The sequence below is a fragment of the Chelonia mydas genome, chromosome 3, assembly GCF_015237465.2.
Source record: "Chelonia mydas isolate rCheMyd1 chromosome 3, rCheMyd1.pri.v2, whole genome shotgun sequence".
NCBI classification, from domain to species: Eukaryota; Metazoa; Chordata; order Testudines; family Cheloniidae; genus Chelonia; species Chelonia mydas.
Window position 1 is genome coordinate 3,621,370 of NC_057851.1, and position 284,437 is coordinate 3,905,806.

General features: G+C 52.6%; 3 protein-coding genes and 1 long non-coding RNA gene across 9 annotated transcripts; 2 read left to right on the forward strand and 2 right to left on the reverse strand.

Annotated features, from left to right (window-relative positions):
• The first annotated feature begins 5,141 nt into the window (after positions 1-5,141).
• On the forward strand, positions 5,142-24,281 carry DRC1 (dynein regulatory complex subunit 1). 2 transcript variants are annotated; one of them, XM_037893747.2, is made up of 17 exons: positions 5,142-5,302; positions 6,663-6,750; positions 7,582-7,694; positions 9,090-9,273; positions 10,274-10,411; positions 11,338-11,424; positions 13,260-13,382; positions 14,711-14,850; positions 16,429-16,563; positions 16,957-17,192; positions 17,840-17,982; positions 19,643-19,732; positions 20,666-20,752; positions 21,142-21,338; positions 21,943-22,086; positions 22,948-23,050; positions 24,093-24,281. In XM_037893747.2, exons 1-17 carry the CDS (start codon positions 5,157-5,159, stop codon positions 24,147-24,149), a joined length of 2,211 nt encoding a protein of 736 aa, XP_037749675.1. In that variant the 5' UTR covers positions 5,142-5,156; the 3' UTR covers positions 24,150-24,281. The 2 variants fall into 2 exon arrangements, with proteins under 2 accessions (XP_037749675.1, XP_037749676.1); XM_037893748.2 differs by lacking the exon at positions 11,338-11,424.
• Positions 24,282-26,496: 2,215 nt separating this feature from the next.
• Positions 26,497-224,026, reverse strand: OTOF (otoferlin). Of its 5 annotated transcripts, none has more exons than XM_037893743.2 (47): positions 223,803-224,026; positions 204,220-204,278; positions 161,241-161,329; positions 127,568-127,667; positions 118,684-118,895; positions 86,455-86,531; positions 81,493-81,619; positions 81,097-81,151; positions 78,284-78,415; positions 76,704-76,766; positions 75,984-76,068; positions 73,694-73,853; positions 70,965-71,151; positions 70,475-70,661; positions 69,615-69,838; positions 68,339-68,447; positions 67,503-67,686; positions 65,820-65,940; positions 65,115-65,215; positions 64,617-64,707; positions 63,942-64,058; positions 59,875-60,027; positions 59,220-59,409; positions 58,568-58,692; positions 57,689-57,823; positions 56,469-56,630; positions 55,381-55,500; positions 54,766-54,927; positions 53,967-54,129; positions 52,901-53,031; positions 51,756-51,785; positions 50,391-50,525; positions 48,840-48,906; positions 45,747-45,871; positions 44,047-44,181; positions 42,197-42,334; positions 37,968-38,095; positions 36,454-36,624; positions 35,681-35,841; positions 35,159-35,301; positions 34,386-34,474; positions 32,339-32,437; positions 30,634-30,875; positions 29,990-30,168; positions 28,791-28,891; positions 28,292-28,495; positions 27,681-27,821 (listed from the first exon to the last, which is right to left on the reverse strand). In XM_037893743.2, the coding sequence occupies exons 1-46, from the start codon at positions 223,879-223,881 to the stop codon at positions 28,315-28,317; spliced, it is 6,024 nt and encodes a 2,007-aa protein (XP_037749671.1). In that variant the 5' UTR covers positions 223,882-224,026; the 3' UTR covers positions 27,681-27,821; positions 28,292-28,314. The 5 variants fall into 5 exon arrangements, with proteins under 5 accessions (XP_037749674.1, XP_043397951.1, XP_037749671.1 ...); XM_037893742.2 differs by lacking the exon at positions 32,339-32,437 and adding an exon at positions 32,664-32,762 and having other exon boundaries at positions 223,803-224,024; XM_037893745.2 differs by lacking the exon at positions 32,339-32,437 and adding an exon at positions 32,664-32,762 and having other exon boundaries at positions 50,391-50,522; positions 223,803-224,019.
• Positions 224,027-247,002: 22,976 nt separating this feature from the next.
• On the forward strand, positions 247,003-277,366 carry FAM166C (family with sequence similarity 166 member C). The gene is made up of 4 exons (XM_037893445.2): positions 247,003-247,117; positions 266,778-267,051; positions 268,466-268,578; positions 276,425-277,366. The coding sequence occupies exons 1-4, from the start codon at positions 247,044-247,046 to the stop codon at positions 276,468-276,470; spliced, it is 507 nt and encodes a 168-aa protein (XP_037749373.2). The 5' UTR covers positions 247,003-247,043; the 3' UTR covers positions 276,471-277,366.
• LOC122464882 lies at positions 271,854-279,984 on the reverse strand. The gene is made up of 3 exons (XR_006289283.1): positions 279,939-279,984; positions 274,672-274,786; positions 271,854-272,009 (listed from the first exon to the last, which is right to left on the reverse strand). It is a non-coding gene; the product is annotated as an uncharacterized LOC122464882 (long non-coding RNA).
• Positions 279,985-284,437: the final 4,453 nt, after the last annotated feature.

Genomic DNA, 284,437 nt, shown 5'->3' on the forward strand with positions numbered 1-284,437 from the left:
TGTGCTCATTTGGGAGAACAGAGAGAGACGAAGGGTGCTCATGGCTTGCCTCCCAGTTACCTGATCCCTTGATGGTTTGCAGCTAGGGTTCCCCCTGCCATCAGGATACCTTGCTGCCAAGGACATAGGAGGTAGGCTCTCCCACTGCTGGCAAGGGCGGGCTGCACTGTGGCTAAACAGCAAAGTAGAAGAAGCAGTGAAAGGCAAAAGGGCACCCTTTAAAAAGTGGAAGTTAAATCCTAGAGAGGAAAATAGGAGCATAAACTCTGGCAAATGAAGTGTAAAAATACAATTAGGAAGGCCAGAAAAGAATTTGAAGAACAGCTAGCCAAAGACTCAGAAAGTAATAGCAAAAAAATTTGTAAGTACATCAGAAGCAGGAAGCCTGCCACACAACCAGTGGGACCACTGAACGATCAAGATGCGAAAGGAGCACTCAAGGACGATAAGGCCATTGCGGAGAAACTAAATGAATTCGTTGCATTGGTCTTCATGACTGAGAATGTGAGGGAGATTCCCAAACCTGAGCCAGTCTTTTTAGGTGACAAATCTGAGGAACTGTCCCAGATTGAAATGTCATTAGAGGAGGTTCTGGAACAAATAGATAAACTAAACAGTAATAAGTCACCAGGGCCAGGTGGGATTCACCCAGGAGTTCTGAAGGAACTCAAATGTGAAATTGCAGAACTACTAACTGTAGTCTCTAACCTATCATTTAAATCAGCTTCTGTACCAGATGACTGGAGGAGAGCTAATGTGACGCCAGTTTTTAAAAAGGGCTCCAAAGGTGATCCCGGCAATTACAGGCCAGTAAGCCTGATTTCAGTTCCGGGCAAACTGGTTGAAACTATAGTAAAGAACAAAATTGTCGGACACATAGATGAACATAATTTGTTGCGGAAGAGTCAGCATGGTTTTAGTAAAGGGAAATCACGCCTCACCAATCTACTAGAATTCTTTGAGGGAGGCAACAAGCATGTGGACAAGGGGGATCCAGTGGATACAGTGTACTTAAATTTTCAGAAAGCCTTTGACGAGGTCCCTCACCAAAGGCTCTAAAGCAAAGTAAACTGCCATGGGATAAGAGGGAAGGTCATGTCGTGGATCAGTAACAGGTTAAAAGATAGGTTTCAGAGTAGCAGCCGTGTTAGTCTGTATTCGCAAAAAGAAAAGGAGTACTTGTGGCACCCTTAGAGACTAGCCAATTTATTTGAGCATGAGCTTTCGTGAGCTACAGCTCACTTCATCGGCTGCATTGAGCTGTAGCTCACGAAAGCTTATGCTCAAATAAATTGGTTAGTCTCTAAGGTGCCACAAGTACTCCTTTTCTTTTTGGTTAAAAGATAGGAAACAAAGGGTAGGAATAAATGGTCATTTCTCAGAATGGAGAGAGGTAAATAGTGGTGTCCCCCAGGGGTCTGTGCTGGGACCAGTCCTATTCAACATATTCATAAATGATCTGGAAAAAGGGGTAAACAGCGAGGTGGCAAAATTTGCAGATGATACAAAACTACTCATATAGTTAAGTCCCAGGCAGACCGTGAAGAGCTACAAAAGGATAAAATGGCATCCGATGAAGTGAGCTGTAGCTCACGAAAGCTTATGCTCAAATAAATTTGTTAGTCTCTAAGGTGCCACAAGTCCTCCTTTTCTTTTTGCGGATACAGACTAACACGGCTGCTACTCTAAAAAATGGCAGATGAAATTCAGTGTTGATAAATGCGGAATGCACATTGGAAAACATAATCCCAGCTATATATATAAAATGATGGGGTCTAAATTAGCTGTTACCACTCAAGAAAGAGATCTAGGAGTCACTGTGGATAGTTCTCTGAAAACATCCACTCAATGTGCAGCGGCCGTCAAAAAGCGAACAGTATGTTGGGCATCATTAAGAAAGGGAGAGATAATAAGACAGAAAATACTATGTTGCCTCTATATAAATCCATGGGACGCCCATATCTTGAATACTGTGTGCTGATGTGGTCACCCCATCTCAAAAAAGATACTTTGGAATTGGAAAAGGTACAGAAAGGGCAACAAAAATGATTAGGGGTATGGAACAGCTGCCGTATGAGGAGAGATTAATAAGACTGGGACTTCTCAATTTTGAAAAGAGACTAAAAGGGGATATGATAGAGGTCTATAAAATCATGACTGTTATAGAGAAAGTAGATAGAGAAGTGTTGTTTACTCCTGTTCATAACACATTAACTAGGGGTCACCAAATGAAATAAACAGGCAGCAGGTTTAAAACAAGCAAAGGGAAGTATTTTTTCACACAACGTAAAGTCAACCTGTGGAACTCCTTGCCAGAGGATGTTGTGAAGGCCAAGACTATAGCAGGGTTCAAAAAAGAACTAGATAAGTTCATGGAGGATAGGTCCATCAGTGGTTATCAGCCAGGCTGGGCAGGGATGGTGTCCCTAGCCTCTGTGTGCCAGGAGCTGGGAATGGGGAACAGGAGATGGATCACTGGATGATTCCCTGTTCTGTTCATTCCCTCGGGGCAACTGGCACTGGCCGCTGTGGGAAGACCGGACCCTGGGCTAGATGGACCTTTGACCCCGTGTGGCTGTTCGTATGAGTTGTTGGGTAGGGGAAGTTTGCAGTTGAGTCACAGGGCCAGGCAGCTGGGGCTTATGGTGCTGCAACCACCAGACAGGAGTGGGGCGCGGCAGAGGGTTCCCGAGTAGATGCCTTGGGCATGCACGATTCGGTTTAGAGTGAGCCGCTGCCTTGCCGACTCCACTAAGGCGCGCCACAGACTCCCTGGCGCCTTGGCTGTGCCATGGAAGGCTTGTGCTGCGGCACTCAGGTGCTGTCCAGCCGGCTGCTGTTCTACGCTCACGTGCGCTCAGTTCCCCCGAGCGGGGCAGAGAGGAACCTGAGTGCCAGCTCACCAGGGTGCAGCGTTACTAAGGGCAGCATGGATGAGTTCCCTGGCGCTTTGGAATCCGTGACTCCCCCTCCTGCTGGACTCGCAGACGGAAGGGCTGCCGAAGGGCCTGTCCAGGAACTCTGAGGAGCAGGAGGAGCGGATCACGGCCCGGAGCCTCTGCATCGCAGCCTGGCTGGAGGCCAAGCGCCCTTTGCCATGGACCCCAGCCCGTTTGTAGGGGCAGGAAGTGAAGAGGGAGCGGGAGCCATGCAGCTCTCTCTGCTCCCACTGCGCCGCTTCATTTTGCACACGCATGCACACTGGCCATGGCTGGCACACGGTGCCTTAGAGCAGTGGTCTCCAAAGTGGGGTGCGCCAGAGGATCCCAGGGGGTGCACGGACGGCACTCAAGCCGTTTTGTTTCTTCGGTGGCAGCTCTGCAGGCCTGCAGCAGGTCTTCCCTCCTTCTTCCTTCAGCGGCATGCCTGCGGTAAGTCTTCCCCTCTCCTTTCTTCGGCAATACCGTGAGGGTGCACGATCCAAAAACTTTGGAGACCACTGCCGTAGAGAGTTGGGATCCTGAAGAAAGAGTGGGATGTTGCAGGTGAGGTCGAGAGAAGGGGTGCATTGAGGAGCAGGGAGATGTCAGATGGGAGGATGGAGGGCTGCTGGGGGAAGAGTGAGGGAGGAGCTGGCTGGTGTGGGGAGGAGGGAGCAGGGACTGTGGGTGGGGAGGAAAGAATCAGGGGTGAGGGCTGGAATTAACTGGGACTTGATTGGGCCACTGGCCCAAGTCAGGTTCTGGGGAGGCCAGAAGGAAGGGGTTGGAGCCTGCTGGAGAGAACAGACCTGACCCTTGCGTGGGGCCTCTGAATACAGCCGGAACCTCACTACAAACCGTCTTGGGGCCAGTGTAAGGACACACTACCAGGCTTCTGGATAGATTTGACATGAGCAGGTGGTCCCAGTAGACACCAGAAAAAATGATCAAGCTCGAAGTAGGTGGGAGAGGGGCTGATTCTGAGCAGCGATGCTGGGTGGGCGCTGGGCAGGGCAACGACGTGGACTCTGGACCCCTAGGCCAAAGCAGGGGTAGAGGGAAGGGCCGGGAGCTGCAGCGGGGGCAGGCTAGGTGCAAGGAGCCTGGGGCTGGGCAGATAGCCTGGCATGGACCCCGGACCCCGAGGGCAGGTGCAGGGAGACGCAGGGAGGCTGGGTGTCCAGAGCAGGGGTACAGGGAAGGGCCGGGAGCTGCAGCGGGGGCAGGCTAGGTGCAAGGAGCCTGGGGCTGGGCAGGTAGCCTGGCATGGACCCCAGACCCTGAGGGCAGGTGCAGGGAGACGCAGGGAGGCTGGGTGTCCAGAGCAGGGGTAGAGAGAAGGGCCAGGAGCTGCAGCGGGGGCAGGCTAGGTGCAAGGAGCCTGGGGCTGGGCAGGTAGCCTGGCATGGACCCCAGACCCTGAGGGCAGGTGCAGGGAGATGCAGGGAGGCTGGGTGTCCAGAGCAGGGGTAGAGGGAAGGGCCGGGAGCTGCAGCGGGGGCAGGCTAGGTGCAAGGAGCCTGGGGCTGGGCAGGTAGCCTGGCATGGACCCTGGACCCCGAGGGCAGGTGCAGGGAGACGCAGGGAGGCTGGGTGTCCAGAGCAGGGGCAGAGGGAAGGGCCGGGAGCTGCAGCGGGGGCAGGCTAGGTGCGAGGAGCCTGGGGCTGGGCAGGTAGCCTGGCATGGACCCCGGACCCCGAGGGCAGGTGCAGGGAGACGCAGGGAGGCTGGGTGTCCAGAGCAGGGGTAGAGGGAAGGGCCGGGAGCTGCAGCGGGGGCAGGCTAGGTGCAAGGAGCCTGGGGCTGGGCAAGTAGCCTGGCATGAACCCTGGACCCCGAGGGCAGGTGCAGGGAGACGCAGGGAAGCTGGGTGTCCAGAGCAGGGGTAGAGGGAAGGGCCGGGTGCTGCAGCGGGGGCTGGGGAGGTGCAACCAGCCAGGCCCCTGGAGCTGCAGCGAGGCCGAGGGGGATTTGCAGGGTGCACGGGGCAGGCCACGGAACCGGGATCCAGGCAGCTGCAAGGAGGCTGGGGGCAGCGCGCGAGGTTGCAGGGGGCGGGGCTGGGGCGGGGCCGGGCGCGCGCGGGGGAGTGCAGGGGGCGGGGCTGGGGCGGGGCCGGGCGCGCGCGGGAGTGCAGGGGGCGGGGCCCGAGCGCACACTCCCGAGCTCGCGCTCCGCCCCCGAGGCCGCGCGCCGCGTTGCTTAGCGACGCTGCGGCCTGGCCCGGGGCCGCCATGAGCCGGGCGGCGCTGGCCGAGGGGGAGCCGGAGGGGCCGGGGCAGGCGCGGGCGCGGCTCCCGTCGCTGAACTCGGAGGAGCAGGAGGAGCGGATCGCGGCCCGGCGCCTCCGCATCGCGGCCCGGCTGGAGGCCAAGCGCCGGTGAGAGCGGGGGGCTGGGACCCCCGAACCGGCCCCGCCCCCCCCGAACCGGGCCGAACCCCGAACCGGCCCCCCCCCGAACCGGGCCGAACCCCGAACCGGCCCCGCCCCCCCGAACCGGGCCGAACCCCGAACCGGCCCCGCCCCCCCGAACCGGGCCCGCCCCCCCAACCGGGCCCGCCCCCCCAACCGGGCCGAACCCTGAACTAGCCCCGCCCCCCCAACCAGCCCCCCGAACTGGGCCGAACCCCGAACCAGCCCAGCCCCCCCGGAACCCCGAACCGCCCCCCGAACCGGCCCCGCCCCCCCGAACCCCGAACCGGGCCCGCCCCCCCAACTGGGCCAAACTCTGAACTATTCCCGCCCCCCCAAACCAGCCCCCCGAACCGGGCCGAACCCCGAACCAGCCCAGCCCCCCCGAACCCTGAACCTGGCCGAACCCCGAACCAGCCCTGCCCCCCAACTCCAAACCAGCCCCCTCCGAACCGCGACCCGCCCCCCCGAACCCGGCCGAACCCTGAACCAGCCCCCCCCACCGGGCTGAACCCCAAACTGCCCCCCAACTCCAAACCAGCCCCCCGCAAACCGCCCCTCCTGAACCCGGCCAAACCCTGAACTGGGCTGAACCCCGAACTGGCCCTGACCCCCCCCAACCCAGCTGAACCCCGAACCGCCCCCCTAAACGCCAAACCGCCCCCCCAAACCGCCCCCCCAAACTGGGCTCGGACGTAACCGCGAACCGTTCCCCCAAATTTTTCTTGTCTGAAAGTCAGTAGGAGTGGGAAGGGGGCAGCCTGGGTGCCCAACTGTGGGTCGTGGGTGGTGGAGCCGGCCTATCCCTGGGAACCCAGGGACGGATTCTTCCCCCTCCTGGGGCTCTTGTCATCCGCTAGCCAAATTATTGCTCGCGTCCGTGTGACGCGGGCTGTGGGAGCAGCAGCCTTAGAATTAGGGGACGGATCCAATCGAAGACCAGCTTTCTTCTCTGCATGGGGTCAGATGAGCCGGTGCTCCTCTGAAATCACTGCCAACCGTCTTGCAAATGAGATCTGGACCCAAACACGGAGCAGTCCACTGGAGCTCACTAGGCAGGAGCCTCCTCACCGGGCACTGATGTGTTCCACCATGGCAGTAACCCTGTCGTCCTTGCTAACCTCCCAGGTCATGATGGGGAGACCCAGCTATCTCCCGTCAGAGTCTGAGAGCATCTGGGTCTCTCTTCCATCCGAGCACTGCACTGACTCACCCTTGTGGGATCTTACAGGATCACAGAACCAGGTGTTATGGCTCCATGGAGATCTTTAAGCTACGGAAGATGGCATGTTACTAAAGAGTTTCTCTTCCCCATGTGCCCACACAGGGAGGCCCTCGGAGAAGATCCAGATGCGAAGAAGGCTGAGGCAGAAGACCTGAGCAGGAGCCACAAGCAGATAGAAGAAAGCAGACAGGTTAGAACTAAACTGTGGTGATACAGGTCAACATAGGCAAGTCGATTAGGGCGTCTGAATCACATATTTGGCTCTGGACTCCTATTCGGTTAGCCTTTGATGTCACGGCCCAGAGTAAACCAATGGATCTGTGTGTTTTGACATAGCCTGATCACACAGGCTGCTCAGCTGGGGACTAATGTAATGTTTGAGAAACATGTCCATATGTCAGGGAGATCTACAACCATAAGCTCATGAGAATTGTTGCGTCTTAAGCACTCAGCTGCTTCTATCTCTTCACCTTTAGGAGCTCCTGAAAACAGCCTCCTATTTTCAGCTCCGCAGCTAAAGCCTGGCCAACACACAGTATACTGAGCTTCCAAGTACAGCACGTGTTGTGTGGTGCCCTCTCATCACACTAAGGGCACAGCGAAGCTAGGACGCACTGTGAAGGATGCGTCCTCCTGGTGGTCACAATGATTCTTCGAGATGATGGCCTGTGTAGAGCTGCCCTGCGGGTGACACGCAGGCCTCGGACACATCCGGTTCTTTCCTGTATAGTGAGAATCTGTTGTAAGGCTCTGACCTAGAGAGGAAGGAGGGTGGGGCATGCGGGTCCATGCTGGGAGTCATCTCAAAGACCCACAGTCACCAGGGGACGTGAATCTTTTTTTCTTCTTCAGTGGAAGCAGCAGGTGCACAGACTACTTGTATTTAGGTACCTAAATATGAATGTAGGAGCCAGACTTTAGACACCCTGGCTTGAAAAATGCTAGCCAAGTAGTCCTCCAGTGTAACGAGTTTGGGCCCCTTTGCCTATCATTTTGCTCTGTCATTTTGCTGCATTCACAGAGGCTAGCCAAGCTGCTGAATGACGGCACACAGCTAGTGACAAATATCCAGGTGGCTGCAGATGCAAGGGAGACCCAGAGGAGGGCTGAGGAAGACGAACTGAAGCGACAGAGGTAAGAGATCCCCAGCTCTGCTGTGTCACTGGCAGGAAGATCTTTGCTCCCATGCTAGGCCCTAAGCATCCCCTGAAAGCACCAGCTTGGGCCGCCCACATGCCGATCAACTGGGGGCTGCTTTGGCACCTCACTGGCAGGCGAGAACTGCGATTAATTTACATAAACGAGCAAATTGCAGCCACCCTCTTCTGTAATATGCAGAGGTGGCGTGGAGAAGGTGCAGGTCCCTGCATGCAATGCGGCCTGCCTGGTTGGATCTGGATGGAGCATTGCATGCTGGTGTGTATAGCTTCCCCAGCCCGCACTCGGGCACAGAAGGTGATGGTGATTCCTTGTGAGAACTCTGTGGCCTGCAGGTTCTCATTTAGCCACCACCCCTGGTTTAGAGGAGCCAGGACTGGCCTCTCCTCTTTGGGATTGCAGTAGAGAAGCCTGGGTGTTCAGCCCCATCTCCCTGCTGTCGGACTTACCAGTTGTCATGAGCAAACAAGTCCAGCGTTGCTGAATGGACCCATGCCTCTTAAGAGCCCCCAGTCATTTTCATGGCACTCCACAGGAACATAGTGGGACCAGAGAGCAAGGGGACTGCTATGAAATTGTGAGCCTTTCACTTGTGGGTCACTTTCGGAGAGGACTGTGTGCAATGGTTTTGTTCTGGGCTAGTTCTTAGGTGACCTGTGTCCATCTCTCGGCTGGCAGCCTTGCTGGAAGTCTCATTAGGAAAAGCAATTCCCCTCAGTCCCTGGTGATGGCCCACTGGCAGGGCATGTGTGTGAGGGAAGCACGTGCTGCTGCTGTGTGTACTGTACCTGCTCCATGGATGAATGGAGGTCTTGGGTCCCTAGTGCTGCAGATCCAGCACCTTCTGCTAATGCTAACCTTACTGGATTGGTGACTGCTGCTGGAGCTACGCTTCCTGGGCCAAGCCCACTGTCAGCAGTGGTAATGGTGCGGGGTGTCTGCGATGCTGGCCTCCTGACAGACCCAGCTTGCCAGACGAGCGTTTCCACAGCCAGTTTGTTCTGATCAATTTTTGCTTGTGTAATGTGCTCCCTTTGAATCCAGTGTATTCCCAGGGCTCTGATACAGAGACCAGTCCTGCAGCCATGTTTGTAGTGTCCTCTACATACTGGCTGCGGAGTCATCTCTCTTAGTGCATGGAGTCTTTTCAGGTCAGAAGATGGAGCCTATCGTTAGGGCTACAGAAAACCTTGTTGCCCCACTAAGATCTTGTCTACCCTTTGGTTTAAAACTGATTTAGTCCCTAAAGCTGGTCGTCCATGAAGACACTAACATGGCTGGAAATCTCAGTGTGGATGGGCCAAGGGCAGCTGCCAAACCCTCCACCAGCCCCAGTTCTGTTATCTGCCTTGTGCTGGCTGCTGTCTGCAGGCTCGAGAAACTGGAGAATGAATCCAAGACTAATCAGGACAAGTTTGAAGAGATCACCTCAAAATGGGGCTCAGCCAAAGAGAAGACCATCCCGCAGGACCTGTGGGACGTGCTCAACCAGCAGCAGCAACAGTGTGCTCTGCTCATCGAAGAGAAGAACAAGCTCATCAGTGAACTGCAGCAGGTAGATTGCCAGAGCGTGTGTGTGTGTGTGTGTGTGTGTGTGTACGTACACAGCTGTGGGGCACAAAGGGTCTTGTTGGAGCATGTTAATATTAGAGGGACACTGTCCGAGAGTAAGTGACCCAGAACTGGCTGTCTGTTTTTCCAGGGCACTGTGCTACCCTACAATGACAAACCCATATACAGACTCAGCATTCACTCATGTCCTGGCAGTAACAGACCAGGACCCAAAAAATCCTGTTCCATACTTTTCCCACCCATACCCAACAACCCTCCAAGTTCACACCCAGGCTCCTTCCGAGCAATTTACTTCCCTTTCCCTCAGCTCCTCCGTTACCCCTGACTCCCCCAAGCCTTTGTGCTGCTGCTGAGGGGTGTGGGAAATATGGTTCTGGATTGTAGCTTAAATGAATTATTACTCAGAGCTCTGTATTTATATGCCTAGTAAGGAATCTATTTGTCAAAAAACATTTACTGAGTCCTTTTCATTGTCTATATTGTTACGGACGTACTTGCTGACAAGTACTTTGGAATAAGTGACCAAAAATAATTGAAACTGGTTTGATTATATTGTGTTATTTTGACAAATAAAATATGTAGAATTTTGCAGAACTTAAAAAGATTGTGTGCAGAATTTTAAATTTTTTGTTGCAGAATTGTTGTTTTTGGCACAGAATTCCCCCAGGAGTAATCTCCCTGCCAATGCATGATTGTTCCTATAGTTTACTTTTGGGGCTTTCTAGTCCTGCCCCCTTTAGTCCAGACAAGGGTTAAATAGCTCAAGCATTGGGGCTTCCTCCTCCTTGCTAGCAAGTGTAGTAGATCTTCCCATCATCTCTTCTCTCTCCTAACCACTGTTCTGTTCCTCAGTTCTCTTCCCTAGTCACCTTCCATAACGTCTGAAGGGGCAGATGCAGGGTATTGATTATTAGGTTCTCTGGCTTGTGATGAACCTCTGTAGAGCAGCATTTATCAGTTCAGTGTCTGCTCTTCTCCTGCAGGAGCTGAAAAGCAAAGATGACCATTATGTGAAGGATCTCAAGAAGCAGTCAGACGACATTAACCTGCTGGTGGAGAGAATGGAGGAGCAGATCAGAAACCTAATGAAAACTTACCGTCGGGAACTCACGCAGATTGAGGTAGCAAATGGCTTCATAGCAGGATGGGAGCAAGCAGTGAATTATCCCCACAATAAATCCACCAGGGAGTTCTCCTTAATGGAATTATCTCCAGCAGAGGGGTCTTTTGCTTATTACACTGGCATTTCAGCAACGCTGGGTTGTGGGCTGCAGTCAGATGTTTATGTGGACCAGAGCTCTCACTTTGCCAGGTAGAAATAAAAATGGAGATGAACTGAGCGCTGCAGGTCCAGGTTATGTGATTATGGGGTCTTTTCCTCTCTAAGTTACTGGGGATCCAGTGCAGCCCAGGTCAGTAGAGACTGAAAGTCGCTTCGGTTGATGGCTGTTCATTCCCAGATGTTTAAGGCCAGAAGGGACCATTCTGATTATCTAGTCCAACCTCCTGTAGAATGCAGGCCAGAGAGTTTCACCCAATGGCCCATAAGTTTTGGTTGAGCTAGAGCGTTTCTTTCAGTTTAATGTAGTGGCTTGTTGCGTGAACTAGATTTCATCCTTGCACCCACGCTAAACTGTTCAAAGACATCTTCCTACAAACTGAGAGAGCCAACAGCCCGCTTAACGCCAGACCCAGTAACGCCAGCCTTTATACCTGGCAGCTGCTGGGTCTGGGTTGCTGTCGGGGCAATAGGGAGTGCCCGTTGTCTCATGGTTAGAGCAGCGCACTGAGAGTCCCGAGGACTGGTTCTCTTTCCAGCCCTGCCACTGATCCCTGGTGTGACCTCGGGCACAGGGAGAGGATGCTGTGTCTGGGTGGCACCTGGCGGCGATCGGGAGCTGGCTTCTGTCACGGAAGCCTCTTGCCATTGCTCCCAGAGCTTGGCCCGGTAAACAAGGCTCGTCCAGCGTGGCAGAGCTGGCAGCAAGCAGGGAGTGGGCCTTGCGCTGTGCACGGCAACCCGCTCACTGCACTGTCTCCTTGTCAGAAAGCTTTCGAGCTGGAGCGGCGAGAGCTGCTGAGCAGCAATAAGAAGAAATGGGAGCAAGCCATGCAGGCCCACAACGCACAGGAGGTAAGGGCCCCAGGGGGAATTGTGATCTGCGAAGGAAGGCTCCTGGGCCAGCAGCTGCTCCTAGGCACTGAGCAGTAGCACGTCTCAGTCCCTGTGCTCGCTCTTGACATTGAAGAGCCTGGGGTCAGAAGGGGCCAGGTGTGGGCAGAGAGCAGGTGGGCCGAAGCCCAGTCCTTGGCAGGGTAATGAATGCTTCACTCTGCCCCCCTCTTGTAGGGTTCATGCTTGCTACAGGGCAGGCGTAACTCGGCAGCCCAGCAATGCAGGATCAGGCTGCCCTGCACTCCTTGTCCTTATTGCTCTGTACCTTGAAAAAGACACGGGAGGCAATTGTCCTGCTCTGCTCAGCGCTGGTGAGACCTCAGCTGGATCACTGTGTCCACTGGGCGCCATACGTTAGGAAAGATGTGGGCAAACTGGAGAGTCCAGAGAAGAGAGACAAAACTGATCGAAGGTTTCGAAAACCTGCCCTGAAGGGAAAGGTTAATAAAAGTGGGCCTGTTTAGTCTTAAGAAAAGAAGCCTGTTTTGGAGGGGGGACCTGATAAGTCCTCAAATCTGTTCAGGGCTGTTATAAAGAGGATGGGGATCGATTGTTCTCCATGGCCACTGAAGGAAGGACAAGAAGTGACGGGCTTTATCTGCAGAAGGAGATTCATGTTAGTTATTAGGAAAACACTCTAACTCTCTGCGTAGCTAAGCTCTGAAATAGGCTTCCCAGGGAGGTTGTGGAATCCCCATGACTGGAGGTTTGTAAGAACAGGTTGGACAAACCCCTGTGGGGGATCGTCTAGGTTCACTTGGTCCTGCCTCAGCACAGGGGGCTGGACTAGACGACCTCTCGAGGTCCTTTCCAGCCCTACGTTGCTATGACTCTGTGATTCTATAATCTCAGAAAGGTAGGGCTGGAAGGGAGATCAAGAGGGCATCTCGTCCAACCCCCAACGCTGAGGTAGGATGAAATATACCTGAGTGTGAGGAGGAGTACTGGACTACGTTGTGCTAGTACACACAGGATTCCCACTTCCTTCTGCCCTGCCCCCAGTCACTTCTGCCCCTTCAGCCAGGCCTGGTTGCTTTGCTCTTACTATGGAGGCCAGGAAGTTGGGAGAGCCACCTTGGAGCCTGTGCAGAGGCAGCGAGATACCTCGGTGATGGGCAGACTAAAAATGAATGAGCAGAAGGGGGATCCCATATATGGTTGGTCTTTTTTTCACTCATTTTTTGTTTGATTGACTGTTAGGCCACATCCTCAGCTGGTGTAGATTTGCTGAGCTCCCACAGACTTCAGCGGAGCTGTGCAAATTCACACCAGCTAAGCTCTGGTCCCAGTTTTGTACACGAACTCCTTGCTGCACTGGGGCTTCTTGGTGGCTGTGATGTGCCTGGTAAAGAATCACAGTGGAGCAGGAACAGCCGGCGTCACTTCAGAGGCCTGAAAGGAAAGGGATGGAATGGGTATCCAGTTAGCCTGGCTAACAGCACATACCGGGTGAGCGGGCATTCAGGGACTAGAGCAGGTGGCTGGCCCTGTACCGCCTATTCCAGTCACACCCACATTACACCCCGTATGCATGGTGTGTAAGGTAAAGACCTAGTGTTGGTGTCTGAAGTAAAGACTATCCGGAGTTGGGCACAGGGAGTGACACTCCTGCCTGGTTCGTTGATAGCCCAGGGAACATTGTCCCCACTAGGCTGCTGCCTGGGAATGATCCATATCCCTCCTTGCTTTGGACTTGCCAGGGCAGCTGGGATCAGGAAGGCTGAGCAGCCAATCAGAACCGTGGCGATTCTCTGCGGTCGTTTGACTCTCCTCTGGTCTCCTTCTGCCCTCAGCTGGAGAACTTGATCACCCGCATGCAGACCGTGGAGGAGTACGAGAAGCAGCTGAATCAGCTGCAGGTGAAGGATGCCGAGGAATACGCTACCATCAAAATCCAGCTGGAGAACGATGTACAGGTGTGGAGAGCAGGGCCCCGGGGGAGCAGAGACGCAGGACCCCACTGAGTGCATAGAGCGACAAGGAGAACACAGCGACAGCTCTGTGGCTGTCATGGGGAAGGTCTAAGCTAAATGGCTTTTTAGGAGGTCTAAGCTAAATGGCTACATTTCTGCAAACCGCACAGCTTGTACTGAGACGGGAGAGAAGGGCAGCAGAATCAAACACTCTCAGCCTTTCTGGGGCTTGGCTTCAGGGTACAAAAGTTAACAGTAGCAACCGTCCCCCCCAAGCTGGGCTACTCCTAGGATTCCTCCCTCATGATTGCTCAACCTGCCCCCTAGATCCTCTCAGACAGTCACTTCCAGCTCTCTGATATCCAGATGGAGTAATGAGCCAAACGTATTAGTGAGTTAGCAGTGCTTACTTGCGATCAGCACCTGCTAATAGGGTGGGGGTTTCAGGCAAACACTGCCTGCTTGTTACAAGGATAGAAACTTTCATGCATGTTACCTTTTATCTGACTAGGCTCAGGAAGGCACTTCCCTCTGGATAGATTATTCCAGAATTATCCGTGATTGTGGCTTCCTGTGAAGCCACTGGTACTGGCCACTCAGCCGAGAGACTGAACTAGCTGGATCCCTGGTCTGCCCAGCACAGCAATTTCTGTCTTCCTAAGTAATCACCATTCGTATTGCAGACCTTGTGACTGAGACGTAAAATAACCCTCTTCCTACCGATGCGTCTTCAAGTGCTTGAATAACAATGTGTCCAACAGGAGGGAGGCAGAGAGATTCTCACACCTGCACCTGGATTGTGCGGCTTTAGCTCAGACAGTAGATGCTGCCTCTTCCCGTGTGCTGCCATGACAGCTGAGGGCCCCTTAACACTCGCGCTGACATTGCTTGGCTGGGGGCTGCTGGCAGGGAGTTCGGAGCCTGTGACTCTCCTTGCCAGCTGATGGAACAGGACCTACAGGGCCTGGGGCACGCCTGTCCATGCTGCTGCCTGAGGGGTTGGCATGGGGGTGAGGAAGGTGATGCACTCTTTCTCCATGGCACTGAGTCGGTGGGTGACAGGCTAAATTAGGGGTTCTATAGCATGTCAGTATAGTGAATGTTTGTAGCCCCTTTCTATCAAGAAGGGCTTCGTACAGGGCTCGTCCTTTAGAGAAGGAGCTTCATTGTAAGACTTCTGCACTGTCTGCTAGAGCCTGGGGAGTCCGTTCTAGGCCCCCTCTTTTGAGAGCCCCAGGGCCAGCCATGGGATGGCAGGGAGGGGCTCTGTACTTGCAAACCTTCCCTTGGATACAACAGAGGATGGCTTTTTATTTTGTTTGGAATCACAGATCCTGGAGCAGCAGCTGCAGCAAATGAAAGCCATTTACCAGCTGAACCAGGAGAAGCTGGAATACAACTTCCAGGTGCTAAAGAAACGGGATGAGGAAAACACCATCATAAAATCCCAGCAGAAAAGGAAACTCAACCGGTAAAGGATCAGCCCAGTTCGTGTGGGGTTGAGGCAACGCCTGCAGCCATACTCAGCTCTCTCTGGGTCACTGTCCATGTTCTCACTGCAGGCCACAGCCCTCTCCCTTCCCCCACAAAGGCTGAATATAATCCAGCTTTGCACAGGGGCTCTGTGAACAGAGTCCTTCCCACTCCAGGGGTGCTGCAGCCACTGGGCTGGACGGGGGTGAGGAGTGGCCCACGTTCAGGTGCTAGGACATCCTTGCCCTTGTATGTCCGGCTCTGGATGTGTGTATGGATTTATTTACTCCTGGGGGAATTCTGCACAGGTACATAATTTATGTCCCCTGCAGATTTCTTTGCTTCCCCACAGAAAAATGACTTTCTGACGGGGAAGCAAAGGGAAGCCACAAGAGCGGTCATACAACCTTCCCAAGTAGTATGTTTCGGGTGCCAGGGTAGCCGGCAGAGAGGTAAATCACTTGGGGCAGAGGGCGGGAATGGGGAAGACCCGGCTGGTGGCTCCTACCCTGCGCCGGACTCAGCTGCTAGTCCTGACTGGGCTGGGGAGGATGGGACTTCCTCTTCCCCTGCACGACATCCGGGGCTGGGTCAGACGCACCCCCAGATTTCTCCCCCGGCTGCAGGAAACTCTGCAAACTCCCCTCCCCCCACATTTCCTGCACCCATCACTCCTCAGCTGCAGTGGGAGGGATCCCTGTACAGGGAGCTGCTATCCCATCCGCCCAACTCTCGTGCATCCAGACCCCTTCATACCCAGATCCTCCCACTGAGCCTCACCCCCCTGCACTCAGAACCCCCCACCTGATGAGCCCCACTCCCCCTGCACCTGGAACACCCCGATGAGCCAGCCACACCTGGATCCCCACCCCACCGAGCCCCAACCAGATGCACCTGGATCCCCACCCCACTGAGCCCCACTCCCCCAGTATCTAGACCTCCACTGAGCCCCTCCACACCCAGACCCCCCTGCCAAGCTCTATCCTCCCCCATACCCAGACCCCCCCTGCTGAGCCCCACCCATCTTCACCTGGACCCCCCTGCAGAGTCTCATTACCATTGCACCCAGAACCCCCAATGGCCCCTGTGCATCCAGATCCCGCCCTGCACCTGGATCCCCCACTAAGATGCTCACGCCAAGATTGCCCCACAGAGAACCCTCTCAACCCACACCTGGATCCCCCTACGCTACACCCCTCCAGACTTGGATCTTGCCTTGCTGAGCCTGCCTGCCCACACCTGGCACAGAGGGGCAGGGCTCTGGGGTGTTTCTGGGCAGACGCGGTCCTTGCGCTGTGTCACAGTTGGGTGCAGCCTCACTGCTGAGCCTGTGTTCCGGGATGCGGGGGGGAGCTGCACAGTGATCTCCCGCCTCTGTGCAGCCTGTGGCCTGTGCTCCCCAGTGTCATGCTGGAGCCCCCACATTTATTTGACAAACAAAATTTGCAGAATTTTGCAGGATTTTAAAATATTGTGCACAGAATTTTAATCTTTTTGGCACAGAATTTTTAATTTTTTGGCACAGAATGCCCTCAGAAGTAATTTATTGTTGTTAACAGCCTGCTCTCCTCCTCAGGCTGCATGATGTGCTCAATAACTTGAGAATAAAACTGGCCAAACAGATAAAGCAATTCCAGGAGGAGAACCAGAACCTGACGGCCGATTACAAGCGCATAGTGGAGCAGTACAAGGATCTGCAGAGAACGATGAGGTATGGTGTGTCCCAGAGACGCAGCCTCTCTTTGAGCAGGGCGAATTCACTTGGGCACTGGAGGGCAGCTTGGCGGGACCCCCAGGGCCTCATCAGTTAGTCCAAAGAGAGCAGATAGCAGCCACCCTCCCCTTGCTGCTTGGCTCAAAGTGGAGGATTGCTGGGGGGCCAGTAGTCTCTGGGATCTGCTCCACTGTCTTAAAGTTAAAGGCAGCTGCAGGCCCCATTTTGGCCCTCACCGGGCAGCTGTGGGGAGAGAGGTTACTCTCCGAAGCCTGTGACCGAGCACTGTCGGGGGCTTCTGACCCACAGAGGCACCCCATTGCTCCAGAGCATGGAATGCAGCATGGCACAAGCCTGACTCACAGGCAGGGGCCTTCCCCCTCTCGGCAGACACTTTGCCGTCGTTGATGCCCAGAAGTTCCTGGAGATCTGGCTGATGAACGAGGAGGAAGCCAAAGGGCTGATGTGGAAAGCTCTCGAGGCTGATCGCGTCATTCACACCCAGCAGCTGGGGCTCCCCTGGGTGGAGCCTGACTACTGGTTCCTGGACAACGTGGGCCCCATCGTGCACCGCAAGGCAATCAAATCTGCCAGCAAGCTGGCCCAGGAGGTGATGGCATTAACAGGTGGGACACATGGCGGCTGTAATTCCCCGAGGATCTCAAAGCCCTTCCCATGATCTCACTGCTGACACCTCCCTGCACCCCATCTCGGAGGAGGAGGAGGCTGAGGCCCAAAGGGGTTCAGCGACTTTCCAGGAGGGCTCAGTGAGTCCTTACTAGGCAGGGATAAACCCCCTAGCTCCCAAATCTCAGTGCCCTGCTCTGCTTTGCCTCTCCGGGGTGTGGCGGGAAAGCAAAGGGACCTGTTGTCATTGTAAAACCCCTGGGACTGTCAGACCAGATCTCTTTCTAATGACATGCACCTCTGCCCGCTGGCCGAGGCTGGGGTGGTGTCACAGCCAGCCCTGCACGTTCTCTGCAAATCCAGTTTTAAAATGGAAACTCCTCTGCTCCCAACCACCCCATACCCACCTGCTCCTCATTGTCTCCAGCTCCTAGAGGCCAGTGCAACATCAGATGCACCTGCTGCTTGCCAAGGTTTGCATCAGCTGCTGAAGTGGTAACCACACAAGGTGGCCTCCAAGCATCTCCCCTTTCACAGCCCTCTGACTAGATTCCTGTGCTGATTCCCTGGGGGTGGTAACCTGTACCAGGTGAGGAGTGCAGCAGGCGATGGGTCTTCTGAGCTTCCCTCTCCCCTTGTGCTTCAGAAAGCAGCCAGCAAGAAGAGGAGGAGGCGGCTGCGGAGGAAGGAAGACAAGAGGCGGCAGAGGCTGGAGAGGAAGTTAAACCTCCCCGGCACGTCTTGGTGAAGTCTGTCAAACACATCCTGGAGCTCCTGTGCGACGAGTCGGTGAGTTGGGCCGTCCTGGCCAGCTCCGACTGCAGAGGGCTCTGTGCTGCAGAGGATGTTGGCCCTTAGCCGGGCCGCTCCTTCGCAGAACAGCTCCTTGGATCTGAGGATTGTCTTCTTTTCCTGACCCCGCACTCTGGCTTCCAATGGGTTCAAACATCATCTGAGCCAGGGCCAGGTCCCCGTGCTTTCTACAGCAGCACCTGGCACAGTGAGTCCCTGACCCTCTGGGTACCACTTTAATGCTCCTAATCATCCAGCTGTCTCAGTGGAGGGGTCACCCTTCAGGGCGACTCAGACCCATTCCGCCGGGCGTTCACGTGGGGAACAGACAGGAGTGTGAGTGCTGTTGTGTTGCCAATGTCTCCTAGCCCCATGCGAGGCTTTCCCGGTCTGATCTGCCACCTGCCCGTGCAGCATCTCTTGCTGCAGAATGTGTGTGTGAGAGGAGATGCTGGTATGTGTTTGGTGCCACCTGCCTGCCACACCTCGGGGGAGGGGGTAGAATGGGGCTGGCACAATATGGGATCCACCGAAATAGTAATTGGCTAAGCTGCATTCGCAAGAGCTTGTAGGGATCTAAAAACGTCCTTCCAGGGAGTGTCCTATGGATCGGCAGGGTCAGACAGCTGTCCCGCCATGGCACGAGCCCCATGAGACCCCCTGCCAGGGTAAACACAGCCCTGCAGCCCGACGCCCTCAGCTCTGCCAGTTGTCAACAGCAACTCAGCGTGAGCCCTGCTGGAGACGACTCGGGCCATTCGTTACTGGCGGCACTAAGCTGCAAAGCAAGGGGTCCGCATACCTCTGAGTCGGTGATACCTTCCACATCAAACTGCTGCTGGATGGGGTGTCACAGCTGTCACCTGCCAGACATGGCCTGCTTAGAGCTTCCTCCCCAGAGGGATACACGGGATGTTTTCCCCTAAGTGTGTGTGAATACACTGCCCGCTGTGGCTGTCACCAGCTCGGGTGAAGAGGGTTATACCTGGTGCCACCTACTGGCTGAACAGTTTTAGAGTAACAGCCGTGTTAGTCTGTATTCGCAAAAAGAAAAGGAGTACTTGTGCATCCGTTGAAGTGGGCTGTAGCTCACGAAAGCTCATGCTCAAATAAATTGGTTAGTCTCTAACGTGCCACAAGTACTCCTTTTCTTTTTGGCTGAACAGTGTAATTCAGTTTGGCATTCTCTTACATCCTGTCCCAGCTGACGCCCATCAGACACACTAGAAAGCGATTTCCAAGTGCACGGGGGACGTGATTTCTGAGGTAATCAGGCCCAGTGCCCCACACTTGTCCTGCTGTTGTATGAACTCTAACCCACCGTGAGATTGGGCTTTTCCACACCCCAGTCTGCAGCAAGTTAGGGTGTGTGCAGTGGGATTCAAATCACCATTGCAAAAGTTATTTAAAAACCTCTCTTAGTAAGCCCAGGGCAGGAGGTTCTGAGCTGGGAGCTGTGCTGCATTCTAGACCCAGATGAGAAATGGTCCAATCCCTCCAGATCACTTGAGTCCCCGTTATTTGAGCGTGGAGGTTAGCACAGAGTAACTGTTTTGTGGCTGGTTCTGCCTGTTGGGTGAGTTAGCAGCTCTGGGATCCTAGTGTGAATTGAAACACTCGCTCCTGCGAACTCAGCATCTTGTGATTTCCTTCCAAGGGCTTCCTGATAGAGAGCAAGCTGCTGGGACTCCTGCAGCCCCTGGAGAGGCACGAGCGCTCCCTGATGAGGCTGGACTCAATCTTTGCGGTTAGTGGGGCGTCTTGCACAAAGCACATAGGTTAGGGGCACTGCAGGAACACATCCCAGAACCAGCCCCAGTGCCCGCGGGCTGAGAGCTGCTGGTGGATGATGCAGCTCCACAAGGGCGGACCTGCTGAGACGCTGCCTTTAGAAGCTTGTCACCTGCAAGGGGGGGAAGGGCGGAGGGGCATGGTCCATGCACATGTGACTTCCCGTAGGACTCAGCGGGGTGATCTCGTGTGCTCTGTTCCGGGAGTTTAGCTGGGGAAGGTGGGGGCGGGAGGCTCCCTTCCCAAGGGGGATTGCAAGGCAGAAGGAGTAAGAGAGATGGGATGTGGCTGAAGCCAGTTCCTTCCTTTGCCACCCCTCGTGCCGTCAGCTCCCACTCCCCTGGCGCTCACTCCCACTGATCCCCCAACCCCAACACACTCCTGGGCCTTCCGGCTCCCACCCTGTCCTGTGACATTCCCAATAGAGCCCTCCATCCCCCCTGCAGATATCCCTGCCGCTGCCACTAAGACTCCATGTCTCACATCCCCTTCCCACCGGGGCCTACCCTCTTGAGGTCCTTTGTGGCCACCACCCTTTTGCCCGAAGAGAGCTGGGCTCCTCTCCCCTTCTTTGGGAAGAGGGATGGGTTTGGAGCCGTGTGACTTACCCTCTTTCCCTGGGGAAGCATGTACTGCTGCAGGGCTCCCAGCGTCTGACATCCCACTGAGAGAGACCAAGAGCTTGACCTGAACCTGGTCTTTCACTTGCCCCAGCTGAGCTCTCCTGCTGGTCCCGCGCCAGCCCCCTTCGCATTGGGAAGGGAAGGGAAGGGCTGTGAATTTAGCTCAGGCCCATGGACTGCTCCTCTAAAGGAAGCGGGAAGGGACCAGAGCAACATCTCGGAGTCCCAGCTGCCACCCGATCTGCTGTTTCTCTGCCTTTCTCCAGGCCCTCGAAATTGACAATGAAGACGATGTGTATACGCTGGTGGATTTCTTCTTGAAGTTCAAAGCCCAGCAGGTCGTCTCCAGCCAGGTTTGATAAACGTGGGCATCGCGGGATGAGACCCAGCAGCCCCGGGAGGAGATGGGGCTTGTAAAGCCCCGCGGGGGGGGAGGGAGTTGGTGTCGCTCTTACCAAGAGAACCAGCGTGGTCCAGAGGCTGCAGCCATGACACCATTGAAATGGGTGAAGTCTAAGTTTCCACCAGTGCTGAATTTGGCCCCCATGCCCCTGTGCTTTGTGCCCAGTGAATACAGATGTCAGTCATAGACACTAAACCAGGGCTCCGGATAGCTGGAAGCCTCCCGGGTTTGCAGGTTAGGGTAGAGGTGCTGTGGGCTGGGAGGAGCATTACCGGGTTAGCTGTAGTTGGAGCCTTGTGTGGCTGGAGTTCACTCCCGGTGCGTGTGGCTGCCGTGCAGAGTAAGGAGTGGGCAGTGGAGGAGGGCCCTGAAGACTTCCCTGTGGATGCAGCGAAGGACGACGGGGGATCCGCTGCCCTGAAGGAGGAAGGCACGGCCCATCAGAGCTCGGCAGCGTCACTGTCCTCTTTGCTCTTCCATCACGATGACGTCCTCAAGGCCCTCAAAGCATTTGTCCGGGACTTCCAGAAGTCGAGGTGAGCAGAGCTCGTTAGCTGGGAATGGGGTGAGGGGCTGGGCCTCGTAGGCTGGTTGCGAGTACGAAGAGTACGAGAGAACGGGCTGCAGGAGTAGCCCTGTGATCCGAGCGTGTGAGCTGGAGGAGGGGCAAGGCACGGGAACCGCGGGACTGAGGCTGGGGAGAGCGGGAGGCGCATCTGGGCTGGGGATTGGCTGCGAATGCACTGGGCGGGTGTGCTGGGCTACGGAGGCTGGGCTGATCTGCCCAGCAGTGGAAAGGTCCCCGCCGTCTCCCCCGGGCACAACTGGTTTCTGTAGGAGACGTTGACGAGGTGGGGCAGGGCAGGTTCCCCACAGTGAGTGGGGTTCATTCTGCCTGGGACAGCTGTGCAGTGGGGAGCAGGTTGGATTGGGTGGGGTGAACATGGTGGGGCAGGGAGGGGCAGGCAGACGTGAATGAACAGTTGTGGTGGAGAGGAGCCAGTCGCTGGCAGCAGGGAGCTGTGAGGCTAATGCCAGCGCTGCCCCAAGCCATGGCCCCTCCTTTCAGACCTGGCTGGGTGACCGGAAGGGTGGACCGAGCAGTGCCGTGAGCCCAGGGCTCCTCTCTCTGTCCCTTAGGGACAAGCGGCCGCAGGTGAAGAAGGTGATGGAGGAACGGGACAACTCCAAGGACTCTGAGTATTGGGAGGCCCTGGCTCACGTCATCCCAGAGTCAAAGCTGAAGGTTTGGGATGCGCTGGAGGCGGCATTGGAGAAATACTAGTAAGTGCCCCAGCCAGGGGCCCCCAGCCATCCCACCCTTGGGTGTGAAAGCACCAGGCCTGGCAGTGCTGACGGGGCTTGTCATTAGACGTGCGACAGAGCCCAGCGGCTTGCTGGGACACTCCTCTGGGCTGCTTGCCCCCTGCCCCCAGCTGCCAGTGCACACGTGGGGGGCTTGTCTTCACGTGCCCTGAGGGCTCAGCCTGGGGGAACCTGCAGACAGTGCCTGTACAAAGGGTTACCTGGCCATTAATGAACTCCAGGGGAGTCCAGCTCCCAGTGGGGAAGCGCTGGTTCCTGGCCTGAGAGACCCCTTGCTGGGTCGTGGCTGGAGGTAGGGTGACCCCTGGTGGTGGGATAGTAGAAGATCAGTTTCTTGTATCTGGTTGATTCATGTTTGGCTCTTGCCCATCCTTGAGTGCCCTGTAAGTGACCAGAGCATGACTCTTCAGCTTAACCTCTTAACGGAGGTTTTCCACCAGTGACATTCACAGCATCAGCCGCTTGAGCACACCGAACGCTCCCCCCAGCTGAGCTTCCCAGCCCCCGGGCCCCCTGCAGCCAGGAGGGACCGTGCTATGTCAGTGGCGTTCTCCGGGGTGCACTCAGTCGCTCCTGTGTGGCCGCGGAAGGCGAGCTGGGAGGAACACGGGATCTAACTGAAACGCCAGGGGCCATTTGTGGGCAACACAATCAATTTAGCCAGGCTGGGGCATCGCTCATCCCCTGCTCTTGAGAAAAGCGGGGCCACAGCTATACGTGTGAAATACAAAGGGCCTGTTAAAAGCCAAGCCCTCAGACCCACGGGGAGGAGGCTTTGCCGTCGGGAGGTTTGACCCATTTCCCTTCCTCTTTGTGAAGCTCCGTTCTGAGCCAGCGGTCGAAGCTGCTCACCGATCTTGATGAGCTCCAGCAGCAGAACACGGAGCTGCACATGCTGCTGCATCAGTACCTCACCTCCAAGGTGAGTGGGAGCTGGTACCTCGCTGGGCCCAGGGCCTCTGGGCAGCTGCACTCGCTGGCCGTCGGAGCGCTACGTGAATGCTTCTTGCTAAGACTGCCAGACGCTCTGCATGGCAGCTGCCCCCATGGCCCCGTGGCAGTGAGCAAGGATGAGGGGAGGTGATGCAGGGTGTAACCGGCCCGGCTGACACCTCACAGGCTGCAGGCAAGCAGAAGAGGTGATTTCTGAGCTGTGGGAGGTGGAACAGGCTGGTCCTTGGGGCTGCAGCCAGGGCCTACCCATGCATCCTCTGCCACCCGGGGGGGCAAGTGGAGGGGTGGAGAGATGCCAGGGGGATGGGCATAGGGCCAGGAGGGGCTCTGAAGGCCAGCAGAGGGTTGGGTAGTGGGGTGGACCCAGTAGAGACCTCTTCAGGGGGGTGAAGTGATGGTGTGCGTGCAGAGAGAGGACGCCATTGGGACAGATGAGCAGAGCAGGAGGAGAGAGAAACCAACCCTGCAGTGTTTGGACTGAGATGGGCAAAGGGTCCTAGGTCCCCGGTGTACATGTCCGTCCGTCCATCCGTCCGTCCGTCTGTGTGTCGTCGTCCCGTCCCCCTCCCCCCACCCCCCCCGTCTCCCAGCTGACAGCAGGTTGGGGGGCTGGGGGGGACATGCAGTACGTCCCATATTGTTCCAGGACGTGAGTATTCAGGGCTGGGAATCCGGCGCCTTCCCAGACACAGCACTCGCTGTACCCGGAGAGGAAAGGGGGGAATGAGCAGAGGACACTCACTGTTCCTGAGCCCCGCTGAGCGGCAGAGTGACCTCCCATGGGAGTGGGGAGCCCCAGTACTAGAGTCAGCCTGGACCCGGCCAGGGAACAGCGTAGCTCTTCTCCCCATCGCGGCTCGGAACCGGAGTGTAACGCCAGCGGGCAGAGCGTAGTGGCACCTCGTCCCCGCCCAGAGTGAGGGCCCCGGGGCCTCTTCCAAGCCAGTGGGTGTGGTGTGCCCCCGAGAGCACCGTCACCCTCACCGTGGCCTCGGCTTGTCCCGGCGCAGGTGAACCAGGAGCTACTGATTCCACCCACCCACGTGGTAGAGCTGATGACGCCGTGACGGTCAGGAGGCCAGGAGTGCCGGCAGCCAGCATGAGGTCCCTGCCGTACGCCCCTCCCCACGAGCCTGCGGTGCTGGATCCGGGGCATTCCCTGGATGGCAGCGGCTGGAATAAACCCCCCTTTAAAACAACCGGGCTGCATGTGTGTGATTGCTGAGGAGAGATGCTGCCCTCTGGGATGATGCCAGGGCTGGCTGCCCTCTCTCACGGAGCAGCAGGGCTCAGGCTGGCAGCAAGGTGCCTCTCACTGTCTCTGCTACCTTGACGCTGTGTGACCTGGGTTGGCCCATTTCCCTCCCCGATGTCTCCCATCTGTTTTATGGTGGGGCGGTCAGCGGCTGCCGGGGTACTCACACAGGGAAGATAAGGCTGATTATGTCTGGCTCCCCAAAACCCTGCCCAGCCTTAGCTCACCAAGCACCCAGCCCCTCACCCACCCTTCTCTGCCTCTTTCGATCAGCCCTGCCTCCCATGCAGCAGTTACCATGAGCCTCCCCCCGTCCCGCCCAGCCCTGGGGTCAGCCCTGGTCTCCCTCAGTGGGGCTGGGAGGTATTAGAGACCGTTAGGCTGGGTGGGGGGCTGTGCAGCGGATGCCAAAGGTCATGTAGGAACAGTGTGCGGACAACACCCCTCAGCCCCCCGCATGAAGTAACAACCGCAACCTGGAGCCCCACACGCTGCCCGGGCATGTGCTGTGCAAAGCGAGGCACGGCTCTGCAGACAGGACATGACGCGCGTGCATTGCACGCCTGGGCAGAGCATGTCCCTGCTTCGCTAACTGACAGGGCTGAGTCCTGCCGGGGCCCCTCCCTCACAAGAGCTGAAAGGGCACCATGCACACCAGTGACCAGGCCAGTGAGGGTGGGTGCACCTGTGCTTAGCTCCTACTGAGCGTGCGAGAGCATGATCAGCTGGGGAAACTGAGGCACTGAGCGTTTGTGACATGTCCAAGCTCACGCGCAAGGGCAGCAGCAGAGCCAGTTCTAGCGCCAGGCCCTGGCTGGGTCTGAGAGCTAAACTCACCCTGCCCTTTAAACAAAGACCTGCTGGACGCGCCTCTTCCTAAAGCATGGGCCTGCCTGCTTTGCTAAGCCACCAGGCCAGGGCTACCCCCATGCGCTGTGCTGGTTAACGGGCCCTGCTCAAATTAGACTGGTACCCCCCCCCACCCCAGCTGCCTCCCCGGGCGGACGTAGGTCGTTCTAGCCGACTGGTATAGCTGGGCCTGCAGGGAACGGGGGCCTACGCTATACCTGTGCTTTATGTATTAAGCTGTGTCCGTGCCAGGGGGCGCCCCGGGCTAACGGTGTCAATCAAATCACCCCCACCCCCATGCTATAGGACACTGGTACAAAGTTGGGGGGGGGGGGGTTACGTGCAGGTCGCAGCCTGGGGACCAGGCACATGGGCCTATTTGGGTCATTAACTGCGTGAGCCCCATGACTTCCTGGCTAAACAGCCGTCTGGCTCTCTGAGATCCGGGCACTGGGGCGGGGGCACCTTGGAGACACTTGACATGCTACAGCAGCACTTCAGTGTAGACGCTACCTAGGCTGACAGGAGGCGGGCGCCGGTCCCCACAGGTAACCCACTTCCCGGGTGGAAGCCTGCGTCTCCCACCCTAGGGCTGGCTCCACCGGGGTTTAGCTTGGCACAAACATCAGTCAGGGCTGGCGTCTTCCCCACACCCCTGCACAATGGCGCTACGGCGCCCGGCCGAGCTAGTGGCGCCCAGGCCCTAGTCTGCTGCAGCAGGCGGTGGAGACGCAGCCGGGCCTGGTGCTGAGCCAGCTCCAGCCCCCAAGTCCAGCTGGGGCAGGGCCTGCCCAGTGCCCTGCTCCCGAACGGTTCCCATTCGTCGGCCGGGCCAGGGCCCAGTGCCTGCTGCAGGGGCCAGGGTTCAGGGCTGGGTCATGCGCTGCTCACTGACCCCCGCGCCCGCCAGGTAACCATGGAGCTGCTCTGCTGAAAGGAAGGGGGGGAGTGAGCCCCACCAGCACATTGTGCAGGGGGTCCCGTTCCCCCCGCCCCCCCCCCCCCCCCCGGTCCATTGAGGCAACCAATCTGGGCATGGGGAGGGAGCGTGAAGTAGGATCCTGTCTCCCAGGCCTGTCCTGACCACTAGGCCATGCTGCCCCCCCCCCCCCCCGCACTGGTGCACGGTGCAATTGTGTTGCTGGAATTTGGGGGCCACCCTTCCGCCACCAAGCCTATGCAGTGAGCGGCTAAGCCACGCTCCAAAGGGCAGCCGGCGCCTTAGGCTTGGGCCCTGGGCTGCCCCCCGCTCCAGCACCAGGCCCACAACGGGGGCGTTTCGATTTTCTTTCCTCTTTTTTATTGACAGATAAAACGCAAACATCATAAAAACAAACGAAAGAGGCTCCCCCCAACCTCGAAATGGCCCCTGGGCCGGCTGCTCTCGTCCCAGCAGCGAGCTGGCTCAGCCCCAGGACCAGAAATCAGTGAACACCAGACACACGCGTTCTCGTGCCCAGGTGGGAAGGGCTGAGCAGGCCGGGGGGAAGGTGGGGGGGGAACAGCTGTAACACATCAGGCCAAGCGTTAGCAGGGCTTGGGGCCAGCAGGGCCCCTCCCGGGATCCCCTGCGGCGACAGGTCCCGCTGCGGTTACTGGGCAGCCGCGCTAGAACAAGGACCGGCTGGGTGGCCCTCCAGCCAGCACTGACGGGGTTCCCACGCAAGCCGTGCACCGGCCCAACTGGAGCGGCTGAGGGCTGGGGGCTGGAAAACGGGCCCAGGCTGGGTCCAACCCACCCCCCACGGCGAGGGCAGGCAGCCTGGAGAGCTGGCCGCTCCTCCCGGCCTGGGCACGTTTCCTCGGCTCTGCTGCTGCTTTCTCCACAGCCTCCGGGGTGAATGTCACCCCCACGGGGGAGCAGGACGGCCAGGGCCTTGGCCATGGGCAGCCTCAGAGCCCACCTGGGGCAGGTGGGGGGCTCTGCCCCTCTGGAGCAGAGGGGGCTGCTTTTCTGGAGAGTCCCACGGCTCCTCTCCTCAGGCTGTGCCCGCTCGGTGTTCAACGCCCCCGTTCTCCCTGGCACCGGCGCCCCAGGGTGTCTGCGGCCGAGCAGGAAGGAGGGTGTGGAACAAACCAGAGCCGCACGTCCTTCCCCGCCTTGCCAGGCCAGCCGTGATCGTGGGAGGGTGCGACCGGCCTCCTGGGGCTCTGGGAGCCAGAGCCGGGGCAGGGCTAAGAGGCTCTTCGCTGTGGGGGGTGGAAGTCGAGCGCCAGCTCAGCCGCCCTGTCTTCGCCGACGCTTCGCCCAGGGAAAGCGCGAAGGGAGCCCGGTGCCCCAGGCCCAACTCTTCCTTCCCCCGGCCTCAGGCGAGACAGACCCCAGAGGGAGCCGCGCAGGCGAACACGCAAGCAAGACGGAGCTGCGGGCGTCCCCCCGGCCCAGTCCCGGCGCCGCCCCAGCCGGGCCGCTGAGCGTGGCGAGCGGGTGCCTGGCCCCGGGCCCCGGCGGCCTCAGGCCCCCAGCAGCTTCTTGACCATGTAGCCGGGCATGGAGTAGAGGAAAAGTCCCACCATGATGAGGAGCAGCAGCGCCAGCACGATCTTAATGATGAGCCATTTGTAGCGGGTGCAGATCAGGTACTTGACGGACTTGAGCGGGTTGAGGAACCAGATGAAGGAGGTGTCGGGGCGGCTGGCCGACGGGCCGCGGCAGCAGGAGGCGGGGGACGGGACGGGACGGGGAGGAAGAGACGCACGGCCCAGGTTAGCAGCGTTAGACCCAGCCAGGCCCCTGGGTAGGGGAAGGGCCTTCTCCCCACGCCACCGCCAGGCCTTTGCGTCTCTGCCTGCCGCCCCTCTGCCAGTTCCTGCCTCCCTCGGCTATGCCCCACGGCTCAGCGGCTCCAAAGTGGTTCCCAATTCCCCACTGCGCCCTCCGTGCCTTAGCCCAGCCGCTCATCAGCCCCGGGAGACCCGGCTGGCCTCCTGCTGGCCGGCCTCCAATGAGTCGCATCTGTTCCCTGCCCCTCCTGGGACTGGCCAGGGCCCCTGGCAGCCCGACTATGCCCCACCGTAGTCCCCTCCCGCGCACCCGGCGCCTCACGGGCCCCTCCAGTGATCTCAGCCAGCAAACATGCCCCGGGTGTTCGGGGTGGGAAGTACCATGAACAAAGGGGATGGTGCCCTCAGGCCCCCAGAAGCTTCTTGACCAGGTAGCCCGGCATGGAGTAGAGGAAGAGGCCGACCAGGAGGAGCGCGAGGAGGAGGAGGAGGAGTTTCAGGAGGAGCCAGCGGTACGTGTGCCAGATGAAGTAACGGATGGACTTCAGGGGGTTCAGGAACCAGATGAAGCTGGTGTCGGGGCGGCTGGGGGGGTGCAGGGGGGCGGCCGGAGTGATGGGGAGGAGGTGAAGAAAGGCAGGAAAGAAAGGTTGACAGACAGACACAGAGAACTGGACGTGTATGGGGGGGAAAACAGCCCGTATCATGGGGTGTCCCCACCACCTCCCTGCCCTGTAGCATCAGCTCCATGCACCTAACCCCCCTTTCCACCCGGCCTTCATCCCCACGGCCCGCCCCACATCCTCAGCCTCACCCTACACCCCCACCAGGACCCTGCAGGCTCAGGCGTGACATTTGCCGGTCGCCCCTCGTCACTTACTTGGGTTTCTCCAGCGGGTCGGGCTCGTTGCGGGCCAGCCCCGCGGGGGATTTCTCGGCCTCCTCCGCTGTCAGCAGGTGCAGCTCGGCCTCCACCTTGCCCTGGGGGAAGCACAGAGTCTCTGGACGGCCCTGGCTGAGAACCCGCCCGGGGCAGGGGACCATCCCGCAGCCTGGGATGGCGTCCTGGGGCCTACAGCTGGAAAGGTGCCGAATCCTCCCAGCAGAGCCGCCCCCCAGAGCACATCATCTGAGCTGGCGGGGGTGACCGTAACCCCCCCACGCTGAGAAGCGGGCTCACCGCTCCCAAGACCTACCAGGGCCAGAGAACAGAGCAGGGGCGTGCCCAGGGCCAGGCCGTGCGGCTCGGGCTCCCTTTGGCTCGGTCAGATCTCACTCAGCTCCCCCGGCTCTGCGCCTCCTGGCTACAGCTTGGACCGGCAGCATCTGAGCGGCTGCTCCGCCTGCCCCTGACACCCGGCTGGGCAGAGCGCCCCGCCCCGAGAGCCGCACGGTTCAAAGACGGAGCCAAACTTCTCCAGCCCTGGAAAGCCCAACCTCCGACGGGAAAGAGTCACCCGGCGCTTCTGCCCTGCAGCCCCCCGCTGGCCTGGTCCCGGGCTCCCCGCAGCGCCCCCCAGTCCTGACCCGCAGCCCCCCCCGGCCTGGTCCCGGGCTCCCCGCCCCCAGCTCCGCCAGCGCCCCCCAGTCCCGACCCGCGGCCCCCCCCCGGCCTGGTCCTGGGCTCCCCGCCCCCAGCCCTGCCAGCGCCCCCCGGTCCCGACCCGCAGCCCCCCCCCACCCCCGGCCTGGTCCCGGGCTCCCCGCCCCCAGCTCCGCCAGCGCCCCCCAGTCCCGACCCGCGGCCCCCCCCCCCGCCTGGTCCCGGGCTCCCCGCCCCCAGCCCTGCCAGCGCCCCCCAGTCCCGACCCGCAGCCCGCCCCGGGCCTGGTCCCGGGCTCCCCGCCCCCAGCCCTGCCAGCGCCCCCCAGTCCCGACCCGCAGCCCCCCGCTGGCCTGGTCCCGGGCTCCCCGTCCCCAGCTCCGCCAGCGCCCCCCAGTCCCGACCCAAAGCCCCCAGCTGGCCTGGTCCCGGGCTCCCCGCCCCCAGCCCTGCCAGCGCCCTTCCTCGTGGTGAGTGATGCCAGGCCCACGCTGCGGTGCTGCATTCAGCAGCGACCCGCTGCCCGGCATCCTCACCGTGAGCTCCAGCTCGTCGTTCTCATTCCTGGCCACGAAGGGCCACCAGCCCTTCACCCTCTTCTGCTTGAAGATGGAGACCAGGGGCAGGTCGCCCTCGTTCGTCACCATGTCCATGCTGCACTGCTTGGCCGTCTTGGCGCCGCGCGGGAAGCGGTTCAGGTCCAGCTCGATGGCCCCTGGCGGGGAGAAAGAACAGCAGCCTTCCCAGCCCGCTGGCACTGCCGCCGGGTGCACGGCACTGGGGCGGGGGGGCAGCTGCAGCTCCAGGGCCAACACCCCGAGCCTCATGGGACGTGCCGGGGAGCTTGAGCCAGCTGGGCCCTTGGACCTCATCCCCTGCTCTCCGTCTCCTCTGAGCTCCTGGGGGTCTCCCCTGCCCTGATAGATCAGCATCTCCTTTGGTGGCTGCTTCTCCCTCCCTGACCCACCAGGTTCTCGCCTGGGGCTGCCCCCCTTCTCTCTATCCTCTCCCGCCAGCCTCGCCTGCCCGGCCATGGACAGCGCAGAGTGGATCCCCAGACGGCGGCCTGGCGCTGCACGGCTGGGTGGCTCTCCCTGCCCCACCACAGCCTCGTGCCCAGGCCTGGCAGCGCGTCACCCCTCCCCCCCCAACGCGGGGCCGGACCCCCTTCACTGCACACCGAGGAAGTCGTCAGCCGAGAAGTGGTCGGCGTCCCAGACTTGCAGGGTGAGGCGAGCCGGGATCTTGTACTCAGTCTCATCCCAGGAGAACATGGACTCCTTCTTGGAGATGACAATCTTCTCCTCCGCCATCAGGTAGTCGAAGGGGAAGACGTAGCGCCAGTTGAAGTTGCCCTCGCCGGTGAGCGAGTGGTAATGCACGTCCGTGTCCTGCTTGTCCTCTTGCTGGCCCTTCAGCCACCTGCAGGGACCAGACCGTTGGGCAAGGGGATGGGGCTGGTCACGGGGAGCAACAGGACAACCAGACACACACACCCCCGTGCCAAGGAGCTGCTGAGACAGTACCTCGGCTGCGGCCCGCGGCCCAGAGAGACACACACAAAACAGGGGAGCAACGACCACAGCAATGGGCTGGAGGACCTGCCGAAGGGGGCAGATGGCGTGGAGCTCAGCAGGTGAGCAGTGAGGGCAGGGACCCAAGGACTCTCTGGAAGGGCCAGCAGGGTCCACAAGCCCAGGAGAACCCGGGTGGTCCAAGGGGACCTGACGAGGAGGAGGGGGAATGGGATTGAGGAAGGGAACGTGTAAGCTGGGGACGAGTGATTGTCTCCTGGTGGGCAGATGTGCGGGGCTGTGCAGCATTCCTAGAGAAGGGGGGGCGCCTACGTGGCTCGCAGCCAGGGCAGAGAAGGACGCGTCCGCACGTCTCTGTTCCTCCAGCAACACCGCCAGCAAACAGACTCGGCAGCGAGCTGGGACCTGCCGACAGCCCGGCCCTGGGGGACACTGGTGCAACCATCGGCTACGCTGTCCCCACACACTGTGTCTGTGCGCTTCTGCCCCCACGGAGAGGAGACCCCCTGGGGTGTGGGACCTTGTCACTCTGCCTGCAGGGACTCTCTGAGGAGCCGCAGGTTATCGTTAGCAACTCTTGCTTCAGGGGACTGCCCGTTTGGCACAGAGGGGCACCAGGTGGCTGTGGGCAGGGCGGGTTTGCAGATTCATAGAGCCCAAGGGACCACTGTGATACTCTCATCTGACCGCCTGGATAACGCAGGCCAGGGCACGTCCCGAGAAGCCTACCTGCAGCGTCTCCTTTAGAAAAACATCCAACCTTGACTTAAAAATTGCCAGGCAGCAGGGAGCACCCACGCTGAGCGCAGGGAGTGCCCACGGAGTGGCCGAGACCAGCGAGAGCAGCTCTCAGCAGCTGCTCACCACGTAATGGCAACTGCTGTAACTGGGCGCCAGACGCAGAACTAACCGGCCACCGAAATCGTCAGGCATCCCACCGGGAACTAACGGTGCCTCATCGGGCCCCAGAAGGGGAATGAACGCCGTGTTGCCACAGACACTAGCCGGGCACCAGAGTCGTCCGGGCTCCGTGCTGGCACCAGGCCGGCGTGGGGAGTCGCACGAACAGGCCCTGGAAGCAGAATTCACCCCCGGCTGCTGGGACGGGTCATGACAAGGAACCCAGCGGAGTCTGGAACTGGAGTTAACTCGGTGCTGGAGCTCAAGCTGAGTGGGCTTGGGAGGAGCCAGGGGCCAGACCTGGCTGAGCCCCCCCAGATTCTTAGGCTGTGGGTTTGGGTGGGGTGCTCCCGAGGGGCAGCGATGAACACCTGGGACACTCGGGACACAGTGTGTCCCTCTGCACAGCCCGCAGGGGAGGGGGCCGGGCGGCAAGGTGTTGGCCGTTACCCCCGGACATAGATGTCAGACATCTTCTCTCCTGCCATGAAAGCATCATCCTCCAGCAGCACCTTGTCGGTGTTCCAGATCACCACCCGCAGCTCATAGCTAGGCGGCCGGCAGGGCGGGACACAGGGACAGACCACACCAGGCACGGAGCAGACATGGCAAAAGGGGGGTGGGGACACAGACAGAGGCAAAACAAAGAAGCAGAATGTCTGTTATTCACCCCCACAGCCCCCCACACCAAGCACCAGCGGGATCCCGGAGCGGGGCAGCAGCGCCGCGAGATGCTCACGCACACGGAGGAGCCGGCTTGCCGCGCTGTACCTACCCCCTGACAAAAATGTCACTGGATTTCTCCCCAGTGAAGAAATCATCGTCCTCCAGGATTACCTCATCTGTGTTCCACACTATCACTCTAAGCTCATATCTGGCAGGGAGGAAGGGAGACAAGGAGGTGAGATAAGGCCGGCGGGGAAATCCGGGGCAGAACGGCACAGACCCGGTGGGGCGCTGGGATCGGCTCCCTGGGACAAGACCCCTCTCCTGGGGGCAGCCACGGTGCAGGCCCAAGAGGAGGGCTCAGCCGTGAGCTTCGTGGCAGCCCCGTCCCTGGCCTCCCGGCTGTTTCAGACCAGAAGGAACCATTAGGATCAGCTAGTCTGATGTCCTGCCGATCGCCGGCCGGGGGACCTGGGCAGGCAGCCCACTCCTGGGCTTGGGCAGCTTGCTCCCAGCTCTGGGGCTGGAGCAGGGCAGCCTGTTGCTGCATCAGCTGCTGGCACCTGGGCCCACAAAATTCACCTCCACATGATTCAGCTGAAGTCCCTGGGGCTGCACCAGGGCCCAATGGGAGCTGAATTTCCCCACCATGCTCAAACCAGCAGCCCGGCAGCCCAGATGTTCCAGCAGAGCCCTGCCACCTGGCCCAGCTGGGGTCTGGGGAGCTGGAAGGAGCCAGAGCCCATGGGCTGTAGGTTTCATATTTAGGGAGCCCGCACTCCTGTAGGCTCATTCGGGCAGGGGCCCGTCCGAAGCCCCTAGCATGCTGCTGAGTAACATAATAATTAATACAGTTTAGGGCTCCAGCAGGTGTGACCTGGGGTGGCTCCTTGCAATGGTTCCCAGCCAGGGATGCTGACCCACACCAGCTGATGATAATACACATCACACCCTGGGCTGCAACACCCCCGGGGCTGCAGCCTCGTCGCTGATGGACGGGGGCTCGCGGGGTTGTTAAAACGCTGGCCTGGCTCGATCCGCAATCTCTGTCTCACTTGCAGGCCGGGCATATTCACACCCACACGCATGCACAAAGAGGGTGGGGGCTTTGCTGGGTGTTTCACATCACTCAGGTCTGGCCCTGGCCACAAGTCGCGATCGGGAACAGACGGCAGGGCCCCGGCTCAGCTTTCCCGGTGGCGGGCAGGCGGAAGGCGCTTTGGCACTGGAAGCTGTTGAACGCCTTCCCTGCCCCCGCCACGGTGAAAAGGGCCCAGCGCCGGTTCACAGGGTGCTGCTGATCACCGGTTCCTCCATCGCCCTCCCTGCCCAGCTGCTCTGTCCCCCCTCCCGCAGCTGGATCACGCCCTGGTCCTTAGCTCTCCTGCTCCCTTGGTAGACCCAGCCCAGGGCCAGCAGAAGGAGCCTCATAGATTTCACTGGGCTTCGGATCAGGCCCTTATCTCTCTGGCTGTGGAAGCTCAAGGCCCTGCAGGTGCTAACTCTGCCTTGGTGCCCGGCTGGGGCCCCGCGCACCACCTCTCTGTGAGCAGACGGTGGGAGCAGGAGATGGAGGACATCACACCCCAACTCCCAGCCACCTACCAAATCAAGAGACCAGGAGCATGGGCTGGAGGGATTGCTCCTTGCGGGGCAGGGGAGGGAAAGAAAGACAGGTCCATCCAGCTGAGGGTTTCCTATAGATCTCAGCCCAAACCAGGAGCTGGTTAGGAGCCCCAAGGCGGGCCCTGCAGCCCTCCTGTTAGCGGCAGCATGAGGGGTGACCGACGTGGGGCCTGGGCTGGTCCCAGGCTACCCCTAGGTTCGTTACCTCTTTGGCTTCCTGGGAGAGATATCGATGGCAGGGCCAGGTGCCGGCATATCCATGGGGAACATGTCTACCCACATCTCCAGCCGGCCCTGCAATGTGGGGAAGACCCAGTTAGCTCCCTCTGCTGTCTCCTCCCCTCCCTTTACGGGGTTCCTTCCCCTCCCGCCTGGCAGTCACCAGCCTGAAGGTGACAGTCGCACGGAGACAAGGCCGTGGAAGGCCGTGTTTGCAGAGAACTTCGCCAGCTTGGGGGCTCAGCTGCAGCCCCATCCCCTCACAGAGTGTCTCCTGCCCGTGGAGCAGATGAGAGGCAATAGACAAGGTACCGAGGGGACATGGGGTACGGTGGGAGGGGCGTGGCCACGAGACGGGGATGTAGGGTGGAGATGGAGGGGGAACAAGCGCACGAGGGTAGAGAACAGGGTCCGGGGATGAGGAAGGCAGCCAGAGCCCTACAGCGGTGGGCTTGGGGAACACAAGAGAAAGGGGCCTTGGGGAGGTATGGAAAGAGGGGGGACAGGCAGAGATCATTGCTGTTATTGCTCCCCCCGGGGTGATTTTTTGGGGGAAGGGGCTCCCCCTGCAGGATTCTACAGCTGCGGGGACGGGATGGGGCTCGTCTGCTTGGCCTTGGATCTGCCTTGCACATGGGAACCCATGAGGCTCCGCAGGACTGGCGTTCCCCGAGGGCCAGACAGGTTGCTGCGTTCACCTCTCCGTCCCGCCCCCCGGCACCGAGCCTGTGACCCCGATGCCAGGAGAGCGGGCGGTACCTGCTCGATGCCGGGCTTGTCGGGATTCAGCAGCGGCCGCGTCTCCACGTGCTCCGGGACGAGCTTGCAGCCCACCCGGGGGATCTCCTCCCAGTGGCGCAGGACCGCCAGGGCCAGGTGCTCGTCCGTCTGCTTCTTCTGACCTGCGTGCGCAGAGCCAGCGCTGAGCCGGGCCGGCTGGGCCAAGGTAAAGCAGCCGGGCCACGGTGTCCGCGGCCAGCCTGAGGCAGGAGAATGCCCACCCCCCGACGGGTAGGGGCATGGAGCAAGGGCTGTCTCACCTCTTGGGCGTGACCAGGCCCCTCCCAGTACCCCCTGCCCGGCCAGCCCAGGCCGACCCCCACCCTCCGTCTCCCCATTGCAAAGCAGGCGCTCAATTTTCTGGCACGCTCCTTGCCTGACCTGGGGTGTGTGTGTGCTCATAGGAGTGGAGGCGTGTGCAGGTGCCTGCCAGGACGATGCAGCCGTCCGACCCACCCCTCCAACCCAGCCGGGGGAGTGCCGCGCCCTTGGTCCCATTACCGTTTTCATCCTCCATCTCCCTGGGGCCGGTGAAGACCCGGTTGGCGACTTTCACCCGCCCTCCAGGTCCGTAGTGGGGCCCATCCACCTTGCCCTCTTTGCACAGCTTGGAGAGGATCTGCGTGGGCTTCCCGGGGTCCCGCCACATGTTGTAGCCGTGGCTGTGAACAAAGGGCTGGGGTCAGGGAGAGCCACTGCGGATCCAACCACTTCCAGCTTGCCCAGGGAGAAGGGGCCTGCCCCGCTCCTCCGGGGCTGGGAGGAAGGCAGAATCGCATCAGCTGAAGCCAGGAATCATATGGGAAGGGACAGTGCAGACCAATGTCCCCCGCTCTCCCAGCCCTGAGCTCCCCACACATGGATCTGCCAACGCCCCTCAATCCTGAACTGTAGCCCCTTGTGGTCCCTCATACACAGCTCTTCCGGTGCCCCCCAATCCCGACCCACAGCCCCCTGCTGCCCCAGTCCTGGGCTTCCCCACCAAGCTCTGCCAATGCCCCTCAGTCCTGGCCTTACGTGTCCCCTCTTTGGGCGCCTATGCACCCTCTGCTGATGCCCCTGAGTCCTGCCCTGCATTCCTGCTATTCCATGTGGGGTGCCCCACACAGGAGCAGACAGGGCCAGGGGGTAAGTAGCACACAGCGTGTTTCCACCTGCCCTGCTGGGCTGGGGGGGAGGGGTATAGGCCCGGGGCTGTCTGTCTGCCTGGGGACAGTTTCATTCCCACGCAGCCGGGGCAGTGGCAGGGCCCGAGGCAGGAGGCGTTTCCGTACGTGGAGTAGGTCTGTGAGATGCCGCAGGTGGCCCGGTGCTTGCTGTAGTATCGGTTCTCCAGGTCGATCTTGGTCTCCCCGATCAGGTCGTCAGAACCCACCAGGTCCCAGTCGTACACGGCCACCGTCAGCATGGACTCCATGGGGAAGGTGGCCTCAATGTCGAACGACCTGGGGAACGGGGAGGAGAGAGAACGAAAGAGCATTTACCCCTGGGCCTTGGTGCAGGCCCCCCCCTTGCCAACGGCCCTGGCTCGCCTCGCAGCCGGCTCTGCCCCAAGACTCTGCCCCGCACTCCACCCCGAGGCCCCGCCCCTGCTCCGCCCACATTCTGCCCTGAGGCCCCGCCCCCACTGTGCCTGCACTCCACCCCGAGGCCCCGCCCCTGCTCCGCCCACATTGTGCCCTGAGGCCCCGCCCCAGCTCCGCCCACATTCTGCCTTGAGGCCCCGCCCCCACTGTGTCTGCACTCCACCCCGAGGCCCCACCCCTGCTCTGCCCACATTCTGCCCTGAGGCCCCGCCCCTGCTCCACCCACATTCTGCCCTGAGGCCCCACCCCCACCGTGCCTGCACTCCACCCCGAGGCCCCGCCCCAGCTCCACCCACATTCTGCCCTGAGGCCCCGCCCCCACTGTGCCTGCACTCCACCCCGAGGCCCCGCCCCTGCTCTGCCCACATTCTGCCCTGAGGCCCCGCCCCAGCTCCGCCCACATTCTGCCTTGAGGCCCCGCCCCCACTGTGCCTGCACTCCACCCCGAGGCCCCGCCCCTGCTCCACCCACATTCTGCCCTGAGGCCCCACCCCCACTGTGCCTGCACTCCACCCCGAGGCCCTGCCCCTGCTCCGCCCACATTCTGCCCTGAGGCCCCGCCCCCACCGTGCCTGCACTCCACCCCGAGGCCCCGCCCCGGCTCCACCCACATTCTGCCCTGAGGCCCTGCCCCCATTCTGCCTGCACTTTGCCCTGAGGCCCCCCCCTGCTCAGCCTCTTCCCCCCAAGGCCCCACCCACCACTCGCTTGGGGAGGGGGCAGAGAGGAGTGAGCAGTGGGTTCGGGGGAAGGGTGGAGTGGAGTGAGCAGGGGGCAAGGCACGGAGGGGGCGGAGAGGAGCAATCAGTGAGCAGGGGGGGTGAGGCGGGGAGGAGAGGAGCGAGCTGGGGGGCTAGGCAGGGAGGAGAGGAGTGAGCCGGGGGCGGGGCCAGGTGGAGAGGGGGTGGAGAGGCTGAGTGGGGGTGGGGACACAGTCCGGGCACTGGTGCCCCTTCTGAGTGTGGGCCCGGTGCCCCTGGCACCATTGTGAACCCGGCGTGGACAAAATGGAGACAGGGAGCCTGCCTTTGTCCCGCTGCTCTGTGGGGGAGAGGCCAGTGCCTAGAGCCCTGGGCTAGCGCTCAGGAGCCCTGGGCTCTCTTCCTGACCCTGCTTGCCTTCTTCAGGCTCCCACTATGTGTCTGAACTAGCCCTCGCCCGGCGGTCTCAGTAACGCCCACAGTAACACCGCAGCGCCTTACTTCCCAAAGATGGGGTTCAGCTGCTTGGAGATGTAGTTCTCCTTGTCTTTGATGTCTGTCTTGCCCAGCCTGATGGCGATATAGGGATCCGCTTTCCCGTTGATGTCGGCTGGGTGCAGGTCGGTGGCCTGTGAGGAAGACATCAGACACACCTTGTCCCCTGGGGGTTTCCCTGGCCACACATGGCCCACACCAGCCACGCGTTCGCTTTCTGCAGCGTGGCTGCAAGTCTCTTGCTGTTCAAACCTCCCCTCCCTCCATTCCCTCCAAGAGAAAACTGACAAACTGCAACTTCACTTCCCTCCGCCCCTCGGAAGAACGTAACTGGGTCAGCCCAATGGTCCATCTAGCCCAGTATTCTCCCTCTGGTCGTCAGAGGCTAGGGACACCCAGAGCATGGGGTTGCATCCCCGACCATCTTGGCTAATATCCATTGGACCGGTCCTCCAGGAACTGATCTAATTCTTAGAATCATAGGGCATAGGGTTAGAAGGGACCGCAAGGGTCACCTAGTCTAACCCCCCACCAAGAGGCAGGATTTGTTGTGTCTAAACCATCTTTTTTGAACCCAGTGATACTTTTGGCCTTCACAACATCCCTTGGCAATGAGTTCCACAGGCCGACTGTGCGCTGTGTGAAGAAATACTTCCTTCTGTTTGGTTTAAATCTGCTGCCTATTCATTTCATTGGTTGACTCCAGGGTTCTCCTACAACTCTCGCAGCCTCCTCCCAGCATAGGTGCAGAAGTTCCTCATCCACTCTCCTCCTATAACACCTCCACTTGCCCCAGTGAGCCCATCCCAGCTCATCTCCTGAGCTCCCTCATGCCCAGCCTCATCCCCACCCTCCTCTTCTTCGTAACCTCTCGCTCTCCTCTGGCTCTTTCCCCTCACAATACGACCACGCTCTCTTCGATTCGTAGATCCCAAGGGCAGAAGGGACCGAAGTGATCATCTAGTCTGACCTCCTGAATAGCACAGACCTTCCCCCAAACAATTCCTGTTTGAACTAGAGCAGAACTTTACGCAAAACAGCCAGTCTTGATTTTAAAATGTTCAGTGATGGCAAATCCACCACGGCCCTTGGGAAATTGTTCCAATGGTTAATTATCCACCGTGTTAAAAATGTACATCTTATTTCCAGTCTGAATTTGTCTAGCTTCAACTTCCAGCCCTGGAATAGTGTTAGACCTTTCTCTGCTAGGCTGAAGAGCCCATTGTCAGATATTTGTTCCCCGGGGATTTAGCTCTTTGAGTCTATCACTGTAGGGCAGGTTTCTAATCCTTTAATCATTCTCATGGCTCTTCTCTGAACCCTCTCTAATCTATCAACATCCTTCTTGAACTTTGGGCACAGACCTGGACACAGGATTCCAGCAGCGGTCACACCGGAGCCACATACAGAGGTAAAAGAACCTCTTTGCTCCTACTTGAGATTCCCTGTTTATACATCTGTGAGGATGTGACGCAGCAGGGAGGGGGGAGTGTTGACCTGGGAATGTGCCCTGGGGACGGGAGACCTGAGAGCCTGTCACCTGAGCCAGGAGGGGGAGGGGGAGGTGACACCTCTGCCCAGGAATGTGAAGACAGGCTGCAGGAGAGAGCCTGCTGGGTGAGTTTAGTTTCAGTTTTGGGGCTGGGTGGAGGAACACAGGGAACCCCAGGGCTGGGGTCTAAGCTCCCTGCTCCCCCAGAAGGACTTGACTGAGGGGTCCTGGGTGTACCCACAAGCTCTGTTTTGGACTGTGTTCCTGTTGTCCAATAAACCTTCTGTTTTACTGGCCGGCTGAGAGTCTCAGTGAATCCCAGGAAGAGGGGTGCAGGGCCTGGACTCCCCCACACTCCGTGACAACATCCCAGGATCACATTAGCTCTTCTGGCCCCTGTGTCACACTGGGAGCTCAGCTTCAGCTGATTCGATCCCCCTCCCCCAAATCTTTTTCCGAGTCACTGCTTTCATCCTGTAAGTACGGCCTCATTCTTTGTTTCTAGATGGATACATTTACGTTTAGCCATATTAAAACACATTGTTTGTTTGTGCCCATCTTACCAAGCGATCCAGAGCAGAACAGACCTGTCCTCGTCATCATTTACAGATGTATACAGAGATACTATGTAAGGAATTTGAATATATACTGGAAATATGTTTTAAAGTCTGCATCAAGGTATTAGTCACCAGCAAAGATGAAGAACAGGTTTTGCATAAGACACGAAGTAAGAAATGTGTATTTCTTTGTTGGGATGTAAATGAAGTAGCATAATCTAACCCAATGGATGCTCATTTTACATACAAAGTCAAATTTTAACAAAGAGATGTGAGGTCAACAGGGAAAGCAGCACACAGGCAAAACAAGTCACAGGTGGTTATCCTGTCTGTGAGGAAAGACAATGAAATTTGGGGGTACACTGAGGAGGCAAAGAAGACCCCCACCCTCATCCTGCACCTAGGAAGGAAACGGACAGTGTGTTTACATTCATGAAAAATGGATCTCAGCCAACCTTGGCTGCAGGGGACTTTGGGTTAGAGAAACTTCTTTAGACAGGAGGTTAAACTGGTAGTTTAGTCTCTAGAAAGTGTGTTGTGCTTTTGTTTGCTATGTAACTCTTTGTTTCCAATATCCTCCCTCACTGTCTCCCAAATCTCTAGTCTTCGGTAATAAATTTATTCTTGTATCACTATCAAAATATCTCAGAGCGGTGGTGTTCAGCAGCGTGCTGGCTGAGCTGAATCTTTCAAGCTGCCCTGTCCTGTTCCTTTGGGGATGGCAGCCCTGCTAATTCTGTGAGTGGTCAGTGGAGAGGGTGCTGGACATGACAGGGAACGCTCAGAGCGGGCCAGGGGTTGGCATGTGCACAGAGACAGTGAGACCTGCAGAGGCCTGGAGAGCAGGGCTTGTGTTGCCAGCGGCTGGTGGATTCAGGGAGCTGATTCACAGACAAGGCTGCCTCATGTTTACAAGCAGGTGGTGGTGAGGTGCCCCACAACCGTGGGCACTGTCACATGGGGACCCTACTAGACACACACCTGCTCCATGATGTGAACAAATTGGAAAGAGTCCAGCGGAGGGCAACGAAAATTATCAGGGGGCTAGGGCACATGACTTACGAGGAGAGGCTGAGGGAACTGGGCTCATTTAGTCTACAGAAGAGAAGAGTGAGGGGGGATTTGATAGCAGTACCTGAAGGGGGTTCCAAAGAGGATGGCTCTAGACTGTTCTCAATGGTGGCAGATGACAGAACAAGGAGCAATGGTCTCAAGTTGCAGTGGGGGAGGTCTAGGTTGGATATTAGGAAACACTATTTCACTAGGAGGGTGGTGAAGCACTGGAATGGGTTCCTTAGGGAGGGGGTGGAATTTCCATCCATAGAGGTTTTTAAGGCCCGACTTGACATAGCCCTGGATGGGATGATTTAGGTGGGGTTGGTCCTGCTTTGATCAGGGGGTTGGACTAGACGACCTCCTGAGGTCTCTTCCAACTCTAGTCTTCTATGATTCTATGATCTATATTCCATAAAACCATGGTGATTGGCATTAATTACATTATCCTCCTTTAGTTCTTTATTAATCAAGTCCCAGATCCAGCTGTTCCATTATCTTGCCTGGGATCAATGTCAGGCTGACTGGCCTATAACTACGTAGATCATCCCATTTACCCTTTTAAAAAATTGGTACATTAGCTTTCTTCAAGTCTTCTGGAACTTCCCCAGTGCTCCAAGACTTATTGAAAATCAACTCAAATGGCCCAACGCATTCCTCAGCCAACTCTTTTAAAACTCTTGGAGTTAAGTTATTTAGCTCAGCTGTGTGCCAAAGGCCGCGGGCCCCGGCCACCTGGCTGCCCTGCCGTGTGGTCCCTGCCCCATGCCCCACACCCCGCTCTCCACTCCTGGTCCCACTCTGGGGGCGGGGTCGTCTCTGGGCGGAGGGTGCTGAACAAAGGGGTTTGTGGGGGGCACTGTGGGTCTCAACCTGCGGCCCAGTTAACACTTTGTGGGCTGCATATGTGCCCCACAATGATAAATAGGTTAAGATTGATCCTTAAGCGTTCAATATCATCTTCATACATGCTGGCAGTGACTTGGAAGCAGGGAATACCATTTTTGACACAGAGCGCCCCTCCTCCTCCCCTCTTACCCACTCGCTCCTCCTTGAATAGGTTAAAACCATTGATTTTAACACATCCATGGACTGGACCATGCAGCCCACGCTGTCCGGCAAGTTACACTCACCCTCACGATGTACACTCGGACCAGCACATTGATGGGGTCATTGTTTGGAATGCCCTGGAACATGCCGAAGTTGGGGTCGTATCCTGCCTCCTTGGTGATGTCGTCGGGAAGCGGCACTTTGTAAACACACATGGAACCCTGGTGCAAGGAAAAACACATCCCGAGTGGGATTCAGCCTGAGGACCAAGCACCCCTCCAGGCCACATTCTGATCGCCGTTATCCTGGGGTGAACCCAGAGCCACGGCGCCCTCGGCTCCAGACATCACACCCCTGAGTTAAGCTGAGGTGGGTTCAGAGAGCAAATATGAAAATAGCATCAAGGATGGTGAGTCCTGTGAAAACAGTCCACGGTCTGATTGGCCGGGGGTGAGTGCCGCGGGAGTGGCCGATACACTGAACTACTGAAAATCTGGCCAATAGCCTGCCTCTAGCTATGACGGTGACAAGGTAGGTCAAATTTTGAAGCTTCACCGAACTTGCAAGTATCCCTGTTTTATGGAATTGGAATGAGGAAAACGAAATCCAAGTGAATGAAGTCTGCAGGATGGCTGGACTATCTAAGGCTGTCTCTTCCGTTGACCTAGCTGCGTTTATTCTGGGGGTTAGGCTGGCATAGCAACGTAGGTCAGGGTGTGGTTTTTTCACACCCTTGAACAAGGCAGCTATGTCGACATAACTTTTAAGTGTAAGCCGAGTCTCAGCATCTGCATGTGAAAGCACCAATTGAGAGCGCCATGAAACCTAAAGCAATGGAAGGAGAGGAGAACATCTACTGATGGGCCAGAGAATCCAGGAGACACCACAGGATCTGCTGCTTTCCATGTCCCTGAACTTACAATATGAGACAGGGTGGGCAACTGTCAGCCAGTTTCTTCTGATGGAAGTTCATGGCAGTAATTATGAAAATTGCCACTGGAACTGGTTGGAAAACATTTATGGAAATCGTTTTCCATCAGAAATGTCTCGTTTCAATATTTGCAGAATAAAAAGTTTTGATGTTTTTGTATCAAAATTGAGTTTGATTTGAAAAAAAAATGTAAAAGGGCCAATATCAAAATGAAACATTTTGAACACATCAGATCAAAACATTTCCATTGGCCAGACACACACTTTTTGTCAGAACTTTGGTTTGCAATAAAAATTTGTTGTTTCCTCCCAACTGGGGATGAGTTCCTCTCCCCCTCCCCAACAAATCTTACCACTTTTGGCAGGACAGAAAACCCGTTTCCCAACCAACCCTGCTTGCAACAGGCTGTGATTCAATACCCGTGTGAAATACCTTTGTGGGTGGCCAATCTCCTAAACCTTTCCTCGCTCGAGTGAGTCTTGCACAAGCTAATAGCCCCATTGGCGTCAACAGGGCTACCTGTCTGAGTCGAGAACAGACCAATGGAGGAGTCACAAGACTGGCCCATAATCTGGGAAGCCTGGGGAAGGGAAGGATTTGCTGAGGGATACACTCTGGGTCTGGGCACTGGCTTTATGTGGCCGCCAGCCCATGTGGATACTGCAGGAATTAAAGAGACACATCACGGACTGAGGCAGGTTGTGACCAAGGGAGGGTTACCCCAAGGTGGGCAGGGCAGGCTGCGTGTTTCCACCCCTGCACTCTCCAGAAGCAGCTCTGAGCCCAGAATAGTCCTGCTGATACATCCGCTGGAGGTCTCCCATCTGTGTACTGATCTGTCTCTGCCCAGAGGAGTTACTCGGTCTAATGGGCTAACATGCCAAGGGAACAGGGTTGAAGGCACCGTAGCCGGGTTCGGTTAGGGTCCCTGTGAATTGATTTCTATTGTATCTGATCCATTTCCCTGCCTGCAGGAGGGTTTCCCGGCTGGGCCAGACTCACCTTGAACCTGCCCACTATCCGCTCTTCCTCCGTCGTGGTTTCGTCATTGTCCCCGATCTTCCCCCGGAAAAGGCTGAATGTGTGCAGCCAGTCTTCGAAGCTGTCGAACTCCATTTCCAGTTCTTTGTTGTAGACCTAGGAAGGAGGCACGGAAAGTCGTGGGGCGCACATTCCCCATGCCAACAGCAGCAACCCAGACTGGGAGCCCAGAGCGCCCTAGGGCAGTGGGCTCCCACGTCCCATTAAATGCCATTGGGGATTGGGCACCTAATGCTAGCAATTCCCAACCAACAGCAACAACGTGTGGGGTGACTCACTGAGCCACTCCCGAGCTTCCCAGGGAACTGCAAGGCCAGACGTGGCCGCAGAAAGCAGAGAAGGAAAAGCCAGATTACAGCCCAGCTCCTCCCGTAGCCAATGCAGGTCTGCTTCCTGCAGGACCTTTCCCGGGGCTTTATCCAGTCCCCTTGTAACTGGAGCAAGTGAGGGAGTTTGTCTCCATTCCCTTGGGAGACTGTGCCGCAGTGTAGCACATCTTACTGCTAGGCATGGCAGAGCCCCGAGAAACATCCTGTGTTGAAACTATCCTTGGTTTCCCCATGACCGCACAAATAACGAGAGAAACGGCAATGGCAATGACCACAGGGCTCTATTCTATCTGGGTTCTTATCTCCTCCTCCCCACATTATCTGAGCCCCTTCCAGTCCTAAGAACATAAGAATGGCCAGACTGGGTCAGACCATGGTCCATCTAGCCAGGTGTCTGTCTCCAACAGTGGCCCGTACCAGAGCTCCATGGGGAGTGTACAGAACACCATTTATGGAGTGATCCACCCCTGTCTTGTACTTCCAGCTTCAGTCAGAGGTTTAGTGTTGCCCCAAGCTTGGGGTTGCATCCCTGACCATCTTGGCTAATAGCCATTGATGGACCTGCCCTCCATGAGCTTATCTAGTTCTTTCTTGCGCCCAGTTATACTTTTGGCCTTCACAACATCCCATGACAATGAGTTCCACAGGTCAGTTGTGTGTTGTGGGGAAAAAGTAACTTCGTCTGCTTTGTTTAAACCTGCTGCCCATTAATTTCATCGGGTGATCCTTGGTTTTTGTATTGTGGGAAAGCGTAAACCACACTTCTCTCGTCACCTTTGCCACATCCCTCACAATTTTATACCCTCGATCACATGCCCCCTTAGTTGTCACTTTTCTAAGCGGAACGGACCTCAATCTTTTTAGTCTCTCCTCGTCGGAAAGCCGTTCCGTACCCTTCATCATCTTTGTGGCCCTTCTCCGAACCTTTCCAGTTCTGCTATATCCTTTTTGAGACGGGGCGACTAGAACGGCACTCAGTATTCAAGGTCTGGGAGCACCGTGGGTTTATAGAGTGTCTGCCTTTTTTTTTTCCTATCCCTTTCCTAACAGTTCCTAACCTTCTGTTAACCTTTCTGACCGCTGCCGAGTATTGAGCGGAAGTTTTCATGGAACTATCGATGGTGACTCCAAGATCCCTTTCTCAGGTGGTAACAGCTAATTTAGAACCCATCATTGTGTCTGTAGAGTTGGGATTATTTTTCCCAGTGTGCATTACTTTGCACCTTACCAGGTGTAACGCTTTCAGGACAAATGGCTGAGCCCATGGGCCACCAGCCCCTCCCCAAGCTGGGATCTGGCACCCACTCTAGCCCCTGAGCGGCTGGCACTCACCTTCAGCTCGTCAATCTTCTGTTTGTTCTTCTTCTCAGGAGCTTCAGGTGGCTGTTGCTGCTTCTTCTTCTTGTCCTCTTTGGGCGCCTTGACCTTCTCCTTGGTCTTTGCCTGGCCCTTGGAGCCTTTCATAGGAGAGTCATCAAGTTTGATTTCTGAGTCCAAGGGGAGAGACGGGGGGGAAGGAGGTGGAAATGGGAGTGGGGGTGGGATGAACACAGGACACTCAACCATGGCGGGCATGAAAGCTGACAGCCAACGGCTAAACCTACAGCTTATGGTTCACATGGGCAACCCCCACCCCAGCAAGTCAGTCGGCATAACCTCGCCCGGGGACATAACGTCCCATTTGCTGACGGACCAGTGGTTAAACGTCCTTTTGGTCTCAGGAGCTCTCACTAAGGGCTGGATTCCCTTCTCACATGGGTGAGATCCAGGGGCAACTCCCTGGAAGTCACCATTGCTACACTGGAACAAATGAGAGGAGAATGGAGTTTTAAGTCTCAGTTGAAAGAAAAATGTCGAGGGCACCTTATTTACCGCAATAGGTCTTGCCATCCCACTGCCCTTGAGCAGAGTAAGTCTCCATGCCCAGCACCCATGATGCCTTGCAGCATGGGGAACAAACCCCAGCATGGGTTGTCAGCAGGTCTGAAGCCTAGATCTTCAGCCCACAGCACAGAGCTTGACCACTGGAGCTAAAGGAGCAATCCCATTAGGTGGCAGCAGTAGTAGGCTGTTACCCTCTACGCAGAGCAGCCACGACACACACTGAACAAGTATGTTACCCAGGCAGCCAACAGAAGTTTGTTCAAAAGGGACCTGTGGACGCTCTTTCCCAAGATCTAAGGTTCCCCCAGCCCCAGCCCAAAGTCTTTGGCGGTTTCCTTTTCCTTTGCTGTCTCCGTCTTGCCAACTTTCATGGCTTCTTTGCCGTGCAGATGAGAACAGACAGACTGGGACAGACAAATGCGCAGTATGAAAGAGGGAGGGTAGAGCATGCGGGGCGGAAGCTGACCGTGGCCAGGCTCCGCTTGGGAATGGCTGGCAAAGACAGGGGAGGGAGGCCAGAGACACCATGCTAAGAGCAGCCAGAGTGACCTCGCGACTGGGGTGAAGAGACTGGGAGCCAGGGCTGAGCCCCGGGGGTTCTGCAGGGAGCAACCTGGTGCTTCTCATGGTGCAGAGCCCAGGGCCTGAGCTGAGACCAGGCCCCTCCTCCTGACTGGCTGCTGATTCCACGCACCCCGGTACACCAATGACCAGCACCCAGGTACACCCAGGCCCTCGCTCACCCAGATGTCGGCCACGGGCAGAGACCACGTGGTAGCTGAATCGCACCGGACGCAACAGGCCACATCCCCAGCAGGTGCAAACAGTGTATCGCCGTTGACGGCAACGGGCCAGATCCACAGCCGGTGCAAATCAGCCCACCGGGGCCAGTGGAGCTATACTGACTCCCAGCAGCTGAGGGTCTGGCCCCACACGGTGAGAGGTGCAGGGCCGACGGCCCCATGGCTGCAGGCTTCCTCCCCAGGGAACAGGTAGAGATGGGAGCAGCACAGCAAGCTTCCTCCTCACCAGCCACCCTGCCCGCAGCGTGATGAGCCAGCCAGCGGGGAGCTAAGCGGTACCATCTATGGGCCCGCCCTGGAGCCCTACGAAGCCAGCGGGGATTAGTTCCATGAGTAAGGGAGAGTGGATCAGACCCTATAAGGGGACTGCTAAGAGACACCCAGTCACCCCAAACATCAGTCCTCCAAGGGGAACTGACCGGGGCCCAGAACTCAGAGGTGAGAGTCCCTACACCCCATTCCCGGAGCCCCCTCCTCAGCCTGATGGATTCCCGACGTACCGACCGTTTGCTGCACAGCCCGGACCGTCCTTGGCCAATTGGACACGGCCACGGACTTTCGTAGCCAGCGTGGGCTGCATTAGTTCTTCCTGCTAGTCTGAATTAATCCTCCGGCGACACATGGACGGGGACTGCCTTTCGCAGCAAGTTACTTAACCTCAGAACCTTCATATTATTAAATAACCTAGCAAATAGGTGTGACCAGTCGGCTGGAGCAGCAATTGCAGGGATCACAACCCCCCTGGGCTCCTCACCCGAGTTGTGAGTGAGATCCCATAGGGCTCGACTCCTGGAAGGGCCAGATCCACCCAGCTGGTTCTTAATGCTATGGGGAGGGGGATGGCTGGGGTGCAACTGATGTGATCAGCAATGGCTAGTGGGAAAAGCACAGGACTGGGCATAAGGACTCCTGGTTCTGTTCCTGGCATCATCCACAGACTCACCGTGTGATCTTGGGAAAGTCACTTAATCGCCCCGTGCCTCAGTTTACCCATTTGTGAAACAGGGATCGTGACATCTCCCCAGGGCAGTGTTAGGGCGGACACCTTCGGGGGTGTGACGTGCTTGGAGATCCACAGGTGGCATGCACTAGAGACGCGCACGCCCATGTCTCAGGGCAGCCTGGCAGGGCAGGCACTGCTGTAGGCTAGTCCCTGAGCTACACTACCCTGTGAGTTGCCCACAGCCTCCCTGAAGGCAATGACATCACACCAGCGTGTGTGGCCATCCTGCTTCCGGTATGGCTGTCCTGGGGGTGGGGGCTGGACAGGCTGGGAAAGCCTGGCACGCTGGCTTATTGTTAAGAATAATACTTTCCACTTCTATAGAGCCAAAGATCTCCGAGCGCTTCCCGCACACCAGCCAGAGGACCCCCGGGAGGAAGGGATGGGCAGAGACACTAAGTGGCTCTCCCAAGGCCATACAGCAAGGCAATGGCTCAGACTAGACGCTAACCACTAGACCGCATTGTCTCCCTGCCATGTCACCTCTAAGCCAGGCAGGCTGGGTCTGACAGACATCTGCGCCGTGATCCGTCATCGCAAGACGACACGTGTCAGGTTTGGTCTCACTGAAATACGTGGTGAGACCCCAAACTGCAAGCTTGGAGCCAGAGGTACAGAATTTAGCAGAGGCTCTGATTTTGGTCTGAACTTTCCGAACGCGGAGAGAGATCTTAGCACTGAGCCCGGTTTCATCGATCTCTGCGTCGCTCTGGTAGCTGGCTTTCAAAAATTTACCCTCTGCAATCTCCAGTTCCTCCTTCTCCTCAGCTTCTGCTGCAGCCGCTTCCTGCTGCCGGAGTTGCTGGAGAGAGACGAAACAGGCAGTGAGATGCAGAGAAGGGCAGGTACAGGAACGACACATTCTATTTCCACAAATACCTTTCAGCCCGGAGCCTGCTAGAAAACACAGAAACATAGCAGCCCTGAAATGCAGCCAGCTCTGGGGTGAAGCACAGCGACTGAATAACAGCACACAGTCACCGTTTAGGACAGGAAGTGAAGATCAGCTAACATTGTATGGGGAGGTTTATGCAGGCAAAATATAAGCTGGAATTTGTCCAAGACTTTGGGGATGATGCTAGATCTGGGTGAATAAAACTGATTTTTCAATTCGCTGGCCATTCCGAAAAATTTAAAAAATTTTTTTTAATGAACCAAAAATTTTTTTAAATTATTATTTTGGATCAAACAAAACAGTTTGTTTCATTTTCAAGCTTTCAGCTTTTTAATTTTTTAAAATAAAACACGTAAATTTCACAATGAAAAGTCATTTTGAATTGAAAAATCTCAGAACGTGTCAGAACAAAATATTTTCATTTAAAAATTTTTTTGGGGGGGGGTGTTTTTGTTTTTTCCTGACTAAAGCAATTTGGCAAATTTGACATGAACTTGCAAAATATTCAGATTTTCAAAAATCTGGGGGTTTTTTTGACAAAAAGTTTCAGATGAAAAATGTCAGCCAGCTCTAGCTCTTTGTGGCAAGGACTCTCTGGGTTTGTACAGCGCCAAGCACAATGGAGGCAAAGTCTATAACTGAGACTCCTTGGTAGTACAATAATAGAAATACTAAATAATAATAGTTAACATCCATTACTGCAGTAAACAAAACAGACCAAAAAGTCCCACGGATCTTTCCTAACAACAAGCGGTCAGAAGCTCAGTTTTACTTCTGTTCCCAAATGAGACACCAGCTGCAAACTCCTCTCTCACGCCCACAAGGCAGGAAGAGAACGGAGAGGGGGCTGTGAGAAGTGAGTTGGCTCGTGTGCGAAGGAGTAAAGGAGGCTTTAAGCCACCTTAGCATCCCATAGGCCTTTGGGCCCAGCCAGACAGTTGGCCAGAGCCCTGTGCAAGTTAGAGCTGACTTGAGGCTGCTCTAAGTTATGTTCTGGATGCTGGGGTGGCTCATGATGCTGGAGGTATTTACTGACTGGGAAAGCCTTTACTTTGAAGGCCCCTGTATGCCGCAACGGGGAGTGGGCTCAGAGCGGATAAGAATCAGCGACCTGGAGACAAAAGGCTCAGTATCTCATTGTCAGCTTCGATGCTTCTGCAGGGATAATGCGCATGTCCATATCCTCTGCTGGGAGCTGCTCCAGAAATGCCCAACCTTTGTGCTTAGGGGCCAGATTTGCCAGGACCTTGGCACTGCTCTGGTGTCACACAGCAGCCAAGCTACCGGAGCCTGTTGGGGAATCTGGCCCTAGAATGTTAACCTGAGGAGATGAAATAGCCACTCAGCCGCGCCTGGACCCCATGCCCCCTCCCTCCCTGCCCCGCTCCTACCTCCTTCATAGTCTCAATGGAAGCAAAGTACTTGGACCACCAATCCAGCATGCTTTCGTCTGGCTCCTCTTCCTCTATCTCCTCTCCCCCTCCTTTCTTCTTCTTCTTCTTCTTCTCCTTCTCCTCTTCCGACTGCCGGGGCGGGAGGAGCACAACAGAGGGAGAGAAAGAGCGAGAGAGAAGAGGGGAGAGGCTGAAAGAGCCCTGCAGCCAAGATGGGGAAATAGATCCCTCCCAACGCATCCTGTGTACTGTTAGCTCAGGTAGGGGAAACTGAGGCACAAAGCAGTGAAGTGACTCATCCAGTCACACAGAGAGTCAGCGGCAGATTTGGTGCTGTACTTGGAGACCACAGGGCCGGCCCAGTCTTGGGACATTTTAGCTACCGCTCAGAGCCCAGCTGGGAAGAGCGGAGCCCAAAGCTGCAGAGGTCAAACCCTGAGCTCGAACCCACTGGCAAAGTCTGAGGTGTTGGGAGAGGAGGTTTGGGTTGGGGCTCCTCGCTGCTCTGAACAGCATCCATTGCCAGCCCCCTGTTCCCAGGCAGCCCGCCAAGGGCCAAACCCCACCCGCACCACTCCTGGGGCCAGAGTCTCAGCCGGCGTCACTCCAGATTGCTCCATTGATGTCACGGAGCCCGCTGAGGGTCTCCTCTTCGCTGGGAGCTGTGGGGGGGTGTGGGTTTGGTGGCCGTAATAACCCCACTTGGGGCTCCCATCCGTTGGGGTCATGCTGGCTCTGGGCTCACCGCACCGTCTACCCCAGGGGTTCTCAACCATTTTCTTTCTGAGGCCCCCCCGACAGGCTAGAAAAACCCCATGGTCCCCCTGGGCCACAACAACTGGTTTTCTGCCTATAAAAGCCAGGGCCGGTGTTAGGGGGTCACAAGCAAGGCAGTTGCCTGGAGCCCCACACCACAGGGGCCACCACAAAGCTACCCCAGGTGGCGGGGCTCAGGGCCTCAGGCTTCAGCCCCATGCGGTGGGGCTTCGGCTTTCTGCCCTGCGCCTCAAGCAAGTCTAATGCTGGTCCTGCTTGGCGGACCCCCTGAAATCGCTCGGGGGCCCCGGACCTCTGGTTGAGAACAGCTGGTCTAGCCCCACGGCTCCAGCTGTCACTGACGCTGCTCATCACAGATGTGCACAGGAGTGGGGTCCAGTGCCCAGTGAATAGACAGGAAGGCCTCCCTTGACGTCAATGGGCTGTGGGTCAGGCCCATGCTGCGTGTGTGCCAGCTGACTCGGCTTCCCCGCCAGCCCCATAACAACACCACCGGGGAGGGCTCTGCAGCAGGCCAAGCAAAGCCGAGCGTGGCTTGCTCAAAGCCAAGCAGAGGGCAGGGGCAAGGCAAAGCCCAGCACTTACCATGTCAACCTTCACCACCGCGTCGGAGTTCTGCCGCCCGGAACGAGAGGGAACAGGGGAGAACAGACCGTCAGCAGCGAGCCAGGACACACCTCTGTGCTTTGCCCACACACGCACGACACCCACCCACAATGGGGTGGGAACAGAGACGCACGACACCCCCCCCACCCCCAAAGAAATGAACAAAGCGTCTGATGTCCTGAAATGAACAACTGCAATTAATAAAAGTGAACAGGCACGGACACCTCGAGGGAAAGTTTGGAAGATGATCCATTGGGAGACGCTTCTTCTCCTGCTCTGCCAGTTAAATATCACGGTGCTAGATAGCAGGGTGATGGGCTCAGGAGAAATGCCTGGATCCACAGAGTACATACAGGTATTTTCCCCTTCTTCAGCTGCGCATGCCGGTTTGTTATTGTAGGGTTGCTGGTGAGGGGTACCCTGGTTTGTATATGGACTGGACTGTGCATGCCGGTTTGTTATTGTAGGGTTGCTGGTGAGGGGTACCCTGGTTTGTATATGGGCTGGACTGTGCATGCCGGGTTATTATTGTAGGGTTGCTGGTGAGGAGTACCCTGGTTTGTATATGGGCTGGACTGTGCATGCCGGTTTGTTATTGTAGGGTTGCTGGTGAGGGGTACCCTGGTTTGTATATGGGCTGGACTGTGCATGCCGGGTTATTATTGTAGGGTTGCTGGTGAGGGGTACCCTGGTTTGTATACGGGCTGGACTGTGCATGCTGGTTTGTTATTGTAGGGTTGCTGGTGAGGGGTACCCTGGTTTGTATACGGGCTGGACTGTGCATGCCGGTTTGTTATTGTAGGGTTGCTCATGCACACTGGCGTGGGGTAGCCTGGTTTGTACGCGTGTTGCGCTGCGCGTGCCGGCCTGTTACTCTTCGAAGCAGAATTCCAATATCTATGTGCTCGCAGTCCCGAGCGGGGGCTCTCTCTGCAGGTCGCACTGTGTGCATCCACCCAGGCCAGCGTGGGGGCCAGCCTACGCCTTTCACTCAGGGCATCAGTTTGGTGGCACGTCCCACCAGATGGGTGGCCCCTGCTTTGGATGGAGCACCCCCTGGGGGTCTGTAGCATTGCGAAGAAACACACCGCTCAGGGAATGAGCTTGGCTGCTCGGATACTCACAGCCTCCAACTTCACCATGGTCTCCATCTTCTTGATGGGCACCTCCGGTTCCATGCTGATGACAATTTCACCTGGGAGGCGATAGTACGGGCCTCTGTTTGCCAGGGCCAAATAGCCGTTGAGCAGTTTAGCTGGACAGAGGACAGAGAGAGAGAGAGAGGCAGCGAAGAGCCAGTGTAGAGGAGACCCGAAGAGATCAGAGAGCAGGATTGCGAGGGAGGCGGGTGATGGGGAAGAGAGACAAGAAACGGGAACTGTCCCGGCAACAAGAATCAGAGAAAAGGAAACACCTGCCCTCAAAGGAAAACCCAACTCAGCCGGAGTCGCTGTCAGGGGACGGGCCACATGGATGGCATTCACACCAGCAATACCAGCTAGCACACACGTGGATGAGTGAGAATTTCATGCTGGAGCACGGAGCTGGGGGGACGGCCTGGGGGACGGGCGGCTTCTACCTATCCACAGCACAGGTGCCGTGTGGACGGAGGCGTCGTCCGCTGCTGATGCTGCCCCTATCCCAACCCAGGGGGGCTAGGAAGCGAGAGAGGAGTTCAGTCCCCTTGGCCTCTCGGCTGAGGCCACTGTGGGCTCGCTAAGGAGGAGCCTGCGTGGCTGCGCAAGAGGTCGCCTTTGCCCCTCTAATCCCTGGGGTTATTTCTTCCTCCCGTGGGGCCATCGGCACGCACGGAGCTTTCCTACGCGGCCCCTGCCCCGGGGCCGAGTGGAGATGCTGCGGCTGTAGAGAACTGGGCCTGCACCGGCCCGGAGCTGGGCTGTGTGATCGGGGCCTGGGTGGGTTCCACAGGGAGACTGACGCCTTTGGTAGATATCGACCCGCTGAACAAGCCCGTGAATCTCCCACCCATCCGACCCCCTGTCCCTTGCTCTGACCCGATGCTCCCTCCCAGGAGCCCTGCCGGGCTCTCGGCCCGCCCTCTGCTCAGGTAGACGCTTTAATGAGCAGGAAACACCACATCCTGTCTATCACTCTCTGCCCATCCCTGCCCAGCTCGGTAGCGGGCTGGGCGCCACACGCAGCCCAGGGCGTCCGCCCCCCGACTGGTACCTGCAGTGTTCCAGTGCTGGGATTTCTTGTCCGGGGGCCGGTGGATGAACCTCCGCAGGGAGCTGACGGCGTGGGAGCCCACCAGCGTGTACCGGCCAAAGGCCCGGCAGTCCACCACCCGGATGTTCAGGGGTGGGTGGAGCAGCTCGTTCTCTGGGAGATCCTGGAAAGGAACGGTCCCCGTCGCGGGGGGTCAGGGGTTATTTTGGGGGAGGGGATAAGCCTCCTTCCTGGCTCAGACCAGGATCCCATCAGAGGGTGAATGCTAATTCAGTTTCCTTCCCCAGCCAAGCAGGACTCATTGCCATCAGGGGAAGGGCAGCCCTCAAAGGACCCCTGGGTTTGGGCCCCTCTCTCGGCAGGGGAGAAGGGGATCGCTTTCCAGTGGGGGAGAGCGCAGGGCCCCAAATCACGCGAGTAGGGGATGGGGCCCTACTAACTGGCCTATGTTAATAGAGGCAAAGTGCCAGTTGGTGCCTTCGTGACATGGCGCTGCGTCAGCACTGCCAAACAGAGCCCCGCAGCCCTTATCGGCCCAGTGGGGAAACTGAGGCAGAGAGGGTCAGTGACTTGCCCATGGCCACCCAGGGAGTCACTGCCCAAGTAAGGATAAGAACTCAGGAAGGAGCTGGATCCCAGGCTAGCGCAAAGGCCACTAGCCCCCCCACCCAGACCAGCTGCTCCTGCTGGACCCCCCTGGGCTCCCAACCCTAGCCCTGCCCAGGAGGGGTAGGAGTGGCCTCACCCCGGCCAGGCAGGGCTCAGCTATCCCCCCTCCCCCGAAGCAGGCTGGACTCACCACTTCAAACCACTTAACCAGGGTGCTGAAGTTGGGGTTTTTCTTGTAGTTCTGGATCAGGGCCGACTGGACGCCCTTGCCGGCGCACTCGATGTCCACCCGGGGCCGGTCCACCTGGGCCAGGTTCACCCGCTTCAGGTCCCGCAGGCCCCAGAACAGGATCTGGGCCGAAGGGAAGGCGCCGAGGTGAGGAGCGGAGAGCCGCCCACGGCCTGCGTCTGACATCTGGAGGTGGCATTGGGAGCTGGCGCAAGGGGCCGGAGTGCCCATGGTAAATGGCCGTGGTGTGATATCGGCTGGGGAGACACAGCCCCCGGGCTGCCTGGCCCTGGTTGAGAGCCTCCCCCTCTGACATCCAGCAGTGGAGCAAGCTTCCCTGCTCTCCAGCCATGCCAGGGTACCCAGCGCTGAGTCTGGACCACGCCCCAAACATTATAATGGGCTCTCCTAAGCACCCCCAGCCCCAGCCAAAACAGCCCCACATTGCCTCTGCCATGCAATTCGGACGTGGTCATTTGTGCTGCTTATTGACACCACTGTGAACCCAAACACCAAAAGCCAGCGACCCAGGAAGCAGCCGGGCCTGTGGATGAGCAGCATCCCCGGGGTTATTACCTCCACTCTGTATTTACTCAGCACAGGTCGGATCCCCAAGGGCACCGGCAGGATGGGACCCTGCTCCGTGTCTGTCGGCCCATCGATCGGAGGCAGGTCCGACTTGCCAGCCGGGCCGATCTGGAAGAGACACAACCCCGATTAGGAGCCGCTCCATCGAAACGCCACACGAGCGTCCAGCCAGCGCCTCCTTCGCCAGTTCCCCCGTGCCTGGTCGGGACAGGAGGGTTTTACGTTCCTGCGTTCGCTCCTCAGCGTGTATTGCTCCACGCCCAGATGACTGAAGCCATCCCAAGTGAGGAGAACTGAGGAGATGAGGTTCAGCTCCAAGACACCCCGTCCCGACAGACATGCAGCTAAAACCCCGCCAGGCCGCTCCCCGGCATGGTGCTACGAGACATGCTCCTCTGCGTGTGGCATGCACTCACCGGGCTGCACCCCCAAACAGAGGCGATTGGCCCCCGGCTGGCTCTCAAACCTGGGACCCTCATGGCTGAAAGAGGCAACTCTACTGTTTGAGCTCCAGGAGACTTGCCCGTTGGCACCTGCCGCGATAGCACCGGTGTACTAGAGTTGGCAAGAGGCAGGCCAGCGGGCAGTGTTAGCACCGGGCGTCTTTACCAGCGCGGGTGATTAACCACTGGAAGAAACACCCAAGGGAAGGGGTGGATTCGCCTTCCCTGGGCGTCTCCCAGTCCAGGCTGGCTGCCTGTCCGGGAGGCGCGCTAGCCAAGCGCAAGTCCAGGGGTGACTGGGTGAAATGCCAGGAGCAGACCCCACCCCAACATAGTGCCCCCTGCTGGCCCATTCGTCAGCATAGGCTCACCCCAGCCAGCGGGAAGCGGGGACTTGCTGAGCGAGGACTAGCCTAGACCCACTGCTGCACCTCCACCAGGAGAGCCTGCAGGCTGAGCTGGCAGGGGCTGTGTTCACCCGTCTCTCCTGGGAGCGTCTCCAGCTCACGCCCGCGGCGATACACGAGCCGCATCCAGCACCCCCCGTGGCCGGCGCAGCTCCCAGTGCCGTGGGGCGGGGGCTCGCCCAGGGTGGAATTATCTGCTACCTCGCTCCGTGGGCTGGGCTCTTACCTGGAGCAGCTCGAAGGCGGCCAGCAGGTCCCCGGCCGTGGAGTTGCCCCGGTAGATCTGGTAGTACTCCAGCTGGGGCGGGAAGCGTGGGGGGCCGTAGTCCTCGTCCGACATCTTCACCACCGGCTTGGCAAAGGTGCGGCCCATGAAGTCCGCCTTGCCCTGGAAAGGCAGGGAGAGAGCTTGGGCATGTTCCAGGAGGCTACTTCCCACCCCCCAGCCCAGCCCCACGGCTCCCCCCAGCCTGGGCAGGCAGGTTTGTGCGGAAAGCTGATCGGCAGGTGGATGGAGAGGAAGAGCCTGCAGGACCCTCTGAATCAAGAGATTCTGCCCGGTTCTCCAGGGGTCTGTGGATGCCAGGGTCACTTCATGGCTGGCACCTCCTTATTATATCACGACCCCTGGCCCCTGTGTGTGGGGAGCCCTGTGCTGGAACAGCCAGGGGGCTGCAGGTAGGGACTAAGGGGCCTCGGCAAAGCTGGGGGACAGGGGTTGATAGCAGGGGGCTTGAGGTCAGGAGGGAGGGCCATTGGCAGAGCTGGGGGACAGGAGTGGATAGCAGGAGGCTGTGGGTCGGGATTGAGGGGCATTGGCAGAGCTGGGGGCCAGGAGCAGACAGCAGAGGGGCTGTGGGTCAGGATTGAGGGGCATTGGCAGAGCTGGGGGCCAGGAGCAGACAGCAGGAGGCTGTGGGTCAGGATTGAGGGGCATTGGCAGAGCTGGGGGCCAGGAGCAGACAGCAGGGGGGCTGTGGGTCGGGATTGAGGGGCATTGGCAGAGCTGGGGGCCAGGAGCAGACAGCAGGGGGGCTGTGGGTCGGGATTGAGGGGCATTGGCAGAGCTGGGGGCCAGGAGCAGACAGCAGGGGGGCTGTGGGTCGGGATTGAGGTGCTGTGCAGAGGTAAAGGCCTGACTATCGGCTCCCTGCCTTCGGCCTCACAGTCGCTGACTCTCTCTCACATCAGCAGGAAATTTCAGCCTCTCCGTGCCACTGAGGCAGCCGGTAACGAGCAGCACCGGCTGTATAATTGCCCCAGCCCTGGTGTTCTGCAGCTTCTTCCTTCTGCCTGGGAGGTGGTGCCCGGGGGTAGTTAGGGAGGGTGCCGGGGGAGAAGTGGCTCTCCACAGCCAACACCAACACGGTGTGTGCCCGGGACTAATCCACCACCCCAGTCCCTGGCACTGTGCTCCCAGCGGGCCGGGCCGGGGCGCTCCCTCACCACCGTGTCCTGGTCGTAGATCTCAATGACGATAATGGGGGGGTCGTCCCGCATCTCATGGGCCTCTCCGTAGAGCTCCACGTTGTCGAAGACCAGCAGCTGGTCCCAGGTCGGGCACAGCGTCTCGTTGAGCACCTGGAGGAGCAGGAAGGGGAAATAGCACCGGGGCTGTGGTTACAGGGAGGAGAGGGGCAGACGGACTCTCCTGGTACTTCCCGCACCAACCCATTGGAGATACAAGATGGCTGCTTTAAAATTATGGAGGCGAGAAGGCGGGTCCCGGAGCCGGGAAGCCTGGAGGCAATCTCCTCCCAGCTGGCAGAGCTTTGCCTGTGTTGGGTGAGCCTTGGCCACATGGTGAAGGCCCCAAGTGAAGGAGAAGTGAGGTCTAGTGGCTGAAGCACAGGGCTGGGAGCTCCCCAGAGCTCCGACACTGACTCTCTGTCTGACCTCAGGCAGGTCACTTAGTCTGCTCGTGTATCAGTTTCTCTCCATGTAAAGTGGGGATCACGACAGGTACCCCCAGGGGAGTTGTCAGGATCAGTCATTTGGTGCACGTCCAACAGCACCCAACAGGGTTCAAACCCCTGATCTTTACAGCCCCAGTGCAGCCCTCCCTGGCTTGAGCTAAAAGGGAATCTCCATCAGCTAGCAGCCTAAGTAAACTGTTATCCTGCCGTGGGCCAGGCCCAGAGGGGCACCTCTCGCTCTTTGGCAGCCTGTTATACGTCCGGGCAGCACTTGGTGTGCGGTGTTTTCATTACCCCTCCCGCTTCCACCAGGTTTGCTGCAGTCTGGCGGCCCAGAAATTCAGCCCAGCAAGTTCAGATGCAAACCCGCCCAACCTCCCCGTCCCCGGTTTAGGGGCCTGTCTCTTACCTCAGTGCACTGGCCCTGGGTGATGAAGAAAACCCGGGCAAAGGGGTCGGAGAGGCCGCTGCTGTCTGCGGCGAACAAGCTCCGGGCCTGGTACATGTGGGCTCGGAGCTGGAACACCTGCTTCTCTGGGAGGAAAGGAGGGGGTGAGACTCCTGTCGCAGGCAGCACCAGAGATGTCCTGAGCCGCGGAGCTCAGAGCAGGACACTCCGGGGCATTCGGGGCAGGGATTAGCATGGACACCAGGGAGAGATGCACAACGTGGATCCAAACTTCCCCGGGACCTGGGCGGTTTCCGTCTCTGGGCTGGGGCTGCTCCGGATGGAGTGGTGCATGCGGGACACGCAGCACGCTGGGGCTGCCTTGCAGATTTCCACTGCACAGATTTCCCGCACTGTGGCCTCTCCTGACCCATGGCTGATGGGCTCAGTAGGGACGGGCCACGTGGGGCAGGAAGGGGACCAGAAGGACAGTCTCCCCGCAGGCTTCCTGTGGGGCAGCACGGCTCCCCACACCAGGCTGCCATCAATCCCCGCGTGGCCCTGGGAGTGACTCCAGGGTCTAGCCCAGTCGGCAGCAGCCGCCAGCCCTCGCCCAGCACGGGCCCCCAGGAGCAGCACCCGAGGGAGCAGAGGGAGAGCGGGCAGCTCTTACTCGTGTAGAGGAGGCTGATGGGTGGGAAGGCCTGGAGGCCGAGGCCCTTGCTGGCTTTCTTCTCCTCAAAGCCGCAGGGCAGGCCACTCAGGAAGTCCTTGCACTGCTTGTTGAGGCCCAGCCACAGGTAGATCTCCATCTTGGCCTGCACCGTCCAGCCGGCCGGCCCGAAGCCCCTCTTCCCGGGCAGCTGGGCACAGGGAGAGAGCTTCAGCTGGGGCACAGGGCATGCCAGACCAGACCCACCTCCTGCCCTATGGGCTCAGACCCATCTCCTGCCCTACGGGGTCAGACCCACCGCGCCATCCAACCCACCCTCCACCTCCTGCCCTATGGGGCCAGACCCACCGCGCTGTCCAACCAGCACCCACCTCCTGCCCTGTGGGCTCAGAGCCACCTGGCATTTTTCATTGTCTTCCCCACCTACCCCTGTTGCATGTAACCTAGCAGGAGGCCTCCCACTCTTACAGCTCAGGGTCTGGTACCGCACCTGCAGCAGCCCCCAGTACCTGAGACTCGGCTCCTTCCTGCCCTTCCCCCAGGCTCTATGCACCTCCCCTGCCTCTCTTCACCCGCCCCTCTTCCTCCTGTCTCTCTCTCCATCCCCCCGTCTTGCATGGGCCGTGGTGGCCCCATCCGAGCACAGGCCGGTTACCCTCAGGAAGACGGTCTTCACTTTGGCACAGTCCTTGCCGGTCTCCTCGTCCACGATGGAGTACAGGATGTCCTTGGAGGGGATGCGGGCATAGGCGATGCGCTTGCCATTGCTCATCATCCAGATGAAGATGTCGGGGATGCTGTGCTGTGGCTGTGAACCCCAACAAGGCCCCGCTCAACACGGCGGGCGTAGCTGGGCGCCCTTCTCCCACCTGCTCTCCCCTCATTCCTGACACTGACTGAGGCCCCAGGGGATGGACTTGTCTAGTGTCTCCCCAGGCTTACTCACTGTAGGGTCCCCCACTCCCTTCCTTAGGGACGGTTTTAAGCCTCCCTGGGTGGATTCATAGATTCTCAGGCCAGACGGGACCATGGTGATCACCCACTCTGGCCTCGTACAGAGCATCCAGGCCGTGGGACTGCCCTGAATTAATTTCGGGAGGCCTGACTGGCCCTCAGGGTCATTAGCAGAGGGGTGCTGTGACGTTATTGACATAATCTGGGACCGTATAGATCATTGTTGCAACCAAGGCCCTGTAGTGGCACCAAATCTTGTATAAAGAGGGTCAAATAAGGTGTCTAAGATGAGGTTATGGTTTGCTGGTTAGGATTATGCTGTCTCTGGGCATGTATCATTTTTGTATTTAAAGTTATACGTATTGGCTCTATACTGTCTGTAGTTCAAACTTGTGCTATGCTTCTGGGTGACACCCCAGACAAGTTGGTGTCAGCTCTGCCTAGCCTGCTGGATGGCCCATTAAGGACCATCAGCTGTACAGCTGACCCATTGAGAGAAGGCAGACATGCCTTGGGACTCAGCAAGGTATGCAGGGACCTGCCTAGGGACCGAACGCTGAGGTGTTTCCAGGCCATGTGAGGGGCAGCTTGTCCTTGGGACAAAGAAAGAGACGCCACATGGCAAGAGACTATAGAAAGCTGCTGCAGCTCCTCCATCTGGTCTTCAATCCTGCTTCCTACCTCTGGAGGGACTTGGCTACACTGAAGCTCTGAACAAAGGACTGAATGACCCCTCCCAGCTGAGGACGTTCTCCAGAGACTTGATCTGAACCTGCAGCTTATTCCATCACGGCCGCAAGCCTGAACCAAGCACTCTGCCATCGCTGTGTGTCAGTGATTCCATTGAATCAACTCTAGCTCTCATCTCTATCTTTTCCTTTTATTAATAAACCTTTAGATTTTAGATTCTAAAGGATTGGCAACAGCGTGATTTATGGGTCAGATCTGATTTATTTATTGACCTGGGTCTGGGGCTTGGTCCTTTGGGATCGAGAGAATTGGGGTATTGGTTTTCAGAACCATTCGTCCCCGTAACGAGTGGCACTGGTGGTGATACTGGGAAACCGGAGTGTCTGAGGGAATTGCTTGTGTGACTTGTGGTTAGCCAGTGGGGTAAAACCAAAGTCTTCTCTGTTTGGCCGGTTTGGTTTGCCTCGGTGTGCACAGAAACCCCAGCCTTGGGCTGTAACTGCCCTGCTTGAAGCAATTTGTCCTGAACTGGCACTCTCAGTGAGGTCCCACCAGAACCAGCATCGTTACAGGGGCAGCGCACAGATCTCACGCCGCAGTGAGGCCTCAAGGAGCTTTAACTCTCTGGCTGTGCCCCCAGCAGCACACTGTGTGTACAGTAAAGCTGGGAGGAAATCAGAGTTTCCATCTCGTGGGACGTTCCAATATTCCATCCTTTGTTTTTGCCCCAAATTGACATTTTAATTTGGAAATGTCCAAACGTACTGTTTTTATTGGCTTGGTTTGATAATGAACTGCCCGAGCTGCCCAGGGCCTCAGGGGAGTTCATAGATTCAGAAAGATTAAGGCCAGAACAGACCATTGTGATCAGTGAGTCTGACCTCCCGTATGACACAGGCCAGAGACCTGCCCCATAGTAATCCCCAGAACAGATCTTTTAGGAAAACATCCAATCTCGATTTAAAAATTGTCCAATTTATCCACATCCTTCCTGAATTGTAGGCACCAGATGTAATTCAGTCACATTCTTCTCTGTTGGCTGAGCTCCCTGGCCAGACTACATTTCCCATGGTACACTGCAGCCACGGAACTCTGGCACCTCAACCAGAGGGGGCATTGTGGTGCATCATGGGACCCAGGGAGCCTGGTCCATGGAGGAGAATGGGAACACGAGGCACCAAAATCAGAACTCCTACGAGGCACCAACAAACCGAAATGTTTTGACCCCGCCGTGAAACAATTCTGCATAACGGGAATTTTCCCAGGGAAAATGTTGGTTTGGTGGAAGCTGCATTTTCCACTGGAAAATATTTGAATGGAAAATTCCCGGTGAGCTCTCCTACATAGGGCTGCTACAGCCCCTCTCCTGGGTGGAGTCTCAAGCTGTCAGGAGCAGGGACCAGGCTGCCTCCGCAGGCCGGTTTACAGACAGACCTTCAGCCCTGTTCCAGGCTGGTGATTTATGAGAGTTATTAACGTCATCCCCGTTTTCACAGCACCACTCCCTGCAACTCTCTGAGTCCTCTCCTGAGCTCCACTCTGTTCAACAGCTCCCAGCCCCCATTCAGCTGCCAGCCTCCCCACCAATTCTCCCCCTTCGGGCCAAGCCTATCACAGGGCAGAATTGGCTGCGTGTAACCCACGTTAACACTGCATGGCTCTTTGTCCCCCTCTAGCAGCTGGTCCATATGAATAGCTTCCTGGAGGCTAATATCTCAGGTGCTAGCGGCTCATGCATTTACCTGCAGAGGTTCCAGGTTCAATCCCTGCAGAAGACCCAGCCGTTGCTACCTGCCCATTCAAATCAACCAATGCACTTGTGTACTGTAGGAACGTCAACGAGGCCCAGACACCAGCGTGGGTATCATAAGAACATAAGAACGGCCATACTGGGTCAGACCAAAGATCCATCTAGCCCAGTATCCTTTCTTCCGACAGTGGCCAGTGCCAGGTGCCCCAGAAGGAATGAACAGAACAGGGAATCATCAAGTGATCCATCTCCTGTCGCCCATTCCCAGCTTCTGGCAAACAGAGGCAAGGGACACCATCCCTGCCCATCCTGGCTAATAGCCATTGATGGACCTCTCCTCCATGAACTTATCTAGTTCTCTTTGGAACCCTGTTATAGTCTTGGCCTTCACAGCATCCTCTGGCAAACAGCTACACAGGTAGACTGTGTGTTGTGTGAAGAAATACTGCCTTTGGTTTGTTTTCAATCTGCTGCCCATTCATTTCATTTGGTGACCCCTAGTTCTTGTGTTATGAGAAGGAGTAAATATCACTTATCTACTTTCTCACGATTTTATAGACCTCTATCATATCCTCCCTTAGTCGTCTCTTTTCCAAGATGAAAAGTCCCAGTCTTACTAAACTCTCCTCATACAGAAGCTGTTCCATCCTCCTAATCATTTTAGTTGCCCTTTTCTGAACCTTTTCCAATTCCAATATATCTTTTTTGAGGTGGGGTGATCACATCTGCAGGCAGTATTCAAGCTGTGGGTGTCCCATGGATTTATAGAAAGGCAACATGATATTTTCTGTCTTATTATCTATCCCTTTCCTAATGATTCCCAACATTCTGTTCACTTTTTTGGCTGCGCTGCACATTGAGTGGATGTTTTCAGAGAACTATCCACAATGACTCCAAGATCTTTCTTGAGTGGTAACAGCTAATTTAGTCCCCATCATTTTATATATAGAGTTGGGATTATGTTTTCCAATGTTCATTACTTTGCATTTATCAACATTGAATTTCATCTGCCATTTTCTTGCCCAGTCATTCAGTTTAGTGAGATCCCTTTGTAACTCTTTGCAATCTGCTTTGGACTTAATGAACTTAACTGAGAGCAGAACACGGACACCTTTGAGGAGAAGCAGAATCCACCTGGAGTGTCCTGGGCTGTGGGGAATCTTTGCCCCGTACAGGCTTATAAAGCCTCAGTATGCCGGTTTCCCTTGCCCTCGGCCTAGGATCGATGCACAAAGCAACAGCCATCCACAGAGGCTGCTTGTTTCCCGCCCCCGGGGGCCAGCCAGGCTCACGCCCAGGGTCAGTGCGGAGAGGTGGTTCCTGCTCACCTCATCCGCCAGGAAGCGGAGCTTCTGCAGAAAGTTTTGCACCAGCTTCAGCTTGTCCCTCATCGTGTTCTTCTTCACCTGCGACCGCAGGGTCTTGGCTTGCTGGCCCATGTTCTCCTGCGGGTACAGCGTCCGGTGCCAAGGGCATAAGGTGAGTGAGTGGTAAAGGGACCAGAGAGAAGGGAAAAAGACAGAGCAGGTCTGCATGCAGTGAGGAGGAGTGGAAGGACAGTGCCTCAGTTTCCCCATCTATAATAAGGGGATGGTGATGCCGACTTCACAGACAGTGAATTCATTAACACCTGTCAGATGCAGGGAGGAGCTTAGTCAAGGTACAGAGAAGGTCGCCCTAGTGAAAGGGGCTGGGTTGGCAGCCCTGGAGACCTCTATGCAGTGATGAGGGGCAGCCTGGGAAGTGACAGGGCAAGTCTCTCGCCTGTTCACCGGGGAAGCGCAGTTCCCATACTCCATACGGTCCTGGAGGCTGCCGAGCAAGGGCCAGGAGAGCCAGAAGCAGCGGTGGGTCGCTGGGCTGCCAGTCCCATCTCACTGAACACTACCCGCAGTTACAGCTTTCCCCCTTGGGCGCTGGGCTCCATATCCCATTGGCAGCGTCCAGAGCCCCCCCACCCCTCGCTGACCTTTCACCCCGCCCCACCCGCCAGATGCTCTCACCAGCTCCCGCATGCAGGATTTGAGCCGCTCTCGGTCCAGTCGGGTCCGGGCGGAGAGGCTCTGGTCTTTGTTGGAGAGGGTCACAAAGCGGCTGGCGGAGGAGAGAGACACGACATCGGCAGTCACGTGGGGCTCAGGAGAGGAAAGACAGCGGCCGAAGGCATGGGATGGGCGTGAGAGGGATGGATGTCATGCACCGGCAATGCACAGGGTGAATTTCACCCATTAGGGACAGACCAGGATGCCTGCAGCAGGATCCCCGCTCCCTGCCAAGGATCTCTGCAGCAGGTAGATCACCTAGCCACCCACCAGAGTCCCTGCAATACAGCTAATGGGCAACTGGCTTATTGGCTCATGCTGCTGCGGGTGGCATGGCAGGAGCTGCCCTCCACGTACGAGGCTGTAACTCTCACAGGGCCCTGGTGGCTGAGTCCTTGAGACTTTCCGCCGTGTCTCTGGCTGGGCCTCTGCCTCTTTCCCTCCCCCCTTCCAACTCACAAGCATCCGCTGCTCAGCTCCTCCAGGACCCCTCGGAGCCGGCGCTCAGGGTGCGGCTTCTCCGTCTTCATCATCTCCTGCACGTCGTTGAGCCCCTCCTCCTGGAACGGCAAGGAGAGAAGGAGGCCACGCGTCACTGGGGGCAGGACGGAACCGCAGCTCCCCTGGGGAGAGCCACTTTGGGAGCGAGAAGCCCCTTCCCCTCTCTCTTCCGGGCCGGGGCTGGGGAGTCGGGGTGCCCTGCTCAGTAGACCAGCCGGCCAGGTGTAGCTGGCAAGGTCTGGGGCCAGCTCGGTGTCGCTAGCTCACACAGTCAGAGAAGACCAGTTCTGGGCCTTCTCTGGGACTTTCCCCAGCGACTTCATGCCTCCTTGGGTGGGGCTTCTGAGATGTCTCCTTGGGGATCCCTCACCATTAAGCTAATGAGGCCAGTCTCTGGAGCTTTCTGCTCTCCCTCAGCTTCGAGCTGTAACTGGGGCTGCCCCCCATATCCCTCTGGACACCAGGGTCCCAGGCTTTGGCTCCCTATGTGGCTGGGTTCACCAGCGTGGTCCCTGCGATGGGACCGTTCATGCACCCTGAGCAGTGGTCGTGCAGCTGCAGGTGTCAATGCATGTGTCAATGCAGGGGAACTAGGTGTGATGTCCGCTGCCCCCCCCCCGGGCTCCTAGTCCCCTAGGAGCCCTACCCCATCCTCGGACTGACCAGCTTGTCGGCGATCTTGTCCATGATGTTGGCATTGTAGAGCCTCCGCCTTTGGTCCTGCCACCAGCTCTTGATGTAGATGCAGGGCTTCTTCTCGAAGTAAGGCAAGTGGAAGTAGTTCCTGCAGGGAAGGGAGGAAGGATACACCAGGGCGTGAGCGCACCTGGGAGGGCACTGCCGGCATCCTGACAGCGTGAGGGCGCTGATCCCGCACAGGCTTCACGGAGCCCCCCAAGGAGTGCACGGCAGATGGAGCGGAGGCCACACTAAGCGCTGGAAGCCTCTTCCAAACCCACTGAAGTCAACGGAAAGACTCCCATAAACTTCAGGGGCCTTTGGGCCGGGTCCCAGGGTCAGCCAGTTGCCCTGAGCAGAAGGAAATTGCTGGTTGCTCGCTTGCAAACAGCCTCATCCATAGGTCCATAGATCCCAAGGCCAGAAGGGACCATTGTGATCATCTGGTCTGATCTCCGGTATGACTCAGGCCAGAGACCGGCCCCAGAATAATTCCTAGAGCAGAGCTTTTAGAGAAACATCTGATCTTAATTAAAAACTTGTCAGTGACGGAGAATCCAGCACGATCCTTGGTAAATTGATAATTAGCGTCACCCTCACGCATCTACGCCTTCCCATCTGAATTTGTCTAGCTTCAACTTCCAGCCATTGGATCCTGTTAGACCTTTCTCTGCTAGACTGAAGAGCCCATGATTAAATATTTGTTCCCCATGTAGATACTTATAGTGTGGGATCAAGTCACCCCCTAACTTTCTCACTGCTAAGCTAACTAGACTCAGGTAGCTCCACCTATCACTGTAAGGCAGGTTTTCTATTCCTTTAAATATTCACGTGGCTCTTCTCTGATCCCTCTCCAGTTTATCAACATCCTTCTTGAATTGTGAGCACCAAAACTGGACCATTGTGATCATCTGGTCTGACCTCCTGCATAGCACCGGCCAGAGAGCTGCCCCACAGTAATTCCTGTTTAAACTACAGCAGATCTTTCAGAAAATCGTCCAATCTTCATTGAGAATTTGCCAGTGACAGAGAATCCACCCAACCTTTGGCAAATTGTTCCAATGGTTAAGTACTGTCAGAGTCAAAAACTTCACCTCTTCTCATGCTCTCGAGGTGCGAGTGTGGACAGAGAATAGACAAGGCAGAGAAGACCTAGACTAAGGGAGGAAGGACTACCCAGTGGTTAGAGTGCTAGCTTGGGTCTCAGGAGATTTGGGTTCAGTTCTCTGCTCCAGCAGAGATTCCCTGGACCAGTCAATTAGCCTCTCTGGGCTTGTCTACACTGCAGTCAAACAACCGCAGCTGGCCTGCCTCGGCTGCAGGCTGGAGCACAGATCAGAAGGGACCCTTCAAAGCTCCTTGGAGCTCCAGCAGTTTCTCTGCCTGGAGGGCCTAACCTGTTGTCCTGTAACCCTGCTGATGGCTTGGAAGGCAGTATCCTCTTCTCAGTTTGAAGCACCAAACTCACCCTATACTGCATTGTATTGTACCCTAATGAAGCCAGCAGGGCGGGAAGAGCCCAGTCGCTCTGCTTCCCAACTGCCTGAAAGGCAGGAGACCCCAAATTCTGTTCGATCTAATTACACACCACAAGGGTCCCCCCCTCTTTAATCTTCCCCCCCAACCTTCAGCAACACCCCGTCCCATTGACCAGCCTGGCACACTTGCCTGTCCGTGATCAGGGGCTTCATTGGCTGAGTCGAGGAGACAGAGGCCAGCTCCCCGTCGTCATCGGCTTCGTCCTCGCTCGAGCGCTGGAGCAGCTCAGAGTCCTCCTGCTTGCCATCCCCGCCCTCCTTCTTCTTCTTCAGGCTGAGCTTGGCCGTGCCGTCGATCCGGTTCCCGTAGTTGCCTTGGGAAGAGGGCGGCGAACGAAGACCCTTACCCTCGCCCCCGGCTCCGTCAGTCGCCACTGATTTAGGGTGGGGAAGGAATTCCCCCCTCCCCCTCCCCGGGGATCCTGGGGAGGTCAGGGAGGTTCAACGACCGTGAACACTGACCGGGGCTCATATCCCGGACCCCTGAACACCTTCTCTCCCTCCTTGGTATTTATTTAACACCAGGATGGATTGCACCAGGTTCTCCAGAGCCAAAGCCAGGAGCCACCACAGCTTGAGCTTAACGACTTCCGGTCCGTCTAGACCGCCACAGCATGTGTAGACCTGCCTGAGCGAGTTTGGATGGAGCTACTTCCAGCAGCAACAGCAGCAAAGCTGGGGCAGCAGGGACCACTCGCCACGTACGTACACAGCCGGGGTCCCAGGTGGGCTTGCACAGCCCCTGCTGCCATGACTTCACCGCTATAGGTACTGGAGCTAGCCAGGCAAAACTAGCTCAAGTACGTCTACACGTGCGGCAGCTTCACCTCTGACTGCAGCGCAGACAGACCCGACGTCTGCCAGCTGGGATTCCTTTGGCCCTCGATACTGCATCCTGGGCCATGGCCTCTTCCTGGGATTTCAATCGACGCCATTGACTGAAACCCATTTCACAAAAATACCAACCTATTGTGACCTCAAAGTTGATGGGTTTATCCCCGATCTTCCTGTCAATCATGGTTGCTTCCAGGAAGGCTCCAAAGAGAAAGAACTCTTCCATTTTGCCCGTGCAGTTCTGCCGGAGAAAGTACAGGCTGTTAACATGGGGCAGGGGGGCGGTAGAGACTGGCTGAACTGGCCGATGGGACTACAAGGTCCCGCTACTTAGCAGCTGGGAAGCCTGCAGACTGGCAATGTGTTTTGGTACCCACAGGAGCTATCAGTTCTGGGGAGGCAGCTTTGTTGGCTTCCAGTGGACTTTATTGCCAATAAAAGATGCCAGATTCACAGGCCTACAGACTGAAGGCCTGTGTTTATTCCCTGCATGAGCAGTAGCAATCCAAGCTGCACTACTAATGTACCTTAATCTTGCTCTGTGGAGCACCCCTCTGGTGGACAGAGGGTAGCTTAGTCTCTCTTAGGACTTTGGGGCTGTGCTGGGACTGGTTGTGAGATAAAAACAGAGCTGGATGAGTAACAGGCTTCGCCGTTCGTTTGCAATTTAAAAAAAAAATCATTTTGGGTCGCACCAAAAATGAACATTTTTGGAAACTTTTCAGGACTGGAAAGGTAAAAATCCCAAACGCTTCAGGTCCCACAAACCGGTTTGGTTTTGATTTGGAACGTTTTTCAAGGTTTTTGATTTACAAAAAAGAAATAAAGGAAACTTTGACCCCAAAAGGCGTTCTGAGCTGAAAAATGGAAATGTTTCATTTCAAAAAGGCTGAAACAAAAGGACGCCATTTTTCAGAATTTGTTCTTAGCTTTTTTCTCCCTCAGTGAACCATTCAGTGAAATCAACACAAAATGGCACAACGTTTTGGGGTCGCCAAATCTACATTTTTTTTTTTGGCTGAAAAAAATGTTTTTGTTGAAAAATGTCGTCCACCTCGGGATACGGAGCCTTTCACCGCTTGGTCCCGGGTTCAGTCCCCACCAAGAGGTGGTGGTGGGGGCAGGGCAGACAGACAGCTGTCACCACATGAAGGCTATTTGGTCGCCGGCGCAAAACAAGGGTCTCTGGTGACCTGTTTCTAACAGAACAGATGTCTCCAGATCCCAGAAACCGCGCTCTGGCTGGGACTAACTTTCCCTGTTGGTGGCCATCCTGACTGCCCCTGCCCCATGCTCGCTGCACTGAGAGACAAGGGATGAACAGGCCTCGGAGGGGTGAAGCAACCTGACCGTCAACTCGCAAGACGTGGCACGGGAGCTGGCTAGGGAAATGGCGGGGTTGACTCACGTCAGCGACCGGCGTGGCCTGCTCCACTTGCACCTCTGTGGAGCTGGTGATCTCCGGGTTGCTGGTGTCCAGGATCTCCACGGCAAGGCTGAGGAGCAGCCGGGCGCGGAAGGAGACGCCCTCGCCCAGGCCCTCGTTCAGGTCCTGGTGCTCATCCATCAGGGTGTAGTTCCGGGTGGAGCCATACATGTTCACCCAGGCTGGGCCGAAGGTGGGCAGGAAGCCTGCAGCAGAGAGAACATGCCTGGTGAATGGGGCGAGGGCAGTGCAAACACCAGGACATGGCCTCACCTGAGTGGCGTGGGCATGGAGGACTGTGTGAATGTGCACAATTGCACCGGTGCGTGCCTTCTCGGGTGCCCAGACGTGTGTGTGTGAGCACAGGCTGCCGGTGCACAAATACCACTGCCTATCATCACGCTGACCAGTATCACCTCACCGTTTCCTTGTGCTCCCCCACCTGTCTGTCTCTGTCTGCCATCTCTCATCTTACACGTAGCTGGGTAGTTCTTTGGGGCAGGGTGGACTTTTTGTTCTGTGTTTGTACAGTGCCTAGCACTGATTGGGGTTCACAGGTGCTACGGTAATACAAATAACAACAACCAGGTGGGAGTGTATCAGATTTGCACCTGCCTGTGGCAGAGCTTGTGGAAGTGACTAGTGGGCTTTGGGGCCCAGCTGGAGATGTCTTACAAGGGCCTGATTTGCAGAAGATGGGTGCGCAGCACTTTCTGAAGCGAAGCCTCTCAGGCCGGGCACCCAGGCTCACTAATCTGTAGGCTGAAGGGGGAGGTAAGTGGGGCCTATGCCGTCATGTCGGCCTTTTCCAGCGGGGTGGAGGATCAGCCCCCGGGCTTTACCTTTGTCCCCTTCGTTGGAGATCTTGCGCAGGTCAATGAAGTGGGTGCCGATGGCCATGTCGTTGACCTTGTCCGAGTCCCGGATCTGGACCTTGAGCCGCTTGCACAGAGGGGGGAACATCTCCGTGAAGATGATCTGCTCGTTCCACAGGGGCTCATAGCTGCTCTTCTGCACTGACGTTTTCCCCTGCCGGACGGGAAGAGCGGGAGCAGGATCGTGGAGTGGCCTAGGCTAATGACCACCAGGCTGTCTTCACCTGTTGCCCCTGCTGGTGGTAACCAACGGACCATGCACTGAGCCAGCGATTCTCTCCTCCCAGCATATGCAATGGGACCTTCCCGCGACTGGTGGCTATCGCAAAGCGCTCAACAAAATTGTTCATGTTGTTTGGACACAACAGAGAAACGTGGCAAACAGGAAAGCTTTGCCCAATGATTGCCTTTCCCAGGGCATCTCCCAGTGCCACGGCTCAGCAAATAACCTGCTTACCTTCTGCCCTGCAAACAGCACCTGGACGTAGGGGTCCACCAGATCCTTGTTCTCTCCGATGAGTGCCTTCTTCACGTTGGCCATGAGGCTGGTGTTCATGCGGGGCAGCCCCTCCGCGCGGTAGATCTTGATGTAGAAACGGGCCCACTGCCGCTCTGGCGGGATGCCATCTGGAAGAAGCAGGTTCCTGCAACGTGGACACAGACAGACAGGGCTGGAGGGGGTCACTGGGCCCAAGGGGAGGAGTTGGCTAGTCGCGCTGTGGCTGAGGGACCGACTCTGGGGAGGCGAGACTTTCAGAAGTGGGCACAGCTTCCCCTTCACGCTCTGCGTCTCCCTTCGGCACTGAAGAAGAACATAGATGAGTGACCACGTCTGGAGCCAAGTTGGCTTCATTGCTACATCTCTGCCAACTCTCCCGATTCAGCATGGAGACTGGCCGTTTTACGGAGGACTCCCCATGGATCTGGCCTTGCAATGCATGTGACCACTGGGCTGGATCTCATGAACAGGTTCTCATCCATATGGTCTCTGGTCTTGCTATTTATTTCCACCCTGAGATCTGTCCAGGGATAAGTCGCTCAGATAGGTGGTGTCCTGAATGGGCAACGAGCGGAACGCCACTGCCAGTGTGGGACCGCCCCCGCCAGTGTGGGAACGCCCCCACCCGTGCGACCTCCCACGCACCATGCAGAGGACGCCATTTTGCTCAACCAAATGGCGTCTTCCATGTAGTGCGACCATCACGCTGAGCGGAGGATGCCAATGGAATCCTCTGTGTGGCAAAAGTGCCAGAATGCCGCTCCGGCCCCACGACCACACTATGTTGTCTGGGGCAAGGTGGGGGTAACTTCCTGGCTACATCAGTGGACAGCACAACCTTCTGGCTAAAAATGGGCCAGATTGCACCCTCAGTCACCCACCTGCAACCTCAGGGATGTCAGATGGGGCCAGAATAAAGCCTGGGGTGGTTGCAGCAAATGGCGTGGGACATCCCTTCTAGCCTGGTTGCCGGGGATGCTGTATAACCAGGGGGATGCTAGGTAACCCGACAGGGACCTGAGGTTTGGCTTTAAAGGCCCCAGGCACCTCGAGCCACTTCATTCGTCTATCACTGTGGGGGTGAACTAAGTTTTGAACCTCATGGACTTTTCTCCTGAGTATTTTGTAGGGATTTTCAATGCTCTGCATCAACACCTCTGCAGGCTTCCCACCCCTGTGTCCCCCACAGACCCAGGCCAGCAAGGAGAGTGGCAGGACAACTTCCCTGCAGTGCTCTGACAATGAGTTTAAGTAGGGTCTGAATGAACTCTCCCCTGACGGCTAATTCTGGAGGGAGAGAGACTTTAGGAGCAAACTGTATTTACATGAACACACCTACTCTGCCTGCGTATCCAGCAGACAGAAGCTGCGTAGCTCCAAGTGATTGGCTTTGGCTGGTGTTGGGTTACAAATCCCTTTAGTACTGAGTGCAGGGATAGTGAAACGTTGTTATCTTCCTGGTATGACTAAAGGGCAGCAGAACTGCGCTGAGCTTGTCCCGACTGAGGGGTCACCCTCAGCTGAAAGGAACTTACTAAGCCAGGGGCTCGAATGCCAGACCCCTGTGAAAGTAAGAGGGGTGGGAACAGGTGTTTCAGAGAGGATGTGGGGATTCCCCCCCTAAACGTCCTTGGGCTGGTTTAAGCTGTTTCTACCCACTGTTAAAAAATAAAGCTAAATAGGCTTCCTTGGGAGCCTTTTGTTATGTTAAAGTGCTCAAATGGGAGCGGGCGTCGCTGGCGATGGGGCAGTGTTTCTGCCCAGTCTGCACAGAGCTGATAATCGCTAAGAGACGGGATGTGCAGAGGTCACAGCAGAGGGGCAGGTGGCAGTAGAAGGTGACTGACAGTCGGACAGTGAATGAGCAGCTGGCGAGGTGGCCAGGCTCTCACCCATATGCACCTCTGAGCCCCGGCTGCTCACTGGCCAAGGACAACCACTGTGAGTGGGGTGTGGTGAGGGGGGCACAGTAAAGGAACTATTGGCTGTAAAACTCAAGAACATGGGGTGGAAGGCCCGGCCCCACGCATTCTGCGGGGGGGGGGGAGGGGGCGCGTCCTGCTCACAGTTTTATGTTTATGAATCCCGCTTGCGGCATTTTCCCTAATTAATGTCGGGTGACTTCTCTCCTTTCATTCAAAGTTTCTTTTCTACACTCAGACTCTGTGCTTGCAAGTGGGGAAGTATTGCCTCTCAGGTGCCCAGGGGTGGTGTGTAAATTTCCCAGGTCACTGGGTGGGGGCTCAAGCCGGTTCTGTGCTGTATTGTTGAAAAGGAACCCCTAGATATTGAACCCAGCCGTAGTTGCTGCTGGCTCCACCTGGCAGAAGCTACAGCAACCCCCTTTTCTAGAGGAGAAGACAGCCTCCCTGGCCCATACAGTCCTTGGCATCTTTGCTGAGGCTGCCAACAACGTGGCCTGCTGGAGCAGTGGTTTAACAATGCAGGCACTAGGCCGAGACCTCTCAAAAGTGTTTTGCCAACAGACGCCAACTTGGCTGTCAGTCATGACCGCCCTGGGCTGGACTGGAGACCTGGCAGTTGAAGACCTGTTACAAATCACTGAAACCCATCAATCTACCCCACATGGATCTGTGGCACAAGGATGGTCCCTGAGCTGTGAGAGACGGCTAACGTTTGGAGGTGGCTAATTCCAGAGTGGTGAACCCAGTTCCATGCTGCCTCACCCCTCGATGTCATCCTCGTCTGTCTCGTTGGCTTTGTGCGGTGTCTTTATGTTGTCCCCTTTCCCCACCACAGCGATGTCACACTTCAGGTACCCTTTCAAGCCGGCCGTGATGTCCTCGGGATCGGACAGGGTGGCCCATTTGTGGTAGAACTGATGCTCTGGAAGCCAGGAGGCAGGGAAAGTCAGTCACCAAAAGAAAGTTCAGGGGTTATTTATGGAGTAGGAAACTGTCTGACCCTTTCCTGCATCCTCCATGTGGGAGTGCATGTCTCAGCTCCCATGAGTGAGAGGAATACAGATGGCACTCCATGCCTTTTATGCTCAAAATCTTTCTCAAAGGGGAAAATCCCAGTGATGTAGCCTGTAAAATACTAGCTGCCTGTTATCTGAAGCTCTCCTGAGCCCACCCCAAATGCCTATATATTTTGAAAACTATATCAGGGTTTTGTGTAGTGCCCATAGCTTCTCAGTGGAGGCGAAACCCATAGGTAAACTGCAGAGTGACCTTATCAACTGCATTTTTCACACCCTTTTGATTGTTTCACCTGCACTCTGCCTACCAATTCAGCTCAGCCAGGACAACTACTAACACGCCAAAGCGGCTGTCAGTTTTTTAAAAAAAAATCAATCTGCCACAAACAGGTTTCCCTCTTACCCCACCCCAAATGTGACATTTCTCCCCAGTTTCGCATCGGCAATGGTGCCGGATGGGTGAGATTCAGTCCTGGACAAGAGGCAGGGTGGTGGTCCACTATCTTGTAAAGGGCAGCAGTGCCAGAGCAGAGTGAAAGGGCCATGGCCTTAAAGTCCCTATAAGCGTGGAGCCTTTTCCAATGGGATACAACCTTTGGCATATTGTGATATTTTGCACCTTAAAAATTGCACCATTATTCTGTATAGAAAAAAAAAGTAATTTTAGGCCCTTTTAGAGGTTTCTTAAATGTGTTAGCTATGACTTATCTCCTTCCAAGGCAAGCCCACTGTGAACCATGGGTCTAGATAAGCCCTGGGATCCAGGGCCCACTTGATGTCAACTGGCAGAAGGCATAAGGGGTGCGTAGGGGTTTATAGGGATCCCCTGGATCTGATGTCTACATAATAATGGGCCAAAGGGTGGAATGTGAGGTCTCCACCAACAGCCAGAGCTACGCTAGTCATCAGGGAACGTATGTAAAGATCCTATTTAATCGGTTAAGTATCTGTACTGAAAACTATGTTCTTAAGGTAGGTGAGTTAAGGCAGGTCAGCTGAAGGTGACAAACAGGTTCTGTTCAGGCAGGGTTAGGAGACACTTCTCCCTCCTTGGCTGACCATTGTGTATGCTGTATCTTACGACAAGACTCTTTCATACAGAGCCATCAGCTTATCAAGACAGCGGAGACAAGAGATCTCAAAGCTTACAGGAAGGAAGACACAACAGGAGAATTACAGAATTAGTCAGGTATATCAGGAGAATTACAAGGGGACACATGGCTTCCTTCCCCTAGGAGATAAGCTGAGAGCGTAAAAAGGGATCACAGCCAACCTGGCAGAAAAACAGCGGGAGAAAGATTTTGAGTGATCTAAACGTCCTTAGAGAATCAAAGAATCATAGAACTGGAAGGGACCTTGAGAGGTCATCTAGTCCAGTCCCCTGCATTCAAGGCAGGACTAAGTATTATAGAGAAGACGGTGTCTTGTTAGTTAAGTCTAGACTCTAGAAGGTGTATTATGATTTTGGTTTAGATGTAACCAATTGTTTCCAATACTTCTACCTACTTGCGATTATTTGAATCTCTGTTCTTTGTTAAATAAACTTATGCTTGTTTTCACAATAAACATCGCTAAGCCCTGTATGCAGTGCTGTTGTAGCCATGGCAGTCCCAGGATATCAGAGACATGGTATATAGCCCCAAGAAGCATCACCACCCTGCCTTGCCAGCTGGAGGGATGGGCCAAATGAGTCCCAATAGTAACATTTCTTGTTGCGTGTATGCAAACACACTGAAGGGAGAATGCAGACGGGCGGACATTTCCTTGACAGGCCTATCAATCAGCTTCTTCGCTCACTGACGTGGCATAAACCAAACACACCGTGGGATGGGAATGGCCCGAAGGTTTTGTCGGCACATCACTTGTGAGCATGGCAGCCATTCCAAACAAGCGCTGATAAAACCTTAAGCCCCCACCCCCTTCTCTCCATTTCAACTGACTCACAGAGAGGCCAACCCTTCTGTTAACAAAGTGGGGTTTGAGCACAGACTTTTCCCCAGGCATGAACCACCCCCGCCCAAGCCACTGCTACGTACCAGGGTGCGTGTAAACGGTCCCAACATCCATTTTGAAGGAGCCCACCAAGGTCCCACTGCGCAAGAGGTTCTTAGAGTGGATGACCTTTCGATCAACAAAGGCACAAGCAAGTCAGTACGCACTGAGCTACTGCACCGCCCCCAAGCCCAGCCATGCGGGGAGTGGGGCAGCAGGTCCCAGAGTGCGGATTCAGCCTCCCAGATCTGGAAATGTCATGAACGAGATGGGTGCAGGGGGGAGGGTTCTCTTAGTCTCCCTTGAGCATGGGCCCACACACGGCGAAACCTGGCATCTCTGCCGAGGACCTGAATGGCAGGAGGAAGCTGGGGATCAGCACGGAGGTGCGTTAGCAGAGCGGCATGTGACCGGACTGGAAGAGCAGGATGGGGCTCAGGTGAATGGGCTGGGCGCGAGGTGCTGAGACTGGAATTGCAGCATGTGCTCTAGTCTACAAGCGAGCCCTGCGTGGGCGTACCCAGGCCTGGAATAACGGAGGGCCCTGGACTAGCAGAGGGGGCTGTGGGCCAGGAGAGAGGGGCATCGGCAAAGCTCTTGCTCAGGGAAGCTTGCACAGTGGCTGACAGCGGCATCCCCCAGCTCCTTCCCTCACTTTCCACCCGCAAACGCCACCGGCAGGTGAAACGGGCTCTTTCCACCCATACTCTGACAGGGCAGCAAAGGGGCCGCACGCACGCGCGCACCCGCTCAAGCACGCTTACCGACAGTCTGATGACTTTATCGAACATGACGTCCGGGGGCACGTGGAAATCAAAGACGAAGTACTGCAAAGGAAAGGGAAGCCGTAAGGGAGGGGGAACAAAGGGGCGTGCCTTTCAGAGGGAACATCAAAATGGCTACCAACGACCAGCCCTCATTACCAGAGACAACCATCGCATGGGACTGGATCCGGGCAACAGAACTTGCTGAGGAGGTGGGGTGGGGGGGAGAAGGAAGATCCAAATCACCTTAGAAAATGACAGCGTTTGTGGTCAAATGGAATGGAAAATATGATCCGCTATGAAAACTGGGTCAATGGGACAAGGGTCAGTAAATTCAACATAGATCAAGCAAACAGACGCTTTCTCTCGTTGTAAAAGCACTCAGAGGCATTGGCTGCTTTCCCTGGGTTTTCGCTCATCCTAGTCGCGCAGGTGCTGTAGGGGCAGCTCGGATCTGGTTCTGAATTCCATCCCCCTGACCCTGTCAGGAAGCAGAACCAGTCTCAGGGTGACCTAACGAGCACAGGTGGCCTGCACAAGGCTGCCTGATGGGGTGGAAGAGTCAACAGACCGGCTGCTCAAAGCATTTGCCCCTGGCTTCGATAGCGCTTCGGCCTGCTTGTTTCCACCCTTTCCTTGCTCCAGTTCTGGAGCTGGCCGTAAGGCCCCCAGGGGTCTAGAACCCAGGGCTGCAGAGCCACCAGGCAAGCACCAGCTCCAGGCCATCACCCAGAGACAGCTGCAATTAGCTCGCGCTCCACTGCCCACAGACCACAGGAAGTCCTGCCTCAACGGTTGTGATAGGCAGCAGCCTCCTGGCTCCTGATTGGCTCCCTGCCCTATATAAACCCAAGGGGCGGTCCAAGATGTGTCCACACAACAGTGTGGATCTCTGTAGATGCCAGGATCAGTCCTACTCCTGAACTGGCTTCAGGCTTGATTTGAACTTTGCCTCCTGACCCGGACCCTGAAACCTGACTTGAACTCTGACCCTTGGTGTTGACCCTGGCCTGGAACCTGACCGCAAACTCCTGCGCTACCCCTCAGGTTTGACCCTGCTCTGACCTTTGGTCCTGACTGCCCTTGATAGGATCCTGAGCCTAGGCTCTGATTCCTGGCTATCGACTCCTGCTCCAACCACTGGCGTGACTGCCCATGTCCCGGGCACTCACAGACCCATCCCGAACACAAGGACACGTATGTTGAGAGCGGACAGACCCTGGGTCAGGCGCTGCCTCATTCACAAGGCCACTTTCTGTAGTGCTGGTGTGCTTCGAAGAGCCAGCGTTCTGCTGGAACGTGGGGCAGGTCCCACGGTCTCTCCTGCCCCAGGCAGCTAGTCCCACCAGGCCCGTGGAGCAGTACCGGAGCAGCTTTTAATCCCAAGTATTTGGCACGTTAGTCAGCAAGGCAGCAGTTCTCCAAGTCCAGTGCAATACTCTGAGGCGTCCTGTGACTATCAATCCTACCTTTATCTTCCGCTAACCCTGACCCGAGAAGTCGAACACCCAGCTCAGTCTAGTCTCTACATCTGCCTACAGGTGTGTGTCAGAGCCAGGTCTGGGGAGAGGCCAGCTCACCTCATTGTAGTAGGGGCAGTTGGTTGACTCCTTCATGGATGTGTATTTCTTCTCTTCCCCCACCTCCACGCACACCACGGGGTCCATGTTCAGCCCCACCAGCTGCCGGGCCTCGATGACTGTGATGCTCACCTGGGGAGGGGAGATAGGGACACCCACCCTTGTGAGAACCGGGTTCATCGCTTCTCCGCTGTATCCGCCGGCCTGCATTCGTCTGCCGACGTGAGATCAGTGCTGGTGGGGAGGTGCCAGAGCGACAGCCCGAGACCCCAGGCAGGGTCAGCTTCCCTACCCCAATGCTGCTGATGTCCTCACGCCCTGGCCTGGAGTGGACGTGAGCTTATTTAGGCCAGAGCCTGTCCTCTGAGGCTTGGGTCATGAAGTTGCTCTCATTTCGCTAATGGAGTGAAGTTAAACCGATTTAGTTCGGCCAGTGCAGCTTTGCATGTGGACACTCTCCACTGGTTCACACCTGGGTCACACTGGTTTAGGGGTCCCCACATAGTTGCACCAGCTGACCTATGTCAGTTCACACCGTTAGTGAAACTGATACTACATCTGTGCGTAGACAAGCCCTGAGACTCCCAGCTGACAACGATGGTGGCTGGGTCTGTATGAAATGGCCACCCACCCAGCAAGAACTGGACTGAGACCACCTCTGCACCCCACCTAATTAGCAGCCTCCCTGATTAACAATTTCTCCTCCCCACCCCCGTCCTATCTGTCATATTCTGACTGTTACCTGCATCTTTCAGAAGCACCGTATCAGACCGATGAAGTGAGCTGTAGCTCACGAAAGCTTATGCTCAAATAAATTTGTTAGTCTCTAAGGTGCCACAAGTACTCCGTTTCAGACTGTGGTTCTCAAATGTAATTGATTTCCTACAATTTTTAGGCGTTCAGCAAAAGCCAGTTTGTTATGGAAAATGGATCTACCGAGGGTTAACAAACAAGCCCCATGTGCCCCCGACTGTGTTTTGTCATTGCCAGTTCTTCTACACCTCAGAGCTGAGCCATTCCAGACTAAGTCACGTCTCCACACCCTCGTGATCTTCTCCATTCCAGACTAAGCCATGTCTCTACACTCTCGTGATCTTCTCCATTACAGACTAAGCCATGTCTCTACACTCTCGTGATCTTCTCCATTACAGACTAAGCCATGTCTCTACACTCTCGTGATCTTCTCCATTCCAGACTACGCCACGTCTCCCTTGCTCTTGCAGGACTACAGTGATCTCCCAGCTGGCCTGCCCGCTCTTTCCATCTCTTGCTCGTGACTGGTTCAGAATTTACCAGCAGGCTGCATTTCCCCTGTACCCCATGACACTTCCATTACGCCATTAATGACTGAGCTACACTGGCTCCCCATTAGCCTCACAATTCGGTTGAGTTTATAGTCAAAGCTCTTCAGTTTAGTTCAGTTTTAAATCTCCAATGTATTTGCCTAATTTCATTTGGGCTGCTGCTCCCGCGTGGGACTGGCCATCCACTGGCGATGCGTTCCTGGGACGTGCTCCCATTTGGTGGAATGTTCAACAAGTCCACCTGTGGCCGAGCGAGTCGCTCGTGTCCCTTTCTCCTGACCAGCTGTGATCTAGATGTTTTAGGGCTCTCTAGGCAGCTGCCTGGTATTTGCAAAGGGCCATGAATACAATCCAGCCAATCAATAATTACAACATCTGCTCAAAACAGGAATGGTTGCGGGCATGCGGAGTGAGAGCAGTCAACAGCCAGACTTCCCCAGGACTCCCTGGCATGAGCTACCCTCCCCAGGCTGTTTCAGAAGGGTCATTCAGAATGACCAGACCCCTGGGTGGGTAGCTGAAGTGCTGCAGTCCATACATGGCTAGCCGGGCATTGCCGCCCTCTACCCGAAACATGGGGAAGATGGAAACATAGGCTCATGTAGATGTCAGCCCTTTTCTGGCACAGGTCTGCTCCTTTAATTCAGTGGATGCTAGAGGCCTGGGATTCTGAAGGCTGATGGTCCCAAGGGTGAATTCTTGATGGTCCCAATCCTGTGCTTGCTACGGTCAATACATCAGCTCGAGAAATAGCCACAGTGACAAGCTCTGGTCTTTAGCCCAGCAGCAGGTCATAAGATGTGGCTTGGTGACTCTTTCTGATCAGGAAGAACTAAATAAAGTTTCCGTGGCCGCGCACCCAAGCTTTAATTTAATGTTCCGTAGCCCTAAAGGCATCTCCTTGGAGCTATCTGTAACAGACAGCCACCTGCTTCAGAGGTCTCCATGTCAGACCCTAGCCGTGTGCCCCTGTTGGTAAGTTATGTCCTGTCCTTTCAGCCCAGGGCGTCTCCCAGCGGGTCGGGACAAACAGAAACGAAGATACACGCTGTAAATACATGGAACCCTGGGCATCGCCCGTTTCTGTCCTGTGCCGCCCACCCCACAGCCTGGCCTGCTAGCCGCTTGGTTGGGGTGGGGCGGGGCGCGCAGCTCGGCTCACCAGGCAGGGCTGGGCCATTGCCCTTCCCCCTAAGCAAAGGCCCCTCTCCCAGGCTGCCCGAATGAGTCTTCTCTTCCCTTCTGGAAAATGTCTGGCCTGCACATCCTCAGCCTTGCCTTAGCCGCTGGCCTGCACCGTTTTCGAGCCCGTTACAATAAACTTCCCAACGGGCCTGAGAGCAGTGAGGCAGACGGCTGAGTTTGGAGGTTCCCCCAAATGTTTGCAGGGAGCCTCTTCCTCCCCCTCCCTCTTTTAATCTCCCCAGCAGGGCATTCTGCTCCCCCCGCCAGCCTCTAGCCCCAGGAGCATGTGGAGGATAGGCAAGGGGTCACAGCAGCCCCACTTACTTGGTAATCCATTGGCCGGCCAGCACTGGGCTCCATTTTAATGTCAGGCTTTGACCTTGGAAGGGGAGGAGAAAAATCAATGTTCATAAAACAAAGAGATGAACAGCGTATTCTGGCTGCTGCAAATGAGGAGACCTTGACAAAATATTTGCAAAGCTATTGAGCCTCTTCCCGCCTCTCTCTCTCTGGATCTAAGTGATAGGAAACCTCCCCTGCCCTGAGTTTTGCCTTCTGCAGGTGGCAAGATCTCAGGCAAGTCTTTAAAGAGCCATCGCGGTAACAACCCTGGCTCATCACCGCCCCCCTCCCCCCCGAACGCAGGCGGAGTGTGCATCTGGACTGTGGGCCGGGTGATGTCACTTCCTGTCTCGTATTGGCTCAAATTCCCTCCCTCACCTCTTATTCGACACGTCGGTGGTAACGGCTGTGACCGAAGCCAGAGAAATGGTGTCTAGGTCGAGGCCTCCTCCGAGCCGCATGGCTTTCCGGTCCAGGTCTCCTGCCTCCAGAATGGCAGGTTCATCTGATGGATGCACACAAACACAGACCAAAGAATGACTTTCCCTCGTGCCCGTGTCTCCCCTATATAATAGCACGTTAAATACCCAACGGCTCAGCGAAGGCCAGTCAGTGACTCCGAGTCATCCAACCCCAGAATGCAAAGGCAAGGGTCCCAGCATCAAAGTACAGGCAAGAGTTTTCAAACCAAGGGAGAGGAGGCAGGCTTTCGTGCTGCATATAATTAACCTGTGAAATTTACAGCTATAGGATGTTATGGAGGCAAATATCTTAGGAGGATTAAAAAACACAAAGGATCAGAGACATTGAAATTAGCATAATACCTGAAGTTACACTGGCCAGGAGAAGAGTTAGAAAGCTAGCAAATCTCATAATTCAGGACTTGGTGGGTCAAGAAGAATTTCCCCCTATGGTTCAGTGTTACTCAGCTAGATGGATGATGGGTGTGGGTGGGTCCCATGCTCTGCCCTAAAGCACCTGGCATTGGCCACAGCTAGAGAAAACATACCAGACTTCATGGACTGCTGATGTGGCCCAGAGTGGCATAAAGAGGGATACAGGCGGTTCCTATATATATAAGGTGAGATGCTGAACCAGATGGACTGTTCCTCTGTTTGGATTTGGCAGAAAGTGGAATACCAGACTAGATCATAGATATTGGACATGGGGGAATCATAGAATCATAGAAGATTAAGGTTGAAAGAGACCTCAGGAGGTCATCCAGTCCAACCCCCTGCTCAAAGCAGATCCAACACCAACTAAATCATCCCAGCCAGGGCTTTGTCAAGATGGGCCTTAAAAACCTTTAAGGATGGAGATTCTACCACCTCCCGAGGTAACCCGTTCCAGTGCTTCACCACCCTCCTAGTCAAATAGTTTTCCCTAATTTCCAACCTAGACCTCCCACACTGCAACTTGAGACCATTACTTCTTGTTCTGTCATCTGCCACCACTGAGAACAGCCGAGCTCCATCTTCTTTGGAACCCCGCTTCAGGTAGTTGAAGGCTGCTATCAAATCCCCCCTCACTCTTCTCTTCTGCAGACTAAATAAGCCCAGTTCCCTCAGCCTCTCCTCATAAGTCATGTGCCCCAGCCCCCTAATCATTTTCATTGCCCTCCACTGGACTCTCCCCAATTTGTCCACATCCTTTCTGTAGCGGGGGAGGGGGGGGGGGGCGCAAAACTGGACGCAGTTCTCTAGGTGTGGATTCACCAGTGCCGAATGGAGGGGAATAATCACTTCCCTCGATCTGCTAGCAATGCTCGTACTAATGCAGCCCAATATGCTGTTAGCCTTCTTGGCAACAAGGGCACACTGTTGACTCATATCCAGCTTCTCGTCCACTGTAACCCCCAGGTCCTTTTCTGCAGAACTGCTGCTGAGCCAGTTGGTCCCCAGCCTGTAGAGGTGCATGAGATTCTTCCTTCCTAAGTGCAGGACTCTGCACTTGTCCTTGTGGATCATCATCAGATTTCTTTTGGCCCAATCATCCAATTTGTCTATGTCCCTCTGGACCCTATCCCTACCCTCCAGCGTATCTACCTTTCCCCCTAGTTAGTGTCATCTGTGAACTTGCTGAGGGTGCAATCCATCCCATCATCCAGATCATTAATGAAGATGTTGAACAAAACCGGCCCCAGAAGTGACTCCTGGGGCACTCCACTTGATACCGGCTGCCAACTAGACATCGAGATGTTGATCACTACCCGTTGAGCCCAACAATCTAGCCAGCTTTCTATCCACCTTATAGTCCATTCATCCAATCCATATTTCTTTAACTTGCTGGCAAGAATACTGCTGGAGACCGTATCAAAAGCTTTGCTAAAGTCAAGATATATCACATCCACCGCTTTCCCTATCCACAGAGCCAGTTATCTCATCCTAGAAGGCAATCAGGTTGGTCAGGCATAACTTGCCCTGGTGAATCCATGGTGACTGTTCCTGGTCACCTTCCTTTCCTCCAAGTGCTTCAAAATGGATTCCTTGAGGACCTGCCCCATGGTTTTTCCAGGGACTGAGGTGAGGTTGACCGGTCTGTAGTTCCCCAGATTCTCCTTCTTCCCTTTTTTAAACATGGGCACTATATTTGCCTTTTCCCAGTCATCCAGGACCTCTCCCGTTCGCCATGAGTTTTCAAAGATAATGGCCAGTGGCCCTGCAATCACATCAGTCAACTCCCTCAGCACTCTCGGATGCATTAGATCTGGACCCATGGACTTGTCCAGCTTTTCTAAATAGTCCTGAACCTGTTCTTTCACCACTGCGGGCTGCTCATCTCCTCCCCCTACTGTGCTGCCCAGTGCAGCAGTCTGGGAGCTGACCTTGTCTGTGAAGACCGAGGCAAAAAAAGCATTGAGTACTTCAGCCTTTTCCACATTCTCTGTCACTAGGTTGCCTCCCTCATTCAGTAAGGGGCCCACACTTTCCCTGACCTTCTTCTTGTTGCTAACATACCTGAAGAAACCCTTCTTGTTACTCTTCACATCCCTTGCTAGCTGCAGCTCCAATTGTGCCTTGGCCTTCCTGATTACACCGCTGCATGCTCGAGCAATATTTTATACTCCTCCCAAGTCGTCTGTCCATGTTTCCACTTCTTGTAAGCTTCCTTTTTGAGTTTAATCTCACCGAAGATTTCTCTGTTAAGCCAAGCTGGTCCTACTTTCTGTACATCGGGATGGTTTGTTCCTGCACCCTCAATAAGGCTTCTTTAAAATACAGCCAGCTCTCCTGGACTCCTTTCCTCCTCATATTAGCCTCCCAGGGGATCCTGCCCATCCGTTCCCTAAGGGAGTCTAAGTCTGCTTTTCTGAAGTGCAGGGTCTGTATTTTGCTACTCTCCTTTCTTCCTTTTGAACATCTAGTCCATTTTCCCTAGGCTTGTTCCCTACAGCACATGTCTTAACTGGTCTAGTTTGAAATGTTTCCTGCAAAGGGGTTTCCGTCTACCATTTCTCCTGGGAGCCTATTCCACAGCCTAACCCATCAGACTCTCTGTGATGAAGATTGTTGTGATATTTATCTTGAGTTTCCTTTTCCCAATTCCACATCATGATCCCTAGTTACGTCCTCCAGCACCATGTTAAACTATTCCCCTCCCTCCCAGGGATTAGAGCTTTCAGAAACCCATCGTCATGTCTCCGCTGAACCGTCACTTAGCCAAGCTAGATGGGTGCTCAGTCTGCTCCAGGCTGGGATACTGGATAAGATGGACCAGCTCTGGGACAGCATGGGGCGGGACTCCAACAAGAGGGACCAGTGATCGGTTTGGTATGGTGGGAAGAAGATGGGACTCTGTGCCGGATGGACCATTGCTCCACTTATTCACACTGGCCAGTCCGATACTTCTCTTCCCGCCCATGTTTCGTTGCAAAGGAGGCTGCATTACAGAGCACTAACCTATCGTGTGACAGCGCCCTCTTGGCTCACCTGCGCATGCTCGACCCACTAGTGACACGGTAAGTACCGCACAGCGTATTTCGATATTAGAGCAACGCAAGGCAAGCGGCCTTGTAATCACAGGGTGCAACACACACGTCTCCTTGGCCTCTCAGCTGCCAGCACCAAGGTGACATGGTAATGACACCTTAGCCAGGTGAGCCCACTACAGCCCTCTTGAGCTGCTGAGGTTACGGAAGCAGAGAGGCATCTGCAGCTGGTAACACAGAGCCACAGCAGTGGGGGAGAAATGGATGGATGGGGACAGGATATTCCTCCATCAGACCCTGCACTGATGCTGCAGACGGTACCCAGCCCCTGCAGCCCAGGTGCGACAACAGCCAGGAAGAGAATGCCCTCCAGGCACAGCCTGCCCTCACCCGTGCATCCTGCCCAGAGATCAACACTTGACATGCCCCGTTGTCTTAACTTCCTGTGTGTTCTGAACAGGGACACAGGGCAGGTGCAGAGGGGTGTATCCATACCGTGTTTCTATAGCTCTTTCCTTCTCCAAAACTCTAATCAGAGAAGTATAGGACTGGAAAGGACCTCGAGAGGTCGTCTAGTCCAGTCCCTGGCACTCAGGGCAGGACAAAATAATAACTAGACCACCCCGACAGATGTTTGTCTAACCTGCTCTTAAAAAGCTTCAATGATGGAGCTTCCACAACCTCTCTAGGTAATTTGTTCCACTGATTACCCACCCTGGCAGTTGGGAATTTTTTCCTAATGTCCAACTTAAACCGCCTTTGCTGTAATTTAAGCCCATTGCTTCTTGTCCTTTCCTCAGAGGCTAAGGAGAACAATTTTCATCCCCCTCCTTGTAACACCTTTTATGTCTCATTTCTCCTACCAATCCTTTTCCCGTGGCTCTATTTCCATTGACGTCTGCACTCATGGGGAAAAAATCCTAACTATGCCGACAGATCTGTCCGCCTATCAATCATTCGAGCTGGCTGGCAAATAGTAAGGATTTTCCATGGAAAATATTTGAAAAGAAACAAGATTTTTCCCTCCCCCAAAATTTGAATTTTTTTCATCTAAACGGAAAAAAATCGGTTTGATTTGAATTGAAAGAAAATGAAAAAAAAAATCTGTTTCACTCACCCCGTCTTTTCCAGGGGGAAGAAGAAAAACCCTTGAAAAATGAGGGTTCAGTTTGATTTTGATGAAAAATTGAACATTTGAAAGAAAAAAGATGAAAACCATTTTTACACATTCACCCTCTCTCTCCCCCTGCCCCCTCGTTGGTCTGTAACATGCAACATAAAGAAGCAATGGAGCAGCAGAAGTTGATGGGGTACTTGCAGGTCATTGCTAACTCAGCCAGCAGCTGCCTGGTCAGCCAGATTTCGGCGTGGTCTCACCCAGCTGGGGCCCAGCTCTGCACAGCTGCACGTACCTTGCTTTCGGTGAGGGTCTTCCTTTGGGGGCCGTATCTTGCCCAGCTTCATGGCTGAAAAGACTCCTTTCCCAGCTCTGCAAGAAGTGGGGGCAGGGGGGGGAAAAGGCAGAACTCACTAAATACATTAATTGCAGATATTTTTGTCTGGGTATTTCAGTGATCTGGGGGTTAACCTACCCCAAACTAGGACACTCTACTCTGGGACTCAGATGCGACCTAGATTTTCATCTGTAGATCTCAGAGTGTTTTACAGAGGAGGCCAGTATCATCAGCCCCATTTCACAGCTGGGGAAATGGAGGCACAGAGCAGTGATGTGATTTACCCATAGTCACCCAGCAGAAGAGGAGGGAATAGAACCCAGCTCTCCCAAGTCCCAATCCAGTGCTCTATCTACTAGGCCACTCTGCCTCTCTCACGCAGTAACCATACCCCAAACTAGGGTGAAAATATCAGCTAAAATATTCCACTCTGAGTGTTAAATACTAATCAGCCTATCCCCGACTAGAACCAGAACACCCCCAAACTGGGGCTAAAACACCAGGCTGAAATGGGGCCAAGACACCCCAGATTGATAATGGTGACGCACCATGTGCGCTTGCAGCCATGTGACTTTTTTTCCATAAGCTGCCTACCGGCCACAGGTCAGCGGGGGGTGGATTTCCCAACACAGAGGGGCCAGCACAAGCCCCAGGCACCACTGACATCCAGCATTGGTTGTGCTTGGTCTCTGCACGGGGGGGGAATTTTCACCCTGAATCATTTTGAACCATAAGACTTGGCCTGCAGCGTGTTTGCCAGCCGCTCATTGCAAATATTCAGCCTCCGGGGCCGGCTCCTTAACTGGCGCGAGTTGTCCTAGAGCGCCATTCACTGCACTGGAGCTGCAACAAGTTATAGCCGCTGAGGAGCTGGCCCCTGCGAGCCAGAGTGCGTTGATTACTTTGGATTAACTACACAGATCACATGGTATTTTTTTATGTTGCCTGATTGGATGAAAGTGTCTCAGGTTCCTGGCATACATATTCTCACTTATGGGTTCAAAATTCACTTGCTGTTAATATTCACTGAAAACTCATCAGCCCCACTGTCAGGGCTCCCTCCCCACTCTGGACTCTAGGGTTCAGATGTGGGGACCTGCACGAACAACCCCCTAAACTTATTTTTACTAGCTTAGGTTAAAATTCCCAAGGCACAAATTTCACCTTGTCCTTGAACAGCATGCTGCCACCACCAAGTGATTTAGACAAAGAATAGGGAAAGGACCATTTGGAGTTCCTATTTCCCTCAAAATATCCCCTCAAGCCCTTACACCCCCCTTTCCTGGGGAGGCTTGAGAATAAACAAGATGAGCACAAACCAGCCTTGGATTTTTAAGACCCAAAAACCCCAATCAGATTCTTAAAAAACAGAACTTTATTAGAAGTACAAAAAAAGATAAGAGAACAACTCTGTAAGATCAGAATGGAAGATAATCTTACAGGCAGTCAGATTCAAAACATAGAGAATCCCTCTAGGCAAAACCATAAGTTACAAAAAGACACAAAAACAGGAATACACATTTCCTCCAGCACAGCGAACTTCACAAGCCAAAACAAAGAAAACCTAATGCATTTTCTAGCTAGATTACTTACTAACTTTACAGGAGTTGGAGCGCTTGCATCCTTGATCTGTTTCCGGCAAAGGTATCACACAGACAGCAAAAGCCTTTCCCCCCCGCCTCCAGATTTGAAAGTATCTTGTCCCCTCGTTGGTCATTTTGGTCAGGTGCCAGCGAGGTTATCGTAGCTTCTTAACTCTTTACAGGTAAAAGGACTTTGCCTCTGGCCAGGAGGGATTTTATAGCACTGTATACAGAAAGGTGGTTACCCTTCCCTTTATATTTATGACACCCACCGACATTCCTGCCAGTAAAAACGCTCGCTAGAATATTTCTTCAACACTTGCTGATTTATAATGGCATTAAAAATGGGGATCGGGGGGTATTCTGCCTACCTTAGACTCATAGACTTTAAAGCCAGAAAGGACCATCATGATCAACTAGTCTGACCTCCTGCACCTCACAGGCCACAGAACCTCATCCACCCACTCCTGTAATAGACCCCTAAGCTCTGGCTGAGTCACTGAAGTCCTCAAATCATGGTTTAAAGACTTCAAGTTACAGAGAATCCACCATTTACTCTAGTTTAAACCTGCAAGTGACCCATGCCCTGTGCTGCAAAGGAAAGCAAACCTGCTCTCCCTCCTCCAGGGTCTCCGCCAATCTGACCTGGAGGAAAATTCCTTCCCAACCCCAAATATGACAATCAGTTAGACCGTGAGCGTGTGGGCAAGACCCACCAGCCAGACACCTGGGAAAGAATTCTCTGTAGTAACTCAGAGCCCTCCCTGTGTAGTGTCCCATCTCCAGCCGTCAGAGATATTTGCTGCTAACAGTTGCAGATCTGATTTAAAATGACAACATACAACCAAGGCAAAGCTAGGCACAAAGTGGGTTCAAAACACAGCCAACGTGAGTTTAAATGGATATTCATGGCAAACATTTTGCGGTGTTTGTGGCTGGTTCAGTATAGTATGCTACTCTGACATAACAATAATTTAATATTCTGGCTCCCAAGCTGAACAGAACTTGGTACGCAGGGTTAATAAAATATAGTTCTTTAATACACTGACAACTCTAGCACCGCAGACTGGGTTCATTTCATCTGACGGCATAATAAATATGCAGAGCTTGTCAAGTAATATAACAACTGACTGCAGGTATTTTTGCTCTTTGGTTTCACTGTTATTTGAGTTGGGGGAGAGCTAGGTGAAATTTTTCAACCAAAAGTTTTTAGGTGAAAAATTCTGATTTGACTAAAAGGTTTCACATATTCCTGTTGATTTCACCAAATTGTTCATTTCAAAGCACTGACCCCCCGCCCCAATTTTAAAAAAATCAAAATGTTTCATTTCAACATTTTCAAAATGAAATGTCTGGATTTTTCACTTGGAAACAACTTTTGGTTTAGAAATTTCATGTAATTTAAAAAAATTAGAAAACTTGAAAAAGGCTCGACATTGAAACGAAACATTTAGCTTGACCCAAAGCATTTTTTTTCTTTGATTTGCCTAAAATATTGAAAATGTTTCACATCTCTTCTGCCCTGAACCATTCTTTTGTTTCAATTTTTCAGAATTGCCAGCGATCCAGAAAAATCCCTTATTCAGCCAGCTGTAGCTGGGGGTTCACTGTTACTTGTGGAATCATTTTATCTGCTGTTGGTCGTGGACGGGCACCAGTTATCTTGGTGAAAATACTACTGAATCTGGAAAGTTTCATGACTTTTTCACTTCAAGAATGATTCAGCTGGACATCGGGACCAGAAAGAGTATTCTTCGCTATTCTCCAGTCACCAAGAAGCAGAAACAAGGCCACACGGCACAGATGGCCAATCCTATGCCACAAATACCGAAGAGCAAACAGCTGCAGCTACAGAATGAACTACTTGTGACCAACCCAATGGATGAAGTTTGTTTGCTAATCTCTGAGTAGGAATATGCTTGAGGGTCTCACATACATCCACAGCAATGACGATCGGGGAAAAAAGGATTAACTGGATAATTTGTACATTCACGATGAGTGAAACTCACCCCGTGCTGTAGGGCAAGGCACAAGACCCATGACCCACATACATGCAGCGTTTAAGTGGGACTAAAGTGATGTAAGAAGGGTTAAAATCAACGGGCAGATTTCTCCTTGCTGTTACTCCACTGCGTGTGAGTTTGTCTGGAGGTGACTGAGAAAAGAGCAGAACTGAAAAGCAGTTTATAAATCTGTACTGATCTCTGCTTAACAACAATCTTCTATTATTCAGCTTGCAAAGAGCTTTTGCTTTAAGAACATCATTCTCTCCAACATCCTGCTTCCACTTGGCAGCTGGAGAACTTCAGCAGATTCTGCGCATTTGGGCAGGACTGTAATTAGTCCTCCCGATGTAATTAAACGTCGTTCTTTTTAATTAGTCGCTCCAAACCCCAAATCCATCTCCGGCCCAGGGGTGGTACAAGACAGCTACTTACTGGCAGCTGATTACCACATAATGAACAGCCACTGAAGCCATGTTATTAAATATTAAGGTGTGTTTTAATTTGGGAACAAAAAAGAAGGCAGAGGGTGTGTGCGTGCGGGCGGTAGGGGGGCGTTGCAGCACTGTAGGGTGGAATCAGAGAAGAAAACAATGCTCCTAAAGCTCCTCTATGCACGGCAAAGAAAGAACTCATTCCAATGGCATGAATGGGAATCACAGCTCCCATTCAGCATAGCCCTTCAGCACAGGTCTAATCCGTCTCAGCAAACCAGTTCAGCACTGGCTTCCTGTTAAGCATGTTCGCATGCCCTTTGCTGAATCGGGATGGGTGGAAGTGTGTGGCTGAAGGTTTGCACATGGGAATCATTAAGAAAGGGAGAGATAATAAGACAGACAATATATTGCCTCTCTATAAATCCATGGGACACCCACATCTTGAATACTGCACGCAGATAGGGTCGTCACATCTCAAAAAAGAGATATTGGAATTGCAAAAGGTTCAGAAAAGGGCAACAGAAATGATCAGGGGTATGGAACAGCTGCCCTGTGAGGAGAGATTAATAAGACTGGGACTTTTCAGCTTGGAAAAGAGACAACTAAGGGGGATATGATAGAGGTCTATAAAATCATGAGTGGTGTGTTAGTCTCTAAGGTGCCACAAGTACTCCTTTTCTTTTTACAAGAACTCGGGGTCACCAAATGAAATTAATAGTCAGCAGGTTTAAAACAAACAAAAGGAAGTATTTCTTCACACAGTAAACCTGTGGAACTCCTTGCCAGAGGATGCTGTGAAGGCCAAGACTATAACAGGGTTCAAAAAAGAACTAGATGCGTTCGTGGAGGATAGGTCCATCAATGGCTATTAGTCAGGATGGGAAGGGCTGGTGTCCCTAGCCTCTGTTTGCCAGAAGCTGGGAATGAGTGACAGGGGATGGGTCACTTGATGATTCCCTGTTCTGTTCATTCCCTCTGGGGCACCTGGCACTGGCCACTGTCGGAAGACAGGATACTGGGCTAGATGGACTTTTGGTCTGACCCAGTCTGGCTGTTCTTATGTGCTCCAGCGCTTTGCTAAATATTTCAAGGGAGGACTACGAATAGCCCCCTGTATTGTCTGATATTTTCACTAGGAAGCTGTCATGATCACCCCACCACCGCCCTCAGCGTTCCCCGGGGGACCTTTGCAACTCTCTCCATGGACCTCATCCCCAAGCCCAGCTCTCTGCCTCATTCACCCACCCTCTCAATCAGGTCAGCAGAGGACACCCCTGTGCTGGCACAGGGGAGCCAGATCAGCTTCATTTAAAGGGGCCAGCTCCCCTACGACAGAGTGCAAACGAGGGCTCCAAAATATGTGTCTTGCCTTAAGGTCCCTGCCGGATCCTCTAGCCCATGCTGGAGGAGGGTTCCCAGCCCTGGCTGACCGACATGGAGTAGGGTTTATAGGAACAGGAGGCTTCCCCCATGAAGATAGGGTTAGGACCTGCCACACATGTGCATCCCTTCCCCGCTCCTTCCATTCCCAGTAATGAATGAGGCAATTTTCCCTTCTTTCGGTCTTTTTTCTTAAAGGCCACATGCTCCTGGGAGCAAGGATGCAGCAAACTGCCGGCCACACGACAACTGGGAAGAGCGAGAAAAATTCCTACTTTCCAGAGAAAAAAGAAAGAGCGAATGAGAGAGAGAGAGAAGCATTCAGGGCCGACACATCCTCGGGGCTGCCAATGACAGAACGCTCTAGCTAGCTCCCCCTGCCCGCCCCCACCCCTCCCATGGCTCCAAGTCCCACCTGTCACCCTTTCAGGTCAAGGTAAAGTGAGAGATGGCAAATACCTCCCCCCTTCCCCAGACCCCCCATTTCCATGCACGGCCAGGTTCTACCTTCACCAGCTGACAGTCCACAGTCCGGCTTTCCCCAAGAGATGGGCAGAGACAGGAGAGCGCCTACCTGGCTGCTAGGGCGCGTGCCGCCCAGCAGCCATCCCTGCCAGAGCCCACCTTAGAGCGGGAGCGGGGGCTACGAAACCAACAGCAAAGCCTCTGGCCGCGCTGGGGTTGATCTGGGGGCGGACGAGGAGGGGATCTCCCGCCGATTCTCCGCTCCCACCTGCCTCTGGCTCTTTGCCGTATTAAAGAAAGGTTAAGCCCCCTCACCCCCAGACAAAGCGGGGAGTGGAAGGGAGCTGGCTGGGCGGGCGGCGGTGGAGAGCTGACACCGTCCCTGCATGAATATTGGATGAGGGCCCGAGAACCTGAGATGCCAGGCCCTGGTCTGGCAGTCATTGCAGGTGGCACCGGCCCTTTGCAAAGGGCTCCGGCCTGGGTTTTTCCGGGTCACTTTGAGACCCAGCCTCCCGGTTCCCCTCCCTGTCTCTCCCACAGCGGGTGCAGATAGAGAGGGGGTCTGGGGGCGTGCGTCCGTGCAGGGGGCGCTGGCCGCCTCTCCCCACAGCCTGTGTCCCAGCCCTGAGGCCTGGATCTGGTTACAGGCTGCCATTGAATTATTCACAGCTGGCTCTCACTTTTTAACCATCACTTCTTTGAGGGGGGAAGGGACACTGGCGCCTTTCATCTCCTCGTCCACGATCATGCCTTAAAGAGACAGGATGTCAGCCGAAAATCAGGGGCTGGCCCCCGTACCCCCGTCGAACTCCCCCCACCTAGCAAAGCCAGTGGGTCCCCCCCACGGATTTCCCCTACGTATGCAAATCTTTGCATGGTCGCAGAAACGCCATAACTGCTTCTATGCCACCTCCTCCTGGCACAGAGCGCTTGGCTGAGGGCAGGGGTAGCGGTCCGAATGTCTACACACCCTGGCAGTCATCCACAGATAATGGCTTGGCCCCTTGGGGCAAGGGACAGCCAGGTGTAAATTAGAGCAGCCCCGAGGCTGCCAAATCAGAATCCTCCACTCATTCGTACCAGGGTCAGGGTCAGATACCAACCTGGCACTGGGGAAGAGGACAGCACAAGGTGCAGGGCCATGGGAACCAGACCCCAGATCTCCAGTATTGTTCCTATTCCTTCTTTCATAGTGGATTGAAATTCTCTCCAGCGCAGAGAGTCAGCACCAAGTAAATAGAGTGGGACTGTGAGCTGACCTTGGCATGGAGTCAATTTCACTCAGTCAGAAGGTGAGAGGCCAGGGGGTAGGCTAGCACCTATGAATGCTACCATAACCTATCACCTCATTCACCTTGGGCATAGAATCATAGAATCATAGAATATCAGGGTTGGAAGGGACCTCAGGAGGTCATCTAGTCCAACCTCCTGCTCAAAGCAGGACCGATCCCCGACTAAAGGCGTTGCAGACACGGTAAGCCATAGCCATCACAGCTGAACCGGAGAGCCCAGAAACCAGCCAATGGCACCCTCCGAGTGGCCCCTAGAAAGCCAGGATCCAGGCGGAGCAGAGCTGCCGAGTTTGCTTTCTAGCCCCCAGGGAGCACTAGGAAGTCATAGAATCAGAGAATATCAGGGTTGGAAGGGACCTCAGGAGGTCATCTGGTCCAACCCCCTGCTCAAAGCAGGACCAATCCCCAACTAAATCATCCCAGCCAGGGCTTTGTCAAGCCTGACCTTAAAAACCTCTAAGGATGGAGATTCCACCCCCTCCCGAGGTAACCCATTCCAGTGCTTCACCACCCTCCTAGTGAAAAAGTTTTTCCAAATATCCAACCTAAACCTCCCCCACTGCAAGTCCTCACAGCAAAAGCCAACTCTGAACAGGATGGAACAGGAAAGCTGAGAAATGTGGATGTTACAAATGAGGGAGAACAAGTTTGCTTAGATTGACTCTGTCTTGGGAGAGAGCTGGGGGAGAAATTGTATCACGACAGGGAAACAGAATATGACTTTGAAACATCTTAGTGCCATTTCTTATCACACATCAGAGCAAGTGAGTTCTTTGTCCCTTTCTATCGGCTGGTCCTTGTAAGAGGATAAAAGTCTACTACCGCTGCCAGCTAATGGAGCTACTCATTTAGCTCCATAAGTAGAGGTTCATGCTTTTAGCACTGAAGATCCCAGGCTCAAATCCCACTGTTGGCCATAGCAGGGTCTCCCTGGGAAAAAAGCCCCCACTCCTGGGCTCTTTCTTAAATCAGTGCTCAGCTGACAGCCCTGAAGACCAAAGACCCCCAGCCCAGCACCCACACTGAGCTCTGCCAACATGCTTCCACCCTGCCAGGGCCGGGATGCCGAAGGGAGAGGAGATGGGGAGATCGCTCACCAGGCCCACTCCGACCTGGAGCCCTCTGCTCATGAAGTGAGCTCTAGCTCATGAAAGCCCATGCTCAAATAAATTGGTTAGTCTCTAAGGTGCCACAAGTACTCCTTTTCTTACTGACAAGAGAGGGGCCATAGATTCATAGGAGACAAGGCCATGATGCTCATCTCATCTGTCATGGATGATGCAGGCCCTGGGACTTCCCCAATTTAATTCCTGTCTGAACTAGAGCGTGTCTTTTAGAAAACCGTCCAGCTTCCCAGCCGCAGCCCTTTGAGCGAGAGCTGGTTTTCTCTGTGCCCTGGGTCCGGCGGCTGGAGGCTGAGACAGTTGGAGAGGAGGAGCGCCCCGGGGTCGGCTCAGCCCCGCCAGCCATGCCCGGGAGATAGCGCGAGCACGCAGAGAGAGGGCACCTACTTGTGCTCGCCGTCTTTGCCCCTTTTTGTCTTCTCTCTGCCTTTGCTGAAGCGAGCGGCCGGGCAGCGAAGGAACAAAAGGGAAACAAACCAGTGGGTGCCATTTACAGATTGATCGCCAGCATCAGCCAGTCCATAAAACGTACATGAGGCCCCCTCCCTAGCCGCTTTCCCAGTCCCTTCTAACTTGGCAGGTCACTACATGGCGCTGGCCATCACTCAGAGCCCCATCCCCAAATGCCCCTGGACGCTGATGTCACTGGGGTCCAGGCTCCGACGTTGCCCCTTTCTACCCAAAATTCGGGGACCAAACACCCCGATACATGGAGGAAGTTTGGGTTCAGAGGTCATCTTTATGACCTGGACCTCTCTCTCTAAGTCTAATCCCCCCTTAGACCTCTGAATGAGCATCCACTGAGCATCTTCCAATATGGGTGATGCGGGGACTGCGTGACAGAACAGTGAAGCTCAGTGCAGATGGAGGTGATTTGCAGATGAATGAATAATGTGTGTGCGTGTGTGGTGTGTGTGTGCACGCACGTGTGTGTGTTCTCCCCACCCCAGGCAGCATCACCTTCCTCGCCCCATTTAATACACCCCGGGGCCCTTGCACAACGGATCAGAGTCCCTCAAAGTGAGGCTGGAATTTGGGAAGCCATGGAGATGTGAAAGAATTCAGGCTCTTCTTCCGGCTCCACGCTCCCATTCCCAGAACCCTCTGGGTTTCCACCGGGGCAGATCAGAGACGGGAGGAGTGAGGAATTGGGGGGCACTCTGGTGCCCTGGTTTTCATCAGAAAGTCCTGATCCTGAACATGCCCATCACCATGGTATCCGGGCCCTGACTCAGTGCTCTGAATCTCAGCACATTGTCTCTACTCTCTGCCCACAGTGCTTCTTCCTTTCCCTGTCATCTTTCCTCTCTCATTCCCTTTTCTCTGGTGCATCTACATTCCTTTAGTCTGATCCTGCCTCCTTTCTTCTGCCCCTCCTCTTTTCCCTTCCTTTCCCCTCCTAATCCCTGTCTGCTCCCACCCCTGCGCCGCTCTGCTCCTGGAGCCCCTGGCTTGCCCCACAGCCGCGTGGGACAGCAGACGTGCTCTGATGCGCGCTGGCGCTTTGGGGAAATTTCCTGTCACCCCCTGCTCTTCTCAGCCTCGAACTCTGGCTCCATTCAGCTGCGGAAGGCAGAAGAGCAAGGGAGTGGGTGGAGAGAGAAATGAACACATAGTGCTAACGGACCTCGCTGATTGTTAATTGGAGTTTGCTGCTCTGCTCCCAGAAGCTGGAAGGGGGGGCAGCTGGTGAGGAGGAGTGGGGCAGATGAATTCACTGAGCTCCTAGATAATGACCTTCCCCAGGGACCCCGAGAACAGCACGTGGGCCTAATACACACCGTCCCATTCCTGGCTCGAAGCAGCCTAGCCTAGTCTGGGTTCCCTTGGGGCGAAATTTTAACCTGTGCAGAGGGGCCAGTATAAAGTCTTGCACTGGCCCTCGGCACAGGGGGAATCTCAAGCTTTGTGTCTCACCAAGCGTATGCTGACAGGAGCTGGTCTCCATCCAGCTGAGCCCGTCGTCAGGAGGAGTGAAGCATGCAGAGGAGACTCATAAAATCAGCCCCGTTGAAGTCGGCTGAGCTATTGCTGCTCAGTGACCCAGCTGGGAGGGCCTGGGGGCATTTCTTGTTCGGGTGACAGCGTCTCATGCCACGTCTTGAGTCCAGGCAGAGTGAAGGAAGGGAATGAAATGCACCTTCACGTACTCACTCATGCCCCCTGCTATACATGGCAGAAGCTCCCTGTAAACATCTGCAAAGCCACCTGACTGTCCTCCTTAAAACTCCCCTACCAAAACCTCCACACTAGCAGGGTTGGCAACTCTCACAATTTTATCACCAGCCTCCTGCTGTTTGCGGTTTTGTCTTAAAGCTTCAGCTCCTGGAGTCACGTGAATCTCTGAGAACCAACTTTCATTTAAAAAAAAAAAAGTTTCTAGCCCTCCTGATTGTGAAGAAATGCAGGAAAACGTGACACCCCCCACCCCCGAAGACACAGTCACCAAAATCCAAATATTGTTGGATTTTTAAGTAAATCTCATGATTTGGGGGGCCTGTCTCATGATTTTGGAATGTGTGGGGTTGGCAATACTGATGTGCTGAGACCACTGCCTGTTACACAGACCGGCTCTCCTTGTGTCCTTGCACTCCCTGTCTGTATCTCTGCCTCTGGTCCTACACTTAGATTGTACGTTCCTTCAGATAGGGACTGGTTTTTCTGTGTTTTTACACCTAGCACAATGAGGTCCTGATCTGTGACTGCAACCCCTAGGCGCCGTGGTAATACAATAAGAAAAACAATACATGTCAAAAACATTTCCAAAACACACAAAAAACCCCAGAAGAAACAACAAACAAAAGAAAACGCTTCCCCCACCCCCATCCCGTGTGTTTAGATATTTTAAAATATCTCCCAGAATCCTTTGGGCTCGCGGCAGCCGTGTGGATCACGGCACGGCCCAGTGCTAGGAACACTCGAACATCTTGTGCTCGTCCACTTGCCCCTCGTGGGACCCGCCCGCAGTCTCACTCCATTCCCGCGAAGCGGAACGCAGGACTCTGGCAGCCTGGCTTCCCTGGACTCCTGGGAATTCGGGCACCACGAAGACCCAGGTCGACAGGGCGAGGGTGGAAGAGCGAAAATCTTCGCTCGCCCCCCGACTCCCTGCAATCTGTCCCGTGTCCGCTGCACTTGTGCATGCACACTGCTGCCCTCTGCGGGCGGCATCAGACCATGCTCAAGCGCTTTTGGCGGCTATGTCTCCCTCGAGTGGATGGAGGCCCACAGGGATGATCTAAGACCCGGTACTATGAATAGCTGATGCAGATTGCCCCTCAGAGGCAGATGCTAAATTCTGCTCTCCTTGCAGCCCAGGCTTGTCTAGAGCCCACTGGGCGTGGAGTTACTGAGCACAGACTGTTGGGAGGGTCTCACGCCACCTGACGGCACAGTGCATTTTCTCACACAGGGACTCTCTCTCTAGGGAAATCACTTTCTTCTCCCTTTTCCACTTTGCAGAATGTCCAGATTTGACTCACCTACTCCACAAGGGGGCGTTTCACACCCCTCTGGGCTACCCGGCCTCCTCCCTGCACCCTCGCCGCCTAGCAGAACTACTGTTCCTCCCGCTGCCTCCAACCAACATTGGGCTCTTTGTACTTGAACCCCGGTGGAAGGACGGACAACGGGAGAGACGCACCACCGGCCCATTGACACCAGCAGAGCCTCCCCCACTCACACCAGCCGGGAATTTGACCCTATGTATTTTCATTAAGTTAAATTAAGACACCACCAGGGGAGTTGAGACTGGAGCCAAAGCTCACGAGACTCTTTCCCGTGACTTCCGTGGGCTATGGATCGGGCCCTTAAACTATAAAAACCACATTGAAAGAAGCAGCAGCTCGTACTGGTGCTGAGGAAGAAATCAAAGTAGCCTCAGGCATGAAATAAGCATCTATAATAAATGGCTCACTAGCAGCTTTGCATCTATGCGTGTGTATATATATATTTATACATGTACTCATCAGCCAATAACCAGACAGAAAAGAGAACACAAAAACTAACATATATACATACACATGCCAAAAGATGGCAACTCAGACATATGCATATATGCCATATATATACACACCCACGCTAAAGGGCTTGCATTCTGGGCCTTAAAAGGTGAAACGTAATTGGTCGCATTTGCTTTTAATATTCAAAGAGTTAAATGTTCATAGTTTTGTTGTGGTCACAGATCAGCAGCCCTAGTCCCGTAGACAGGAAGGAGCCAGTTAAATCCCCATATATTAAGTCTGATTCATTTCTCTCCATCCAGGTGTGTGTGTACCTGCCCGCACACATGCACATGGGTGAACATGAGCGAATTTAAGTGTGCCGTGTCCCCCCCTAGCGGCCAGTTCCTCTAGTGGATAACAACCTATGGCTGCTGCCAGCGAATGGAGTTTCTCCTTTAGCTCAAGTGGTAGCGTTACACGCTTTTACTTCTGAAGAGTTAGGGGACAAACCCTGCAGGGAAGCCAGGAGAGGGGCTGTCCTGCGGAGGCGTGAAGCAGTAGGCTACAACAGTTGTATTCAACCTTTCCAGGCCATTGCACCCCTTTACTAGACTCAGACCCCCCCGTGCCAGGCCGCGCCCTCTCCCCTGCTGCTGTATGTGCTAGATACTGTGGCTTACAGAGCACGCTCAGCTGGGCGGGAGACTGGCAGTGACCCAGCATGGTGGCTTGCTGAGAGGGCAGGCTGGAGCTCCGTGATTGCATGGGTGACATCGGAACCCGGGGCGGGGTCTGACCGCCCCGCTCAATTCTTCCCTGCCGTCGGCCAACGTTCTCTGTGGGGGGCCAGCACCTGTGGTCCTTGGCGGTGCCCAGTGTCGATTCCACACCTGGGGCTGTCCCACACCGTCAAACCAGGAGCAAGGCACAAGAGAACCCAGGGGGCTTGGGTCTGATCTGTTATCCTCCACGTGCCAGCTGTGAGCCTGGATCCAGCCCCGGAAGATGGGCTCACTGGGGCCCGCTCAGGACCACAGATTCTGGCCTCACAAAGACCACGTACTCTGGCCCTTCTTATCCAGAAGGAAAAGGGTTTCAAGCCAATCAGAAACGTGGGGAAGAGAGACCAGCGGCAGCCCGGCTACTGAGGGCTAACAGCTGAGGCTGGGGAGGGAGCACCGACCCCCGCTAGCAGGGTGATGGGGGCGGGTAGGGTCAGGGTACCTGAATGGCATAACGAGGTGCCTTTTCTCTCTCCCCTTAGCTCTGAAATCACAAAGATCAGTCGATTCAGACACAAGCCGCTCGGCGGCAAGAACACAGAGCTCGCCCCGCACGTGCCCCCCGAGCTCATGCGCCAAGCAAACCACAGCAAAGGCACGCTCCCGTCCACGAGGCAGGCCAGGGCACCGGGACAGAGAGCAAGGCGGAGAGACTGCAGGGCCCAGATACAATGGGGAGGGGTGTGGCAGGCAGGCAGGCAGGCAGACAGATAGGTGGATATGCATGGAAGCCCCACACCCCCAGGGCAAGTGGGGAAAAGGGAATGAGTGGAAGGAAGCCCTGCCCCCATTCAAGAGACGGGGGGAGAGGAGCAAGTGGGGGGGGGGGGAAGGGAAGGAGTGGAAGGAAGCCCCTCCCCCTTTGGTCGCATGGCGGGAGGGGAAGCAGTGCTCTGTGCAGGCTTTTCCAAAGTCACGCCATGCCACGCGCCACGCCGGGGCCGACAGCCCAGCACACACACCACCCGCCATGCACGTGCCGCGGCGAGGGAGGCCTCGCGCCCGATACCTGGGGTCCCTGTGCGCGTCGCTGTTCAGGAGAAACACCATCGACGGTGTGAGTGCCAGGGAAGAGCAAGGCCAACCCCAGCCCTCCGCATCCTTCCCCTGCACCATCCGCCCTCGAGCACCCACAAGGAGAGGGGAAGAGGCCCGGGGGCTGCAATGAACTCCAACAGGATGGCTCCCTGCTCGGGGTGGGATGTACTGAGAGCAGCTCAGAGCCCCCCGCTGCGGAGCCAGACGCCTGCCCAGAGCACCCATTAGGCTGAGACTCCATCACTGCCTGGGGGAACCTCCTCCCAGCTCACTGGTGCCACATTGGCCCCCATATCTCAGCCTGTCACCCCCAATGGCTTGCCAAGTGCAGGCCTCTCCCCTCCCTCTCCTGTGTAACCCCCAGCCCCTGCACTGCAGGGCCTGGAGGTGCAAGTCTGCAAAGCCCTCAGGAGCCCGTCAGCACCACTCGGCACGCCCAACGCAGGGAGTGCTGAGCGAGGGGTGCGGGTACATCTGCTGGGACCCAGGTGGGTTGGTTCTGAGGAGCTCAGGTCCACAGACACCCAAGGAGAAAATTTCCTCTCTGCCCTCCGGCGTGCAGGGGAGCTCTCCCTCCCTGCTGCATGCGCAAAGGAAAGAGATGTCACTGGTGGGAAGTGTTTTCCGTTGTGAAATTCAGTTTCCCTGAATTCAAAATCTTTCCCAGCAACGTGTCAATTTCAAAGGAATTTTGGACAGCAAAGAGTTGAAATGAATCATTTCGCCCTTCTCGTTCTGTTTCACTGACGTCAAAACATTTCGTTTTGATAAAGTACAAATGTTTACTGTCGGCTTCATTGTTTCAATTAATTTTGGTTAGATGTTTCTATTGTATTAAAATATTTATATATCAGTAAAATCCTAGAACCATAGGGTTAGAAGGGACCGCAAAGGTCATCTGGTCTAACCCCCTGCCAAGAGACAGGATTTGTTGTGTTCATTATATCTATAATCTATTTAATGCTATAGAATATAAGAGATGAAACAAAATAAATCAAAACAACGAAGACAGACCAAAACATTTCAATGGTTCCAAATCAAAATGGTTCCAAATTTTCATTTCACGGGAAATTTTGTAGTATCTACTTGTTCGATTCAAAATGAAAAAACGTTTTGAGATGTCGGAATTTCCCACGGAACAGAAATTCTCTAAAAAGAGGGTTTGTGCCTCTGTCCCATCCCCCCAGCCACCCCTTGGAGCTCAGCGTCTGTGATTTTCCTGCTGCTGAATAAGGCACTGGATTCACATGGACATGTAGACCACTGCCCTGGGATAGTCCAATCTCTAGTTCCGTTCAGTCCTGGGGCCTCTGCAGGGGGACTAAGGTGGTGGCTCTGAGACCAGATACACAGGGGAAGTGGAGACCAGCTCGTTGCACAGGGGCTGCCAAGCAGATAAGCCAGGTGGTAAACAGATTTACTGAGACCCTGAGTGTATTTCTATGCAGAGTCATACGGGTTCACAGGATCATGGGGGTGTGGAACAGGTGGTGTGTGGGAGCAACCCAGAACAACACAGGCATAAGAAGATGGGTGGGGTCAGAGAGAAAACCCTCCTCCAAAACTGCACACAGCCTCCCTCCAGACCCAGGATAGTGGTACCTTGCTACTGACTTGTATCCGTCATTGAGTTTATTCCTCATTTCAGACATTTTGCTGAGTTAGGTGCAGAAAGGGGGGTGGGGGAGAGAAACAACATCACATTGTCAGATTTAAAAGCATCCCACCAACAGCAAGAAAACCATTATCCCTAGGACACATCACTGGGCCTGATCCAATCGGATCTGCCCTTGCCAGATCAGATCTGCTCTTAGCAAGACAATCTATAATGTTGTGCCTTGTAATGATACGTTTACTTGTAATTATATTACCCAGCCACTAGATAGCTCTGTGTGCTCTACAGAGTTATAGGCAGAGTGTGGTTTGTGGTTAACAACACAGACAAAGCTGGGACTCAAGCTGTGTAGAAGTTGGCCTATTTGTGTCAATAGTTTGTAGCTGTTTCTTTAATAAATGCCTCCTGTGTAAGATGGACTGTGATTCCATATGCCGTGACACCTCCCAGGCCATGGCTGAACAGGATTCTTGCTCAATCATTTGAGACCAATCCCTGCAGAAGAGATTGCGGGGAACAGTTATGCCCTGGCCTGGATGGGGGTGGACTGTACGCCCCAGTTCAGTCCTTCCCATCTGCAACTCCTCTCCTCCCAAGACCAGACTGCAACACTCAGAACATTGGATTGCATCGTGGTTCATTCATATCAAACATCCTCTCTGTTCCTGTTCTTCTACAGTCTCTGCATGCACCTGGTGGCCTGCTGGATGCCTAGACTGTGAGCAATTCATCTGGCTGACAATGTTTGCCTTTGCAATTGAGCACAAGGAGGTGCTAGTCCAGCGAGCTGGTGTGTGAGCACAGCCAGGGAACAAAATGGAGATGCTCCCCAGGTGTGCCTGAAATTATGAATGCAAACCTGTGCCCCCAGAGAAAGAGGCTGCATTGAGAAACCAGGTCCTGTTTATCTCAGAAGGTGTCGCTCAAGCCTATAAATGAACAAATGAATCCAGGGGCTCTAAATCCAGATATAAATATAGACAGACACACCCAGGGGACTCATTAAATGGTCCCAAATCGCTGCAAGAATCTGCGGCCGGGGCTCAGCAACCCGTATCATTCAGCCTCCTTCCTGTGCGTTCGCTTAAAGGGTTCACACTCGGGTCCCTGGCTCGGAAGCAACTGGCCCACTGAGCTCATTAGCAATGGACCGAGCTCACCGAGCAGCCGGGCACAACTTGGCTGCATCCGCAAAGCCAAAGAAAAGGAAGCATCAATAATTCACTCCGACCAGATTGCAGTCGGTTACAGAGCTCCGTGCCCCCCATGAATTTTTAAAGGCAAACAGCTATCAGGTTATGCTTTTTGGTCTCTTGTTTTGTGCTCGCCGGCAGCCCACTCGCTGCTCTGACATTCCGGCTCTGTCTTAAATAAGGAGCCCGAGAGAGAGAGAGGCTTTGACGCCGTCACTCTCAGCATGGCTGGGACGCTGCTCAAGGGAGCTGGGCCTACACGTTAGACAATCTAGGAGGTTTTGTTCGGTCCCTCTCCCGTGCATCCACACAGCTATTTACCCAGAATTCTCCTCTTCGGCATCTTCTCCCAGGCTGGGGCGTTACAGATGTATCAAAAATACAATGGAAAAGAGTTAGTCACAGAGGGTCTCTCTCTTTTATAAGCATTACTTGTTAAAGGGGGACACGCATTTGACTGGGAAAGGACCATGAACATAGCACACAGAGATAGGGAAAGAACTCCATGCATATGGACACCCCCCAAAAAACTTTCTGCTTCTTCCCAGAGCTTTGCACCCAGCCCTGCGGTGCATTCTGGAGAAAACATATACCAAATGGCAATGACATCTGGACAGGGGCTGTGAGCCCAAGAAAGAGGGAATCTCTGTGTAGCAGGGTGGATACCTGCTTGGGCCCAGAGGGATTTAAGACAGCCCTGGGAGAGGGCTGGGGCAGGGGAAGAGCTGGGCTGATTAGCAGAGCAGCCGCAGCTGGGGGCCACACCCCAAACAGACCTTATAAAAGCCAGGAGCAGAAGAGCACTGTCCCTCTGCCTGTAAAGGGAGAAGGGCCTGGCTGCAAGGTGCCAAGCAGGACACCTAGATTGGAGCAGGGCTGGGGAAAGGCCAAGGAAGCTCTGGCCTAGGAAAGCCCCAGGCTGCAGGCCTGGGAAGGCCTATTAGGTATGGGGGTTGCAGGGGCAGCCACGGGTAGGCAGAGACAGCAGGTCCAAACCCAACCTTGCCTGTGATAAGTGGCTCATACTGCAGTCTGCCCCAGGGCGCGTGGGCTAGCTGGTGACTGGCAGGAGCCTATGACTGAGGCAAGGTAGGGATGGGGGGGGTTCCCTGCCCAGGGGGCAACACCCAGTGAAAGGAGCACTGCGGTCCTGGGAGGGACACGGGAGCCAGCAGCAAGGCGAGACACCGGCCTGAAGAGGGCGCTCCGGAGGCTGGTGAGCTAATTCCTGGAGATGACCAGCAGGGGGCGCTGCCGGTGCGTCTGCTCCCGGTTACACCCTGGTAAATCCGGCTCGGGCCCACCCGGCTGAGAACGCCGTTGTGGGGCCCTGATCCTCATGAAAATTTGTCATTATTTTTCAGGCATCTGAAAGTGCGCTCAGCCCCTCCCAAAGCAAAGGAAAACACTGCAAATCAAATAAAGACACTACCAGAGTTTGCAAACCAAAAACGTTCATGCACCAGCTTAACTTGTACCACGCAAGCCAGTCCCATCGACTCCAGTGAGTCTCCCCATGAGCTTAAAGTGAAGTACGTGAGTAAGTGTTTCTGGGACGAATTACTACCTGTGTCTTGCTTACAACACTCCTGCTAATACATCCCAGAATGATGTTCACTTTTTTTGCAACAGCATTACACCGATGACTCATATTTAGCTTGTGATCCACTCTGACACCTGATCCTGTTCCACAGTACTCCTTCCTAGGCAGTCATTTCCCATTCAGTATGTGTGCAACTGATTACTCCACTGAGGAAGGAGCACTTTGCATTTGTCCTTATTGAATTTCATCCTATTTACTTCAGAAAATTTCTCCAGTTTGTCCAGATCATTTTGAATTTTAATCCTATCCTCCAAAGTACTTGCAACTCCTCCCAGCTTGGTATCATCCGCAAACTTAATAAATGCATTCTCTAGTCCATTATCTAAACCATTGATGAAGATATTGAACAGAACCAGACATAGAACTGATCCCCCTGCAGGACCCCACTCATTATGCCCTTCCAGTATGACTGTGGACCACTGATAACTACTCTCTGGGAACGGTTTTCAAACAAGTTTTGCACCCGCCTTACAGTGGCTCCATCTAGGCTGCATTTCCCTAGTTTGTTTATGAGAAGGTCATGCGAGACAGCATCAAAAGCTTTACTAAAGTCAAGATATACCACATCTACCGCTTGCCCCCTATCCACAAGGCTTGTTACCCTGTCAAAGAAAACTATCAGATTGGTTTGACATGATCTGTTCTTAACAAATCCATGCTGACTGTTACTTACCACATTATTATCTTCAAGATTGCAAATTGATTGCTTAATTATTTGTTCCATTATCTTTCTGGGTACAGAAGTTAAGCTGACTGATCTGTAATTCCCAGGGTTGTCCTTATTTCCCTTTTTATAGATGGGCACTCTATTTGCCCTTTTCCAGTCTTCTGGAATCTCTCCCATCTTCCATGACTTTTCAAAGATAATCGCTAATGGCTCAGATACCTCCTCAGTCAGCTCCTTGAGTATTCTAGGATGCATTTCATCAGGCCCTGGTGACTTGAAGACATCTAACTTGTCTAAATAATTTTTAACTTGTTCTTTTCCTATTTTAGCCTCTGATCCTATGTCATTTTCACTGGTATTCACTATGTTAGACGTCCAATCACCACCAACTTTCTTGGTGAAAACTGAAACAAAGTGGTCATTAAGCAGCTCTGCCATTTCCACATTTTCTGTTATTGTTTTTTCCCCCTCATTGAGTAATGGGCCTACCCTATCTTGGTCTTCCTCTTGCTTCGACTGTATTTGTAGAATGTTTTCTTGTTATCCTTTTTGTCTCTAGCTAGTTTGATCTTGTTTTGTGCCTTGGCCTTTCTAATTTTGTCCCTACATACTTGTGTTGTTTGTTTATATTCATCCTTTGTAATTTGACAGAGATTCCACTTTTTGTAGGACGCTTTTTTGAGTTTTAGATCATTGAAGATCTCCTGGTTAAGCCAGGGTGGTCTCTTGCCAGACTTCCTGTCTTTCCTACACAGTGGGATAGTTTGCTTTTGCGCCCCTAATAATGTCTCTCTGAAAAACTGCAAGCTGTCTTCTATTGTTTTTCTCCTTAGAGTTGCTTTCCATGGGATCTTACCTACCAACTTCCTGAGTTTGCTAAAGTCTGGCTGCTTGAAATCCATTGTCTTTATTGTGCTGTTCTCCCACCTTCCATTCCTTGGAATCATGAACCAGTTCCTCCCTATTTTTCAAAATCAATAACAGTTTTAATACCAATGCTTGGCACTTTTCACCGCTAGAGCTCACACTTCTCTGCACACCAAGCATAATGCGACAGATGGGGAAACTGAGGCATGGGGCATGGCAGTGATTTGCCCAAGGAGAGACAACAGGTCAGCGGCAGAGCTGGGAATAGAATCCAGGCCCCAGGGCCTCCACGGCGGTCTCTTTGCTCCAGTGGTAGAAGGGTAGGACAGCCAGCGCAGGGTCGCTGTTCTAGGTCCATCTGCCCCTAGTGGGGTGGTTGCCCTGGCTGGAGAGCTAAGCCATAATACTCAGGGATGGATGGCCCTGGGCAGCTTGAGGGCAGGAAGAAAGAGACCCCTTATGCCCCCGCGCCCCCTGCTAGCCACAGACGCCGGCGCGGCCGGCACTAGCTCGGCCGAAGGAGTTTCAGGTAAAACGCACCAGTGCTTTGGAGACAAGTGGTCGGAGAGCCGCCTGGTGGAGACAGACCATCACATTGAAGAGTGCTATAGTGAGTCATCCGGGTCACCCCTCTGTCTCTGGGGCCCCTGCAATGTGGGAACAACCCCTAGCAAATGTGCCATCCTTGGAGTCACACGCAGTGCGGCTGTGTTCTCTCGCTCTCCATTTTTTTTGTCATTACCTGACAAGAGTCCTGCCCTGTCCACTTTTCACCATGGCCCCTCCTGCCCCCCTCGACCAGGCCAGCAGCTGAAGCACCACCGGCTCCACCGACCCTCCATCTGCCTGGGTGGGAGGGGGCCGAGAGCAGCCCCTGACCCATGTCCCTGCTCCCTGGGCCCCCCACCCATGGTAGTGGAGGGTCTGCAGCTCCTCACAGCTGCCCGTGTGGCTCTTAGCATGGCCGGGCTGCGGCTCCAAGGCCCCGTCCCCTGGACAGAGCTGGGTTAGGGTAAGAGCTGCACGGGCAGCTGTGGGGAGCCATGAACCCTCCTGCCTTGGGCGTGGGGCCTGCTGGGTGGGGACACAGGCCGGGGGCTGCTCTTGGCTCCCCCACCCCAGGCAGGTGGGGGATCCGTGGCTCCTGGCCCACTCCGGCTTCAGCTGGGCCGGAGGTGGGGGCCTCGGGTGGAAGGGGCAGGACCATGGAGGGGGTGGGGGGTCCTGGCCCCTTGCCTCCCCACTTTTGGGAAGGCTCCACCACCCCTGCACTCGGATACTATGGTCATGCGTGTGGTGTAAAAGCCAACACAGAACAGAATAGAAGGCAGCAGCCCTTGGGCCAGGCAGGTCTCTGCCCTAACATCCAAAGCCCTTCACAGGCTCGGCTTGTGCTACCCAGGAGATGCCTTTCCCTCCGCCACCAGGACCTTCTACAACAGCTCCCTTCCCTGGGACACTGAACCTGCCAACCACTAGGGGAAGGCTTCCGAGGGCAGGAGACAGGAACTTCCACAGGGGCTGGTCCGAGCCTGTGGAACTCACTGCCACAAGCAGTAATGACGGCCCCGGGCTTCTGTGTACTGAGAATTAAATGCAGCACGGTTTTGCACTGAGACAGCAGTGTCTCTGAAATGAATTGGCTCGTTCAGGCTTATTGCCTGGAGCCTTATTTTTCAATATGCCATTTGTCTCTGAGTCATTAGTGATGGAGAACCAACTTCCGAGCGTTGGAGATGCCTCCAGCCCCTTCTGTCTATTTCCTTGATGGATTATTTAATTCTGACTCCCAGGACCAAGGGTAGGAGATAGTGATGGGGCTGGGAGGGGTGAGAGACTCCTGTGCAGCCTTGTTATGAATCCCGGCTTGTCCTCATGGAGTGCAGATGTCTGCAGAAAAGGACCTGGGGATTACAGTGGATGAGAAGCTGGATATGAGTCAGCAGTGTGCCCTTGTTGCCAAGAAGCCTAATGGCATTTTGGGCTGCATTTGTAGGAGCATTGCCAGCAGATCGATGGAAGTGATTATTCCCCTCTATTTGGGACTGGTGAGGCCACATCTGGAGTATTGCATCCAGTTTTGGGCCCCCCACTACAGAAAGGGTGTGGACAAACTGGAGAGAGTCCAGCGAAGGGCAACGAAAATGATCAGGGTCTGGGGCACATGACTTATGAGGAGAGGCTGAGGGAACTGGGATTGTTTAGGCTGCGGAAGAGAAGAATGAGGGGGGATTTGATAGCTGCTTTCAACTACCTGAAAGGGGGTTCCAAAGAGGATGGATCTAGGCTATTCTCAGTGGTAGCAGATGACAGAACAAGGAGCAATGGTCTCAAGTTTCAGTGGGGGAAGTTTAGGTTGGAAATGAGGAAACACTATTTCACTAGGAGGGTGGTGAAGCACTGGAATGGGTTCCCTAGGGAGGGGGTGGAATCTCCATCCTTAGAGGTTTTTAAGGTCAGGCTTGACAAAGCCCTGGCTGGGATGATTTAGTTGGGGTTGGTCCTGCTTTGAGCAAGGAGTGGGACTACATGACCTCCTGAGGTCTCTTCCAACCCTAATCTTCTATGATTCTATGTCAGAGCTCAAGGTACTGATGGTGAAGAGGCCCCTTCCCGGCAGGGAGGGATTCGGTGAACAATTATGCAGCACCTTCTGGCACTGCTTTGCAAAGGGGTAGACAGGCCGCCATGCAGGCTCGTATCTCTCCTTCGTGGGGCTGTATTCGTCCTGCCAAGGTGTGCACTTGGCTTGCTTTTAGCTGGCGTGATGCTTCAGCCAAAGACTGGTCTCCAGGTAACACGCTGGCAAAGGGCATGCATGTATCATGCCCCCCTGTATGGGCTGGCCCACTACAGGATAATAGCTTACTACTGCTACCTTCCGTACAGAGAGAGCTGCCCGCAGGAGCCGACAGGTATCTCTAACCAATTCCGAGAGGGATGTCTGCTGGTCTACTGAACTACACGCACATTTACACCGGACAGAGCCAGTCAAAGCGCTGAGCCCCCACGCTCCCTGCCCGGCCAGGAGAGAGGGAAGGAACAAGCCACTCGGAAACAAACCACTTAATTTCTGCTGCAAGATCTGCTGATGGAGCTAGATATGGACCCTTAGCAGAAGCCATTGTCCTGGGCTTCCTGTCTAAGGTGCTTATCACAGTACCTGAGCATCTCACAGTCTTTAATGTATTCATCCCCACAACCCCCCCCCTCCCCCATGACACAGGGCAGTGCTATGATCCCCATTGTACAGCTGGGAAACTGAGGCACAGAGCCTTACAAAGGGAGTCTGTGGCAGGACAGGGCCTTGAACCCCCGGGGCGTAAGCTGTAGGTTAGCACCCTAACTGCCGCCCATCCTCCCTCTCCCCAGAATCTGCGTCTCAGCTTGCCTTCTCGGCTGACATCCAGTTAATGGGCTGTCACCAAGCTTCATTGCTGGACCCGTCTATCTGGAATGTCCGACTGGGGCCAGGCCTCCCTGATGGTTTGCCCAGGGTGCAAACTGATCCCGACACATCCCCGAGTGAGCGGCAGAGCCCTGCCTATAAACGACTTGTCTTCCCCGACGGACGGCTTACTCTGGATGTTCCCATATGGGGCCGACTCCAGCCAATTGACAGCAGTGCGTGAGCCCAGACCATGCATGGAGCAGGCGCTAATCAGTTCTGACTTGATCCATGCAGCTAACAGGGTGGAACATGCGCGCTGGGAAAGCCAGTGACCCTAGGAGGCAGGACGGCCCTTGACTGGACAAGAACTTGGGGGACGCGCGGAGCGATTTATAAATTCTTTTCCTTTCGGGGTCTGTTCATTTCCCCCCCCCCCACGGGACAGAAAAATCAGCTGATGAATGTCACATCTTCCCAGTGATCTGGGACAAGTGGTAAGTGGCTTTTGAATGATGTTTGCAGGCAAAACTAAAGGCCTGAGCCAAAGCCACAGAGTCAAGAGGGATTTTCCCCACTCACTTAGTGGGCTTTGGATCAGGTCCATGACTGGGAGCTGCAGCTAATAAACCTGCTAGGACATGGAAGGATCTGGAGATATGAGCTGATGTCACTTTAAACCACGTTTGAGAGGCCAGAGAGGGGGGCATCAAAGAAAATTTGCTCTGCTGAGCCCACCTGGGCAGAGGATGCTCTGATGGAAAGTACCAGCTAGCCTCAGAGAATCAGAAAGGCTCGGGGCATCCCCTGTGGGAGTCCGGCTTATCCCCCGGCCGACAGCCACATCAAGGAAAACAGTGGCCCTACCGGGGCAGGAGTCCTTAGCACCACCTCTCTCTCTTTTGGTGCCCGCTCCAGGAAAAAAAGGGGTTAACAAGTAATAAAAAAGGGGCATTTCTTGAAAAAAAAAAAAGTTAATTTTCTGAAAAAAAAAAAAAAAAGTTTGGAGGGAAAATTTTGACCCACTCTGTGTAATACATCAGGGGCCTGAGTCTGTTCTCATTTACACTGGGCTAAACCTGTTGTGACTTCAGTGAAGTGACTCCTGATTTACTCCAGTATAGATATGAAAATTAAATCTAGGACCATGAGCCACCCCTGAAGTGCAAGAAGGAATTAGGGCTCTCACCTCGTATTTGGGACACCAGGGTGCAAGCTTTTGCTTTTGCCAGTCACCCTAGGTGGCCTTGGGCAAGTCACTTAGCCTCTCTGTGCCTCATTTCCTCATCTGTAGCATGGGGATAACAGCCCTGCCCTGTCTCACAGGGCTGCTGTGAGGATACATACACTAAAGATTATGAGGCATCCAGATATGAGGTTAATGGGGCCCAATAAGTACCTTAGATCAGTGGTTCTCAACCTGGTGTATGCAGAGGCCTTCCAGGGGTACATCAGCTCATCGAGATATTTGCCTAGTGTTACAACACGCTACATAAAAAGCACTAGCAAAGTCAGTACAAACTAACATTTCATACAGACACTGACTTGTTTATACTGCTCTATACGCTATACACTGACATGTAAGTACAATATTTATATTCCAGTCGATGTATTTTATAATTATATGGGGAAAATGAGAAAGTCAGCCATTTGTCAGTAGCAGTGGGCCGGGACACTTTTGTGTTTTTATGTCTGATTTTGTGAGCAAGTTGTTTTGAAGTGAGGTGAAACTTGGGGGTCCGCAAGACAAATCGGACTCCTGAAAGGGGCACAGTAGTTTGGAAAGGTTCAGAACCGCTGCCCTAGATAGACAGCAAATGTAGCTATGGTAGCACGGAGTAAATATGGAGCTTAAAACATCCTATGGATGGGAAAGAGGAGGCGATCCTATGACAGATGGGTTCCTGTAGACGAACTGGATTGCACCTGGGAATGCTGCTAGAATCTGAACTATAGCACTGCAGGCCATAGGCACGACCAGGAAACCTCTCTCCTGTACGTCCCCCCGAGGGAATATACCATGGAGAGTGCAGCCCTCTACCCACAGGCCAGGTGCAGCGTGGGGGGCAGGCTTCCCCCATGCTGTCTTGCCACTGTGCTCCACCACTGAGCCAGCGGGACTGCCCACGTCAGACGGGGAGTTCAGGCTCGCGACTCATTCAGCCCTGGGCCTCTTTGTTGAGGGCACTGATGGTGGTGACTGGAGAGTGGGCGTCCCCCTCAATAGCCGAGCTGAGCCCTCCAGCTCTTTCCCACAGGCCACCCCACAGCCATCAGCTGAGAAGAGCGTTTGGTCAGCCCTGGTCTGGTTGCACTGGGACCGGTGTTAGAAGGGTGGACGGATCTACAGCCCCGGAGACCCCCCCGCCCCGTGCTCTGAACTCCTGTTAGAATAGAGCGGCTCCATCAGGGCTGCGTCTGCAACTGGTGTTGGACGTGGGGAGCAGGCGAGCGAGGAAAGCCCCGGCCTTTGTGACAGGACACACCATGCACAGCACAGCACACTGCAACCTGACGGCCCAGGCCCGGCCTGGCCCGATACCTCGTGCTGAGGGAGCCCTGGCTCAGGGTGTCTGCCTCGCCCAGGAGTTCGTCCTCGCTGTGATAATACATGTCGTCCTCTTCAGACCTGGGAGCAGCAACGTGGCGCACGTCAGCCTGCTGCTTTCAATCCTCAGCTCCGCCAGCGAGGGCAGCAGGCCCACGGGGCGACGGGGACGGGGACATTGGTAATAACGCAGCCGCTGGGTTGCCGGGGTGCAGGTGGACCAGGACATGGCAGGGATAGCCTGCAAACCCTCAGCGTGGACGGCTGCTGGATATTGCTTGCTTGGGCGCAATTCCCAAATCTCATTACAATGCTCAGCCACGAGGGAGTGTGTTGGGTGAAACCCTGGCCCCACTGAAGTCAGTGGGAGTTTTGCTGCTGATTTCAACGGCGCTAGGATTTCACCCATTCACGCAGGCAGCTGCAGTGGCATCCTGTGACCCCCAAAGACTTTTCAGACTCTGCGTACAGGGACCAGCATTGAAATGCAGACACTTCTGGGGTGGCAGCTGGTTAGCAGTGAGCATGCAGCAATGCTGCAGAGCCAGAGCGATTTAAGGGAGACAGGATAGAATTACCCACATTCAATTTGCTCAGGACAGCAGGCCTAACACCTCCCGTCTTGGGGAAAGTGCCACAGGAACACCTTACAGTTGGTAGTTTGCTAACTTGTCATTATTGCTTTGCCCCTTAACAAAACCAGGGAAAGCCCAGCCCACCTCCTGCATTAGCTGTGATCATAAAAAACAGGAAGGTGCTAAAATACTCCTGTTTCATACACAGAGCAGGGGCCTGATCCTGAAGGGTCCCAGGCATCCGCCCCTCTGAGCATTAAGGCCCACACAGCAGGTTGGTCACTGCAGGGCATTTTAGTGATCTCTGAATGGGGGTAACTGAAGACAAACTTTATGGGGCCTTTGTACGAGATTTAGGAACTGTCCGAGCAGGGACTGACTCCCCCATCTGCTAGGGGGCACTGATCATAGAATCATAGAATATCAGGGTTGGAAGGGACCTCAGGAGGTCATCTAGTCCAACCCCCTGCTCAAAGATGTTTTAGGGCAGACTGCATAGCAGTACGCAGCTTCAGGTCAGCAGCCCTGCATCCTAATGGTGCTAACACTGGGTACCAGAGTGCAGTTTAGCCTCCCAGTCCCACAGCCATGACTCAGGCACTAGCTGGGCTGTTAACTTTGTGTCTGACTCAGTCGACTGCACACAGTGTCTGTCACCCTGAGCAAGTGCACTCAGTGCCCCCAAAATGCAGCCAGCTCTGGGGTGGAGCCAAATGTCACCCAGCAAAAATACACAACACTGAGGAAAGAAGGGAAATTTTGACCCTGGCCATGGCTCCTTCTCTGGTATCTTCACAGTCCAGATGGAGCAAATCAGACACTGATTTAGAAGCTCTCCTCTGAACAGCCGATCTATTGTAAGCTACATGGCTCTGCGCGTACCTATGCAGGAAGGATGGAAATGGGTGTTGATTGTTCCAGGATTTGAACCTGCTTTTGTAGAGATTATAAATCAAAAATCCAGGCTACTAAACCCCCAGCTACTGTTACACTTGACAAATAGCGGTGCTAGCTCCCTTTGAAATCCGTTAGCATCTTCCCTGTACAAAAAATGTACTGTGTATTGAGCTGGGAAACTGATCTATGGTTTCAATTAGGCTGGAAATCCACAGGACACAGCCCAATTCACCGAGTAAATTAGCTGCTTGCCAGAGCATTTCGGAGCCTCTGGGAGCACCCTCCCGCAGCATTCTGCTAGGAGGAAAGGACAATTTCCTCCTTAAGTGGTCACGTAGGAGACAAATCTCGAGAGAAAAACCAGGCAGCCTAAGTACAGAGAGTGTGGGTGGGTCTGTGAGCTACGTGGCAGAAGCCCGACTGGCCCTTTGCGGCAAAAAAGATTTTCAAATGCCTGTGCAAAAAAGGACACGGCTCTAAATCCTACAAACCGGATCTATTTCTAAGGCACGTGATTGGCCACTGCAAAGCTAGCCTATCGTCTGTCTCGCCTGGGACGGGTACTGTGTCGCTCTGGCTATACCCTGCACGGTGCCACATTCAGTGAAGGCCCTTTAGGAACCATCATATGATAGAGCAGGGAATAGGCCCCCTCCCGCCCTCATGGGAGGAGAGGCGAGACAGCAGATCCTAGCTTGGACGTCTGAGAGCTGTTTCCCTCCAGTCCTGAACAGGGCTGGGTCCACACTGGGTGACCCCATTTTTTGACAGTTTCCCTGGAGCTGCCATGGGGTGAGGTAGGAGTACCGCAGTGGTGACCGAAGCCCCCATCCTCCAAGCTATTTTCAATCTATTCAGGTCCGGTCAGCTCTCCGGTCCACCTTAACATGGGAGTCACTGATCAGCACCTCCCTAAATAGACAGCTCAAACAAACGCCCTGGGCCTGCTCCTGCTCTGATGTGCCAGCGTAAACCTGAAGGCCGAGGTGTTCACCCAGCCCAAGTGGGGTCAGAATCAGGCCCTAGCCCCTCTGGCTGCGAAGAGCCCTCTGGCTGAGCGGAACTTGCCTTCGGCTGGTGTGTGACATGGGTGCAATCCGCGCCCAGGCGTTATTCCAGAGAGCCTGGACCCGGCGCTTGGCTGCATCTGGCTCCAGCTGGGGACTGGGACTCTGGGGTCTTTTCCTCCCTGGCTGGATGGAGCAGATCCTGGTCTCAGCCACGCTGCTGGACATTCAGCACGACTCAGTGGAAGTCGGTGGAGCCGCTCCAGGTTTCTGGTGGTGTGAATGAGAACAGGAGCCCTCCCCGTACATGGATGCAGCATCAGCTTCCTCTGCCTTGAGAATTCACTCTCCATGGCCCATTCGGCCCCAGCCTCTGCTGAGACTGACAGCCTGAGGGTTCCCTTTAGTGCCCGTTGTGTGCGGGTGGGTTCAGGTCATGAGAATGAGGAGCTCTGTGTTCTCTTTTATCCCCATAAAGTGGCCGTAAAGGGTGCAGACCCCTAGTTTCTCTTTCTAGCTCGCCTTGCATTTTTATTCTCCATCAGCGATTTCCACAGCTGGTTTCCAAAGCCAGGCAGGCCGTTTCTTTCTCCATATCAGCCTTGCTCACTCCGCTAAGTCACTGGGAAATCAGCTCCCATCCTTCCTGCTTCTGGCATCACCGCCAGCCCAGCTGGGTTCATTGCCAAGAGCTGGGCATGGTTCTGCAGGGCTCCCTTTGGGGATGGCTTGGCTCCGCCCCCCCCCCCCCCCCCCCCCCCCCCCCCCCCCCCCCCCCCCCCCCCCCCGAGCCAGGTGAAATGTTTGGATCAAAACTCGGGTACCTTGAGACATTTTGTCAATTTGTGTTTATGTCGCTGAGCTGTTTCAGCTGGAAAAACCCTAAAAAAGTCCCCAAAAACCAGAAACTTGTCAATTCTTCCATTCAAAATGACTTTTGGCTTTGGCATTTCATTTCATTTTTCATTTTAAAAAAATGGCAGATGTGAAGAAATGCTCCTAGTCCCAATGCTACCTTTCGTTCAACCCAAAGTGATTATTTTTTATTTTTCAATTTGTTGAAAATTTCGAAACATTTCCCTTTCTGTTCCACTTGAAACAATTCTCCCTCCACCACTCCATTGTTCGGAAATGCCAACAAACTGAAAAATCTGTTATTCACCCAGCACTAGGTCTTTCTGCCAGCTTCCAACGCAGGGTTACCTAGCTGGGATTATTTCTGTCTCTTCTCTTTAACCTTCCCTTGTGAGCACCCCCTACCTGTTCATGCATGCGTGAACCCAGGCAGTGCTCCCCACCTCCCGTCCCTCCGCACACATGCAAACTTGGGTGTCCATGCCTGTGCCCCACCACGAGCCCCACATTCGACTGTCATTTCATCTTCACGCCCATGTGCATAGGCCTGGCTCCCATCCAAAGTGGCTGGGACATCTAGTCACCGGGGTGAACAGTGCTGAGTGCTTTGTAATGGTCTGTATGAGCCGCTGTCCCAGGGGTGTGGAGTCGGCAGGAGTCAAATTAGAGCAAAACAAAACAGCAAACGAACTCTTCATGGGGATTTGATTGGGTACAGAGCAAAATCCGTTCCAAAGCAGACTGCACTTCTGCCTACACATCTCCTCCTTCCTGGCTGGCCAGCTAAGCGATAAGCTGTTCCGAGCACAGGCCATGCATCAGGAGGAAGAACTTCTGACACTGACGCAGAACGGTTCAGGGAGACTAAGGAGCAAGGAGCAAATCCACGGCTCTATAAGCGTAACATGCTCATAAAGCGTGTTGGGTCCCTCGCTGGTGATACGGCCTCGTAGTGGATAGCGGCTGACTGCTGATGTGCATTAGAGGAGTTACTCCTTTAGCTCTGTGGTAGAGGCCCGTGCTGTAGTATAGCAGGTTCTGAGTTCAAATCCTGTTGAGGATCCATGAGAGGGGACAGGCCAGGAAAACTGCATGGTTACCACTGTGTCACATACAACTGCTACTTGGAACATCACAGTATCTACCAGGGATAGAATTTGGATCCTTCTGTTCCAAAAGCCCAGGTCATCGGGGGGAGGTTTTCTCATCAGAAAACCAAGGCTCCATCTGCTCAGGGTGCACGATAAAAGTTCAAAGGTGCAAGAGCTTGCCCTACACCCTGGACCAAAATATCCCAATTTGATCTGTCTAGCTAGGTGCTTACACCATGTCCATCAGCTCGCTGTGATAGATGAGCATCTGTTTGGCTGTGCACTTGTCAGCTGAGCTGCCACTCCCAACCCAGACACAGCTGCTGTCAGTGGTGCTGTAACCCAGCTGCCAGATCCCGCCCAGAGGTAGCTGCACATCCACCGCACTGTAACCCAGCTTGCACTCCAGAGGTGGCTGCATGTCAGTGGCACTGTAACCCAGCTGCCAGATCCCACCCCACAGGTGGCTGCATGTCAGTGATGCTGTAACCCAGCTGCCAGATCCTACCTCAGAGGTGGCTGCATGTCAGTGGCATTATAACCCAGCTGCCAGATCCCACCCCAGAGGTGGCTGCATATCAGTGGTGCCGTACTCTGTGAAATGCTGTGGGATCCTTTGAGATTCAAGGTGCTATAAAAATGCCAAGTATTACAATCCCATCCAATATGAGGAGGCCTAACCAACAGCCAGCCACCTAATCCTCCCCACATCTGTATTTAATTATATTTGCATTTCCCACTCCTCCCGGGCACATTACAAACCTCAGTAACTGGTTTGCTTTAACACTCAGCTCCACCCCAGGGCCCAGGAACTGGGCTGACTGGTCTCTAGGAAATCACCAGCAACTTGGGCCCAGCAATGACCGACATTTCCAATTCATGCCTAACCAATTCTCAGTGAACGGTCGGAGCTGCTCTCCTAATGGCCACTGAACTCCTCCTGTGCGCATGTGTCTGCACGGGACAGCCCTCACCCCCCCTCCCCCATGACATTTACACCAGCGCTGCGGTCCTCACCTGGAAACCCAGAGAGCAGGCAGTGTAAACATCACACCCTCGAGCAAGCTGCTGATCGCTGCTTCTGCTCCCGGCCTGAAACCGCACCCAGCCCCGGGGTTATATCCCTGGGTTGCCGTAACACCTCTGCATTTGCCAGCAGTTACCACCTGGTGGCAGCTAATATCACCACAAGTTTCCCTTCTACTTAGCCCTGCGGTTACGGTGTGTTAGAAGTGCAGTATCTGTTGACAAATGTTGCGTTCCCCCGCCCCCCGGAATTAGCCTGTAACCCATGTCTCTTGCAGGAGCCATCTCTCAATGGGCAAAATCTGGCACTGAAGCAGACTGGACAATGTGTCTTATTCCAAGGGGCGGGGCCTTAGTCTCAGGGGCGGTGCTTGGCTTCCGAAAGCGCGGCACGGCCACCAGGGAGGCAGAGTGAGTCTGTCCGGCTAATTTTCTCCTGTGTTTTACAGCCTTTTTTTTTTTTTTTGGCCTGAGTTTCGAGGCAGAGGAGAAGCAGCCGCAGCCATGTCCCGCCCCGCGCCCACCTGCGCATCGACCTGTTTAAAATGAACAGGGTGGAGACGCAGCTGGAAATGCAAATCCAGCAACAATGCGGAGGTGAGATGCAACTGTGCGAGCTCGTACACCTATCTCCCTTCGCTGCAGCGTGATGTGAAGACGGTGGCGCTATGAACAAGGACAAACAGGGCCCCCCTCCATAGCCATATTGAGGAGGGCTCATTGCCACTGCACGCTCATGCCAAGAATTCTGCCCGCACCGGGCAGTGCCTGGGAATCGAGTTGGTGTCACGGGTGGAATGTTACCTCCTGAAGTTCCTCTCTGCCGGTTTCAGGCTGGGGTTGGATTTGCCAGGAGACACGGCCGAGCCCTGCCGGTGCCCGGGGAGCAGGCTTTCTGTCTCCAACGGGCCTTCGCCCTCCGACCGGTAGTTAGGACTCTCCAGAAATTCCCCGTCATTCCAGGCGCCCACGGTGCCATCCATGGCCTGGTACCTGATCTCTATGGAGACGCTGGTCTGGAACACAAACCAAACACACTCTCAGCGAGTGAGGCCAGCGTGCAGGGAAGATTTATTCCTAAATACTGAGGCCAGAAGAGACCATTAGATCATCTCACTTGACCTCCCGTGTAACGTGACGCCTGCCTTGAGGCCTCCACTGGGCATTTGGCTAAATCGGCGATACGCAGACGGAGGTGTGCTAGCCGCAAGTGGCTCTTTTAATGTGTCTCCGGCAGCTCTTTGCAGCACAAGGTATTAAAACACGGTGTGATTGAATTATTAAGCGATCTAAGCTATTAACCAATCAGGATGCTTTCATTAGGTTATTAACCAATTGAGTTAACTTGCACTAGGTTATTAATATATGGACGGTGGGTGAACCCCACCTTTTGGGAGGCTAGCCCCCGGCCCCGCCCCTTCTGTCCGAGGCCGTGCCCCCCACCTGCCAGCGCCCCATACCTGCCCCACAGCCGCCCAAACCACTCCAGCTGCCCAGCTGGCCTGACCCCCGAGCTGCCTGACCCCCGGGCCAGCTCAAGCTGCCCCAGGCCACCGGCTGGCCTGCGCACCAACCCGAGCCGTCCCTCGCTGCCCCAGCCCCGAGCTGCAGGCTGCTGGCTGGAGCTGAGCCCCTGCTAGCTTCAGGGGAGAGGGGGAGTGAGGGCGGGGCCTCGGGGTGGAGCGTGGGGGGGACCACAGCCTGGGTTAGGGGAGGCTTAGCCTCCCTTGGCCTTGGATACCTGCCGCTCATGTTATAAACTAAATATCTCCCCAGTCATACTATTTAAATATGACGATGCGGTACTGTGCTATAGTAAATGAAGCCATGAATTCACACACCGGGGGCTCATTTGGGTTATGCTGATCTCTAATTTGGCTCCTGAAACACGGAGGGCTAAAGCTTCTTCCAGACTGGCAGCCAGTCTGGATTCAAAAAATTGGCGAATCCACCATTTCCCTTGGCCGTTTGTTCTGATGGTTAATCACCCACACTGGTAAAAATTGGTGCCTTATTTTTCATTTGAATTTGCCTGGCTTCAGCATCCAGCCATTGGTTCTTGTTCTGCCTCACTCTGCTAGATTAAAGAGTCCTTTAGTACCTGGTATTTCTCCCCTCGAAGGTGCGTTTACACTGTAATCAAGTCACCTCTCAATCTTATTTGGAAAAGCTGAACAGATTGAGCTCCTTAAGTCTCTCACCATAAGTCATTTTCTCCAGCCGTTCAGTTATTTCTGTGGCTCTTTTCTGTACCCTTTCCAGTTTTTCAATGGCCAGTTTAAAATGTGGACACCAAAACGTGATGTGTTATTCCAGTAGTGGTCTCACCAATGCCATAGACCGAGGTCAAAATCACCTCCCTGAGTACTCCCAGGTTTAGAATCATAGAATCAGAGAATCTCAGGGTTGGAAGGGACCTCAGGAGGTCATCTAGTCCCACCCCCTGCTCAAAGCAGGACCAAAAGTAATGTGAAGGAGGATGTGCCTTTTGAAGTTCTTGGAGGATGCCATAGGGGGAGAGGCTCCCTGTCACAGGGGGAGAGGCTCGAAGGATCACATTGGCCTTTCTTTGTCACTGCATTTTTGTCATTTTGTCACACTTTGTCACTGCAAGTGTGCCCTTGTTGCCAAGAAGGCTAACAGCATTTTGACCTGTATAAGTAGGGGCATTGCCAGCAGATTGGGGGACGTGATCATTCCCCTTTATTCGACACTGGTGAGGCCTCATCTGGAGTACTGTGTCCAGTTTTGGGCCCCACACGACAAGAAGGAAGTGGAAAAATTGGAGAGAGTCCAGCGGAGGGCAACAAAAATGATTAGGGGTCTGGAACACATGATTTATGAGGAGAGGCTGAGGGAACTGGGATTGTTTAGTCTGCAGAAGAGAAGAATGAGGGGGGATTTGATAGCTGCTTTCAACTACCTGAAAGGGGGTTCCAAAGAGGATGGCTCTAGACTGTTCTCAGTGGTAGCGGATGACAGAACAAGGAGTAATGGTCACAAGTTGCAGTGTGGGAGGTTTAGGTTGGATATTAGGAAAAACATTTTCACTAGGAGGGTTGTGAAGCACTGGAATGGGTTCCCTAGGGAGGGGGTGGAATCGCCTTCCTTAGAGATTTTTAAGGCCTGGCTTGACAAAGCCCTGGCTGGGATGATTTAATTGGGGATTGGTCCTGCTTTGAGCAGGGGGTTGGACTAGATGACCTCCTGGGGTCCCTTCCAACCCTGATCTTCTATGCTTCTATGCATCACACCCCTGATTTCTGTTTGAGCTGCAGCATAGTCAGTCATGATTTAGAGACTGCAAGTGACCAAGTGATGCAGAAGTCACCAGAATGCAAAGATGAGGACTTTGCTTCTCACCAACAGACCTCAGAGCATTTCACAAACACTCACTTAATTCCCATTGCTACAGTGAAAAGATTTTGGCCAAAAATGATAGTTTTGTAGGAAAACAGATTTTGTTATCTAAATGGAACTTTCTGTGGGAAATACCCATTTATGATCAGACCATAGGGGTTTTGTCATAAAAACGAAAACTTGAAAAATGTAGCCAAAAAGCCGAAAGAAATGTTTTGTCTATATTTTTCAGGGATCTACTAACAGCTCCTCAGGGAGACAGCTGAGTGTCGTTCTTAGAGCTAGTCCAAAACCGCTAATTATGTTCTGAAGGAAATTTAGAAAATTTTCCAGTTAAAAAAAATCCCTGCCCCTTTTTTTGGTTTGTTTTTCTATGAAAAAAATTTGAACTAAAACCTGGGAACAAATTAGTTTTCCAAAAATGCTTTCAGATAAAAAAATAAAAATTGGTTCTAGTAAAACGTTCCCGTTTTTGTAACCCCCCCCAAAAAGAACCCTCACAATTTTTTACTGATTTGTTTTCTCAGTGAAGAGCTGGAAAAATTTGACCACCATGAACAGTTCATGTTGCTCGAAAAGCCATTTAAAAAAAGTCATTCACCACTGATCATTATCCCATTTTATAGATGGGGAAAGTGAGGCACAAAGATGGGATGTGACTTGCCCAAGGTCACCCAGAGAGTCAGTGGCAGAGAACAGGTCTCCTGGCTCCCAGCCCGCTGCTCTGACTATGCTACTGTAACAGCTCTGCATCCGATTCCCTCTGGTCCCCATATGGGAACGGTCTAAAATTGCAGGTGACACATTTCTATGACTGACGAAGGAAACAGCATCTTTCAAAGCCTGGAGAAAGCCTCTTTCTAGCTCTGGTGATTACGTGGTCAGGTCTGAGAGGAGCTACTCAGTCTGGAGTTGTTCACAGGGCTTGCATCCTCGCTGCCTTATCCCCTGCAGAGCGCCATGGGATGTGTGCTTAGAGCAGTAGCTCTCAGTCAGGGGCATGTGCACCTTGGTGCTACGCAGAGGTCTTCCAGGGGGTACTTCAACTCATCTAGATCAGTGTTTCTCACCCCAGGGGGGTCGTGGGATGGGTTTAGGGAGGCTGCAAGTGCAGGGCTGGCATTAGTGGGTAGCAAGCAGGGCAGTTGCCTGCGGCCCCACGCAGGGCCGGCTCCAGGCACCAGCGAAGGAAGCAGGTGCCTGGGGTGGCCAATAGAAAGGGGTGGCACTCCGTCCGTCACCGGGGCGGCACGTCTGGGTCTTCAGGGGCAATTCGGCGGCGGGCCCTGCAGTCCCTCTCTTCCTCTTCAGCGGCACTTCGGCGGCAGCTCAACCAGCCTTGGTTTTTTGGTTTTTTTCCTTCACCGCTTGGGGCAGCCAAAAAGCTGGAGCTGGCCCTGGCCCCACGCCACAGGGAATCCTGCAATGCTAAGTTACATGCCTCAGCCCGAGGCACCAGGACTCGGGCTTCACACGTCTGAAAGGGGCATAGTAGTCTGGAAAGGTTGAGAACCACTGGTTTAGAGAACCCACCCTCTCCCCCTATGTAACACAGTCACTGGAGCTGCAGCAGAGGGGGGTTAGAAGGAATTTACATGGCTAAATTGTCCTTTCTGTCCTAAGAAGTTGCCATGGATACTGCATGGGAAAAGGCAAGTCTAAAATTCTGCTTAGATCATATACCCCCACCAACGCAACCACTCCTGCGCAGCCCAGATTAACAGGACCGTCGGAGGGCGTCAGCAATTAAGGGACAATATATTCCAGGGATGTTACAGTTGTCCCAAAGCAAGCGGTCTGAACCCAGGAATATGAACATTAGATATATATCAAATGTGTTTCTCTCCCTCACACGCCAACACACAGGATGCGACTCCAAGGACTTACTGAGGGACCCATGGGGGATCTAGATGCTTTTCACTCTATCATTCTGTCTGCCGAACATTTATGCCAAATTCCCAGGAAAAGATAGTTTGGTATTGGCAATGGGGCTTTATATGTTTTTCTAAGAACGGCACAAACGCTGGCTCATTAATCCCCACAACGTCCCTGGGAGGCAGGGAAGTATTATTTTGCAGATGGGGAAACTGAGGCCTCAAGACCAGATGTGACTTGCCCTGGTCAAACAGTCAGTCTGTAGCGAAGCCAGAGTTAGGTCACTTCTCCTCTTGGTCTCCAGTCCTGCACTGAGTCCTCTAGTTACAGATTCATAGAGTTTACAGCCAGAAGGGACCAGCAGGTCCTCACAAGTCACAGAGTTTCACCCAGGTACCCTGTCCTGAGCCCAATGACTTGTGTGTGGCTAACACTTCTTCCACAGAGGCCTCCAGTCTGGATCTGAAGACATCCCCCACTTCCCTTGGTAGTTTGTTCCAATAGCTAATAACCCTCCCCATTGAAAATGTGTGGAATTTCTCTGGCTTTAGCTTCCAGCCGTTGGTTTTTTGTTCGTCTTTCTGCACCAGACTGAAGCATCCTTTAGTACCTAGTATTTCTTCTCCAGGAAGCTCCTTATATACAGGCCTGGCAGAATTCAATTTTTTTTTTAACAATTTCCACGGATAATATAGATGTTTATTTTTAAGCATTAAAATAGTTTTTAGTGATTTAAATTTTCACAGCTGTGCAGAATCGTGGGTTTTAAAGCATTTTTTCTCTATTTTTATCAATTTAAGTTTTCACAGTTGCAGGAAATTGGGGGCGGGGGCAGGCGATGTGGGAGATCAGACAAGAATCACTTAATGACAGGAGACACTGCGATTCAAAAAGTGAAAACTTTACAACCTTTAAAACATAAACGGGTAAACATCACAAGTCAAAACATACGAAGTAAATATCCTCAGATCAAACTAAGAAGTCCTCAAGCAGCATTTTCTTATGTTGCCTACCTGTCAATGTCAAGTATCCTGGGTGGAAGTCTTTTCCCCTGGGTGGGTGCGGGTACGGTGAAAGTGACGTTTATCGAGATTTACTAATAAAAATCGAATGCTTCCCAATCTATTTACACCCCATGCTCAAGTCACCTCTCCATCTCCTTTTTGGTAAATTAAATAGATTGAGTTCTTTAAGTCTCTCACTGCAAGGTGTCTTCTCCAGCCCTCGACTCATTCCTTTGGCTCCTTCTTGTACCCTCTCCCATTTTTCAACTGCCAGTTTAAGGACTGGACACCCGAGCGGGATGCAGGATTCCAGCATCGCTCTCACCCTTGCCGCACACAGAGGTGAAATCAGCTTCCTAGTCTTCTAGTCCTCACGTTTGCGAGCAGCTGGCACACAGGAAGCACTTTCCCCCTATGGTTTTTAAATTTATCAGGAAATTATGGACCCCTGTTTTTCAAAATGCCAGCCTTTTTGCATAGAAATAATTCAGAAGATGATGGGCGGTGTGTATAAGAGGCCTGGGGAGGCTAAGCCTCCCCCCAAAAGGCTGGCCATGCAGGAGGGCAAATGCCGCGGATGTAGCATGGGTCACCTCCCTTTGGAGGCGCGTCGGCCTGCCGCCTTTGGAGTGCCGGAAGCGAAGCTCCCTAGAAGTGGGGCGCCACTGATGCCCAGACCATGACCCTGTCCACACTCTGGCCTGAGGCTCTGCCCCCTCTCTGCCTTCTCCCCCAAGGCCCCGCCCTTGCCCCGCCTCTTCCCCATAAGCCCCCCCCTCCCACGACACAGGGGAGTGGGCGGGCGGCCAGGCCTTGGGGGAAGAGGCGGAGAGGAGCGAGTGGCAGAGGGGTGAGGTGGGCCTCAGAGGAAAAGGTGGAGAGGAGTGGGAGGAGTCTAGGGGGGAAGAGGCAGAGTCGGGGCGGGGCCATAGTCCAGGCACCAGTGGCCCCCCCACTTCTAGGGAGCTGTGTGTAAGCCTCCCCAAATGGAAGACTCACTTGCCACCTATGCAGAAGCCGCTTAACTTCAAAGCGTCTCATGCAGCCCAGCAGGGAACAGCTGTTGGTTGATTCAGTTTGACAAATATATTTTACTAATGCCGGGTTAAAAACACAAGGGCTGACCCGAAGGCAGTCGGAGTTTCCCTCACTGACTTCAGTGGGCTTTGGATCAGGCCCTACGTCATTAAAACATAGTTTTCATACCTACATGGTATGGAACAGCGGGAAATTTCATCATTGCCAAGGGCACACAGTCGACTGTAGAGCTGGGACGGAGTAGGGTCTCCAAGTCCTTGTTCCTAGGCTTCTAGTCTGCCAGCAATGGTGCGCTCTGCTCTGCTCTGCTCGTTTCTGGGGAGCATGATGTGCCAATGTGCATTTGACAGGCCACGTTAGCTCCCTGCAGACCTATTCTGCCATTCCCTGGAGCAGCGTAGAGCTCAGGGCTCTGATAAAGCCATGGGACCAGTTTTTATGCATCATCTGAAAGTACCCCAGAAATGGGGTATGTCTGCACTTCGAGCTGGGGTGTAATTCCACTCAGTTTTCAGCTTGCTAGCATGATCAGCACTAGCACAGGTAAAATGAAAAGGAGGACTTGTGGCACCTTAGAGACGAACAAATTTATCTGAGCATAAGCTTTCATGGGCTACAGCCCACTTCATCGGATGCATTCAGTGGAAAATACAGTGGGGAGATTTATATACACAGAGAACATGAAACAATGGGTGTTACCATACACACTGGAACAAGAGTGATCACTTAAGGTGAGCTATTACCAGCAGGAGAGCGGGGGCCAGGGGCGGAAACCTTTTGTAGTGATAATCAAGATGGGCCATTTCCAGCAGTTGACAAGAACGTCTGAGGAACGGTGGGGGGTGGGGGGGGGAAATAAACATGGGGAAATAGTTTTATTTTGTGTAATGAGTCACTGAGCCACTCCCAGTCTTTATTCAAGCCTAAGTTAATTGTATCCAGTTTGCAAATTAATTCCAATTCAGCAGTCTCTCGTTGGAGTCTGTTTTTGAAGTTTTTTTGTTGAAGAATTGCCACTTTTAGGTCTGTAATCGAGTGACCAAAGAGATTGAAGTGTTCTCCAACTGGTTTCTGAATGTTATGATTCCTGATGTCAGATTTGTGTCCATTTATTCTTTTACGCAGAGACTGTCCGGTTTGGCCAATGTACATGGCAGAGGGGCATTGCTGGCACATGATGGCATATATCACACTGGTAGATGCGCAGGTGAACGAGCCTCTGATAGTGTGGCTGATGTTATTAGGCCCTGTGATGGTGTCCCCTGAATAGATATGTGGACACAGTTGGCAACGGGCTTTGTTGCAAGGATAGGTTCCTGGGTTAGTGGTTCTGTGGTCTGGTGTGTGGTTGCTGGTGAGTATTTGCTTCAGGTTGGGGGGCTGTCTGTAAGCGAGCACTGGCCTGTCTTCAGGTCGTCCTTCAGGATAGGTTGTAGATCCTTGATGATGCGCTGGAGAGGTTTTAGTTGGGGGCTGAAGGTGATGGCTAGTGGCGTTCTGTTAGTTTCTTTGTTGGGCCTGTCCTGTAGTAGGTGACTTCTGGATACTCTTCTGGTTCTGTCAATCTGTTTCTTCACTTCAGCAGGTGGGTATTGTAGTTGTAAGAATGCTTGATAGAGATCTTGTAGGTGTTTGTCTCTGTCTGAGGGGTTGGAGCAAATTCGGCTGTATCGCAGAGCTTGGCTGTAGACAATGGACCGTGTGGTGTGGTCTGGGTGAAAGCTGGAGGCATGTAGGTAGGAATAGCGGTCAGTAGGTTTCCGGTATAGGGTGGTGCTTATGTGACCATCGCTTATTAGCACCGTAGTGTCCAGGAAGTGGATCTCTTGCGTGGACTGGTCCAGGCTGAGGTCGATGGTGGGATGGAAATTGTTGAAGTCATGGTGGAATTCCTCCAGGGCTTCTTTTCCATGGGTCCAGATGATGAAGGTGTCATCAATGTAGCGCAAGTAGAGTAGGGGCATTAGGGGATGAGAGCTGTATTTGCCACTGAATGCATCCGATGAAGTGAGCTGTAGCTTACGAAAGCTTATGCTCAAATAAATTGGTTAGTCTCTAAGGTGCCACAAGTCCTCCTTTTCTTTTTGCAAATACAGACTAACACGGCTGCTACCCTGAAACTAGCACAGGTGTGTCTCCTCAAGCTGGGAATTCCACTGCCAGCTCAAAGTGTAGACACACATCCATAGTTTCATACCTCTTGACCCTGGATGAGCCTTCATGAGAAATCAGTAAAATCTGACGGGGAAAGGCTGCCAAGATTGGGAGATTCCGGTGCATAGGTGGACACTAGAGGGCGACAGTCTCATGTGCACTCAGGCAGCTCTGTCATTCCCCCCAGCAGGGGGCAGCGGTGCCACACGCGCACGTTGCAGGAGGACACAAAGCGGCCACTGTTGTGTGTCACCTACCCGAATGGCGGAGTTATTGTCGTCTATTAAAGTGTCCGTCACCTCCAGCTGGCCTTCCTCCACCACCTTCTGCAGGACCATCCGGAACGTGCCGATGAGTCTAGGAAACAAACGGGAGAGGGGGTGAGGAGCCGCAGGCTGGGCGAATTCCTGGGCCCTAGAGAGAGGCGGTGAATCCCCGCCAGCCCAACGCAGCCATCGAAGGGAAGGGAACTCCCCTGCCCAGCTGCCGTTGGAGCTGGGGGAGGGCGTCTTTATAATCAGAGGCTTCATTTCCATTGCCACCTTGGTATATATTTGCCTAGCTCTGGGGGAGACTTTCAAAAGGTGCAGGATCCATGGAGAGTCCAGGATGCTCCCCGCAGCAGGTGCTGTCCCCAGCCTGGTGCCCATGGCTGGGATACCCCATTACAGACACGAGCAGAAGGCACAGGGTGCTGGAAACCTCCCTGAAATCACCCAGGAGGGCAGGAGCTTGGAGGCAGAACATAAACTGGCTAGCACAGGGTCCAACGAGTTAGGGAACTGCCAGGAACAATCAGCCCTGGATTGGTCACCGGGGCTGGGGAGGGGTGGGACCAGCTGGGGCCGTTTTCCATCTCTAATTCCTATAGGCCCGTAGGAAACGTACTGGCGTGGCGTATCTGAGCGCCATCTAGTGGCTGAGCCCACAGAACAGCTCCGACTCCTGCTAGCGAAGGGAGCTCAAGCCGTAGCGGAAGCCTGAGGACCACAGCTCTCAGCCCAGCTCCCAGGTGCACCATCTCGCTCATCCTTTCCTCCGCGGTTGGCAGCACAGGGGGTCGCTGCAGTGTGTGGATGGGCTTGTACAGTCAACGCGCCCCCTGGAGTCAGTGGCCACGGTGCCTGAGCCATAGGGTGACCAGATATCCCAATTTTATAGAGACAGTCCCGATTTTGGGGGCTTTTTCTTATATAAGCTCCTATTACCCCCCCCCCCCCCCCATCCCCGTCCCAATTTTTCATACTTGCTGTCTGGTCACCCTACTGACCAGCACTGCAGAATTACACCCCGGCGGCCAGATGCTGTGGCAAACTGGCCCCTCATCCTCCAGTGAGGCCCCTCGGCTCTGCAGTTTGCTAGCGTGGCAGCCTGGAACTCCGGCATCATTGGCAAGTAAATTAACCAGCGGCCATGTCTGTCAGATGACACGGGGAAATGAATACAACGCTCAGCGTCAATGCCCCTGGGCTGTCTCAGCAGGAGTGGCAGAAGGTCCCTAAAAGTGGTGGTGATGGGGCACTGGTGCCCAAACTGTGGCCCCGACCCCCTTTCTCCCTAAGCCCCCACCCCCACACTACCCCTTCCCCCTAGGCCCTGCTCCCATGCCACCTCTTCCCCCCAAGACCCTGCCCCTTGCTTGCTCCTCTCTATCCCCTCCCCCTGTCGCTTGCCCTCACATCCTGTAAAAAGTGGGAAGGCCTAGCGCTCCCACTTTTAGAAGTGGGCTGGCCATGGTGCCCTCACCCTCCCTGTTCCGGTACCCCTGTATCTCAGCATCGGTTCAGTTTATTTGATGCTGCTCCGTTTGAGGCTGCTGTTTCCGGCTTTGCATTTTTGGCGTGGCACCAAAGCGATCTGTGCACCTCACCAGGCCATACGAAACGAGCAATGCTGCAAACGGGACACCTATTAAACACCGAGCTGCTTATAACCCGGCAGAAGCCCTAGCACAAAGCATGTGCTACGCTCTCCCTTACCGTCGGATCTGCAGTGCTGATAAAGATCCTCCTGCTATCCCAGAGCTACAGACAATGTATCTGGAGGGCTTGTTGGAAATAATTTCACAGTGCTCAGCTCACTGGGGCCAGTGAGAACACTGCCATTAATTACAGTCTCTTCCTTCTTCCTTGTAAGCCTCAGGGCATTGTTCAGTCTCAGGGCAGTGATCTATCTAACCATTGCTTCACAGAGGAAGGAGAATCATAGAATCATAGAATACCCGGGTTGGAAGGGACCCCAGGAGGTCATCTAGTCCAACCCCCTGCCCAGAGCAGGACTAATCCCCAATTAAATCATCCCAGCCAGGGCTTTGTCAAGCCTGACCTTAAAAACTTCTGAGGAAGAAGATTCCACCACCTCCCTAGGTAACGCATTCCAGTGTTTCACCACCCTCCTAGTGAAAAAGTTTTTCCTAATATCCAACCTAAACCTTCCCCCTGCAACTTGAGACCATTACTCCTCGTTCTGTCATCTGCTACCACTGAGAACAGTCTAGATCCATCCTCTCTGGAACCCCCTTTCAGGTAGTTGAAAGCAGCTATCAAATCCCCCCTCATTCTTCTCTTCCGCAATCTAAACAATCCCAGTTCCCTCAGCCTCTCCTCATAAGTCATGTGTTCCAGTCTCCTAATCATTTTTGTTCCCCTCTGCTGGACGTTTTCCAATTTTTCCACATCCTTCTTGTAGTGTGGGGCCCAAAACTGAACACAGTACTCCAGATGAGGCCTCACCAGTGTCGAATAGAGGGGAACGATCACGTCCCTCGATCTGCTGCCAATGCCCCTACTTATACATCCCAAAATGCCATTGGCCTTCTTGGCAACAAGGGCACTCTGTTGACTCATATCCAGCTTCTCGTCCACTGTAACCCCTGTAACCCCTAGGTCCTTTTCTGCAGAACTGCTGCCTAGCCAGTCGGTCCCTAGTCTGTAGCGGTGCATGGGATTCTTCCGTCCTAAGTGCAGGACTCTGCACTTATCCTTGTTGAACCTCATCAGATTTCTTTTGGCCCAATCCTCTAACTTGTCTAGGGCCCTCTATACCCTATCCCTACCCTCCAGCGTATCTACCTCTCCTCCCAGTTTAGTGTCATCTGCAAACTTGCTGAGGGTGCAATCCACACCATCCTCCACATCATTTATGAAGATATTGAACAAAACCGGCCTGAGGACTGACCCTTGGGGCACTCCACTTGATACCGGCTGCCAACTAGACATGGAGCCATTGATCTCTACCCATTGAGCCCGACAATCTAGCCAGCTTTCTATCCACCTTATAGTCCATTCATCCAGCCCATACTTCTTTAACTTGCTGGCAAGAATACTGGGGGAGACCGTGTCAAAAGCTTTGCTAAAGTCAAGGAACAACACGTCCACTGCTTTCCCCTCATCCACAGAGCCAATTATCTCATCATAGAAGGCAATTAGATTAGTCAGGCATGACTTGCCCTTGGTGAATCCATGCTGACTGTTCCTGATCACTTTCCTCTCCTCTAAGTGCTTCAGAATTGATTCCTTGAGGATCTGCTCCATGATTTTTCCAGGGACTGAGGTGAGGCTGACTGGCCTGTAGTTCCCAGGATCCTCCTTCTTCCCTTTTGTAAAGATGGGCACGACATTAGCCTTTTTCCTGTAGTCTGGGACCTCCCCCAACTCACTGGGCTCACTGGGCTTCAGATTGGTCCCTGGCTGGCTAGCTAATGAATTTAACTGGTGCCCTGCATCATAGTATCTGAGCACCTGACAGTCTTCACTGTATGTATCCTCAGAGCACCCTTGTGAGGCACAGTGAGGCTGTTACCCCACTGTTTATATTGGAAACTGAGGCAGAGAGAGACTACGGTTATGTCGACACTGCAAAAAAAGAAGAATACCCTGCAGCAGTGAGTCGGGGTCTACAGACTCCGGTTCACGCTACAGCACTAAAACCAGCCGTGTAGGCTTTCCCATGTGGGCTGGAGCTCGAGCCCTGAGCTCCACCCTGCTTGCTGGGTTTCACAGCCCGAGCGGGCCCGTCGACACTGCTGGCTTAGCACCGTAGTGCAGGACCCTAGACCCGGGCTCTCCGACTCGCTGTCACGGGGTTTTTTCGCAGCGTAGGCAGACCCTGCATGTCTTGGCTAAGGTCGCTCAGGGAATGTGCAGCAAAGCAGGGAATGGAGCCTGAGTCACCCAACTCCCAAGCCAGCGGGCCCTTCGTCCTTCCTGTCACCAGCCCAGCTCTGCTCTGCAATGAGACACTGCTTCTGAACAACTCTTAGATCATCAGTCACTTGCCCCTCAGGCCATGTCTACACGACACCCCTCCAGGCAGCCGCCCCAGTAATTACATCGCTCCTGTGCGTCTCCGCTTTGCTCCTTGTATCGGCCGTATGTGTCCTCACCAGGAGCTCTTGCTGTATTGTCAGCGGGGGCCATTGTGGGGTGGCTCCTGGAGGCCAGTGTCTGCACTGACACGGTGTCAATCTAACTACCTCGCCCGTGACTCTACACTGCTCAGGGAGGTGGAGTTTTTAAGTCGGCGTAGTGGGGCAGTTACATCAGCAGGAGCCAGATTTAAGTGTAGACACGTGCAGAATTATAGGTGGACGTAAGCTGCCCTGTAGTGTCGAGTAAACCAGACCTCAGTGACTGCAGAACCAGGCTCATGTGGGACCTTCAGCCTACCTCTTCCAACCCCTTTGCTATTCCCTCTGCATTCACATCCCTGGAAACACCATAGTTTGCCTAAGGGTTTGGAGATTGGCTGCTCTTCGCACCAGTCGCTGTGGTCCTGTGTGAACACACTCACGTAGCCAGGTCGGAGCAGGAGAAGCCTTTATGCGTTATTGGCTAGTCTCACATTTTTTTAAAGTTTCGGTTATCCAATCAGGGAACAGAAATAATACCATGTGACCAATCACCGGGACACTAATTGAACTGTTCATGATCAACAAAGATGGTAGAGTTGATTTGACCAAACCACCTGGGAAAATGTGCTTGTTTGGCCAGCACCATCCAGCCATAGCAACGGGGAGATCCTCCCTGAGCCCTTGTCTGAGAACCTAAGAGATGCCCCAGACAATCCATCCCTCCAGCCTGGTGACATGCCTTGTAGCTGATGCTTTAGAAGAAGGCAAGCCCACCTGTCCAATGGAGCAACGCTGCCCGTTTGGTGGGAGACTCTTCCTCTATCGGAGAGGTCTATTAGTGTCACGTGCGAGGGACCCTTTGCCGCCTCACCCCCGAGATTCCATGTTGAGCGACCTCAGAGATGCCAGCGTTCAGCTGTTGTGTATTCATTTAAGATGCCATGTAGCCCATTAAACATGAATTGCGTGTGTATTTCTTTCCGCTGTGTATGTAATGAATAATGCATGGCCACCTCAAACAGGGACCTGGATCTTCTTTCAAGTATCATGAGAAAGACTGATGCAGAGCCTATATTTCCCCCAATGGTCAAAGAATTGGTAATACTCTTTGTAATCCTAGAGCCTTGCTAAAAGCTCGAAAAGGTTTCCTCAATGAAATGCATTTATTGGTTTAAAATTCCAGCATGTGACGGCCCTAAGGGAGTAAAAACACAATCTTGGAATAAATTCACACCCACCTAGGACTTCACGGATGTCACTGGGCTGCACTCCACAGACACTGGGACCTTCATGGCAGCAGGGAGGACAGAACTCAGATGTGCCTACCCCAGAAACCCAATCCCCTGCCACTCAAATGAAGAGAGTCTCCATTCGCTGTTAGCACTATAGTGCCTATGACACACATAGTTCTGATTCCTTCCTTTAGATGGCAGCGGTAGCACATAAACATTATGCCTGCGCGTTACAATAATGCAGCACATTTCATCTGAGGAATGTAAAGCTCTTTAACAAGCATCAGTTTCACGAATCTTGGGTAAGTAATATTAACCCCACTGACAAGTGGGGAAACTGAGGCACAGAGTAAGGTCAAGTCACTTGCCTGGTGTGACACATGGAGATAGTAACAAAGCTGGGAAGAGAAGCCAGGAGTCCTGACTCTTGTCCCTCTGGTGCATGGGGTCAGGTGAACAGTGCAGGGAATCAGATACCTCTGCTGATGGCCTGTAGCGACGTTAACCATCCCGCCAGGCACAGGTACGTGCCCTGCGCTTCAGCAGCCCACAGAACACGCCAGACCAAAACCCTGGAACGCAGCAGCACAAACTCCGCACAGAGCCAACAAGCTGGCCTGGATCTGAACTCGGAAACACAGGCCCATGGGATCCTCCCCACCACCGGAATACACTGATGGGGCGGGAGGAGAAGCAGAGAGAATCTGAACTTATCTGGCCTGCTGCATGAATCTAAAATACTTGAAGACCTGGAGCTAGGGGCCCAGATTTTTCAAGGCATTCAGGTGCCAAACTCCCATTGAAACAAACGGTTTTAGGTACCTAAACACCTTTAAAATGCTGGCCCTTACTTACTATACCAGAGGCTAGTAAAACCTTCAGGCCAGGTTCACCCCTGCTGTAATGCCACTGAGTTCTAGCTGTGGGAGGGCAAAGCAGAATTGGTATTTGCAGTGCTCGCAACTGAATATAACATAAGAACGACCAGGCTGTGTCAGACCAAAGGTCCAGCTAGCCCAGTATCCTGCCTTCCGACAGTGGCCAATGCCAGGTGCCCCAGAGGGAATGACCAGAACAGGGAATCATCAAGTGATCTGGTAACAAGTGATCAAGTGAACTGAGAACAACCTGTTAGTGGCAACGCATGACTCCACACAGAGCACCGCCGGCCGTGTCAAGCCTGGGAGCAGCATGTGTCAGGCCCTGGTCACTGGGTACTTTGGCAGGGCATGCCCCAGGGTCACGGTGCGGCAGCCCATCTCAGCTTCTGCGAAGCGCTCGAGAGAACGGTGCCCAGGCTGCCTGCTTAGCCTGCTCCTGCAGCTGCTGCCGGGCAGAGTCCGGACACTCAGACGCTCACCTGCGGCAGCGGGCAGGATGCCCAGCGCATAAGCCGAAAGTCGTAGGGGTGAATGGCTAGTTCAGTGAGACTGTGCTGCTGGCTGGCTGCTCCATCTGCTTCGCTAGCACGGATCCCTGTGTGTGAACTAACCCCAAAGGGACCCCAGCACAGGCTGGAGAGTCTGTCCTTCAGATCCAGCTGCAGGAGCAGCTCTTAGCCTCTGTGTCTTGGTTACTCCATATATGAAATGGGAATAATGGGAAGGGGGATGAGGTGGACGAGGCTTTCTTCCGGCAACTCGCAGAAGTTACTAGATCGCATGCCCTGGTTCTCATGGGAGACTTCAATCACCCTGATATCTGCTGGGAGAGCAATACAGCGGTGCACAGACAATCCAGGAAGTTTTTGGAAAATGTAGGGGACAATTTCCTGGTGCAAGTGGTGGAGGAACCAACTAGGGGCAGAGCTCTTCTTGACCTGCTGCTCACAAACCGGGAAGAATTAGTAGGGGAAGCAAAAGTGGATGGGAACCTGGGAGGCAGTGACCATGAGATGGTCAAGTTCAGGATCCTGACACAAGGAAGAAAGGAGAACAGCAGAATACGGACCCTGGACTTCAAAAAAGCAGACTTTGACTCCCTCAGGGAACTGATGGGCAAGATCCCCTGGGAGAATAACATGAGGGGGAAATGAGTCCAGGAGAGCTGGCTGTATTTTAAAGAATCCTTATTGAGGTTACAGGGGCAAACCATCCTGATGTGTAGAAAGAATAGTAAATATGGCAGGCGACCAGCTTGGCTTAACAGTGAAATCCTTGCTGATCTTAAATACAAAAAAGAAGCTTACAAGAAGTGGAAGATTGGACAAATGACCAGGGATGAGTATAAAAATATTGCTCGGGCATGCAGGAGTGAAATCAGGAAGGCCAAATCACACCTGGAGTTGCAGCTAGCAAGAGATGTTAAGAGTAACAAGAAGGGTTTCTTCAGGTATGTTAGCAACAAGAAGAAAGTCAAGGATAATATGGGCCCCTTACTGAATGAGGGAGGCAACCTAGTGACAGAGGATGTGGAAAAAGCTAATGTACTCAATGCTTTTTTTGCCTCTGTCTTCACGAACAAGGTCAGCTCCCAGACTGCTGCACTGGGCAGCACAGCATGGGGAGGAGGTGACCAGCCCTCTGTGGAGAAAGAAGTGGTTCGGGACTATTTAGAAAAGCTGGACAAGCACAAGTCTATGGGGCCGGACGCGCTGCATCCGAGAGTGCTAAAGGAGTTGGCGGATGTGATTGCAGAGCCATTGGCCATTATCTTTGAAAACTCATGGCGATTGGGGGAAGCCCCGGACGACTGAAAAAAGTCTAATGTAGTGGCCATCTTTAAAAAAGGGAAGAAGGAGGATCCTGGGAACTACAGGCCAGCCAGCCTCACCTCAGTCCCTGGAAAAATCATGGAGCAGGTCCTCAAGGAATCAATTCTGAAGCACTTACAGGAGAGGAAAGGGATCAGGAACAGTCAGCATGGAGTCACCAAGGGCAAGTCATGCCTGACTAATCTAATTACCTTCTATGATGAGATAACTGGCTCTGTGGATGAGGGGAAAGCAGTGGACGTATTGTTCCTTGACTTTAGCAAAGCTTTTGACACGGTCTCCCCCAGTATTCTTGCCAGCAAGTTAAAGAAGTATTGGCTGGATGAGTGGATGATAAGGTGGATAGAAAGCTGGCTAGATTGTCGGGCTCAACGGGTAGTGATCAATGGCTCCATGTCTAGTTGGCAGCCGGTATCAAGTGGAGTGCCCCAAGGGTTGGTCCTCAGGCCGGTTTTGTTCAATATCTTCATAAACGATCTGGAGGATGGTGTGGATTGCACCCTCAGCAAGTTTGCAGATGACACTAAACTGGGAGGAGAGGTAGATACGCTGGAGGGTAGGGATAGGATACAGAGGGCCCTAGACAAATTAGAGGATTGGGCCAAAAGAAATCTGATGAGGTTCAACAAGGACAAGTGCAGAGTCCTGCATTTAGGACGGAAGAATCCCATGCACCGCTACAGACTAGGGACCGACTGGCTAGGCAGCAGTTCTGCAGAAAAGGACCTAGGGGTTACAGTGGACTAGAAGCTGGATATGAGTCAACAGTGTACCCTTGTTGCCAAGAAGGCCAATGGCATTTTGGGATGTATAAGTAGGGGCATAGCCAGCAGATCGAGGGATGTGATCGTTCCCCTCTATTCGACATTGGTGAGGCCTCATCTGGAGTACTGTGTCCAGTTTTGGGCCCCACACTACAAGAAGGATGTGGAAAAATTGGAAAGAGTCCAGCGGAGGGCAACAAAATGATTAGGGGTCTGGAACACATGACTTATGAGGAGAGGCTGAGGGAACTGGGATTGTTTAGTCTGCAGAAGAGAAGAATGAGGGGGGATTTGATAGCTGCTTTCAACTACCTGAAAGGGGGTTCCAAAGAGGATGGCTCTAGACTGTTCTCAGTGGTAGCTGATGACAGAACAAGGAGTAATGGTCTCAAGTTACAGTGGGGGAGATTTAGGTTGGATATTAGGAAAAACTTTTTCACTAGGAGGGTGGTGAAACACTGGAATGCGTTACCTAGGGAGGTGGTGGAATCTCCTTCCTTAGAAGTTTTTAAGGTCAGGCTTGACAAAGCCCTGGCTGGGATGATTTAAGTGGGGATCGGTCCTGCTTTGAGCAGGGGGTTGGACTAGATGACCTCCTGAGGTCCCTTCCAACCCTGATATTCTATGATTCTATGATTATGATACTCGCCTCCTGGAGGGGCAGGTACTTGTGAGGGCACCTCTCTCGAGCCAGTTTCATCCCCACTATAATCCCATGCCCCCTCGAGGGAGTTACACCAGGAATAAATTTGGCCCACTAGTCTCTATCAGGCCAAATTTTCATGCCCCCCACCGCATGCCCACCAGTCCTGCTGCCAGCCCTGTCTGGGAAGACGCCAAATGCCTCATACATCCCTTTTCCCCGTTCAGAACGACTTCTGTCGGCACTTTCAGTATAATAATTAACTACTGCAGTAGAGCTATTATCATTGACCTATTGAGCGTGCCCTGCTACCCCACGTGTTCCTCAAGTCCACCACGAACATCATCTCCAGCCGCCCGGGAAAGCTCCTGGAGCAGAGTGGGCCCAAGGGATCCCGTTGGGGAACGTACGGCAACGGAGGAAGGCTCAATCCATTGAGCGCAGACACCACTGGTTGTTACAAGGGTGTATTTTGCCCAGGGTGCAGTTGTGCTCAACTGCACACCCCAGCTGCAGAATCGCAAGTGCCTCACCACTTGTCAGTGTAAGCAGGGTCTGCGCGAGCTCTCCGCTGACGTCTGGTGATGAGCTGGGGGAGAAGACTTCATGAGCTGACCTTGTTTGCATAGACCCACCCACTCTGCCTAGGCGCACAGCATGATGGGGCTGCTTTGCACCAATGATCGCTTTTGGCTGGTGTTGGATCACAAGTCACTTTGTTATTGGGGCAGGGATAATAAAGGGTTGTGTATCCTTGTAGTGTGAGCCAGGGGCAGCAGAAGTGTGCTTGGCCTACCCTGATTGAGGGACTCACCCTCAACTAAACTGCACTTGCTAGGCCAGGGACATGGGTGCCAAAGGCCAGTGGCGTTGAGAGAGGGTATTTGTACTTGGCTGTGTGGGCATCTATCTGACACCATTTGACCCTTTCTGTCTCCACTGTGTAATAACAGACCTCATTAAGATTCAATTGAGGGTCTTTGTTGTAAATCAGCAGAGCTGAAACCCCAGATAACCAGGTCTAACCATTAGAGCTACTTTGGGACAGTGCCTCTGATACACGAGACTACCCAGTCAGGGCCTTGGGGGGAAGAAGCAAAGCAGGGGGTGGGGCCTAGGGGTAAGAGGCCGAGCAGGGGCAGCACCTGGGGAAGAGGCAGAGCAGGGGGTGGGGCCAGGGGAAGAGGCGGAGCAAGGTCGGGGGTTGGGGAAGAGGTGGAGCAGGGGCAGGGCCTGGGGGAAGAGGCAGAGCAGGGAGTGGGGCCTGGGGAAGGGGCAGAGCAGGGGGTGGGGCCAGGGGAAGAGGTGGAGCAGGGTCGGGGGTTGGGGAAGAGGCGGAGCAGGGTCGGGGCTTGGGGAAGAGGCAGAGCAGGGGTTGGGGCCTGGGGAAGAGGCGGAGCAGGGGGTGGGGTCTGGGGAAGGGGCAGAGCAGGGGGTGGGGCCTGGGGGAAGAGGTGGAGCAGGGGGTGGGGTCTGGGGAAGGGGCAGAGCAGGGGGTGGGGCCTGGGGGAAGAGGTGGAGCAGGGACAGTGGCTGGGGGAAGAGGCAGAACAGGGATGGGGCCTGGGGGAAGAGGTGGAGCAGGGACAGCGGTTGGGGGAAGAGGCAGAACAGGGACGGGGCTTGGGGGAAGAAGGGGAGCAGGCGCGGAGTCTGGGGGAAGAGGCGAAACAGGGACGGGGCCTGGGGGAAGAGGCATAGAAGGGGGCAGGGCCTCAGAGGTCCGGTTACCAGCCATTAGAAAGGTAGCAACCCTACTCATCTCCAACACGCCACCTTCCATGAGCCAAATTGCACCCGTTGCTCTCGGCTGCAGGCGTGGCTAGGGCGGCTCATGGCCTTGTTACCTCCAGGCTGGAGCATTGCAGGGAAAGGGCCATGGCATGAGGAAGCTGCAGCTAATTCACCCCAGCCGCCTGTCTCCTCGCTGGGGCCAGCTAAAGAAGGGTGCTCGGGCTGGCTTGCGCCCACCGCTGGATCCACTGGAGGGGTCTGGTGTTGATCAGGGAAGGCTTTAGTGCACTAGATCCACTCTGTCTCGCAGGATAGGCCACGGCAGCTCCCACTGGCCAGCACCCACTTGACACAGGCTGGGAGATTCAGAGGGGGAGCCCATCCCCACGAGCATCTTCAATGGAGTTACTCCAGGGATGAATCTAGTCCATCGTCTTAGCTGCCTTAGATGCACAGGCACGCCCTGGTCCCCAAGGGTCCGCGTTAGCTTTGCTGCCTCCCCCTGGCACAGGTGCTTGGGGGAAGGACCGTCTGTGCAGACTGCTTTGGTGGGGCAGCTGCGTGACGACGAGTCGAAGGGCCAGCTGGTTTTGGGTGAGCTCAGGGGTAAGTGTGCACTGTTTTGGGGTGTGCAGGTTACTGGGTCAGGGGGATCTTTAATCTGAATGCCCCACCGGTGCCCAAGGAACGTGTTTCTGGCTCTTCCTGCGCTGGGGAGTCTAGTCTAGGCAGTTGTCTATCAGGTAACATCCAGCCTGACTCCCAGTGAAGTGGGGAACCAGGGTTCGCCTCGGCCAGGATTCCAGACTATTTTCGTCTCAAGCCTCTTTGAGAGCAAAAGGTGAATTCACCCGTGTTCCTGCTGGGATCATAGTAGGGGATGAGAGAGGCGGTGAGTGTATGAGCATTTCCACCACTGTCCTGTTCTGGAGGGAATCAGACCTGCTCAGCTCTCCACCACTAACAGCTAACAGAGATTTTCCTGTAGCTCAAGGGACAGGGGCCTGTGATTTCAGAGCAGGAGGGTCTGAGTTCTAGCCCTGCTTTCACTGGGAGCAAAACGGCAAGTGTGACGTCTGTGCTGGCCCGGCGAGCGTTACATGATACGTTTCCAGCCTGGGCTTCCAGCAGCGTTTGAGCTTCTGGTAGGACAGGCACAATGTTCCCAGAAGAACCAGGATGGTAAAGGCCGGATGCTCCATCCTGTCCCCAGGGCCAGGTTTGGTTTGCATGCTCTGATTGATTGTGTTAGCTTTAGCGAAGGTCTGAAGCCAGAACCCTGGTTCTGAACCTCTTGGAGAGTCAGAGCCAAACCCAGAAAGGGCAGTTTGCCAGTTCTGATTCAGCGGAAGTCTTGCAGGTACGGCTTTCGAGTTCATGTCAGTGTCAGCTCAGAACGCAAACCTAGTCCTGCTCCAGCCTTGAGCCCTCAACCCCAGACTTCATTCATCCTTGAACACCCAAAAGTGAACCTTGACTGATTCCTGAACCCCAAACCTCAGTCCCGATTCAGCTGTGAATCCCCCCAAACCAGCAGGGATTCCACCTTGGACCTCAGGCTCAGCCGCCTCCAAGCTCACGAGCTGAACACAGCCTTGTTAGCCTGCCTCTAATTGGCCTTTCTGGCTCCCATGGACATCCCAGCGCTGGTTGTGGGTAAGAGTATAACCATTCATTGTTGTAAGTGGATGTATTCAGCCCTAAACTCCAGCACTACCGCGTTCTGGTAGTAAGGGCTTCTGGGACATGCAATGCACGGGGGACGGCTGGGAGTTACGGACTACAACTGCAAGGCATGCTGAGTGGGGAGATTAATAGATTATAAAACCAAACTGCACCATTGTGATCATCTGGTCTGACCTCCTGCCTAATGCCAGCCAAAAATGTCCGTTTGAACTACAACAGATGTTTTAGAAAATCAACCAATCTCAATTTAAAAATCGCCAGCGACAGAGAATCCACCACAACCGTTGGCAAATTGTTCCAGTGGTTAATTATTGTCACCGTTTAAAATGTGCACCATCCAGTCTAAGACCGAGCAGCTTCATTGGACCTCGTTATTCCATTGTCTGCTAGATTGAAGAGCCCTCTGTTATGAAATTTCTGTTCCCCCTGCAGGCACTTCTAAACTGTGATCAAGTCACCCCTGAAACCTTCTCTGTGACAACAGAAATAAATTGAACTCCTTGAGTCTATCGCTACAAAACAGGCTTTCTAATCCTTTAATCCTCATCGTGGTTCTTCTCTGAAACCTCTGCAATTTATCAACATCCTTCTTGAACTGTGGGCACCAGCACTGGACACAGGATTCCAGCAGTGGTCGCACCAGGGCCAGATACAGAGGTCATCCTCCTTCAGATTCCTGTTTATACATCCAAGGATCCAAGCCTTGTTGGCCACCATGTCACACTGGGAGCTTGCGTTCAGCTGATTATCCACCAAGACCCCCAAATCTCTTTCAGAGTCACTGCTTCTCTAGATAAAGTCCTCCACCATGTAAGTATGGCTTACATTCTTGGGTCCTAGATGTATACATTTACAGTTAGCCATACTAAAATGCATATTGTTTGCTTGCCCCGCAGCTTACCAAATGATCCAGATCACTCTGTGTCAGTGACCTGCCCTCTTCATTATTTATCACTCGCCCAGTCTTTGGGGGATATTCAGATGTTATCAGCAATGATTTTGTTTTCATTCACACCATTGATAAAAACGTGAAGTAGCTTAGGGCCAAGAACCGATCCCCGCAGGACACACTAGAAAAACACCCTCTCGATGAAGATTCCTTGTTTACAATGATAATTGAGGCCTATCACTTAGCCAGCTTTTAATCCATTTAACGTGTCCTATGTTAATTTTGTGCTGTTCTGGTTTCTTAATCAAAACGTCATGCGGTACCCCGTCAAACGCCTTACAGAAGTCTAAGTCTATTACAGCGACACTATTACCGGTATCAACCTAACTTGTAATTGGGCCCCAGGTGGGAATTTATTGTAAACCTGATGAAAGAGTCTGGGGCCAAAGCCCGGGGCAGGTCCTATTGATTCGGGCTTTCTTTACCAGGCACGGGGAAGAGTCTGGGCTCTCAGGAGAAGTGGGGGGAGGAAGAGCCCTGTGAAGGGATACTGGCCTTTCATTTACCCCCAAAGGGGAAGGGTCTGCTCGAGACCTAAGCCAACCAACAATCTGGGGAAACTGAAGCAATGGTGGAGCGGCAAGCCACGGCCACCATCAGCAAGAGCTGCTGCTCAGGGAGCTGGGTGTACGCAAGGCGCTTCTCGGCCCAGCCCATCACATGCCGGGGCGGCTCATCTCCAAAAGCGTCCCTTCACCACTGACCCGTTTCTGTGGAGATCACTCTGGGAGGGCGGGAACGGGATGTGCGGCTGTGCCTGCAGAGCCAAGGCTGGAGCCACGCTGGGGTGAGATGGTCGAATGCGATTCCTGCAGCCACGCTGAGTGGGGATGTCAACGAGACAGGGAAAGCTAGGAGAGACAAACCGCCCTCATCCGCCACACAGCAAGGGGGCTGGGGGACCCTTAATACCATAGAAACATAGGAGCTGGCAGGCTGCAACAGACCACAGGCCCATCTTCCCCAGCATCCCGTCTCCAAAAGCAGGCAGCAGAAGGTGCTCCAGAGGAAGGTGCACGAAACCGCAGTGGGCATTAACAGGATAATCTGTCCCCAGGGGAAACGTCTTTCCTGGCCCCAATAATGAGAAAGACTTGAGGTTTTTTAATAAGTCGTTTAAAGCTTTCTAAGAAGCTCTGTGATGAATGAAAAATGAATCATCTCTCGTAGTGCCATTCCTTCCCAATATATCCAAGACACTGCTTGACTTCGGACCAGCTACACACGCTTGGGCCGACGTAAAGCAGCCAAGCTCCACTGAAGTCAACGACACTCCCCTGTGCTACCCCTGCCAGGAGTCTTCAATCAAACAGGATTTAATTGGGGGAAGTCCTACATTATACAGGAAGTCAGACTAGTAGATGATCACCGCGCTTCCTTCTGACCTCACGGTCCACGAACGTCAGCACAGGAGCGGCCCCATTTATTCGGAATGTGAATTCCTGCAAGGGTTTGCTAAAACAATGAAGTCACTGCAGCAACTTCTCATCTCCTGAGGTTGCTTGGCAGAGTGGCCTCATCCCATACATTTTACCACACGCTTTATTCCAGCCGTTTCAGAATAATAATGTAATGCATTTTGCAAACGAAGCACAGATGTGGGAACTAAGGCGGCTGTGCTGCAAAGGGGATAATTACTGAGGGAAACAGCTCAGTCAGCTTTAATTAAAAGGCTCTGACAGTTATGCTTGCTCTAGGGGGGAAAATTTATGGTTTCATTCTGATTCAAGCTCCAGGTCATAGACAGACTGACTGAGGGTCAGGAGGAAATGGAGCACTTGAGATAGAGCTTCATGTAGATCTAAGTACTGAAACCCCCAGCATCCAAAAATTCAGATCAGCCCCCCCCCTCCTCCCCCAATCATGACACTAAAAAATAAAACAAAAAAACCACTTTGGGCTTTTTTTATTTGCCTTCTGGTTTTTGAGTCTAGGCTGTTTTTGCACAACCACAAGAGCAAGAGATTTACCTTTTCTATTTAATGAAAGCAGAGATTCTTCTGCACTCCCATGACTCCAGAAGCTGGGGATCCAGAAAGACACCATCTTCTGCGAGGACTTATTTGCAAAACCCAAATGAAACATGGAAACCTTGATTTTTGAAATCTCTTGAGCTTTTTTCACACAGAGCCTGCAAGATGCAGGGGACAGGATGCCCCAGGTCAGGGGAAAAAGGGACTTTCCCAAGAAAATCTCAAGATGGTGAACAAAATTGTAACCATCTCAGCAGGAGCCTGGACAACAGCCATTTTAAAAGTCAGCTGGCGATACATAAATGTGTATGTCCATAAGCACTCTGATCTGTTTGGCTCTCTGCGTTTCAAAGCACTTCAATCACTCAAGCATTTTCAGGTTGAAGGTTTCATAATTTTTCATTTTGCAAGTATATCTAGAGGCGGTAACTGGGCTTGTGCTTTTTGTATAAAGGAGAATAAAAGTCTTTTCTCTCTCTCTTTTTTAACACTTTAGAAACCCAAACGTGGAATGTAAAATCTGGGTTTTCAGGGCGACCCCGCTGTGTATTCTGAGCTCTCAAATCTGAAACAAAGGGCTGCTGACCCTTCAAAGAGCTCCTTTCTCCAACATGGTCACTGGTCAACACAATTAAATGTGTGTTTTTAAAACAACAACAATGGCTGGGGGGGTGTAATAAGGCCAACTAAAAATCTTCTTAATTGCTCAGCTTTCACCATCTTGGCTCTCGTGATGTCATCGACTGAGAGGTCCTCCAGTTGTCACAGAGTTTCGTAGCTTAGACAGACCTGGAATTTCTAATGTAAAAAACCCCCCTGGCAGAGAGAACACTTCCCTGTCAGCAAAAGTCCATGCTGCCTTTGTACTCCATAAGGAAGCAAAAGAAAAGGCACAAATACATGCTTTCCCCTTTTGCAGGCCATTTTTAAGCAAGGGGTATTCTCATCAGTTGTCATTCACTGTACATCCAATACACCGATTCAAGCAAATCAGGGCTGTTTCCTTTTCTTGTTGACTTAAACCCGGCTCTTCGTAAGCAAAGATTATTGTGTTTACATCCTCCTCCATGAGAGACCCTGACTCCACGATTCATTGTTCGCTGCTGCCTTCTCTTTGGTTAACACACGGCCTGTTATGATTAGCCTCCCTTTCCCGATGCCCGTGCTCGGCATTTCACAGCCATGCGTTGGCGGGCGTTGGGTTTACCCCTCCACCACAGTTCATGAAATGAACAGTAATAAGGCCTGCCCCTTGAAAATGCTCCGAGCGACTAAACTGGTTTAAAATGAGCTAGTGAGTCAAGCAGGTCGTAGTGCTCAGGTAAAGGTCATCCAGTCCCCACCGCTCCCCCCCCACGAGGGTTACCACCTTTCTAAAAGGCAAAAACAGGACACATGCAGTAGCCCCGTCCCGAGCCAGGCTGTGATAAGAACTGCCCAGGGACCCTGAGCCGCTGTGGGGAGCCCTGGACCCACCACCTGCCCAAGGGCAGCCCCTGGCCTGTGTCCCGCCCCGGCCCGGGACATGCCGCCCAGAGTAGGTGGAGGGTCTGGGGCTCCTCACAGTGGCCCAGGCTCTCTGGGCAGCCCTTACAATGGCCCGGCGGCAGGGGGAAGAGGAGGAGTTTGGAGGCAGGGCCTTGTGGTGAGGGGCTAAGGCCCACCTGAGCCCCCCACCAGGAAGAGGCTGGTGGTGCCCTTGAGCTTCGGGCAGGCATGGAGCAGCGCCCCAGGGAATCCAGGACAAATGTTCCCAGAGTCATTCAGCCCGGGACTGGGACTTGAACGCCATATTTCGGGACTGCCCCACCCCATTCAGGAGGGGTGGTCACCCCACTGCCCTGTGAAGCAGGGTTAAGTAGATCTACGGGGAGTTAGGCTGGGACACTCAGATGTCGCAAGCCCTTGGCAGAGAATTCCTCCACCAAGAAGCAGCGTCGCTAACAAAGACGGTGATCCCCATCCACTGATTAAAACAAAACCAGCACGCCTAGCGGACAGCCAGGCGCTCGGCCTTCTGGGAGCTTGCAGGAGGGCAGCCAGGATGGCCTGACGAAGCTGGTCGGGGGGAACGTGCCCTTATGGGACAGACGAGCCAGGTCTCTGTACTCGGCTTTGTGCAAGAAGAGGGAGTTCATTGCTGGCTGGGAGAGAGGTCAGGACTGGAACGGAGCACGTGGCGCAGACTGGGCATTAGACCCCTCCAGGCCGGACACTGCGGGCGCGGGAGCCCTGCTATTCTATATGGGTTTGTACACCACGTGCATCACTGCAGTATTTAGCGCCTCCCAGGCGTGCGTGAGACAATGCCAGTTCCCGGCCTGCTGGGGGTTAATTTAGCATTTCAGCCTCACCACGGCACACAGAAAACACACCATTGCTTTGTAGGGTCAGTGGAGGTCTCCTCAGGCCCCTGTATAAGCCCAGCAGGGCCGAGTCTGAGCTGAGCAGGGGCGCTGGGGTATCCCATTTTACTCCTTACCCCCTGTCTCTTTGTCACAGATCCCTGCAAATAAGTCACATGTATCCTCGAGCAAGGACAGGGCAGGGCTGCCAAGACAGCCCTTTCTCCGGGGACAGACTTAATATTAACTCAGAATTAAAAGTGCAGGAAGGGGACTTGTAGCAGACACTTTAATTCAATTCCTGGGCTAGAGGTGAGAGCACAGGCCTGGGAGGCAGGCGGGAGCCTGGAATTCAAACCTCTGCTACCGACTCATTGTGTGCCCTTGGGAAGGTCACTTTGCCTTTCTGTGCCTCAGTTTCCCCCAAGTATAAAATGAGGAAGATAACGCACGTCACAGAGCCGCAAGTGAGGTGTAGTTATAGTGAGGCATTCTGAGATCCTCAAATGGGAAGGGCTGGGGAAGCATTCAGGACAACACAATGGGGAACTCAAAGCCACACAGATCTCACCACACTGCAGTTCGACTCTCTGCATCTCGTATGAGTCATCGACAGGGTCTGAACCCAGGGCCTTGGGAACCACGGCACAGCTCTCTACCACTTGAAGTTAAGGGGTGCACCCCTAAGATCCCCTCCCTGCCACTGGTTTGCTACCATTGTAACAGGCCTGACAAACTCGATGCACCTACCATATCGCTGTCGTGATATCTATAAAGAATGCTGTATAAAATATCAAATGAAAACTTAAGTTGTACAGGTCATCACAATCCTTGTATTATGGCTGTATGGGTGTTAATTAAACAGTTGTCTGTTTATGCTAAAAATGTGTATAAAACCATGTAACCAGGCACAGTTGATGAACAGGTCTCCATTTTCAGTTTCTGTTATCTCTGCTTAGTATCACTTAAAGCTCTGGTCGTTATTAATAAAGTTCTTTATTGAAGTGAGGTGTGAATTCCCAGCTGAGCCAGGCTGATGTGTGGTCGGTCTCTTTGGAAACACCGGACTAGGTATTTCTGAGGGCATCCAGTGACAGGGGCTGGATGCCACAAGGAGATGTTTCTGGAGAGCTCGGGAACTGAAGTATGCCAAGGGTTACCCTGCAAGGCTAACTTTGGACTGGCAGAGTCCACAGGAGTTGTTTGGCCGGCTAACAGACTGGGGTAGCAAGAGTTTAGCACCAACAAATTCCTCTTTTGCTAAAGCAGGCGGTAACAGGATGTTAAAGCTCTGAACGCCCTGGGCTGGGACGTTCAGAACCACAGCACCACTCTCTACCACTGGAGTCCAAGGGGTAATTCCATTCACTGGCAGCAGTAGCAGACTGTTATCCTCTGTGTCACATCCACCTACACTACATTGATCAATGGTCCCAAGGGTGGTTATCACTGATTGGGCTCTCTATCAAGCTGTAAAGCTGTATTTGTAGCCCTAATGCTCAAGGGACTGGTCAGGAGAAGTTGCTTTAATGGGGCCTGAATGGCCCGTGATTCCTGGGCTGTTCCCAGATACAGAGACAGGTATAAGAATCTCTCTAAGTAACCAGCCGGCCCTAGGGTTCAGTTAATAGAGTTTAAATGAATATTTATTTATTTTCCAGCTCAGAGTGCCTCAACCATGCTGAGTGAAACGTAATTATAAGGAAACGGCAACAGTAAACATAGGACTTAGAGATACCAAAGGCCTATTAGATCTTCCAGCCCACTGGCTGCTCCTCCCAGCCCTGGCCAGTACAGCATGGCCTAGTGTTTCGCCCAGCCCAGGTTTAACCCATGGGGCTCTCGCCCCTTCTCATGGGATGCTGTTTCCTGTTGGCTTGAGCCTTCGACTGCGTCTGTGTCAATCTCAGCTGCGCCTCGTCCTGCACAGGCAAACGGATTCTCATTCTACCTGAAATCTTCCACGTCGTCCAACACGTCTCACTGTCAGGAACTGTTTCTGGCGGTTCACCTGTATTGTCCTGTTCTGCAGTTAACTTCCATGGCTCCCAGTTAGATTGCACCCCGAACACGGCCTCTTTCCAGGGGTGGATTGACAGTTAATGGGGCCCCCTGGCCCTGTGCACAGCTTCATTTTCGGGGGCCCCCCGGGGACCCAGCCACGAAAAAGAACATTCTCTCTTATCTCCCCCCCATTTGTCATTCTTTTTTTTTTTCATCCTCCTCCTATATTATAAGTAATGGGAAGTAAATGAAAATAAAGTGAGGGACCTTGATTGGGGCAGGGGGTTGGGGTACAGAAGGGAGTGCGGGGGTTGGGCTCTGGGAGGAAGTTGGGTGCTGGGTGCAGGCTCTGGGTTGGGGCAGGGGGTTGGGGTGTGGGAGGAGGGGTGAGGGGTGAAGGCTCTGGGAGGAAGTTGGGTGCTGGGTGCGGGCTCTGGGCTGGGGCAGGGGGTTGGGGTGTGGGAGGAGGGGTGAGGGGTGAAGGCTCTGGGAGGAAGTTGGGTGCTGGGTGCGGGCTCTGGGCTGGGTCAAGGGGTTGGGGTGCGGGAAGTGGGCAGGGGGGCGGCATCGGCACCCCCCTCCCCACTCCAGCAGTGGCTCCTAGGCGGGGGGCGGGAGGCAGGGGGTCTCCGTGCGCTGCTGCCCGCAGACACTGCCCCCGCAGCTCCCATTAGCAGCAGTTCTTGGCCAGTGGGAGCTGTGGAGTCGGTGCTCAGGGCAGGGGCAGGACACAGAGACACCCACCAGCCCTGGGGCCGCAGGGACAAGCCGGCCACTTCGGGGAGCAGTGTGGCGTGGACAGAGGGAGGCAGAGTGGGCAGGGAGCCGCCTTAGCCCTGCTGCTGGCACGTCTCTGTGCGGCCCTTGGCGGTGGGGGGCTGCAGGTCTCCGTGCACTGCCTGCATGCGAAGCCGCCTCCCCCCCTGCCAGGGGCGCGCAGAGATGTGCCAGCAGCCGGCTGCTTCCGGGAGCAGCGTGGGGCCACCGGCCACGGCATGCAGGCAGCCTGCCTGCCTGAACCCTGCTGCGCCACCGGCCGGGACTCAGGGGCGGGTAGTCAGATATTTGTCCTGCATTTTGGGGACCCCCTGTCGCTGGGGGCCCTGTGCCACCGCATGGTTAGTTTCATGATAAATCCGCTCCTGCCTCTTTCTGTTCACCCCGTCCAAATACAGCACTGAGCGGTCAAAATTTCTCATGCATAACAAGACCCAGTTCAGTGCAGCAGTTAAAACTAATTGCACTGAAATGGACGTGCTCTTTCTCTCTCTCTCTCTGACAAGCTGTCATGTATCAGCCTAGTTCCAGGCCCCGCAGCCAGGATTTCCCCAGGGTGGATCTGTGTAAGAGTAAATGGCTAATTTCTGACTGGATTGATTTTCACTGGGGCTGGCAGCGAGGAGATGTTTGCGCCTCGTTTATGGGGATCTGAGCGTGGGAGAGCATGACAATCAGCGGTGGCAGGTTGTCACTGCACATTACTGACTGATGCGTTTCTCTTCCTGCCGTTGATGCAAACGCCATGTTCAACGTAAGCTTGTAGAGCTGCTCTGGGCAAAGTGAGGGATCCATGTGAAATCGATCCCACAGGGAGGGTGACGGTACAGTAACATTTCAGATCAGTTGCATCTGCAGCCGGCTTTGTCCCTCACCCCTCTTGCATCTGGAGTGGGGGAATCGAGCCCTCCATGGCCTGCAATCATAACAGGTCGCAGCTTGGTGGCTGATGCAGGAGGCAGATTAGAATCCAGCTGTGTCTCCCTCAGCCTCGCTGATTCTGCGGAGCTGCAGATGGAAAATCTTGTTCCTACAATAAACTCTGGGGTTTATTGCACGATGAGATCCAACCACCACATGAAAAGCAGCAGCTTTCAGCTTTCCTGGCAAACTCCACCTGGAGACCAAGTTTCAGGGAGGTTTGAATGATCCCAGAGCCGCTCTCGGGTTGGGAAGGAAATTGCCCGGATTTCACTGCTCTGCATGGTTTCAGTGAGTCGCCTGCACGTTGTGACTGAGTTTTTGTATCCTAGAATACCGGATCACTCAGTCTGACCTCCTGTATATCACTGGCCCCCAGCACCATCCGGCTCACCGAACCCAACGTCCGAAACTAGCCCAGACTGTTAAAACCCTCAGAAGACTAAGCTTGTGTTTTGCTCTGCAGCTTAATGTATGTCCAAACCCCAGACTCAAGAGGAGACAACCCACAGGGAAGGAGGTGGAAGAAAGGCACAGGCCTCTGCAGAACCAAATTACGAAGCGTCACCTACATAGAACCACCCCCACAGAATCATAGAATACCAGAGTTGGAAGGGACCCCAGAAGGTCATCTAGTCCAACCCCCTGCTCAGAGCAGGACTAATCCCCAATTAAATCATCCCAGCCAGGGCTTTGTCAAGCCTGACCTTAAAACCTCTAAGGAGGGAGATTCCACCACCTCCTTAGGTAACCCATTCCAGTGCTTCACCACCCTCCTTGTGAAATAGTCTTTCCAAACATCCAACCTAAACCCCCACTGCAACCTGAGACCATTACTCCTCGTTCTGTCATCTGCTACCACTGAGAACAGCCGAGCTCCATCCTCTTTGGAACCCCCTTTCAGATAGTTGAAAGCAGCTACCAAATCCCCCCTCACTCTTCTCTTCCGCAGACTAAACCGTCCTTCAGCGGCACCGAGGAGACTCCAGAGACATTGCGGGGAGCGGATCTAGCATGGCCACCTCCCCAGAGTCACTCGGCAGGGCTAACGGGACCAAAGGGAGCAGTGCAGCAGGGAGCAAACCCCACACGACAGAGGTGCCAACTTTCTAATGTGCGGGGGGGTGTTCCCCCCGGCTCCGCCCCAGACCCCGCCCCCACTCCTCCTTCTCCCAAGGTCCCACCCCTTTCCTCCCTCTTCCTGCCCCATTCCGCCCCTTCCCCCGAGCACCCCGCCCTCGCTCTTTCCCCTTCCCCGCCAGTACCACCTGCATGCCGTGGAACAGCTGATCACGGCGGGCGGGAGGCGCTGGGGGGCAGGAGGGGGTGCTGATTGGTGGGGCCTGCCGGCAGGTGGAAAGCACTGGGGGGAGGGAGAGGAGCTGATGGAGCACCCACGGAGTCAGCATCTGTGCCACACGACACCAGAGGGGCGAAATGAAATGCACTATCCTACACAGACAGAGCAAACGCACCAAAAGAATCCAGTTTCATCTTACTCGCTGCTCGCTCAATTCAGCCAAATTACTGCACAACACCCAGGGCTTAATTTGGGCGAGGGCTTGCCAGGGCTGAGCCCCGGCACCTCTAGGCTTGGCAGTTCACAGCCCTGGCTCCTTTGGGCTTGGCAGTTCACAGCCCCGGCTCCTCCGGGCTTGGCAGTTCACAGCCCCGGCTCCTCCGGGCTTGTCAGTTCACAGCCCCGGCACCTCTGGGCTTGTCAGTTCACAGCCCCGGCACCTCTGGGCTTGTCAGTTCACAGCCCCGGCACCTCTGGGCTTGGTAGTTCAGAGCCCCAGCACCTCTGGGCTTGGTAGTTCACAGCCCCGGCTCCTCCGGGCTTGGTAGTTCACAGCCGCGGCACCTCTGGGCTTGGTAGTTCACAGCCCTGGCTCCTCTGGGCTTGTCAGTTCACAGCCCCGGCACCTCTGGGCTTGGTAGTTCACAGCCCCGGTTCCTCCGGGCTTGTCAGTTCAGAGCCCCGGCACCTCTGGGCTTGGTAGTTCACAGCCCCGGCTCCTCCGGGCTTGTCAGTTCACAGCCCCGGCTCCTCCGGGCTTGTCAGTTCACAGCCCCGGCACCTCTGGGCTTGTCAGTTCACAGCCCCGGCACCTCCGGGCTTGTCAGTTCACAGCCCCGGCACCTCCGGACTTGGCAGTTCACAGCCCCGGCACCTCTGGGCTTGGTAGTTCACAGCCGCGGCACCTCTGGGCTTGGTAGTTCACAGCCGCGGCACCTCTGGGCTTGTCAGTTCACAGCCCCGGCTCCGCCGGGCTTGTCAGTTCACAGCCCCGGCACCTCCGGGCTTGGTAGTTCACAGCCCTGGCTCCTCCGGGCTTGGCAGTTCACAGCCCCGGCTCCTCCGGGCTTGTCAGTTCACAGCCCCGGCACCTCTGGGCTTGGCAGTTCACAGCCCCGGCTCCTCCGGGCTTGTCAGTTCACAGCCCCGGCACCTCTGGGCTTGGTAGTTCACAGCCCCAGCACCTCCGGGCTTGGCAGTTCACAGCCCCGGCACCTCCAGGCTTGCCGCATCCGTTATGAATGTAAAAAAATTGCTTGAGCCCCAGCACCTCTTTCATTACAAATGAAGCCCGGACAACACCCTAACCAGATACTTTCCACCCCATGCCCTGATTCTGCTGATATTTTCCAACAGGTTAAGAAAGTTTAGGTTTAAGGTGAGGAGCGACAGAAGAGTCTAGCAAAGGAAGGGAAGATTTTAGATGCTGTTTGGGTCATGCACACGCTATAATAAAAATTAGTCATAGAACCATTGGGTTAGAAGGGTCATCTAGTCTAACCCCATGCCATAGATGCAGGATTTGTTGTGTTTAAACCATCCAACACAGATGGCTATCCAGCCTCTTTTTGAAAACCTCCAACAAACTTCCCTGACTTCCCTAGACAGTTTGTTCCATTGAAATGAAACACAGCGCCTTTCATCAGTAGATCTCAAAGGAAATCAGTACTAAGATCCCCATTTCACAGGTGGGAAAACTGAGGCACAGTGAGGTGCAGTGATTTGCCCATGGTCATCCAGCAGACCAGTGGCAGAGCTAGGAACAGACCCGACACTGGACTGGAGCCCCAGTGCTGCGCTCTATCCAACAAGCCATACTATCTCCCACCACTGAAATGCAACCACCTCTGGGGGCAGAATATGGGAGCTAGTTTAAACAGTGCATGGCAGCCCTATTGAAGACTTATCCCATGCAATGCTATATCCCAATGGAACTGCACTGGGAAATTTTAGGCAGGCAGATTGGAATTACCCAAGCTAGAATTGGGTCAGAGGATGGAGGAAACATTTCTGTTCCGCAGGAAGTGCTCTGGGTTCTTTAACGACCACAAGGGGTCAGAGCCTCTGTTTTATTAAAGCATCTTCAGTGTCACAGCACCTCCTAGAGCCCTGGCCCAAGCACTCATTCAAGGGGACAAGCAGCCCCCATTGAATCCCAACCGCCCCATCCTGGGTTTTCCTTCGAGGTCTCCCATCCAAGCGTGGACCAGGCCTGAGGCTGGGCAAGCCGGGGAGAGCTGACAGGATCACAGCTGGCAGAGAGACGACTTTTCATTTCATTTCCCAAGCTGGGCTGTTTTCCCACATTCTGCGGTTGCTACCCTGATGCTGCATTTGATCACTGCACCATTTGGGAGCCCGGGCCTGAAAGCCTTGGGGGAGGTGGTTTGAGACGAAGGAGCTGAATTCTGCAGCGATCTTCATAGTCAGAGATGCCTTACCACAAAGACCCAAACAAAGCCCCTTTTTACACTAGCTCAACATTCAAAGCTCTTGGGATTAGTTGCTTTGTTGCTCCAGGTAATGAAATCCAGTCCCCAGCTATTGTCTCCTGCCCTGTCTCAGCTGCATGGAGGTGGAATGCTCTTTGCGCCCGCCCCTGCACCCGGTTCCCAGCGCTGACACGTTCACAGTGCAGCTTGGAGCCAGGGGGCAGGTGGGACTGCAGCTTCCAACAGTGGAGCGGGGGAAATGAGCTCTGATAGAGCCCTCCCCGTTCCTAGATCTCACTGCACCACACAAAGGTGGCCGAGTATCATTAGCCCCATTTTATAAATGGGGAAACTGAGGCACAGAGCAATGGAGTGATTTACCAAAGGTCGCCCATTTCTTTTCCTGCACAAAATTCTGGCCACAGAAATCAGCCCGATTTCACAAAGCATTTTGATTTCGATGGAACCACAGATCCGGAGGGAAAATGGTTCCATCAGAGTTTCTCCAACCAGCACAACTTGTAGCCTCTTTAATAGATCAGGACAGGGACTCGGGGGAAGGGGCGGCCCGAGAGTGGGGAGTTTGGGGGGAATGTGTGGCGCTAGGGTGGAGGCTCAGGGAGAAGGGACGGTGTGGGGGAAGGGCCTGTGGGACCCTCCCCACCTTTAGGATGCTTCCGCCGCTCCTGACTAGAGCCAATCATTTAGAAAAACATCCAAACTTGATTTTAAAATTGACAGTGATGGAGAATCCTGCCCATCCTGAGGCCAGTTGTTCCAATGGTTAACCACCCTCACTACTAAACATTTACTCCTTGTTTCCAGTCTGAATCTGTCTAGCTTCAAATGTCCGGCCATTGAATCATGTTAGATCTTTGTCTGCTACACTGAAGAGGCCTCTACTGTCATATTTCTGTTCCCAATGTGGCTCCTTCTAGGCTATGATCAAGTCACCCCTTAGCCTGCTCTTTGTTCAGTTGTATGGGCAGATGTACAATGTGCTGCCAACCCATCCTTCCTCTGACTGGCTTGGCACAACATCTGGGGGGCCTTAAAAATGGTTCTCCAGGAAGACACTGCGTGTCCTGCCTTTGGCTCTTGAAGAGCCAGACCACCTGGTGCAATTCCCTGCCCTCCTAGCAAGCCGGGAGACAAGTGGCTGGCATAATCCACTTGGGCCCCATGCCCAGCCCAGGGAAAGGATCGTTTTCCAAACTAATTAGCTGTGTGGCAATTGCTACCCTGGGATGGAACAAAAGCCCCACAATGAGCCATGCACCAGCATCTCAGCCGCGGCCCTTTCAATAATTCACATGAGCCAGCGTCGGGTGTCATGCCTTTATCTGCAAGTCCAATAGATATCCCTTACCAACACCTGTGAATTATTCAGGAGAAACAACAATTGCTTTCCCCACCACGGAGAGAAAGCTCTGTGCCCTGCATCGCCTTGTTCCCCCGCCGCTGTAGGATTTAACCCCTTCGGCCTTTTCGCTAAAGCTCACTTGTGGGATAGAAGCTTGCTCTGCTGTTAAGACATTGGGCTAAGACTCAGGAGACCTGGGGTCAGTTCCTGGCTCTGCCACACACTCCTGGTGTGAGTCCAGGGCAAGTCCCTTTATCTCTGTGTGTCTCAGTTCCCTAGCAGTGACATGAGGGTAAAAACCAAATAGTAACACACCTGTGCAGGGGCCGGCAGTGTTACGTGGTCAGTGTGTTCGCCCCACCCAGCACAGCAGCCTTGGGCTGGGAAGTCCTGGCTGTTTAAGGACCCCACACAGATATACCAGCAAGACAGCCGGACCATGCAACAATCAATATCAAAACACAGAGCTCTGCAGTGTGAGCTACAGGAGTGCTCGATCCCAGGGAAAATAATGGTAAAGTTCATAGGGGATTTGATTAGCAAAGTATTAAAGGAGAGGAATATAATTCATGCCAGTCGATGTGGTTTTATGGGGGGAAAAAAAGTCCCGTCAAACAAGCCTGATTTCATTCTTCGATTGCAAGTTTGGTTGATAAAGGTAACAACATAGAATAAGAACCAACAGCTGGAAGCTGAAGCCAGACAAATTCAGACTAGAAATAAGGGCTTGTCTATACTCTGGAGCACTCCTACAGCCCCATAGCTATGTGTACAGGACCATAGCTGCGCTGCGGTAGTCTCCAGATGTAGACACACACTACGGCAATGGAAGAGGTCTTTCCTTCACTGTAGGAACTCCACCTCCCTGAGCCAAGGTGGACATGGAGGATGGAGCTGTTCTCAGTGGTAGCTGATGACAGAACAAGGAGTAATGGTCTCAAGTTGCAGTGGGGGAGGTCTAGGTTGGATATTAGGAAACACTATTTCACTAGGAGGGTGGTGAAGCACTGGAATGCGTTACCTAGGGAGGTGGTGGAATCTTCATTCTTAGAGGTTTTTAGGCCCAGGCTTGAGAAAGCCCTGGCTGGGATGATTTAGTTGGGTTTGGTCCTGCTCTGAGCAGGGGATTGGACTACGTGACCGCCAGAGGTCTCTTCCAACCCTGATCTTCTATGATTCTATGATTCTATGTCCATGGAAGCATTTGTCTGTCAACCTAGCCGCATCTACACTAGCGGTTAGGTCCACAGAGCTACAGCGCTCACCCGTGTGATTTTTTTCCCACCCCTGTACACAGTAGCTATGTCAAGCTATGTTTTAAGGGCAGAGCAGGCCTGAGGCAGACGTTTAACCTTGTGGGTGATTAACCCCTGGAACAAACTGCCATGGGGAGTGGTGGATTCTCCATCTCTTGATGTTGTCTTCCAATCCAGACTGGCTGCCTTTCTGGAAGATGCTTTAGCCAAACACAAGGTACTGGCTCAATGCCAGGGGAACTGGGTGAAGTTTAAAGGCCTGTGATGCACACAGGAGTTCAGACCAGATGATCCAAAGGTCCCTGCTGGCCTCACACTCTCTGAGCATAGTTCCAGAGTTTCGTAAGACCAACAGAACTTCTCATTGGTGCCCATTGCCAACGGCTTTTGTGCAGCCCTTTGCCAAACCCACGGTGACCTCAGGAGGAGTCTGAGGCTGAGGAAAGCTGCTGTAAATGGGGGAAGTTACGCTGGAGTCCAAATAGCTACACGAATTTGTACCTTCTGAGGATCTGGCCCTGTTTATTCTGAGCACAGTCAATCCAGGACCATGCTTTAGCCAACTGGTGAAGCTAGCAATGTGCTTTATTCTGGAGAAAGGGGACGAGCTTGGTTTACAGGTCTCTAAGCAGCAATGAGCATGAAACAACGAGACTATCTGGCTGAAAAGTGGTAGCCAGTGCCGGAGCTCTAACTCCTGGCTCCAGGCTCTGGGAGTGGATCCTGTTTCCTTCCCTATGGAGCAGCAAACCCTGGTAGAGGCCTCTCAGCTGGCTCCTCGTCCTCATTTCCAGCGGCTTGTATAGACATTCACATGGACTTACAAGTTCTTTTCCTTAGCGTGCGAGCAAATGTTGAGTCTTTGAAGAAATGCTGCATTGTTAGCTGTGCAATGATTCTTTGCAGGAAGCAGTGATAGGCAGTTTGCTCTTTATTCTCCATACTTGGAGGCAATTTTTGACACAGAGCAGTTGCCTGAGAATGGGTGTGTGGGCTGAGATGGGGAGGAAAGGGAATTGCCTCTGTTCTAGGATTGGTTCATGTGTGCAAATAAAGCAAATCACACTTAGATTATTCCCAGGCTCCATGTCAAATGACTTCTCCTCCAACGGGGAAGCTGACCTGCAAAGTCCTGGAAACAGGCTACTGCTTGGTGCGGGGGCAATTCTGGTGCCAGCAGTGGTATACTGGTGCCAGAAGTGGTCACGCCAATATCTGTGGTTCATTGCAAACAGTCAGTCCATTGCAATACTTTGTCCATTTATGGCCCCTTTCATCGCAGAATCTCACAGCATTTTACGGACATTAATTCTCACAGCATCCTCATGAGCCGTAGATCCCGTATTATCACCCCTGTTTTACAGAGGGGGAAATCAAGGCACAGAGAGGCAAGCTGACTTGCCCCCGGGACCCACAGCAGGGCAACAGAACTCTGATCTCCTGACTCCTAGTCCCCAGACATGAGGGCAAGAAACGCAGTAGTAGAGAGCGCTGTTCATTTGCAGCAGAGACAGGCTGAAGGGAAATAAAAGGATGCAATAGGTCGGCTGTTCAGGGTCAATGGAGCTATGCAGATTTACTCTCCAGAGGGAGCATGGCGCAGAAGCAGCGCTGGTCACTAAAGCGACGTCTACACTGGAGCTGGCATTTCCAGCTCCGGGCGGTGAACACACACGAGCTTTGAATGAGGCAGTGCCCTGAAGTTAGCTGTGGCGATATCAGGGGGCCATTCCAGGACGTACCTGTGGTCTCAGAGGGGACTGTACTCGAGGCGGCTAGAAAATGAGACTTGTCGTAAAGGCAGCATGTCTCTGGCTAAGGTACTTACCTGGGCTTTATTACCATAGTACCATCCTTCCTCTCTGCATCAGCCTTGCAAGTAACTCCCTCCTGCCCCACAACACACAGGGCTTGGAGCTGTCTGGGACATCTTCAGTCCCTCCCAGAGCTGGGGTGGGCTCTGCCCTCAGGACAGCGACTGAATAAATATGCTCAATTGAACAGAGCCGGTGCGCAGCATAATTGCTTAGGGCCTCGAGGAGCTCCAGGGCCCGCACTATTAATTATTAGTATGTGTTGTGTAGGGGGACCCAAACTATTCCTGCTTAGGGCCCCCGCTGGGCCAGCACTGCCTCTGCTCAATTCAAACTCTCGTGTGATTGTCCAAAACTCTCAATGAACCCGAGACACAGTGAGGTCCAGTTTGATATTTTAAAGCGATTCATATTTAGCTTCCCTGCCCTGGGAACCATCTGTCTGTGTCGTCACTTGAAACAAGTGTCAACACTCCCAGCCGGTGGCTCCGAAGACCCAGACTGGGGGCGAGACCCTGCGCAACACACTGGCTTTTAGGCCCTAGTTTTTGTAACTCCTGCCTGTGTTAGAGTAGCTCCTAGGAACCTCGGCTGAGATCCGGGCCCCACTGCGCTGGGCGCTGCACAAACACAAAGTGAGAGCCACTGCCTGCCGCAAAGAGCTTCCAGCCCAAATAGACAAGAGAAAGGGCACGAGAGGAGACAAAGGCACGGACGGACGCGGCGAACCCAAGGTCACCCAGCAGGTCAATGGCTCTTCACTCCCAGTCCAGTGCTCTACCCATGAGTTCAGAAGTCTCCAGTGGGTGGCTGTCCCCAGGGACTGCAACAACCTGTTGCTTTCCCACATCTAACAGAGCTCTCTATTAGCTCACACAGTGAGGGCAGCATTTGTTATGCTAAAAGTCTTGGGTTCGATACCCACTGATAGCCTGTGGTACCTATATGTGTAGATGACCTTGTTCTAGGGTTTGCTTCCCCCACCGGAGACTCATGTATAACTCAGGAATGGCTGCGTGCTTAAACAAAGCTGATGTCTGAGTAGTGGTGCAGCGCTGTCCGTAGCACGGACAGGCCACTGCCTAACAGGTGTGGCATCCAGCCCGGGCTTGTTCATGCTTGGGGGGTCAGGTGCTGATTTCTGGTGTATAGTTTGGGCTGGGAGGTGAGCTGCTGCCCATCTCTTTAGCTCTTTCCTCCAACACATTTAGTGCAGGCCAAATCCACGTACCCCCAATGATCATCCAAACAGCAGCTCCCTCCCGGCTCCGAACCCAAATATCGCACCATGCACTCACACCTGTGTAACACGCTGGCTGTGTGCCTGTTCCCGGGCCACTGCAGGATAACAGCCTACAGCTTTCAGAGTAACAGCCGGGTTAGTCTGTATTCGCAGAAAGAAAAGGAGGACTTGTGGCACCTTAGAGACTAACCAATTTATTTGAGCATAAGCTTTCGTGAGCTACAGCTCACTTCATCGGATGCATACTGTGGAAAGTGTAGAAGATCTTTTATACACACAAAGCATGAAAAAATACCTCCCCCCACCCCACTCTCCTGCTGGCAATAGCTTATCTAAAGTGACAAAGCATGAAAAAATACTTCCCCCCACCCCACTCTCCTGCTGGCAACAGCTTATCTAAAGTGACAAAGCATGAAAAAATACCTGCTACCGGCTAATGGAATTACTCTTTTAGCTCCAGTGTGGATATCCTGTCGGGGCAGGTTGTTGACTTATATATGCTGGCTAGCATATGTTTTATATATATATAACATATGCTAGCCAGCATATATAAATCAACAATATATATAAAGCATTAAACATAAATATTAAGTATTAATATAGCAGTTATATAGCCCAGATTAGCCTGTACCTTTGTTATAATCCTGTTCATTTATGCTAAGCATCCCATAATACCTAGCAATAGTTTCAGTAAGATTTGACTTAAGAGATTGGAAAATTTTTAGTAGCAGGATCTATGATTGTTTCCTTGTAGCAACAGAAAGTGAGTTACCCTCACAAGCCTGACATAGGCACAGGGAGGTGTCTTCCTGCCTCTTAGCATGTGGAATGCATGTACCTGGCACAAAGCTAAGGGTGCATCACGGTAAACACGGAGGGTATACAAGGATGGCTTTAGAGGTGTACCTCCGGGAGCACACCGTCTGCGTAAGGTGAACGCGACGTCACTGCACAGGAGACCGGTACGGTATAGCACAGAGGTGTCCAATACCTTCGCCGCTAGCCACATGTGGCTAATAGGCTATTGAATTGTGGCTAATGCATGTGGCTTTTTTATAATGTGACTTAATGTGGCTTTTTTATAATGTGGCTAATAAGAAAAATTCAGAACCACAAGTGTGCCTAGCGTCGAATTTCTATTGGACACCGCCGGTATTGAACCTTTCTCGTGCCTGCCATTGGTTGTTTGGTCTCTCGAGTATATTTCGTAACAAACCAAAGCGCGGCCAAGCAATTGACAATACAATTTATCAACCAGGTGGAGTCGTTACACCTAGTCTGTGCTTGGACAGTTACAGATGAAAAGCAATCACTGGAAGCCTGCTAGATAGCAAGCCTTTGCTCTTACACTGAACTAGATGGCTAACTCCAGGTGGGAGTATGACCAGCGTTGTTAAATGCCACAAAGTATGTGCTGCTAATTACTGCTAGGGGCCAGATTCAGTATGGCCTCTGCTGGTGCATGAACCAAAAGGCAATATCCCCTCTCCCCATGTGCTAAAGATACGTCCACATTCGGGAGGACGGCCCTGCATTTCATCACTGGGACACGAATAACTGGCAAAGGCAGAGAACTGGGAGGCCAGTTAAAAGATTAGCAGAGATGAGTGAGGAGGAAAGATTAAAGGAATTTAACTTGTGCAGGCTGGAGAAAAGGAGACCCGGGGGAGTGATCGGATACGAGGGTGCGGAGGGCTGGAAGCCAGTAACAGAGCCTACCAGAAGGGGAAGGGCGTTGATCATGCCTGAGGCTGGGACCCACGAGCGATGGATTCAGACCAACGGGATCCAGGTTAGAAAACAGTTTCCAAAGTTGGGCTGGCCAAGCCCAGTCAACTGCCTCCCACGCTTAGCGATAGTAAAACGAGGGCTCAGTCTAACATTGCCATTTTATTCTGCTTCTTATGCCAGTGCCCATCCCTGCAGTGTCTGATCCCCATTAGCTGGGCAGAGGGTAATCGAGGGTGAATTCCTCCCATGGGCATGGGAATGGCAACACGTAAGTCCCACTTCAGGGAAGTGGGTGGGTCAAAAGGTGATTTTACAGCCCTTCTGTGGGTTTCAGCCCAACGCAGGTAGAGAACCACCATTGTAAACTGCCCCCCTATTTTGTCTGGTTATTTGCTGCCTCTCAGTATAAGCAGTATGTGGCCTGTAGAAGTGCAGATCTTCCTCTCCCCTCCCCCCGTAGTGGGTATAATGACAGCAAATTTTAGCTCTGATTTCCAGCCCATAGACTCAGCATGTTTCAAATTCAGGTAGTAAAGATTCCGGTGGGCTTGGCTTGCTCGTCCCCTTGGAAGATCTAGTAACCTCCCCCCATCTCTCCAGCCTCCAACAAAACCATGACACCAGCTAGCGGGGGGGTGGCCTATTCCACACGGCATGGGACTGGCCCCACCACAGGGGAAGAGGAGGACTCGCGCTCACCTGTTGGTGAAGACTTTGCTGTAGTTGAACACCTGGATCTCCAGCATCTCGTTGCCATCGATATTGCTGGCGATTGGCCATCGGAAGGTCTGCGGGAAAACAACGGAAGGAGAAAGTTAGGGTTCTGCTGGGGTTTGTTCCAGGGGAGAGGTTACGCTGGTGGGTTTTTTGCACCCACAGGAATCAGATCCTCAGCTGGTGGAAATCAGCAAAACTTACTTTATTGTATTATCCGTGTTACAGTCGCTCCCAAAGGCTGCAGCTGAGATCAGTGCCTGGCATAGTACATGGAAAGTTTCTGCCCTGAACAGCTAAGGGCAGACAAAGGGTGAGTGGAGACAGAGGCAGGAAATGACTTGGAAATGTGAGGAACCATTAGGAAAGGGATAAACAATAAGACAGAAAATATCACATTGCCACTATATAAATCCATGGGGCGCCCACAGCTTGAATACTGCATGCAGATGTGGTCGCCCTGTCTCAAAAAGGGTATAGGGGAACAGGAAAGGTTCAGAGAAGGGCAACATTGATGATCAAGGGTATGGAACGGCTTTCCGATGAGGAGAGACTAAAAAGATGAGGGTTGTTCAGCTTAGAAAAGAGACGACTAAGGGGCGATAATGGAATTGTCCATAGAAGCATGAGTGGTGTGGAGAAAGTGAGGAGAGAAGTGTTCTGTGCTGTTTCCTACAGCACAAAAACCAGGGGTCACCCAATGAAATTTATAGGCGGGAGATTTACAACAAACAAAAGGCATTATTTCTTCACACAACGCACGGTCAACCGGCGGAACTCATTGCCAGGGGACGCTGTGAAGGCCAAAAGTATAACCGGGTTCAAAAAAGAATTAGATAAGTTCATGGAGCACAGGTTCTCCAATGGCTGTTTGCCAGGATGGGCAGGGATGCAATCCCCTGCTTGAGATCACCCTACCCCTCTGACTACCAGATGCTGGGAGGGGAAGGCAGAGGTGTATCCTTCCAAAATTTCCCTGTTCTTTACGCTCCCCCAGAAGCTGTGCTACTGGTCATTGTCAGAAGACAGGACACTGGGCCAGATGGACCTTTGGTCTGACCCACTATAGCAGCTCCTATGTTCTTACAGCCAAAGTCACATGGCAAGTAAGAGGCAAAGTGAGGCACTGAACCCAGGTCTCTAGGACACCAGACCAGCATCCTGCCCACTGGGCCACACACCCTCTCTGGCAGCCCCTAGGTTGTCTTTACCTGTTCCTGGCAAAGAAAATGGCTTTATTTTCTCCTAGATAATGTCACTGCATTTCCAAGAAAGTTTAATGGGGGAGAGTGACCCAAGACAGACAGGCCAAAAGGGGTATCCACTTGCAGTCCCCATGAGGACGCGAATGAGGGGCTCTTTCAACAGGAGCCGCAGTGAAAACACAGGCCTAGCGCTGATAAGGTTTCATTGTCGGTGCTCGGACTAGCATAAGAACATAAGAACGGCCATACTGGGTCAGACCAAGGGTCCATCTAGCCCAACGTCCTGTCCGATGGTGGCCAGTGCCAGGTGCCCCAGAGGGAATGACCAGAACAGGGAATCACCAAGTGATCCATCCCCTGTCGCCCGTTCCCAGCTTCGGTCAAACAAATTCTATTTTTATTGTTTTTTTGCAAGCCAAGCAATCAGCCTGCTGGGATGGTTCACACAAGGAAGTTAAAAACGTTATCCGATTGTCCAAGACATAACCCTCTCATGCCCACTGGGAGCTGAGGAAACCTTATTACCGAACTGCAAACAATTCATTATAGGAAGGCAGCCGCAGCGAGCAAGTCAGAACAATGCTGAGTGCGAAGGCAATATCCCGAGCTGCTGAAACATCCCTGCAGATCTCTGGCTTTACTGGAGGAACACAACGATAATTATGTTCAAAGGGGTGAAAGGCGGGGGTGGGGGGTTATCAAGACATTATCCAGTGTTTGGAAGCTCCTGGAGACACAGCCAAAGCAGAAATGGCCTGATGGGTCTATTTCCCCTAACCGACACTCACACTAATACACACAGCAAGTTTTGTAAAATTTCCTGTGGAGCTGTTATTGCCAAATGGAGGAAAGGAAAAAATTGGGTTGTGATTCCAACTAAGTGAGAGGAACTGGTGCAGTGAAAGAGCATTTAATTTGTACAGGATTTGTATTTCTAGGTAATTCTTTTTCACTGCCTGGGAATGTATCCCCATCATAAAGAGTTTGGCTGAATTTGGAAATGATACCCCTATGGGCTTGAATATTTTATAGACACAGACACAGACACACAGACACACACACACACACACAGGAGAGTCACTAGATTGTTGGCCCTGCTCCAGCTGCTTTGTATTGCAGAAAACTTCAGAGTTATGAATACCTCGGGAAACTCTGAAATGTTCGTAACTTTGAACAAAACATTAGGGTTGTTTTTTCAAAAGTTTACCAGTGAACATTGGCTGAATACAGCTTTGAAACTTCATCATATGGACCCATGGGAAGGAGGCCCTTGAGGAATTCCACCTGGATTTCAGCAATTTCCAACCCACCATCAACCTCATTCTGGACCAGTCCACACAAGAGATCCACTTCCTGGACACTACACTGCAAATAAGTGATGGTCACATAAACACCACCCTATACCGGAAACCTACTGACCGCTATACCTACCTACATGCTTCCAGCTTCCATCCAGGACACATCACGTGATCCACTGTCTACAGCCAACCCCTAAGATACAACCACATTTGCTCCAATCCCTCAGACAGAGACAAACACCTACAAGATATTTATCAAGCATTCTTAAAACTACAATACCCACCTGGGGAAGTGAGGAAACAGATAGACAGAGCGAGACAGGTATCCAGAAATCACCTACTACAGGATGGGCCCAACAAGGAAAATAACAGAACACCACTGGCCATCACATAAGAACATAAGAACGGCCATACTGGTTCAGACCAAAGGTATATCCAGCCCAGTATCCTGTCTACCAACAGTGGCCAATGCCAGGTGCCCCAGAGGGAGTGAACCTAACAGGTAATGATCAAGTGATCTCTCTCCTGCCATCCATCTCCACCCTCTCACATACAGCCCCCAGCTAAAAGCTCTCTAGCAGATCATCCACGATCTACAACCTATTTTGGAAAACAATCCCTCACTCTCACAGACCTTGGGAGACAGGCCAGTCCTCGCTTACAGACAGCCCCCCAACCTGAAGCAAATACTCACCAGCAACTATACCCCACACCACAGAAACATGAAGTGTTTAGAAGTGTGTGCAACAAGAGTGATGTTGTGGTGGGAGTCTGCTATAGACCACCGGACCAGGGGGATGAGGTGGATGAGGCTTTCTTCCGGCAACTCACGGAAGCTACTAGATCGCATGCCCTGATTCTCATGGGTGACTTTAATTTTCCTGATATCTGCTGGGAGAGCAATACAGCGGTGCATAGACAATCCAGGAAGTTTTTGGAAAGCGTAGGGGACAATTTCCTGGTGCAAGTGCTAGGGGAGCTAACTAGGGGGGGCACTTTTCTTGACCTGCTGCTCACAAACCGGGTAGAATTAGTGGGGGAAGCAAAAGTGGATGGGAATCTGGGAGGCAGTGACCATGAGTTGGTTGAGTTCAGGATCCTGACGCAGGGAAGGAAGGTAAGCAGCAGGATACGGACCCTGGACTTCAGGAAAGCAGACTTCGACTCCCTCAGGGAACAGATGGCCAGGATCCCCTGGGGGACTAACATGAAGGGGAAGGGAGTCCAGGAGAGCTGGCTGTATTTCAAGGAATCCCTGTTGAGGTTACAGGGACAAACCATCCCGATGAGTCGAAAGAATAGTAAATATGGCAGGCGACCAGCTTGGCTTAATGGTGAAATCCTAGCGGATCTTAAACATAAAAAAGAAGCTTACAAGAAGTGGAAGGTTGGACATATGACCAGGGAAGAGTATAAAAATATTGCTCGGGCATGTAGGAAAGATATCAGGAGGGCCAAATCGCACCTGGAGCTGCAGCTAGCAAGAGATGTCAAGAGTAACAAGAAGGGTTTCTTCAGGTATGTTGGCAACAAGAAGAAAGCCAAGGAAAGTGTGGGCCCCTTACTGAATGAGGGAGGCAACCTAGTGACAGAGGATGTGGAAAAAGCTAATGTACTCAATGCTTTTTTTGCCTCTGTTTTCACTAACAAGGTCAGCTCCCAGACTGCTGCGCTGGGCATCACAAAATGGGGAAGAGATGGCCAGCCCTCTGTAGAGATAGAGGTGGTTAGGGACTATTTAGAAAAGCTGGACGTGCACAAGTCCATGGGGCCGGACGAATTGCATCCGAGAGTGCTGAAGGAATTGGCGGCTGTGATTGCAGAGCCCTTGGCCATTATCTTTGAAAACTCGTGGCGAACGGGGGAAGTCCCGGATGACTGGAAAAAGGCTAATGTAGTGCCCATCTTTAAAAAAGGGAAGAAGGAGGATCCTGGGAACTACAGGCCAGTCAGCCTCACCTCAGTCCCTGGAAAAATCATGGAGCAGGTCCTCAAAGAATCAATCCTGAAGCACTTAGAGGAGAGGAAAGTGATCAGGAACAGTCAGCATGGATTCACCAAGGGAAGGTCATGCCTGACTAATCTAATCGCCTTTTATGATGAGATTACTGGTTCTGTGGATGAAGGGAAAGCAGTGGATGTATTGTTTCTTGACTTTAGCAAAGCTTTTGACACGGTCTCCCACAGCATTCTTGTCAGCAAGTTAAGGAAGTATGGGCTGGATGAATGCACTATAAGGTGGGTAGAAAGCTGGCTAGATTGTCGGGCTCAACGGGTAGTGATCAATGGCTCCATGTCTAGTTGGCAGCCGGTGTCAAGTGGAGTGCCCCAGGGGTCGGTCCTGGGGCCGGTTTTGTTCAATATCTTCATAAATGATCTGGAGGATGGTGTGGATTGCACTCTCAGCAAATTTGCGGATGATACTAAACTGGGAGGAGTGGTAGATACGCTGGAGGGGAGGGATAGGATACAGAAGGACCTAGACAAATTGGAGGATTGGGCCAAAAGAAATCTGATGAGGTTCAATAAGGATAAGTGCAGGGTCCTGCACTTAGGACGGAAGAACCCAATGCACCGCTACAGACTAGGGACCGAATGGCTAGGCAGCAGTTCTGCGGAAAAGGACCTAGGGGTGACAGTGGACGAGAAGCTGGATATGAGTCAACAGTGTGCCCTTGTTGCCAAGAAGGCCAATGGCATTTTGGGATGTATAAGTAGGGACATAGCGAGCAGATCGAGGGACGTGATCGTTCCCCTCTATTCGACACTGGTGAGGCCTCATCTGGAGTACTGTGTCCAGTTTTGGGCCCCACACTACAAGAAGGATGTGGATAAATTGGAAAGAGTCCAGCGAAGGGCAACAAAAATGATTAGGGGTCTAGAGCACATGACTTATGAAGAGAGGCTGAGGGAGCTGGGATTGTTTAGTCTGCAGAAGAGAAGAATGAGGGGGGATTTGATAGCTGCTTTCAACTACCTGAAAGGGGGTTCCAAAGAGGATGGCTCTAGACTGTTCTCAATGGTAGCAGATGACAGAACGAGGAGTAATGGTCTCAAGTTGCAATGGGGGAGGTTTAGATTGGATATTAGGAAAAACTTTTTCACTAAGAGGGTGGTGAAACACTGGAATGCGTTACCTAGGGAGGTGGTAGAATCTCCTTCCTTAGAGGTTTTTAAGGTCAGGCTTGACAAAGCCCTGGCTGGGATGATTTAACTGGGACTTGGTCCTGCTTTGAGCAGGGGGTTGGACTAGATGACCTTCTGGGGTCCCTTCCAACCCTGATATTCTATGATTCTATGATTCTATGAACCCAGGAACCAATCCCTGTAGCAAACCCCGTAGCCTACTCTGTCCCCATATCTACTCTAGCGACACCATCATAGGACCCAACCACATCAGCCACACCACTGGGGGCTCATTCACCTGCACATCTGCTAATGTGATATACGCCATCATGTGCCAGCAATGCCCCTCTGCCGTGTACATTGGCCAAACCTGACAGTCTCTACGTAAAAGGATAAATGGACACAAATCAGACATCAGGAATGGTAACATACAAAAGCCAGCAGGAGAACACTTCCATCTCCCTGGACATTCAATAACAGATTTAAAAGTAGCCATCCTTCAACACAAAAACTTCAAAAACCGACTTCAAAGAGAAACTGCAGAGCTACAATTCATTTGCAGACTTAACACCATTAATTTGGGCTTGAATAGGGACTGGGAGTGGCTGGCTCCCTACAAAAGCAATTTTGCCTCTCTTGGTATGGACACCTCCTCATCAGCTCTTGGGAGTGGACCACATCCACCCTGACTGAATTGCCTTGTTAGCACTGGTTCTCCACTTGAAAGGTAACTCCCTTCTCTTCATGTGCCAGTATATTTATGCCTGTATCTGTAATTTTCACTCCATGCATCTGAAGAAGTGGGCTTTTTTACCCACGAAAGCTTATGCCCAAATAAATCTGTTCGTCTTTAAGGTGCCACCGGACTCCTTCTTGCTTCAATTGAACATGAACTTCCAGTGCTGTGCTACAGGGAAGGGTGCACACGTGAGCTGGGGGAGTATAAACAGGGACATATCGAGTCGGAGTAAAGAGATGTTATTATCTCCGTATACAGTGTTTGTAGTGAGACCAATACGGGAGACTGGGTCCCGTTCTGGTGATGTTGAACAATTGGAAAGTGTTACAAGAAAGAGCTACAAGAATGGTGTGAGGTCTGGAAATTATGAGTTCTAATGAGAGGCTCAGAGAAGCTCAATCTATTTAGTTTATCCCAGGATGAGACCTGACCAGTCTGTAATTAGCTGGAACCAAATAAACAGCCAGCCCCCCAACCTGAAGCAAAGGGACGTGACTAGCAGTCCCAAGCTCCCATTGCTTACTGTATGTTCAGTTATGCTAAAATCACGCAACCTTGGCTTGCAAACCTGCCATCTCTTCACAGCTCGGGCCTGTGCCATGACTGGGAAGCAGGCCTCCAAGGCAAACCAAACAGGGCAGTAAAAAATGGTAACTCAGTCGGTGGCCAGTACTGAGCCAATTCCCTCTCACAGTCCCAGGAGGCGCTATGCTGCTGCCTTTCCGATGGGATTTAAAGTGCAGATTTGTGGTCACTGGTGTCCCCATAACACTTTCCACAAGCGCCTGGTAGTGTCCTATTGCTAAAACCCAGTTTGAATTCTTCTGTCCCACTCCCTACCTGCAGTGTCAGCTCGATATGGGACTTCCCTTCCTGTCCTGCACTGTAGCCGGACGTTGCTGCTGCACTCCACCCCAGAGACAGCTGCATTTCATAGCTAGCTGAAACGATTCCTTCTTGTAGGAATCATTTGCCAACTTCTTCCCTAGGAAAGGCTCTATGCAAGTGCCAGGTTTCACTGTTACTTTTACAGAGCCTGACCATTTGCTGCTTTTCCAGGCCCAGAACCTCCCAGTGTTTCTCACGCTGAGAGCAAGAACCTTCCTTCCATAACCAGCCTGCATTCTGGGGACAAGCTGGCTGGGTTCTGCTTGACTCCTCTCCTCCTTCCCTGCTGCTTTGGGCCTCCTCATCACCCTAATGAAGCCTTAACTTGGCCATCTGCACCACTCTCCTTACCCTTGGCAAATGCTAGACCATGCCATTGGCCCACCCCTGCCTGAGGAAGAGAACAAACCACAACACGGACATTAGTGGCTCCTTATTTGCACTAAAGCTCTAACAGAAACAAGAGGTTCTGAGACACGGCAGGAAGCTGAAAGCACAGACTAGCCAGAATACATCTACAGCCAAAGCAGAGTTCTTCCAGCTGAGCCACACAGGCGAAGGACCAAGTTTAGCACCTTACAACTGGCAGGCTTGCAAGGTGCCACTGTGTCTCACAAGGGAAATTACAGATGTACCCAACCTCTGGACCCTGGTGTCCCCCAGGTTCAAGGATGCTTGGGCTGAGCCCATAGCTGCAGGGAAGGATCGCTGATGGAGGGGTTTTTGGATGCGTCTGATTTCTGAGAGCACTGTGAAAATGTTACAAATAGAGGTGACTGGAATTGCCCCCCACCCCCCTGAAAATTGCAGTGTAAACCACAAGAAGTCAGTCTATCCACATTTGTAGTTGAAATCTGAATACTGAAACATTTTGGCTGATGACTGGGGAGAAGGGGGAATTGGCTGAAATTGACCAATTTGGGGGTTTTGGATTATTTGAGGAAAACAATGAGAAGATCGGTTACGGTGCCCGGCCAGATTTACTGTTGACGAAGCACAGCAATAGCCCCCGGCAGACTCTACGAGGAGACTACGACACGTGTGCTACAGAGGTTTCCTTCTCCATTTCTGCACCGAGAAAGAGATGGAAAAGTTCGCATGCTGTCTCTGCCATACGGGAGAGCAAGTCAAAGCATTTCCTTTAATTGGCTGAAGAGAGACTAAATCAAAATGCAGATTAGATCTTATCTGCACTGGTGACTTTTCTCATTTTCCACTGCCGTTTTCTTGAGTCATTCATCTCCTCAGGTCAAAAAAACGATCTGTAAACCCCACTACAGACTTCAGCAAAATGGGAAGAGAATACGCAGGCAGCTTTATCCAGGAAGCTTATCTGTGTGTTCAGATACCAGGCTGCTGAGAGCCATATGAGTACCTGGGTAGAGAGCTGGGATTCTACAACCCGTGTTGGATTTTATGGCAGTCCCTGCATGGACTTGGATCTCTGCTGCATGCTCACAGTTCCTGCACTGCCTGGGAAAACTTGGGGTGTGAAGCAGAACCCCTAAATGCAGCAGGATCACCATAGCCAGCTGCTGCTACTTAATGACTAAAGGAATTTACACAAAACTGGGGGAAGAGGGGTGCAAGGGTCGGCAGTGTGATCTGGTGGTGAGAACAGGAATATGGGAACCTGCCAGTGAGCTACCAGAGGCAAATCATTTACCCTCTTTGTGCCTCAATTTCTCTACCTCGTAAAGAGAAACTGACAAGCCCGTCTCTCACTGTCGCCCCCTCCCCAAAGGTAAAGAAATAGAACCAATGGTGAGAAGGACATTTATACTTTTAAGATTTAATGTTGAATCATCTGAAGTGTTGTGCGGAGCACAGGCAAAGAGATACATCTTTAAAACCTCCACTACATTGAAACCGACAAGCTGCGCCTTTGTTTTGTTTCGGCTCTGGATTTAGCTGCCTTGCTATAGGCACTGAAGTTGGAAGATGTTGGCCTTCCAGAGACTGTGTCAGCTTGAAATTGAAACAATTGAAAGAAAGAGTTAAAACGGTTTCAGGTCCTTCCTCTGCCCCTGCCAGCTTTTGTGGGGTTGACTTGCATGTCCCTAGTTTGAGAAGTGCTTTGCTCGCCTCACTCAGGTGCTGTGTGAAAGACCCACACAAACCACACAGGAAACACAGTGACCAAAGCTCACAGAAATCGATGGGAGATGCCCACGGGCTCAGCATCAGACTGTAACTGACTTACACAGGTGAGGCTTTCCGTCCTGCCCTCTCTCGCCTCCCAGAGGCACATGGCCTCCGCTCCAGTCCACACCAAGTGCAGCTGTTTCAGTGAGCTTCCTCCCCCATCAATGTCATGGCATTACTCCTCTATTGGAATCCCTCCGTCGGGTCCCCGTGTGTTAGGGAATCGCTCATCTATGAGCATACGTTTGATCTAACTGGTATTACTGAAACCTGGTGGGATGAGTCGCAAGATTGGAATGCCAGAATCAATGGTTCTAACCTATCCAGGAAGGGTCGGGTGGGCAAAAGGGATGGGGGAGGGGCGCTCTATGTCAGAAATAGTGTTACCTGTTTCCGAGTCACTGATAACTCACACGAAAATGATCCTGAATGCTTAAGGATCACTGTCCTAACAGAGAAAGCACAAGATGGGATATTCATTGGTGTCTGTTACACACCACCAAAGCAAATGAGGGAACCGGATGACCGGCCCCTTGGACACCTATTTAAAATGGTAGGCAGAAAGGCTGTGGGATCATGGGGGACTTCAGTTTGGAAGACACATGCTGGAGGTCTCATGCTGCCAGGATGAAAGAGCATCCTTGGAATTTCTGAACACTTTGGATGACGCTTTCCTTACTCAAAAAATGTTGTAGCCAACATGGGAAATTCTTTATGAGGCTTTCTTTTACCAGACAGAGAGGACCTGATTACAGAACTAAAAATTAGTGGTAGCTTAGGTCCCAGTGGTCATGACTTGATCACATTTATAATGTGGAAGCAGAATAAAGTCCAGGCCAGTAATAGATACACTTGCTGCTTTAATTTCACAAAGCTGAAAAAAATTATGAGCCAAAAGAGCCGAGAGGCAGAATTTAATCTGAAAAGTATGAATAATTGGGAATCATGTAAGAACTCCTTCTTCGATGTCCAAAAAGCCACAATCCCACAACTGAGGAAGAAGGGTGTGCCGGTTAAAAAACTGGCTTGGTTTAGAGGGGAAGTAAAGGCAGATATAAAAATATTTAAAAGTAATATATAACAAAGGGAAGAAAGGGGAAGTTGATAGTAATGAATATAAATCAGAAGTTAGGAATTGTAGAAAATTGATAAGGGATGCAAAGGAACACAAGGCGAAATCTATGGCCAACGGAGTTAAGGACAATAAGTAGTTTTTCAAATATACTAGGAACAAAAAGAATCCTGACAATGGTACTGGTCCCAGATGGAAATGGTAGAATTATCAATAATATGCAGAAAAGGCAGAAGTGTTCAATAAATACTTCTGTTTTGTATTTGGGAAAAAACAGATGATACCGTCTCATTATATGGTGATAACACTCTTTCCATTCCACTAGTATTTCTGGAGGATGCTAAACAGGAGTTATTAAAGTTAGAGGTTTTTAAATCAGCAGGTCCAGATAACTTGATTCCAAGAGTTTTAAGAGAGCTAGCTGAGAAGTTTGCTGGGCTGTTAATGTTGATTTCAATAAGTCTTGGAGTACTGGGGAAGTTCCAGGAGGCTAGAAAAAAGCTAATGTTGGGCCACTTTTTAAAAAGGGTAAATAGGATGAACCAGGTGTGTGACCCTGACATCAACCCCAGGCAAGATAATGGAGCAGCTAATATGGGACTTGATGAATAAAGAGCTAAAGAAAGCTAATGTAATTAATGCAATTCGACATGGGTTTATGGAAAACAGATCCTGTCAAACTAACTTGATTTTTTATGAGATTACAGCTTTGGTTGACAAAGGCCGTAGGGCTGACAGAATATATTAAGACTTCTGTAAGGCGCTTGACTTGAGACCACATGACATTTTGATTAACACCGTAGAGTGATTCCCAATGAACATGACGCACATTAACTGGATTAAAAACTGGCTAGCTGATAGGTCTCAAAATGTAACTGTAAATGGGAAGTCATCATGAAGCTGGTGTGTTTCCAGTTGGGACCCGCAGGAATCAGTTCTCGGCCTTATGCTATTTAACGGTTTTATCAGGGACCTGGAAGAAAACACAATCTTCACTGATGAAGTTGGCAGATGACACAAAGACTGGGGAATGGCGAATAATGAAGAGGACCGGACGCTGATAGAGAACGAGCTGGATCACTTGGTAAACTGGGCAAGCAAACTATGCATTTTAATGTGGCTAAATGTACTCTTCTAGGAACAAAGAATGTAGACCATACTTACAGGCTGGGGGACTCTACCCTGGGAAGCAGGGACTGAAAAAGATTTGGGGGTCCTGGTGGATAATCAGCTGAACACAAGCTCCCAGTAAGATGCTGTGACCGAAAGAGTTAATGTGATCCTGGGACGTATAAATAGGGGAAGCTCGAGTAGGAGCAGAGAGGTTATTTGACCTCTGTATTTGGCACTGGTGCGACCGCTGCTGGAATCCTTTGTCCAGTGCTGGTGCTCACAATTCAAGCAAGATGTTGATAAATTGGAGAGGGGTCAGAGAAGAGCCACGAGAATGATTACAAGATTAGAAAACCTGCCTTGTGGTGATAGACTCAAAGAACTTAATCTATTTAGCTTAGCAGAGAGAAAGTTAAGGGGTGACTTGATCACAGCCTATAAGGGGAACAAATATTTAACAATGGGCGATACAATCTAGTAGAGGAAAGTGTGACATGACCCAGTGGCTGGAAGTTGAAGCTAAACAAATTCAGACAGGAAATAAGTCATCAATTTTTAAGAGTGAGGGTAATTAACCATGGGAACAGTTTACCCAGGGTCATGGTGGATTTTCCATCACAGACAATGTTTAAATCAAGACTGGGTGTTTTTCTAAAAGCTCTGCTCTGGGAGTTATTTGGGGGCAGTTCTCCGGCCTGTGTTAGACAGGAGCTCAGGCTAGATAATCACAATGGTTCCTTCTGGACTATGAGTCTAGGAATCCCATCAAATTTACACTCCTTGTCATCACCTTTAATGCTGTGCCCCTTCCTGCTTCATCTTGTCACCTGTGCGCTGCCAACTTTGCAACCGTCACCTGCGCATCCCCCAGCATCTCCCCCTGTTGCTGTCAAGCTTTCCTCTGCATGGCCTCTCTATGCATGGTCAGTCCACTCTGAACTCATCGGTAGGGCCCCACCCTGGCCACATTTAAGTGCTACTTAAAGGATCACATCTCCCATGCTGTCCACAGTGAATTGGGTCAACCTGTAAACAGTTCCCTATTTGTTTGTTCCCCTTCCCCCAAGCGCTGTTTACTTGTCTGTTTGTCCTTTGACGAGGTGCTCTTTGGAGCAGCAAATGCCTCATCTGGAACGTGCCTAGCACTCTGTGAGTGCTACCGTGAGAATAATAAATGCAGCTGATGATTTATACTGTGTCATCAAATGCAGAAAGTAAAGAAACTGAACAAACCAGAGGGACATTCATTTTCTTTCAGTTACAGTCATCACAACAACAGTAAGGGAAACATTTCAGAGAATTATGGTTTAAAATCACCAATTTTTTTAAAGCCAGACTGGGCCATTATGATCAGCCAGTCTGACCTCATGTAGAACCCAGGCCTGAGGATTTCACCCAGTGGTTTCTGAATCAAGCCCATATCTTATGGTTGAGCTAGAGTATATCCTTTAGAAAGAGACACCCAAAATTGATTGAAAGACTTCAAGAGATGGAGAATCTAGCAAATCCCTAGGTGAATTGTCCCAATGGTTAATTACTCTCAATGTTAAAAACATGGGGCTTATTTCTTCTTTGAATTTGTCTGGTTTCAGCTTCCAGCCACTGAATCCAGGTCTGCTTTTGTCTGCCTGATTTGAAGAGCGCTCTACCATCAGAACTTTAGCCATGTCATCTCAGAACGTGATGGTGTCCTTTTCACATCTGTGGAGACACCCTGAAATAGCTGTCCTTGGTCCTGAGACAACAAGCAGCCAGGGTAGATTCACTTGTAAATGGCAAATGTGTGTTTCTTTCATTCCTGCCCTTAAAACAAGCCAAAGAAGGTCTGAGTATGGAAACCACTGCTGAGTTTTCAGCTACTCCAAAGGAAGCTCCTCTTCCTACAGGCAAGAGCAAAACTGCGAGGCTGTTTCTAAACCCAGGACATTTTATTAGTAGGTGCATTGCATGCAAACGAAGGGGCTGCAGTCAGGATCGGGGCCCCATTGTGGCAAACAGAGGAAAACACAGACCCGGCTCCAAGAAGCTTACAGTCTAACATGGGGGGAAATGCTGAGGGAACATAACAAACATTCAGAAGGAAGAACGGAAACAGCCATAAGAAAGTGTCTGTGTAGATCAGCTATATTTGCATTTTCCTACGAAAAGCCAACAGCTTTGAATGTGCTGAAAGCAAGTGCCTTGGGCTCTGAAATGTCTTGCATAATCTCATTGCAAATTTATGTTACTTTCCTCATTGCTAGTTCTGTTGCACGGCACCAAGGGACTTGAGCTGCACTCTCAGAACCGCTTCTCTTTGCAAAAAGGGTTTGATTTTCTTAACGCAGCTGCTGAGTCTGCAGGAAGTGAGGTAACAGGGCAAGAGTTTGGGGCTCACATTGGCTGAGCTATGGGTAGCCCTGAGAGAACTCCATTCTTGGTCTATTCAGCCTCACAAAATGCCTGGAGGGTAGGAAAATAGCTCCTGGCCTTTAAATCAGTTGGGTAAACTGAGGTGCACAGATTTGCCTACATTGACATTGCAAGTCAGTGGCACAGCTGGAATTAGAATTCAATAGTCCTCAAACTTACGTTCTATCCACTGCCCGATATGCCTCTTAAAGGGCTAAGAGCCAACAGCAATGTGCCTGGTAGTACAGTGACTCTGAAGCAAAGGAGCCTAGGATAATACTGGCTGGCATTTATGTAGTGCATTTCATCCAAAGATTCGAAGTGCTCAGCAAACATTTACTGAGATCACTAACCCCGCCTTTCAAATGCGACCACTTCTGGGGAAGAACACAGCAGCTGTTTAATACCTCACAGCAACACTATAGGACAGTTTAGGGGAAGAAACAAAGAATGGTATGACAGAAGGGGATTTAGGGAGTCAGAGAATTGGCATTTCAGCAGGATGTAAGAAATAATGCCCCAACCTTGCAAAAAGTATCAGGGAACTTTTAATTATCAGCATTGGCCAGGACCTTGGTTTTAAGTCTCATGTGAAAAAAGGCAGAAGCACAGCACTCATCTGGGGCTTTGGTTTAGTATTGACTCAGAAGGAAGAGCACCCCCTATTGAATCAGAAGCAAGGATGTGTGTTCCTAAAGGCCTCCCTCCCATCCAAACTTTGAACAGGCCCTATCTGGAGAAGATCACAATCCGGTCTGAAATGGCTGCAGGTGAAGGGCCTAGCGATCACAGCTGTATGGTTAGATATGAAATATTCCTTGTTAGGATATAGATATTCAGGCCTGTCGGTAAAGGCCTGTACTCTAAGAATTTAGGTGTATTCTTATCATTTGGCTAGTTATAGAGGTATAAAAGAAAGAAACACTGGCAGACAGCGATTTTGAAAGGGCCTTCTCTTACTGTGACAGTTTGAGGCCCTGTTCTTAGATTAAGGTCTTTGGCTAAGCAGCAGAGGCAGCCATAAGCTGGGAAGCGACCGGTCACCTCCTCCCATTCCAAACTAGTCACATTGAAATAAGGTGCTATTGGGCTGTTAGGATACAATCCTGTCCTGATAGTGCCTATCGCCTCCAGAGAAAGGGAAGTGCCTAGAAAATGTAAAAGGAAACTTAGTTTGATAGCATCCTGTCTGGCAAGAACTCACTTATCAATAGCTGGGATGTGAAATCCTCACTTCTGTATTGTTTTGTCATTATAGTTCCCACTTTGCTATTGTTTGTCTGTATAATCTCTGTCTGGTTCTGTGATTGTTTCTGTCTGCTGTATAATTAATTTTGCTGGGTGTAAACTAATAAAGGTGGTGGGATATAACTGGTTACATAATCATGTTACAATATGTTAGGATTGGTTAGTTAAATTTCAGGAAAATGATTGGTTAAGGTATAGCTAAGCAGAACTCAAGTTTTACTATATAGTCTGCAGTCAATCAGGAAGTGAGGGAATGGGTGTGTGGGTGGGTGTGTGGGTGGGGGAGATGGGAACAGGGAATGGGGGTAGGGAAACTGGAATCATGTTTTGCTAAAGGGGGAAATGGGAACTGGGAATGGGGGTGGGGAAATTGGAATCATGTTTTGCTAAGGGGGGAGATGGGAACAGGGAATGGGGGCGGGGAAATTGGAATCATGTTTTGCTAAGGGCAGGAATGGGAACAGGGACACAGGTGTAAGGCTCTGTGTGTCAGAGCTGGGAAGGAGGATACTAAGGAAGGAAACTGGAATCATGCTTGCTGGAAGTTCACCCCAATAAACATTGAATTGTTTGCACCTTTGGACTTCGGGTATTGTTGCTCTCTGTTCATGAGAGAAGGACCAGGGAAGGAAGTGGGTGAAGGAATAAGCCCCCTAACATTCCTGAAGGCAGGGGCCAGGAGGAAAGAGCACGTCTGACCTTAGCAAAGCCGAATGAGTGGCTGCTGGCATTAAGACATCGCTGCAGGGGAAATCACACGACGGAGAAGCCGATCATTAGGAGACAGGCTGACAGGCTGCTGCTGGAACTCATGCCTGTTCTGCACAAGCAGGAAAACCTGCTCCAGCGAGGATGTAAGAGCTAGTCAGAGGGATAGAAGCCACAGGCTTTGTAACGCACACTGATGCAAACGGACACTGCCGAGCTCTGAAAGGCCAGAGTTGGAGCTGCATAAGCCCCTTACACCAATTTGCAAGGGATGTGTCATTTGCTTCATTTCTTTTTTTCAAAACAAAAGTTGCAACGTGGAAGGTTTTTTCCTTCCAAAATCATTAATCCTGAGCAACCCAACGCTAATATACCAGCATACAATGCCCAACCCTCATGACCAACCCTACAATAACAAACCTGTTTGCTTGTCCACATGATAAAGAAACATTCTATTTTCCAAGCTTCCAAGAGGTGGTTATAATCAGGAAGCGACAATTATTTTTAAAAATTCTGAAAAGAGACCTCACCAGCAACGTCCCTTCTATTTCTATGGGGAGATGAGCATTAAAGCTTTTGGGGAAACATTCGTGTTCTGCCATCACGGACGCAAGTCAGGAAAAAGAGACTGCACAGAGAAATAAACTTTAAAAGTTGATATTTAGATGGTGGAACTCACTGCTACCGAAAGTTGTTGAGGCCAAGAACTTAGCAAGATTCAAAGAGTGATTGGAGGTTTTTGTGGTGTGACAGGGTCGGGCCAGATGGCTACAGGAGAGTAATAGGAGGCGGATATATTAGCCCCAGGCTAAGTAGGTCCCTTTTCCCTGGGTAAGGTAACAGGGAAGGTTACAGAACAATCAGGAACCTTCTGGAGACAATTAAGACGGGCTGATTAGAACACCTGCAGCCAATCAAGAAGCTGCTAGAATCAATTAAGGCAGGCTAATCAGGGCACCTGGGTTTTAAAAAGGAGCTCACTTCAGTTTGTGGTGTGCGTGTGAGGAGCTGGGAGCAAGAGGGGCGAGGAGCTGAGAGTGAGAACGCGGACTGTTGGAGGACTGAGCAGTACAAGCATTATCGGACACTAGGAGGAAGGTCCTGTGGTGAGGATAAAGAAGGGGTTGGGAGGAGGCCATGGGGAAGTAGCCCAGGGAGTTGTAGCTGTCGCCCAGCTGTTCCAGGAGGCACTCTAGACAGCTGCATTCCACAGGGCCCTGGGCTGGAACCCGGAGTAGAGGGTGGGCCCGGGTTCCCCCCAAACCTCCCAACTCCTGGTCAGACACAGGAGGAGTCGACCTGGACTGTGGGTTCAGAAAAATGGCCAAGCTGAGGGCTGCTGTGAAGCTCCAAGGCGAGCAAATCTGCCAATAAGCGCAAGACCCACCAAGGTAGAGAAGGAACTTTGTCACAGTGGCTAACAAGAATATTCAGATTTGTTACCATTAGTGGTAACAAAACATTTGGAAAGGAGATTAAACCTTGTGCTGGCCAGGAGACAGGGTACTGGACTAGATGGGCTGCGACTCTGATCTCGTCTGGCAGTTCCTATGTGCCCATGGCTTTACCTATTGCATTGGCCAGGTCTACACTACTGCTTACATCGATGTAAGTTACATTGCTCTGGGGGTGTGAAAAAATCGCTCCTTTGGGCGACGTAACTTACACTGACTTACCCCGGTGTCTACACCGTGCTATTTCAGCAGGAAACGCTCTCCTGCCGACATAGCTTCCATTTCTCATTGAGGTGGATTAATTACATTGACGAGAGAGTGTGCTTCTGTTGACATAGCGTGTCTTCACCAGATGCACTAAATTGATGCTGCCACATCGATTGTAGTGGTGCCGATTTAGCGGGTGAGTGAAGACAAGTCCATTCTCTCTCTCTACCCTAGCTCTCTTTGGAGCAGACGCATTGCCCTCTGAAGTCTGCAACGAACCATCCCCACCTCTGGCACTATACAAATAAGACATATTTCATAAAATAATGAAATCTCGTAATCAAAACAGTTCCATGCTTTTATGATCTCATAGGAAATTATATTTTAATTGCAATAGATTCACATCAGTCACAATCTGTCCCCCAGGACAGAACTTTTCCATTAGCACAGTTTAATAAATCATCCCCTTTGCTAGATCATGCTTCACTGTCACCTGGTGAGCCGGTGTGTCTTTAATGCCAGGCTAACCACACTGTGCTTCTGACTGTATCCAGACTGCTCTGTGGTGCCTGGCAGCCAGAGAGGATTTTTACCAAATAGCTGACAAATTGCTTCCATGTAGCTTTGCCAAGGAAAAAGTAGAGGGGACTGGTTGGGTTAAAGGATCAGGACTGGCGATACAAAACCCTTTGGCCTGCAGGGTCAGGTGGTTCAGATCTGACCCACATCACAGCGATCCTAGCTATACTAGCTCTTACAGGTGGAAAATACTTTTGGCGTCATCCTTCAACAAGCTAATCAGTGGTGGAAATAGAAGAAAGGCTGCCCAATTAGAGTGGAACAAAACCATGGCTGACCAATCAAAGTGGAGCAAAGAAAAAGGACCAGCCAATCAGCAGAGCAAAAAACAAGCAAGCCAAACAGCAGAGTAAAACCGGATGGTGATTCAGAGTGGAATAAAAGAAAATCCAAGCGGAACACTGGTATGGTGCCCCCCACAAGAAGGAACCGAGGGCAACCAGCCCACTCACCAGCCCCTAGAAGCAAGCCTGCATATAGCTTTATCCAGATCTCATTGGTACAACTTCAAGAGTTTTACACCTGACAGGAAATGTCATGATTCCATTTTACCGATGGGCAACTGAGACACGCTTGGACACGGTCTCACAGCAGGTAAGTTGAGCAGGGGGTGGGACTAGATGACCTCCTGAGGTCCCTTCCAACCCTGATCTTCTATGATTCTATGACATAGCTGAGAATAGAACCCAGATGTCCGGACTCCCAGTCCAGTGCCCTCCACCCACTGGGCCACACTGTTAGTGAGAGCAACCTGTCCATGTCCGGCAGGTGATTAGTCACTTATTTGACATGAGTTTAGTGGAGCTTGGTCCAGTTCCACTGTACACATAGAACTAATGGGCCTCTCTGTCTGCAGTCCCAGCAGAGAGGTCAACAGCTGCACGGGCCAAGGAGCCTGAATTTCCCTCTGTTGCTAGACGGGTTGTGGCACCCTTTGCATCAAAGCAACACCCTGGAACTGCCATATTCACCACTGTCATGTCAGTATGACAGGTTTTGTACAAAGAATGCCTTGTGAGGAAGCATTTTAAAGGTCTTGATCTGCTGAACATTACTATCCTGTTGGATTGTGTGTGCTGTCATTGGATGGGAAGTTATGAAGTTTTGCTCTGTGTGTGTTACTGAGACATGTTGTGAGGTCGGGAACACCCACAACCAGCCTTTCAGGTACAATCATGGGGCAGCCAGACATGCTGATGGCCCATTAAAGGGAATGCACCCTCCCAAGGCTATCCCAGGATCTGTATACAATGGAGACTTCTCAGAGGGGGCACGTAGACAAGGGAGGCTGCTTGACTCACATCATAGCAAAGGCTCTTTCCAGCAAGCTGGAAGAAACCATAAAAGAGAAATGGCACCATTATTTAGCCTCACTCCCCTCACAACTCAACACCTGGAAACCTGTCTGGAGGACAAAGATCTTGAACTGGGGAAGTGGTCCCAGGCTGGAGGAGAGTTCCAGCCTGTGTACTGAAGATTTATAACCTGCTTGTACAATCTATCAGGATGAGACATTGCTTGCTTCAAATCCTGTTTAGTTTATAGAACTTAGATTGTGCACTTATTTTTATTTTCTTTGGTAACCATCTCTATCTATTATGCCTTCCACCTATAATCCCTTAAAATCTATCTTTCTTTAGTTAATAAACCTGTCTTATATTTTACCTAAAACAGTGTGTTTTGCTTGAAGTGCCGGGGGAACCTCTGCTCAGTGTACAAAAGCTGGTGCATGTCCTCTCCACATTGAGGGAGGGGTGGACTGGGTAATAAACTTACACTGGTCAGGCCTCTGACAAGGGCAAGACAGTACAGCTCTGGGGTCCTAGGCTGGGAAGTTGGGGGGAACTGCCTGGAGTCTCTCTGTTGTTGGTTCATGATTGGCTAGGAGAAGCATTCATGTAACTCAGCTGGGCGTGTCCCTGCCTGTGGATGGCTGTGTGTGTGCAGTACCTGGAGAGGTTTGCAGCTTGTCACAATATCACAGTGTGAGAGAGTGCCCAGGTTTCTAAGCCAGAGGGCTCAGCAGTATCCCAGTTCCAGATGCACCCCAGGAAAACGCATCACATGGATTTCCTAGGAGTGGGAGTGAGGGATGCTGGCAGAGAGCAGGGTGTTTGTGTGTGCATGCAACATAGGATGTGTGCTGTATCCCCCTTTAACGTTTGATCCTCTAGGGGATAACAGCCTACTGTTGCTATCAGCCACTATCATTCTTTAGCCCAACACTGAACTCAAACACCACTGTCAATCCACGCCCATCTCCTGTGAACCAACAGAGAGCTGCGTCTCCCAAGGCTGTCGATCTGGGACCTCGCCCAGCACAAAACTCCCCAAAAGCAATGAAGAGAGAGGGAGCAAAAGCCTTTTGTCTGGTACCTTGTCTGCTCTGGGAAGAGCTTGCACAGCAAACAGGTTGGAGAACTCCTGGGGGAGGTGGGTAATTGGGCTCCCGTGCCTGGCAAAGCTACTAACACACCAGGCTCCATTTTTCTCCCAAACTGTCTCATTCCGATTGGTGAGGCTCTCACAGAAGTGATTTCTTCCATGCTTTGTTGATTTTCTCCCCCTTTCTTAAAGTTAATGGTTTAAAATGCCAGTGGGGCAGAACAAGGCCCCTTCGGACTGATGCACTCATATATCGAGTCCGGGAGGCCTGTTAGCTAATGCCTGGCACTTGGCATCACCAGAGAACCTTGGAAATACCAATGAATCAACACAGCCCAACCTTTGACTATTACTCCCATTTTACAGAAGGAGAAGCGACTTGTCCCCAAGGTGAAATTCACCCCAGCACATGGCCCCGTGGGCTGAAGTGGGACTTATTCCAACAGTCATAACTAGGCCACGTGCTGGCGCTCCACCCAGGGGTGAATTTCACCCACAGGGGATCCGTGCCGTCATATCCAGCTGGGTCTGCCCCCCCAGCCCCATGCCCACATTGCCTTCCCCACAGCTGAACTCACAAGCTGCCCTGCACTCACATCCAAGGTGATCAATTTCACTTTCACCCCTTTTTAAAGGAACAGAGACCCTCCGCCCTGCCCCGGCAAAATGTGCAAACTACTTATCTGCACAACGGACCCATCAGCAAACCTGGTGCTTGTGCAAATGTTCCTGGCACCCCTCCAGAGGCTCCCTTGGCCCGTTGGCCCTTTAACACCTTTCACGGAGAGCTGGGGAGCGTTAAACCTCTCAGCAGCAGCAGGTAACAATGGGGTGGTTAGAAAGTGTAATTGGCTGTTTTCCTTAGCAGCCCGCCTTGGCATCAAGGCATTAATCTCCCTTTGCAGGCTTTGGGAAATAGTTCAAACTGAGGGTGAATTCGGATGCAGAGCTTGGGTGAAGCGGGAGGTCACCGCAGCAGCTTGCTCTTTGGTGGCAGAAAGAACCCAACAGCGATTAGAAGAAGGTGCAGGTGGGAGCCGTTTTCCTCTGTCATTTAATTGCCTTAGTGCTCGTTACCGTGCCTAAGCCACATGGAAAGGTTTTTACAAAGAGAAAGTCTCTGTAACCTTCTGTAGCTTTAACAATTCCCAAAGGCTGGGAAGGGACCCCCATTCCAGTAAGGCTATGCCAGAATAGTCCCTGTGTGAGAGTGTGGACACTCCAGTCTGGAATCAAATCACTTTTATTCTGGAGTCACTCGAGAGGAAATGCTTATTCTGGTATAGCTCTGCCAGTCAATTTCCCCATGTAGACAAGCCCTTGGCATTGAGTAGGGCCCTATCAAATTCACGGACCGTGAAATCCGGTCTCCCCCGTGAAATCTGGTCGTTTGTGTGCTTTCACCCTGTACTCTACAGATTTCACGGGGGAGACCAGCGTTTCTCAAACTGGGGCTCCTGACCCAAAAGGGGGCTTCAGGGCGGTCACAAGGTTATTGTAGGCGGGGCATGTTAGTACCACCCTTACGTTTGCCTTCAGAGCTGGGCGGCCGGAGAGCAGCGGCTGTTGGCCAGGCCCCCAGCTTTGAAGGCAACGTCCGGCTAGCAGCGCAGAAATAAGAGTGGCAATACCAGACCATGCCACCCTCGCTTCTGCTCTGCTGCTGGCAGGAGCCTCCGCTCTCTGGCCACCCAGCTCTGAAGGCAGCGCCCCGCCAGCCGCAGCCCCGAAGTGGGGGTGGCAACACCACGACCCCCCTCTGATAAACTTGCAAACGCGTTCCCCCTCCCCCGCACAACCTCCTTTTGGGTCAGGACCCCTACAGTCACAACCCCATGACATTTCAGATTTAAATATCAGAAATCATGAAATTAACCATTTTTAAAACCCTATGGCTGTGAAATTTACCAAAATGGACCGCGAATTTGGTCGGGCCTTAGCACTGAGCCGTGCAGCCTTCCTGCACTGGAAAGTCTCCCCGATCCCGGGCATACACTCCCCTCTCTCCACCCAACCGGCCGCTTAATGAGCTGTGGGCACTGCAGGCTCACAGACATCGTCAGCAGCTGCATCGCATACAGCAAGCCCAGGGCCTTCCAGCTCCAAACACGCTAGGCCTGTCTTCACTGCAAAGCTGAGTTAGGGGCCAGGCTGGTGTTGAACCCCGTCCACACCCAAAACCCCTGAGCCCAAGCATGGTGGGTGCTTTTCACTGGAGTTGGCTAACACACTGATTTCACACTGCAGTGATTTCACACTGCAGCCCCTCTCACGCGAGCTTAGCTCGCCTGAGGGGCGTTAACCCTGCCGTGAAGATACAGCCTAGGTTAGACTTCTCTGCCCGTGCCAGCAAAGGGACCGCTCCCTAGCTTTGGCTAGGATTGCGATGAGCTCGAGCATTCCCCTCTGTCCTTGCCCTGGGGCAGTTTATGGGCACAGGGGGGCGGCGCTGAGTTTTGGTCCCCTTGGTGCTAGGAGCACGTGAATTTTCCAGGGGACATGTAACAACCAGCAGCTCCCCAGCTCCCCACAAGCCTCCATAAAGGACCGTCAGGGTTGCCTGGCAACCAGGAGGCCGTGGGAGCAGGGGGCCCAAAGGAAGCTGTGGATGCGTGAACAGAACCAGGCTGCTTGGATCTGCTCCGGCAGCTAATGGCCACCAGTCCTGGCCGCTCAGCAGGGCCAGCACAGTATGCCCCAGGGTTTGGGGCGGGGAGCCCAGGAGAGAGAGTCGGCACCCGCAGGAAACGCTGCTTCCTCGTACAAGGGCGGGGGGTGAGGAGCGATGGGTCCCTGCAGGGTGCTGAGTGTCTGCACCACCAGGCAAAGCCAGGGAGAGCTGAGGAGGCTCAGACTCTGGCAGGATTGGGCCTGCAGTAACTCTGGCCATGGCCCATACCAGAGCTTCAGGAGGGGTGTACAAAACAGCAGTTAGGGGTGATCCATGCACCTTCCACTCCCAGCTTCTGGCAGTGAGAGATTTAGGGTTGCCTCAAGCCTGGGGTTACATCCCTGACCGCCTTGGCTAATAGCCATTGATGACTCTACCCTCCGTAAACTTATCCAGTTCTTTTTTGAACCCAGTTATATCTTTGGCCTTCACAACATCCCCTGGCAATGAGTTCCACAGGTTGCCTGGGAGTTGAGTGAAAAAGGACGACTGAGTGTTTGCACTAAACCTGCTACCTGTTAGTTTAATCGGGTGACCCCTGGTTTCTGTATTGTGGGAAAGGGTAAATAACACTTCTCTAGTCATGTTTCCCAGACCATTCACGATAGTATAGGTGTCTATCATAGCCCCCCTTAGTTGTCTCTTTTCCAAGCTTAACAGCCTTCTGGTGCTGGCCAGCCAGAGCCAAGAAACTTGGCCAGATGGGCCCCAGGTCTGATCTAATCTAGCAACTACATTCCTAGGAGGTAAAAACTTGTACCCACCTTGTGTCCTGCTATTGTCTCTTGTCTTATACTTAGATTGTTAGCTCTTTGGGGCAGACGCTGGAGTTTTCTTCTGTATTTGTACAGTGCCTGGCACAGAGGGGTCCTGGCCCTTGCCTGGGGCTCCTAGATGCTACCTCAATCCAAATAATACATAATAAGTACGTGTTGCTTTCCCTGATCTGAAGACAATTCACAGGGAGTTCAAGTGTTTCTGGGACCGTGTTTTAACCGTCCAGCTGTAGGATTCTGCCCAGCAGGGTGAGCAACCGAAGCTGGGTCAGATAGGCCAGATGGCAAAGCCATCCCGTTATCTGCCACGCCTGTCTCACTCCAGCCCAAATGCAGATCGCACACCAAGAAAACAGACGCAGTGCAGCCCCACGGTGTCTGAAATGCCACGGTGGCCAGGCCTGCTCTTGGTATAGTTAGAGGGAAGGAAGAAGAAATACTCATCCCAGCAGAGGAGAGGAAAGCAAATGATTCCACCCCCACCCCTTCAATCTCATCACATTTAATTTCGTCTGCAGCAACGAAGTTGCTAATCAGCATCTCAGTGATAGCACAGCCCCAGATCTGCACAGACCTTGGCTCTGCAGGAGCCCGTCCCTTCATCCATCTGAAATGCCAGACGAGGACGCTCTGTGGGAGCCCCATTAAAGGTGACTGTCTGGTTTATTAGCTCTCCATCAGCAGAAATTGTTTGTATTCTCATTAGTTAGTCAATTGCACAAAATGAATCAAAGCAAAAACGCCTGGAGGGGAGGTTCCCAGCAGGCAGCTTCATTCCTTTCTTTCCCTTCCTAGACATTCTGGGGGGCTGGTGGAAATGAAGGGGGTGATGAGACTGGGAATAGCCAGTCATGGGGGCCCGCGGGCAGTGAGTAACCTCCCCTCCCCTCATCCTGCTCCACTGGCCCCCTTGTTCCGGACTTCCGGCACACCGCTCTGCCAGTGGATGGGGAGACTTTGGCAAACCAGTAAAGTGCCTGAAACCACTATGGCTTATTGCTAAAAGCAGCCAAGTCCGCAGGCTGTAAATTAGCCAAGTCAGCAGGCTTAGCTTAACCAAGGCAGGAGGGGAGGGGGTTTTTTTGGGTGCAAAAGAGAGGACAGCTTGACCCCCCGTCCTTCCTGATAAGAACTGCCTTGAAGTGGCTGATACATGCATCTTAGAAGAGCAGGATGTGCCCCAGGAATGTCTATTGGGGCCTCAAGGCTGCAAACTCTGAAAAAACCCACCCCTGGTTAAACGATAATCAGAAGGAACCTCTCGCTTGACCATTGAAACTGCTTACTTAACAAGTTTGCTTTAAGGGACATGTCATTCTATCACTAATGTATAAATAAGGGGGAAAAGTTTGAGGTTGTGGGACTCTTCAGGCCTGGACTCTCCCTCTGGATGCATCTTGTGTTCCCCACTGGCAGTGTCTGCCGCTGTGCCACTCGAGAGCCACGCTCAGCTTTGGTAATTATCAAGGGCTGGGGCTGTTTTACTAACCTGTTGCGGACGTGTGTGTAAGTGCTTGAGACTAAGTAAAGTTTAGCTTTAAGTGAAAGCCCTCTTGTGTGGTCCTGTTTGTGCCAGCCATCGATCGGCCCCGTGTCTCCCCTGATTTATTTCCTGACCCCACGTCGCACAGAATAAACGTTACCAAGAGCTTTGGGTTGGAAGAACCCCAGGTAACACCAGTGCCCCTCAATCCTGACCCGCAGCCCCCAGCCCTTTTCCCCCAGTGCTGGGCTCCCCCTGAAGCTCTGTTTTGATGCCCTCAATCTTGACCTGCAGTGTCCCTGTCTCTGCTATTCCCATGTTGCCCCCTCCCCAGCTCTGATTGACCCTACTTTTAACCCTAATGTGCCCTGTCTGGCCCTCATCTATTGCCTCATTAATCCTCACGCCACACGAGCTCCCCACAGTGATTCCATAGCGCCTGGCTGAGGTCGGGGTTCCAGCCCCGTCAGTCTCTGATTTCTAAAGTCAAACCCCAGAACAGGACAGGGGGAATTGGACCCTCTCCCGCCTGGCGAGGCTTTGGGGTGAGATGAGGACTCCAGCTGGCTACACTTTACACATGGAAACATTCAGAGTAAAAGGAATTTATTTCTATGGGTCAGGTGGGAAATTCCAACTCAACTTTAACTATCCAGGATCCATGCGTGAGCATTTCACACATAGCGCAGGAATACCTGGGCTACCCCAACGAGTACCACAGGTCCCGGAGTGCTGGCCCCAACACAGACCTCTGCGGAACCGGCCTGTGAACCTCACTCTGCTGGGAGCGGCAGCCGTTCGTGGCCGGTTTCTTTCCACACACGTTCGTTTTTTAACACACGTCTTCGTCCCTCGCCCGGGGGTTATTTAGCTTCCTTAATTGTTTTTTATGTGTTGCCCTTTGAAAAGCTGTGTAAAAAGCCAAGCCTCCGGGTGGCCTTTATCTATTTGATTAACTGAAAGCCCCCTTGCCGATTAGAAAGGATGATTCGCCTCCTACTGAATCTGCACTGGCTTTGGCTTGGGTTACGTTCACACGCACTCAGAAGCCGGATAGAAACAAACCATACCCTTGCTGGAAGGTTGCAATGTCACCCTGCTTTATTCCTTAGAATTCAGAACAGTACCACACAAGAACCCCAAAACAGAGAGGGACAAAGCAGGCTGCTCCCTATGGCCAAGAGGCACTGCCCACCCTGCCTTATTCCAGGCTGGCACGGCACAGACTGACTGCTGAACAGATCTGGGCTTTGCCAGCAGATCGAGGGACGGGATCGTTCCCCTCTATTCTACACTGGTGAGGCCTCATCTGGAGTACCGTGTCCAGTTTTGGGCCCCACACTACAAGAAGGATGTGGATAAATTGGAAAATGTCCAGTGGAGGGCAACAAAAATGATTAGGGGACTGGAACACATGACTTATGAGGAGATGCTGAGGGAACTGGGATTGTTTAGTCTGCGGAAGAGAAGAATGAGGGGGGATTTGATAGCTGCTTTCAACTACCTGAAAGGGGGTTCCAAAGAGGATGGCTCTAGACTATTCTCAGTGGTAGAAGAGGACAGGACAAGGAGTAATGGTCTCAAGTTGCAGTGGGGGAGGTTTAGGTTGGATATTAGAAAAAACTTTTTCACTAGGAGGGTGGTGAAACATTGGAATGCGTTACCTAGGGAGGTGGTGGAATCTCCTTCCTTGGAAGTTTTTAAGGTCAGGCTTGTCAAAGCCCTGGCTGGGATGATTTAGTTGGGGCTTGGTCCTGCTTTGAGCAGGGGGTTGGACTAGATGACCTCCTGAGGTCCTTTCCAACCCTGCTATTCTACTATTCTATGATTCTATGATTGCACCTTTCCCTACAGAGCCCCCTAGCCTGCAAGTAGGACCAGAAACTCTTAGGATTTAAAGTGACAGTGTGTAATTTTTACAGATTTCAATGCACCACAGCTCTTCACATGATAGGTAGCCAAGTGTTGCACCATTCCGTACTGCCCTAGACAGCCTCAGTTTCCCCAGCAACCAAGAGGAGGGTCCCCAGCCAGTGATGGCCTGCATCCCGTTTGACTTCCGTTTTTCCATCAGCCGATTAAGCAACACGGAACGCGAGGTCAGGGCCTCCTGCTCTGAGCAGATTTCCTGCTAGTTGGAATTAGTGTTCACAAATGCTATGCAATCCTAGACGTTTAGAGTTAGGCTGCAGTTCTAGGACACAGCCCATAGTATGGGACAGTCCATGGCTTCTCCACCCCAGGAGCATCCCAGAGCCGGAACTGTGGCTTACGGAGACGTAATTTCCCCTCTGCTGCCCCCTTCGTGCCATACGGGGTAGTGCCGCTGGCTTTCACCAGTATGTACTCCAGATCCCTGCAGTGACTAGCAAACGAGGGGGCGGAGCCACGGCTCCTCCTGTCCCCGCCCACCTCTCCCAGCTGGCACACAGCTCTCACAGGTGCCTGGACCCAAGATCTGATTAACCACACAGAGATAGGTGTGTGTGGGGAGGAAAGGTTCCTATTCCCCGAGGTGAGCATGTAGTCCTAACTAGCCCTTAGTGTTGGATGGCCATGTTTGCCAAAGCCTCTTTATCCGCTGCTCACTACAGCCTCTGAAGAGACCCAACGGATGGGTGCAAACTCCGCCATCTCCTGGCTTGGCAGCCAAGCTCTGCCTGGCTCTCCAGGAAGTCTTGTCTCTTTGCAGATTAAGCTCCTCAGGGAAAGGCTCTCACCTCTCCATACATTTGAAAAGCATTATGTCACGTCCCAGGCCTGTGCAAACAACAGAGCAGAGGCCACAAGAGAACAGTCAGGTTCCCCTTTCCCATTTCTTTCCCTGACTTGCTGTGCCCCCTTGGGCATGTTACTTCACTTCCCTGCACCTCAGTTTACCCATCTGTACCAGGCGGATTACAGGGCTCACTTAAAGTTTGTGAAATGCTTTCAGGAGAGAGACAGATGGACTGCAAAGAAACGGTGCTACACGAAAGCAAAGCTGTCTAATCACGCTGCATTCCTACGGCCCCTTTAATCCAAGGACTCTCTGCCTGAACGCAAACCTCTCAAGCATCCCTTCCTACAGAGAATTTTAGATCCAAGTGAGTCTAAACACACCCTAACCCTGAAGAATGTTCTCTTCTGATCGAGAGGTGTGGCAGATAATGCTACTGCAGTGACTCTTCCTGCCCAGGCCACAGAGTGGACTGAATGACCCACGAGGTCTTCTCAAGTTGTAAACTGCTGTTATATCAATGGGTGCTCTTCTGTTATTATTTACGTTACAGGCCCAGACATGCTAGGCACTGTACGTACAAGAGACATGCCACACAGAGCTAATCTGACTAGACAAGACAGTCAAAGGGTGGGAGGAAAAGCTTATTATCCCAATTTTACCAAAGGGAAACTGAGGCACAGAGATAGCCCAAGGTGACCCAGAACTCCAGAGTCTAAATCTAGGGCTTTAACCACAGCAGTCTTCCCCTCTGCCAGTTGCATTGGATAGAGCAAAGCAGCCCTGTTTACACACAGGAAGACCCAGGGGCTTATCTTTCCTGAGCTTCAAAGAGACACAGGTTTTGCATAATTTATTAAGAAATGAATAGCAACAACAAAATATAAAACTTCGGAGCAACCGAAGTACAGGCTGGGAGTGAATTTGAGGGGGATTTTAAGAAGTAGCAGGACAAATTAATTCCTGATTAGCTGTCCTCGTTCAAGGGGGGCATCCGGACCCTTTAGTGTCTTGCAGACTGAATGCAATTATCTTTACTTGTTAATCATCCTGGGCTCTGAGCTGAAATGCTGAGCATCATTCTCTCATCTTAATGCACTGGACTTTACGTGAGACGCAGGATGCAAATGCTGACACTCTAGGGGGAAGAGACTAAGCTACGGGTGCTGGATGGCAAAGAACTTTCCGGCTTTGTTCTATGCAGGGTCCTTGCTATTTCATTTTTTGGGTGTGTGGTTCATAAATAATCAGTGCTGCATATGGAGGTTTGAAAAGAAGGCAGATAGTGCCAGATATGCTGAAACAAGAGGCTGGTTTGCCCCCACCCAAAGTCATGCCTTGAATGTTCAGAGAATCCTAGAAGTCAGAGAGGGACTCGAAGGCTTGGCTCGTTCAGTGAGTCGATCTGCCATCTCAGCCACGACCTTGGGGTTTTTGCTGCACTTGGCCCTTGCAGTTCATTTCCCAGAGGTTTTAAGTCAGGACTGAGGCCATCGGCAGAGCCATGTGTGGGACGCGGCAGCCGTGACTGCCTGGCCTGGACTTGGCGTTAGTCAGCATCTATCTTTCCCTCTTATAGTGAGGGTTACACCTAAATGCTACTCACGAGACCAAGCAAGTGTAACACTGACAGACCCCGGTCGTTGGCAGGCAGGATCAAACCTGGGACCTCTGGAGCTAAATGCATGAGCCTCTAGTGCATGAGCTAAAAGCCACATGGCCTTAGCTAAGGCTGTAGCAGACTCCATCTCTCTCTCTCTAAGTGGTCTTGGTGCCACTAGATGGGACAAAGTGCCACATCCAGGCAGTGTGTGGGTTACACAAGCAAGCAAGCAAGCAGCGTGTTTCCCAAGTACCTGATCCAACATCCCAGCCTCCCTCTCCTCTCCTGGCATATGCATCTCCTCTATAAACGCCCAGTCTCTCTTATTTCCTGAACCCAACGCCTTCCCACCCAGCTGCCCTTCCTCGCTGCAGTGCCCCAGATCGCCCCCATCCGGCGCTGAGCATGACGGGAGAGCTGCCCAGCGGAGGTCGGCTGAGCACGCAGCCTGGTTGCCAAACTGGGCGCTGGGCCCTTCTCCAGCCGCGACCAAAGGCAGAAGGGACGCCAGCCATGAACACCCCTCCCCTTCCACGCAGGCGGCTGACGGGAAAGCCGGTTTGTCATCCCGGGTGACAGTGTTCTCGCCGTACTGACCGGCCTCGGGGACAGGCCAGTGCCAAGGAACGGCCTTGTCATTAAACGTGCCTCACCCCTCCAGCACCAGGCTGGAGAATCAGTCCCAGGCTTATACAGAGGGGCGAGGACCAGCTGGTGCACAAACAGCATGCCCAGAGATTTTCCTTCCACGCACTGAGCCGCCCCCTGTAAGAGTCCTCCTTGTGGTGGGAGGGGGTATTGCAGCGATGCTTACAGAGGCGGAGCTAGGTACGTTGCGGGAGCCAGGTGGGATGAAATCAGAGGGCCCGCAGGACAGTGCATGTGAACGGCGAGCCCCGGGCCTGGCAGAACACAAGAGCTTGAGGACAGATTGGTTCTGTACTGGGGGAGAGTACAGTGCTGAGCATCAGGAAGGGAAGGCGCTGCCTGGAACAGGAAATCATGCTTCGTGTGTGCTCCTTGTCAGTGGTCCCTGGCAGGGTATCTGAGATGTTACATAGACCTTCTGTGCTACAACCCTTCCATAACGTTCTCCTCCCCTGCACTGCAGGCTGCAAGGGTGTGAGCTGGCGCAGGCTGCTAGACCCAACTGCTCTGCGTTCCCTATTGCCAATAGCAAGTTTCCTTTGGCTTCCCCGGCAGTACGGATTCATTTTCTGTGTGCCAGGAATAGCTTCCCCCTCCAAATCCCTGCCAAGCCTTGCAGCGCTAATGAGACGTGTAGACAGGTCAGGAGAGCGTTTTCTCCTCTGCCCATTGTTTGATGTGACATACAAAGCAGGATAATGACTGCCTATGACATTAGCCAGCTCGGAATGACATTCATTCGCCAGTACATACACAGCCCAGTGTGATACCTGCTTCTCATGGGCACGCTCGTTAGCTAATTAGCTTTGAAGAGTCCAGTACAGATGCTGACTGACTCACACCAAGATTAAACACCTCCATCCCCATTGCACTACGGTCAGCAGTGAAATGGGTCTGCGTGGCATTGTGTTTCTTTTGCTAGCACGGTAGAGGCAGGCTGGTCCAGTGCTTAGGGAGAGATCCGGATTCAATTCTTCGTTCCAGCACCAGTTTCCTGTGTGAACGGGGACAAGTCACGCAGGGCATGTCCCCACTTGGAGCTGGGGGTGAGATTCCCAACTCGAGGATACATCCTCTACCCTTAGGGTCTGACTGGGTTTGTACTTGGGCGGCTAGCCTCTCTCTCTGCTTCCTATGCGATCACGGTGTCACTAATGTTTTTAGCACGCTAGTGCACTGACAGCTAGCAAAAGTGTGTCTCCTCAAGGGTGGAGTCACGCCCTTAGCTCCAAGTGTAGATACACCCTTAGTGGATCTGTGCCTCAGTTTCCCTTCTGTACAATGGGAATCAGAGCACTGATAATAATACCTCACAGGGATATTATGAGCATAAATACATGAACATAACAATATAAGAATGGCCCCATTTGGGGTCAGACCACAGGTCCATCTAGCCCAGTATCCTGTCTGCCGACAGTGGCCAGTGCCAGGTGCCCCAGAGGGAATGAACAGAACAGGTAATCATCAAGTGATCCATCCCCTGTCGCTCATTCCCAGCTTCTGGCAAACAGAGGCTAAGGACAGCATCCTGCCCATCCTGGCTAATAGCCACTGATGGACCTATCCATGAATTTATCTAGTTCCCTTTTGAACCCTGTTATGGTCTTGGCCTTTACAACATCCTCTGGCAAGGAGTTCCACAGGTTGGCTGTGTGTTGTGTGAAGAAATACTTCCTTTTATTTGTTTTAAACCTGCTGCCTATTCATTTCATTTGGTGACCCCTAGTTCTTGTGTTATGAGAAGTAGTAGACAACACTTCCTTATCTACTTTCTCTACACCAGTCATGATTTTATAGACCTCAATCATATCTCCCCTTAGCCGTCTCTTTTCCAAGCTGAAAAGTCCCAGTTTTAATAATCTCTCCTCATACGGAAGCCGTCCCATACCCCTAATAATTTTTGTTGCCCTTTTCTGAACCTTTTCCAATTCCAATATATCTTTCCTGAGATGGGGTGACCACTTCTGCACACAGTATTCCGGATGTGGGCGTACATGGATTTATATAGAGACAACATGATATTTTCTGTCCTATTATCTCTCCCTTTCTTAATTATTCCCAGCATTCTGTTCGCTTTTTTGACTGACGCTGCACATTGAGTGGATATTTTCAGAGAACTATCCACAATGACTCCAAGATCTCTTTCTTGAGTGGTAACTGCTAATTTTGACCCCATCATTTTATATGTATAGTTGGGATTATGCTTTCCAACGTGCATTACTTTGCATTTATCAACATTAAATTTCATCTGCCATTTTGTTGCCCAGTCACCCAGTTTTGAGAGATCCTTTTGTAGCTCTTCACAGTCTGCCGGGGTCTTAACCATCTTTAGTAATTTTGTATCATCTGCAAATTTTGCCACCTCACCATTTATCCCCTTTTCCAGATCATTTATGAATATGTTGAATAGGACTGGTCCCAGAACAGATCCCTGGGGGACACCACTATTTACCTCTCTCCATTCTGAAAACTGACCATTTATACCTACCCTTTGTTTCCTATCTTTTAACCAGGTACCAATCCATGAGAGCACCTTCCCTCTTATCCCGTGTCAGCTTACTTTGCGTAAGAGCCTTTGGTGAGGGACCTTGTCAAAGGTTTTCTGAAAGTCTAAGCACACTGTATCCCCTTGGTCCACATGCTTGTTGACCCCCTCAAAGAATTCTAGTAGATTGGTGAGGCGTGATTTCCTTTTACTAAAACCATGTTGACTCTTCTTCAACAAATTATGTTCATTTATATGTCTGACAATATTGTTTTTTATTATAGTTTCAACCAGTTTGCCCGGTACTGAAGACAGGGTTACAGGCCTGTAATTGCTGGGATCGCCTCTGGAGCCCTTTTTAAAAATTGGCATCACATTAACTATCCTCCAGTCATCTGGTACAGAAGCTGATTTAAATGATAGGTTAGAGACCACAGTTAGTAGTCCTGCAATTTCACATTTCAGTGCCTTCAGAACTCTTGGGTGAATCCCATCGGGTCCTGGAGACTTATTACCGTTTAGTTTATTTATTTATTCCAAAACCTCCTCTAATGACACCTCAATCTGGGACAGTTCCTCAGATCTGTCCCCTAAAAAGACTGGCTCAGGTTTGGGAATCTCCCTCACATCCTCAGCTATGAAGACCAATGCAACGAATTCATTTAGTTTCTCCGCAATGGCCTTATCGTCCTTGAGTGATCCTTTAGCACCTTGATCGTCCAGTGGCCCCACTGGTTGGGTAGCAGGCTTCCTGCTTCTGATGCACTTACAAGAAATTTGCTATTACTTTTTGAGTCTTTGGCCAGCTGTTCCTCAAATTCTTGTCTGGCCTTTCTAATTGTATTTTTACATTTCATTTGCCAGTGTTTATGCTCCTTTCTATTTTCCTCACTAGGATTTAACTAACACTTTTTAAAGGATGCCTTTTTGCCTCTCACTGCTTCTTTTACTTTGTTGTTTAGCCAGAGTGGCTCTTTTTCGGTTCTCTTATGATGTTTTTTAAATTGGGGCATACATTGAAGTTGAGCCTCTATTATGGTGTCTTTAAAAAGTTTCCACGCAGCTTGCAGAGATTTCACTTTTGGCGCTGTTCCCTTTAATTTCTATTTAACTAACCTCATTTTTGTGTAGTTCCCCTTTCTGAAATTAAATGCTTCAGCGCTGGGCTGCTGTAGTGTTTTTCCTGCCACAGGGATATTAAATTTAATTATATTATGGTCACTATTACCAAGCAGTCCAGCTATATTCACCTCTTGGACCAGATCCTGTGCTCCACTTAGGACTAAATCAAGAATTAAATGAAAGAGTGTGAAGTGCTCAGAAACTAAGGTAATGGTGGCCATGTAATTTTACCTACAATAGACAGATGGAATGTAAGCAGCGCTTCAGTGCTTTGCAGTCTGAAAGTGCTTAGCATTAAAATAATCCTCCCAGCGTGCGGTAGGAATAATAACAAACACTTTGTACAGCACTTTTCCTCTGCAGGTCACAAAGCGATTTGCAAAGATGAGGAGGGACCATCAACCCCATTTCTGCAGTGGTGGAAGTTAAGGCACAGAAAGGGTTACGTGCTTTGCCAACTGTCTTCAGAATCCCTACACAGTCCAGTAGCCCGCAATAAAGTAAAGCTGAGAATTCTCTGTCAAAATGGTTTGTGACTCTCCCAACACTGAAATTTTCTGAGAAAAAATGACAATTTTGCTGAAATTTTTCTGTTGGGGGAAAACTGAAATCAACTGTTTTGTTTTGTGTTGGGTCTGTTCAACCTTAATCTGTGGCTGAGCTGCCACAGTGCCTTATGGGAGTTTTAGTTCAGGCATCTCCTTCCCCTATTCACACTGAGGGCCTGGGCTTCCAGACTGGACTACATCTCCCATGATGCATCGGGGAGGCTATAGTGCATCATGGGAGATATAATTCAGCTCATGGGAAGAATGAGGGCAGGAGATACCTGAACTACAGCTCCCAGGAGGCTTTGTGATGGTTCAGGCAGACACAGTTTAACCCTGAACTGAGCCAAAACATTGAATCAAAATTTTTCATTCCGTGCAAAGAACAATTTGGGACAAAACCAAACATGGAAATATTGGAATTTCCAGTGGGACAGAAAGTCTGATTTTTGATCAGCTCTACAGTTAAGTATGATTATCCCTGTCTGACAGATGGGGAAAAGGCACAGAGCAACTTTTCCCAATTCGGGGCAGAGGCAGAGTGAGCCGATGTCAGACCCCAGGTGTTCCTGACTCCTGGTCCTGTGTTTAAAGTCCACCCGTCTCTCAACACTGATGGTTCTTGCAGGAGCGGCCTATTCAGGAGAGCCCTGATTTAGCTGCTCTTTATAAAATTCCTCGTCTGGGCTGGTGTACGGTTACCTCACCAGAGGAAGGAGCAGTCTGGCTCGGTGACTCGAAGGGGGGAATTTTTATCCTCTCCCATGGTGCCATCTCCTGGCTTTTCCATGGCTGGACAGAGCTTTGCGGGTTCTTTCAAAGCAGGGTTTCCCAGGCTAACCTAGAAAGGAGGCAGACCCAACCCAACGCAAACCATTCTGGGTGGCTATTTATGCCTAGTACCGGCTGGGCAGTCAGAGAGCCCTGGGATCTCTGCAGGTCTATCTGGACCACAGAGCTGTCGCTGTGTACCAGTGATCATGGGGCTGGAGGGATCAACGGATGAGCTGCTGAATTCATCTAGCTGGGCTGAATGACAGCTCCAGCAGGGACAGGGGGAGAGAGGGTAACCTGGAAGGTGTGAACATCGTGGAGCGGGGAGGTTTGTGTGATCCAAGGGGTTAGAGCCCGGGCTGTTGGGACAAACTTGCAGCCCAGCCCTGGTCCAGAAAAGCCCTTCAATACCCGCTTAGCTTAAGAAACCACTGGGCCTAGCATGTGCTTAACGGCTAAGCACACGCGACACGTGCTGTGCTGGATTGGGGCCAGCATACACAGCACTTTCCGGCCTCTGGGCCATCATGAGCACATGGATGAACACCAGGGACAACTTCCTCGGGATGGGAGCTGCCAGGCTGTGGGATCGTTTTCCCAGAACGGGAGAGACATTAAAAGCTAGGCTGGACTAAACCACTGGGGTAACAGAGCAGAGAGGAAACCGGATGCTGTATAGCCAGAGATTTTCGATCCCCGACCTGTAGGAAGACAGGTTAATTCAGATCTGGTCCTTGCACCTAGCCCAGGTTGGAAGGGTGAAATTCACCCCTGTGCACAGGGGTGCCAGAAGGCCAAAGAAACCCCCTGAACCTGCTGACGTGAGACCCCAGCTCCCATGCACACAGACGGACAGACAGACTCTTCCACAAGCACGTCCATCCTCTGTACTGCAGCACCCTCAGGCTGCTGGGGCCGGCCGGGTCAGAGCAGGGTGGCGGCTGGCCACGCTGTGCTCCGTGGCCAGTGCTCAAAGAGGACTAGCAGCGGGACCCGGCGCTGCTGGGCACCGAAGCCTCTAACACGGTCAGAGGTCAGCGGCTCCGGGCCATGCTGTCCTTGGCAGAGACCGGGCGCGACTGCAGCGGCTAATAACACACAAAAACAGGCAGGTGGGGAGAGCCCATCCAGCAGGTCTGAAACCCCAGCTCTGCTCCCAGCGCTTCTGTGGGAGCCTCCTGGGGAAGAGTCATTCCGGGGGCTCTGTGGACCAGCAAATGCCCCATGCCACTAGGCCTGGTGCAGCCATTTACTACCCTGTTTCTCAGTCTTCCCAGGTAATCGCTCCCTCCCAGCAAACTATTTAACCGCAAGCCAGTGAGGGGGGCCACCCTGTACCTCAGTTCCTCCCGCTCCCTCTCCCCCACAGGGCACGGCAGCCAAGTCCTGCTGACGATTCATCTCCCTAGAGACCTACCCACCTCCCAGCTCTTGGACCCTCCCACCCTCTCTTCTACCACTACCCTCCTGCCTCCTCTTGCCCTGTGGGGACGCGCTGGGGACTCTGATTGTCCCCAGCCTGGCATTCTGGGCCAGATCTAGGGAAGAGAGGCCAGCGACACGGGGGACACACACACCGCCGACGCGGGAAGGTTTCCAGCCATGGCGGGGTAGGACTCTGCTCCAGACAAGAGATCCGAACTCCCTGATGCCTCCTTGAGCCCTAGAGAAGTCCTCCCGTCCCTGCAGCTGATCCTACTCAGCTCCCAAACGACACAGCGCTTGTCCCCCAGTGAGCAGCTCCAGAGGATGTATCCATGCCCCCGGACTGCCAGAAACCCCTCTGCCCCCGATCCTGCATACGCCAAGTCCCTAGAGCATCACCCAGACGCCGTAGCTGGAGGGTGAGTGTGTGTGTGGAGCTGGCGGATTACGGGGCTCAGGCTCTTTATGTGCATGTGTGAAAGTCCCCCAAGCCCTGCTCTTTCTCCTCCTCCATCGCCAGCCCATGACAGACGGATCTGAATAAATATCGAGGGAGAGGAAGGGCTCAAGGAGAGAGCTCACTTGGAGACGGAAGGCAGGGCAGAGCTAAGCCACAGCTGGTGCTATTCACACGGTCCCCCTGCCAGTTCCCAGCTACGCTTCCTCCTGCAAGTGTCTCTTTCCTTCAGGAACGCCCTGCCTCAAGCGTCTTGTGTGTCCCCGTACGGATTTCTATTGCTCCCATCATCACCCTAGCAGAGGAGCCAAGCACAAGTCCAAGGCCAGGTCCGCATGCAGAATCACTCCAGTTTAATTACAGGTGTGATTGAGTTACGCTGGTGCAGCGTTAAACCGATTTAAACCCAGCTTGGGTTGACAAATTCACAGGCACAAGCTAAACAGATACAACCAGTCTGACACCAATATGAGAGCGTCCACACAGGGGTCCGCACCAATTTAGGTTAAATGGATGCAAACTGTGTGTGTAGACACGCTCCGAGTGACACCCTTTTTGTACCATTCTCCGCTTCTCCTGAGCGAGGAGCTCCACAATCTTCTCACCTTGGAGCGTGACCTCCGCTAGCCTGGTCAGCACTCGGGTGGGCGACCTCCCAGGAGCACCCGCGGCGCTGCTGTAAGTGGTGTTAGACACTAGATGGCGTTCCTCCTTCTGAGACAGTGAGCCAAGCCCAAGGGTGCTGCTAGGGGGCGCTGTGATGTGGGAGGCATCTTTGATGGGCTGAGTCCAAGACCGTCCTAAAGTCATGTCGTCATTCAGGATCCCATGAGTCTGTATCCAGGAGCTGAGGGGTTACACTCTGGCGCCCCGGCTAAATTCCATGTTGGGACATTGCAATTTACCTCCGAACACTCGTCCTGTCATTTCTATTGGGAACGGTGTTGTTCTTCTCTTCCTGGCCTAAACCGCTATGCAGTGGGATTCCTCCTCCAAACTCACTTCTTTCCGCTAGCTTCCCGTCAGTACCTTTCCCCCCAGCCTCCCCTCCAGACACCATCTTCCCACACTATTACAATCAAAGGAAATAACTAGATGTGTATGTAACATCCCCCCGCCCCCGGTCTGGCACAGATGATCAGAGGATATGAATTCCAGCACCATCAGAACTGGAGCCAAAGGGTTAAGTCCATTAACTGATAACAGTAGTAGGCCATTATCCTCTATATGGACTAACTACTAGATGGGGCCATGACACACATTGTGGAGGGATATTACACCATACATGACAATAAGCTTTTCTCGCCATCTTTCTCCTTTAGGGTCCTTGGCCTTCCACACCCCATTCCTGACTCTTGCCTATTTCTATCCTTTGCTGACTTATATCTATTTGAGATCAGAAGAGTCTCAGAGCTGGGGTTTGGCACTCGTAGTGGGTCTGTACAGTGCCATGCACACCTATGGCACTATATGAAACTAATAAGTGCTGCTGTGCACTGTTGGACAGCTGCCCGGTCCCACCTCAGAGGGGGCAGCATCTCTGTGGTGGGGGAAAGGATCCCTGTATTTCATTTGCAGAACATTTGGGGATGGAGGCTGCTCCATTAATGCACATTATCAGCATTGTAATAAATGGCCTCATTTCAGATCCATGGAAATTTGCATCTCATTAATCCGAATGGCTTCCCCACAATGATTCTGCTTTAAGAGTGGTATTTTTGGACTTCATCCTCTTCTACCATAGTGACTTCATTTTGTTAAACCAGCCAGCCCCTGCCTGTGAAGGTGCTGCCCTCTGAGCATCTCCCCTAGACTTGGAAAGGGAGAGGGTGGCTACCGCAGATCCGCCTGATCAAAGAGGGAGTGTTGCCTGACGATTACAAGCAGGGTTGTGACCTAGTAACTACTCAGTTCTTGTCCCAGTCCTGCCACTGACTCCCTGCATGACCTTGGGCAAATCACTTAACTATGCTCTGCACCTCAGTCTGCAATATGGGGATTAGCTCACCACACGGACATGTGGTAGGCTCAATCTTCTGTGTTCAGGGACCCCTGGATTATCTCGTTCCCTTCTGCAGCCCACTTCGTGCGAGAGATTCTCTCTAGGCGGGTCTGAAATATTTTCTTCTGCTGTTTACCTAGGCATCACATGCCAGTTGCCATGGCAACCCATTAGGCTTAGCATGTATCATTCTGGGATCACAAGAAGGGTGGATGGGATGGGTGGGCTCTTGGGTGAGCCTCTTGATCCAAGGGAAGAGGACACCACCAGGATTGGTCCCCCGCAACCCTGGGTCCACAGCTTGAGAACCTTTAAGTGAAAGGAGTAAGTAGGTGCTAAGTGACATGGGTCGCTGGTTGCAATTCCTTCTCTGTGGCCCCTGCAAGGGGGCTGTGATTGGGGTTCCCCACTCAATCCAACACGGCCCATGCACAATGCATGTTGTCTAAACTCACCCCTCTGCCTCCTCCCTCCCTGGGATTTCCCTCTATCCATCAAGTACCAAAGCCCTAAGACAGGATCGTGCCATACTTATAAACATAACCCTTCGCCTCCTAGCTCCCTTCTGAGTGGGATGATTACAGTACCTGTCTGAGGCACCTCCTAGCTCCATCTTGCTTCTTCCTGCCTGGTGCTAATGAGACCAGCTGGTCTGGTTGTCAGGCTGGGTCAGTAGCACTGACTCTCCGTTCAGTCTGACACTAAGTTACAGGGTGCCCAGCAAACACTCACGGGTTCCCCTTTGAATCCAGCTAGTGTGGGTAACAGCAGCTGTGAAGAGAGCGCCACGCAGCCTTCAGAGCGGGCAGCGCCAACCTGCCACAGCCCAGAGGGCCACTTGCTGGTGGGATGGCCTTGAACAAGTGACTGGCCTCCTTTTTCAGATACCGATTTCAAGGCCAGAGGGGACTCTGCGGAGCATCTAGGCTGACCTCCGGGAGCAGACCGGCTGGAGAACCTCCCCCGCTGAGTCCTGTGTGAAGGCCAGAGCGTCCGGTTGGGCTAGAGCAGATCCTTTGGAAAGCCTGAGCCGTACCTACCCGTCTTTGTAAAGCACACGGTAAGTGCTAAGTATGATCCCAGGGAAATGGATAATGCAGCCCGAACCATGGGGTCACGGCCAGCTCTGCACCTCGATGATCACTGAGAGACTTTTCTGTGCTGCTCCCCACTATAGCACCAGGGCAGCTGAAACCTCAATGGATGGGTTTAGCCTCACCCCAGGCCTGAGCAGGAGGGAAATCCTGTTATCCCCATTTTACACAGGGAAACTGAGGCTCTGCGAGACCGAGGCACGTCTACACTGCAGCGAAAGACCCGTGACTGGCCCGGGTCCGCTGACTTGGGCTCCTGGGGCTTGGGCCGCAGGGCTAAAAATTGCAGTGTGGATGTTCAAACTCATGCTGGAGCCCGGCCTCTGGGATCCTCCCCACACAGAGTCTGGGACTTGGTGCCGCGGGGGGTTTTCTTGCAGCGTAGACATACCTGAGGGACTTGCCCTAACTTGTGTGGATCAGAGCCAGGATTAGCTCTCACATCCTAGTCTAGAGAGTGTTAAGCCCCAGAGCATCCTCCTTCTCCGGCAGGGGCATTTCAAGGGAAGAGCCTACACTGCTGCCCTCCCTTCGCATCCCTCCGACGGCTCCCCCTTCCCGAGCGCATCAAGCTGCTGGGCTTCTCTTTGAAGGCCCTTCTCTGCCTAACCCACCCTTCCCGTCCTCTCTCCTTCGCTATCAACGCCCAGCACCCACTCGTTACATTTCCAGGTGCTGTCTCTCCCCCGCTGCCCGCCCCTCACGCTTGGGAGGCGCTCCCCGTAGCCATCCACCAACCTACTCCCTCCGACTCTCCTTTGCCTTGCTGCCTGGACAAAACTACACAACCGTGAAGCAGCTGGTGTGCTGAGATCCCTGCCACCCATAGAGTCACTTTGTTTCCTGGTCATCCCCCCGTCTGTCTGTCTGTCTTCATCTGTTGTCTCTTGTCGTATACTTCGATTGTAAGCTTCTTAGAGCAGGGACCAGCTCTTTGTTCGGGGTTTGTACAGCACCTACCACAGTGGGGCCCTGGTCCATGACTCGGGTTCCCAGGTACTATGGAAACGCAAATCCTTAAACAACAATAGACATCTCATTTCTCCGCAGAGCCGCAGTGAAAGGTACAGACTCAGTGAAGCAACACTCTAAATCCCCGAAGAGCAGTTACTGTAACTTGGATTGTGACCGTCTCTGAAATAAAACCCGACCGTCACAGATGAACTGAAACGCTTTAAAAGGATAAAGAGTTTCAAGGTGTCGCTCACAACCCACTTGTACAGTTTATCTTCTGTAAAAGATACAGTAGAAATCAAAGGAAACACCCACTCTCTTTTTAATACACATTTTCTTTTTCAGTGCGACATACTGGTGCTATCTTTAGTCCATGCTTATCTGTGATCTTATGTCATTGTACTCCGAATATTTCTGTCACAAGCGTTTCAGAGAAAGCTACATTTCAAAACCACAAACCCTCTGAAATCCAATTGCTCTTTCACATCCTTTCCAAGTGCTGCGCTGAGAGTCTGAGGTCAATAAATCTGGACTTTCAGGCCAAAAGAAATAAACACTGTCTTATAATGTTGCGTGGGGTTGTGTGAGCATGTGAAAACAGGCCCTGTTGTGATGGAGAGCAGCAAGCTGGGGCCTGAGGCATTTGCTCTGAGAATCTTAAACTTGGAATTTTTTCCCTTTTATGCAATTAAAGTCTAGGAATGGCAAGCTGCATGTCCAGAAAGGTTTGCAAAATCCAGTACCGATAGCAATAGTTTTCATGCCATTTCAGTGCAAACAGTGGGGATTTTTTCTTTAAAGAATCATGCCCCAAATGCACCAACACTGATCAGACTGGCACATGAAAACCTCTTTGGGATCCATTTCCACTGGAATGGCGGGTGTGTCTTTTTGGACCGACTTCTGTGGGTGAAAGAGACAAGCTTTTGAGCTCCCCAGAGCTCTTCTTGTACAGGCTCGAAAGCTTGTCTCTTTCACCAAGAGAAGTTGGTCCAATAACAGATATTACCTCACCCACCTTCTCTCTCGAGGGTCCTGGGACCGACATGGCTATAACGCTGGGTAAATATAAGAAAAGTCTGGGAGTCATCAGTACACCGAATGCATTGCAGCCACTATCTCAGAAACCTCTGAGCATGTTGAACAGTAGGCCACCTATGACACCCACTAGGGGAGCACCCTTGGGCCAGAGAAACAACTGGCCACAACCAAAAGACATACATCAATTTAAGCTTATCAGCTGTAACTAGTTTTGTTTTCTCTGCAGAGCTCCATCCTAATCATCTGTGCCTCAGATAGACAAATCAAGCCCACTTACACTCTTGGGATGGAGCTGATAGGATCCACCTGGTCTGCCATCAGAGTAGATCAGCAAAGAGAGCTCTGCATTTCTACCCAGGGACTTGACCTGAGGGTGAGTCAGCGAAAGTGCTCTGTATCTGTACACAACTATGAACTTGATACCATGGTTACAGCTTTATGGCTTAATATTTGTTCTGAATGCATTATAATAAGGGGGGGAAATACATTTCAAAGGGTGTTAACGTTTGAACAGGAAGAGAATTATTTAAAAAAAGACCCCATCCCATCCCTGCAAACCGAACGGTGAGAAGTCAATTGGCCTGAAGACGGGCTCATCTCTTACCTCGTCAAACCTGGCCTCATCCTTGCAGTTTTCAAGTACTCGGGTGTAGAAGGAGAGACCTGCGCAAAGCAGAGAGGAAAAGAGCTTCGTTACTTCAAAGCCCGAGGGGACTGTGAGAGGGAGACTGTTAGCGGGAGGAGAGGGTGTCTGGGGGGAACGGAAGGAGCTGTCCTGAACCCAAGAGGACCTGCTAACAGCACTGTGCTGCGGGAGTGCGAAGGGACCTATGTCTGAGAGCAGGAGAGAGCGTATGGATGCGACAGGTGCGAGTCTGCAGTGGTGCGCGTGGCCTCTGACGTGAGAGGGTGGAACATGTGCAGGCATGAACACGAGTGCATGTTCTACCCTGAGCGAGCAGGCGGTGTGTGCGCACACCCTCTGTCCGGGGGTACGTGTACGCTGAGCGAGCAGGCGGTGTGTGCGTATACCCTCTGTACGGGGGTATGTGTACGCTGAGCGAGCAGGCGGTGTGTGCGCACACCCTCTGTCCGGGGGTATGTGTACACTGAGCGAGCAGGCGGTGTGTGCGTACACCCTCTGTCTGGGGGGTACGTGTACACTGAGCGAGCAGGCGCTGTGTGCGCACACCCTCTGTCCGGGGGGGTATGTGTACGCTGAGCGAGCAGGCGGTGTGTGCGTACACCCTCTGTCTGGGGGGTACGTGTACACTGAGCGAGCAGGCGCTGTGTGCGCACACCCTCTGTACGGGGGGGTATGTGTACGCTGAGCGAGCAGGCGGTGTGTGCGTACACCCTCTGTCCGGGGGTACGTGTACACTGAGCGAGCAGGCGCTGTGTGCGTACACCCTCTGTCCGGGGGTATGTGTACACTGAGCGAGCAGGCGGTGTGTGCGCACACCCTCTGTCCGGGGGTACGTGTACGCTGAGCGAGCAGGCGGTGTGTGCGCACACCCTCTGTCCGGGGGGTAGGTGTACACTGAGCGAGCAGGCGGTGTGTGCGTACACCCTCTGTCCGGGGGGTAGGTGTACACTGAGCGAGCAGGCGGTGTGTGCGTACACCCTCTGTCCGGGGGTACGTGTACGCTGAGCGAGCAGGCGGTGTGTGCGTACACCCTCTGTCCGGGGGTATGTGTACACTGAGCGAGCAGGTGGTGTGTGCGCACACCCTCTGTCCGGGGGTACGTGTACACTGAGCGAGCAGGCGGTGTGTGCGCACACCCTCTGTACGGGGGGGTATGTGTACGCTGAGCGAGCAGGCGGTGTGTGCGCACACCCTCTGTCCGGGGGGTACGTGTACACTGAGCGAGCAGGCGGTGTGTGCGCACACCCTCTGTCGGGGGGTACGTGTACACTGAGCGAGCAGGCGGGCTGTATATGTACCATCTGTATAAGTCCCACCTCTTCTTTGCCACGAGGGATGACAGACCCGGGGTGCTGGAACTAGAGGTGCTGGATGCTACCGCACCCCTTGGCTGGAAGTGGTGTCCATCATAACCAGGGTTTACAGTTTGGTTCAATGGCTCTCAGCCCCCCCACTGTACAAAGTGTTTCAACAGCCCTGCGACAGACCCAGACTCTGGATCGAGATTCAAACCAGAGAGTTTGCAGCTGAATTTTTATCGCTCCTATTTACTGCACTGGGGGTCTAATCTGGACATCTCAAACTTCGGGAGAGTTTGGGTTTGGATTTCCCACCTCCTGGCTCAGGGGCATTCAGCCCTAGGGGCTTGGCTTGGGGTCAATCTCTTCTGGCGGTGCTCATGAAACTTAGGGAATCATTTGACCAACCCACTCTGAGTTTATAACAAACCTTGAAACCGGGTGAGTTTAGGCCATCCCAGGGAATAATGGTTTGTGCAGCTCTTACAATTAAAAGCTGAAACACAGCTCTCGCCTATGGCCCCCCCGTCTCACTCTTCCTGCTTTACTGCTCAGTAAACCAACGACCCAGACAGGTCCAGGGAATGATGATGTAAAGTTCCACGTCCTTCCGTCCGCAGAAAGCATGCCTTTAAACAGCCGAGAAGGCGCTCCCCACCACCCCCGGAAGCTGCTCCTGCTGCTTGTCTTCCCTTGTTTGATCAGGTCTCGTGAATTTCATTCACTCATTCAAAATAAACACGGAGAATTGGAGAGGTTTAGCTTCTCTGTGTCAGCGGGGATTACGACAGGTCTGAAAGCAAATCGCCGGCTGGGAGGATGCAGACCAATGTGCCGGATAACCCCTCGGGATGGGCAAGGGGAATTTTTTGAAATGGTTTTTTCCTTTACTGCCGGCGTGAAATACATAAATCAATCCACCATTGGATCAAAGGGTTCGCATTGTGCTTTTGGCTGCTCTGGTTTCAATAATCTTTCTGACTTTGCCGAACCAATATTGTTATTTAATATCCACCGTGCAATGCTGCAGAAAGAGAAGTGATTAAAATGCTAATTTTAAGGCACTGAATCCAGACGAACTCTCTCTGTCTCAAAGGCAATAATGCTTCTTGGGTTATTAAATACTGACATATTTCCAGCAGGGCAGAACCATGTATGTATTTGTCCAGGGTCCAAAATTCCCAGGACATCTGAGCATCTGCAATAACATGCTCAGAGCTTTGTGGGGGTAACTTTGGGGCATGGAGAGTTAAAATGTGCTTTATTGTACCAAATATTGAGCTGTTATAACAAGGATCCAGGTTCCAGCATGTGATACTCTGCCCTCATTACCTTCCCCTTTCTGACTGAACGCTGATATGAGTTTACAAAATGAGGCAATTATAGCAGGGGACTGAGACTCTGGATTTCTGGGTTCTCTTTCTAAGCGAAACTCTGGCAATGCTTTCGGCTTGCACAAAACTAGAGAGTTTCGTTTAACTCTTTGTTTCATGAATTGTTTCCCCTGTGAAATCATTTTAAACTCCAGGGAAACTTAATAAATAGCATCTTTTCTAACTAAGCAGCCGCCTGTCCTCCAGGAGTGTAAAGCGGCTGTGTGTACAGACACCACTGATCGCCGGGGCGGCACGACCCCTAGGCTTTCCGTATTCATGCTCTTCAGGGCAGTCACCACATCTACCGCTGTGCTTGTACAGCTCCCGGCACACAGGAGCCTATTCCTGATGTGTGTGGGTGGGGGGCTCTTCTGGCCTTCAGACAACCCGCAACCTCTCCATGCTCACCATCAGAAACAAGCTCCCCATGGACCAGGACACGCCAACTCAAAGCAGCACCAGATCCTGCCAGAACAACAGATGCAAAACCGGCAGACACATCTCCATCGCGACAATGATCAACACCCAGCACAACACACCTTTAAGATCCATGGGTACTTGTGATGGGGTGTGCAAACCTCATACTAGGCAACAAGGGGTTAAGGGATTATTTTGGGCTCATCCAGCCCTGCCCCGCCCCACCTGCAGCAAATGCTCCATTTGCTGGGGCAATTAAAAGGCAGGGAACGAGCTCATTTGGGGGCTGTCATAACCATACAGCTAAGGGTAGCCTAGAATTCCTCCTTACCTGTTAAGAGGTTAAGAAGCGCAAATAACCTGGTTGGCACCTGACCAAAAGGACCAATGGGGAAAGAAGATACTTTCAAATCGGGGAGGGGGGAGGCTTTGGTTGTGCTCTTTGTTTGTGTGTTCTCTGGGGAAGCAGAGAAGCATCAGGTCAGAAAACTCCTTCTCCTATAAACCATCCTAAAATGAGTCTCAATATTGCAAAAAGAGTAAGTAATAAGGCAAGGCACGTTAGATTATCTTTTGTTTTTAGCTTGTGAATTTTCCCTGTGCTATGAGGGAGGTTTCTCCCTGTTTTTTGTAACTTTAAAGTTTTGCCTAGAGGGGAATCCTCTGTGTTTTGAATCTGATTACCCTGTAAAGTTACCTTCCATCCTGATTTTACAGAGGTGCTTCTTTTACTTTTTTTCTCTATAATAAAGTTCTGTTTTTTAAGAATCTGGTTTACCTATTTGGTTGGTATATTACTCTCAAGACTACCCAGGAAAGGGGGTGAAGGAGCTTGGGGGGATATTTTCGGGAAGAGGAACTCCAAAAGAAATCTGATGAGGTTCAACAAGGACAAGTGCAGAGTCCTGCACTTAGGACAGAAGAACCCCATACACCGCTACAGACTAGGGACCGAATGGCTCGGCAGCAGTTCTGCAGAAAAGGACCTAGGGGTTACAGTGGATGAGAGGCTGGCTATGAGTCAACAGCGTGCCCTCGTTGCCAAGAAGGCCAATGGCATTTTGGGATGTATATGTAGGGGCATTGCCAGCAGATCGAGGGACGTGATCGTTCCCCTCTATTCAGCATTGGTGAGGCCTCATCTGGAGTACTGTGTCCAGTTTTGGGCCCCACACGACAAGAAGGATGTGGAAAAATTAGAAAGCATCCAACGGAGGACAACAAAAATGATTAGGGGACTGGAACACATGACTTATGAGGAGAGGATGAGCGAACTGGGATTATTTAGTCTGCAGAAGAGAAGAATGAGGGGGGATTTGATAGCTGCTTTCAACGACCTGAAAGGGGGTTCCAAAGAGGATGTATCTAGACTGTTCTCAGTGGTGGCAGATGACAGAACAAGGAGTAATGGTCTCAAGTTGCAGTGGGGGAGGTTCAGGTTGGATATTAGGAAAAACCTTTTCACTAGGAGGGTGGTGAAGCACTGGAATGCGTTACCTAGGGAGGGGGTGGAATCTCCTTCCTTAGAAGTTTTTAAGGCCCGGCTTGACAAAGCCCTGGCTGGGATGATTTACTTGGGGCTTGGTCCTGCTTTGAGCAGGGGTTGGACTAGATGACCTCCTGAGTTCCCTTCCAACCCTGATATTCTATGATTCCAAGTGGTCCTTTTCCTGAATCTTTGTCTAACTCACTTGGTGGTGGCAGCAGTACCCATCCAAGGACAAGGAAAGGAATTTGTGCCTTGGGGAAGTTTTTAACCTAAGCTGGTAGAAATAAGCTTAGGGGGTCTTTCCTGCGGGTCCCCACATCTGTACCCCAGAGTTCAGCGTGGGGAGGGAACCCTGACAGGGGCAGAGCTGGAGGTGAGGAGACCTGCCGCCCACAGCCCCAGCAGAGCAGAGGGAAACCCAAGACTCTGACACAGGTGCCCAAAGGGGCCCTTCCTGAGGGAAGGGGGGACCCACCCTGGAGACAACCAGAGAGGGAAGTATCCTCTGGACCTTGGACTTTGTTACCCCCTCTTGTGGTTTGGGCTTCCACACCAGGCGAAGGCCTTGGACTAAGCTGACCCCAAGGGGGATGGACGAGAGGAGGAGGACAGCCTTGGTTGCCAGACTACGGGTAGCCCAAAGGGCCCTGGGTTGGAGCCCGGTGCAGTGGGAGGGCCCAGGCTCCCCTCCCCACAATCCCCTTGGCAGTCGGGAGTTGCAGCCGTGACCACTAGGCCATGCTCCCTAAGTGGGAACCGTTACAGTCCAACATGTGGGGTATCTCATCCACTGCACTAAATGCCCCAACAACTATGTGGGTGAAACCAGACAATCGCTAGGCTCTCGAATAAACTCACCGAGAAAAATGATAAAAGACAAGGCCACCCTATCACCTGGGGGTGAACACGTTTCACAAAGTGCCCGTCCTATACCCAGCCTCTCAGTCCTCGTCCTGAAAGGAAACCTGCACAACGCCTTCAAAAGACAAACCTGGGAGCTCAAATCTGTAACTCTGCTAGACACCAAAAATCCCGGACTAAGGACGTGTGCGCTGCAATCTTAAATCGACCTAAGCTAGGTCAATTTACAGCCACTGCAGTCATTGCTGAGGTGGCTGATGTCCACACTGCCCTCCTTTTGTCGGTGGCGCGTGTCCTCACCAGAAACATGACGGAAGAGGGGCAGTGTGGGGGGCTGAGAGCCAGGGCTCTCAACTCCATGCAGCTCCTCGCCAGGACCCCAGCTGTCCCCTGGGACTCCATGCCTCCCGGCTCCCAGCCAGGAGTGGTGGGGAAGCCGTCCGGAGCTTCTCGCTTCCGGTGGGGAGATCCGCACCCGGAGTCCAGTCGGCTGCCATATGCCTGGCGTCCCGGAGTCCAGGTGGCAGCCCAAGTCAGGAGCCTTGGTGGCAGCCCGGTTAGAGTGGAGATCCGGAAGCAGCCCAGCTTGGGTTCTGGGAGCTGGATTTCTTGCCAATTTCATGGCTCCAGCCGAGCCGTGAAATTGAGAAGAATGACAGCGGACCACTGATGTAAGGATCACAGTGTCTCCACAAACTACTGCATCACCCGGACTATGCCAATGTAAGCTCTATGCCCCCGGGGGAGGTGGAGTTGTTAGGTCAGTGTAATAAGAAGCAAGGCTGTCGTGTGTACAAGTCTGTAGTGTAGACCAAGCCTAGGTAGAGATTCCGGTTTTATGACTTATTACAACAATCCTACTAACCTTCCCTTGTGCCATGACTGCACAGCTGTTAATTGCCCACTTCATTTGGTATGGTTTCTTGCAACATGTGTTAACTTATGCTTAACAGTCCCTCCCACCTTGTACTTAGCTGTGACACTCAGGTTACTTTCCCCAGACCTGAAGAAGAGCTCTGTGCGGCTCGACAGCATGTCCCTTCCACCAGCAGAAGTTGGTCCAATAAAAGATATCATCTCACGCACCTTGTCTCACTCACATCCTGGGAGCCACACAGCGGTAACGCCGCCAAGAACCACCGCCCAGCTCAGCCCAAGTCTGCTCAGGCTTCTGAGAACTTCCAGTTCAGGCCGGGTCTGCTCGGAGACTGAACCCGGCATTTGCATGGTCGCTTGCACTCTCAGACCCATCCTTAGCCACCCCGCTGTTCTCCACTGTGTCATACATGGGGCACAAGTGCCCGCACCCGCGTTCCTGGCTGCAAGGGCTGGGGCTCTCGGCTTTCCCTCCGTACCTGCATCCGCAGGACAGGGAGGCTGTTGGAACAAGTCCCCAGCTGTGTTGCACGTATGCGGGCTCTCCGGAATGTCCCAGCGACTCCAAGGATGAGACTGAGAACAACCTGCCCCAGTATCTAAAAACCTCTACAGAAACACAGACCCATTAAGGGAAGAGACCCTGCCGGTCCCCAGGTCAGGGCTGGCCCCTACAGTGTGTCCTCAGGCTAGATTTGAAAGTGTTAAATAGTGGGACTGCCACCACACCTGTAGTAGAGAGACTGCTGTACCGCCTGACAGACATCACAGCGAAGGGATGTTTCCAGATGTGGCAGGGTGAGATCCCAGCTCGTGGATAGAACTCGGGACAAACCGACTACTGTCACTAGTGTCTGCCACTGATTTGCTGGGTGACTGGAGGCATGGCACGTCTCTCTGTGACTCAGTTTCCCCATGCGTAAAACAGACACTGTGATCTGTACAGAGAGTACAGATCTGCCTGGCAGGGAGTTTGTGAGGACAAACGAATGCTTGGGAGGGTGCAGAGATCCCTGAATGGAAGAATATTCACTCTATACTTGCCTTTTGCTTATTTTATCCCTTTACGCCTAAACAATTCCCTCTGTTCCGACTCCTTTGTGGAGGAGTCTACAGAGTTGTGACTTTTTATCCCCTACTTGAACTAAAGTCAAGCAGCAATTCAGCGCAATCCTCCTGCTCAAATGCACATTGAAACCTGCCACCTTCTGGCCTGACTTCTGACTTAACTTCTTTCTGGCAGTCAGAGAATCCTACAGCTGAAGGAGCACACAACCACACAAAGCTCTGCTCCACACCCACGGGCAGCATTGCTGGGGCGATGGGAGTGGGCAAATGCCAGCTGCCAGCGAGAGAAGCTAAACAAAACAACCCACACCTGCGACACTCAGCTGGCTGTAACAATGAGAGAGAAGTAATAATAATGACTGGCATTTGCATAGCACTTTTCGTGCTGAACCTAAAGCAAAATTACAACCAGCTGTGAGCTGCGTTCAGGGATCACCGTTTCGCCACCACTGAAATGCAGCCACTTCTGGAGCAGAACCGGGTAGCCTGCAAACGGCTCACAGCAATGGTACGCACATCCTTCGGGACAGAATGTGATGGGTACTGAAACTACAAAGGGCATGAATGGAATTATTTCGAGACACTGTGAATAACACAGGCCTGGTCCCAGGAAAGTGCCCTGGGATCTCTAATGGCCACGGGTGGCGGGATCTTGACGGCTCGTTGTTAGTAGCCTTGCAACAAAGTCTAGGAGCCTGAGCAATGGATCAGAGCCCCGTTGCGCAAGGTGTGATGCAAAGTTACAGCAACAAAAATGGTCCCTGCCCCGAAGAGCGTACAGTCAAAGTCTGAGACTGACAACAGGCGGATACAATCAGATGGGAGGAGCATAAGGAAAACATGGGACGATTGTGTTCACCGCTCGTCGCGCCTGAAAGACGGTAGCTCCAGTGAGAACAGCACCCCCTAGTGCCGCCCTGAGGCGTTGGCTCAGTACCAACTCAGAGAGAAGAGTGCCTCTTGCTGAAATTTTCAGCGCTGGTGTTTTCCATCTGAGTGTTTCCTACCAGTTATCATTTCTCTAGCACTGTAAGTGTTTTACACAACAGGACAACAGACCAGGTCCCCACCCCACGGGGCCTGCAGTTTGAAGGACAGATACATTGCAAGGCTGCGAGCAGTTTACTGAGTTTTTGAGGAATTAGCCAAGGCAGCAAGAAAGTGACGCATTCCTGGTTATTGTCTCCATCAATAAATTTGACAACAGTGGCACAAACTTCTTAACAGCACAGAGGGATACAGAGTCACAGCAACGCAGGGCTGGAAGGGACCTCAAGAAGTCATCGAGTCCAGCCCCCTGCGCGGAGGCAGGACCAAGTAAACCTGGACCATCCCTGACAGTTGTGTGTCCAGCCTGTTCTCAAAAACCTCCCATGACGGGAATTCCACAACCTCCCTTGGAAGCCTGTTCCAGTTTAACTCCCCTCTGAGCTAGAGAGTTTTTCCTAATATCTAACCTAAATCTCTCTTGCTGAAGACTAAGCCCATTACTTCTTCTCCTACCTTCCGTGGGCATGGAGAACAACTGATCACAAACCTCTTTAGAGCAGCCCTGAACAGATTTGAAGACTGTTATCAGGTCACCCCCTCAGTTTACCACGCCCAGTTTTCTTTAACCTTTCCTCACAGGTCCGGTTTTCTAAATCTTTGATCAGTTTTTGTTGATCTCTCTTCAATTTGTCCACATCTTTACTCAGGTGTGGTGCCCAGAATTTGACACAAGATTCCAGCTGAGAGAAGAGCAGGACAATTACCTCCCATGTCTTAAATACGACACTCCTATCAATAGATCCAGAAGGGTATTAGCCTTTTTCGAACTGCACCACTTTGTTGGCTCATATTCAATTTGTGATCCACTTTCCCACCCGGATCCTTTTCAGCAGTACAACTGTTATTCCCCATTTTGTAATTGTGCATTTGATTTTTCCTTCCTAAGTGAAGCACTTTGAAATTGTTTTTAATCAATTTCATCTTGTTGGTTTCAGTCCCATTCTCCTGGAGGGTAACTCAGAAGGGGAAGGTGGAAGAATGCAAGAGCCCAGACAGCCGGTACATATTTTCAAGGAAAGTATGATTTAGTTGGGGTTGGTCCTGCTTTGAGCAGGGGGTTGGACTAGATGACCTCCTGAGGTCTCTTCCAAGCCTAATCTATGATTCTATGAAGCTGTAAAGGAAGGGAATTACCCAGAGGCTTGGAGCAACGAAGGCAGGAAGCTAGAACTGGTCAAAAAATGGGTCCCCCTCCACCCATGGAAAATTTTGTTTTTTTGACAAAAATTCAAATACTGAAAAATATCAGGCAAAACCCGCAATATTTCTACTTGGAAATGCTGTGGTGCCTCATGGGAGTTGTAGTTCAGATTCCTCACACTCCTATTCTCCCCTAGAGGCAGGGCTCTCTGGTCGGACTACATCTCCCATGAGGTACCATGGTCTTGTCTCAGAGTGGGGAGAGGTGGTGCATCATGGGAGTTCCTGGCTCCTGGGGCCAGCCACCCCATGAGTGGGACGTGGAGGAAGGGTCGTCCACTGAAAAGCAGCTTGGAGGAGCATAAAAATTAGAGATGGAACAGACCTTTTGGGCGTTGATCGGTTCTGAGTGAAATTCACCCCTCTGCTGCGTGCCTAGACATCCCTAGATGGGGGATCATTTAGCATCTGGAGCCAGGATGAATACACACTCATAAGAGGAGTGGCCCAGTGGGTAGGGCGAGGGATCAGATTCTAATCCCCTCTGACCCACTTTATGCCCCTTGGCAAGTCACTTCCCCTCTCAGTGCCTGTTTCCCCTCCTGTCCTGTGGCTGTCTTGTCTATTTAAACTGGAAAAGCTCTCTGGGGCAGGGACTGTCTCTCACTCGGTGTCTGTACAGCGCCTAGCACAACGAGGTACTGAGCACAGCTGTGGCCGCTAGGTGCTGGGGTGATACAAATAGGGATATCCCTCTGGGTTTCTAGGTTTGAGGGTCTATTGATGTGGTATTCCTGAGCTCTCCAGCAGCGAGAAATGCTCCCTTTCTCCACGCTGGCTGGGAACTCATTTAAAGCGGCCAGGGAACAGCTGAGGAGGGGGAAGCAGGGAGGCACCGGTGAGGCCGTCCGAGCCACAGCTACCTCCTAACGCACCTGTTAGGACAGCCTGTGCGGGTGCCAGCACCACTCAGGCGGAGGAGAGGCGTCTGGGGGAGAGAAGGTGCTAAAAATAGACCTGTCTTAGGGAGAAGCAAAGCAGCAGCAGGCCAGTCTGAGAGGCAGCCGAGAGAGAGAGGCTCTCTCAAGTTTCCTCTTAGTGAAGGAGAAATGAAAGGCCAGGAATAAATACGTTCGGTGAACAGCTTCTGCCTCCAGAGGAAGGCTGGGCCGGGGTCAGGGCACCAGCCAGAGACTTGGGACATCCACGTTCAATTTCCTGCCTTACCACAGACTCCCCTGGGCAAGTCACTTAGTTTTTGTGCCATGGTTTCTCATCAGTCACATGGGGACCCTGGCAGGGGTGGTGTGAGGATTGATACATTAAAGATTTTGGGGTGCTTGGGTACCATAGTAATGGTGGCCAGATAAGCACCTTGACAGATAGATATCAATGATAAACTCTCCTCATGCACCCCCATCAGAGCCAGACGCTGAAATGAACTACCGAGGGCAAAATTCAGCCCTGACGTGCTGGTGTATCGATTTGGGCAGTGCTTGTGTCTCATAACAGAAGAACAAGGGGACATCTGCTGAAATACCAGGGTGGCAAATTCAAAGCTGGTGGGAGAAAATATTTTTTTCACACGATGTACAATTAGCCGGTGGAACTCATTGCCACTAGACAACACAGAGGCCAACAGCTAAGCAGGACTCAATAAAAGATGGATAACGAGCATGTCCAGCGATATTCTAGGAAATACTGAAACATAATCAAGAGTTAGGAAGGGCCATAAACCTTCCTGCTTAGGGAATAAACTGACCTCTAACCTAGACCCCCCCCCCCCCCCCGACAGGTTCTTTCATAACTTCTGACTGTGGGATTCTTTTTTATTCCTCTGAGGCTTCTGGCGCTGGCCACTGTCAGAGACAGGACAGGGAGCTAGATGGGCCCTGGGTCTGACCCAGTCTGGCACTTCCTTGTTCCTATGCTGTGTTCCAGACCATGCCAATAAAGCTATTGACACTGAATAACACCCTTCTCTCTCATCCTGAGAAGCCCATCCAGAATGGGCTAATGCGGCCACCTCTGGGGTAGGACCCAGCACCGGTCACAGCGCATTAATAGGTGAGGAATGAAGAATGACCCTGCAGTTGAAATGACAATGGGAGGGGGACATAATAAAATTGCTAGAGAGGTCCTGCTAGGTCTGTTCCTTTCCTTCCCGAGCTGCTTTGATGCTCACATTAGTCCTGCCGGGGAGTGGGAATGGGGGGGAAGGGCTATTCATCACCTACTGCAAACAGCAATAACTAAATATTGGTCCCCTCCGAGCCGATGAATGGGGAGACGCCACGAAAGCCATCGCTGCTCCACAGAGACGGGGTTACGCTCGACCTGGGAAATGCAGATTTCAGCCGCCAGAGGCTCTCTCCATATTTCTCAGCAGCTGTGAACTGCTGTGCCCCAGTGCTCCCCCAGAACAGAGTGAACAAAGACCACCTGCCTCACGCTGGGAGGCCTGGATCATGCTGTGGTCGGGGGCTCTGCCTGATCCGCAGAGCGAACCCCTTGAATTGCCTTGGGGGTCAGGCTGCCTGGTCATTTCTCAATAGCCCCATTGACGTGCATGGAGCCAAAGGCACAAGATTCATAGATCCCAAGGCCAGACAGGACCTTTGTGGTCACCTAGTCTGACCTCCAGGATAACACCGGCCACAGACCTTCCCCCAAATAATTCCTAGAGCATCTCTTCTAGGAAAACCATCCAATCTTGATTGAAACATTGGCCAGCAATGGCGAATCCACCACGAGCCTTGGGAACTTGTTCCGATGGTTAATTACTCTCCCGGTCACAAATGGATGGCTTATTTTAGCCTGACGTTGTCTAGCTTCAACTTCCAGCCAGGTTCCCGGCTTGATGGCTTGCCTGTCTAAACCAGCTGTGACTTTATTGACATAATCTGGGACCGTATAGATCATTGTTGCAACCAAAGTCCTGTAGTGGCACCAAATCTTGTATAAAGGGGGTCAAATAAGGCGTCTAAGACGAGGTTATGGTTGGCTGGTTAGGATTATGCTGTCTCTGGGCATGTACCATTTTTATATTTAAAGTTATAAGTATTGGCTCTATATTGTCTGTAGTTCAAACTTGTGCTCTGCTTCTGGGGGACACCCCAGACAAGTTGGTGTCAGCTCTGCCTAGCCTGCTGGATGGCCCATTAAGGACCATCAGCTGTACAGCTGACCCTTTGAGAGAAGGCAGACACGCCTGGGGACTCAGCCAGGTGTGCAGGGACCTGCCTAGGGACCGAAGGCTGAGGTGTTTCCAGGCCATGTGAGGGGCAGCTTGTCCTTGGGACACAGAAAGAGACACCACATGGGAAGAGACTATAAAAAGCTACTGCAGCTCCTCCATCTGGTCTTCAATCCTGCTTCCTACCTCTGGAGGGACTTGGCTACACTGAAGCTTTGAACCAAGGACTGAATGACCCCTCCCAGCTGGGGATGTTCTCCAGAGACTTGATCTGAACCTGCCATTTATTCCATCCCTGCTACAGGCCTGAACCAAGCACTCTGCCATCGCTGTGTGTCAGTGATTCCATTGAACCCATTCTAGCTCTCATCTCTATCTTTTCCTTTTATGAATAAACCTTTAGATTTTAGATTCTAAAGGATTGGAAACAGCGTGATTTGTGGGTAAGATCTGATTTGTATATTGACCTGGGTCTGGGGCTTGGTCCTTTGGGATCGAGAGAACCTTTTTTCTTTTACTGGGGTATTGGTTTTCAGAACCATTCGTCCCCATAACAAGTGGCGCTGGTGGGGATACTGGGAAACTGGAGTGTCTAAGGGAATTGCTTGTGTGACTTGTGGTTAGCCAGTGGGGTGAGACGAAAGTCTGCTCTGTTTGGCTGGTTTGGTTTGCCTTAGAGGTGGAAAAACCCCAGCCTTGGGCTGTAACTGCCCTGCTTAAAGCAATTTGTCCTGAATTGGCACTCTCAGATGGGTCCCGTCAGAACCAGCCTCATTACACCAGTCTGACAGTGTAGGGAGATATAAATGCCAGTAGACCAGTAGGTGGGGAGGGTAGGAGAGAGGTCACCCAAGGGAAGGGGAAGCTGATCTTGGTTAGGGTCTGTGGAATAAAAATAAGCAACCACCGGGGGGCTCTATGGGATGGAAAAGGGAGGGCTCTCTGCATTGCAGGAGCCAATGCACGTGCCTTTATCATCAACCCCTGAAGAAGAAGAAAGCCACTCGTAGGGTGTGAGGTACCAGCCAATTGTAACTGCCCAGAAGTGCTGTGTCGCTGGGTGACTTCAGTGCAGCCTGCGTTTCCCAGCGGCCAGCACCAGCTACTTCAGAGGAAGGTGCAATGCCTGCTGGCTGTGCTCTGTCCTCCTCTTATGGCACCTAGATCAGCTAGAAATCGATGAGCCTGCTACAGCCTGGGCTAATGGAAAGGTGTCTTTTAGCTTATGCAGTGGAGGTTCATGTGTTAAACCTCAGAGGTCCCAGGTTCAATCCCACCGGCCTCCGACTGGGGTCAGTCAGTGTTACAAGTGGCAGCTCATCTGGGAGATCAACCGGGAAGTCTCTGAAGCTCGGGACGCGCTTCCTCAGCTGGGGGACGAATGTAAGCCATGCCTGCTCGGTGTGGTGCTGTCCTCCTCTACTGGTGCCTAAACCAATGTTTGTTTCCTCTTTTTCTCCTCCGCTCTCTTTCCCTGGAGGGCGGCGGGCGGGGGGAGAAGCATGTCAACAAATGAAAAATTTCAATTAAAACCTAATTGAAAATTTTCACCTGATTGAAAAATGAAAAGATGCCAAAAACTGTGAACACAAGAGCATGCTTTCTTTTTAACTTTTCTGGGGGGGCGGGAAATACGAGACCTGGTGGAAAGTTGTCCGTCTAACCTTGTCTTTGATGGAAAATTGGGTTGTGAACCAAATGAAAGTTTCTGTGGAAAGTGTCTGCTTTCCTCTGCAATTTCCAAGGTTTCATTACGAAAGAGAATTTTTTTTCTTTTAGTTTTTCAACAAAAAGATCAAAATTATCTCTGGAAAAATGCCCACCGGCTTGGATGTTTTTTGACCAGCACTACCCACCAGCCTGCTGTCGCATAATCACGTTGCCCTCTACTGACTCAAGGGGACACAAGACTCAGGATTAGCACAATTGGCAGAGATGAGTGCAAGGGACAGAGGCTTTGGCCAAGATTGTCCAAGCTGGGTATGTAAAGAAATGAACTTTCAGAGGCACTGAGGTTCCACAATCACCAGACAGCTGCCGGTGTCACTCAGCCTCTCAGAAAACCAGCCCACTTATTTAGGTTAAAAACCTTGGCTTTGTCTTCTTGAAGCCAAGGTCCTGAGATCAGTCCCAAGGGCTGCCTCTGTGCAAAACATGAGCCATTTTGGCCACGTGTGTGACCATGGGTTTGATCTAATAGGAGTACTTCTGTGTTCCTGAAGATTACTAAGGACTGCTGACACCTACCGTAGGTGTCCGGACACCACTGTGATGAACAAATGCCTAGCTAGGGCGGAAGACAGATTAGTCAGACGGAACGCTCCATGGGTCCAAAGGTCATTTCTGAAGCAGGTTGGTGTGAAGAACAGCAATAACTTTGGTCCCTGTTCCGTGCAGCAGTAATTCAGGAAGGAAATTCCATTTGTGGCGTTTCTGGTGACATCTACTGGAGGATTGGGACTCCCGCAATCTGGGGGCGCTGTATTCCTCTGCACAAGGGGTACAAGGGGGACCTGGTGGCCTGTGTAATTACTTTGTGTTGATCTATCTAGGCACTTGTACAGCCTCCATCCCCTTAGCTTGTGAGAGTGCATGCCAAGCGGGCCGTGCATAAGGTGTCCCATGGCGATGTCCCATGGGACCCTTCTTAATATGAGGTGGTGGTCTGGCCATTAGAGCTTGTAAAGAGCTTTGAGCCCTTCCCTGGAGAGTCGAGCAGGGGGGCTGCTGTTCTCACCACTCAGGGGCTCCTGGGGATTCACAATGGAGCTAAGCACCGAATGGAAGTTATTGCATCCGTGTAGCGTGCTGGCAGGGTGTCTGTGCAGCGTTGCCAGCCTCGGGATTTTATTGCAAGTCTCGCGATCCCTGGTGTTTTTCTTAAAGCCCCAGGCTCCTGGAGGCCCCTGATGAAGCGAGAATCTCAGCGTTCCGTTAAAAAAAAGGGGTAAAGTTCAAAAACGTGACCTGTCCGCGACCTAGAGGCTCAGAAGGCAAAGCAGAAGAACTCCCCTATTGATTATTTTTAAAAATGGCATGAACTAAACCAGGCTCAGGGGGCCTGACTCTTGATTCAGTCCTGTCTGGATCTGGTCACCCCTGGCTCTGGCGGTCACTGATACTCCCAGGCTATGTCTACACTACGAGCGCGGGGTGGGATTCCCCTCCTCGTGCGCACAGGCTGGCACGCCCTCTCACTGAGCGCATGCCAGCGTGAACAGGGGTGTAGCCGTGGCAGCGGCGGTGGCATGGCTTAGCCGGGTCGATCACGTACCCACCGGTGTCGGGCGGGTTTGTGCTCAGCATGGCTAAGCCGTGGCTCCGTGGCCAATCGCCGGGCGACCGCAGCTACGCTGCCTTTACACTCACCTAGCTCCACGACAGCGACGGCGAGTATGTGCGTGCGAGCGGGGGAATCGCACCCCTCGCGTGGAGTTTAGACGCAGCCCAAGAGCACCGCACGCAGACGTACAGTCATGAGGGTTTTGCATTCTTTGGCCAGGCGGAAGGAGGAGCCCTGCTACACGCTTGTGACCCCGTTATGTTCGCACCAGCGCCTGGCCCCCAATAAACAATGGGCCTCTGACTGCTGACAACACTGCATGCCAAAATCACACCCAGGCCTGCACGGGAACTGGCTGCCTGGAAACATCCGGGGTCCTGTCACTTCACAGCCAGGTCTGAATGGAAGTACAACCACAAAGCTCGCTCCGTAATACCCGGCTGGAGCTCCTGTCTATCGGCACGCTCCTGAGTGAGCGACACCAGAGAGACTGCGCTGCTGGGATGAATCCAGCAGACACAGGGACTCCCTGGAATAGGACACGTCGGCAGAGCTGGGAGTAAGGGATTGAGCAGGATAGGATGAGCAGGGGGCTGCAGGCCAGAATCAAGGGCCATTGGCAGAGCCATGGAGGGCAGGCCTGGGATAGCAGGGGACTGTGGATCAGGATTCAGGGGTACAGGCAGAGCTAGGGGGCTAAGCCCAGGGCTGGAATAATGGGGGCATGTGGGTCGAGACTGAGGGGCAGTGGCAGAGCTGGGGAGGGTGAGCTTTCGGGAGCCGCCCAAGGTAAGCGCCGAACCCTGACCACCTCCTGCACCCCACCCCCCTGACCCAGCCTAGAGCCCGCACTGCCTCCCGCACCCAAACCCCCTCCCAGAGCCCGACCCCTCACCTCCTCCCGCACCCAAACCCCCTCCCAGAGCCCGACCCCTCACCTCCTCCCACACCCAAACTCCCCCCCCAGAGCCTGCACCCCTCTCATCTTCCCACACTCAAACTCCCTCCCAGAGCCCGACCCCCCTCCCACACCCAACTCCCTCCTCCAGAGCCTGCACCCTTCATCCCCTCCTGCACCCTTCACCCCCTCCTGCACCCAAACTCTCTCCCAGAGCCTGCACCCCTCACCCCCTCCCACACCCAAACTCCCTCCCCCAGAGCCCAACCCCCCTCCCACACCCAAACTCCCTCCTCCAGAGCCTGCACCCTTCACCCCCTCCTGCACCCAAACTCCCTCCCAGAGCCCAACCCCCCTCCCACACCCAAACTCCCTCCCAGAGCTCGACCCCCCTCCTGCACCCAAACTCCCTCCCAGAGCCTGCACCCCTCACTCCCTCACGCACCCCAACCCCCTGCCCCAGCCTGGTGAAAGTGAGTGAGGGTGGGGGAGAGCAAGCAAAGGGGGGGGGGAGGTGGAGTGAACAGAGGGCGGGGCCTCAGAGAAGGGGCGGGACAGGGGTGTGGCCGCAGGGAAGGGGCAGGGCAGTAAACTGGGCAAGGGTCTTGGGGTTTGCGTGATTAGCCAGTTGGACCCTACCGGGCGGGCACATGGAAGCCCTGGCCGTGCCGGAAGAGCGCGCCCAGAAGCGCAGCCGGCAGCTCGCTGGGCACCAGCCAGTGCAGGTACAGCACCGCCCAAACGGCAGGCGGACCACGTCCTTGCGAGCGCGGCTTGTGCGTGAGTGGGGGCCCCATTGACTGTTCTGCCCTGGGGCCTGGAACTGCTGTCAGCCGGCCTGGTTAAATGACATGGCGCTGAAAACGCCGGTGCCCCATCTACACCATAGCTGCACTGCTCGAGCTGCACTGGGACAGAAAAGCACTTACCAGTGACCCCAGGATTCCCGACCCCCAGTCCTGTAATCTAGCCACCACACCACCGCTGTGCGGAAGGCAGCACTAGATATTGCTTTGCGCTGTTCCCTACTGGAGTTACAACGGCTGCAGTTAACACATTGTGAGCGGAGTAGTTCCCCTCGGTTACACCGTTATCCATCATTACAGTTAGAATCCCCTTGCCCTTGCCTCCACAAGGCTGCTGGCTACTACGTGAGCCGTCCTCTGGGCCCAGAGCGGGGTGCCAGTCCAGTGCTGCTGGTAATATGCTCCCCTAGACGAATTCAGCACTCCCATGAAGGGTTTTGTGCATCTCCTTCCGGAGGATAGAATTCCTAGCGGGCGAAAGAGCGACTGCAAATGAGGCCAGGAGAAAGCACTGTTGTGGGAATAAAAGCAGCAGCCCTGGATAAAGTCAGATTCCCGGCAGGATCGAGGATCCACAACACATTCAGCCAATTTCATAACCCTGAGCCATTAACTTTTGTGCGGGGTGGGGAGTGGCTGTGCCATGATCAGACTACCTGGTTTAAAACCTTAAGACTCCATGAAGTGACTGGGTCAAATCCTGGCTGACCTGACTCAGCGCTGGCCCTTTCCAAAGTCCGGCACTTCCACCCAGTTCCACGCGGTTTGCTGCCTTTTTGCCATCCCGGTTCCACGGTCTATTTTGCCAGAACAGGAGTTTGTCCTGGGTTTCTCTGGCAAACCTGCTCTCTGTGCGGTGGCTGCTCTCCGACCCCAAAGGGGGTTATGCTTCAGCGGCTGGGTGCCCCATGGTGGGTACGATGCCCAGGGGTCCCTGGGGTTGGAAGGTGCTATCGAAACACCTCACACCGTTAATCGGTGCACAACCCCCTTCGAGAAACTAGCGAGAGACTCGGGGTTACAGACTGGAAAGCGACCTGATGTGACAATAAGGACAGAAGTCAAGCGAGGCACAGTCGTGGGTCAGGATCCGGCACTTTGCCCGTCGTTGGCATTGTGTTAGCTCCTCCAGGGCAAGGGAGCTGCTGTGGCCTGAGCATTAGATCTGACCCCTGCCCTAGGAAGATGTCAGTGGTCCATAGGGCCACACCAGCAGGTTCCAAACTTTACTGGCTCGCGCGCCCCCTTTGCTGTGGCGTGAATGGAGGGCACATGGAGCTCACATGCCAGGACCCCTGGGTGACTCCGCACCCTCCTCTGAGCACAGACCCCGAAGGTGGGTCTCTCCACCACCTGTCTCGGAGCTGGTGGGGGTCCCCATTTCGCAGATGGGGGACACAGAAGCTGGAAAAGCTGGGACAAGACCGGGGGGCCCCGCTCCCAGCCGGGGCTGCTAGCCACCGGGCCACCACAACCAAGCGCCAAGCTGTGCGGGGTGATCCACAGGCAGGGCAGATGGCCCAATGCCCGGAGCCCGTGGGGCAGGTGACTCTGGCTCTCCCTGTGGAAATACCCTGGGGCTGTTGGACGGGGGGGCACGAGAAGGCAGCCAAAGGGGGCTGAATCTGCAGCGTCCTCCGGGGGGGACACTAGCCCCGGCCACAGAGCCCAGCTCAGCCCCGGGCCACACGGGACCCCGAGCCCAGCGGCCCCAGCCTCTCCCCTGCCCCCAGCAGCCCCCAGCCCCGCGGAGAACTTTTCCTCCCCAGCGGCCCCCCCCTACCTCTGAACGCCGCCTTGGCAAGCCGGTCCCCCTTGCCCCGCAGCTCGGTCACCGCCTTGAGGCGCACGAGCAGCGCCATGGTGCGCCCTGGGCGAGCCCCTGCGCCGCCGGAGCGCAGCCTGCACGCCCGCCTCTCCTCCCCTGGCCGGCGCCGAGGAGCGCGGCGGGGGCGCTGGGAGCAGCCGGTCAATTATTCAGGAGCTGCCCGCGCCGCGCTCCGTGGCCGGCCGTGCGCTCCTCTCCTGCGCCCCACCGCTCCAGCCGGCCCCCAGCGGGCGGGCGCCGCGCCGCCTTCCACGCCCTGCCAGGCAGCCGCTCCACTGCTTAGCTGCGGCAGGGAGGGGCGCCTTTCCCGGACTCCTGGGTCTCTGGCCTTGGGCCAGCGGGGTCCCATTCCCTGCCCTGCCCCAGGCTCCCTGCGTGACCTGCAGGAGCCAGGCTAGGGGTTTGCACCCGCCCCCGAAAAATAGCTCTGAAGTTGCACCTCTCAGGCCTGCTGGGCAATTCCCCACCCACAGGAGGGGGCTCCTGGCACTGCCCTGCCTCAGGGGGCGGGGGAGGATAAACGCCTGAGAGCTTGGGACGTGCTTCGAGATCTCCCGGAGAAAAGTTCTCTGCGAGAGCCAGGTCCTGGCATTACCCATGTCACAGAAGCTAGGGAAGGGAAGGCTGGGTGAGGTCTCACCTCCTCCGGCTCCCTGCCTGCACTGTCCGGTGTTGTGTGTTTAACAGGGGAAGATGCTATTTCAGTGGGAAGTCAGCACATACAGCTTTGCAGGTTCATCTCTCTCTGCTTTCCAGTACCCAGACATGACGGGACCCGCAACGTCCCAGTGACAGGACAAGGAATCTTCATTCCTTGACAGAGAGGGAAACCGAGGCACGGAACTGTTAACTGACTTTCCCAAAGACACACAGGGAATCAATATCCAAGCTAGGAGTAGTCTCCATTTCCCTGCCCATGCTATGGACCCAACCCATGGGCGCTGAGCTGGGTTTGAACCAGAGGCCTTCAACACTGCAGCACACATTTCTCTCACTTGAGTTAAACAAGTAGCCCCATCAGCAGGCTGCAGAAGTAGGCTGTTATCCTGTAGGCAACCAGCCAGTAAAAGGGGACAACACACACGCTGGCACCCGCTTGGGTTACACCAGCCACAAGAGGGGCACATTCATACCATTTATAAACGTGTCATCTGAGCCATAGATCAACATGGGATTTCGCCACCCTCCCCCATTGCCTTTTCCCCACAGCAGCTGGACCTGCATCAAAGCCCCACACCAAGCCATCGCAAACACGGGGGCAGTTTAATGTCAGAGCCAAACTCTCTGGTCCAGGCTGTTCTCTGTAACACACCCTCCCTCCCCATCCCTGTGAGATGGGATCCTGTCCCCTCAAACCCACAGCCACGCTGCCGCCTGCTGCCCCGGGGCCTCTGCTATTCCTCTGGGGTTTATTGAGCCTCCCCCTCTGTCCCCCTTTCTGACTAAAGAGCGGGCAGGCTGCACCGAGGGGGCACATGCCTGTCCCAGCTCCGTGGCCCAGTCTGTTCCTTGGTCTCCTCTTCCCTTTCATGTGTTGTGATTCCTATTAGCAAAGCACCTACAAGCCCCAGTCACAGACCAGGACCCCCCTGTGCTGGGCACTGCGCACAGAACAAACACAGCCCCCAGACGGAGCTGCCGCCCTGCACCCAGAACGAACTGCCTTTGCTTCCGAAGGAAATTTCAAAGCCAAAATGGAAGACCCTCAATTTATAGAACAAGCCCCACCCACAGGCAAGGGTCTGCCAATTGTTGGAGAAGGAAGGTGGAGCTAAGTCCCTCCCTCATATATAGTGTGACCATATTTCCCTATGCTGAGCACAGGACACCTGGTAAAATTGCTCGTATTCAAGTGAATTCAGTGGCAATCAATCAGACCTATGCAGTCCAAACATTCAAATTAACATCAAGGTGACTGAGCCCCTGTTATAAAGAAATACTGCGTAGTTGGATTCTTTTTATTTACCTTCTTATCTTTAAGGTTTTAGGGTTCAGAGTAGCAGCTGTGTTAGTCTGTATCCGTAAAAAGAACAGGAGGACTTGTGACCCCATAGGGACTAACAAATTTATTAGAGCATAAGCTTTCGTGAGCAGCTGTAGCTCACGAAAGCTTATGCTCTAATAAATTTGTTAGTCTCTAAGGTGCCACAAGTCCTCCTGTTCTTTTTAAGGTTTTAGGGTTCACACAGGGAGGGGGCGACACACAGGAGACGAGGTTACACACACACTCCCGTACCCCTCTCTCACACTGGAGGGTGACTGACTGACCGACCCGACCCTCCCTGCCCGGCGCTCTCTGCCCTCCATGCCTGGCTGGGCCCCCAGGACGGACCTGCCTCTCCTGGTACCTGGGGCTGCGTCTCCCCGAGGCAACACACGGGAGGGAGCATGCAGGATCACTGCCAGGGTTCACACCAGAATGTAGCTAGCAGTAGCCTTTTGGCGCTGTGCAGGAGGGAAAAGGACAGGATCTGCTAATACCTCCAGGCTCCTCCTGGCCACCAACATAACCGAGTTGCCTCCTGTGCCCCGGGCTACAGCGCGGGCAGGTAGGGGTTAAGCCCTAAGGACGCATTGTGCACCAGGGCCCAGGGAACCCGACTGCAGGGGCTTCAGTGAACCCAGCCAGAGAAGTGGCTCAGCAGGGGAGGGTGCCTAGGGGATGGAGCAGCCCCTCGCTCGCTGGGGCAGGACCCAGGGCAGGGGCAGGGGGACTGGGGAAGAGGGTGCTAAGCCCCTGCTGGGGGGGCTGTTGTGAAGCCTGCAGGGTCGGGGCACAAACAGGCTGGAAATCGCTTCTCCCCCTCCCCCCACCACTCCAGAGCTTAGCTTAGCTGAGGGGCAGAGAGGCTTCCTCATGCCAATGCTGTGCAGGGCTCTGGCACACGCAGGGCTCGGCTCCTCCTGGCCAGCACCCCGGCTCAGAGGGCCTGGGGGTTTCCAGGGGTGCTGTACCAGCCAGAGGCACTGGGGGAAGGAAGGAGCCTGCCGGCCAGGCTGTTGGTGAGCTGAGTACTCTGACCTGGGGCTGGTTCTCCACACAGTGCTGGGAGCAGGATGCGCCCCGCTGGAGGCGGGGGGAGATATGGAGGATCAGCGGGGCTGGGGGGATGAAGGGGCACAGAAGGGAGAGGACAGTGAGAGGGGAAGCACGTAAAGGGCCGATGGATGGGTAACAGAATCATAGAATATCAGGGTTGGAAGAGTCCTCAGGAGGTCATCTAGTCCCACCCCCTGCTCAAAGCAGGACCAACCCCAACTAAATCATCCCAGCCAGGGCTTTGTCAAGCCAGGCCTTAAAAACCTCTAAGGAAAGAGATCCCACCCTCTCCCTAGGGAACCCATTCCCATGCTTCACCACCCTCCTAGTGAAAAAGTTTTTCCTAATATCCAACCTAAACCTCCCCCACTGCAACTTGAGACCATTACTCCTTGTTCTGTCATCTGCTACCACTGAGAACAGCCTAGATCCATCCTCTTTGGAAACCCCTTTCAGGTAGTTAAAAGCAGCTATCAAATCCCCCCTCATTCTTCTCTTCCGCAGCCTAAACAATCCCAGGTCCCTCAGCCTCTCCTCATAAGTCAGCGACGACATGTAACGGGCCGCCGCCTGGCGCCTGCCCACACACACCCGCCTCTGCAGGTGGCAGTACGCAGTCAGCGCTGGCTGGAAACGGGATGGGGGGCAGGCCCCCGCTGACCAAGAGCTGGAACACAGCAGAGGCTGTGCTGATGGACCAGCCTGGGGAGCGGCCGGCCTGGCACGCTGCATCTTTGGCCTGCCACTAGCCTTGCACACCCACCGCCATTGTCGGCCACTGGATCCCCCCCTCCCTCACCGCTGACGAGTGGGCGGCTGGCGAGCAGGGACCTGGCCAGCAGCAGGATCTGCCACTACTGATGAGGGTGGGGACAGAAAATAGGGGACAATTTGCCCGTTTTAAAGAAAAAGTCGGGACACCTGCAGGACATCTGGTCACCCTATGCATATATACAGCTGGTGAAACGTCCTTGGGCTGAATTTCAGAAAGAACAGGTTTCCCTCGCTTTATTCACAATTCACTCCAAATTTTCTCCCTTGGGCTGTTTCCCCTCATTCTCCAGTGACACAAAGCATGTCACCAAGGCCTTGTCTAAGCGGCCGGGAACACAGCTGGGTCCTAACCACGTGATAGAACATATTTTGGCTTTGCTTCTATAGACCTGACCAAACTGTTATACCCATGGCAAAGGAATGATGCTAATTGCCGCTCTGAGGGCTAGTCTGCCTGGGGAAACTGACCAGCAGAACTGCAGCAGTATAATTAGAGGGCTATGTCTTTGCCAGTATATCTGCCCATGGGGAGACTATTCCAGAATAAAAATGGTTTTTATTCCAGTTTAATTACTCCACTTATACCGGTATAGCTAGAGCCCTGTAGTTCTGCCAGTCAGTTCCCCTGTGGAGATGAGCCCTAACTAAAAGAGAAGATGGATTTTGCTGCAGAATCGCTATATGCAAGGAGACACCTGGAGAGAGAGACCGTAGCTAGAGCACTCCTGATATATTAGATCTCTTTTTTTAATATCTTCTCACCTATTTGAAATAACAAATATTCTTGCTTTGGAAGTATCTTTGCTCACATGACAGTACTTAATAATCATGGTGTATTTGAGCAATGTACCTGCCACATGTACCTTTTGCTTTCTGTGTGCTGCAACTTTAAATCTGAGGTCTACCAAAGACGGGCAGGCATAGTGGGAGTTAGGGGCCTAAATATCTTTGAGGGTGCCATTGTGTTCAGTTTGGTGCAGACTGCCCCGGGCCTCAGGAGAAACATATACTGTCCTCTCTCCTGGAGACTTTACTTCTGTTCTTTCTTGTTTTCTTTTAGCTCAGATAAATCAATTTCCACTGAGAATATAAGGCTGCTGCTGCTATGTGGTAAAATGTGACGAGATTGTATGTGTAAGGGCTTGCTGTCAGCCTGCTTATGTCTCTGAAATTATAAATTTCCCTCACCTGCTGTTCGGACAATTCCCAGAAGTGTGATGCACTAAACTAGCCCAGGAGAGCCCTTTGTATTCTCAGATCGAGACGGGCAGGGGCAAAACCCTCATAGATATACAACAGAACACAGGAAATAAGGCGTCCTTCTCAATCTGTTCCCATCCACTTCTATCAGAGGGCTTTGATTCTTGTCGTTCTGCCAAAGAAAAAAGTCATTAAACTCAGTCATAAGTACATGTAAGTGAACTAACTTTGGATTAATACTGTGTCATTTTCTATTAGGTTCATAATTATATCCTGGCAGCACTGCCGAAGTAAGAAAAGATTTTCTAACGTAGGAGAGAAGGGTGATAGTCCATATGCCGGACTTCTGCTTGCTGTGTATTCGGTCCGTGAGCGTTACACAGGATGGACCTGTATAATTGGATGGCACAACAGGCCCTGTTCTGCTAAAGATAATTCTGGCCTTATACAGGGTGTGTCTTCACTGCGGTAAAAAAATCCACAGCACCGAATCTCAGAGCTGGGTCAGCTGACCAGGGCTTGCAGAGCTCAGGCTGGGGGCTAAGAGTAGCAGTGTAGATGTTTGGGCTGGGACTGGTGCCTGGGCTTTGAGACCTTCCACGCCCCTGGACTTGAACGTCTACACTGCAATTTTATAGCCCAACAGCCCTGTGAGCCTGAGCCAGCTGCCCCAGTCTTTTTAACCCCTCCTCATACAAAAGCAGTTCCATACACCTAGTCAATTGGTGGCTGAACTTTGTGACTTTGTCCTCACCCATAACTATTTCACATTTGGGGACAATGTATACCTTCAAACCAGCAGCACTGCAATAGGTGACCGCATGGCCCCACAGTATGCCAACGTTTTTATGGCTGACTTAGAACAACATTTCTTCAGCTCTCGTCCCCTAACGCTCCTACTCTACTTGCGCTACATTGATGACATCTTCATCATCTGGACCCATGGAAAAGAAGCCCTGGAGGAATTCCACCATGATTTCAACAATTTCCATCCCACCATCAACCTCAGCCTGGACTAGTCCACACAAGAGATCCACTTCCTGGGCACTACGGTGCTAATAAGTGATGGTCACATAAACACCACCCTATACCCGAAACCTACTGACAGCTATTCCTACCTACATGCCTCCAGCTTTCATCCAGACCACACCACACGATCCATTGTCTACAGCCAAGCTCTGCGATACAGCCGAATTTGCTCCAACCCCTCAGACAGAGACAAACACCTACAAGATCTCTATCAAGCATTCTTACAACTAGAATACCCACCTGCTGAAGTGAAGAAACAGATTGACAGAGCCAGAAGAGTACCCAGAAGTCACCTACTACAGGACAGGCCCAACAAAGAAACTAACAGAAAGCCACTAGCCATCACCTTCAGCCCCCAACTAAAACCTCTCCAACGCAACATCAGGGATCTACAACCTATCCTGAAGGATGACCCATCACTCTCACAGATCTTGGGAGACAGGCCAGTCCTCGCTTACAGACAGCCCCCCAACCTGAAGCAAATACTCACCAGCAACCACACACCACACAACAGAACCCAGGAACCCAGGAACCTATCCTTGCAACAAAGCCCGTTGCCAACTGTGCCCACATATCTATTCAGAGGACACCATCACAGGGCCTAATAACATCAGTCACACTATCAGAGGCTCGTTCACCTGCACATCCACCAATGTGATATATGCCATCATGTGCCAGCAATGCCCCTCTGCCATGTACATTGGTCAAACTGGACAGTCTCTACGTAAAAGAATAAATGGACACAAATCAGATGTCAAGAATTATAACATTCAAAAACCAATCGGAGAACACTTCAATCTCTCTGGTCACTCGATTAGAGACCTAAAAGTTGCCATTCTTCAAGAAAAAAACTTCAAAAACAGACTCCAACGAGAGACTGCTGAATTGGAATTAATTTGCAAACTGGATACAATTAACTTAGGCTTGAATAAAGACTGGGAGTGGATGGGTCATTACACAAAGTAAAACTATTTCCCCATGTTTATTCCCCCCACCCCCACCCCCCACAGTTCCTCAGACGTTCTTGTCAACTGCTGGAAATGGCCCACCTTGATTATCACTACAAAAGGTTCCCCCCCGCCCCCCGCACTCGTTCTGGTAATAGCTCACTTTAAGTGATCACTCTGGTTACAGTGTGTATGGTAACACCCATTGTTTCATGTTCTCTGTGTATATAAATCTCCCCGCTGTATTTTCCACTGAATGCATCCGATGAAGTGAGCTGTAGCTCACGAAAGCTTATGCTCAAATAAATTGGTTAGTCTCTAAGGTGCCACAAGTACTCCTGTTCTTCTAGTCAATTGGGTTGCCCATCGCTGTACTTTTCCCAATTCTAATATATCTCTTTTGAGATGAGGCAACCAGATTTGCACGCAGTATTCAGGAATAGGGCATACCATGGATTTATATAGTGACAATATGATATTTTCTCTTTTATTATCCATCCCTTTCCTAATGGTTCCGAACATTCTGTTCTCTTTTTGACAGCCGCTGCACATTGAGTGGATGTTTGCAGAGAACTATCCACAATAACTCCAAGATCTCTTTCTTGAGTGGGAACAACTAATTTAGACCCCATCAGTTTGTATGTATGGTTGGGATTATATTTTCCAGTTTGCATTGCTTGGCATTTATCAACACTGAATTTCTTCCGCCATTTTTGTTGCTTCGTCACCAGGTTTTGTGGGGTCCCTTTGTAGCTCTTCACAGTCTGCTTTGGACTTAACTATCTTGAGTAATTTTGTATCATCTGCAAACTTTGCCACCTCAGATCATTCATGAATATGCTGAACAATGCTGGTCCCAGTACAGACCCCTGGGGGACAATACTGTGTACCTCTCTCCACTGTGAAAACTGACCATTTAGCCCTATCTTTTGTTTCCTGTCTTTTCTGCCTACTTTGCTTAAGAGTCTTTCTCAAGGGACCTTGTCAAAGGCTTTCTGAAAGTCCAAGTACACTGTATCCACTGGATCTCCTTTGTCCACATGTTTGTTGACCCCCTCAAAGTATTCTAATAGATCAGTGAGGTGTGATTTCCCTTTACAAAAGCCATGTTGACTCTTTCCCAACATATCGTGTTCATCTGTATGTCTAATAATTCTGATCTTTACTGTAATTTCAATCTGTTTGATCCTTTGTTCCCTTGATCATCTCTGATCAGCCTCAATCAGCCTTGTGATCACCCTCCCCCTGTGTGATTAATGACGGAGTAGGGCTGACCTACGAAGGAAGGCCTTAAAAGCCAGAGGCTAAGCAACCAAGGGGAGCTAGGGAACAGGGGAGTTTGACAGAGGGAGTATGTGGGAGGGAGATGTAATAAAATTGCTATGGTTAGGAAGGGCCACATCGCCAGTGCCAACACTGTGCCTGTCTCCTTCACCTGCACTTGTAACCAGGCAGAGAACCTAACCATGGATGCCTCTACCCAGATCCTGGTGTGGATTTGCAGAGACTGTGGCCTGCATTTGCCACTCACAGAAAGCCAGGCTGGGAGGACCCTCTAGTGTGCAAGGTACCTGTTGGTGGAATCTCTCAGGAAGCAGATGGGAGAGCTACAGGAGGATGTGGCCATACAAAATGGGAAATGACTGCCTAGGAAGGAGTACTGCGGAAAGGGATCTGGGGGTCATAGTGGATCACAAACTAAATATGAGTCAACAGTGGAATGCTGTTGCAAAAAAAACAAATATCATTCTGGGATGTATTAGCAGGAGTGTTGTAAGCAAGACACGAGAAGTAATTCTTCTGCTCTACTCCGTGCTGATTAGGCCTCAACTGGAGTATTGTGTCCAGTTCTGGGTGCCACATTTCAGGAAAGATGTGGACAAATTGGAGAAAGTCCAAAGAAGAGCAACAAAAATGATTAAAGGTCTAGAAAACATGACCTACGAGGGATGACTGAAAAAATTGGGTTTGTTCAGTCTGGAGAAGAGAAGACTGAGAGGAGACATGATAACAGTTTTCAAGTACATAAAAGGTTGTTACAAGGAGGAGGGAGAAAAATTGGTCTTCTTAACCTCCGAGGAGAGGAGAAGAAGCAATGGGCTTAAATTGCAGCAAGGGCAGTTTAGGTTGGACATTAGGAAAAAATTCCTAACTGTCAGAGTGGTTAAGCACTGGAATAAATTGCCTAGGGAGGTTGTGGAATCTCTATCATTGGGGATTTTTAAGAGCTGGTTGGACAAACACCTGTCAGGGATGGTCTAGATAATACTTAGTCCTGCCTTGAGTGCAGGGGACTGGACTATATGACCTCTCGAGGTCCCTTCCAGTTCTATGATTCTCTGAATTTGCCTGGTACTGAAGTTAGGCTTACTGGCCTGTAATTGCTAAGATCACCTCTGGAGTCCATTTTAAAAATTGGCCTCACATTAGCTATCCTCCAGTCATCTGGTACAGAGGCTGGTTTAAGCAATAGGTTACATCCCACATTTAGTAGTTCTGCAATTTCATATTTGAGTTCCTTCAAAACTCTTGGGTGAATACCATCTGGTCCTGGTGACTTATTGCTGTTTAATTGATCAATGTCTTCCAAAATTTCCTCTATCATCACCTCAATCTGGGGCAGTTCCTTAGATTTGTCACCTAAAAAGAATGGCTCAGGTTTGGGATTCTCCCTCGCATCCTCTGCAGTGAAGAGTAATGCAAAGAATTTATTTAACTTCAACCTTGTCTTCCTTGAGGTCTCCTGTAGCCCCTCAATCATTCAGTGGCCCCACTGTTTGTTTGTGACTGCTTCTGACTTACTTCAAAAAAAATTTTGCTGTTACTGTTTGTGTCTTTTGCTAGCTTCTCTTCAAATTCTTTTTTGGCCTGCTTAATTATACTTTTACACTTGATTAGACAGAATTTGTGTTCCTTTCTATTTTCCTCAGTAGGATTTCACTTCCAATATTTGAAAGATTTTTTTTTTTTGGCCTCTAACTGCCTGTTTTACTCTGTTGTTTAGCTATGGTAGCATTGTTTGGTCCTATTACTGTTTTTTTTTTATTTGGGGTTATTCATTTAGTTTGAGCCTCTATTATGGTGTTTTTTATAATGTTTCTATGCAGCTTGCAGGCATTTCACTCTTGTGATTGTTCCTTTTAATTTCCATTTAATTAGCCTCCTCATTTTGTGTAGTTTCCTTTCTGAAGTTAAATACTACTGTGGTGAGCTTCTTTGGCACTTCCCCTCCTACAAGGATGTTAAATTTAATTACATTATGGTCACTATTACTGAGTGGTTCCATTATATTCACCTCTTGGACCTGATCCTGTGCTCCACTTTGGACTAAATCAAGAATTGCCTCTCCCATTGTGGGTTCCAGGACTAGCTGCTCCAAGAAGCAGTCATTAATGGTGTCAAGAAATTTTCTCTCTGCATCCTGTCCTGAGATGACATGTATCCAGTCAATATGGGGATAATAGAAATCCCCCAAGTATATTGGGGTTTCTGTTTTCATAGCTTATCTAATTGACCTGAGCATTTCGCAATCACTGTCACCATTCTGGTCAGGTGGTCAGTAATATATTTCTACTGCTATACTCTTATTACTCAAGCATGGAATTTCTATCCATAGAGATTCTACGGTACTTTTTGCTTCATTTAAGATGTTTACTATATTCGACTCTGCTTTCTTTCACACACAGTACCACTCCCCCATGACCTGCTCTGTCATTCCTCTATATTTTGTACCATGGTATTACTATGTCCCATTGATTAGCATCATTGGAATGCGTTACCTAGGGAGGTGGTGAAATCTCCTTCCTTTGAGGTTTTTAAGGTCAGGCTTGACAAAGCCCTGGCTGGGATGATTTAGTTGGGGCTTGGTCCTGCTTTGAGCAGGGAGTTGGACTAGATGACCTCCTGAGGTCCCTTCCAACCCTGATATTCTATGATTCTATGATCATTTCACCAGGTTTCTGTGATACCTGTTATATCAATATCCTCATTTAAAACCAGGCACTCAAGTTCACTCATCTCAGTATTTAGACTTTTTGCATTTGTGTTCCAGCATTTAAAAATTTTGTCAATATTTAGCTGTCTGTCTTCACGTGATATAATTGAATGGGACTCTTTTTCATTTGGCTGTTTCTCTTCAATTCCTACTAGTACTTTATCAGCTTCTAGCCTCTCCTCTTTACTAGGGTATAGAGTATCCCCTTTAATATATCCTCTCTTAAGGGACGATCCCTGAGCACTTACTGGATGCACGAACAATCCACTTTCATCCACTTACTAATCAAGAGGCACTGGGCTGCTTCTTGAATCCTCCGACCACCCTGCTAGAATTCAATAAAAGCAACAACAACTAGCAGGGCCATCTCTGCTGGGCCCTGACATCGATCCAGCCCTGTCTACAGGTGATCCTGCCTAACCTGACAAAGATATCATCCCACCAGCATTTCTGCAATGCAATCAAATGCCCCAGATTGCTCCTCACTTGATTCGTCTGCTGCTTCCTCTTCTGGGCAGACCCCACCCCTCACCCCAGTGAGCCAGTGTTCATTCATGGGGAAATGAACCCATGCAGGAGACCATAGAATCATAGAATATCAGGGTTGGAAGGGACCTCAGGAGGTCATCTAGTCCAACCCCCTGCACAAAGCAGGACCAATGCCCAACTAAATCATCCCAGCCAGGGCTTTGTCAAGCCTGACCTTAAAAACTTCTAAGGAAGGAGATTCCACCACCTCCCTAGGTAACCCATTCCAGTGCTTCATCACCCTCCTGATGAAATACGGTTTCCTAATGTCCAAACTAAACCTCCCCCACTGCAACTTGAGACCGTTGCTCCTTGTTCTGTCATCTGCCACCCCTGAGAACAGCCGAGTTCCATCCTCGTTTCCTTCAGGGTGGAGTTACGCATCCTGCCAGCTGCGGAGGAGATGCCCACAGCATGTTGGCAGTGGCGGGGCATCAACAGGCCAATTTAATTGCAGAAGAGAAGTACGGAACCATTACATGGCGGAGGCTGGAGCACGGTCGGGATTTTTTCAAGCACGGCCGAAAAAGAGGTACTTATCAGAGACAGCCCGAGCGGCAGCTTTGTACGAGGCTGGAGAGCATTTAATTTTCCAGTGGATGATTTTGCTAACAGAAATATCACCAGTCCTTTCTTCTGGGCTGGCTGTTCTTTAAAATGCTTTCAGCTGCGCTGCTTTCTAATGGGAGCTTGGTCACTGACTTCCACACCAGCAGGACTGGACCTTCAGCCCAATCCCGCTCTTCCCTTGGATTAATAATTGAAGTCACTTTTAAGGCCAGTTAACAACCCAGGGCCCCTAGAATAAATATGGCCCAGGCAACAGCCAGGCACCTTCTCACCTTATACCGTCCTGTCCTTCCTGTCCAGAGGTGAGAGGGGAGGTCAGTCTCCCTTCCCAAGAAAGAAAGCAGCGGTGATGCTGGTTTCTAGGATGTGGACAGGTTACCAGCACGTGTTTTGGTTCTGTCTATTCACGTCAGATTTGGGTGACTTGATGGCTTAAGGGTCTGTCGTGGGACACGAGGCCTATCACCTGCAGGCAGCCAGCAGATCCCACCTGGGTGGTATGTGATGGAGAGATGTTACCAGCTGAGGGCAGCTTGAAAAGAGGTTGGCCCAGTGGGTAGGGTGCTAGGCGGGGACTTGGAAGGGGGTGGGGGAGCAATCCTTTGTCCACCACAGATTTCCTGTGTGACTTTTCCTGTGCCACTTAGCCTCTCTGTGCCTCAGTGAAATGGGGTTACTACTAGCACCTCACAGGGGTGTTTGGTGGATAAATACCGTAAGGATTGTGAGGTGTGGATCTACAGTGGTAATGGAAGCCAGAGAAGAACCTGAGCCAGACTGTCTGCTTTTTCAGCTGGGATCCGTTCTGTGGATCATGCATGCCAAGTTTTATATACCTGAGATTGCATGCTCCCTTCCTGCGTCTGTCCATCACCTTGCACGCTGGTGGATACATAGTTAAAGTATCACAACAGTCTGTAGCTCTCCAACTCTCCAAGTGCTTTACAACTCTCCAAGTGCTTTACAAAGGAGATCACTATCTTTATTCCCATTTTACAAGGGGGGAAACTGAGGCACAGAGAGGGCAAGTGACTTGCCCAAGGCCACCCAGCAGCAGAGCTAGGCATATAATCGAGGTCTCCTGAGCCCCAGTCCCATGCTTTGTCCACAACCGATTATCCCCTGGTGAGCCACCTGCAGAGGGGCTCCTCCCCATTCAGATACCCCTGGCCCATACACAAGGTGGGAGGGCAGCCACCTCTATGGCCCTGGAGAGGGCTCTGGAACCCGTGCCGGGGGGAAGGAGTGGTAGCACCTTGTCTTCCCCCGGACACCTCAAACTCTTCAGGGAGTCTGCCCGAAAAGTCGTGGGTTCTACGGCAGCGTGATTGCAATGGAAGTGTACTGCCCAAAGCTAAAGGGTGACTGGGCATAGATGCACAGGCCATACTCCCTGTTTCTTCCTGGAGAAGGAGAGCAAACCCTAGCTCCCAGGAGAGTCCACCAGGGGACTCCGATGGAGCTGCGGTGGGGCAAGCGCCTATCGGGGCAACAGGACAGCAATACTGATCGACATCTTCAGCAATGAAGAGACTTTTGCCGCTTCCATACCTACGGGCCTCGGCCATCCTTGTTGTCTGTCTCCCCATTGTGATGTCCCATGACTGCAATTGTTTTGCAGTTTCCTCACCTGCCATGGCTGCAGCATGGCACCTGGAAACCGAATGTGGCTTCTTCCTTGCACTCCTTAAAGTCAGTGGAGAACCCCTATCAACTTAACTGAAAGCAGGACTGGGCTGGAATACTTTTATTAGGAGAATAACAACTCTTCAGGCGTCTCTAATACATTTATTGGAAGAGCTTAAAGCACTTTACAAATGTTGCATATGCCTCACGTCTCTTCTGTGGGGACCAGCCACATTAATACAGCTTTACAAGTTGGTAAACTGAGGCGCATGTTGGCGACTGTACACTATTGACATGCTGGAGGCATGAGTCTAAACAGCTGCAAAATGAGTGCACAAACCAATGCCCAGGAACAAGCAGAAGGAACTCCAGGGGCACCATTTCATTTAGTTTCACAGGGTCTCTCTCTATCTCATTGACTCGCCATCTCTTTTCCGATCTCTGCTGCAAGATTCTCTTCCCTCACTTGCTTCATTTCACTCTGCAGGGTTTGGAGGATGCAGCTGCCATGAAAAAGGCTCTAGCTGCATTACGCTGCAATCTACAATTACGTGCACCAAAGTGGGTGGCTTTCTCCAGTTCCGAAAACGCCGCGGGGGCGGTTTCCATAGCGTCCATGCAAGTCTGAGCGGATGATGGGTTGGCTAATTACGGCTCATATGCAGTGCCAATCAATCCAAAAATGCTGAGGCTCTTCTTCTGTCTGCCTCCCAGCTGGGAATCCCCTTTACAACTCAGAGTCCTGTTCAGCTGCAAACCTGCAGGCCTTCCGGAGAACCAAAGTCTCATGAGAATGAGCTCTGGTCCTTTAAATACTAATCAGCCAAACGTCGGCTCCCAGAGTGACACTGTGTTCAAAAAAGCTAATGCGATCCTGGAATGCATAAATAGGGGAATTGCAAGCAGGAGCAGAGAGGTTTTTTGACCTCTATTTGCCCCTGGTGTGATCGCTGTGGGAATCCTGGGTCCAGTTCTGGTGCCCACAATTCAAGAAGGATGTTGATACATTGTAGAGGGGTCAGAGAAGAGCCATGAGAATGATTAAATGACTAGCAAAGCTGCCTTATGGCAGTAGACTCAAGGAGCTCAATCTATTTAGCTTAACCAAATGAAGGTTAAAGGCTGAGTTGATCACAGCCTACAAGTGTCTACAGAGGAACAAATATTTAATAATTGGCTCATCAATCTAGCAGAGAAAGGTCAAACAGGATCCAATGGCTGGAAGTTGCAGCTAGACAAATTCAGACTGGAAATAAGATGTACATTTTTAACAGGGAGGGTAATTAACCATTGGAACAATTTATCAAAGGCCGTGGTGGATTCTCCATCACTGACAATTTTTAAATCAAGGCTGGATGTTTTCCTAAAAGCTCTGCTCTAGGAGTTGTTGTGGGACAGGTCTCTGGCCTGTGTCATCCAGGAGGTCAGATTAAATGATCACAACGGTCCCTTCTGGCCTTGGAATCCATGAATCTATGATATAATAGCTGCTGTATTTGGGCTTGCTCCTGCAGGCCAGCACCAACCCTCCCATTGACTTGAACAGGAGCACAATAGGGGCCCAAGACACCAAATTAAGGAAGGACCCTGTAACGCCCTGGCACCCCACTATTCACCACTATCATGTAATTAGGTTATGTTCTGTACGAAGTCTGCCTTGTGAGGTGTCATTCTAAAAGTCTTGACCTGCTAGACAGGCATATCTTGTTGGATTGTATGTGTTGTCGTTGTATGTGAAGTTATGAAGTTGGGCTATGTAGGTGTTACTGAAACATGTCGTGAGGTTGAAAACACCCACAAGCAGCCTTTCAGGTACAACAGTAAAAAGGCCAAACAATGTTAATGGCTTATGGAGGAAATGCACACAAGCACCAGGATTACCCCAGGAACTGTGTACAGAGACAGCACTACACAATGGGAACTGTTTGACCCAGGTCCCAGCAAAAGAGCTTTCCAGCAAGTGGGATGAAGATATAAAAGGGGGAAAATGACATCATGGGGGTATCTCATTCTCCCTCCAACAACACACCTGGAAACACCTGAGGAATAAAGACTGAACAGGGGGGAAATGATCATCCCAGGCTAAAGGATTTCTAGCCTGTGTATGAAAACCTGGGAAACCCAAGCTGAAAAGCCAAGGCAGCTTGTGCCTTAAGAATCTGCCAGCCTGTTTATCACTCATGGTGAGAAGTATGTTAAGCTCAGTTTGTGGTTTTGTTTATTTACTAGGTGATCTGCTTAGATCTGTTTGCTAGCACTTATAATCTATTCTTTTGTAGTTAATAAACTTATTTTATGTTTTAAACTAAACCAGTGAGCTTTGATTGGAGTGCTTGGGGAAAACCTCTCCTTGGTTACTTCAAGTGTGCATTGTCCTCTTCACATTGAGGGAGAGGTAGACCGGGTATTAAACCCATATGTTGGCCAGATTTGACCAGGGCAGGTACTGCTCTGGGGTCCCAGGCTGGGAAGCTGGTGGTTAGAAAGCCTGTGTGTAATTGCAGCTGGGTGTGTCCCTACCTGTGTGAATGCTGGTGAACGTGCAGGCTGGAGGGCTTTGCAGCTTGCCACAGCAGTACAGTGTGACAGGGAGCCCAGGCTGGTGGGTCGGGGGCTCAGTGGTACCCCAGTTCCAGGTATCACCCTGTGGTGAACCTGTCACAGACCCCAACAGTCCATTTTAGGGCTGCCAAAAATGCTTGAGGGAGCAACCGCGGCAACCTCCGAAGGCTCAGGATTTGGGTTTGTTTTGGATCAGTACCCCACAGTTGTTTCTCTGAACTATCCCAGCTGCTCAAATCTGCGACAATGGACTGCAGATCTCACCAAAGCAGGCTCATTTAAAAGATTCCCAGCTCCCCTCTTTCTGGCACCAGCCAGGAACACCATGGCAGGCACCTCTTTCTGTGGGATTCCATCACTTCCCATCCCAGCTAGAACTCAGAGCTCACAGAGATGGGAGACAATTCAATAGCAACCCAAAAGGTTTGTTTTGAGTGCCGTTAGAAAGATGGCCATGATTTTAACCAACCTGATTCACCCACTTAAGGGACAGGCCAGCTGGGTGGCCAGACTGCTCGTGAGCTCTGGCAACTCGTGGTTCTGGGAATGGCTCCTTGGGGGTCACTGCAGGAGCAACACAAAGCAGCCCCAAGGCTACCCAAGTGGTGCCAGGTCCGAAACTGCCTCAGGCCAACCCCAGGACTGGGGTGGAATAAAAGCTCCCCCTCCTCTGCACCAAGCTCTCCATCTCCAGCTCTGTGGACTGCCTGCCCTTTAGCAGCACCAGGGTAGGGTGTCAGAGTAACAGCCATGTTAGTCTGTATTCGCAAAAAGAAAAGGAGGACTTGTGGCACCTTAGAGACTAACCAATTTATTTGAGCATCATGAGCTACAGCTCACTTCATTGCTTTCTCCAGGTGTATAAAATATTTTCTTCAAGCTGTTTCAGGGGTAGGGTGCTAACTGCTTTTCACTTGCAAAATAATATCAGTCTGGTAAAGCACGTGTGTGAAATGTCTGAATTTCAGGCTGCATTAAGGGCAGATATGAAAAAGCTTTTAACAGCAAGCTAGGCTGGACAAAGAATTCCTTTGTCTCAACCGTACATTTGTCTGTGGGCTGTTATGAATTCCTATATATTTGTACCCTGCCAGGGATCAGCAGGCATCTCTGTGCAGCAGATTGGAACTCGCGGGTTCTATTTTCTCACCGGTCCCTTTATTAAATTTGCATGTGACTGAGAATTAAAATGCACAGTGATAAGAGCGCAGCTTGATCAATGAGGTTTTACACTGATGCCCACTGAGCCTTGAAGTGTCATTCTGCTCTTTGAAGTGGCTCTGCAAGATATCATTGCGGGGGGAGGGGGTGGCGTTTCAACATTTGATATGGAAAGACATCCCAGCCAATCTGCTCCGTTTACATGCAGAGTAATGCCGTCCAATGCTTAGACTATGTCCACACTACACACCAGTGGCAGCGGGAGAAGCAAGCTGCGTCCACTCTGCGGCATGTAGCTACATGTGTCCGTGAAAGGCTCCGGCAAGGGGGAAGCAGCAAGGAAAGGGCTCCAAGAACTGCCTGCTGCTGGAGCCTTTCACTGCGTGAGAAAAGGCTCTGGCAGGGAGAAGGCAGCAGGAAAACCACTGCAGTAGGGACGGATATAAATAGCAGCGTTGATGGGGGAAGCACTGCTGGGGCCTGTAGAGAGGTGTGGGGGGTATATACCCTAGGGTTCAGGCATGTCTTTAGTCTACTCGCCTAAGCAGTGACTCTCTGTCTACACTGCTACTTATACCCGTGCGAGGGGTACAGCATGCAGTGTAGACGTGCCCTGGGAAGTGCTGAACCCCAAGGCCCTGATTCAGGCCAGAACTTACCCGTGTGCTTACATCAGTGGGATTTACGCACCCGCGTCTAACCATACGTGTAGCTGCTTTCCTCACGCAGGGCCCAGGTGTTGCCGATGGCAACTGTAGGTGCACAGCAGCTCTGAAAAACCAGGTCCATGCTTAGAAAGCTAGATAACGGCCAGCCCTGCAAACTCCACCGGCCTCTGCTTAGGATTTAAAGGTGTCAGGTACTCTTAAGCGTCATGTTCGCAGCACACACAGAGCAGATAGATAAAAACATCAAATACTCTTGCTAGAAAGTTGTGCTGGGGCCCTGCTGTTGAACCCAGGTCCGTTAGGTCCCTAAACAGCTTCCACAACCCAACAGTACATAGAACCATGGCCCCTGGCCAACAGCCAACAGCTGCTCCAGGCCTGTAGTGCCCAACAGTTACATCCGAGGCCCCTGATTGGCTGGCCACACAGGATTTAAAATTGGCTACCTGGACTATGTGAAGATCCCAGAAGGAAGAAGAAGCTGTCTGAGCAGCAGGCCATTGCCCACTGGTTGCTGCTAGGCCGCCTGTGCGTGACCTCACCTCGGCTCCCTACTGCCTCGCCTGACCCTGTTGCACTGGACCCTGCCCTGCTGCCAAAATCAGAGAGAGACAAAACAGGCTGCTCCCTAAGGCAGAGAGGCACAACTTGTTCTAGATCGGGTCTTTCCAGACTAACTCTGATTGCATACTTTCATACTGAGCCCACTGTCCTGCAAGAGGGACCAGGAAACCCTTCACAATTAAAGTGACAGCCTACAATTCCAACAGTTTTCCAGGTTTCAGAGTAACAGCCATGTTAGTCTGTATTCGCAAAAAAAAAAGGAGTACTTGTGGCACCTTAGAGACTAGCCAATTTATTTGCGCATAAGCTTTCGTGAGCTGTAGCTCACGAAAGCTTATGCTCAAATAAATTGGTTAGTCTCTAAGGTGCCACAAGTACTCCTTTTCTTTTAACAGTTTTCCAATGCACCACATTTAGCACATGCTAAATTGGTCAAGTTAAAGTCTTGGCTCTCTGCAGTCTTTAATTTGACAGACTGATCTAGATCAGCAGTTCTCAAACTGTGGATCAGGACCCCAAAGTGGGTCCCAACCCCGTTTTAATGGGGTCACCAGAACTGGCTCAGACTTGCTGGGGCCCGGGGCCAAAGCCCGAGCCCCACCTCCTGGGGACAAAGCCGAAGCCCAAGGACTTTAGCCCTGGGCAGTGGTGCTCAGGGTCCAGACTCCCTGCCTGGAGCTGAAGCCCTTGGGCTTCTGCTTTACTCCCCCTGGCCTGGGGTAGTGGGACTCAGGCTTTGGATCTCTCAACACAGGGTGGCAGGGCTCAGGTGGGCTCAGGCTTTGGTCCCCCCTCCTGGGATTGTGTAGTAATTTTTGTTGTCAGAAGGGGGTCGCGGTGCAATGAAGTTTGAGAACCCCTGGTCTAGGTAATACTTAGTCCTGCCATGAGTGCAGGGGACTGGATTAGACGACCTCTTGAGGTCCCTTCCAGTCCTATGACTTAGCCTGACACTGTGCCTCTTCTCCTCTAGACTTTTCAGATGTGTTAGCTACCATGTTGTAACAATGCACCTTTTATCCTAGCCTAAGACAGGCCGGAGAGCCAAGCTAGGTTTGTTTTCCTTCTATCGATAATAAAGATTAAGTAGATCTTCATATACATCTGTCTGATCCCTCCCCCCTTGGAGCCCAGAGTGCACACCTCCAGCCACCCACCACACACCTCCAGGACCCACCACACACCTCCAGCCCTGGGCGAGTGGCTTGGCCCCAGCACCCCCAGTCCCAAAGGGGCGGGTGGGTGGTGCAGTCCCAGCATCCCCAACCACAGCCCCGGGCCTTGCGAGCACCGGTCCCAGTCTGCCTGCCCCAGTCCCAGCCTCTGGGCCACAGAAGAGCGGGAAGAAAACTGGAAGCAGGCAGGGGGGGACCTAAGGTGGAGTGTGGGCGGGGCCACGCCAGGCTGTTTGGGGCGGCACAGCCTCCCCCAACCTATGATACCCGCTGCCCATGGTTCTGTTGATGATGTTTGAACGACAGTAGAATCCAGCTCCCTGGATTCATCGGGAACGACAACAGATCCACCTCGTGAAATAGCTGGGCTGGCTCTGCAGGATGAAACAGAGTCAAAAGCAACAGTAGCTTACTGTAAAGTCAACATTTAGGGCTCTGAATACACACAGGGGGCAGTTCTGTTCAGATCTTTTCAGAGGAGCAATGCACTCTCAGCCTAATAATTACCTGTCATCTACGACTGAAAGTTAAGCAGTTCCCACCATTCTGTGGTATTATTATTTATTAAGAACAGCCATATTGGGTCAGCTCATGGTCCATCTAGTCCAGCATCCTGTCTTCTGACAACAGCTAATGCCAGATGCTTCACAGGGAGTGAACAGAACAGGACAATTATTTAATGATCCATCCCCCGTCTTTGAGTCCCAACATCTGACAATCAGAGGCTTAGGGACTCCCAGAGCATGGAGTTGCTCCCCTGACCATCTTGGCTAATAGCCATTGATGGACCAGTCCTCCGGGAACTTATCTAATTCTTTTCTGAACCCAGTTATACTTTTGGCCTTCACAACACCCCCAGCACGGATTGGTGAAACTGAACTATAGAACTTCATAGACAATTTGGGGTTTGTGCCCTGGTTCCTAACAGTCTGTCCTGAGGCTGATGCCCATGCTCTTGAGTTTCTGCAGGCAACTTTACAGGGGAAATGGACAGAAGAATCTGTGTCCACCATAGCACATTCCCCGCCAGAGCCTGGAATAGAAACCAGCATCCTGAATCTCACCATTCCTCGGCTGTCAGCAAATATCAGTGAAACCCAACAGAAAGCGCGTGGCTCAACCCTCTCTTGTGCTCGTCCCCATAGCAGGTGACAGCCTGCGACTGCTGTCAATTACTCAGTTAGCTCAAATTACTCAGTTACCACTCAGGAAAGAGATCTTGGAGTCATTGTGGATAGTTCTCTGAAAACATCCACTCAATGTGCAGCGGCAGTCAAAAAACTGAACAGAATGCTGGGAATAATTAAGAAAGGGATAGATAATAAGACAGAAAATATCATATCGCCTCTATATAAATCCATGGCATGCCCACATCCTGAATACTGCGTGCAGATGTGGTCGCCCCATCTCAAAAAAGATATATTGGAATTGGAAAAGGTTCAGAAAAGGGCCACAAAAATGATTAGGGGTATGGAATGGCTTCCATCTGAGGAGAGACTAATAAAACTGGGACTTTTCAGCTTGGAAAAGAGACGGCTAAGGGGAAATATGATTGAGGTCTATAAAATCATGACTGGTGTAGAGAAAGTAGATAAGGAAGTGTTGTCTACTACTTCTCAAAACACAGGAACTAGGGGTCACTAAATGAAATGAATAGGCCGCAGGTTTAAAACAAATAAAAGGAAGTATTTCTTTACACAACGCACAGTCAACCTGTGGAACTCCTTGCCAGAGGACGTTGTAAAGGCCAAGACCATAACAGGGGTCAAAAGGGAACTAGATAAGTTCATGGAGGGTAAGTCCATCAATGGCTATTAGCCAGGCTGGGCAGGGATGGTGTCCCTACACTCTGTTTGCCAGAAGCTGGGAATGGGCGACAGGAGATGGATCACATGATGATTCCCTGTTCTGTTCATTCCCTCTGGGGCACCTGGCATTGGCCGCTGTTGGAAGACCTGATACTGGGCTAGATGGACCTTTGGTCTGACCCAGTAGGGCCATTCTTCTGTTCTTATGTTCTCGTAGAAAAACTGGTTGTAGGGGACAACCTTGGTTCGAGTGATCATGAGCTAATTCAGTTTAAACTCAATGGAAGGATAAACAAAAATAGATCGGCAACTAGGGTCCTTGATTTCAGAAGGCAAACTTAAAAAAATTAAGGGAACTAGTTAGGGAAGTGGACTGGACTGAAGAACTCCAGGATCTGAATGCGGAGGAGGCTTGGAATTACTTTAAGTCAAAGTTACAGAAGCTCTGTGAAGCCTGCTTCCCAAGCAGGGGGGTCTCATGGCTCTGGGGGCGGGGGGGGGCGAGGGCTGAGGGGGGCAGGGGGGGTCTCATGGCTCTGGGGGCGGGGGGGGCCAAGGGCTGGGGGGAAGGGGGGGTCTCATGGCTCTGGGGGCAAGGGGGGGCGGGGGGGCCGAGAGCTGGGGACGGGGGAGTCTCCTGGCTCTGGGGGCTGGGGGGGGAAAGGGGGGGTCTCATGGCTCTGGGGGCAAGGAGGGGCGGGGCGGCCGAGGGCTTGGGGGACGGGGGGGGTCTCCTGGCTCTGGGGGCGGGGGGGGCCGAGGCCTGGGGGTGGACGGGGGGTCTCACGGCTCTGGGGGTGGGGGGGGCCGAGGGCTGGGGGGACGGGGGGGGGGTCTCCTGGCTCTGGGGGCAGGGGGGGCCGAGGGCTGGGGAGGGGACAGGGGGGTCTCATGGCTCTGGGGGCAAGGGGGGGCGGGGGGGCTGAGGGCTGGGGGGAAGGGGGGGTCTCATGGCTCGGGGGGCAGGGGGGGCCGAGGGCTCGGGAGGGGACAGGGGGGTCTCATGGCTCTGGGGGCAAGGGGGGGCGGGGGGGCTGAGGGCTGGGGGGAAGGGGGGGTCTCATGGCTCGGGGGGCAGGGGGGGCCGAGGGCTGGGGAGGGGACAGGGGGGTCTCATGGCTCTGGGGGCAAAGGGGGGCAGGGGGGCCGAGGGCTGGGGAGGGGGGGGTCTCCTGGCTCTGGGGGCGGGGGGGTCTCACGGCTCTGGGGGCTCGGGGGGGACGGGGGGGTCTCACGGCTCTGGGGGCGGGGGGAAGGGGGGTCCGAGGGCCGGGGGGGACGGGGGGGTCTCCTGGCTCTGGGGACGGGGGGGGTGTCACGGCTCTGGGGGCTGGGGGGGGCGAGGGCTGGGGGGGACAGGGGGGTCTCATGGCGCTGGGGGCGGGAGGGGCCGGGGGAGAGGGGCGGGGGGGGGGAGCGGCGGGGGGCGCCCCGCCCGCGGCCCTGCCCGTTGCCCGGTGACGGGGTTTGTGACCCGGCCCCGCCCGGCGCCGCCGCGGCCTCACTCGGCGGCTGCCCCGGAGCGAGCGAGGGGCCGGGCCGCGCCCGCCATGGCCTCCCGCAGCGCCCGCCCCGCCCCGAGCCAGCACCGCGCCGCCTACCTGCCGCCGGCCCTCCTGCCCGGGTAACGGGGCCCCCCGGCCGCCCCCCCGCGCCCCCCGTCTGCCCGCCCCCCGTCTTCCCCCTGCGCCCCACGTCTGTCCCCCATCGTCCCCCGTCTGCCCCCCGACCCCTCTGTGCCCCCCGAGCCCCATCAATCCCTGGGACACCCCCCCCCACAACCCCCTGCACCCCATCAATCTCCCCTGCACGCCCCATAACCCCTGCACCCACAGAGACCCCCCATACCTCCCCTGCACCCCATAACCCCCTTCCCCCCACCAATTTCCCCTGCAGCCCATCAACTTCCCCTGCTCTCCCCATAACCCCTTGTGCCCCCATATATCCTTGCAGCCCCATCAACCTGAAGGGACCCCCAATAGCCCCCTGCACCTCCATCAACTCCTGGGACCCCCCCCATCAGCCCCCTGCACCCCCACCAACCTCCCCATAGCCCCTCTGGACCCCACAGCCCCACCAACCTACATGTATCCCTGAGCCCCCGATCAACCTCCCCATTGCCCCATGTACCCCCGTCACTCACTGCACCCCTCATCAACCCCTGGGCCCACCCTATTGCCCCCTACAACCCCTTGCACTCCTCATAACCCCCCAGCACCCCCACCAACCCCCATAGCCCCCCTGTGCTCCCATCATCTCACTGGGCCCCCATAACCCCCCGCGCTCCCCATCAACCCTTAGGGACTCCTGCACCCCATCAACACCCGGGACTCCCCATATCCCCCTGCACCCCATCAACCCCTGGGACCTCCCATAACCCCCCCAGGGAACCCCATACCCCTGTATCCCCCACTAACTCACAGAGACTGCACAGCTCCCTGTACCTCCATCAATCCCCTGCACCTCCTCATCAACCCACAGGGACCCCCTCATCACCTGCTGCACCCCCCATTCACCCCTGGAAATCCCATAGCTCCCTGCACCTCCCATAGCTCCCTGCACACACACCCCACTAACTCTCATAGCCCCCTACATCCCTATTAACTTCTGGGGGCAGCAATAATCCTCATATTAACCCCAGGAGAACCCCCTCCACAGTCCCCTATGCCCTCCCATTAAGCCCAGGACCCCACTTTTGAGGGTACCTCCTATCTCTAACCTGCCACATGCTACTTCTATCATTCCATATATCCCCCTTTTCCACGAGTAGATATCCCCATCCATTGCTCCCTATGTTCCCCCCATTCCCCTATTACCTCCACTCCCCCTTCCTGAGAGGCATCCCACATCTATCATCCCCTAAACACTCTCCTTGAGGCATAGGAATCCCACATAATTTCTTCCCAACTCCCCTACACTTATCTCTGTGGAAAAGACCCACTATCTGCCCCAGAGTGTGGAAAATCCCCCTCGCCAGTCTATGCATTCTCCGCACGGGGGACCCAATACCCCCACAGGAAGGGGAGAATGGAGAGGGTTTGAATCACGCATAGAGGGGGAGATCAGGGCTGTACACGTGGAGATCATAAGATAGGGTTTTGCATGGAGGCTGCTGTTTACGGGGGTGCGGAGAGGGGCGGGTGCAATTTATGGGGTGGAGGAAGGGGGCATAAAGGGAGGGGATTCAAACCAATAGCGACTCAAGGGGTGCAGATACCCCTCTGCCCACCAAAGGTGTGTCCAGGAAAGGGAACCCTTGTAATGTGCTCTAATCAATTACTTTGGGCTTGCAGTATTGAAACCAGGGTAGGGCAAACAGATTCTCCTGGGTTATGCTGGAAACTTAGCCTATTCAGGTCCCCTCCCGCTCTGGACTCTGTTGGATCAATAATGGAAACAAATTGCAGAGGCTGATCCCCCCTCCCCCCCACGAAATCCCTCTCTCCCAGCTCTCAGATCGATGGAGCTCTGCTCACTCTAGCATTTACCATGAGAGTCAGGGCCAAGGCAGCCAGGCACCTCTGAGAGCTGCTCTCTCCTTCTGGTGCTGTTGGAGGAATAGTCAAACCTGCCAACATCTCCAGGCAAAACAGAGATTTTCAATGCGCATAAATCTGCAAATTTCCGTAAATTTAAGCAGGCTCTGTCTAGGACAGAACAGCCATACTGGGCAGCCCAATGGTCCATCTAGCCCAGTGTCCTGTATTCCGACAGTGGCTGATGCCAGATGTTTCAGAGGGAATGAACAGAACAGGGCAGTTTATTGAGTGATCGATCCCCTGTCGTCCAGTCCCAGAATCAGGCAGACAGAGGCTTCAATACATTCAGGGTAGGGGGCTGCGTCCCTGACCATCTTGGCTAATAGCCATTGATGGACCCATCCTCCAGGAACTTACCTAAATTATTTTTTGAAGCCAGTTATACTTTTGGCCTTCACGACATCCTCTGACAAGGAGTTCCACAGGTTGACTGGGCGTTGTGTGAAGAAGTACTTCCTTATGCTTGTTTGAAACCTGCTGCCTATTAATTTCATTGGGTGGCCCCAGTTCTTGTGTTATGAGAAGGAGCAAATAACATTTCCTTATTCACTTTCTCCACACCAGTCATGATTTTATAGACCTCTACCGTATCCCTTCTTAGTCGTCTATTCTCCAAGCTGGGGATTCGCCCCCAGTATTGCTCTCAGTGTGGCTATCCAAGTTCCACTCTTTATGTAGACAGGCAAAGCTGTGGTTTTGTCCAGTGGGGATTAACACAGGGTAAACTCCACCAGTGAAAATTGTGGCTTTTCTGGCTATACTAAGAATGGCATTGGTGCAGCTACACCAGTCTAGAAAAAGATACACAAAGGCCCCTCCATGAACTAATCACCTGCTCCCCTCCAAGCAGAGCCCCCCATGAATTCATCCGCCCCCCAACCCCAACCCCACTTGTGCTCCCAAGCACGCCTCTTCAGATTCTGCAGCTGCCACTTCTTGCCCTGTTGCTTTGCTTGGCTTAGCCAGCTGCTCTGCCCCCTCTCAATGCAGGGTGAAGCTGGGGATACACGTGCACATGGTTGGCACGGTAGGTGGTTTCTTCACTTCCCAGTCCTAGCAGGGGGGCAGCACTGGGAGTCAGAGGGCAGAAACTGCGTCTTTGGGGGCGGGGGAGCTGCCCCACGCATTGGAGAGGGACAATAGCTGCTCAGCACATTGACAGGTTTCAGAGTAACAGCCGTGTTAGTCTGTATTCGCAAAAAGAAAAGGAGGACTTGTGGCACCTTAGAGACTAACCAATTTATTTGAGCATGAGCTTTCGTGAGCTTTCGTGATGCATCCGATGAAGTGAGCTGTAGCTCACGAAAGCTCATGCTCAAATAAATTGGTTAGTCTCTAAGGTGCCACAAGTCCTCCTTTTCTTTCAGCACATTGAGCAACTCCAGTTGGCTGCCTGCCTCCCCGGAGGCAGGGAAATGGGGAAGGCAGCCAATCAGAGATGAGTTCCCTGTAGACTGACAGGTCTTCCTTGTAGAAGGGGATGGAAAACCTGAAGTCTACTGGGAAGCCTGTGGCGTTGGCAGGTCTGGATGTAACGTAGACAGATGTCTGGTATGATGCTGAGGGACCTGGTGAGAATGAACTAGAATGAGCTGCCTGTGAGCAGGAGGCACCTGGAATCCACCTCAAAACAACTAGGGCTGAGATCGTGTTTCCCCTGCTCTGGAGAGCTCCAGCCCAGCTGGACTGGCCTTGCCATGTCCTGGAGACACAGAACCAGACTGCCTACTATCTGTAGCACAGGGGATGTTTTGTGAACCAGAGCCAATTGGAATCAGCGTGTGGATAAAACATTAAAAGCCTCTGAGCCAGCTGTGCTGCAGCTTTGGCTAAAATGACAGTGTTTGCCTGGTCTTGGGGTTGTAGCTACATTGGGGAAAGTTCACTGATATCACTGGCAATTTTAGCCCTGTATCTAGTTGTCACCATAAAGTGAAATATTGATTTGATAATTCATGAGCATCTCTCTCTATTTTTAATACATAAGGACCCAAAAATGCTTTAGGAGCTGATTTACAAGTGATTAGAAATCATTGCGTTTAGCACAGAAAAGGTATGTGGAGTAAAACAGGGCAGCTGTTTAACACTTCACAGCAATGCTGCATGGCAGTTTAAGACAGGAAATGAAGTATGCAGAGCCCCACTGAACCTGGAAGAGTAGGGAGAAGGTTTGGAATTTGTCCTCAACACTGGGGTTAACAACCTGTGCTTAAGAAGATCTTTGATGAGCACAGGGACTCAGGACTTTGGTTTAACATCTCATCTGAATGTGACAGTTATTGTAATAAGAAAGAAAGTTAGATTATTGCAGCATTTTTACATTGCCAGCTAGACTGTGGTATGGAGCCAGCAGTATAGCTGTCAAAGCAAGGGCCTGATCCCGTGAAACATTACTGACCTGAGCAGTTCCTATTCACATGTGTACTCTCATCAGCATCACCGTGGGCTGCGTCAGAGTTTTCAGGCTTGGGCCCTGCAGATGGAGAGAGTCCGTGTGAGTGCAGTGATCACATGCACTGTGTAGCACTTTTAGAAGAACCCCACTTCTTTCTCTTCCCTTTTATTATTTCTCTTGCAGCAGTGCCATAGAACCTCGGGTCTGGTCTACGCTACAGACCTGTATCGGTATAACTACATCATTCAGGGGGGTGAAAAATCCACCCCCCGAGTGACGAAGTCATACCAACCTAACCCCCTGTGTAGACAGCACTCTGTCGGAGGGAAAACTTCCAGCATGAGACCGGAAGTCTCCACGGCAATGAAACAGCCCCTGAGCCCGAATCAGCTGGCATGGGCCAGCTGCAGGTTTTTCACGCTGTGTAGACATACCCACAGTCACTGGTTTCTCTGGAGACTGTGCCAGCAAATGCCAATTGTTGTGGTGGGTTTTTCTGAAGGGGACAAGGTGTCCAGGAGCTGGACTGCAGCCCACCAAAGAGCCCTCAGATGGGAACTGTTTTCAGTCTACCCCTCAGAATGCATTTCTAGGGGGTGGTAGGATCTCGATCCCATTACCAGTTCTCTTCGTCATCCAGCCCTCTGTTTTTAGACTACAAATATTATACTCCTCCACACTGACAGCTCAGTACTCCACATTAGTTACAGTATTAGCTGCCGGTTAGCTACAAGTGTGCTGTCTGCAGTACTCCTTGCATAGAGCACACTGCTTCCAAGAGGAGCCTTACAGCTGGGTCATAGAAGATCAGGGTTGGAAGGGACCTCAGGAGGTCAAATAGTCCAACCCCCTGCTCAAAGCAGGACCAATCCCCAACTAAATCATCCCAGCCAGGGCTTTGTCAAGCCTGACGTTAAAAACCTCTAAGGAAGAAGATTCCACCACCTCCCTAGGTAACGCATTCCAGTGCTTCACCACCCTCCTAGTGAAAAAGTTTTTCCTAATATCCAACCTAATCCTACCCCACTGCAACTTGAGACCATTACTCCTCGTTCTGTCATCTGCTACCACTGAGAACAGTCTAGATCCATCCTCTTTGGAACCCCCTTGGAAAGCAGCTATCAAATCCCCCCTCATTCTTCTCCTCATTTGTTAAATCATTTTGCTCCTTGGTTTTCAGAGGGAGCCATAAATGATGCAGTCTGCTGTTCCGTCTGTGATCGGGACTCTGGAAAAGCAAAGTCCCTGTGCTTTATGTTGGGTGGGTTTTCCATGGACGCTTTTTTGCACAGCCAGAGACAAATGGGCTGATTGCTTTCTCAGCTGCAGCAAAATACCTGGCTTCCCTTATTTGTTTGTATAGCAACAGCTGTGCTCTAGGTGCTTTCCAGACAGGTCGTATGTCTCAATTCTTGCTCCGAAGTGCTTACAACCAAAGTCTTTTAGGTCCCTTCTCTGGTGACTTCTGGCATGTGGGAGCTGCTCCATCTCTGGCCGATCCAGCACCCACTCTCTGCTTGCCCTCTCATGATGTCCCATGTTCTCTCGCCCTGTCTCTCTGAAATAGGCAGGCAGGGTAGTTGGGCCTTTTCCTGCCTTGAGTCCCTTCCTTTCCCCCCATTCATATTTTGCTGTCCTAGTGCCTAGGATTGGCTAGTTGGATTATGATGTACCAGTGCAGTCTGGCCAGGCAGACTCAATTGGGCACTAGCAGAGAATTACCATGGCATGTGGATGCCACTCCATTAACACCACAGAGGTGGGAAAACAGGGCCTGGGGCAAGCAGTAACCCTATTCCTCTAATATCTCACGATTCCCATTTTGGTTTCTACTCCCCATGTCTACGTGCTGAGTCTAGAAGAGTAACAATGGGATAGTGAGACACCAAACCATGTATCAGTTACGCTGCTTGGAAAATTAGCTTTAACTAGGTCATTGCTGGGCACAAAGTGCTTTTCCATGGCCCTTTGTGTAACTGTGTAGCGCCTCCCAAGTTTTATGTACAAGCAGGGAGGGCAGCTGTCATCTCTAGATTTAACCATTTAGTCACTGCTGCACTATGTCCATACCTTAGAACAAGTTTGCCTTAGGAACCTCTGAATTAACAGAGCACAAGGAGGTACCTGGTACATCCAGCCACATTTGGGAATGGCAGTTCATGGCTTGTAGCAGACTGGCATTCAAAGTAGTTTCCTTCTTTTATCTATTAACCCCTGAGTGACGATGTACCTTGAAAAGAGAAAAGGAGTACTTGTGGCACCTTAGAGACTAACAAATTTATTTGAGCATAAGCTTTCGTGAGCTACAGCTCACTTCATCGGATGCTCACGAAAGCTTATGCTCAAATAAATTTGTTAGTCTCTAAGGTGCCACAAGTACTCCTTTTCTTTTTGCGAATACAGACTAACACGGCTGCTACTCTGAAATGATGTACCTTGAAGCAGTTCCACAACCACGTAGGGCTTTATCCTGATTTTGTCCCACTATAATAATGGGGAACTTGTGATCATAATTAGACCTAATCTTGTAATAGGAAATAAGGGTTCTGGTGTATTTCCTCTCTCCCTCAAACCTCTTTCAGTTGCACTCAGCCAGTAGATTCTCTCCGGTCCCAGAGCTATTATTGCTGGGATGGGAAAGGCATAGTAAGTAGCAGGCTGAGTCGGAAAGAGCTGCCTGTGAGAAAAGATCAAAGAGCTACGTATGGTTAGCTTAGCTACATGACAGCTAAAGAGGGACGTGATGGTCTGCAGGTATCTGAAGACTGTAAAACACTAACGAGGGAGAGGGATGGTTCAGGGTGACAGAAGAGGAATGGGGGGGAATTCGAAGAAGGGAAATTCAGTTCTATTAGGTTGTAGAATCGTTTCCCAGGGGAAGTGGTGAAAGCCCCGATGCTTGGGCCATGTAAATCCAGATGAGAGGGATTAGATGATCTAATCACTTTTCTCTCTGAATATCAATTTCTGTTTTCCTGTTTACATCCCAAACCATGTTAAGAACATGAAGTTTGCAGGATCAGGTACTCAAAAGCTAGGAAATGCCAGAATAAAGGCTGCCCATGCAACGTGTATTCATTCTCCCGTGCATATGCATTGCATGCGTTTAATTACATGATGGCATACTCTGTCTTCCCACAGGACCCTGCCTTATTCAGTGACTGGGTCGCTCTTCAGCATTTCCTTTTATGCTGTGCATTCAATGCGTGGTGCCAGGGCTTATTTAACATGCATCATCCAAAGTCTGCACTGACTACAAAAGTCATGTACGCAGTGTAGTTATAGCTGTGTCGGCCCCAGGATGTCAGAGCAGCAAGGTGGGTGAGGTAGTAGCTTTTACTGCACCAGCTTCTGTTGGGGAGAGAGAGAAACTTTTGAGCCACAAAGAGCTCTTCTCTGAGCATCACAGCTGCATGCGCAGGTGGAACAGGTTAGGTACTAATTACCCACACTAAACAATCTTAGTGCGTAGGGTATTTTACATTCAAAGCGTGGCTCCAAATCAACACGGGCTGCAGCTGGGAGTGCTCAGCGCTTCTGCAGATCAGATCCCAAGTGACTCAAGTTGCACACCCACCCAGACAAGCAGGAACACACAAGTAATGCCCAACTGTGAAAAGTGTGGGTTAAGTGACTTGCCCACCATCACGTAGGAACAGGCAAGGAGAGACTCCAGGTCGGCATTCAACTGCCTTAACCATGAGGCCAGATTTTCTCTTCCTGCAATACCTGGCCTCAGTCACTAGACATTTTTCGACTTCTGCAACAACAAATGAGGCAGGGGTTCTACAGACAACAGCCTTCTTCACTGCACAACCCTGATTATTCTCAGAGCAGGTCCATCCAATGCACTCAGGTAGGAGTCCTGTGGAAGGAATACTACATTAAAGATTATATCGTAATGCACGTGCACAAGGGTTGCATAGGCAACCTAACTTCTAGGTGCTTGACTTTGCAACCTTAACGTTATATTAACATAGTTTAAGATGTAGGTTCCTAATTTTAAACAAACAAACAAACAGCAGTTCAGTCACATGGAATCCCACTGATTCCCACTTGAGTCGTCAGCAGTGTTTGGCTCTTTAGATCCACAACCCAGATCTCTATGACTTGAGCTAACCGTAGTAGGCTGTTATCCTCTAAGTGACCCAGTCAGCATGGGAGTAGGAAATGAGATATACACCTTGCTAGTGGGTTTCACAAAAATAGTTCTTAAACAATCCCAAGGAAAGTCAAGATGCAGAAATATTAAGGTGGAGATTTGGATCATATCAAAGTTGGGTAATAACTGCAGGTGTGGTTGACTTGGCAACCATAGTTTAACCACATTGCACATGTAGGCTAGAGATATAGTTAACAATTGATAACATTTTGCATTTATAGAACACATTTCATCCATGGATTAATTTCAGTTTGGCCTCGAGGCATTACCATAACAGAAGTCAATCAATCATTGGTTTCAAAGTGCTTTGCAAATGTGAGCAAGTGTCATGAGCACCCCTTGACAGATGGGGCAGCTCAGGCATAGAGAGAGGGATGTGCGACCGTCAGCCTCAGGAAGTCACTGGTGTTAAATGAACAGTAGCCCCAGCTCAGGCCTGCCTACACTCATAGAGGCTCTGGCAGGCAGCAGTCTCGTGTGCAGCTCCTGATCCCAACCTGGCCTCCCTCCTAGGAAGTGCGAGCTCCAGATCGGCCCTCCTTCCCACTCAGCTGAGCTGTGCTCTCTCCCTTCCAGCCTAGCACCTGCCACAGGTGTAGTGGGGCAGGGCAGCTCATTTCTTAGCCAATGTGGGGTTTGCATATGCCATCACAGTCGCTCTAGCCACATTTTGGGGTAGGAGGCAGGAAGAAGCCCCACGGAAGCCCCATCTGTTGCACCCAAATCTGGCTGCATCACTATTATTTACCGTTCTCCATGCTGTAAAAGGCAGTGGAATACAGTGTCCATAGTACAGAGGAAGTGATGGACCAGGCTCTCATACTTTGCTCGTGCTGATTAGTCCCATACTCAACTTGAATCAGATGATCAGAATCTGGCCCGTTCTTGGAAACAGCTTTTTTACCAAGGACCCTGAGATTAATGCTCCTGCTCTCATGAAAAGTGTCCTGGGGCCTTTAATGACTATGAATGAGCAAGACCTTGATGTTGCTTCTCATTCAAAATATGAGCACGGGAAAGGTCCCAGCATTGAACGCACTTACTGTCTGAAAACCCAGCAGGTGCTCGGGATTTTCCATGCCAATCCAGGCCATTTTGTGCAAAAGAAATTTGGATTGATAGGAAAAGAAAGAAATTAAAAAAAAAAAAACAGTTGTAGGTTTTGGGTTTTCCCCCTCCCTCCAGCACTGACAGAACGGAGCTAGCTGGAACAGGTACTGTTTCTTTGCTTCATCTCTCCAGATCCCAGAGAGGTAATTTGGAGCATTCTATCCATCAAATAAGCAGCACACGATGATTTTATATGAGGCATACAATAACTGCCAGTTATGGTACCTCTGTGTAATGAGGATTGGCTGAGAGCGAGGAGAACTTGGCAACACCGAGGACTGTCTTCAAGAGACGTGTCTCAGGCTAGTGTCTCTCAGGATTCCACCACTGAGACACGGGAAAAAAAATATCCCAGGGCAATCTAGATATGTTGAGTCATAAATGTTTATCTTAAAGCAGAATCGATCTTGTTCTCACTCCGCATCTGGATCCCACGTACTGTGAATTATACACTTGATTCTCTCCCCATCAGTCCCTCACAACAGAGACTGTCAGGCTGAGATTTTCACAGGAACCAATGGGATTTAGGAACCCACCTCCCATTGAATTTAGTTGGTTTCCTCTCTAGACCCTTTGGGTTCCTTTGCATCTATGTTTTGTTGTTGTTGTTCACCATAACAGTAGTTATTGGATAGATTTCTCTCTTCACCTCTGAGATGTTTCAGCTGTTTATAAAGCATATATCTTTAGATTTCTAAGCAGCATCTTATTTGGCAAGATCCTATTGTTACAACCTCACAACTGGGTTATTTTTCACCATCGGAAATGCTCTTTAGAGGCAATATACAGAAAATCTTTATCTTGCAGCCAAATTCACTCCGCTTCCCCAGTGAATTAACACAGTCAAAAAGAAAAGCAAGTGCTCTGTTCAATCCAGCCTCGTGTAGAATCTAAACCAGGGATCAAACACACTGTCTGTGAATCCATCACAAGTTTGCCCTCTTTGCTTTTGCTATAATGTACATTTCCCCCTCTGAAATCAGAAAGCCCAAGGGTATTAGCGTTGCAGTAAAGCTGGTTCCATGCAATCATTACAATGAGCCAGAGTGAGAATAATGTCAACTTGTATAAATTCTGTGCAGACTTACTGAAGGCATAAATGGCTTTTTTTTTGGGGGGGGGGGAGGTAGAAGAGGGGATACATTACAGCTTCATAGCTACTCTTTAAGCTCTCATTATTAGTAAAATTTTCAGCTACAAATGTTGCCAGAGCTACCAGGAATTCCACCTAATCTTTTTTATGAGCCAGATCCTGAAGTCAATGGAGCTATGTCAGTTTACACCAGCTGAGGATCTGGCGTTACGTATTTACCATGGTGATGAAGCGTGATGTGCATGTCGAGCTAGGTGATCATCGGTTCTGTCCCCCTGCCAGAGCAGCGTAGGTACGATCACACAGCGGAGGATATGAAACTGCTGCTGTACTGCTTACTGCCAGGCAGCCAAGAGATGCGACAGGAGCAGGGTTGAGCCCAAGAAGTGAAGTCAGGTTGTTGGCAATTGCAGAGCCAACTGTGAGGACTTTGGAAAGGGCGTGGTGCCGTGGGAGCAGCAGGAGAGGACATTGGGTGTCGCAGTGGCAGGAACGGAAGTGGGTGTCGGGAACTGTCAAAGCATGGGCCAGGGTTCTGCTCGAAGGAAGGGAAGGATTTTGGAGACGTTACAAAGGAAGAAGCAGCAGGACTGAGCAGCCAGCTAGGATGTGAGGGACGACACAAAGGTTATGCCTACACTGCAGTCGGAGGCATGATTTCAGCACGGGCCTGCACACCTGTGTTAGCTAGCACAGCTAAAAATACCAGTGACAATACCAGGCTGTGAGTGGTTGTGCCCAGTGGTTAGAACAGGCATCAGGCCTAGTGGTTAGAGCAGGCATCAGCGCTAAGAGTTGGAACCAGCGCTAAGGGTGAGAGCTGAAGTCAGGAGTCAGAGCCGAGGGTCAGGGTCGGGTTACCTGGAGTGAGACAAGGCAGGAGCAGGGCTGGGGCCAAAAATCACAGCCCAACGTGAGTGCTTTGAGCAGCTTTGACCTACTGCTGCTGCAGGGCTGAAAAGCCAGGCTGCTGATGCGTCCAGCCAACCAGGCAGCCTGGTACAGGCCGGCTGAACTCGTTAGGTAACCTGGAGATTGGCTCCGCTGCAGGCGCTGATTCCTGACAGAATGGGCTTCAGCTTAGGCTAGCGAGGAAAGAACTCGCCAGGGTCCCCACGGTGCTTGGACTGCCCACGCTAAAGCCCCTGCCACCGCATCTAGGTGGCTGTTTTTAGCCGTGCTCGCGAGATTCAAGTGAGCGGGGAGACGCCAGCCTGTGCTGCGGTCACCCACTGATCTCAGTGTAATTGCACCCTGAAGTGCGAGCGTAGAGAACGGCAGAATCACTGGCTGACTGTGTGTGATGGAGAAGGAGGATGGGGATGGCTTGCTGGGGGGAGATGACGAGGTGTGTGAGCTCGGTGCCTTGCGTTTGTGATCGTGGCGTCTGGGAAAAGAGGTCTGAGAGACAGCAGCAGATGCGTGTCTGTGTGGACTGCGTCAGATCTGTGTATCTGCTGTTCAGAGCATGCCAGTCACCCCAGTACCTAGGCAGCATGCTATCAGGTCAATTGCGCGTGTGTTTGCAGCTTACCATCAAAAGCAGCTCTCCGCGGCTGTCACAGAGGAACGATTGCTACCATCTCTGCTGTTGGGTCGTTAGCAGCAATCGCAGTACATCAGAGTGTCCCTTTGAGAGAAGTCACCTGGGTTCTGTAACTCAGATAGGGCAGCCAGGCACTTAAACTGGCCCCCAGTTATCCGGGGGCTTCTAACTTATAGGAAATAGGGATGCTCTGCAGCACATATCGTGCCCCTAACCGCCGGGGCGGTTCTTTGATACTCTCGTCTGCGATGGTTTTTCCTCCCCTTCTCTAAACCTTTTGTAAAACTCAGTTCATGTGCCACCAAAGTGGCTAAGTTGTTCTTTTATTCAAGTGAAGTGGGAGTGAGGCTAGGATCTCTTTTGAACCTGGGGGCTTAGGGGCAGTGGCCAAGCAGTTAGCTCGCCATCAATAGCCCAGCCCGGGTAAAGCTCAGCTTGGAGAATTCTTTATTTTAGTGGAGGGGAGGGAAAAAATCCAAAGGAGAAAAATCTTCTCGCAGTTGCAGCTGATGTCAGAGGGTGGGCACTTGGGGATGTGGGCGACTGGCGTCCCTTTGGCTGCTGCAGCTCACGCTAATGCCTCAGCTGGGGTACGTCACCCCCTCCAGCGTCTGGCAGCTGCATGTCGTAGCAGGGCCGGCTCCAGCTTGTGCGAGTCGAGGTAGGTGCCTTGATGGGAGTCACTTGGTGAGGAGTTCTGACGACCTAGACAGCTGCTCCTTGGAGTCCCAGCGGGTGGGAAGCAGTTTCAGGGTGAACCAGCAAGCCTTGTTCTATGGAAACAGCCAGTGCTTTCCAGGGCTGGGACAGCCGGGGCGCCCCGCTCCCCTTAGTCCCAACCCTAAGGGCCTGGTCCCACTTCGTCTCCCCTTGCCAGAGGCAGCGGCCTAGGCAGAACATCGCTCACCGGGCTTTGACGGTGGAGGGACAGATCCACCAACCAGGAGTGGGTTCGGTGTATTATGCACTGTGCAGCTGTTGCTAAATTGCCTCCCTTAGCTGGTGTTCGTCAGCCAGATGTTCACGCCCCCTTGTTCCACCTGGCATGAAGAACCATGTCCCATTGGGCGATGGGCTAATTACCCCATCCCTTTTCCCTACGCGGTGTGGGGTAGGTGTGTTATGTGCATGGACCCTGCATACACCCTATTTTACCTTGTTCATCTAGCCCCACTCGGGTGGTGCCTGGGGGGCGCTGTGATGAATCTGGGGAATGAGGCCACCAGGGGCTGGAGCAAGGATAGCGGGATGGCCACGGCCTCTTCTGGATCTCTGGGAGCCACATGGATCCTGGGACTGCCACCCAGTTTCAAGTGAGGGGTCCATATCCTTTCACAGGGTGGGGGGCAAACCCAGCCCCTCTGCAATGACATGCTGTTGAGAAAACTCTGCAAGGCATTCCTCATGGAGATTTCCACTGAGAGAGCCCCTCCCCATGGATTGTACCACATGGATTGTACCTCCATTCCTTGCTCTGCCACTCACCTGCTGAGTGGTCTTGGCCAAGTCACGCTCTGTGCCTCGGTTTCACTTCCCTATTCGTTGTGAGGCTTAATCAAGTGCTTTGGGATCCTCGCGCGAACAGTACCTGGGAGGTGTGAAAACTGTTAATAAAATTAAAGCTTTGCCCCATAGGAAATTCAGAGTCCCTCCTCCCCCACGTCACTGAAAGCGTCTGACCTGCAACGGTTCTCAGAAAGGGTGAATGCAGCCCTGTGCATTGTGAACCTGGCGTTGTTGACGGGGAGTCCGTTTGATCCCTTTGCTCGTTGTAGGGGGGTAGCTCTTGTCGATGTGAAGGAAGAGCAGTTAATGAGGAAGAAGAAGGACTGCACATGTCTGGAGTCGGGAGGGCCAGTATCAATTCGATAGCAATTTATCTTCCTATGGAACATCACACATGAAATGTGCTAATGAAAAGACCGAAGCCGTGATAAAGATGTCTCTGCAGTCACCCTCTGGTCTGTTCTCGTCTGACTATTGCTAGATGCCTTTCATAGCCCACATCACAGCTTGCCAAAGTCTATTTTATAAGCTGCATATTTGCAGCAGTGCAGAGCCCAGTATGGAAGAATCTGTGAGGTGTTTAGCCATGGGACAGCCCATGATGCTGTTGCCATCATGAATGTACAACAATCCTGGGGTTTATAATCTGGCCAAGGTGATATTTAAATTGACAAGAGCCTTTCGTCAATGCTTCATCTCTTCAGAGGACTGTGCAAAGACTCTGTAACCCTCCCAATCCCCTCCTCAGCACTAGCTAGCTGGTCATAGCCCCATTTTGCAGATGCAGAAGTTGAGGCACTGGAGGTTAAGGTTCAATATTCCAAGTGCCCGTTAATTCCAGGCATCCAACCGGGGCCTGAGTTTCAGAGATGCTGAGCACCAGTACTGGCCGTTGACGTCAACATTTTTGGAAAGCAGGCCCTAGGATCTCCAGTTGGACCCACCCAAGGGGGTGGGGCAAGGCTTAGACAGCAAGTGTGAGGCCCAGCTGAGACCAGTGCTACAGAGCTCCTGGCTTCCAATCCCATGCATCTCACCAGTAGGCAGTTCCAGCAGCTGGCCAGTTTAATGGCTGATAATATCTTCAGCTATGCATGTGAAGATCAGGGTAAGAAAAGGCTTTAGGGTGTAAACTGATCATAGAATCATAGAATATCAGGGTTGGAAGGGACCTCAGGAGGTCATCTAGTCCAACCCCCTGCTCAAAGCAGGACCAATCCCCAGTCAAATCATCCCAGCCAAGGCTTTGTCAAGCCTGACCTTAAAAACTTCCAAGGAAGGAGATTCTACCACCTCCCTAGGTAACGCATTCCAGTGTTTCACCACCCTCCTAGTGAAAAAGTTTTTCCTAATATCCAACCTAAACCTCCCCCACTGCAACTTGAGACCATTACTCCTTGTCCTGTCCTCTTCTACCACTGAGAATAGTCTAGAACCATCCTCTCTGGAACCACCTCTCAGGTAGTTGAAAGCAGCTATCAAATCCCCCCTCATTCTTCTCTTCTGCAGACTAAACAATCCCAGTTCCCTCAGCCTCTCCTCATAAGTCATGTGTTCCAGACCCCTAATCATTTTTGTTGCCCTTCGCTGGACTCTCTCCAATTTATCCACGTTCTTCTTGTAGTGTGGGGCCCAAAACTGGACACAGTACTCCAGATGAGGCCTCACCAATGTCGAATAGAGGGGAACGATCACGTCCCTCGATCTGCTGGCTATGCCCCTACTTATACATCCCAAAATGCCATTGGCCTTCTTGGCAACAAGGGCACACTGCTGACTCATATCCAGCTTCTCGTCCACTGTAACCCCTAGGTCCTTTTCCGCAGAACTGCTGCCTAGCCATTCGGTCCCTAGTCTGTAGCTGTGCATTGGGTTCTTCCGTCCTAAGTGCAGGACCCTGCACTTATCCTTATTGAACCGCATCAGGTTTCTTTTGGCCCAATCCTCCAATTTGTCTAGGTCCCTCTGTATCCTATCCCTGCCCTCCAGCATATCTACCACTCCTCCCAGTTTAGTATCATCCGCAAATTTGCTGAGAGTGCAATCCACACCATCCTCCAGATCATTTATGAAGATATTGAACAAAACCGGCCCCAGGACCGACCCCTGGGGCACTCCACTTGACACCGGCTACCAACTAGACATGGAGCCATTGATCACTACCCGTTGAGCCCGACAATCTAGCCAACTTTCTACCCACCTTATAGTGCATTCATCCAGCCCATACTTCTTTAACTTGCTGACAAGAATACTGTGGGAGACCGTGTCAAAAGCTTTGCTAAAGTCAAGAAACAATACATCCACTGCTTTCCCTTCATCCACAGAATCAGTAATCTCATCATAGAAGGCTATTAGATTAGTCAGGCATGACCTACCCTTGGTGAATCCATACTGACTGTTCCTGATCACTTTCCTCTCGTGTAAGTGCTTCAGGATTGATTCCTTGAGGACCTGCTCCATGATTTTTCCGGGGACTGAGGTAAGGCTGACTGGCCTGTAGTTCCCAGGATCCTCCTTCTTCCCTTTTTTAAAGATGGGCACTACATTAGCCTTTTTCCAGTCATCCGGGACTTCCCCCGTTCGCCACGAGTTTTCAAAGATAATGGCCAATGGCTCTGCAATCACATCCGCCAATTCCTTTAGCACTCTCGGATGCAACTCGTCCAGCCCCATGGACTTGTGCACGTCCAGCTTTTCTAAATAGTCCCTAACCACCTCTTTCTCCACAGACGGCTGGCCATCTACTCCCCATGCTGTGATGCCCAGAGCAGCAGTCTGGGAGCTGTCCTTGTTAGTGAAGACAGAGGCAAAAAAAGCATTGAGTACATTAGCTTTTTCCACATCCTCTGTCACTAGGTTGCCTCCCTCATTCAGTAAGGGGCCCACACTTTCCTTGGCTTTCTTCTTGTTGCCAACATACCTGAAGAAACCCTTCTTGTTACTCTTGACATCTCTTGCTAGCTGCAGCTCCAGGTGCGATTTGGCCCTCCTGAATTCATTCCTACATGCCCGCGCAATATTTTTATACTCTTCCCTGGTCATATGTCCAACCTACCACTTCTTGTAAGCTTCTTTTTTATGTTTAAGATCCGCTAGGATTTCACCGTTAAGCCAAGCTGGTCGCCTGCCATATTTACTATTCTTTCGACTCATCGGGATGGTTTGTCCCTGTAACCTCAACAGGGATTCCTTGAAATACAGCCAGCTCTCCTGAACTCCTTTCCCCTTCATGTTAGTCCCCCAGGGGATCCTACCCATCCGCTCCCTGAGGGAGTCGAAGTCTGCTTTCCTGAAGTCCAGGGTCCGTATCCTGCTGCTTACCTTTCTTCCCTGCGTCAGGATCCTGAACTCAACCAACTCATGGTCACTGCCTCCCAGATTCCCGTCCACTTTTGCTTCCCCCACTAATTCTTCCCTGTTTGTGAGCAGCAGGTCAAGAAAAGTTCCCTCCCTAGTTGGCTCGTCTAGCACTTGCACCAGGAAATTGTCCCCTATGCTTTCCAAAAACTTCCTGGATTGTCTATGCACCGCTGTATTGCTCTCCCAGCAAATATCAGGAAAATTAAAGGTTTCAGAGTAACAGCCGTGTTAGTCTGTATTTGCAAAAAGAAAAGGAGGACTTGTGGCACCTTAGAGACTAACCAGTTATTTGAGCATGAGCTTTCGTGAGCTACAGCTCACTTCATCGGATGCATACTGTGGAAATTGCAGAAGACATTATATACACAGACACCATGAAACAATACCTCCTCCCACCCCACTCTCCTGCTGGTAATAGCTTATCTAAAGTGATCATCAAGTTGGGCCATTGTGACTTTGTCCATACCCATAACTATTTTACATTTGGGGACAATGTATACCTTCAGATCAGCGGCACTGCTATGGGTACCCGCATGGCCCCACAGTATGCCAACATTTTTATGGCTGATTTAGAACAACGCTTCCTCAGCTCTCGTCCCCTAACGCCCCTACTCTACTTGCGCTATATTGATGACATCTTCATCATCTGGACCCATGGAAAAGAAGCCCTTGAGGAATTCCACCATGATTTCAACAATTTCCATCCCACCATCAACCTCAGCCTGGTCCAGTCCACACAAGAGATCCACTTCCTGGACACTACAGTGCTAATAAACAATGGTCACATAAACACCACCCTATACTGGAAACCTACTGACCGCTATTCCTACCTACATGCCTCCAGCTTTCACCCTGACCACACCACATGATCCATCGTCTACAGCCAAGCTCTGTGATACAACCGCATTTGCTCCAATCCCTCAGACAGAGACAAACACCTACAAGATCTCTATCAAGCATTCTTACAACTACAATACCCACCTGCGGAAGTGAAGAAACAGATTGATAGAGCCAGAAGAGTTCCCAGAAGTCACCTACTACAGGACAGGCCTAACAAAGAAAATAACAGAACGCCACTAGCCGTCACCTTCAGCCCCCAACTAAAACCCCTCCAATGCATTATTAAGGATCTACAACCTATCCTGAAGGATGACCCAACACTCTCACAAATCTTGGGAGACAGGCCAGTCCTTGCCTACAGACAACCCCCCAGCCTGAAGCGAATACTCACCAACAACCACATACCGCACAACAGAACCACTAACCCAGGAACCTATCCTTGCAACAAAGCCCGTTGCCAACTGTGCCCACATATCTATTCAGGGGACACCATCACAGGGCCTAATAACATCAGCCACACTATCAGAGGCTCGTTCACCTGCACATCCATCAATGTGATATTTGCCATCATGTGCCAGCAATGCCCCTCTGCCATGTACATTGGTCAAACTGGACAGTCTCTACGTAAAAGAATAAATGGACACAAATCAGATGTCAAGAATTATAACATTCATAAACCAGTTGGAGAACACTTCAATCTCTCTGGTCACGCAATCAGAGACATGAAGGTCGCTATCTTACAACAAAAAAACTTCAAATCCAGTGTCCAGCGAGAAACTGCTGAATTGGAATTCATTTGCAAATTGGATACTATTAATTTAGGCTTAAATAGAGACTGGGAGTGGCTAAGTCATTATGCAAGGTAGCCTATTTCCCCTTGTTTTTTCCTCCCCCCCCCCCCCAGACATTCTGGTTAAACTTGGATTTATGCTGGAAGTGGCCCACGTTGATTGTCATGCACAGTGTGGGGAGAGTGGTCAGTTTGGATGAGCTATTGCCAGCAGGAGAGTGAGTTTGTGTGTGTGGGGGGGGGGGGGTGAGAAAACCTGGATTTGTGCTGGAAATGGCCCACCTTGATTATCATGCACATTGTAGGGGGAATGGTCACTTCGGATGAGCTATTACCAGCAGGAGAGTGAGTTTGTGTGTGTATGGGGGTGGGGGAGTGAGAAAACCTGGATTTGTGCTGGAAATGGCCCAACTTGATGATCACTTTAGATAAGCTATTACCAGCAGGAGAGTGGGGTGGGAGGAGGTATTGTTTCATGGTGTCTGTGTATATAATGTCTTCTGCAATTTCCACAGTATGCATCCGATGAAGTGAGCTGTAGCTCACGAAAGCTCATGCTCAAATAAACTGGTTAGTCTCTAAGGTGCCACAAGTCCTCCTTTTCTTTTTAGGAAAATTAAAGTCACCCATGAGAACCAGGGCGTGCGATCTAGTAGCTTCTGCTTCTGATGGCCCCCAGAACCTGGGAGGAGCCCCTCCCTCTTCACTCCCAATGTGGCTCAATCAGCTTGGAGCAAGGTGGGACATTGACATGCGGGCTGCAGGGTGTATGTGGGGGAGAGCTGCATGGTCCCTCTCTGATGTATTTAAATCAGAGCCATCAGCCCCTCACTTTTGCAAGCAGTACATTTAGAAGTGTTTAGAAGGAGAGACAAGGGCCCTGTCCCCAGGGGTTGTCCCTGGCCTTTCCCGGTCCCTCACTGGCTCTGTCTCTCCTCTGCAGGTACTGCGGGCATGTCCCCAACACGGTGTTTTCCTTTGGCGACACCTACGGGAACACCACTCTGAAATACTTCCAGGATTTCCGCAATGCTGCCATGGAGACCAGCCACTGCCCCTACAGCAAAGGCGGCCAGTTCCCCACCCTCTTCTCGCCCGACCCTGGCTTAGTGCTGGGGTGCAGGGCGCGGGGCTGGGACAGGTGGCTGCACGCCCCTTCCTATTCCCGCTTCAACTTGGATTTCAACCGCTCCGAAGAGCTGAAGGAGTTTTACAAGGTGAGCAGGTGTTTCTTGCGGCCGCATGGCCTGCACACAACAGCACGGCAGGCTTGATCCGATGCAGCTCCTGAGCGCTACACAGTAGCCAGCGCAGAGCAGTCAGGCCAGCACCCACATGCCCCAGTGAGGGGTGCCTTGGAAATGCCCTGGACTGAGCCAAAATGCAATCAACACAAATATATAATCAGTCACAACCAAAAGCCAGCGCCCTCGGCCTTTGGCACCTACCCGCCACACTGAGGTGGTCTTTTTCACTGCCCTAATACTGGTTCTGAAGGCAGCTTCTTGAACATAAGAACCTAGGCAGACAGTCACCAGAAAACCCAGTTGGCATCGTTGTAGGGGAGGCTCCGGTTGTCCCGTCTCCACCGGTTTGCATGCGCGTGACTGGCATGCGGAGGGAGGAGTCAGCGTGGAGAGCAGCGGTGGTTGCCGAAGAGCAGGGCTCCCCTCCCATGGTTACAGCGCAGACATCTCTGCGTGTGCGGTTGCGGGCGGGATTGCCTTGGGAGCTGTTTGAGGAGTCATCGAGCTTTGCTGAGTTGTCTGAGAGAGGACGTGGCAGCTAAAGGGGGAAGGAATGCGAGGGTCACCCAGCTGGCGTAGCTCACAGCATAGGACACAGCCGGAGTATAGCCCCACTGCTCAGCACAGCGAAACTGTGTCCCTCTCCCTGAATCTTTGCTCTGGGACGGGAGGGGGAAGTGGAGCAGAGAGGTGGAGCCCAGAGTCCCTGGGCGAAGAAAGCATGTTATCCCAGTAATAAATAGCATGAGAGGAGGACAGGTGTGTGGGTGTGGCTGTGGGACCATGCATGGGCCTGGGCATGTGTCTGATTGCACATGGGGGATGTTCCCCCTAGCTAAAGAGAGCAGCATCTCTCTAATCAGACTCAGCCAAGCTGCACGTTGTATGATTTGCGCCCAAAACACAGTGTTGTCTCTCCACTTCTCAGCCATAGTGAAGGCCCAGAGCCACGCCTCCATCACGGTGCCTCAGGAATAATTACAGCTTGCATCGATGAATTCCCAAGCCAAGCCCAGATGCTATTGATCACGATTGTCACTTACCTGTATGTGCTGCCCGGAGAGCGCCTGAGGGAGGGGAGTTTTAGAAACATGGTTGTTATTAGTTCTCTAGCAGCGGAGAGCGGGTTGCGCTTTGCACGTCTCCAGGAAGAGAGGACCCTGCCCTAAAGAAGCTATCCCAGCTAGTGAATAAGGCTTTGGGCCCTGGGCCCTGCTAGGCAGTGTCCCTTCGCAGCAGGGAAAGAGGGATGCAGCACAAGGCCTGTTATCTTTTCCCATTGCATTTCTTATTTGGTATTTTAACTCTTCGGTTGCCGTGCCAGCTAATGCAGCTCTGCCCTGTGCTGGAAGCCTGGGTTCTGAGTAGTTTGTTTGTCCCGCAGCTTTCCCAGAGGCACCGCGAGCATTACCGCGACAAGACCGGGACAGAGTATGTGGTTCCCTACTTTGTGCTGCCGGTCAAGGAGAAGGACAAGTACCCCCACCCTCTTGATCTGTGAGTAGCAAAAGCAGCCCCCAGAAGGTGTGCTTGGTACTGGCCCTTTCCCCGCTCCTAACTCCTGCAGGATAATTTAAATAATGCTTTGGTTCCTGAAACAAATCCTGTGTGTGGACTGGGTCAGTCCAGCCCCAAGTACCTATGGGGTTTCCCTCTAGCTCCCCACCCCCATCCAAAATAAAACAGCTCCTCCCCCCATAGAAAGGGCACAAGACAGGCTGGATTCATCAAAGAGGGCTAACGGGGGTGGGTGGGAGGGGAAGGTTTGTTTTGTTTGTTTTTTTAATGTGAAAAGGACACGCCCAGATTAAAAATCACAGGGCAAGCTTCACCAAGGGACAGATCCCAGAATCAGGCCCCACGGTTGGGATTCACAGAACCCCTGCTCAGCAGCTGCTGAACCCTGCAGGCACCTCAATCGACTGAGCACCCAAGTGTGTGCAGTGAAAGCTTTGTCAGCACACACAAGCCTGCCGACAGCGATTCCAGGCCCCAGGGCCAGAGCTGTCCCTGGGAGAGGGGGCCGGAAGACAGGCCTTCTTCCGCCTAACCCGCCTGCAGGGCCCAATCCAGTAAGCGTGCTCCGAGCTGGCCCACCAGATGGAGGCCCTGTAGGCAAGCTTGTCCAATATGGCTGGGGGGAGAAGGAGGCAGACCTCCCTCATAACATTTAGCCCGGTGGTCAGTGTACTCCAGCTGAGGAGGAGAGGGGATTTGAAGAAGGATCTGCCACCTCTCTGGTGAATGCCCTACCCCCGGGGCTCTGGAGTGTTCTGATGTGGGGCTTTCTCAGTCTCTCCTATTGAAGCTGAAGGGGAATGATTAAAAGTCATTAGAGCAGGGGGCTGGATCTTGGGTCTCCCCACGCCTATGTGAGTGCTCTAACCACTAGGCTACAGAGCCATTCTCATGCATGCTGGTGGTGTGGCGCTCTCTCTCTCTGGGTCTTTCATTATTTATCCACAGTGGAACAGCTTCACCAGGAGAGGGTGAGGCTATGTCTACACTACAGTGGCATAGCGGCAGCATGGTTGCTACAGCAACAGAAGGGATTTTTCCATCGCTGCAGTGAATCCACCTGCAAGAGCTCGGTCAGCAGCATAATTCTTCCATCGACCTCGCGCTGTCTACACCAGGGCTTAGTTTGGCTTAATTGCGTTTCTCGGGTGTGAATTTTTCACATCCCTGGACAACATCACTCGGTCAACCTAAGTTTCAGGCGTAGACTTCGCCTGTGGGAGCCCCACCCCAGATTTTCCCATTAGCCCCACGGTGAGAGCACTCCCCTGAGAAGTGGCAAATCCCTGTTGAAATCCCTTCTCCCCCTCAGGGGAGGTGGGATTTGAACCAGGGGTCACCCACGTCCAGGTGAGTGCTCTGACTACTGAGCTAAAAGTCGCGAGGGTGGTGCTCCTCCCCCCACCCCCGTCTCTTGTCAAGCCCGTGTAGGTTCCTAACTCCAAGAGAGGGGTTTCAGCTGAGAATCCCAAGCGGAGGGAGGCATCTCCCACCAGAGGGGTGGGGCTTAGCACCCGTCCCCCCTCGCCTTGGCACTGCCCATTGGCTAGGTTAGGGGAGGAGCCGCCTCAGTGCCAATCCCCTTCTGGGGCAGCTCACTGTCCCCATGCATTGTGCAGGGAGCTGAGGCGCTGGACTCAGGGTCACCACGCCACCGTTTCTTTGAGAATCTCACCCACGGAGATTTAAAAAGCAAACACCCCGACTAGAAGCTCCCGGGATTGTGAAAGCACAAATCCATTTCAAAATGGAATGTGCTTTCCTCACTGCTGCTGATTCTGTATTGCACCGGGCAGGTCAGTTTCACCTTTGTTCCTGGTCACTTTCAGGTTCTGGGCCTGGGGGGTGCTCAATCCCCCACTCCACCCCAGGCCCTACTCCCTTCCCCCAAGCCCCTGCCCCATCCTGCCTCTTCCCAGCCGCTCTCTGCCCTGGGCCTACTGGAGATAGTATTTTGCACTTCCTGTTCTGACTTCTTGTCAAACAGCTGCCTTGCTCTGCCCCAGAGGTGGGTGCATTTCACTGGTGGGTGAAGTGACCCTACTCAGGCAGTGTTGGTGTCACTGTTGTTATGTCTTGATATCCAAGTGCTACCAACGCTAATACAGCAAGCGTCGTTGCTTTTGTTTGTAAAGCTCTTTGGAAGGAGAAGGGCACTAAAGCGTAGCAGCCAGTGCCCTTCGCAGTGGCTCTGAATCCGAAATGGCAGCAGGCCCCTGCAGCCCTTGACTGCAAACCTGCGAACATGCCGTCTCCAGTGTATGAACATTTACAGTGTTGGCCCGCTGAAGTCTCAGCAGATACAGTAGAACCCCCACCGACATCGCCGGCACTGGCTAGACTGGGCGCTCGCTGCGTTGGTGAGGCTTGCTCTGGGTTCCGGCACGCCCCACAGCAAGGGGATAGAGACCGTGACGGGACAGGCGTGACTCCATCAGTTGGTGTGTCTCCAGAAGGGCCGTCCCTCAGCAGGGGATTTCATTGACTCTTCTGCTAGCTCCCGTTTTTTGGTCCCTGCAAAGTGTTTCCCCACCAGCCAGGTGCTCTGTCTAGGAGGGAGTCGCCGTCAGTTCTGAGCGTGTCACTATTACATCTCAAAGAACTCCCATGGTCCCTCTCTTTTCTCACTACCCCCTGTCCTTGGGTGACCCCATCCGCTCTCGGGGTTCAGCCATCCCCTCCATCCTGCGAAGTCTCAGATACATGTGCCCCCCAGACCCACCTCCTGCACTTCACTCTCCCGTCACTCCTGGTCCCAGTAAGCCTCATCCTGGGCAGCTCGCTGTCCCCTCCAGCTCAACAGGGTCAAATGGATCTTTCCTCCCAAACCTGCTCCCCTCCCTTCACCCAGTCTTGTAACTTCTGCGTCCTCCCATTTCCTTCTCCTCCTCCGAGCGCAGATCTTCTCTCGTCCTGCACATGCCCGGATGGATAAAGCACTTGTCCACACCCTAATCCTCTGCCACCACAACGGCTGCTGTCTCTTCTGCTTGGGTCCTTTTGAAACCAACCATGCTTGCCGCTAAAACGCTGCCTGAATGGTCCTGCTCCCCCAGAGCTCCGAGCAAGCCCCCGACCCTCTCTTTGAGTCGCTTCCAAGTCTCACCTCTTGTCCTTCCTCTCAGGGCCATTCGTCTCCTACTTCCATCTCTGATCTGCTCTCCTTTTGTGTTCCCCATCTCTCCCCCCACCCCATGCCTGGCAATCACCTGTGTGCCAGCCTGGGTGCCCGGTCTGTATCCTCCTGCCCCAGCTGTCTCTGTGCTTCCTTCCATGCTGGCCCAGCAATTAGGAACCACCCTCGCCTCATTCAAGTGAGCTGTAATTGCCTCCCTTCTCTGTGCCTCAGTTTCTCCGTCTGTAAAATGGGGGTGATGACTCTCCTTGGCAAAGGGCGCTGTGCTCTAAGGCTGAAAGACACCAAACGAGAACTAAGCATTGCAGTGTGTTATTTCAAAATAACTCACACACTTCTGCAGCCCTGCCTGTTTAAAGAGGCACGTTTGTCCTCAACTAACAATAAACATAAGTCATCCAAAGGGATGTCTGCCTGACCTGAGTAACTGTGTAACCTGGCCCTTTCCTGGTGTATTACATCCTCATTCAGCTGCCAAGCCGGTTGTCTAGGCTGTTCAGGGAAGTGCTGTTCTATTCCTGTGCCAGGAGGAGCCTAGCAACCTGATGGGAGCTCTAAAGTAATAGTAACACTTGGAAGGAAGGCAAAATAACCTCATCACGCACCTGGCCAGTTGTGCAATGCTGTAAATGGGGGTGGGGAGGGGGCGATGGTAGGGTGGGATTATTCCTTCCTGTTCCATGCTCCCAGCAATCAGCAGTGCCCTGAAGCATGAGAGTAGACTGGCCCAGTCTTCACATGCAAAATTACACCAGCAAGTGACCTGCCCAAACTGCTTCACTTACAAATGAAGCCAGGGTTACACTGACTGGAACGGCATGTCGGCAAGTCCGGCCACCCCACATTTGAGGTGAAACAGCTTCCAGGCCGGGACCCCAGAAAGTTGAATTAAAAGAGCCAATGAAGCCATGGCCAATGCCCCATCCCCCTGCCCGAGCTATCCAGGGCGCTCAGCGTCCTTAGCATGCGGTAGTATTAACACTGCCCGTTTGGTAGCATCGCTGGTTTCAAACCGGGGGAGGCAGGTGGCATTTAAATTGTTTCCTTCCAAGAGTCCAGGCCCAGTCCCGCCTCCCTACAGATAAAACCCTCCACGCCCGGGCACCGCATCTCGCCTCCCCAAACCACCCAACTGGCAAGTCCCTAAAGGGTTAAACACCCAGGGTTAACCAGTGGGCATGGAGCTTAGTTTGGGGAGGGGGATGGGGGCCTTCAGAATCTTCTATAGGTTCCTCCACATAAGCCATAGGGTAGGAGCCACAGGATTCAGTCCTGCAGCCCGTACTCCTAGGAGTAAACCTCACACACGCGGATTGTCTCGTGAACTTGAGTAGGACTCACAGGAGTAATAGCTAATGGATCAGATTGTTCCTCTGCCTCAACCTGCCAAAACCCCACGCCCCATCTGTGGGGCATGGTTTTATAACCGGTCCCCTGTCACCCCTCCCGGTGTGCACTGGAGAGCTGGGGCCCGCTGGGGTACATCTGCACAGCAAAGAAAAACCCGCGGCTGGCCTGTGCCAGCCGCCTGGGGCTGCTGCGGGGCTGTTTCCCTGCTGTGTAGACATCAGAGCTCAGGCTGGAGCCCAAGCTCTGGGACCCTTACAGCTCCAGCCCGAGCCTGGACATCTACACAGCAACGGACCAGCCCTGCAGCACGGGCCAGGCACGGGGTTTTTGTTGCTGTGTAGACGTACCCCTAGTGTGAGAGCTCCGAGTGGTGTTTGTTCCCTGGCCAGGTGAAATCCACCCACTTGGTCCCCGGCTGTCTCTGCCCCTCTAGGCGAGGAAGGTTCCGTGGAGTTTGTTCTCGTGGAGTCTTTGTCTGTCGCTGCTGTAAAGCTGTTGTTTAGCAGGTCCTGAGGAGCTGAAGGGAAGGAGGCTGCCTGAGACTGATGCAGCTTTGGATCGGTGCCAGGCAATGGGTGGCTGTTAATTATCGGTGTCTTTGTGTGTCTGTGTGTGCGGGGGGGGGGGGGGGGTACACAAACGTGGAAACGAGCACTGTGCTTGGGTGCAGGGTGAGCCTGGGATATCAGGAACCGCAGACGCTGATGTGAGGCTTGGCCGCATCGCTTGTTCCTAAGCCAGGAAAAGCTCTCACTGCAAAGCGCTGTTCTCTGCCGCCTCAATGGCCTGTCCCAAGGGCTGCATGGCCCGTGCACATAAGTGAGCCTCTGGTCTCGTATCAGGCCCTGCTCCTGTAATCAGCTCCCCACGGGCAGCCCCTTGCACCCACTGGCTCTATGGAGGCGCAAGAGCCCGATCGGACTACAGGATTGGGGCCTGCATGCTCAGAACAGCAGGTTTTCCATGCATTTGTCTCTTCATCGATGGAGGCCGAGAACCAGAATGGGGTGAGTGGTGCAGAATGGGGCCTGAACACTGGACTGGGAATCTGGGGCTTCTGATTCCTAACCCTGCCTCTGACACCCCCTCCTTTGTACGAGTCATGCCCCCTGCCTGTTCCCTCCCTCTACTGCTGCTGCTGGCCCATCTCCCGGAGGTCACGGGAGGCCTGGTGCGTAGCTGGTGGTGAAGTAGATGGGCGCAAGCGTTAGAGAATTCATCAGTACTAAAAAACTTGCAGTTGCTCAGCTTTGGCCTGCAGGTACAAAGAGGCAGGGACCAAGGGTTGTTTGGGACTCAGGCTTCCCTGCTTCAAGCTGAAAATAATCAAATGCACTTGTTGTGCTTGGAGCTGTACACCTGTTAGCTCTTTACTCTGCATGTCTGGCCAGGATTAGGCTCTGTAGCTTATAGACCACAGCGAGGGACCTGTAGAAGGCTGGTCTTGTGGCTTTAGCATGAGACTAGAAGTCAGAAAACCAGGTGCTAAACCTGGCTCTGCCACTGACTCACTGTGTGATCTTGGGTAATACCACCTGCTCTGTCCCTCAGTTTCCCTATCTGTGAAATGGTGGTAACGTACATACCTGTTGGGAGGCTTGATTGGCTGGTGCTTGTGAGCTCCTCAGATAAAGATGCAAAAGGCTTGAGGAGTGCTAGTCAAAGCCACAGGCTTTCTGAGTATTGCTGGCTGTCAGGGCTCTAGTTCAAACAAGAACGATTTCAGGGAAGTTCTCTGGCCTGGGATATACAGGAGGTCAGACAAGATGATCACAATGGTCCCTTCTGAGCCTGAGCATCACTGAATGGCAGCAAAGCAGGGTCCATTATGGGGGGAGGGATAGCTCAGTGGTTTGAGCACTGGCCTGCTAAACCCAGGGTTGTGAGTTCAATCCTTGAGGGGCCCATTTAGGGATTTGGGGCAAAAATTGGGGGTTGGTCCTGCTTTGAGCAGGGGGTTGGACTAGATGACCTCCTGAGGTCCCTTCCAACCCTGATATTCTATGATTCTCTGAATCCGCTGCCAACACATGCCACCAATGCACCTGCCGTAGGGCTAGCTCTCTCTGCGTCCCTCCAGACAGCCCGATTGGCATCCCCTCGCTCTGAGGGGGGGAGCGCTGGGCAAGACTGTGCTCCTCCAGGGAATGGCTGAAAGTGGGAGGGAGCACTTTCTGCACCAAACACAGGCAGCTTTTAGCTTTGCAAAGACTCATTTGCATTTGCTTTTGTACCCTCGCCTCTGTAATAACCACCCCCCTGTCCCGCCTTGATTCTGCGCTGGGTGCACAAAGCCTGTGCAAGCCGGTCCTTTCCAAATGTCTGTTGTCATTCATTTTGCTGCCAGTGTTTTGGTTTTGTTCTTTTCAGCAGCGTTTTCCTCCCCCGCCCCCCCACCAGGGACCCTGGCACAACCCTCTGCATGTTTCCATCGCTTCTGTATGATAAAACACACAGGGCTTATTTCTAGGCACTGATTTTGTCTGGGCGGGTTGAGGTGGGCTCTCTGCAAACATGAGCCCTTTGAATTACCTGACATGCTGCAAAGAAGGAAGGGGCTTCTGTTCCCGGTTTCCTAGGCTCCACTGAGTCTGTTTTAATTAACTCTTTGGGTGCTGGTTCCCCCACTGCATCTGCTGCTCAGCCTCTGGCCATTTGGGTTCCTTTGTGCTCACTGGAACGTTAAGACGTTTTTGGACTGTTGAGACACAGGGAAGGCACCAATCCCTGGTCCATTCAGACCCTTGTTCCATGGGCATCTCCGTGTTCGGCAGCACACCCAGTAGTGTTCAGCGTCTTTGGCTGTCCTCTTTTGTTTAGCTATGAAGCAGGCGAGTTCTGCATGGACAGCCCTGGTGCATGCTGCCACTTTCCGTCTGCACACCCTTGAGAGGGCCAGCCGCCTGGCAGCTGCAGTCTAGCTGTGCATCCCTGCCATGCTGATCTGTGAGTGAAGAGGGAGAGCGCCTGGCACGTATGTACTGGGATGGAGGGAAGGGGATGCATTGAAGAGTGCCTGCTTAAAACCCTGCCTAGCCAATCTCACTCTTTCTTGTACATTTTGTAAGAGGGGGCGCAGACTCTGCCTCTGAAGAAGAGGTGTGAACTGTAACCCTTTGGCTTTGCTGACAGAGTTCTCATTCGCCTGGAGATCTCTTCATTAGGACTCTCAGCAGTGGAAGGACTTAGGCATTTGTAACAGTGGAAATAGATAACTGGGTTCAGAATTCACATGAATAAAACCTACCCTATGATTTCAGTTGCCCGTCTTAATATTCCAGGAAACCATTTCTTCTGTTTTCAGCTGTGTAATATTTTTTTCCATTAAACCCTTTTTAGCCCTATTCACGGCATGTCTGCCCTGGAAGGGTCTTTGGAGAACTAATGAAACGAGGACATCGCACGACACCAGAGCCTGGAAAGTGATCACCAGAGACTGGACAGGATTTTAGTCAGACTCTGCTACCTAAAGAACACTTGGGAGAAAGGACTTCTTTGCTGAAATTAGCTCTCTCGATGCACATTTCCTCAGAGCCCCCAGGAGTCCGCTAGCAAAACCAGGGGAGATCAGACTTGACATTCCCGGTATTTCGAAGGCAACACACAAGCAGGCATAAAACGCCAAACTGCTTGGGCTTTGGGCATCCATGCCCAAGGAGTACAGAGCCAGCTGGTGGAGCTCCTTGGCTGGTTACCTCTGGAGATACCGAGCATGTGATGCAGGGATAGCATCTGGGACTCAGAGATACAGGCCCCAATCTTTAGCCACAGTACAACTCAGGCTCAAGGCACTCCCGCATCTCATTCTGGGCCGACTCTGTGCTGAATTGGTCCACAGCCTGAGTTAGAGTAGCAAGAAGGCTGCTCTAATTTATGCTGAGTGCCTACATCCCCAAGTGGTCGATAGATTCCAAGGCCAGAAGGGACCATTGTGATCATCTAGTCTGACCTTCTATATAACACGAGCCAGAGAACTGCCCCACAATAACTCGTAGAGCAGAGCTTTCAGAAAAACACCTAGTCTTGATTTAAACATTGTCAGTGACGGAGAGTCCACCACAAACCTTGTAAGTTGTTGCAGGGGTTAATTACCCTCACTGTTAAAAAGGTACGCCTTATTTCTTGTCTGAATTTGTTTTTCTTCAGCATTTAGCCATTGGATTGCGTTAGACCTTTCTCTGCTAGATTGAAGAGCCTGTTATTAAATATTTGTTCCCCATGTAGATACTTATGGATTGTAATCAAGTCATCCTGTAACCTTCTCTTTGTTAAACTAAATAGATCGAGCTCCTTGAGTGTGTCACTATAAAGCATGTTTTCTAATCCTTTAATCATTCTTGTGTCTCTTCTCTGGCCCCTCTCCATTTTTCAACATCCTTCTTGAATTGTGGGCTCCAGCACTGGACACAGGATTCCAGCAGCGGTCGCACCAAAGCCAGATACAGAGGTCAAATAACCTTTCTGGTCCTGCTAGAGATTCCCCTGTTTATGGGGAAGCCCTAGCCACACCCCCTATCCCTTTTCCCTGCCCCTTTATATCCACAGCAAGGTGGATGGCGTAGGAGCCATGATGCCAGTACTGCAGGAGGATCCATCTATGCAGCGGTGACTGTGGCTAGTTACACTGGCTTTAGGGACCCTGTGTGCTGGCAGAGCAGTGCGGAGGAGAATCCGGGCCAATTCATTAACAGTCTTATGATCCGACTGGGGGTCTTGGCTCACACCCAGGTGCACGTCAAGCTCTGCAGAATCACCCCTGGGACGTGGAGCCGCACCTGGACCCCCTGATGTGCTAGGAACCCTGGGGACTGAGAGTTCCAGAGTTAAGGGACTAATCCGCTCTCGCTGGCATCTCCCCCACGTCTTTCATTCGCTGCCTTCCCCCAGGTGTCAGAGCGCTACCGAGGCAGAGCTAGCCACGCATCGGACTGCCTGCTCCTGGGAGCTGCAAATCGTGAACACACACCAAAGGGATCTCACATGAAGCAAAACCAAGGCTGTGTTAGTACCCTGCTGTGCTCAGCTTTCCAGATCGCACCACCTCTGACCGTCCGCCCAAGCCTCAGGATGTTCGGGTTCCTACCTGCCTTGGACAGCTCCCTGCCCCTGTGGCTAAGCGACCTGCCTTAAAGCCTCAAATCACCATCCATAGGAGGTGCCCCTAGGCCTGGTTTAATTTTGCACTAGGAGCTATGAGTCAAATTCATCCCTGGTGTAACTCCCCTCATGTCACTGGGGTTACACCAGGGCCACAGTGACTTCAAGACACAAACACCACCACAGCGATCGGCCCTAATTGATCACCCCAGGCTGGAGATTTCGGCAAAGGCACGTAAAACTGGACGGGCCATGGAGACTGGATCTCTTGTCTGCCCTCTAGAGGTGCCCCCTGACTGGTGGCATGTCAGAGGGGGTGGGTGCCCCTGCCATAGAGGAATTCAGCCCCTGGGTGGTCACCCTTCTTTCATACTCCCAGTCTCGTTTTCTTTTTTTGTTGTCCCACGTGATCGCGTGATTTTTGGCTCCTGTGGCCCCTCCTTCCTGAGTGGGCGGGTTGTTAGTTCCTGGGGCTCCATCCACCACTCCCAGACTTCCAATCAGCCAGCATCGGATGCCAGCCCCATCCCCACCCTCACAGAGCAAAGAAAGACAACCAACGGGAAAAGTCGGGTTGCCATGCTGGGGTAGGATGCTATAAAGAGGGGCATCGCCTAGCAGTTACAGCGAGAGCTGAGGCGGATAGTTCAGCACTGGTTTTCAACCCAGATCAGGACCAAAGGTTGAAATGTCAAAAGATTTCGCAGAACAGAAATTCTGACGTTTTTGATTCAGAAATGTTGAAACATTTCGACCTTCGTGAAATCCAGCTGGTTCATTTCTGGTTGTTGAAAGGACCCAAGATGCTACGTTTCATGTCAGCTTGACATTAACTGGCCTTTTGCGCTTGGTGCCCCTATTCTATCCTGTGGGTCAAGCTCTCTGGGCAGACCGAAATGTAACCCTGGAACATCACCCTGCTGGAAATGTTCTGAGCAGCTGTAGTCCAAGCAAATGCTTGGGGTTCAAGAGACCTTGGTTCTGTTCCCAGCACTGACTTCCTATGTGTCCTTGGGCAAGTCACTTAAAACAAACCTCGCAGAGCCTCAGTTTCCCCATTTGTAAAATAGGGGTGCCTCTTAGGGCCACCCCACCTGGAGTGCCCTCCTGTGGTAGGCTGCTACATGACAGGCACGCCTGCCTCAGTTTCCCTCCTGCAGACTCCCCAGAAATTGCCCAAAGCCTCTTCCCAAGTATAAATATATTGTGGGGTTCATTTGTTACAAGAGTCCCGAGCACATAAATCATAACAAGTCCCAATTCAATACACCAGAATTCCCCCAGCAGAATTCTTACAGTAAATGCAACATATGCCCCAGCGTCCCTCACCCCGCCCCGAGTGCCTGGCGCATCCCCAGTGTCCCTCACCCCACTCCGAGTATCCAGGCAGCCCCCCAGTGTCCCCTGCCCCCACCTATCCAGCACGGCCATTTCCTGTTCTTGTACCAGGACAGCCACCCCAGCCCTTCCCAGCAGGAACCTCCAGAGATGCTCTGCTGGGAAATCATGTTCAGCAGGAAGCATCCCTCAGTCCCCCCGGCCCTCCCACTGTTCCCTGGGTCCAGCTCTCTGGCCCTAGAGATGTCAGCAGGGACGCTCCTCTGCTGCCCTCCAGCCCTGGCCCTCTGGCTTGGGATGTCAGCCAGAAAACCCTCCTTGCTGCTCTGCTGCCTTCAGCCTTCCCCCAGGAACCGCCGTCTGCCTCTGGCAGCTCCATCTGCCCAGCTTGACTCTCACGTGGGCATCTCACACTCACCGGATCTCCTGTCTCTCTCTGCATCTCTCTGACTGATTCAGGCGGCCCTTGACTCACTGGCTCTCTCTCTCTGGTCCTTTATGGACTCCAGGTGTTGCCCTGCCCTGTTAATTAGCCAGATGAGAGCACCTGCTCTCTCACAGGGGCCATAGACCTACTTGATTTACTGGGGCCGGCCAGCCTGGGACAGGGTTGTAATACTGTCTGTCTTCCATCTTAGATGTGACATGGCCCCCAACACCATGAAAGCTGAGCCCCTCCCTGTCTTTAATTCACTGATCTTCTCCACACCCCCGTGAGGTGGGGCAGTGCTATGAGCCCCATTGCACAGATGGGAAACTGAGGCACAGGGAGACTAAGTGACTTGACAATGCGGATGTACCTACCTATCTGGGATGTTCTGAGACTCGGTTCAGTTTTGTACAAAGCTCTGACATTGGGAAGCACTCTGAAGAGAAGAGAGAGAGTTTTTATTTGTTTCGTGGCCAGACGGATGTGCTGGGGAAATAAGAATTATTCCCTCTGGTGAAAACCGTGTTCCGTCCGTCGAACGCTGTTCAATAATACATTCAGTGCTGACGCTTGTACTGCAGTGCAGAAAAGTACTCTGTAAGAACTGCAAAATTGGTCATAGGCCATCTCCAGGGGCCCTGGGCATTAATAAGGAACCAGCAGCTTTGGGACTATCTCAAATGGCAATTTCTTCCCTCCCATTGCATTTACAAATGACCTTTACGGATTCATTGAGGCAGCCCTTTGGCTATGAGCTGTATCTGCCTAGCCCACCGAGGCGCTTGGCCTGCAGCCGTGATGCCAGCGCCAGGGCGGGTGAAACCTACCCTCATTATGTGATGTGCCTTCACTTTGATAGTCATCGGTGCATTCATCCAGGGAACTCAAAGCACTTCACAAGCTTCACCTGACTAATCTGCACATTTCTCTGGCGGGATTAGTATTATTATTGGTGTTATTCATTGTCGCACCCAGGAACCCTAATCAGTACACTCTGAGGGAGATTTCATACCGCACCCTGATACGGACAGAGCAACCTCTGATCCTTTTTTCTCCTACTCTTCATAGCTAGGGGTCATGGTCAGTCTTTGGTGTCAGAAGGGCACAGGACCATTTCCCATAGATGGCCTGAAAGTGCTATGCATACCTTCCTGCTAGCACCTTGGAAATGTGGGGATCCCATCTGGAGCTCTGTAGGAGACAGCTCCCCAACCCCATGTTCCAGCCCTGTCCATATCACAGGAGACCAAGTCATCACAAGAAAACTCCTCTGCTTGGAGACAACCCCTTAGTTCCTTGATCTCCTGATTGCCCCACACCTGCAGTGAAGACATGCTAGGTTTCCAAATTGTCTGTTTAAACTATGGAATAAATTAGTGGATCTGACTGTCCAGTTCTTACCCACACCCCAAATCATTAGCACGACGCCACCACATTCTGCAAGCTCATTGTTCCGGTGTGTGTCAAAACTCCTCTTGTTTCACATAATGGCACTGGGAGGCTTCTTCTCCTGAGAGAAATATTGGACCAGGTGTTTCAGGAACAGATGGCAGATTTGAATTGTCACATTGTGTCTAGCCATCTGCTTATGAGTATAAAAAGTAAAAATCCCAAGAACATAGACACAGTGATTAGATTATTTCTCCAAGAAGAAGCAACTATAAATAATTTCATTTTTTAAAAAGTAAAAACTTACCTTGAAAGGATACTAGGGTTGCAAAGTCAAGCACTCAATAGTCAGGAAGTGACAAAGTAAGGTTACCTGGGCAACCTTAACTTTGCCCCTTTGTACATATGCATTACAAGATAGTGATCATGTGATTAAAGACTGTCATGACATATAGAAGCACAGTCCATGTGAAACAGACCATGTACAGACTATAGGCACAAACAGACTTCCACATGGCTTGAGTTCCAGCTTTGTCCTCTGTTTACCAGGAAATATAACATGTCTGCAGTTCTACATAGCTGTCAGACATCTAACGGCTGCATCACATACTGCAAGCTAACATATTACAGTCATATGCTATTTTTTTCCCAGAACCCTTCATTCAAAACCCTCTGCAACTTCAACTGTGAATCAAGCTTTTGTTCCTTTCTGCACCCCAGTTGTACTCCCTGCACCACCCTGCCTCATTCACTGTCCACCCTGTGCACAGAATGTGTCAGGGCTCCTGCAGAAAAAGTATCTGAGCGTGTAGTTAAAGAATGTACTGTAATGTGTATGCACAAGAGGGTGGAATTACAGAGGCGCATCGCCAATGAACATGATCACTGTATATGTGAAGCCACAACATTATTACAGATGCATCCCTTCCTGCTCCTTACACACACATGCTGAGCATTCAGAATTTGCCATTGATTTCTGTGGTGATGCCTTATAGAAAAAAACATAGTGATCTCAGTCTGTTCTTCATAGACTGTAGGGCTTGATCTTGTATGATGCTCAGCATCCCCAACTCCCAGACTTTGGTCTCTAAAGTTTCCTGAGCAAAAGACTAACTGCATTTGGCAACCAGTTTCTGCCAGTCTCTGGGGTGGGTTGAAATAGACAGAAAGTGCCTATCCTTTGTTGTCTGAGTGGAAGTGTGGGAATTCACCCTTTGCCTCTTGTGAGCTGCAAAATGCTAAGAGGTTCAAACCAAGATGCACAGATGCCATCTAGTGCTGGGAAGCAGGTTAATTTTCACATTGCCCAACAGAGAAAAAGTAGTCAGAGTTTCAGGCCAGAAGATTGTATCATCTAGTCTGACCTCCTGTATAGCACAGACCAGAGAATTTCACCCAGTTACCCCCTTACTGAACCCAATAATTTGTGTTTGGCTAAAGCATCTTCCAGAAAGGCAGCCAGTCTTGATATGAAGGCATCAAGAGATGGAAAATCCACTACTTCCCTTGGTAGTTTGTTCCAGGGCTTAATCCCCCTCACTGGCAGAAATGTGCATCCAGGTTCTAATTGGAATTTGTCTGGCTTCAGCTTCCAGCCACTAGTTCTTTTTCTGCCTTTCTTTGCCAGAATAAAGAGCCCATTAGAACCAGGTATATTCTCCCCAGAAAGGTCCTTACACACTGTAATCATAGAATCATAGAATATCAGGGTTGGAAGGGATCTCAGGAGGTCATCTAGTCCAACCCCCTGCTCAAAGCAGGACCAATCCCCAACTAAATCATCCCAGCCAGGGCTTTGTCAAGCCTGACCTTAAAAAGCTCTAAGGAAGAAGATTCCACCACCTCCCTAGGTAACGCATTCCAGGGCTTCACCACCCTCCTAGTGAAAAAGTTTTTCCTAATATCCAACCTAAACCTCCCCCATTGCAACTTGAGACCATTGCTCCTTGTTCTGTCATCAGGTACCACTGAGAACAGTCTAGATCCATCCTCTTTGGAACCCCCTTTCAGATAGTTGAAAGCAGCTATCAAATCCCCCCTCATTCTTCTCTTCTGCAGAATAAACAATCCCAGTTCCCTCAGCCTCTCCTCATAACTTATGTGCTCCAGCCCCCTAATCATTTTTGTTGCCCTCCTCTGGATGCTTTCCAATTTTTCCACATCCTTCTTGTAGTGTGGGGCCCAAAACTGGACACAGTACTCCAGATGAGGCCTCACCAATGTCGAATAGAGGGGAACGATCCCGTCCCTCGATCTGCTGGCAATGCCCCTACTTATACATCCCAAAATGCCATTGGCCTTCTTGGCAACAAGGGCACACTGTTGACTCAGATCCAGCTTCTCGTCCACTGTCACCCCTAGGTCCTTTTCTGCAGAACTGCTGCCTAGCCATTCAGTCCCTAGTCTGTAGCGGTGCATGGGAATCTTCCGTCCTAAATGCAGGACTCTGCACTTGTCCTTGTTGAACCTCATCAGATTTCTTTTGGCCCAATCCTCCAATTTGTCTAGGTCCTTCTGTATCCTATCCCTCCCCTCCAGCGTATCTACCTCTCCTCCCAGTTTCATATCATCTGCAAACTTGCTGAGGGTGCAATCCACACCATCCTCCAGATCATTTATGAAGATATTGAACAAAACCGGCCCGAGGACCGACCCTTGGGGCACTCCACTTGATACCGGCTGCCAACGAGACATGGAGCCATTGATCACTACCCGTTGAGCCCGACAATCTAGCCAGCTTTCTATCCACCTTACAGTCCATTCATCCAGCCCATACTTCTTTAACTTGCTGGCAAGAATACTGTGGGAGACCGTGTCAAAAGCTTTGCTGAAGTCAAGGAACAATACGTCCACTGCTTTCTCCTCATCCACAGAGCCAGTTATCTCGTCATAGAAGGCAATTAGATTAGTCAGGCATGACTTGCCCTTGGTGAATCCATGCTGACTGTTCCTTTAAGTGCTTCAGGATTGATTCCTTGAGGACCTGCGCCAGGATTTTTCCAGGGACTGAGGTGAGGCTGACCGGCCTGTAGTTCCCCGGATCCTCCTCGTTCTCCAGAATCATGTCACCACTGAATCTGCTTGAGAAGCTAAACAGA

Excerpts from the sequence above, each read along its gene's own strand:
- DRC1 (XM_037893747.2), top strand. The coding sequence starts at position 5,157 with ATGAGCCGGGCGGCGCTGGCCGAGGGGGAGCCGGAGGGGCCGGGGCAG. Across the intron at positions 14,851-16,428 it reads CAGAAAAGGAAACTCAACCG|GCTGCATGATGTGCTCAATA; the intron begins GTAAAGGATCAG and ends TCTCCTCCTCAG. Across the intron at positions 20,753-21,141 it reads AGCAGGTCGTCTCCAGCCAG|AGTAAGGAGTGGGCAGTGGA; the intron begins GTTTGATAAACG and ends GCTGCCGTGCAG.
- OTOF (XM_043542016.1), bottom strand. The coding sequence starts at position 223,881 with ATGGCGCTGCTCGTGCGCCTCAAGGCGGTGACCGAGCTGCGGGGCAAG. Across the intron at positions 64,708-65,114 it reads GAGCTGAGCAGCGGATGCTT|CCGCTTTGTGACCCTCTCCA; the intron begins GTGAGTTGGAAG and ends CTCCTCCGCCAG. Across the intron at positions 60,028-63,941 it reads TCCGCTTCCTGGCGGATGAG|CCACAGCACAGCATCCCCGA; the intron begins GTGAGCAGGAAC and ends TGGGGTTCACAG.
- FAM166C (XM_037893445.2), top strand. The coding sequence starts at position 247,044 with ATGGCCTCCCGCAGCGCCCGCCCCGCCCCGAGCCAGCACCGCGCCGCC. Across the intron at positions 267,052-268,465 it reads AGCTGAAGGAGTTTTACAAG|CTTTCCCAGAGGCACCGCGA; the intron begins GTGAGCAGGTGT and ends TTTGTCCCGCAG. Across the intron at positions 268,579-276,424 it reads TACCCCCACCCTCTTGATCT|CCCTATTCACGGCATGTCTG; the intron begins GTGAGTAGCAAA and ends AACCCTTTTTAG.